The 231554-nt window shown below is 39.1% G+C and overlaps 1 protein-coding gene across 1 annotated transcript; it reads right to left on the bottom strand.

The window, feature by feature from the left end:
• Positions 1 to 75063: 75063 nt before the first annotated feature.
• On the bottom strand, positions 75064 to 207796 carry ATP2B1 (ATPase plasma membrane Ca2+ transporting 1). The gene is made up of 21 exons (XM_081250063.1): positions 207549 to 207796; positions 150227 to 150652; positions 138046 to 138243; positions 123360 to 123614; positions 123146 to 123271; positions 119231 to 119371; positions 116722 to 116760; positions 115811 to 115972; positions 114086 to 114300; positions 111442 to 111684; positions 109793 to 110034; positions 106984 to 107221; positions 101694 to 101873; positions 100968 to 101055; positions 100268 to 100374; positions 92839 to 93030; positions 92395 to 92608; positions 91718 to 91929; positions 90235 to 90342; positions 88231 to 88413; positions 75064 to 78335 (listed from the first exon to the last, which is right to left on the bottom strand). The coding sequence occupies exons 2-21, from the start codon at positions 150432 to 150434 to the stop codon at positions 78024 to 78026; spliced, it is 3663 nt and encodes a 1220-aa protein (XP_081106189.1). The 5' UTR covers positions 150435 to 150652; positions 207549 to 207796; the 3' UTR covers positions 75064 to 78023.
• Between the last annotated feature and the right edge of the window lie 23758 nt (positions 207797 to 231554).

Raw genomic sequence — 231554 nt, 5'->3', positions numbered from 1 at the left:
AGCTGTGTACATTGAGAAACATTGCTCTAGTTTAGGAGGTGATGTGTCCAGATTGTTGATACCAGCAACTTATCAGCAAACTGTGGCAGGACTCTAAGCTTTGCTACGTATTCCCAGTCTAGGTTTGACTTTTTTTTAAAAAAAAAGAGGAATATATTTAAAAATAATGCTGGATGCTGGTGGGAATGTAAAAGGATATAGCACTGTGGAAACAGTTTGGCAGTTCCTCAAAAAGTTAACTCCTAGGTATATACCCAAATGTATTAAAAACAGGGACTGGAACAGATACTTGTACACCAATATTCGTAGCAGCATTACTCAAAATAACCAATAAGTGGAAACAATTCATGTATCCAACACGTGAATCAATAAAATGTGATACCTACATAAAATGGACTGTTATTCAGTCATAAAAAGAAATTTTGATACATGTTATAACATGGGTGAACCTTAAAACGTTAAGCTAAGTGAATAAGCCAGACATAGAGGAACATATATTGTATGATTCCACCTATATGAGGTACCTCAAATACATGGATTCATAGAGAGAGACAGTGGAATGGAGGTTACCAGGGGATGGGGATAAGGAAGAATGGAGAGTTATTGTTTAACGGGTGTGGAGTTTCTGTTTGAGATGATGTTCTTCCAGTTTTGTTGAGATATAACTGAATTATAGCACTGTATAAGTTTAAGGTATACAACATAACGAGTTGACTTTCATACATCATGAAATGATTATCACAGTAGGTTTAGTGAACATGCATCATCTCATATAGATACAAAATAAAAGGGTACGCAGCTAGGAAGTGGCAGAGCTTTAGATTTTAGTGGGCACTTCCAGACTCCACCTCTTAATCACTAAGTCATGATGCCTTTTTTGTGGTTGCAAGGGTATGATAAATGTAAAATTCTGTATCCTACCTAATGCTTTACCAGTTTACAAGTTATACAAAAGAAAAAAATGTAACACCTCCTTTATTTCCATTCTACTGTCCTCATTTATTACTCCCCAATGCCCCTCCCATGATTCTCTTCCATATCTGATTTTATTTCTTTTTGCTCTTCCTAACCTTTGCAAACAGCAAAAGCTCAGAGGTGGATATTTGGAAATGTGGCCCAAGTTGGGGATTTCATTTCTAACCCTAAGCCTGCTTCAGTTCATGTAATTCTACTTGCTACAGTAATTATTTGGGACCACCTCAAACTGCAAATTTATTCATCTGGATGGGAGTCACAATATTTAAAAATCTAAGGTATCACTGGAGGCCAGGTACAAAGGTCGGGTAAAACTGACTCTTTAATTAGCCCTCCTTTTCCAGATCCCCTTCAAACCAGAAATTGAATTTATCCACTTGCACGCGACAAAGGGTTGTTTCTGGTTTAGCACGAGTCATTCCGAGGTTACTTCCCTTCCAAGTGGAGAATTCAGGCATAGCACAAAAGCGCCATCTACTGTTCATTTCCCTATGTGGCACTTGGACTGAAAATACAGTTGACCCTTGAACAACATGGGTTTGAACTGCGCAAGTCCACTTATACGTGGATTTTTTTTTAATAAAGATATTGGAAAAAATTTTTTTTGAAATTTGCAAAAAACTTTCTAGGCTACTTTTGTGTAGCCTAGAAATCTCAAAAAATTAAGAGAAATGTAAGTATGTCATAAAGGCATAAAACTACGTAGATTAGTCCATCCTTCATAGGCATAAGGTGAGTGATATTGAATACTAAATTAATCATGTATTAGTCTTCTTACTGTTTTACAACTTTGCTTTCAAAGAATTACATTACCATATGGTATGCCTCTCTCTCTCTTGTAATTAGAGAAACTGCATATCATCCTATCATCACAGGTGTTTTTTAAAATGTAACAATGTTTCCAATACTGTACTCTGAATATGACTGCAATACTGTATGTATGCCATAAAATTTTTATATTGATTCATTCTTTAGTGTATAGGCTAGGCTACCATGAAGCATTTGCATTGATTGCACTAGACTACACAATAAAGCAATGATATTGCTGCTGCTTCATTATCAATGCATGAATCGTTATACCTGTAAATAAACATGGATTTCCTTTTCACATTATCTTTTCATTTTTGATGTCTAGTGTTAGTAATATGTATAAGATATACAATGGTTTGTATTATATAAGATAATATTGATGTAGGTACAGGCAGACGATTCATCTTGTAAACAGACCACCTAAACTTATGGTATTGATAAATATAGTACAGTACTGTAAATGTATTTTCTCTCCCTTATTATTTTCTTAATAACATTTTCTTTTCTCTAGTTTACTTTATTGTAAGAATTTAGCATATAACACATATAACATACAAAATAGGTGTTCACCAACTGTGTATGTTATCAATAAGGCTTCCAATCAACGGTAGGCTATTAGTAAAATGTTTTGAGGAGTCAAAAGCTATACATGGGTTTTCAACTGCCCCTGGGGGGTCAGCACTGTTCAAGGGTCAATTATTTTGTAGCCTGTTGCCTGGCAGTGTAACTCTCTTCTGGATACAGTTACTTCAAAGTATAGGAGAATACATAGAAAGGAAAGTACCAGATCCTTCTGAATCATTAAAGCATTAAGCTTTAAAAAAAAAAAAGACTGTGAATGATTTGTCAATCAACATTAAGTCGCCAAATCCTATCCACTATATCCTCACGACAGATTTTATCTTTCTATCCTTCTGTTCTTTGGCTCCAGCCCCTCTGCTTCTGCCTTCTGGAGTATTTCCATAATCCCTAAATTACTTTCTGACTTCAAGACTTACCTGTGTCTGTCTATCCTGCATGTTGCCAACAAACACATAAGAATCACCTGGGTAGGGCTTCCCTGGTGGCGCAGTGGCTGAGAGTCCCCCGCCGATGCAGGGGACGCGGGTTCATGCCCCGGTCTGGGAAGATCCCACATGCCGCGGTGCGGCTGGGCCCGTGAGCCATGGCCGCCGAGCCTGAGCATCCGGAGCCTGTGCTCCTCAATGGGAGAGGCCACAACAGCGAGAGGCCCGCGTACCGCAAAAAAAAAAAAAAAAGAATCACCTGGGTAGCTTAAGTACCAATTCTTGGGCCCCACCCCAGATATTTTGATTTAGAAAAGCTGATGTGAATGCAAGAAATCTATATGTTCTTAAACAAGCTTTCCAGGTGATTATAATGTACATCAATATTTGGGAGCCATGGGGCAAATCATGCCACGGGACTTCTTTAAAATGCATTTTGTGGTTGCATGGTCTGAACCTCAAACCAACTCTTATTTTATATCCAACAGTCCAGCTTCCCTAGGCCAATAGTTAAGCCATTGCAGAAAACTCCTGCAGGAAATGGGCATTAGGATCACCTGAAGGACTTGTTAAAATGCAAATAGCTGGGTCCCACTTGAGAGTTTCTGGTTCAGTAGGTCAGGGGTCTAAGAATTTGCATTTATATTTCCTAGATGTGACGCTTATGCTATCAATGAACCATTCTGTGGCAATCAGCAGACTAAATAAAAAGTGGTGATGGGGACTTCCCTGGTGGTGCAGTGGTTAAGAATCCGCCTGCCAATGCAGGGGACACGGGTTTGATCCCTGGTCCAAGAAGATCCCACATGCCACAGAGCAGCTAAGCCCGTGCACCACAACTACTGAGCCTGTGCTCTAGAGCCCATAACCCACAACTACTGAGCCCACGTGCCACAACTGCTGAAGCCCGCGCACCTAGAGCCCATGCTCTGCAACAAGGGAAGCCACCGCAATGAGAAGCCCACGCACCGCAACAGAGTAGCCTCCACTCGCTGCAACTAGAGAAAGCTCATGGGCAGCAACAAAGACCCAACGGAGCCAACAATAAATAAATAAATTTATTTTTTTTTAAAGTGGTGGTGGTGGTGGTGGTGGTGGGACGCAGGGAGGAGACAGGAAGTAGAATGGTGGTTGCCAGGGGCGGAGGGGAGGAGGAGATGGGGAGTTACTATTTAGTGGGTACAGAGTTTCAGTTTGAGGAGATAATGAAGTTCTAGATGGATGACGGTAAGAGTTGCACAACAATGCGAATGTATTTAATGTCACTGAGCTATATACTTACAAACGGCTAAATAGTAAATTTATGTTGTGTATATTTTACCACAATTGAAAAAAAAAGTAAGAGACGTATTAAAGGGGAAGAAAGTACATAAATAAAGGCATCCCTTTCATGGGATGAACTTCAGTAGAATGGAGAGCACTATAGGAATGGGGAATTCTGGCATTGTTGGAGTACGGGCAGTAGGGATGTAAAGAAATTGATAGATGTGTGCAAGTGTGACATATATAAAATGAAGCGGGGGGGGGCAGAAAAACTGTGAATGCTGTCCTTGGTCCTGAACCAATAGTGCCTGTTGGCAAATGGTTATCTGACCTACTCTGAGGCACTGGTAACTCCTCTTTTCGGGCTTACAGTTCAATATTTAATTTTTTATAGAAGAACGAAGATTTTACTGTCTCAGAACAAATAAAATCCCGAATTATTATCATTTTACCTAGCTTATTCCTTGTATTTTGACCGTCGTATCAGGTTACCACTTGTAAGAATTTTCTCCTTTTTCCCATTAGAAAGAAAAAGCAGTACATGCCCCCTTTCCCTCTCCATCCTAATCATAAGCTTATGCATTGGAAGGTCAGTTGAGGTGAAGTATCACTAGGACTTGTCAAGTGACTGTGTAAGAGGGCTGAAGGGAAAGATGGAATTGAAGATGGCTGGCAGGTTTTTGCTCAAACGACACCCCTCAAAGGGGCTTCAGAGACTGCCCTATTTAGTGTGGCTCCTCTTTCCAGTCATTACCTATCCAATTACCATGTTGTATTTTCTCCATAGCCCTTGCTGATCCCTCTGCCTTTGCTTCTCTAAAATCTTTGCATGACCCCCTTCTTCTACTTCACTTAGGTCTCACAAGCTTTTTAAAAATTCATGCCCCCCTCATTCCTTATCACATTTAACTTTTATTTTTCTTCAAACATGTATGCCTCACAACTAAAAAATAGGCAAATGATTTGAAAAGACATTTCAATGGGCAGAAAGCGCATTAAAAGATTCCCAACATCATTAGTTATTAGAGAAATGCAAATCAAAACCACAATGAGATACTACTTCACAGCCACTAGGATAGCTATAATCAAAAAGATGAATAATCCTAGGTTGCAAGGATGTTTCAACATATGCAAATCAATAAATATAATACACTACATTAAAAGAATGAAAGATAAAAATCATATGATCATCTTAATAGATACAGAAAAAGTACTTGACAAAATTCTACATAATTTTATGATAAATACTCTTAATAAATTGAGTATAGAAGAAATAGGGCCTCCCTGGTGGCGCAGTGGTTGAGAGTCCGCCTGCCGATGCAGGGGATACGGGTTCGTGCCCCGGTCTGGGAGGATCCCATGTGCCGCGGAGCGGCTGGGCCCGTGAGCCATGGCCGCTGGGCCTGCGCGTCCGGAGCCTGTGCTCCGCAACGGGAGAGGCCACAACAGTGAGAGGCCCGCATATCGCAAAAAAAAAAAAAAAAAAAAAAAAAAAAATAGAAGAAATATACTTCAACATTATAAAGGCCACATATGACAAATTCACAGGTATTCATACTCAGTGGTGAAAAGTTGAAAGCTTTTTCTCCAAGATCAAGAACAAGACAAAGGTGCCCACTCTCACCACTCCAATTCAACATAGTACTGGAAATCCTAGACAGAGCAGTTAGGCAAGAAAAAGAAACAAAAGGCGTCCAAGTTGGAAAGGAAGAAGTTAAATTGTGTGTTTGATGATGACATAATCTTGTATATAGAACATCCTAAAGACTCTACCAAAAACACTGTTAGACCTAATAAACAAATTCAGTAAAGTTACAGGATATAAAACCAACACACAAAAATCAGCTGCATTTCTACACACTAACAATGAACTATCTGAAAAATAAAGAGAACATCCTGTTTACTATAGCATCGAAAACAAAATACTTAGGAATAAATTTCACCAAGGAAGTTGATGAGCTATACATGAAACACTATAAGACATTGATGAAAGAAATTGAAGAAAAATAAGTGGAAAAATGTCCTGTGTTCATTAATCAGAAGAATATTATTAATATTAATTTGTCCATACTACCCAAAGCCATTTATAGATTCAATGCAATGCAATTCAATGCAATGGCATTTTTCACAGAAATAGAAAAAACAATACCAAAATTTGCATGGAACCACAAAAGACCTCAACTAGTCAAAGCAATCCTGAGAAGAACAAAGCTTGAGGCATAACCATTCTTTATTTCACACTATAATAAAAAGTTATAGTAATAAAAACAGTGTGGTAGTGGTATAAAAACAGACACACAGTCCAAGGAAACAGAATCGAAAGCCCATAAAAACTCTCACATATACGGTCGACTAGTATTTGACAAGGGAGCCCAAGAATACTCAGTGGGAAAAGGTCCCTTCAATAAACTGTTTTGAGAAAACTAGATAACCACATGCAGAAGGATAAAACTGGACCCTTATCTTACACCACTCACAAGAATTAGCTTGAAATGGATTAAAGACCTAAACATAAGACCTGAAGCCATACAACTGCTAGAAGAAAACATAAGAGGAGAGCTCCTAGACACTGGTTGTAGCAATGATTTTTTGGTATGACATCAAAAGCATAAGCAATAAACACAAAAATTAATAAGTGAGACTACATCAAACTAAAAGCCTTCTGCACAGCAAAAGAAACAATCAACAAACTAAAAAGGCAACCTATGGAATGGGAGAAAATATTTGCAAATCATATCTTTGATAAGGCGTTAATACCCAAAGTATATAAAGAACTCATACAACTCAATAGCAAAAACCAATCTGAATAAAAAATAGAGGAACTAATATATATTTTTCCAAAAAAGACACATAAATGGCCAATAGGTACATGAAAAAGTGCTCAGAATCACTAATCATCAGGGAAATGCAAATCAAAACCATAATGAGAGAATCACCTGTTAGAATGGCTATCATCAAGAGAATGGGAGATACCAAGTGTTGGTAAGGATATAGAGAAAAGGGAACCTTTGTGCACTGTTGGTGGGAATGTAAATTGGTGCAACCACTATGAAAACAGTATGGAAGTCCCTCAAAAAATTAAAAATAGAACTACCATTTGATCCAGCAATCCCACTTCTGGGTATATATCCAAAGGAAATGAAAACAGGATCTCAAAGAGAAATTTGCATTCATATTTATTGCAGCATTATTCACAATAGCCAAGAAATGGGGGAAAAATATATATATATATGCCATTAAAAAACAGAAGGGGGGCTTCCCTGGTGGCACAGTGGTTGAGAGTCTGCCTGCTGATGCAGGGGACATGGGTTCGTGCCCTGGTCCGGGAAGATCCCACATGCCGCGGAGTGGCTGGGCCCGTAAGCCATGGCCGCTGAGCCTGCACGTCCGGAGCCTGTGCTCCGCAACGGGAGAGGCCACAACAGTGAGAGGCCCACATACCGCAAAAAAAAACACAAAAAAAAACAAAAAAAGAAAACCCAGAAGGGAATCCTGCCATTTGTGACAGCATGGATGGACTTTGAGGGCATTATGCTAAGTAAAATAATTCACACAAAGACAAATACAGTATGATCTCATATGTGGAATCTAAAAACATCAAACTCATAGAAATAAAGTAGAATGGTGGCTGCCGGGGCTGAGGAGTAGGGTAAAAAGGGAGATGTTGGTCAAAGGGTACAAACTTTCAATTATAAGATGAATAAGTTTTGGGGATCAAATGTACAGCATGGTGACTATAGTTAACAACACTGTATTGTAAATTTAAAAGTTGATACGAGAGTAAAGCTTTGATGTTCTCACCCTAACAACAACAGCAACAACAAAATGGTAATTATTTGAGGTAAAGTATGTATGAACTAACCTTATCATGGTAAACATTTTGCAATATAGCTGTTTATCAAATCATCACATTGTACATCTTAAACTTACACAAAGTTATATGTCAATTATATCTCAATAAAGCAGGGGAGAAAAATGGAAAATAACAAGTGTTGGTGAGGATGTGGAGAAATTGAAACACTCCTAAGTGAGTGGTGGCAATGTAAAATGATGTGGCCACTTTATACCTAGGAGTAGAATTGTTGGGTGATATGGTAACTTGATGTTTAACTTTGTGAAGAATTTCCAAACTGTTCCTCAAAAAAGTTAAACATAGAGTTACCATATCACCAACCAATTCCACTCCTAGGTATGTACCAATGATAAGTGAACATATATATCCACACAAAAACTTGGACACAAATGTTCATAGCACTATTACTCATAATAGCCAAAGGAAGAAACAACCTAAATGTCCATCAACTGATTAGTGGGCAAACAAAATGTGGTACATCCATACCATGGAATATTATCCAGCAATAAAAAGGAATGATTTATGCTACAACATGGATGAAACATGAAAACATTACGCGAAGTGAAAGAAGTCAGTAAACAATATTTGATCCTGTTCACAAGACATGCTCAGAACAGACAAATCCATAGAGACAGAAAGTGGATTCATGGTTGCCAGGGACTGCAGGGAGGAAAGAATGAGGAGTGACTACTAATGAGAAAGGGGCTCCTTTTTTGGGGAGATGAAACTATTCTGGAATTAGATAATGGTGACAGTTTCACAACTTAAGTATAAAAACCTTGCTCTTTATACTTAAAAATATTAAATAAAAATTTTTCTTTAAATGAATAAACACAGGTAACCACTTATCTTTTTTTAAAAAAATCTTTATTGGAGTATAATTGCTTAACATTGTTGTGTTAGTTGTTGCTGTATAACAAAGTGAATCAGTTATATGTATACATATATCCCCATATCCCCTCCCTCTTGTGTCTCCCTCCCACCCTCCCTATCCCACCCCTCTAGGTGGACAAAGAGCATGAGCTGATCTCCCTGTGCTATGTGGCTGCTTCCCACTAGCTATCTATTTTACATTTGGTAGTGTATATACGTCCATGCCACTCTCTCACTTCATCTCAGCTTACACTTCCCCCTCCCCATGTCCTCAAGTCCATTCTCTATGGCTGCATCTTTATTCCAGTCCTGCCCCTAGGTTCTTCAGAACCTTTTTTTTTTTTTTTTAGATTCCATATATATGTGTTAGCATACGGTTTTTGTTTTTCTCTCTTTTTTCTTTTTTTAACATCTTATTGGGGTATAATTGCTTTACACTGGTGTGTTAGTTTCCGCTTTATGACAAAGTGAATCAGCTATACATATATCCACCCCTCTAGGTGGTCACAAAGCACCGAGCTGATCTCCCAGTGCAGTGTGGTTACTTCCCACTAGCGATCTGTTTTACATTTGGTAGTATATATATGTCCATGCCACTCTCTCACTTTGTCCCATCTTACCCTTCCCCCTCCCCGTGTCCTCAAGTCCATTCTCTTCGTCTGTGTCTTTATTCCTGTCCTGCCCCTAGGTTCATCAGAACCATTTTTTCCCCATATATATGTGTTAGCATACGGAATTTGTTTTTCTCTTTCTGGCATACTTCACTCTGTATGACAGACTCTAGGTCCATCCACCTCACTACAAATAACTCAATTTTGTTTCTTTCTATGGCTGGGGAATATTCCATTGTATATATGTGCCACATCTTCATTATCCATTCATCTGTTGATGGACACTTAGGTTGCTTCCATTTCCTGGCTATTGTAAATAGAGCTGCACTGACCATTGTGGTACATGACTCTTTTTGAATTATGGTTTTCCCAGGGTATATGCCCAGTAGTGGGATTGCTGGGTCGTATGGTAGTTCTATTTTTAGCTTTTTAAGGAACCTCCATACTGTTCTCCATAGTGGCTGTATCAATTTACATTCCCACCAACAGTGCAAGAGAGTTCCCTTTTCTCCACACCCTCTCCAGCATTTATTGTTTGTAGATTTCTTGTTGATGGCCATTCTGACTGGTGTGAGGTGATACCTCATTATAGTTTTGATTTGCATTTCTCTCATGTGTTTTCTGGCGATCTGTGTATCTTCTTTGGAGAAATGTCTACTTAGGTCTTCTGCCCATTTTTGAATTGGGTTGTTTGTTTTATTGATATTGAGCTGCATGAGCTGCTTGTAAATTTTGGAGATTAATCCTTTGTCAGTTGCTTTATTTGCAAATATTTTCTCCCATTCTGAGGGTTCTCTTTTTGTCTTGTTTATGGTTTCCTTTGCTGTGCAAGAGCTTTTAAGTTTCATTCGGTCCCATTTGTTTATTTTTGTTTTTATTTCCATTTCTCTAGGAGGTGGGTCAAAAAGGATCTTGCTGTGATTTATGTCATAGAGTGTTATGCCTATGTTTTCCTCTAAGAGTTTTATAGTGTCTGGCCTTATGTTTAGGTCTTTAATCCATTTTGAGTTTATCTTTGTGTATGGTGTTAGGGAGTGTTCTAATTTCATTCTTTTACATGTAGCTGTCCAGTTTTCCCAGCACCACTTATTGAAGAGGCTGTCTTTTCTCCATTGTATATTCTTGCCTCCTTTATCAAAAATAAGGTGACCATATGTGCGTGGGTTTATCTCTGGACTTTCTATCCTGTTCCATTGATCTATATTTCTGTTTTTGTGCCAGTACAATACTGTCTTGATTACCATAGCTTTGTAGTATAGTCTGAAGTCAGGGAGCCTGATTTCTCCAGCTCTGTTTTTCTTTCTTAAGATTGCTTTGGCTATTTGGGGTCTTTTGTGTTTCCATACAAATTGTGAAATTTTTTGTTCTAGTTCTGTGAAAAATGCCACTGGTAGTTTGATAGGGATTGCATTGAATCTGTAGATTGCTTTGGGTAGTAGAGTCATTTTCACAATGTTGATTCTTCCAATCCAAGAACATGGTATATCACTCCATCTGTTTGTATCATCTTTAATTTCTTTCATCAGTGTCTTATAGTTTTCTGCATACAGGTCTTTTATCTCCTTAGGTAGGTTTATTCCTAGGTATTTTATTCTTTTTGTCCCAATGGGAAATGGGAGTGTTCCTCAATTTCTCTTTCAGATTTTTATCATTAATGTATAGTTATGCAAGAGATTTCTGTGCATTAATTTTGTATCCTGCTGCTTTACCAAATTCGTTGAGAACTGCTGTCAGCTTTCTGCTTCAGCACTAGCCTTTGTCCCCGTGGTTTCAGCTGCTTGCCTTGCAAGTGACCCAGTTAACCCAGCTAGCTCGTATGGGATAACCACTTACCTTTTACCAGAATGTAAACTTTATATCAGTCATCCTCACAGAACAGAATGAAAACATTACAAACAAGATAAAATTTATTAGTAAAGGACTCAACTATGTTTACGCTAGTGAAAAGTTAAATACCAGTGTGTTTTCAAGTCAAATGAGTAAGTAATTGGGAGGAAAAAAGCTCAGAGAGTAGCCTGGAAATTTCCATTTATTTCCATAAGATAAATGAGAGTCATCCATTTTAGAATTTAACACCACAGAGGTAATATGTGTATTACTACCGCCAGCTGCGTGGCAGATAGTAAGTGTTTAATAGCCGTTGGAGACTTATCCTTCTGTTTTCTGACCTCCCTTCTTTTATCACAGAAGGGAGATGGGAGGCAGGTCGGAGGAGAGCATTGTCGTGTCTTAACTTCCCCAGGCCCAGGGACTCAGTCTGAGTCTCATGGAGAGAAAGGGCAGAGGGAGAAGCAGGAGGAGCTGCTTTGTGGCTGAGTCCTGGTGAGACACTTAACACAGGCTGCACTGCTTGGGCACCCTGGAGGCTACGTGGAAAATGAGGCACCAGAAGAGAAGGCTCCCTCCCAGGTCTGCATGGACCACAGCATGGCCTCAGCACCATGAAGACTGCAGGGACCTTACCCTGATGCATTTCTGTGAAGTATTCAATTCAACTGGATCATTTAAATCAGTGGTTCGTAACTAGGGACAATCTCTCCCCCACCTTCCTTGGGGGGACATTTGGCAATGTCTAGAGAGAGACGTTTATGGTTGTCACAACTGGGGGTGTGGGTGCTACTGGCATCTGCTGGGTAGACAGCAAGGATGTTGCTAAACATCCTGCAATGCATAGGACAGCCCCTTGCAATAACTATCCAGTCCCAAATGTCAATAGTGCCAAAGTTGAGAACTCTTGGTTTAAATGAAAGCCCTTAGCACAGTGCCTGGCACTTGTTAAAAGCTCAATAAATGTTGATTCACTGTTATGGGCTGGTCTTCTCCTGGTGTTCAGAATGTTTCAAATAATTGGCAATTCCCTAAACTCACCATGTATATACTACAGTTTCTTCACTGTAAGACACACTTTTAAAAAAAATCACTGTTTTAGTTTTTTGACTTGGCATGAGATGTGATCATTTATATATTTTCTCCCTAAGTAGCTGTTATCAAATCTTGGTGGATGTCAGTTAATTGCCTCTTGAACTTCTGAAAAAGCAGTCTACTGTGTACTCTTCTAGGTTTCTATTTCCTGTGTTAGATCAGGAGTTCCAGAAATAGTGCCTGGAGACATGAAAAAGTAACCTATTCATATGTGAGCTGATTTATTATCACCAAGACAGAGTCACTAATTGACTTTTCTCCTACTGCTGCTGACAAATACTGCTGTCAAATTCTGCACATGCTAATCTTTTTCTGATGAATACTCAGAACAACAAAAAGCTGCAAAACATTAGCTTTGGTAGGGGCCCTGGGAAGTCTTTCGATTCCTTTCTATTAGAGATGAGAAACTAGAGATCTCTGAAGGCTCATTGACTTTCCCATCTCCATTCAGCTAGACCGTCACGGAGCCAACCCTACAAGTCAGTGCTCCAGAATTCCAGTTCAGGGCTAGCCCTTGAACACAAATACATCTTCTTTATTCAAGATGAGCTCAGCAAGAGGTTACGACTTTTTATCCATCTTGTGAGACTTAGTGACCTTCTCTATGGAATATAATTTTTTTCCTCAGACGATATTGCTATATTCATGTTATAAACATTATTAAGCACACAGTACTATGAACCATGTAATATTTTAGATAAAAATATAAATATAAGTAAAAACGAGTACAAGGGTAGAAAACTCACCTACCTTCTAGGCCCAAGCAGATAACAAAAATTAGTGAAACAGGTTAGACTGTAGGGTTACCAGATACAATACAGGATACCCTAACTGAATTGCACGAATTACATGGGACATACACTGAAAACAATAAAATATAATAAAATCATTGTTTATCTGAACTGTAAGTGGGACATCGTACATTTTTATTTTCTAGCCCAACAGGAATTGCAGAGAACTGGAAAGTGCCTGCCCCCCTCACCTAAAGGGGACAGCTGCCACTCAGTCTCAAATTGTTGCCGTGAGGAAGGCAGCCCTGGTTTCACCGAATCATAGAAATTATCATGATAAGCTGGAAATCCAGACGTTTAGTTAAACTCTTCCACATTTTAAAAGTTGTAAACTGATTTGGAAATATTCACAGACTATTTGGAAAATAAAATCATGTGTATGGATTGTGATGGTGTTTAAGGGAGCCCCCAAATAAGATCTCTCTTTCTCACCCAAATGGAGAAGCAGTTGAGCTCTACAGGTTTCAGACAGATGGAGGTCGAAATGCCAGCCTTGATTCCACTGATGCTGTAACAATAAAGGATTTGGCTTAAGTACTATAAGTATATAACCAAACAGGCTTGCTAGCAGGCTTCTAAATTGAACTAACCCTGTTCTCACCTAATCCAGCCTTTCACTCCAGCAAAGCAGAGTTTACCCTACAACTAAGAGAGCAAACTAGAATACTCCCTCTTTGCAGATGGACAGATTTGAAGAGAGAGGAGCCGGAGCAGAGGTGGACATGAGTGTGCCCTGCCTTTCTTCCCGACTCTCCTACAACTCTGTGATACCCCCGCCTCCACCCCGCGACAAGGAAAGTAAAAGGGGAGAGAAGAGGGATGTTTTAATTACTAAAAAAACGCTATTTTGAATTAGAGGTGACTGGGAGACATTTTATTGTCATTGAAAGAACAGATAAGGCATGGGGCTTCCCACTCCTCCTTGCATCCCACCCAGATTTCATACAGAGACAGAGGAAGAAGTAGTCCTCTGGGTGAGTTTGAATGGGCATGAGAAGAAAAGAATTAAGTTGTCTTCTAATTGCACCCTATGAATCTTGCTTTTTTGTTAACATAAATGCTGCCGATATTTGTATAACTGAAAACACATCTCAAACTGGCTTGTATAACAGATGTGGGCACCACGTGATCAAGGCCACAGCTCTGTTTCCCAGGGGCTCTCTCGGCTGTGCCTTCCTTCATGCTATAGCTTCTCCCTCTGACTGGCACCCTTCTTGGTTACAAGATGGCAGCCGGCAGTAGATATAACTCCATGTGCCTTGTTCACTTCTGAAGGTGAGAGCATCACTTCCTGCAACCAAGGATCAAAGATCCTCAGTATCCTGCTGAGTAGAACACCTGTGAAGAAATCCCTATGACCAGGGAAATGTCATGTTCTGGCAGGATTAGGCTTGTATTAACTAATCCAGTCAATGGAACATAATTAAACTACCCAGGATCCTCCACAGACACTAGAGAAAAGGTAACCAAAATGCCCAGTAAGATGGAAATGGCATGGATGCCGGTGAGGTGGGGGAAAAAAATGTACACCCAGGAGATCAGGAAGGACTGAAGAGAAGACATGGCTGTTGAGCCATCACCTCTAAACAGGAAAGGGGATTGGGACTGGGTAAAGGCCAGGGAGGAGAGTGGGTTGTAAAGAGTTTGGACGTGGAGTGTGTAAGGGCACTGCAGACGGATGAAGTCATCTGACAATCCTGGAGCGCTAAGCAGCATATTATGTAGCATGGAAACTGTAAGTAGCTGGTTTGTTGGAGCGCAGGGTACCTGGGAGGTGAGGGAGGGATGAGAGTTTCAACCTGAGGAATTTGGACATAGTATGAGTAGAATCTGTCAGGAGCCAGATGCCACTCTCAGGGGAATTGAGGAGAGCTTAATAAAGGGACTGTTTACAATGTGGCAGGATTAGGGGAAACAACTGAGATATGCTGTGCTATGGGGGTAATAACAGCACAAAGCCATTTCCATCCCTAGGTCTGAAGCGGGAACATGGAGAGCCAACACCAAGGGACCAGATATCTCAGAGTCTGCATGACAGGAGCTGTGGGCTTCGCTATAAGGGTACTGTCTTCTCTTAGCAACCTGGCTGGGAGGGGCCAGGGGAAATAATACCCCAGACCTCAATGCTGGTGACTTCCATTGGTTAAAATAAACTGGAAGTTAGTGGGCAAGGGAAGCAATGGAGGCAGTCTTTACAGGTCAGCCTCCAGGGGCCCAGAGCAGAGCGGAAAGTGGTGGAGAGTAGACCCAAAGGGACAAACAGAAAACATTCAGCACAGAAGAAGTGACAAACAGCTGGAGGAATCAACAAAATCTCAGAAAGCATCCCGTTGGTCTCAGGACATCACTGAAGATTTCAAAGTTGGAGCAACACTGGCCTCTAGAGGGCGCTCAAGGATTTCTCTCCTTAACACTCAATCGCGCCAGAGAAGAAACATCAATAGAGGCTAAGGACAAAAAAAGATTCCACAAAATGAGCCCTTCGCTAGGGGATGGAACTCAGAAGTGGAAAGGGATTGTTCCCAGAAATGGAAATTTCCCCTCTGCACTTAGATTTTCTACATTTGGATTGATTTGTAATAATACCAATTAAATAAATCAAAGCTAACACTAAGTATTCTTCACTGTGTGCCAAGTTTTAGCACAACATTTAGTACAACTCTTCGAGGTAAACACCATTTAAAATTCCATTTTACAGATTAGGAGGCTGAGAGCACCCGGATTTAGACCCACATTATACTGGATTATTCTGCTCTTTTTTTCTCCCGGGTTGCTGGTTTAGTCCACTAGGTCAAAGCTTGCCCTTCCTTAGAAGCTTAATAAAACCAGGGTAGGGTCCAGTGAAAAGGAGGCTTGAAAAGAGAGGAAACTTTCTATGTTAGGATTTATTTTCATTTAACAATTTTAAGCACATATTTAATGATTGAACACTGACTACCTGCCAGGTTTTGGGCGGGGTGCCAGGGATACCCAGGTGAACAAGGTGAGAGCCACCACAGTGTAACACCTAAGAGATTTCAGAGCCTGATGAACAGATGTGAATCCTGAGTCTACCACATGCTACCCACGTGACCAGGGTCAGTCACGTAAATCACTTAACACTCTGTTTCCTCACTCTCTAAAATAGATAAATACACTTAGAACAACGCCAGGCATGTTGTTAATACTACAAAGGTATGAACTGCTATCCTTACAACATACTGTCAGGCTCTGAAGCTTTTTCAATAGATGGAGAGACACAGAGAGAGACAAGGTCAGGTTCTGGGCCGGGTGCAAAAGAGCCATAAAGGCCATGTCATCTGCCACTTTGTCAGGACTGGGGTTATAAGGGCAAAAGGGGTTCTGAAGGCTCTACTTGGTCCAGTTCAGCTATTGGGTTTGGGGTCAAAGCTCTAGTTCCGACGTGGCAGACAAGTTCCTGTCTGACATTCCGAATCTGACCAGTTGATATTGGCTGCCTGGACCACTAGGAAGAGGGATTCTCAGACTGCATGTAGAATTAATGAGAAAGAATGCCATGAGCTGTAAAGGCTTTCTGCCATTGACAGAGTATTGCGAGGAGATGGCTCTTGGTTCTAGAATAGCTCTTTGCCTGGAATGTCCCTTTAGCAGGGAGATCTGGGGAGGCCTCAGAGGTCCTGACTAAAGTCACAGATGAAGGTAACCAGTCACCCCAGTTTGTCTAGGACTGTCCCAGTTTCAGTTCTGAAGGAATCATCCTGCATCTGAGGAAGCCCCTCGATCTTAGACACAACCCAATTAACGTCACAGGCTTTTTCTACCTGACAACATTTAAAAAAACAACAACTATAAACTCTGACCAGTAGGGATTTCTGTTTTTCAGCCTGTGAAAAGGCATGTCTCCTGGCCTGCTGTAATGTGCTGGCCTGTATATCCCTAAATTTCCCTTCACCTCACAACAGCCAACGGTATAGCTCTCTCATTTCTCGGCTATTTTCCCTGCTCTATCCATTGAAGTCTTAGCAGGAAACAGATGGCACCCTCAAAGGGGTTTAACTGAAAAGCATTTCACGCAGGGATTATTTACAGAGGCGTGGGCAGGGTTCACGGAACCAGCAAGATCTGGGGAGACAGCCAGGGATTAGCCCTCAGCCCCAGAGAGGGGTGCTGCTCCTGGCCTGCGGAGAGCTGAGCTGTGCAGAGAGGCCCCGGAGCCTCAGCCGGGAGGAGCGGGCGGGCAGGAGGAGGAACCCCCGACCTGGCCCCCCGCCTGCCCTCCAGCCTCTTGCCGGCGCCTCCTGATCAGAGGGCAAGGGAAGCACAGCAGGAGGCAGCAGGTGTGGTGGAGCCTCCCAAGCCCCAGCGTCTGGCCAGAAAAGAGCTAAGAATAACCGGGCCAGGCCATCCTGTTGTCACTCAGCTTCCGTTCTAGTCCTTTCCTCGGCTGAAGAAACTCAGGCCCCAACGACGAGGACACTCAACATCTCATCGCCGAGGGGTGACAGAGCTCAGTCCTGCTCCTTCCTGGAAACTAAAGGCAGCAGGGTGCAAGGCAACCAGGAAAGCGAGACAAAGAAACAATGACCGCAACATGGAGTGGCTCCAGCCCTGCGTCTGAGTGGAGCTAATGTGACAATCCTGACTTCCTTCTTCCACCGTTCAGTCCATGACGCCCTTACTCTCGACAGCACCTTGGCAGTGAAGGTGTTCTCGCCTGAAGGGATGAACCAAACCTTCAGCCTCACAGGACCCAGGTGCTTAATGGCTCAGTCTTTATCGAGTTGCTGTGGTCTCCCACTGACCATGACTATTGAACAGGGAGTGCAATACATCCCATGGGCTCCAGACATAGCGTTGTCCCCATTTTGTAGCAACAATCCAATTTCTCCCTGAGAAGCAGAATCAATCACACTGGCCCATTACAGGCACCCAATTCTCTGCCCTTAATTAGTGGCAGGCACAGCCTGAGATGGCCAGGGGGCAGTTTCAGTGTTGTCCAGTGGAAATATTCCTCCCTGTTTGGCACAAGGACCTCAAACTCACTAGATACAATGTTTCAGGGACAGGAAGATAATCTTCTTGAAGTGGGTTATTAAGGGTAACATTGAGAGAAGCCACTGCCACCTCCACCCCTGGGTTCTCAGGGCCATATACTCAATACCTTGTACTGACTACTGACCTGGCCACTCGACAAACAACACCCCAGCCTCACAAGATGTTGTCTCCCCCGGCTCCATGAACTGAGCCTTCAATAAGTCAGACAAAGACAAATATCATATGACATCACTTATACGGGGAATCTAAAAAACTGATACAAATGAATCTAAAAAAATGATACAAATGAACTTATTTACAAAATAGAAACAGACTCACAGACTTAGAAAACAAACTTTATGGCTACCAAAAGGGAAAGGTAGGGGGAGGGATAAATCAGAAGTTTGGGATTAACATACACACACTACTATACGTAAAATAGATAATCAACAAGGACCTACTGTATAGCACAGGGAACTCTACTTAGTATTCTTTAATAACCTATGTGGGAAAAGAATCTGAAAATGAATGGATATATGTATGTGGATAACTGAACTGTACACCTGAAACTAACACAACACTGTAAATCCACTATATTCTAATATAAAATAAAAACTGAATTGAAAAAAACCCTGAGCCTTCAACATGACATTCCATCAAGCCAGGTGCTTCTAGGTGATGTAAGATCAATGGTTTCTTTTTTTTTTTTTTTTTTTTGCGGTATGCGAGCCTCTCACTGTTGTGGCCTCTCCCGTTGTGGAGCACAGGCTCCGGATGCGCAGGCTCAGAGGCCATGGATCACGGACCCAGCCGCTCCGCGGCATGTGGGATCTTCCCGGACCGGGGCACGAACCTGTGTCCCCTGCATCGGCAGGCGGACTCTCAACCACTGCGCCACCGGGGAAGCCCCAATGGTTTCTTGATGTCAGCTCTCAATACCACAGTTATTTCACTGTAAATGAGTTCCGCGGTCAGAGGCAATGATGTGTGTGATACCATGGGGGTGAATAGGCAGCCTATCAACCACATACGGTGGTGCTGGCAGAGGCATCACTGGTAGGAAAGGGGAGTCACTCTCCAGAATGTGCAATTACTTCCATACAGTCACATCACTGCCCCTTCCAAGATGGGGTGGTCCAAAGTAATTGACCTGAGTGGCAGGTGCTCCCAGGAAATGATGCCAAGTAAGGGCTCAGTATTAGATGCCGGTTTAGAAAGTTGGACACTCAGCAGCGGCAGAGGCCAGCTCAGCTGTGGTGAGAGGACGTGCCTGTCTTCATTCCCATACATCGTGTCTATTTCTTCCCACAACCACTTGGTACTTGGGCCATTTAGGCAAGCACAGAGATGGCTGGGGAAGGGGCTCACTGACAAACAAGGCATAGGTCGTCTTGACCTCCTCCTTACTTAGCCTTCCATGAAATGGATGTCCTCTGGGGGGCATTTACATGGGGCTCAAATGGCTTTGAACACTGTAGCCATTCTTAGGGATCCATGACGTAATTTCGCTACAGATGATCTTGGCCCCAGTCTTCCAATATGTTTAAAAATTGCTAAGTCCCTGATAAGTTGACCAACATGGTTGGTCATTGCCCATGAATCAGTGTACTTCAGGAAAACTCAGGTTATCTCTTTTTTCATGTCAAGTGACCAACTAGATGTAGTGCCCAAAGTTCTATCTACTGGGAGATTTCCCTCTGACTTGCAGAGCCACCCTAGACAGATACCTCCTTGAATCAGGCCAGCATCCCCTTGTCTTCTGATTGTTTGGTCAGAGGGAATTCCCTGGGGCCAGAGGTAGGGTTTGAGAGAGAGGCAGGAAACAGTAGGAAGTCTGAGTCGTCTGGTTCTGCAGGGAAGAGAAGGGCTGAGAATAGAATTGGGGATGTGAAGGGATACAGGATAACAGCTCACCCACATATGTGCAAGTTCTTTACCCTTAAATTTAAATGGAGCTTCAGTAAGTTTCTTCTTACTTTATATGAGAAAATTCTTACAGACGAAACAGCATCAACATTCAAGCCAAGAAGGCAATAAAGGAATAATAACTTAGCACTTGACATATATTTCTGACAAATAATGTATTTCATGGTCCATCCTAAATGTACCTGAGGTAAAAGGAGATGCACCCAACATCTAAGCTTAACTGATTTTTGCCAGAAAGTCTATTTTGAAATGTGAGCTTCTGATACATTCCTTATATTTGTGCTTTTTAAAACAAGTTTCATTTTTATATTTTCTTTGTCAGCAGGGGAAAAATCAGATCAATACAAGCATTATTGAAACTGTTGGAGTCCCAAGATGGAGTCTTTAAAATAAATGTGCTTAAACTAACCTATGATGTCAGAAGTCAGGAAAGGTAACACAAGGGGGCATCTAGCGGCTGATAATGTTGTGTTTCCTCCTCGGGGCACTGGTCACATGGGAAACTTCATTTCGTGAAATTACGACAAGCAGTGCACTTATGATAGATGTACTATTGTATATGTCTATTACACTTCAATATGAAGGGAAAAATGGAATGTGTTTTATATAATCATGACACTCTTGCAAACGTTTTCATGAACTAGAAACTAGATTAGACAATTTCACAAAATGCTGCACAATTCGTGCATTCTTCCAGCTAACCAGCCCATCAAAATCATTTATTGAAGGTGTAGCATGCAGGGCATTGCATTAAATATTGTCTGTACACTTGCGGGGAAGGCAACATATCTACATTAAAGACAATTAATCACAAGACAAATATTTATTGAGTACCTGCTAAGTAGCGGGCACTAGTCTAGACCCCTGAGCTTACATGAGTGAGCAAAACAGGCAGAATTCTTATCCTTGTGGAACTGATGCCTAGTGAGAGAAGACAGCCAATGAACAACAAACAATAAGTAAATTGCATGATCTGTCAGATGGTGATAAGGGATGTTCAAGAAAATTGAGCAGGGTAAGAGAGATGGGGAGTGTTGTAGGGGAAGTTTGCAATTTTAAATAAGATGTTCAGGTGGGCATCACTAAGGAGGTGATACTTAAGCAAAGATGTAAAAAAGATGTTACCCATGTGTAGAGCTGGAGAAAGAGAATCCAGGCAGAGGACACAATGAGTCAGAAAAGGACGTGATGAGTTCAAGCCAAAGAAACCAGTGTGATTAGGATAAGATGAGCTAAGGGGAAAGGAGTAGGTGTGAGGTCAGGGAATTAATGAGAGGAAAGATAATTGTAAACTGTTGTATGATTCTGGTTTTTACTTTCAATGAAATGGGACACCATTGCAAGAACTTGAGTTAAGGGAGTGGCATGAGCTGACTTACATTTTGAAAGTATCTAGTTGCTATTTTGTGAATAGACTACAAAGGAGGAAGAGTAGTAGAAAGAGGAAACCTCCTACACTGTTGGTGGGAATGTAAATTGGTGCAGCCGCTATGGAGAACAGTATGGAGGTTCCTTTAAAAACCAAAAATAGAGCTACCATATGATCCAGAAATCCAACTCCTGGGCATATATCCAGAAAAGACAAAAACTCTAATTCAAAAAGATGCATGCACCCCAATGTTCATAGCAGCACTATTTACAATAGCCAAGACATGGAAGCAATGTAAATGTCCATCAACAGATAAACAGATAAAGAAGGTGTGATAGATACACACACACACACACACACACCACACACACACAATGGAATATTACTCAGCCATAAAAAGAATGAAATAATGCCATTTGCAACATCAATGGACCTAGAGATTGTCATACTAAGTGGAGTAAGTCAGATAGAGAAAGACAAATAACATACGATATCACTTATATGTAGAATCTAAAAAAAATGATACAGATGAACTCATTTACAAAACAGAAATCGACTCACAGACATAGAAAACAAACTTATGGCTACCAAAGGGGAAAAGGGTGGGGGGATAAATTAGGAATTTGGGATTAACAGGTACACAATACTAATATAAAATAGATAAACAACAAGGACCTACGGTACAGCACAGGGAACTATATTCAATATCTTTTAATAACCTAATGGAAAAGAATCTGAAAAAGATTTTATGTATGATATCTTAAAATATATATTACATATAACTAAATCACTTTGCTGTACACCTGAAACATTGTAAATCAACTATACTTCAATTTTAAAATATTGACAAAAAAGAAAAGACTAGTAACAGGGAGACCAGTCAGGAGGCTGTTGCAATAATCCAGGTGAAAAAGGATGGTGACCTGGACCAGGCTGGTAGCAGCAGACACATAAATAATTGTCAGAGTTTGGATATATTTTGAAGATTGAACCAACAGGATTTGTTGAAGGATTGGATATGAGATTTGAGAAAAGAGAGGAGTCAAGCGTGGTTTTGAGATTTCAGGGCTGAACAAAGGTGAAGTTGTCATCAACTCAGATGAGGAAGACAGTGGGTAGAGCGGGGCTGAGGAGGAACATGGCAAGTTCCGCGGTGGGCACAGTAAGTTGGGGATGTCTCTCAGACATCCTAACAGAAAAGTCAAGTAGGTAGTAAAGTATGTATGAGTTTAGGGTCCAAAATAAATGTGTGAATGTGAATGTAAATTTCAGGTTAATAGGCATAGAGATTATATTCATAAGATTAGATGAGATAACCAGGAAGAGAACATAAAATAGAGGAGAGAACCAAAGACTAAGCCCTGGAGCAGTCCGAGAGAAGCACCCAGCAATAGAGAAAGAACAGCCAGTTCTGTCCTAGGGTATTCCAAGCCTGTGACAGGACTGGTTGACTTACCACTTACCACTGTAATAATTACCTCCCAGGAAAAGAAGTCCAAGGACATTTTACCAGTTTCTATGCCAAGCTATGATCATGAGTAATCACACAGTACCTGGCATATAGTAGCAAGAGCTTCCGAATTATTGCAAATTGTTGAATGAATTATTTCAAGACTCTGCAGACAGGCCAAAATCTCTTGAGGCTTTAGCTCTTGTTATTAGAGAGACCTGGTATTCTAAATACATTTAGACTCCCTCCCCTTCGTACCCTCTGGGCACACTGGGGACCAGATGGGTCAATGTGGTTCCTACTTGGGACTGAGCTGAAAGCCTATAGCCTGCTTCACTCAAAACCTCTGTTCTGGGGCTTCCCTGGTGGCGCAGTTGTTGAGAATCTGCCTGCTCATGCAGGGGACATGGGTTCAAGCCCTGGTCTGGGAGGATCCCACATGCCGCGGAGCAACTAGGCCCGTGAGCCACAACTACTGAGCCTCCGCAACAAAAGAGGCCACTATAGTGAGAGGCCCGTGCACCGCGATGAAGAGTGGCCCCTGCTTGCCACAACTAGAGAAAGCCCTCGCACAGAAACGAAGACACAACACGGCAAAAATAAATTAATTAATGAATAAACTCCTACCCCCAACATCTTAAAAGAACAAAAGAACCACATCTGTTCTTTCCCCTGATCAACACTATCTGATCAATTCTTTTTGGTCCTGAAATATCCACCTGCTGTAACCAAGCATTCTTCTACCCCAGAGCCTCTGTCTCGCTCGTCCCTCAGTCTGGCCCATCTCCCCTTTGAACAGCTTACTGCCTCTCTTCACTGAAGCCTCTGCTTAATGTCATCTCTTCAGAGAAGCCTATTAGCATCATTTGATCTCAAACTGCGCTAGTCTTTTCCACTTTCTTTTTATACCACTTACTACTACCTGCCATTACATTTATTTGTTTGGTGATTGGTGATGTGGTCTGAGTTGTATCCTCTGAAAATCTGTATGCTGAAGCCCTTCCCTTCGGCATGCTAAATGTAGATTGAGAAGTAATTGAGTTTAAATGAGGTCTTAAGAGTGGAGCCCTGATCCAATAGGATTAGTGTCCTTATAAGAAGGGACACCAGAGATTCAGCTCTCTCTGCCGTGTAAGGACACAGTGAGAAAGTGGCCGTGTGCAAGCCAGAAAGTGCCCTCACTAGGAACCGAATTAGCCAGCTCTGTGGTCTTGGACTTCTAGCCTCCAGAACCACGAGAAATAAATTTCCGTTGTTTAAGCCACCCAATCTATGGTATTTTGTTATGGCAGCCCGAGCTGACTGAGACCATTGGTTACCTTCTTTCTGCCTCCTCCACTAAGAGTCTCTTTAAAGCAGGATTTATTGGGGTTTTTTCCTATTCCAGTGTATGGAACTAGAACAAAGTTTCACCCACAGCAAGCTACTCATTAAATGTTGATGAATGAATCAATTCTCAGATCTGGTCAAGATGTCACTTAGTTAAATAGTTTCATGGATGACCCCCATGTGGAAGGTTCTGGCTGAGCAAGAGAAAAAGTAAAGAACACGTGGTCCCTGGCCCACGAAAAGCCTGAAATCTGGTCGTTCTGGGTTAGGTTGCTCTGTTAGGCTGATAGCAATTCAATTCCCCAAACTCCAAATTCTGTTTCCTGCCAGGCTCCAGAGAGGAGGGACAGTGCTTTGGGTAATAACAACCCTCATTTTAGCAGAGGCTCCAGGGTGTTTTCCACGAGAGTCATCTCGGGCAAACAGAGCAGGTTTTCAAAGTAAATTTAGCGTCTCATTTGGGATGAATAGTCTGTGTTTTTGTCTTATAAATCATACCCAGCAATCCTTTTCTCAACCTTGGCCCTTGAAGAGTAGAGGATATGGCATTTCTGACCAAACCAGTTACAGGACGGGAGTACATTATAGAGATACTTGTAGGAAAGGGTTTGGAGAAAACCCATGTGTCTCTTGTCAGGAGACCCCCAATTCAGGATCTTATATCCTGGACTGAACTCTGACTTTGAAAATTTCCCAAAGTATATACACACGCGCACGCATGCGCGCACACACACCCCCCATAATTAATATATTCAGGCTGAAACCAGCTAACACAGTGGTGCATTGTGTAGAGGCTGATATTTATAGTGACCTGACTACATGGACTATGTGGACATGAGAGCCAAAACTAGCTAATTGTGTGGGAAAAAGTAATACTATTATGGATCCACAAGGCTGTGAAAGATAAAAAAGAAGATAAGCAATAAGAAAAGCTTTCAGAGTCTCACAGCTCAGTCCTCTATTTGGAGGTAGAAGGGTTTTATTTCTGTCTCAAGCGTAGGCTTAGGCAAACCCAAGCCTTGCTCTTTGTGGTGGGCTTATAAGCAGGGTAAATGGAAAAAGGGAAATTCCTGGCAAGCCCTGGCTTGGAGATGGTACAAAAAATCCTCAGTAAGTATAGTGTATTTCCTTCTTTTCTGAATCCATACTAACTTGCCCAGTAAAACTTTCTTTAGTCCTTTACTGATTCCAAAACTTATTTTAATTCTTGCCTTTCGCTTCTTATTTCCTTTCCCACAGATGGTGGGTAAAATATAAGCCTGTAAAAGTAAAGCTTAAAAGACTTACGTTTCTTTTTTTGGCTTTCAAGTGTTTCACACGACTACGTGATAGTCCCACCTCATCCACCCACACTTACATTTTTCCTCTTCCTAGCATTAAGAGGCTTAAATGTTTGGTTAGGCAGGAAATTTAGAATAGGGAACTTCATCCACCATTCTCTTGCCTCTTGAAGGAGTTTTTAAAAATACTGAAGAGATTCGATTCTAGGTACAATAGAGTGAGCACATTCATTCATTCCACCCTGTTCCTCCTATGAAACCTGCACACAACACATGGAGCATCTGAGGGTCCTGAAGGTAAATAGTAGCAGGCAGATTGGAGAAGATGACCAAAATGGTGATTTTATCACTTTTTCCCCCCGGTATCTCTTGAAATTCAAGTCTGTCCAACAATATGTAAAAACAATAATATACAATGCCAAGTGGAATTTACCCTACAAATGCAAGACTGGTTCCACATTGAATATCAGTCAATGCAATTCACCATATCAACAGTCTAAAGAGTAAAAAACAAAAACAAACAAAAAACAAAACAAACAAACAAACAAAAACACCAAAAGCATGAAACATAAAAGAAGAAATTGATAAATTGACTTCATCAAATTTTTGCTCTACAGAAGACATTAAGAGCATGAAAAGACAAGCTACAAACTGGGAGAAAATATTTGCATATAATATTTCTAAAAAAGAACTTTAATCCAGAATACGTAAAGAACCCTCTAATATCAACAATAAGAAAAAAATTCAACTCTGACATAAATCGTATCAATGTTTACTTAGGTCAGTCTCCCAAGGCAATAGAAAGAAAAGCAAAAGTAAACAAATGAGTCTTAAGCAAACTTACAAGCTTTTGTACAGCAAAGGAAACCATAAATGAAATGAAAAGACAACCTATGTATTAGGAGAAAATATTTGCAAACAATGTGACTGACAAGGGCTTAATTTCCAAAACATACAAACAGCACTATTTACAATAGTCAAGACATGGAAGCAACCTAAATGTCCGTTGACAGATGAATGGATAAAGAAGATGTAGTACACATATACAATGGAACACTACTCAGCCATAAAATGAATGAAATAATGCCATTTCCAGCAACATGGATGGACCTAGAGATGATCATACTAAGTGAAGTAAGTCAGAAAGAGAAAGACAAATACCGTATGATATCACCTATATGTGAAATCTAAAATATGACACAAATGAACTTATTTATGAAACAGAAAGAGACTCACAGATGTAGAAAACAAACTGGTTGTTACCAAAGGGGAAAGGGGGTGGGGGAGGGATAAATTAGGAGTTCGGGATTAGCAAATACAAACTACTATATATAAAATAGATAAACAACAAGGTCCTACTGTATAGCACAGGGAACTGTGTTCAATATCCTGTAATAAACCATAATGCAGAAGAATATGAAAAAGAATATACATACATGTGTATAACTGAATCACTTTGCTGTATACCAGAAACTAACACAAGGTTGTAAATCAACTATACTTCAATAAAAAAAAATTAAAAAAAAACCCCAATATTAAAATGGACAAAAGACCTGAATAGATACTTTACCAAGGAGAATGTAAAGATGGCAAATAAGCCCATGAAAAGATGTTCGATATCATTAGCCGTTAAGGAAATACAAATTATAGCTACAATGACACATCTATTACCATGGCTAAAATAAAAATTACCAACATACCAAGTGGTAGCAAGGATGCAGAGCAACTATAATTCTCATACTTTGTTGGTGGGGATATAAAAGGGTACAAGCCCTCTGGAAAAAGTTTGGAAGTTTGTTTGTTTAAATTTTTATTAGCATATAGTTGATTTACAATGTTGTGTCAGTTTCTGCTGTACAGCAAAGTGTATAAGATATACATATACATATATCCACTCTTTTTTTTTTTTGCGGTACACGGGCCTCTCACTGTTGTGGCCTCTCCCGTTGCAGAGCACAGGCTCCGGACACTCAGGCTCAGCGACCATGGCTCACGGGCCCAGCCGCTCCACGGCATGTGGGATCTTCCCGGACCAGGGCATAAACCCGTGTCTCCTGCATCGGCAGGCGGACTCTCAACCACTGCGCCACCAGGGAAGCCCTATATCCACTCTTTTTTAGATTATTTTCCCATATAAGTCATTACAGAGTCTAGAGAAGAGTTTCCTGTGCTATACAGTAGGTCCTTATTACTTATCTATTTTATATACAGAAGTGTGAACTTGTCAATCCCAGTCTCCAAATTTATCCCCCTCACCTTTTCCTCCTGGTAACCATAAGTTTGTTTTCTACATCTGTGACTGTATTTCTGTTTTGTAAATAAGTTCATTTGTACAATTTTTTTAGATTCCACATATAAGCGATTATCATATGATATTTGTCTTTCTCTGTCTGACTTATTTCATTCACACTCACCATATCCAGCAATCCTACTCCTGGTTATTTATCATAGAGAAATAAATACATTTACAAAAACAAACAAACAAGCTTTGTACATAATTGTTTACATAGTGGCTCTAGTCATAATCACCAAAAATTGGAAACAACCCAAATGTCCTTCAATTAGTGCATAGATAAACAAACAGTGGTAAATCTGAATAATGGAATACTACTCAGCAATATAATGAAACCAACTTCGAATCATTCTACAACTTGGATGAATCTCAAAGGCATTAAGCTGAGTGAAAGTAACCAGTCTCAGAAGGTTACCTACTCAATGATTCCATTTATATGAAAGTCTTTAAAGGACAAAGTCATAGTGATGGAGAACAGATTAGGGGCTGGGGAGAGAGTATGATGGCAAAGGGATAACATGAGGGCATTTCAGGCAGAGTAGAACTGTTCTGTATCTTGATCCTGGTGATGGTTACATGAGTTTATATACTTGTTAAAATTTATAGGACAGTACATACAAAAAGGTCAATTTTACTGTATGTTAATTTAAAAAATGAGACTGGAAAAAACACAGAAGATTGCACAGATATATAAAACAGGTGGAAAATCGTCATTTTTCTCAGTTTTCCTTTTCCATTTATCTAGGATAGAAAACTATTTAGGCAAAGTACTTTCAGATTTAATATTCTACATGTGTGTTCATTCCCAATTTCCATCAAAGCATCCATGCAACTTGAGTCACCGAGTGCAGATCTGGAACAGATAGCTGGGGGGAAAGGACAGGCTATCAGAAAGTTAATGACTTGGCCTGATGCCATGTTTAAAGGAACAAGGAGGACATTCAAACCTTAATGGAAGTATTCAGTCCATGAGACAAGGAGACAAGCTTTAGCTTTAATCAGCTTTTCCTGCAATATGTTCCATGAGTTTGCTGGGTCACCAAATGACCAGCTTCAAGTTCTTAAGCTCACAAGAAGGCGAAACAATTGCTTTTCTATGATCCTCAAAACAAAGCTCTATACACAACAGAACTGTGCCACCAGGCCCAAAATAAGACTAAAAATTTGTTGATTTTTTTTTTTTTTTTAGACTGAAGCTCCCTGAGAACTTACCTGCCTTATGCACAGTTGCTCCCAATACCCAGCATGTAACAGGTATTCACTTAGTGTTTACTGGATTGTGCTGAATATTAGAAAGTGGCTTTAACTTACTAGGATTATTTTAGGATCTCTAGTTTGGACTAGGTTAGCACTCGTAGTAAAAATAAGAGGAAAGTGCCTGATAGAAAGGAGGGTGAAATATTTTTCATGGTTTGAACATCAATCAGAACAGGGAGGCATCATCTAGAACCCCACTGATGGAAGTCAGGAGATGTGACCTTGACTCCAGGCTGGGTTCTCTCTCTCTGGCACTCACAGAGCAGACAGCCACAAGGATAGCATAGCCAGGGGAGGTGGTGACCTCCCTGTGCCATGTGGAGTAGAAGGCAGTATCTTTTGAAAATATCAAGAGCGACCTGGACTTCTCTGGTGGTGCAGTGGTTACGAATCTGCCTGCCAATGCAGGGGACACAGGTTCGATCCCTGGTCCGGGAAGATCCCACATGCCTGCCGCAGAGCAACGAAGCCCGTGCGCCACAACTACTGAGCCTGTGCTCTAGAGCCCCCAAGCCACAACTACTGAGCCTGCTTACTTCAACTATTGAAGCCTGTGCACCTTGAGCTCATGCTCTGCAACAGGAGAAGCCACCGCAATGAGAAGCCCGCGCACTGCAACGAAGAGTAGCCTCCGCTCGTCGCAACTAGAGAAAGCCCGTGCACAGCAATGTAGACCCAACGCAGCCAGAAAAAAAAGAGTGAACTTGCTTCAACTTGGCTTGGTTAGTTTTCAGGTTACCTCAGGAAAAGTGAGGGCTGCTTGCAGGAATCCACATGCATTACTTCTGTAAACAGCTCAGGAACTCAGGCAGCATCAGCCTGGACCAGCACTGTCTCAGCCTATCTGCTACGTTCAGCTGTTTGCTCCATTTTCCTCTCTCTACCTACTGAGTCCTCTGCTTATGCATTGACTCCTGTTCCCACTACTAACAGGGAGATCTCTTAGAATTTTCTAGTTCTAATGGGTTACAGAATTTTACTGGGCCACAGTAATGTCACAGCCTAGCCAATGGATGGGCTGCCCTTGGGTCATAAATGCCTATATAAATGAGGCCACAGAAAGTTGGGGTCAGGGCTGGAGCAGTTCCCTTCACAAGGGTTGTGAAAGGACAGAAGCTGAAATTCAAGGACAGAGCTTCCTCTGGAGTTGGGGGCTGAGGTTGATGGCATTTGGCTGACACTCTTCTGACTCACTGATATTACACAACAGGTGGAGGGGTGAGTGAAGGTGGAGGCTCTTTGTAGGCTGGAAGGACAAACTCACAAAGACAGACTGTGGCACACAGCTCCTGTTGCTGGCGGGCCACTCTCAGGTCCCACACAGAGCTGGAACGCTGCTCTCGGGGCACTGGAGGTGGCCTGTGCTGCATGTGTCTTTTGGGGAGACTGTGTGTGTGTTGCCTAAGAACATGAGTGTAGAGTGTCTTGGGTTCCAATCCCAGCATGGTCACTTGCTTTGTGATTTTGAATAAATAACCTTGCCCTCTGAACTTCAGTTTTCTTCGTTATAAAGTGGGGCTAATTCCCCCTTAAATTGTTTAAAACAAAATCCAGATCAGGTTATTCTACTACCTAAAATCCTACATGACTCCCCCTTGCTCAGTATCACATCCCAAATCCTTACAATGGCTGACGATGCCCAGATCATCTGTATCCTCCTCATTCCCAGGCCTTCTCCCCTGTCTTACTCTGCTGCAGGCACACCAGCCTCCTGGCTATTCCTTGTACGCTCCAGACCTGTTCCTACCTTAGGCCCCTTGCACTAGCTGTACCTTCTGCCTAGAAAAATCTTCACCCAGGCGGCTTCAAGAGTCTCCGTGATCAACTTCCAGTCTGTCCCACCCTCTGGCCTGTATTCTAAATTCCCCTTGTCCTGCTCTACTTTTGCATAGTACAGATCCCTTTCTAACACAGTACATAATTAATTATTGATCATGCTTATTTTGACTCTCCCACAGTAGAACATAAACCCCAGAGGACGGGAACTTTGTCTGTTTTCCTCACTAATCGGTCTTCAGCACCAAGAACAGAGTAGGCACAGAACAGGCACAAGAAATAGCTTTGAGTGAATGAGCAAGTGGGTATCAGTTGCCTTCTAGCTTCATTTCCTTCCATTGCAACCTCAGCTCCTGATGATTACCTGAGTCACCCCCTCACCCTCCATTCATTCATTTATTCATTTGTTTGCTCAACAATTATTTATGTGTCTGTTCTGTACCAGACATTGGAGATAGAGCAGTGAACAAAACCAAGTCACTGCCTCCTTACTTGCCAGGAAGACAGGCAATAAATACATAAACAAATTAAAATGTACTCTAATGTTAGGTGCTGTAGGATACCAGAATATGTCACCCCAAAATATGCCTCTTTTGCATAAGGATTATTTTAAGCTGATTATTTTGAAAAATAGCAGACACAGGTGAAGCTCTGAAATCAGAGTAGAAGTTACTCTTTTGTAAGGAAAATTCGCATTTATAAAAGAAATCTCCATTTGTAAGGATGTCTCCCACTCTGTAACAGGGAGAAGACAACTCTAAATCACAGAAAACTCTTAGCCATAGAGAAGGCACAGACCTAACTCTGCATAACAAAACTTACTCTTGTTTTCCTGGTCACTTTCCCAGAACTTGCCTGCCCACACCTTTCTTCTTTTGTTGTAGCTGAAGATAGTGTTTACGCCCAAATTCTAAGTCACCTCTGAGTTACTGTTCCCCGAGTCTATCCCATGTATATGAGATATACCTGTTAATAAACTTCCGTTTGCTCTTTTCTTTTTAATCTGTCTTGTGTCACAGGGGCCCCAGCTGAGAACCTTGAAGGGTAGAGGTAGGATTTTTTCTCCCCTACAGTGCCGCTGCGAGCTAATGAAGAGATCAAGCAGGGCGAGGTAGAGTGTTACTGTCAGGAGGGTGGCCAGGGAGGCATCCCAGTAGAAGTGACACTGGAGGAAAAGTCGGAGTGAAGTGAGGGCAGGAGCCACGTGGCCACGGGCAAAAGGTGTAGCCGGCAAGAGAACAGTAAAAGCAAAGGCCCAGCAGCAGTGGCTACAGGGTTGGCGTGTTGATGCCCTCACCCAGCCATCACCACCCTATACGTGATCAGTTGGACGTACTCACGGCACTGAGCAGACAGTGGCGCTGTAGATTTATTGCTTCAACTCTCAGATGGGTTCTCAGCACTGCTCCTCTTGTTCTTAGTTCTCTCTCCTGAGACAGGAGGGAAGTGGGCAGGGGACAACCATTAAAAGAATGACATAGCCGTTGAGGATACGGCATAAACTGGTTAGAACCCACTAGGTCCAAGATGGCGGAAGATTCGACTTCCAGTGGACCTTGAGCCTCATTATAGGCTCATTGTAATATATTAGCATATGCTAAATGACACACCCACAGGCGCCATGGCAGTTCAAAGGCTGACCATAAAAGGCCAAAAAGTGGGCGGTGGCCCAATTTCTGGAAATCCCTGCCCCTTCCCCAAAATAGTTGGAATACTCCCACTCACTAGCCTATGAAATTACCCAGACCCGAAAAACTAACCATCCCCACCCCTGAGGGCTGCTCTCAGAGCCTTTTGAGATGGACCTGCATTCTGCCTATGGAGTGTGTATCTCTGCTTTCACCTTACTCCGGCTCACTCTTGAATTCTTTCCTGCGCGAAGCCGAGGACCCTCACTTGGCGGCCTGTCCCAGGAACTCCCCCGAGACCTGGGACGTGACCATCTTCTTGAGCCCCATGCTCCTGCAACCTCTTTACAAAGGGTATTAATAAATCTACTTCTTACCTATCACTTTGCCTCTCGCTGAATTCCTTCTGGGCCGAGACATAAAGAACCTGAGCTTCATTAAGTCCGAGACGAGTTGTTTGGTTTCAGTTGTAAGACTGTGGAATCGCGTTCCATCTGAGAAGTGTGGTTTCATGCCCGCTCGCCATGGCAGCTCTTCCAAACATGCACACTTCCCTGAACCAAAAATAAAGTTAAGAACAACAGCAACTAACCTTTCCTCACAGTTTCTATGGCTCAGGCAACATGTTAGGTTTTTTTTCTCATAAATTTATCTCATTTAGTCTTCAGACATATAGGTTAGGTACTGTTATTTTATAGATGAGAAAACGGAAGCTTAGGGATGTTAAACTTGACCAAGGACTTCACTAGTAACTGGTGCAACTAAGAGTAAATTCAGAGCCGGGGCTGGACTGACCTCATCCAAATTCCAACCCCATCCCTATTGGCAAATGACCTCACCTCATCTCTTACTTCACCTGCTCAGAAAATGAAGAGCATGGAGGTGGTCAAACAACTACTGATACAATTAGCTGCCAAATTTCATCAAATCTAAGAGACGATTGATTATGAGAAGCACCATTATGTCATATAACACTAAATACTGCTGCAGTAAATTATGAAACAATGTTAAGACAATTCCTATACAAGCGATGTTTTAAGAAAAAAAATTTGTCTTTAAAAAATGGATGATTTTTAAGTATGGTACATCCACACCCATCAAAACCTCTTTCTTTCCTGTGTTGAAAGATGAGACATCCCTCCTCAAAACTAAAACCCTCTTCCTATGTGCTTTACTCTTTCTCCTCCTTGACCCTTTTCCACTGATTTTTTTTTTCTTCCTTTCTCTCCAGTGTTTTCAACTTCACCTTCCTCAGACTAAAAACATCTTCAGGTTTCTTTCATGCTGAAAGTCATCAGCTTGATACACACAGTGACATCCTCTAGTTATTACTATTCCATATTTCTCTTTTCCTTCTTATTTCTTCTTCCTTCCTCTCTTCTATTTATGTTGAGACTCACAAAGACTATCTCAGAGACATCAGATATTTGGGTCCTAATTATAAAGCCTAATATTTGTTTGCAGCATCTTCATTTTGGGCATGTTATTGCGGTTGTTCTTTCCCCAGAAAACCTTCCATTGGGGAACCAATCTTCCCTCACACCGACCCTTAGAAACATTGTTCAGGAGAACTGACTCCCCCAGTTCCTTCCTCCAGGAATGCTCACAGGATCTAGGCCCAGACAGAATACTACATCCAGGTGGGCACCGGCCTTAGGTTAAAACAAGGATGGGTACAATCATCTAAGCCAGGCCAATCAGAATTCTGCATTGAAATTTTCTCTTGGAGCGTTCCTGAAAGATGTACTCTTTCTGTCAAGATTCTTCTTACGCTGCTGGTGGCCGTTTGGTCCATGATGTGGAAATAGCCTGTCTAAGAGGTGCAGAAAGATATGGATCCCTTATGTCATTCCTTGATTTCATAGATACAAAGATGCCTAACACCAGGATATTCCTAGACTTTTCAGGTACATGAGTTAATAAATTTCCTTTTTGTTCATGATGTGTGATTTGTGTTTTTGTTACTTACAATCAAAAGTGTTCTTCTGTGTTCTTTTATGCGATGGTCAGTCAAGTGCAGCCACAAGAAGAGATGCAGGAGAGGCACAAGAAAACCAATTTTATTATAGTCACAGGTCTAGAGAGGGGAGTGACAGCTTGCCATACAGGGTTACAGGGAAAGCACCAGAATTTGGGTTTTATCTTCAAGCAGAAAACAAGAAAAAGGGGAAAGCTGAAGCTAGAACCTTTTTGCAGTTTCTGTGGGAAAGACAAGGCAGCTCAGGGTAAACAGTCTAGGATTGGCTGGTTTGAATAATTTCCATGGGCTCTAAACTAGAAGGGTGTCTCTAGTCACCTGACACCTGGCCTAGGATGATTAAGGCAGAGGGATATTGTCTGCTGGGGTGTAGGGCCTGATAGAGGAGCTATAGCTTTGGATTTGTTAGTTTGTATATCAAAGCCATGCTCCCAGATGAGTCCTTGGCTATCTCTTAAGTTTGCTAGTCTCAGGAACTATCTTTCTCCAGCCAGCAAGGCTTTTTTTTAAAAAGGTGTCAAACATCAAATAAACAGAAAATAAAAATATATACAATACCTAAAGTTATACAGTTTTCAAAGAGCTTTGACATACATTGTTTTACTTGATCCTATGGTTTTTGGGGGGCAGGATATGTTTGTCCTGCTCATGAGTAAATTTCTGGGACTCAGCGCATGCCAGGCATATAACAGGTGCTCCAAAGTATTTGCTGAATTAAGTGAGAAGTATATGTGTTATTACTTACCCCATTTTATAAAACGGGGTACTGAGATCAGAGAGTTAGTTAGGTCCTAGAGTTGGGTTAGAATGGTCTTGGTTAGACTAAGGTAGGAGGCTATGGTGAAAACCCAAACTGGGAGTGGGTAGTGTAGGATGGACTTGGATTACAATACAGGTGACAGATCAATCTTAGTCTTTTTTTCTGGAGTTCTACAGCAGCTCTTCACCACCTCCCATCAATTTTTGCTCATCTACAGTCACTACGTCCACTCAACAGCCAGAGTGATCTCGTTAAGGTATCAGATCAGATCCTACTACTCTTCTGCTTTAAGCCCTTCAATAGTTTACCTTTACTTGCAGGGATAAGAGCTCCAATCTCCAACAAATCATACAAGGTCCTTAGGATCTTGCTGGCCCTGCCCATCCCTTAGCTTCATTTCCTCCTATCTTTGTCTGTATTCTTGCTGCTCCAAACAGAACAACCTTTTTTCCATTCTAGAAAAATACAGCTCTCTCCCAACTCAAGGCCTTTGCCCAGAACACTCTCTCTCCTTCACTCTTTATCTAGTTAATTCCTCCTCGACGTTAAGGTTTCAGTTCTAACATCATTTCCTCCAGAGCCTTCCGAGCTCTCCTTCTCCACTCTCATTCCAGATCGCATCTTTTGCTATCCATTCTTGTTCCTGGGTTTTGATTTCATAGCCCCTATCAGTTTAATGATTATTGAGTATAGACTCCCCAAAAGACCACCGGCATAACCTGTCAATCAACTAAAACTTAAAAATGTCTCAGAGGGGGAAGTCAGGAGCTGATATTTATAGGTTTTTGAGGTCTAGACTCAAGTGGTTTTAAGGGGATCCGGCTGAGATCAGGCAAAGTTCTTTACTGAATCATTTCAGATTGGTAAATTTAGGGTGAGCTGGGGGTCTTGCAGCAAATCTTGATAAGTAAACAGTTGTTGGTTGAGCAAGGAGTTTGCCAGTTAAGTGTTCTGTTATCCTGAGAAACTGACTGTTTGAGCAGCTAAAGTTCAGATAAATTGATTTTTAGAAAGTCCTTATAGCAAACGATAAAGATATTTACTGGGATATAGCCTCAGCTCCCTGGGCAAGAATTACTGGAACAAATCAAGCAGTCATGTTGGTGTAGGTGACCTTAGTTCTGAGGCCCCAGTTACAGTATATATGGAGGCAAGCAGTCTCAGTTATCATGACATGCCTGTGTTTATGTCACCCCTTCCCAATAGCACTCGTGGCAATTGTAACTTTACATCTAACATCCATCTCTACCATAGACTGTATGCTCGGTGAGGGGAGGTTCCATATCTGTTTTGCTCACGATTTTATTCCCCGTACTGGTCATAGCACCTGGAACATAAAAGGGGTTCACCTAATATTTGCTGAATGACTGAGACCTTTGACAAGAGCCCGCATGGGAGGATGGGGTAAGAAATCAGAGCTCACTTTGTCTTCAGTCCTGGGTTTGAGTGGTTCTAGAAGCGCCAAGATGGGTGCTGGGAGAACACATTAGAAGGGAAAGATGAGAGTTCCACTTTGGGAAACTGCGTTTCATTTCTGACAGGAAATACACATCTCAAATTCAGGAAAGATAAAAGCCAGGACAATATATGCAAATTTTATTTATTCAGAATGTCTGAAAAACAAAGTAATGTGAAGCTGTCAGATGACTATCGTTGCTATAAATCTGACTTTATCAGAAAAACCCCTCCTTAAAAGTCCATTTAGATTGAAAGTCCTCCTCAGTCTGGCAAGGGCAAGACTAATTAAAATGTACTAGCTTGTAATACATACATAGCACCTTCTGTGTGCCCTTTCTAAGTGCTTAACCTCCATTAACTCATTAAACCCCATAATAACTCTATGAGGTAAGTGCTAGAATCATCTCCATTTACAGATAAGAGACATAAAGAACTGAGAAAAACTGCAACTGTATGAAATAGGACTGGCTACATGAACTTAACTTTCTATTCTGGGAAGTTCTTGCCCAAGAAGATAAAGCTTGCAAAATATTTGTCTCAAGGACATCCTGAAAATTCACTTATCTGGAGACTAGACAGCTCACCTGGGAAAACCAGACTGATTATCAAAGGGTTACTCACTCATCAAGAGTCACTTCAAAACCTACACCTTGCTGAGTTCACGGATCTTAAACCACTGTGTCACACACTTGGCCTAGCCACAAGCATGTCCCCACGCTGAAAATCTCACCTAAACCTAATAAATACCCATCCTTGTTGTCTCCCTCTGAGACACACTAAGACGATGTCAAGGCAGTGCTGTCCTTCCTTGCAATAAGCTATAAACTTGGATTTGCTTGACCAATAGGTTAATTTGGTGGTCTCTTCAGGAAGTCAGCAGTTAATAGAACAACAAGATTAATGCCTTGTGCCCAGTGCTTTGCTAACGTGTTCACTAATTTTGTGTGGAGAAGGAAGTAAGGCCAGAATTTATTATCCAAATGGATGTCCACCTCACTTGGGTAAAGAAAGTTAAGTTTTGAGAAAATTAAGGGCAAAATTCTTTGTATCTGTTATAGAGCTCAGCATAGCTTTAAACTGAATTAAATATAATCATAGACTAACAGACAGAAGCAAGATACTTAAATGAATATAGCCGAAAACATCATCAAAAGCAGAGAAGGACCGTTAGAATGGGGAAGGTCCCAGGTACAGTCGGGCACAGAGATTAAAAGCACCGACTTTGGATTCGGAAATGAGTTTAAGTTCTGGCTTCACCATTTACCAGCAATTTGACTTTGGGCAATTAACTTCCCTGAAACCTCAGTAGCTCGCCTGTAAATTAGAAACAATGTTCGTACCTGCATCATAGAGTTAATATGAGAACTGAATGGACAGCGTATGCCAAGAGTTGGCCACGGTATAATTGGTGGTATTTATTGTTATTATTACAATTCACTGCAGGATTTTAGGGCTTGGGAAAGAGGAAAGATAAAATCAGTGTCATACTTGAAGGAAACTGGAGGATTCAAAGAGAAGAAACAAACAAACTGCCTTACAAGTTTGGGAATTCAGGATTGGATTTTTCTGCAGTAGTCTGGTATTTTCCCAGGAAGACTGGTTACCAAGGCCAGAGGGGTAGTTCCCCAGCTGAACCTTCTCTCCATTTGACAGAAAAGCACTGTTTACCTCCCAAAAGGCAAAGTTTAGGACGGTAGCAGAAGCTTGATCTTAAACGTTTAAGAACTTAGAACCCTGAGAGAGTGATGAAATCTGTCAAAGAAAAATACCTGAGCACTTCTGTGGGGCTATGCAGGAGGTGAGCACTGGTGTTTTCTAGATGTTACCACTGCTAATGCAAAGGAACAGGAGCTCACTGAGCCCAAACTTGCTCTTTTCCAAACTGGCTTATTTACCAACCAAGCAAGTCTTGCCCAGAAGTACAGATAGGAGGTGCTGGGTGGCCCCAGTGCTTATTGCATCCACACCAGCTTTTTGTCTGGCCTCCAAAGATGAATAATCTTCGAAAGGGAAGCCATTTTCTCATTATTTGGAGAACTGTAGAGCCAATGTTTATTTTGTATTTATCATGAGCCTCTAGGGGCTGCTGTTTTGCATGCATTACTTTATTTAATCTTTCTCACAAATCTTTCTAGGTATTATCACCAGCATCATTGAACTCCTACTTGATTTACTTGTGTTTTCTTATTCAGTACTCATGGCTTTGTGAAAGAGCCCCTGGGCTCAGGAAAATTCAATGGTCTGTAAGCAGACAGGAGAGATGTGGTGTGGTGTTCCACTGAATGTGGGAACAGAAAAGAGCCTAGAGGATCAACAATAACGAGTTCAAAGTAGAAGTAACAGGATGGAAAGACGGCAGGTTGAAAAAGAAGATAGGCTGATGACCCCTATTTTAACAGCATGGCCTTGAATAGTAACTATACATGCTGGGAAGTGTCTCTAAATATAAAGACAGAAGTTTTGAGGGTGATCTTAAGATTATCAGACTGGAAAGGGTGAACTACTTTCTGATTCTAATGTCCCACTTGGAAAATTGGGTGGTTTTCCAGATGCCAAATGAATTCTTGGAATAAGGTTAAAAGGTGTGAAACAGAATATTGTATGTAATTTTTGGACTCACCTTCAATTTTATCCTGTATGAATTGATTTTAAGTTAATACCATGTCAAGATATAGTCCACATGGGTTTTAATAATTTTAACTCCATCTCTTATTGCTTTATAAGAGATAGGAGAGTGATTCACCCCTGTGTGAGTTAATACCAACCCTTTCTCAGAAACAGTCAAAACAAATCAAAGTTCTTCAAAAGTAACCCAAGGGCCATGGAGCCGTGCCAGTGCTGTGAGGTAGACATAAGTCCTTTCGCAAATGTTCTACCTTGTTGAACTGTGTATTTCCAAATTTCAAGCTTCAAGAATCCATTAAGCAAGCTTAAAAGAAGAAATGCCGTCCCAGAAAAAAATGAGATTTGCCAAACTCTTCAAAGCTCCTTCGATAACAACTTAGCGAACATTCCTGAGCATCTTCTGTGGGCGATGGTCTGTGCACGTTTCTATAGGGATGCAGAGATGAGTGAGCATGAAGCTGGACAAAAGCTACAGCACAGAGTAGGAAATGGGACAGCACCAAGTCTCACAGAGTTTAAAGAAATCGGGGACGGGGGAGATTGTTCAATGGAAGACCTTAGGAAGTAGGTGGGGTTTGAATTTTTTCTTGGGTGGGTAAGTGGGGTGAGGTGGGGTGGCAAGGAATGGGAGTTTGGAGTAAGTAGAATGGTTAATAGCCTATTTTGATTGCAGTGGGAATTATGGAAATTAGGGTCCGGATGATAGGTCTGATGCGATAAACTTGCTGGTTTGTTTTTAAAGAGAGCTATTAAATACTAGGTAGAAGAGTGATTTCCTTAAGTAGTGTGAAAAGTATCAGTGCCAGATATATCCCTCTGCCCCCGAGACACACGCTCTACCTTTCTCCTTCCATTCTCTTCCCCGGCAGGCAGGCCTATAGAGGCTATAGCACAAGGGTCTCCCTTACGTCCTGGTTCAGCCACGGAGTGACTTGCAAGTGATCCAAGGGAAGGAAGGAAGTGATGCGAGGGAATCTATTTTCCAGACTCCCTCCTTTCAGGGTCATCTTGGGCTGCTGCAGCCCACAGAGGAATTGCACAGTTCTTCTGGGCCCTGGGGTTCTGATAACCGCTCTTTATCCTTCTCTGGGTGGGTCCAGGGGTGGGAACAGCCCGGCTTGAGTAGTACCTTCTTCCTGTTCCCTACATCCTACTGACCTTTGTAAGTAGTCCTTTTCTTACAATTTCCTCAAGTTATCCTAAGATGAGTATACTCTCTTTTCCCCACTGAGACCTCCATCAGACCTGAGGTGGAGATGCACAGAGCATCTGCTCACCCTGATCCCAGGAGGGCCACCAAGGGTCTGTGTTCCCGCTACGGGGTCCCCCACTCCAGGCCAAAGTTTATTCGAAAAATGTTTGGACACATCACCCAAATTAGGCCAATCAGATATCCTTCCGGGGAGTCTGCATTAAGGAATTCTCCATATGGGCTGAAGAGGAGAACTCAGGGGTTGTGCTGTTACATTTTCACCCACCGAGTGGACTGGCAAGTAAAGGAAGTTGGTCCGTAGAGAAACTCACTCACTGAAGTTGCCTGAGTTCTGACCGGTTTTGCAGTTCCAGGTTCCAGTCCCTCCTGAGGATCAGGTAGATTCTAGTTCTCAGGTCCCATGAGATAACTCTATTTTCTTATAATAAACATCACACTCACCACCCAGACACAGACACACACACACAAGCACACAATTCTTTGTCGGTTTAAGTATATTGGAGTTACTTTCTGTTACCTGCAGACAGAGACTTAATAGAAGACCCAATACATGCAACCCATTTACCACTTATGGAGCACTTAGTGTGTGCCAGACTTTACATGACTTAGCTTGTTTAATCCTCTCAACTCCCTGAGAAGTAGTTTTCTTGTGACTCAGCTCTTTCTTGGGTTAAAAGTTTCCTCCAATATTCCACAATTTTTTTCTGGGTGTCCCTCAAAGGGTGCCTCATTAAAGGGGCTCTGGTCACCAGTTTCCAATGGGGGAGGGGCTTCCTCCTACCACCAACAAGCAGTTCTTGAACAGCCGCTGGATGTCCTGCCATTCAGCTCAATTTGGACACTATCCACCCTGAGACGGCATCAGATTCCACAGGTAAAGGGCTCAGTCCCACAAGACCACCCTCCACTTCAGATGTCAATCTCAAACCCAGGTTACCTGTTACCTGTACTTCTGACTGCCTGGGTATAAATCAGAGGTTCCCAGGATTCCCTCCCTCAGTTTGACTAATTTGGTAGAGTGGCTCACAGAACTCAGAAAACCCATTTACTCACCAGATAACCAATTTATTACAAAGGATACAACTCAGGAACAGCCAGATGGAAGAGATGGCTAAAGGCAAGGCACGAGAAAAGTGCACCAAGCTTCTGTGCCCTCTGCAAGGGCACTACTCTGCCCACATCTGCACGTGTTCACCAACGCAGACGCTCTCTGAACCCCATCATTTTGGGTGTTATGGAGGCTTCGCTACATAGGCATGATTGACTACATCATTAGCTGTTGGTGACTGAATGCAATCAGCAGCCCCCGCGCTCCCTGGAGGCTGGACGGTAGAACTGAAAGTTCCAATGCCCTAATCACGCTCGGTTCCCTTGGCAGCCAGCCTCCATGCTCGGTGCTTACCAAAGTCACACATTAACATAAACTCAGCTGTAGTGGAAGGGGTCTTGTTATGAATGAATAAAAAGGCATCCATTTCACCTTTACGATTCTGAAGTGATTTCAGGGACTGAGGACAAAGATCAGATATTAAGACAAGAGATGCTCCCATTGCTTATTGCCCAGGAAGTCCCAAGGGTTGTGAAAGCCGTGAGCCAGGAACCTGGGACAAAGACCAAATATATATGAAAACTGTATTTTAGTCATCTGAATGACCAAATATGTATTTCTTATAAATCACAATATCTCCCTTATGGTTTCTTATAAACCAGTCTGTCAGCCTCAAGTCGCCACACAGTCTGTCCTGTTCTTTTTCTTCACGCACAGATGTCCCTGTGAAATGACAGTATCTGCATCCAAGATCTCAGCTGCAGATGCTACCGAATGTTCTGGTACTTGGGGTGCTCAAACATCTCTGAGTTGAATGAAGAGATAGGGAGAATGTCTCATCTCCCTCTGTGTCACCTCATGCCTTTAGCAGCTTTTCACATGGCCAGAAGCTCGTCGAATCTCCTGATGAGATCTATGAGCTAATGGCAGAGCTTCCCAACAGTACACTGGCGCAGCAGTGAACCACAGAGGTTACAGGGGACACTGGGCCCCTTGGCCCCTGGGGCAGCCTGGTGGGGACTGAGTGACCAGAGCCCTAACACACTCATCTAACCTTGAGCAGTCTCTTTCACCAACCCCAGTGTGGCCTACACATACTGTCATTTCTGTAAATATTAATACTATGACATGAACCTAGCCATCCACATAAACCCGACCACACAAACCTGTGCCAACCACAAAAGGGGTACGAATCCGGTCTGGACTAGCTCAACAACAGACACTGTGCCATTGCTGGCCTGCTTGCCTTTCCTGTTTGCTAGTTTCTCTTCTTTATCAGGAAACAAAACTTGCATGCAAAGGAAGAGGCAGATTGTGGTGTATGTATGAGTGTGTGGGTGTGTGTATATACGTATTATTAGATATAATATTGTCCATACAGATCTTTCTCGACTTACGTTGGGTTATATCCCAATAAACCCATCGCAAGTTCAAAATACCGTAAGCAAAAACGTGTTTATAATACACCTAACATACCAAACATCAGAGTTTAGCCTAACCTACCTTAAAAGTTCTCAGAGCACTTACATCAGACGACAGTTGGGCAAAATCATCTAACACAAAGCCTAATTTATAATAAAGTGTTGCATATCTCCTGTAATTTATTGAATACTGTACTGGAAAGAAAAGAATAGTTGCGAGTGTATTGATCACTTCCACTTGTGATCTTGGGGCTGACTGGGAGCTGAGCTCACAGGCTCTGCCCTGCATCACGAGACCGTATCGTACCACATGTGGACAGCCCGGGGAAAGATCAAAATTCAAAATTCGAAGTACAGTTTCTACAGGATGTGTATCACTTGCATACCATCATAAAAGTTGAAAAATCATGAGTCAAACCGTGATCAGTCAGGGATCGTGTGAGCTCTCATTAGCCAGCCCCAAATGTCCTTTTAAAACCATCCCGCTCTGACCACTGAGGAGAGTCTTGGAGAGTCAGGCCACCTACCTGAGGTCACACACTAAGTGACAGCTGAGATTCTAATCCAGGTCTGTCTGGCTCCAGGGACATGTGCCTGATTCCTCACGAGTGCCGCGCCCCATCTTCCTGATGTTCCACCGATACGGATGAGACCTTTAAATCTCCATTTAGAGCCGAAGCTCGGGGGCAGCCATGGAGGCACACCTCTCAGAACTCTCCTCAAGAGGGAACTTCAGGGCTTCCCTGGTGGCGCAGTGGTTGAGAGTCTGCCTGCCGATGCAGGGGACGCGGGTTCGTGCCCCGTTCCAGGAAGATCCCACGTGCCGCGGAGCGGCTGGACCCATGAGCCATGGCCGCTGAGCCTGCGCGTCCGGAGCCTGTGCTCCGCAACGGGAGAGGCCACAACGGTGAGAGGCCCGCGTACCGCAAAAAAAAAAAAAAAAAAAAAAGAGAGAGAGAACTTCATAAGGAGCTGAGTCAGGCAACAGCTTCTAGCGGCAACAACTTTGGGGTCTCACCTTGTTGCGTCCTGCTCCCTCATCCCTTTACTTTCCATAGGCATCACCCCCAGTAGATCTCCTGCCCTCCTAACTCTGTCTTGGTGTTTGTTCCTTGACACAAGCTCCTGGAGAGACGGGCCCTCCCACATAATTCTATCTATCCTCCACCAGCACTTAGTACAATTCTTTGCACATTGTCCCTAGTACTTCTTTTCATGAAATACGTTATATTTAAGTTGCTTACTTTATGTATCCTTTTCACTCACTCACCTGAACATGCTTTGGGAGTGAAGTCCATTTCTTTTTATCTCCTCATTCCAATGCCTACTCCAGGATAGAATATGGTAGGAGATCAATTAATGGGATGGATGGAAAGAAGGAAGGATCGGAGGATGGTAGCAGGGGTGAACTCAAGGTGACCAGACACCACCTTGGGACAGCTTCATTTCACTTTACTTCCCACATTCATATCCAATACCACATTAGCTTTTTTTTTTTTTTTTTATAGTTTTAATTTGAATTTATTATATTATGGTATACTGCAATTTTTTTCAGTTTATCGATATTTGATATTTTATATTGACTTCTTTACGTCTTAGATGAGGATTTAGCTCTTTACATTATTTCTCCCAACATGCCCATTTTTCCAAGAATTTGTCAGTCGCATCAGTGATTAATGCTTAGTTGCTTTGACTTCATAATTCTTGTTCCTGCAGAGTCAAATAGTATACTATGATTACAGTTCCTTTTTTTGTTTGTTTTTTCCCTTTCCTAAAACTACCACATTAGCTTAAAAATAAATGGTTATGTCAGAGAAATATATATGTATATATTTATCTTCTTTGTGCTTTCAATGTATTTAAATCTACTTTAAATGAATTAAAATATTTATAAGAACATTTTAAAATGTAAAATAAAAGAAATTTTTCTAATCAAGATGAAAATTTATATTATAGGAGGCAGTGTGATATAGCAGGCTTTGGAATCAATTACTCTGAGGTTAAATCCCACTTTGTGACTTACTGGTTATGTAGCTTCAGTATCATCATATGTAAAATGGGATCCATAATATTTATGTCATAACAGTTATATAAACCCAAGCCAAGTCCCTGACACATAGTAAGGACTCAACAAACAGTAATTACCTTCTTCCTCTTTGGCCAAAACTTAATAGAATCCTTGTACTTGGAGATCAGACCCATGCTGTCACTTTTTAAAAATTGCTAAATGCATTTACGTAGATTAGATGTTCAGTAAGTACATGTTAGATGGATGAGAAAATTGTTTCATTGCTCCTAGCTTATTCCAAATTCAATTTTAGTTCACTTCAGTGTTAAGAAATGAATTTAAAAACATATTGACATGGCTCAAAAGATTAAGATTTTCTCTCCAGAAATCTAGATTTAAATCTTCAGCAGTTGACTTCTGAGCAGAGTGCAAATGTTGGTATTATCTTCTTTATTAGCAATTTGTAAAGAGCTGAGATCTCACACAGCTGTGTGCAGCTCAAAGATGTACAAAGCAAAGAATAAATTTCCTGCCCACGCAAACTCAAGGCAAAAAACCACAAGCTGTCTTATATTATTCTGACAGCCCCCGCAAGGTTTCTTCTTTTTCTCATAAAGAAACTTGACACAATTACAAGAATCTTCCACTATGTAGATTTTTTACCTTATGGGATTGTTAAAGCTGATGATATATTTGTTTTAGCAGAGACCAAAGACTCAGAGTTACAGAAATTTATAGATCCACTCTAGCAATTCAGTGAACAAAAATTCCTCTTTGAAGCCTCAAAGTGACTAGTGCTATGATCTGAACTGGGTCCACTCACACTCCTTGCCAAGTCACATTCCAAAAGGTACTAGTACTTTGTCTTCACTGTAGTAGTGTACCCAAACTTATAGCCCAGGTCAAAGTGGGTCAGGCCTCCTTGAAACTGCTGGAGCCCAATTCTTATTTAAAATGGACAGCAAAGGGAAAAGGGGACTCAACAGAGGTTCTGCTCACAGGTCCATTTATTGGACTCCATCAGTAGAAAGCACCGACAGGGCTGTAGACATCTAATAGTCTCAGTAAAGCTCAGGACTAGGCAAAGACCAAGGAAACTCATCTACTGGGCATTCATTCTGTAAGAGGCACTTAACATTATTAAGTATTTGTATATTTATTTTACTTATACCCTCTTTCCAGAAGGAAAATAAAGCTGCATGTAAGACAACACATAGGATGAGTGGAACACTATACAATAGGAAATGAAGATGAAGCCAGAAGCCAGGGGTATATATTGTGCACTAGTCCTAGTCCACCTGCCAGCAGTGGCCTGCTAACTCACCTTGTAAATTCCTACCAGCCAATGAGAGATCACTCTATGTGGTTTCAGTGACCAAAAGGCAGAAGCAAAAGATCTGTTGCTCTGAAACACAGAACAATTCTTAGTACTAAGACTCCAGGGAGGGCAGGGGAGGGGGGCTTCAAGATGGCAGAGGAGTAAGACGTGCAGATCACCTTCATCCACACAAATACGTCAAAAATGCAGCTACATGTGGAACAACCCCTACAGAACACCTCCTGAACGCTGGCAGAAGACCTCAGACTTCCCAAAAGGCAAGAAAATGCCCCACATACCAGGGTTGGGCAAAAGAAAAAAGAAAAAACAGAGACAAAAGAACAGGGACGGGACCTGCACATCTGGGAGGGAGCCGTGAAGGAGGAAAGGTTTCCACACACTAGGAAGCCCCTTCAAGGGCAGAAACAGGGGATGGATGGTGGGGAAGCTTCGGAGCCATGGAGGAGACCACAGCAACAGGGGTGCAGAGGGCAAAGCGGAGAGATACCTGCACAGAGGATCGGTGCCGACCAGCACTCACCAGCCCGAGAGGCTTGTCTGCTCACCTGCCGGGATGCGTTGGGGCTGGGAGCTGAGGCTCCAGCTTCAGGTCGGATCCCAGGGAGAGGACTGGGGTTGGCTGTGTGAACACAGCGTGAAGGGGCTAGTGCGCCATGGCTAGCCGGGAGGGAGTCCGGGAAAAAGTCTGGACCTGCCTAAGAGGCAAGAGACCATTGTTTCTGGGTGTGCGAGGAGAGAGGATTCCTTAGGCAGAGCACCTGCCTAAGCGAGCTCCAGAGACGGGCGCGAGCTGCGGCTAACAGCTCGGACCCCAGAGACGAGCATGAAACACTAAGGCTGCTGCCGCTGCCACCAAGAATCCTGTGTGCGAGCACAGGTCACTGTCCACACCTCCCCTCCCGGGAGGCTGTGCAGCCCGCCACTGCCAGGGTCCCGTGATCCAGGGACAACTTCCCTGGGAGAACTCATGGCGTGCTTCAGGCTGTTCCGGCCTCTGCCACCACAGGCTCGCCCCGCATTCCAATTATGACTACATTACCCTCCCTCTCCCTGGCCTGAGAGAGCAAGAGAGCCCTAATCAGCTGCTGCTTTAACCTGTCTGGGTGGGGAACAGACACCTGAGGGCAACCTACATGCAGAGGTGGGGCCAAAACCAAAGCTGAACGCCAGAAGCTGTGCGAACAAAGAAGAGAAAGGGAAATTTCTGAGTGTAGCCTCAGGAGCAGGGGATTAAATCCCTGCAGTCAACTTGATGAACTCTGCATCTGTGGAATATCTGAATAGACAACAAATGTTCCCAAAATTGAGGTAGTGGATTTGGGGAGTAAATGTAGACTTGGGGTTTGGTGTCTGTGACTGATTTTATGTTTATCTTAGTCTAGTTTTTAGTGCTTGTTATCACTGGTGGATTTGTTTATTGGTTTGGTTGCTCTCTTCTTTTTTTTTTTTTTTAATTTAATTTTATTATTATTTTATTTTATTTTTTCTTCCTTTTTTCCCTCCCTTTTCTTCTGAGCCATGTAGCTGACAGGGTCTTGGTGCTCTGATGAGGTGTCAGGCCTGAGCCTCCAAGACGGGAGAGTCAAGTCCAGGATACTGAACCACCAGAACCCTCCCAACCTCATGTAATATCAATTGGCGAGAGCTCTCCCAGAGATCTCCGTCTTAACTCTAAGACCCAGCTCCACCAAATGGCCAGCAAGCTCCAGTGCTGGATGCCCCATGATAAAAAAATTGTAAGACAGGAACACAACCTCACCCATTAGCAGAGAGGATGCCTAAAATCATAATAAGTTCACAGACACCCCAAAACACACCACTGGATGTGGCCCTGCCCACCAGAAAGACAAGATCCAGTCGCACCCATCAGAACATAGGCACCAATAGCCTCCACCAGGAAGCCTGCACAAGACAGTGAACCAACCTCACTGACTGGGGGCAGTCACCAAAAACAATGGGAACTACGTACCTGCAGCCTGCAAAAATGAGACCCCAAAAACAGTGAGTTAAGCAAAATGAGAAGACACAGAAATATGCAGCAGATGAAGGAGCAAGGTAAAAACCCACCAGACCAAAAAAATTAAGAGGAAATAGGCAGTCTACCTGAAAAATAATTCAGAATAATGACAGTAAAGATGATCCAAAATCTTGGAAATAAATACAGAAAATACAAGAAACATTTAACAAGTACCTAGAAGAACTAAAGAGCAAACAAACAATGATGAACAACACAATAAATGAAATTAAAAATTCTCTAGAAGGAAGCAATAGCAGAATAACTGAGGCAGAAGAACAGATAAGTGATCTGGAAGGTAAAATAGTGGAAATAACTACTGCAGAGCAGAATAAAGAAAAAAGAATGAAAAGAACTGAGGACAGTCTCAGAGACCTCTGGGACAACATTAAACACACCAACATTCAAATTATAGGGGTCCCAGAAGAAGAAGAGAAAAAGAAAGGGAATGAGAAAATATTTGGAGAGATTACAGTTGAAAACTTCCCTAATATGGTAAAGGAAATAGTCAACCAAGTCCAGGAAGTGCAGAGAGTCCCATACAGGATAAATCCAAGGAGAAGCATGCCAAGACATATATTAATCAAACTATCAAAAATTAAATACAAAGAAAAAATATTAAAAGCAGCAAGGGGAAAACAAAAAATAACATACAAGGGAATCCCCATAAGGTTAACAGCTGATCTTTCAGCAGAAACTCTGCAAGCCAGAAGGGAGTGGCAGGACATATTTAAAGGGATGAATGGGAAAAACCTACAACCAAGATTACTTTACCCAGCAAGGATCTCATTCACATTCGATGAAGAAATTAAAACCTTTACAGACAAGCAAAAGCTAAGAGAATTCAGCACCACTAAAGCAGCTTTACAACAAATGCTAAAGGAAAGGAACTTCTTTAGGCAGGAAGCACAAGAGAAGGAAAAGACCTACAAAAAGAAACCCAAAACAATTAAGAAAATGGTAGTAGGAACATACATATCGATAACTACCTTAAATGTAAATGGATTAAATGCTCCTACCAAAAGACATAGACTGGCTGAATGGACACAAAAACAAGACCCATCTATATGCTGTCTACAAGAGACACACTTCAGACGTAGGGACACATATAGACTGAAAGTGAGGGAATGGAAAAAGGTATTCCATGCAAATGGAAATCAAAAGAAAGCTGGAGTAGCAATTCTCATATCAGACAAAATAGACTTTAAAATAAGGACTATTACAAGAGACAAAGAAGGACACTACATAATGATCAAGGGATCAATCCAAGAGAAAGATATAACAATTGTATCTATTTATGCACCCAACATAGGAGCAGCTCAATACATAAGGCAAATGCTAACACCCATAAAACGGGAAATTGACAATAACACAATAGTAGTAGGGGACTTTAACACCCCACTTTCACCAATGGATAGATCATCCAAAATGAAAATAAAGAAAGAAACACAAGCTTTAAATGATACATTACACAAGATGGACTTAATTGATATTTATAGGACAGTCCAACCAAAAACAAGAGAATACACTTTCTTCTCCAGTGTTCATGGAACATTCTCCAGGATAGATCATATATATCTTGGGTCACAAATCAAGCCTTGGTAAATTTAAGAAAATTGAAATTTTATCAAGCATCTTTTCTGACCACAGTACTATGAGACTAGATATCAATTACAGGAAAAAATCTGTAAAAAATACAAACACATGGAGGCTAAACAATACACTGCTAAATAACCAAGAGATCACAGAAGAAATAAAAGAGGAAATCAAAAAATAGCTTGAGGGCTTCCCTGGTGGTGCAGTGGTTGAGAGTCCGCCTGCCGATGCAGGGGACACGGGTTCGTGCCCCAGTCCGGGAGGATCCCACATGCCGCGGAGCGGCTGGGCCCGTGGGCCATGGCCGCTGGGCCTGCGCGTCTGGAGCCTGTGCTCCACGGCGGGAGAGGCCACAGCGGTGAGAGGCCTGCGTACCGCAAAAAAAAAAAAGCTTGAAACAGCTGACAATGAAAACACGACGAGCAAAAACCTATGGGATGCAGCAAAAGCAGTTCAAAGAGGGAAGTTTATAGCAATACAATCCTACCTTAAGAAACAAGAAACATCTCAAATAAACAACCTAACCTTACACCTAAAGCAATTAGAGAAAGAAGAACAAAAAACCCCCAAAGTTAGCAGAAGGAAAGAAATCATAAAGAGCAGATCAGAAATAAATGAAAAAGAAATAAAGGAAACAATAGCAAAGATCAATAAAACTAAAGCCTGGTTCTTTGACAAGATAAACTAAATTGATAAACCATTAGCCAGACTCATGAAGAAAAAAAGGGAGAAGTCTCAACTCAATAGCATTAGAACTGAAAAAGGAGAAGTAACAACTGACACTGCAGAAATACAAAGGATCATGGGAGATTACTACAGCAACTATATGCCAATAAAATGGACAACCTGGAAGAAATGGACAAATTCTTAGAAAAGTACAACCTTTCGAGACTGAACCAGGAAGAAATAGAAAATATAAACAGACCAATCACAAGCACTGAAATTGAAACTATGATTAAAAATCTTCCAACAAACAAAAGCCCAGGACCGGATGGCTTCACAGGCGAATTCTTTCAAACATTTAGAGAAGAGCTAACAGCAATCCATTTCAAACTCTTCCAAAATACAGCAGAGGGAGGAACACTCCCAAACTCATTCTACGAGGCCACCATCACTCTGATACCAAAACCAGACAAAGATGTCACAAAGAAAGAAAACTACAGGCCAATATCACTGATGAACATAGATACAAAAATCCTCAACGAAATACTAGCAAACAGAATCCAACAGCACATTAAAAGAATCATACATCATGATTAAGTGGCGTTTATCCTATGAATGCAAGGATTCTTCAGTATATGCGAATCAGTCAATGTGATACACCATATTAATAAACTGAAGGATAACAACCATATGATCATCTCAATAGATGCAGAAAAAACTTTTGACAAAATTCAACACCCATTTATGATAAAAACCCCTCCAGAAAGTGGGCATAGAGGGAACCTACCTCAACATAATAAAGACCATATATGACAAACCCACAGCCAACATCATTCTCAATAGTGAAAAACTGAAACCATTGGGCTTCCCTGGTGGTGCAGTGGTTGAGAGTGCACCTGCCGATGCAGGGGACACGGGTTCGTGCCCCGGTCCGGGAAGGTCCCACATGCCGTGGAGTGGCTGGGCCCATGAGCCATGGACGCTGAGTCTGTGCGTCCGGAGCCTGTGCTCTGCAACGGGAGAGGCCACAACAGTGAGAAGCCCACATACCACAAAACAAACAAACAAACAAACAAAAACCCTGAAACCATTTCCTCTAAGATCAGGAACAAAACAAGGTTGCCCACTCTCACCACTATTTTTCAACATAGTTTTGGAAGTTTTAGCCACGGCTATCAGAGAAGAAAAAGAAATAAAAGGAATCCAAATCAGAAAAGAAGAAGTAAAACTGTCACTATTTGCAGATGACATGACACTGTACATAGAGAATCCTAAAGATGTTACCAGAAAACTACTAGAGCTAATCAATGAATTTGGTAAAGTAGCAGGACACAAAATTAATGCACAGAAATCCCTTGCATTCCTATACACTAACAACAAAAGATCAGAAAGAGAAGTTAAGGAAACAATCCCATTCACTATTGCAACAAAAAGAATAAAATACCTAGGAATAAACCTACCTAAGGAGACAAAAGACCTGTATGCAGAAAACCACAAGACACTCAGGAAAGAAATTAAAAACGATACAAACAGATGGAGAGATACACCATGTTCTTGGATTGGAAGAATCAACATTGTGAAAATGACTATACTACCCAAAGCAATCTACAGATTCAGTGCAATCACTATCAAACTACCAATGGCATTTTTCACAGAACTAGAAGAAAAAATTTCACAATTTGTATGGAAACACAAAAGACCCCGAATAGCCACAGCAATCTTGAGAAAGAAAAATGGAGCTGGAAGAATCAGGCTCCCTGACTTCAGACTATACTACAAAGCTACAGTAATCAAGACAGTATGGTACTGGCACAAAAACAGAAATATAGATCAATGGAACAGGGTAGAAAGCCCAGAGATAAACCCACACACATATTTCACCTTATGTTAGATAATGGAGGCAAGAATATACAATGGAGAAAAGACAGCTTCTTCAATAAGTGGTGCTGGGAAAACTGGACAGCTACTTGTAAAAGAATGAAATGTTCTTATTTCATTCTTTTACTCCCTAATTCCATACACAAAAATAAGCTCAAAATTGATTAAAGACCTAAATGTAAGGCCAGACACTATAAGACTCTTAGAGGAAAACATAGGCAGAATACTCTATGACATAAATCACTGCAAGATCCTTTTTGACCCACCTGCTAGAGAAATGGAAATAAAAACAAAAATAAACAAATGGGACCTAATGAAACTTAAAAACTTTTGCACAGCAAAGGAAACCATAAATAAGATGAAAAGACAACCCTCAGAAAGGGAGAAAATATTTTCAAACAAAGGAACTGACAAGGATTAATCTCAAAAATTGACATGTAGCTCATGCAGTTCAATATCAAAAAAAAACAGCCCAATCCAAAAATGGGCAGAAGATGTAAATAGACATTTCTCCAAAGAAGATATACAGATTGCCAACAAACACATGAAAGGATGCTCAACATCCCTAATCATTAGAGAAGTGCAAATCAAAACCACAATGAGGTATCATCTCACACAGGTCAAAATGGCCATCATCAAAAAATCTACAAACAGTAAATGCTGGAGAGTGTGTGGAGAAAAGGGAACCCTCTTGCACTGTTGGTGGGAATGTAAATTGATACAGCCACTATGTAGAACAGTATGGAGGTTCCTTAAAAACCTAAAAATAGAACTACCATATGACCCAGCAATCCCACTACTGGGCATATACCCTGAGAAAACCATAATTCAAAAAGAGTCATGTACCACAATGTTCATTGCAGCACTATTTACAATAGCTAGGACATGGAAGCAACCTAAGTGTTCATCAATAGATGAATGGATAAAGAAGATGTGGCACATATATACAATGGAATGTTCCCCAGCCATAGAAAGAAACAAAATTGAGTTATTTGTAGTGAGGTGGATGGACCTAGAGTCTGTCATACAGAGTGAAGTAAGCCAGAAAGAGACAAACAAATTCCGTATGCTAACACATATATATGGAATCTAAAAAACATGGTTCTGAAGAATCTAGGGGCCAGACAGGAATAAAGACACAGATGAAGAGAATGGACTTGAGGACACGGGGAGGGGGAAGGGGAAGCTGGGATGAAGTGAGAGTGGCATGGACATATATACACTACCAAACGTAGAATAGAGAGCTAGTGGGAAGCAGCCGCATAGCACAGGGAGATCAGCTCGGTGCTTTGTGACCACCTAGAGGGGTGGGATAGGGAGGGTGGGAGGGAGATGTAAGAGGGAGGGGATATGGGGATATGTATACATATAGCTGATTCACTTTGTTATACAGCAGAAACTAGCACAACATTGTAAAGCAATTATACTCCAATAAAGATGTTAAGAAAAAAAAAAAGACACCAGGGAGATATATTCCGCTACATTGTAAAGGGTGAGGATTTTTCATTTTTTATACAACCACTCAGATATGCTGGGATCCTACCTTCTCAATACGTACTGTCTTGGAGCTCATTATTCAGGACCCTGTATACACAGAGAATAATAGCAGAATGGGAATCATATTTCTGCTTGATTAATAGATGCTCAACCACTCACTATTTTCCCAAGCCAAGGTTGCCTGGTAATAATCACCTTTGGCATGAGGTTAAGGCTTGAAGCAGAAGTCAGATCTCCTGTCTCCTTCTGGAAATGCACATGTAGGTGTGCCTGTAAAGGGGGATCGGGTCCCTCCCCAATTTTCTGAGTCTGCTTGCCTCTTCTGCTACATGGAGAAGGAGAAAGAACAGGGCATAACTAACCCAGGAAGGAGGATGATGTCATCTGTGTAACAAAGCACCCCAACCTTAGTGGCATAAACAGTCACAGTCTCTTATGACCATTGTCTCCCATGGTTCTGAGGGAGACGCAGCTCACCTAGGCATTCTCATTCACAGCATCTCACACAGGTGCAGTCAGGTGGTGGCTGGCGCTGAGATCCTGTCAGAGGCGTCCTCACACTTCTGTCTGGTGCTCAATGTTGGCCAGCATTTGAAACTGTCCCTAGGACTGTCGGCTGGAACGTCCGCACCAGGTGCTTCCATGTACACTAGATGTTCTCAAGGCTTGACACCTGGAATGAAGAGCAAGGGGGGGTGAGGGTAGGGAGACAGAGAGAGAGAAAAGGAAAAAGAGGCCTAGATGAGGCTATATTGCCTCTTTACTTTTATTTTTTAAATATTTATTTATTTATTTATTTATTGCCTGTGTTGGGTCTTCGTTGCTGCACGTGGTCTTTCTCTAGGTGCGGTGAGCGGGGGCTACTCTTCAATGCAGTGCATGGGCTTCTCACTGCGGTGGCTTCCCTTGTTGTGGAGCACGGGCTCCAGGTGGGCGGGCTTCAGTAGTTGCAGCACATGGCTTCAGTAGTTGCGGCACGCAGGCTCCAGAGTGCAGGGTCAGTAGTTGTGGTGCACAGGCTTAGTTGCTCCGAGCATGTGGGATCTTCCAGGAGTGGGGATCAAACCCTTGTCCCCTGCATTGGCAGGCGGATTCTTAACCACTGCACCACCAGGGAAGTCCTGCCTCTTTATTTTTAAATAAAATTTATTTCAGAATAATTTAAGACTTACACAAAAGTTGCACACAGAGTACAGAGTTTCTGTACATCCCTAACCCAGGTTCAGTTTCCGCTGTTAACCATCTTCCCTCATGGTACATTTGTCAAAATTAAGAAATTAACATTCACTCACAACTATTCATTAAACTCTCTTTATTAGGATTTCATTAGTTTTTTCATTAATGTCCTCTTGGTTTTCTGTTCCAGGATCTAATCCATGATCCCACTTTGCATTTATTTTCATGTCTCCTTAGTTTACTCGGGTCTATGACAGTTTTGAGGGGTACTAGTCAGTTACTTTGTAGAATGCCCCTCAAGTTGGATTCATCTGATGTTTTTCTCATAACTAGACTGAGGGGATGCATTTTTGGAAAGAATACCACAAAGGGAAGTGCCTTTCCCACGTGGAGGTACAAGATATCCATGTGATATCACTAGTGATATTAATTTTGATCACCTGGTTAAGGTCATTTTTGCCATGTTTTTCCACAGTAAAGTTGCTATTTTTCCCCCATATTCGATTCTTAGGAAGCAAGTCACTAAGTCTAACCCACACTCAAAAGGGAGAGTGAGGCTAAACTCCATCTCCTGGAGGATAGTATCTACATGGATCATTTGGAATTTTTCTGTTTGGAATGTCTGTCTCTCTTCCCTCACTTATTTATTTATAACAGTGTGAATTCACATATATTTATTTTATACTTTGGGTTATAACACTACAATACTACGTTATTTTATTGCCCAAATTGTTCCAGCTTTGGGCCTTGGGGGGTCCTTTAGTTTGGCTCTTGTGTCCCTTTGACATGCTCCCATTCTTTAATTTTTTTTTAGCACTTCTTTACCATTCTAGTGCTATAAGATGTTTCCAGGGTCACTTGTATTTTCCCTACCATATACTCTAATTTCTATAAGAAACCTTGGTCCTTTCACTGGGGAATGGTATTGCATTGCCTTTTATGACTGAGCCTCAAGTCACATAAAATCTCTCTGCTGGCTGAGAGAGTCACAAAGTTTCATCCAGGTTCAAAGGGGAAGGAACATAGACGTCATATCTTGGGAGAGTGGAAAGGTGACATTGTAAAAAGAGTCTCAGCATGAGATATTGTTATGGCCGTATTTGGAAAATTCAAGCTGTTGCAGGTGGTCAGGGTATCACAGACTCAGAGGAGGTGAGGAAGTCAGCCCTGTGGCTATCTGTGGGAGGAGTGTTCCAGACAGAGGCAACAATTAATGCAAAGGCTTACAATGAGACCACACCCGGTATTTTGAAGGAACAGCAAAGGCCCATGGTAGCTTATGGAGGAGGGGTGATGAGGAGAGTCAGAGAGGATGAGGCTGGAGAGGTAAAGGGAGGATGGAGAGGACAGATTATACAGGGCCTGGAGGATATTGTGGGGATGTGAGTAAGCAGCCATTGCAGGGTTCAGAGTGACAACATCATGTGACTCATATTTCAAACACTCACGATGGTTACTCCATCAAGAATTGACTTCAGGGGAAAAGGGCAGAGCAGTCAGGATGCTACTGCAGTGATCTATACAGAGGTGATGGTGTCAGACTAGGGCAATAGCAGTGGAGGTGGTGTAAGGGCTTGGATTCTGAACATCTTTCCAAGGTAAAGCTAACAGAACTTCCTGCTGGATTGGAGATGGGGCATAAGAGAAAGAGGAAAATCAAAAATGATTTCAAAGTTTGGCCTGAGAAACTGTAAAGATGAAGCTGCCATCAGTTGAGATGACTATGGATGGGGGACAGGTCAGGAGCTTTTTTGGGGAAATGTTGATTTCCGGATGTCTATTAGACATCCAAGTAGAGATGTCAAGTAAGCCTTGGGTACACAAACCTGGAGTTCAGGAAAGGAGTCTGGGCTGGAAATACACATTTGGATATGACTGCATATAGATTTGTATTTCAGGTCATAATGAGATCACCAAGGAAGTGAGTAAAGGTAGAGAATCAAGGACCGATCCCTGGGGCGGTCCAGCATTAAGATGAAGAAACCATTAAAAGAGACCGAGAGGGAGTAACCAGTAAAATACAATCAAAACCAAGAGTGTGTGGTGTCTGGGAAGCAAGTGAAGAAAGTGTGTCATGGAGGAAAGAGTCATCAACTGTCAAATGATGTCACTTGGTTTAGTAAGATGAGGATCCAGGATCTGAACATGGGATTAAACAACATGGAGGACATTGAATTTTCACGGCAAGAGCAGCATGGACTCACGGGGCTGAAAGGCTGATACCTCTTGGAGAAATTTTGCTGTAAAAAGGAGTAAAAGAATAGTGTGGTGACTAGTATGGGGAAATGAGTTCAGGAGTCAGCTTACATGCCTGGGAATAGGCAGCAAAAAGTAAAAGGCTGATGAGACATGGCAAATTGCTGAGGCCATGTCCTTGCGCAGGTGAGGGATCTGGGGCCCATGGGGCTTAGGAGCACATAGAATTCCTCTGATGCCAGGCAGAGGGTCGGAGTGTGTGGGTGCAGCATTTGGTAAGTCCATGTGGTATTGGGGCTCAATGGGATTCTCTTCTGGTTGGTTCAGTTTCCCAGTGAAGCGGGATGCAAGGTCATCAGCTGAGAGTGAGAATGTGGGAGGGTGAGTTAGAGGTTTAGGGAAAGAGGAAGCAGTGGAGAAGGGCCGAGGGCATGCAGCATGGATTCCTGGCAGCATTACGGGGCCACCTGAGGGCTGCTGTCTTAAATTCGCAGTGAGGTCCGTCACCATGGCTCTGTTTTCTCTAACCACCTTCAAGGGCAGGTGCTGAGTAGGCAGAGAAGTGGATTTAACCAGGTTATGATGAAAGGAGAGATGGTGCTGGAGATAGGGGTGTAGGCAAGGAGTGAGGACAGTGACTGACTATGGAATTTAAGCTGAGGAGGGAGGATAGTGAGGACACGTCCAGGGGATGGAAGACAATGTAAATTGTAGGGTCTTCAGTCACCGAATTGAATGTTTTAGTGGCAACAAACAGAAGAGGGTCAGATCTGAGTGCTAATTTTTACACTGAGTTATCCTGGCCACTAATAAAATTCAGTTTTATGAATATACCAGTCACATAATCAATTCTTACTTCCCTGAGCTGGAAAATTTCCTAGGGGAAAATGGACAAGTTTGGAGTGGGGAAGAAGGAAGGAACGTCCCTCCTTGTCAATAGTATTCACAAAAATTAGATGAGATAATAAATGTTCTTGGCGCAGCCAATGCAGTAATGAGTTTCATAGCATCTTTTTTCTTATAGCAGTCTTCACTGAAGGCTTCTATCTTCATATGCCACAATGCTGACATGGAATACTATCCCGAGGTTGTCTCACGGAGGGTGGGATCAGCACCCCCTGCCTCCAAATTTGTTTGGATGTTAAGATGGATGATGCCACATGAACACCAAGAAACTATGAGGAGGTTTATTACTCATACACTGAGGCTTTCTGGGGAGAACAGGGAAGTCACCCAAGGTGGGCTCAAAATGACTGGAGAGAAGGAAGGGGTGAGTGGCTTTTGCGTGTGTGATTAGTAGCTAGGGTTGGAGTGAAGTGAACTTCCTCGCTGGCACAAAGAGAGGGAAGGTACCAGCTTCCATATAGGCTTGCCCAGATGTGGAGCACAAAAAAGAAGGGGGACCTAAAAGCTGCCAGCTGTCAAGCATTAACAGTGGAGTCAAGGGTCTTTATTACAAATACATGCCACAAATCTCTTAGGCGGCAAGTATAGCATGGTGCTTAAAATCTTAAGCTTTGGAGTCAGGCTGGAGTTTAAATCCTAACTCCCTAGCTGTGCGGGTATCATTAGCTCCTTGGCCTTAGGCAAATTAGTTTCTCTGCTGCGTCTCAGTTTCCTCATCTGGAAAAGGGCCCCCAAAGTAGGTAACTCCTTGGTTGTTGTGAAGCTTAATAATGTTGGTAAACTGCTTTTGGCACAGCTTTGCAATTTAGCGTGTCACATACTCATTTCTGAAAATTCTGTGATTGATGTTTCTAGTTCAGACACGTGTGATCTTCACGGTTGAGCCATGTCAGGTTGCCAATGGTTCCGAATATGTCATTTTTCAAATACTTTATTTCCTTTCATTTTGAAAGCGTTGTATATTCACTGCACAAAAATTAACTTTTACCTTTATGCTCTAAGCTCCCCTAAGAGTTTATAGTTACAAAACAAAACTCAACACTGGAAAAATCATAGAAGGAATCTTGGGTGTGTCCGTTTGGAAATAAAAGAGTTCTTTCCATTTAGATGTTATTACTAATTTATCTTTGAAGTTTAATTTTCATAGATTCTCTTAAATCACAGAATACATTTATTGCGTTTTGAGAAAGTAAAAGCATGACTTTTCAACATTGGTTACTGGTATCTCCTCTATGCTTAACACGCATTCATTCATTCATCAAATAACTATTAAGCACCAACTTTGTTTGAAACCGGGACAGGCCCCGGGACATTATGCCGTGTGAACAAGCAGTTACAGACTCCACTCTCCTGGGAACTAGTAATCTAGTGGGTTTGACAGACAATCAAATAATCCCATTCTAACAGTCAGGGTTTTTATTTGCAAAAGACAGAAACCAACTGTGGTTACCATAAAGGGAAGAGGCAGTTTTGGAATGACGCTGCCGAAGCCACAGATACCGTAGGAAACCTGGAGAGCAATCCACATAGAAAATGGAACGTTGCTAAGGGAGGCTGGGCCCCTGAATCAGGTCAGAGCCTGGTCTGGCATCCCTGCTGCCCCTGATGGATGCTGCCGTGGAAATCACTGCCACCACGACCATTAGTGTAGCCACTGCCCTTGATTCTCCACAGCACATGCTTTATCTAAATCTAGGAACAGAAGCATCCAATTGGAGGCGCCACAGCTTTGCTGTCGGATTGAGGAGGTCAAAAGGAGGACCTTTTGTTTTCTGTGCCAGGAGGTAGGAAATGCTGGGCAACCAACCAACCAACCAACCAAATACAATTACATCCATCACAGGCGCAAAGAATCTACAACAATTGTTAAGTGCTTTGATGGGGCACCTGCAGCAAAAACACACAATATTTTTGTGCTTCCCAGTCTTCTCTAAGGTTTGAACTGCTGCTGGCACTGAGTGTTTCCCACACCTTGTCACTCCCATGCCTCCTTCCCCATGTGGCCATAGCTGTGCCCTGTCTACACTCACATTTATAACTATTCTCTTACTTAAATACATCTATTCTATATATCACTGCTGTAAATGGAGAGTCAGCATCATTTGTCATAAATAGACGGTAAAAGTCAGCATAAATACAATGAAAGGAGACAAAGCTACGAAGATCTAGCTACATACTTTACTGAAAGTTCTGAGGCTATGGCCCACGTACAGCAAACGTTAGGTACTGAAAACATAATGGCACCAATCAGAGACTGTATCTTTGACCTTATTAAAAAACTTAAAAGAGGACAGGAAAGGGTCAAATCTTCAAACTTTATATTTAGTGCTTTTTAAAGTGCTCTCTGGGTACCATTTAAAATTAACTTTCATATCATTAGTTAAATGTTCCATGCTTTGAGTGATAAATATTATAAAGAGTGTGGGCTTAGGGCTTCCCTGGTGGCGCAGTGGTTGAGAGTCCGCCTGCCGATGCTAGGGGACATGGGTTCGTGCCCCAGTCCGGGAAGATCCCACATGCCGCGGAGCGGCTAGGCTCGTGAGCCATGGCCGCTGAGCCTGCGCTCCGCAATGGGAGAGGCCACAACAGTAAGAGGCCCGCGTACCGCAAAAAAAAAAAAAAAAAAAAAAGAGTGTGGGCTTAAAAATGGGCAAGATTTGAGTTGTTTGAATTTTAGCTCCTACACTTATTAGCTCTGTGATCTCAGACACATTATTCAACCTCCCTGAGCCTCAGTATATTCATCTATAAAATAGATGCAATAATACCAGTTTTCCTGGTGTCTTAAATAGATCAGTGCTTCCCGAACTATACTGTACATATGAATCACCAGGAAGTCTTGTTAACTGTAGATTCTGATTCAGTAGGTCAGGGGTGAGGTCCGAGATTCCAATAAAATCCCATTCCCAATCCCAGGTAATGCTGGTGTGTGGACCACACTTTCAGTAGCAAGGTTTTAATTCTGTGCTGTCAGTGTGGAAGTCACCAGCCACATGTGGCTATCGAGCCCTTGAAATGTGGGCTAGTGCACCTGAGAAATGGAATACTTTAATTTCAATTAATTTTTAAAAACTGACACTTGGTTCAGTTATCGGAAAACAATTTTTAGTATGCTCGGAACAACTTGTGAATCTGTCATTTCAGCTGTTAATTTTATGAAATCGAAAATAACCAAACATCTTTTCCCAAGGGAAAGTGAATATCTGAATTGAGCTATGCTCTGAGTGTAAAATAAGCAACAGAAGACTCAGTTTGAAAAAGTAAAATATCTTGTTAATCAAGTTTCTAGTGATTGCATGTTGAAATGATAATATTTTAGATGTGTTGGGTTAAAATATACTATTAAAATTCACTTCATCTGCTTCTTTTTACTTTTTTTTAACGTGGCTACTAGAAAATTTAAAATCACCCTTGTGGCTCACGTTGTACTCCCAGTGAAGAGTGCAGGCAAAGGCAGTGAGCACGGGGGCTGGTTCCGTCAGCTCCCTTCGTCCTGTCTGAATCGGGTGGGTGACCTCTGGCTGGAAAAAGGAAGTGAAGCGCTGCAAACAGACAAGGTTTCTTCCTTCCCGTCAGGAGGCTGTGGCAGAAAGCCAACGTTAGCGGCAAGTTCTTCGGCTCACAGACGATTTCTTCTGTGGTTATTTCCACCACATTCCAAAGCAGGGTCTGCTTTCTGGAGAGGTAAAACAGAAACATGTCAGCATTCCAAAGTAAGTTGCTTTAAGCTGGCTCTCCTAAGAAGATGCTCACTTTTCAAGAGCTAAGGGTCATGGCAAAGGGCCTACTCGACCCAGCCTCCTCTGTGACATTAAAGGGGAGTTAATTAAAACAGCCTGGGCTCCTGTAAATGTGCTGTATTATCTCCCGGTGGGCTCAGCCGTTCCAAAGGAGACTAAAAGTTTAATGAAGAGCAGTAATGAAGACATCTGCAAATTTGACAACAACCAAGAATTTAGCCAAAAGAAGTATGCAGAAAGGAAAGTTAGTTTTCTCATAGGTTTTATTATGGTAACCTCACTTCCCCCACTCTTGTGGAAAAAGAGAATTTAACCCACTCAGGCAAATATTTACATGTAGAATCAGACCTGGCAGCAAATTCAAAGGCCAGCAAGAGCTGCTTCTGTATCAGAGGCTTGGAGACTCCAGATCTCCATTAACCTTTCTCAATCGGAACTGACAGCCTTGGATGGAAAATGTGGGGGGAGATGAAAATGTTTCTGAAGAATGTTTGACTACAAAGTAAACAACCCAAATAGAAAATATTAAATCAGATGCTGCCTCCACATTCCAAAAAACTGAGTACACAGTAACATGTACTGTATACTTAAAAGGCTTGGATAAAAGAAATCATGAAACAATTTTAGCTTTGAGATGATTCACATGTCATGGAATTAATTATGTTGGCATAACACAGAGAATGTATTTTTTCTAATTATGTTAGATCTTGACATGAAGTTATACAATTGGCAGTGAAGGTATGACTTTAAAGATATTTATCTTTAAGCCTTCTTGTCCTTTCTGTCACCAAATCCAACCATGAGAAAATATTTAGTAGGTAAACTGTTCATTAAAGGGTAGACTGTCCTTCTGGTAACCCCAAAAAAAAAGCTTCTTCTTTTTTTTTTTAAACACAAAATAGTACAGTAAATATTTATTATTCAGATTCAGGATTTATTTTGCTTTGGATGGAAGCAAAAAGAAGGTGAGTTTAGCAAATTCATAGCATAATCAAGATTGTAAGGGGAAAGGTTTAAATGCTGGGACAGAACACGTTAGAAGCACACATTTATAAGCTATTCATTGTTAGTTTCCAAAATTCTTATTATCCAACGGTTATTGTCATCTGAATGCCTTTATGTATTTAAAAGCAATACAATCCCACATCTTCAAGAATCTAGTTAATCAAGATAAGCCTTTCCCATTAGCCTGTTCTAGAGAGATTTGTACTATATTATAAACATGTGTCATTCAATTAATCTTAAAGGGTAGTGGATTCAGAGCTACTGCTTACCTGATAAGCTCGTAGATCATGACGAAAACATCTCTGTCTCCCTGCTGCTCTGCATCAGCTGTTTTCTCTGTCTAGCCTGTCTCCATCTGTCTCCCTGGGCTGGCAGAGCCCCATCCATCTCTCAATTTCTTGCCCTGGGGATTTCTCTGATAAGCATTCTTTAACCCTGGATTCCATCCTTGTTGGAGCTAATCCTCCAACATGCCCTGTTTAGCATCGTTATTGCACTTATCACTTTATCATAATTGTTCCTCTATCAGTCTCAGATACTGGGGATTGTGTCTTTTTCGTTTTGGTATTCCTTCTGCCAAGGACAGTCCCTGCATAAGATAGACACCCAGTGTGGTTTCTGGACCAGAATTTAAAGCATCACATCGAGTGATGAGCATAACAAGACGGCTTATTTCTGTAAAGGCTCTCGTGCTCTGGTCTGCTCACCCATTGTCTTTTGCTTGGGTCTTCCTCACTTGGTCCTTGGGACTATGGCCATTTGAACCTCTTCTTAGAAGCCTACCTTAATCTCCCTCTCTGACTGATGGAGAAATGGCTTCTCTGTGTACGTCCTCGCCTCCATTTATGAGGGCTCTGTAGGAGAGTGACTCAGGCTACTGGTAATAATGCTGTTTCACCCTACAGTCCTCTTGGAAGGCGGTCTTGACGGCATAGTTGTCAGGGCCTCTAACCACACAGCTCACAGCTCTTCTCCCTTTCGTGTCTTTCCTTCTCAGAAGCCTCATTGTGAGCCAAGCTCCTCTGCCCTCTTCCCCTCCGCTGGCCTGGTCACTAAGATCGATAAGACCATGACTTCAACCTTCATATATGTGGTTGGTTGGTTTGTTTGTTTTAGGTGTCCTTTGTCCCTACCAACAATGAGGATTGCATTAGGCTATTCCTAAAATCCATCAAACTTTTTTTTTTTTTTTTTAAATATCCAGAACTCCCATTGTGGACAGTTCTGAAGACATGAGCTGTGGTATTAACTCACAGAACAAAAGCTTCTAAATATACACACCCATATTTTAAGTCTGTGCAATGGGGTTAAGGGTAGTTTTCCTTGTCATTAGATAACTTCCTTATTTAATAATGAGCATAGATTATTCTTATAATTAAATAATAATAATACTCTTTGAAATAAAAACCAAAGCTATTTATAATTGGGATTGTTTCATAACAAATACAATCCAAAATTTCCCATATAAAACTATCAAGTCCAATGGTAAAAGGTAATGTTCCCAAAGGGAAAGCATAAAACACTGTTTTCTTAATGGAACTACTAGCTATAATTCTTTTGTTCTATCTTCAAATTAACTCAGTTAGTCGCATTATAAATTTCAAAAGAGCTTTATATTTTTTATACATACTAATAAAGCCTCACTTATTTAGTATAGAGCCACTTGTGAATTACCCATGTCATCTGCTTTCCAACTCCTTTGGGCTGTTTCCCTTTCCAGAAACTGGAGAGGGGAAGAAAAAGAACATAAAAATAAAATGGTTTAATTCAGTTGTTTGTTATTTGTATTAAGTAATGTTTTGGAGAAACAACAAAACTACCTCCACATGCATGTTTCAAGGTTGCATGGCCTTCAAGGACAAGTTCTAACCAGGTTCCCAATTCTTGAAAAAAAGGAAAACCATTAATGCAAAATACAGTACTTTTCAAATGGTCTTTTAAAATTCGCTACAAGCATTACAACAAAACTAAAGCTTATTGAACTAAAAAGTTTCTTGACATTATAAGAAAATGCTAAAAATATGCATTTAAAAAGCTATGAATTACATATGTGTTTTGTAGAGGGAAGAGGTATTGGAGGGTTTGTATACTCTGAAGGGAATTAATTTACACTAATTTCCATTATATAAAAATTATGACAAAAATAATAACACGTTTAGAACTCTAATAAATATATAGAGAGACAACATTCTACATGTGATTCGGCCTCAAATTTGTTTCTAACTAAAACCTTGGGCATGTCACAATCTCTCACGGGTCTTAACTCACCTATAAAATGAAGAAAAGATGATTATCTGGTCCAAAGTGCTGGTGGTTTGTTATAGCTCTAGAATTTTATGAGAGGCTACAGGTTCCACACAAACACCTATGTGGTCAGGCAGGTAACATATATGAGGGAAAAAGACCAGAGTGAGAAGAATTTTTCTTGAGAGTAAACCATTATCAATCTTATATTATTCCACACTTGATAGCAATAAAAATATTCCACTTTCCTCTTAGTTTTACTCTGAGAGAAACAGTAATAAACGGTCACCAATACTGATAAATAACAGTGATGTGGAGCTATAGGGAGTGGTGGAGACTGTGGCAAACCAGAGAGGGTAAAGTACCAAGCTATTGTTACCATATGGGAATCAGGGTCTAATGTTGCTAGATGCCAACAGTTTGTATGTTTTGAGTGAAACCTAATTGTTAATGCAGGCAATCAATTAAGAACATTAAAAAAACAAAAACCACCCTTTTGGACCATTACCATTCTGGACAAATGAAACACACCGATGGATCAAATACAGCTCACAGGCTACCAGTTTACACTATTGGATCTAATTTGCCTCCCTCATGGTACTGGAATCAGCACTTATTAAATAACTTGCTACTAATGCCCCTTTAATGAAAGCTCTTACTATCATAACCCACAGAGTATTTACTGAGATTGTTTTTTGAGCACAGGCTGTGCTCTGTGCTAGGACTTTCTGACATTTCATCTCCTTTGATCATCACAATAACCCTGAGAGATGTGTAGATATACTGTTACCCCAATTTTACAGGATGAAGTAAGTCTCACAGAGACTAAATAACATGTCCTAAGTCACACAACTCATTTTTTTTTAAGGAACTGAGTCTAAAGTATTGACACGTAATTATTTACAATATAATACAGAATGAAAAAAGCCAGCTATAAAAAGTATATGATTTTTTAAATTTCTTTTTTACATTTTTAATGATTGCTTATGATTCTGTTATGAAGATGTGGTATAATATACATGAACAAGCCTTTGTTATTAAACACTTGAATTTCATGCAGGGAAGTATTTTTTCAAAACCCTGACCTGACTTCATTCATTTGAAATTATTGATTGAGGGCCTATACATAAGTCACTTTATTATATGCTATCCTCAAAGAAATGTCTGATTTGTAATTGTATCTTTGGTAAGTATATATATATATATATATATATATATATATATATACATACATACAATTTTTAAGATATTTAAGCATTTGCCTCTGAAACACAGATCAGGCCAAATTATATCCTTGGTCTCTTGGGTGGAAGAAAGGTAGGTTTCACTCAGACAGCTCAGTGTAGAGAATTGCACAATGGATTACAGTGGTCTTCTCAGCTAGAAACTTTAGGAGATATATTGAGCCTTACCTACTGAACTTTGAGAGCTACCCCTACCAGCAGGATGTACTTGGGAGTTTCTTTGTCATCTATATAGATGACATAAAGTGGTTCTACATCTTTTCTCAATTTTCCACTTGTCAAAGCAGCAGAACCCCAAACTCCACAATCTCAAAATAATAGCTGCCAAACTGCAGACACAGAAGGATATAACCACATTGGAGGAAAGGGACCAAGATGATGAGGCAACTTGAAAACATATAATTTTGATCATTCAGTCTAGAACACTTGAGAGTAAAAGACAGGAGTTGTTCATAATCACATTGGGATGGTAGATTTGTACACAAAGACTATCTCTGGTAACCTGGGACATACAGTCACCCTACTATGAAGAACAGTTGTAGAAACTGGAGATGTTGAGCATGGAAAAAAGAAGATGGGGATGGAGTTTGGGGGGACATGCAAGCTGCCTTAGGTATCTGAAAACTCCATGAAGAACTGGTTTGATATGATCCTGATTCTAGCCCTTGGAGTGACTAGACTGAGCTGAAGAGGCTTTACCATCTGATGTAATGGTCATGAGTTTGGTTGTTGAACAGCTCTGGATTCAATTCCACATGATGTTGACTAGGTGTGTGGCCATAAGCAAGTCTTAAATTATTATAAAAGGGGAATAGAGTTGTAATGACATACTGAGGTAAAACAGAAAAGCAAGTCACCCAGAGTAGGGGCTCAATAAATGTTAAGTGTGTGCACTGTAACTGTTGCTGAAAATAGTCAAGCATAGGACAGACCACCAGTCGGGCAATGTTTTGGGGTCTTTTAGGGATTAACTAAATGGATGGTTGGAGCCAAACTTTTTTTGACTAATTTAATTTTTATTCTTAGAAATAGAAAAAAATCAATTAGTAATATTTTCCAGGTATAAGATAAAGTTGTTTTATTTAAAATCTTATTTTAAAGATGTATACTTTTAAATAATGTATTATAAATATTTATATATTTAACATTCATCATAAAATTACATTTGCTTGTCAAGCTGTACATGTTGCTTATTTTTAAGTATGCAAAAAAGTGTTAATATGCTAGAAAAAATTCTAAAATGGCATATTGCTTGATTTTGAGATTGCATCTGTAAATATAGACTAGAATTTAAAAAACAAGTAAAATTTCATGACCTGATATTTGAAATCCTTTCATTAAAACCAATTAGTTTATTTTAAAATTGGTCATAATTTGCTTTTCAAATAAGATAAAGAGGTTTTAACTTCTTACTAAAATATATTTTAGGTTACTTTTTAATCACAGTAAATTTTAAAAAAACCTAAATATAATCCTCTGTACAGTATATTTTCTCTTACTAACATTGATTTTTAAAGTACTAGAGAACCTGATGTTTTAAAAGCATTTTGTCCAAGGAAACAGGACTTCTGCTACTGAACATCTTGAAGGGCAAATTTACAAAATTATTACTTTTTATGCTCTTCATTGTATCTTCTTGCGTTTCAGCACTGTAGTTTTCAATGCTTCCCTCTGTTTAACCCAGTAGTTCCCAAACTGGCTGCATAACAGAATCACCTGGGAAGTTTTTAAAAATCCTGAAGCCCAGGCCACAATGCCTGGGGGTGGGAGCCTGGGGCCAGTATGTTTTAAAGTTCCCTGGGTAACTCCAATGTGCAGCAAAGTTTGGGAAATATGGACTTAACCCATGGTCCATTATGGAAATAGTCATGACTAGGAACAAAAAAGCCATTAAAACGAGGTAACAGTCCCAAACCATCAGTGGTGTTCAGCTAAATAATAACATAGTAAAAAAAAAAAGAAATTGAGTGGGTTACTAGCACAGCCATCTGATCCTCCAGATGTGCAAGAGGCAAGCAAGCTGCTTCTTTTTAAAAGGGAAAATGTTTCTGTGACTAAAAGCACAGAAAAAAGGAAATGGAAGCAAACACTATTATTTCTAGTGAGATGAATCTCCAGGGTACTCTTCACAAAGCCTTGGGTGTTTATAAACCAGTTGGGATTTAAGGGCACTTTTCAACTCTGAAAATTTCGATTTAAACCAAATTTATAGGGAGAGGCAGGAATAGCTCTTCACAGAATTGTTTCTGTTGCTACTGAGTCAATAGTACCATCTTGCATTGCTCTTTATAATTGTTAAAGTGCTTTCATGTTTCCAAGTTCATCTGAACATCCAAAACTGGTGAAGAATCTTAATAGTCACAATTCTGTTGAGGAAAATGAAGGCTCAAGGTATTAAAAGCTGGCACAAGGCAGAACTGGGACCAAACCCCAGGTCTGACTTCTAGGCAAATCCTCTTCTGACATCACATCACCTTTCCCTAAACCTCAAGAGATCTTTAAGCCTCAGCACCCTCTTCTGCAGAGGTGATTTCCCCCTAAAAAAGCACTCTTCACTATTTCTCCCTTATATATCTGAGGTGTTGAGGGTGGAGGGAGGTCGGGCAGTACATGCACCATGAAAGGGTATACGGTAAAAACGGGGCCAAGAACGTGGAGCTTCAAGGAGGAATCCCCAGGGAAGGGAAGAGAACACGAACAGAAAATGTGGTCAGAGCAGTGGAAAGAGGGCAGGTGACATCCATGTGAGGCCAGAGTTGTTAGGATCAAATAAAGAGCCATCTAACAAGTGTTCTTTTTTAAACTCCGGTATTTACCTATTTTTTGAGGAGAGGAGGGATGATGTGGGCAAAGTGGTGATTTAGGAAGATTTTGGGTTATGTGTCGGATTGATGATGGGAAAGAAAAGAGGACAGGGATGTGGACAACACAGTTAAGAAACCTAAGTGTGTGGGCTTAAGGCAAAGAGGGAATAGACAAGGGTAATAACAGTGAAAATCAAGAAACTGACAAAAGTACTTGAAACCAAGGAAGAAGTATTTGTAGCAAAACAGGAAATGTAGTTGACAGTAATGTCAACAAGACATCTACTTTTGGATCTGATGGCTATTTTTGTGTAGGATGACAGAACATTTAATTAAGCGATCCCTAATTGGTCGAGTAACTGGATTAAAAGGGCATTAATATCAACCTGGTAGTGGTTTTGAAAAGTAAGGCAAAGGGTTATTGGCAGATCCGTCTTATGTCTTTCAGTTTTGTTGTGAAACAGTGGTTTCCATAAAGGAGTAGAAGGAAAGCTAATCACTTGTCTTGGGCAGCATTAAGCTGAGAAGGGTTAAGAATAAACTAGATGATAAAATTAGGAGTCAAAGTGGTCTGAATGGACTAAAGCAACATAAAATCATGTTCTTTGGACCAAAAACCAGTAATAGAAGTATAAGGTGAGGCAGATGTCTGATAAAATGTGTGAAAAAAATATACATTTAGTTGACAGTGAGAGGTAGAATAGGAAAGGTACGTTCTAGTCAGACAAACCACATCTTGAATCCTTGTCTTGAGAAAAATGTAAAAGGTTTGGAATGAATACAATGAGGAATGACCCTTAAAAGAATAAGGGACAAATTAAAGGTTGGTTTGAGCATCAGTGAGGAAAACCAGGAAATGAGTGTGAACTGTGGTCACCAGCAAGACTGTGAGTATACTCTGAAGCTGAGGACAGGAAGGAAGTAGAGGTGGCTCAGGATTAGGAACCAAGCTGTGAAATGTCAAGGAGGTAAAGCCATCTTAGTCAATGACAGAGCAGGAGTGAGGCAGCCAACTGGAGTACCTTCATTAGGATGGAGCCAGGAAAATTAGTAGCTAAAAAAGACCGGGAGATGATCAAAGAATCAACAGACCAACAGCCAGACTTGGTATAAAAAATAAAATTAGCAGGTGCAAAGAGCTTTTACAAAAAAAAAAAAAAAAAAGGATATTTTGCAGAAGGTGCACTTACAGTCTTAGAGACTGAACAGCTGAAAAATTACCATCTTCTATTTGGGACCATGTTGCTGAATGACACCGAGTAAAAACGTAGTACTGTGATTCATTTGGGAAACTGCATATAGGCTAAAGCAAATGAGGAAAGTTCTGCGAGTTGACTGTAAAAATGACGCCAGCCTTATGTCATCTGGATCGAGCATAAAGGTAAAACATATAAAGAAATAAGGGGTCCACAAGACTCTTTAGTAGCTTGAAGCTTCTAGAAGAAAGCTTTGGGGCTACAAAAGCAGCAGAAAAAGCTAAGCTGGAATGGAATGTATCTGAAAAAGGCAAAAGCTTCCTGTTTTTCTAACTTCCAACTTCTCGCTCTGTGTTAACAGCCAACAATCCTTTCAAAGGTCAGACTCATTGCCGCTCTGCTCAAAAACCTCCACTGGCTTCCCGTCTCAGTCAGCCTAAGAGCCAAAGTTCTTGCCAAGGCTTATAGGGTTGGGCAAAGCCCTCCATTGCATCTCTCAGCCTATATCCTACCACTCTCCCACTGGTTCACTCCACTCCAGCTACACTTGCTGTTCCTCAAAGTTGCCAAGCACCAGCTACTGGAACCTCTCGCTGGAAGGCTCTTCCAGACAACCAAGAAGTTGGCTCTTTCACTTCCTTCAGGTCTCTGCTCAAATGTCACCTCATTTGAGAGGGTTCCCTGACCACATTATGTATAACATAGCATCATCCCTTACCACCTCATATAGGTCTGTCTCTCCCACCCACTACAACTTAAACTCCCGCACAGGAAGGACCTTGCTTGGTTTTCCCAAGTCTAGAACCGTATGAATTTCCCATGACAGGTACCAAATATCTGTAGAGTGAATGAAGAAATGGTAAGCAGGAGATGTAGATAAAGGGCAGGAAAGCAGTTATCAGTCAGACATTTTGGGGACCAGGAAAGGGGAGACAGACACTAGCGTAGTGCTCTTAAGCAGTTGAGTCCTGGACTCAGGAAATGTGGTGTGGCTTCACTGTCACAATTCACTCTCTCCACCACCACACTTCAGTCGTTGAGACCTACTTCTCACCCCAAGTCTGTAACAGTGAGAAAGTGAAAGATTTCAGTACTACAGACTACCCTTCTTGGAGGATTTGAAGCCAACTGAAAGAGCAGGCTTATGGTTAAAAGATTTAGAATCCTAGATAAATCAAAAACAGCCTAAATTTAAATTTCTAACTTTGGATAACACAGGTGTCCCTGAGTTCATGTTTTAAATATTTTTGCATTTGTCTCAAGCTACTCACTAAGGTATGCCTCAGACTAAATACTTATGATTTCGAAAGCTGCCTTACAAGAAAGAGTCTAAAAATATTTATCTTAAAGATTATAAAAATATCAATATTATAAATAATAAATATTTATTAATATCATTAATTAATTATAATAAAATATATAATATTAAAGATTATAAAAATCAGCAAGGATCTTATTTTTACAGACGGGGAGGCTGGCTATTCACAAACCATAAACATTAATGTAAAATGGTATTAAAACAGTAGTGAAATAATGGCTGTAATTTTATTTTAAAAATTATTAAAGTCTAATGTGCAACAGGGTTACTCCCTTAGGCTAAATATTAAAACATTAAGAATTTTCACCAGGGGAAATACAGCTGGAGGACCAAATAATTCTTCAAGAAATATAAAACACCCTATTCTTTAGTTTCACAAATTTCAAGAAAAATGCTGTTATCTCTTTAGTGTGATAAATTTTCATTACAAATTATTTAAGAAATAAAGTGATGACTTTTTAGATTAATACTATGAAACTTTTTCCTGCTCATTTGGTATCTTCTGAACCTGACAGGTTTGTCAAATGAATGAATAACTCTGGCTATTAGCATTAATACATACCCGTTCAAAATGCATCAACCTTATAAAAATTCCTTCTTTTTTGTAAAGAGCACTCCATGCATATACATATAACTCCTTTCATATACAAAGTCTAACTATGTGTCTAACAAGAAATTGTAACAGTAGGTTTTCAGATAGCCTAACTTTACAATTATGAATATTAGAAAAGAGCTATTGCCATTTGAATTTTTAAGAAATGTTTGGAAAAAATTTAAGCAACGTTGTTTTCTGTTCAAAATTCAAAATCAGTTTTGTTATATCCACTTACAGTTTTTGAGTTATGCAATTTTCGGATATTATAAATATAGATCTAGCACAAGAAAAAAGAAAAATAGGAAAATATTTACTTTTTAAAGTACAGTGACTTAATTTAATGTATAAAGCCAACAGAATAATTGTTACTTCTGCCAGATGGTATTTTACATTTTGATAAAAAGATATATTCTTAATCATATGTGTCAAGAAAAAGGGACCATAAGTTGTTAAACACTTACAATTTGTCATTTAACTTAAAAGGCACTACTGATATTGCCATAAATTTTTTTTGGTGATGTGGCCTAAGTATCCTTGGCGTCAATAAAATTTAATTTTCTCAAGTAAAAAAAAACACTATGAAACTTTGAATAAACATACCTATCTTAAAAGTATTGAATAACGAAAACTTCTAACCAAAATGTGCTATTAAAAACACCGTTCTGGGATTTCCCTGGAGGTCCAGTGGTTAAGACTCTGCACATCCACCGCAGGGGACGCGGGTTCGATCCCTGGTCAGGGAACTAAGATCTCACATGCTGCAGGGCAAAAAAAAAATAAAAAACCTACTTAGTTTATCTTTCACTCTTCAGCTAGAGGAGGTCTGATTATAAGGAAAGCATGGATTATACATCTTAATCGGTGATTCTTTGCCTCAGTCTCTTCATAACCCAGGAAGGTTATGAAGAATCTAAGATCATCTCTGATACATTTGATGTCAGAAAAGAACAACAACAAAGGAACACTTAAAATTTAAGCTTTTTAGACACTGGGCCCTGACTCAGGTTAACAAGATGCTAGTACTGCAGTAAAAACCAATAGCTACCAGCTTGGGGTTCTTGAGAAAGTCAGCCTTGGTGTAAATTCCAGCTCACCATGTGACCAAGAGCAAGTTACTTAAACTCTCTAAGCTTCAGTCTCTCCCTATGTAAAACGGCAGGAGCAGTACAGAGGGTTGTTAGCAATATTTACATAATCCACATAAAGTGCTCGGCATATATCAGGTGCTCCATAGATATTAACTTACGATATGACAAGATTCCTTTTAATAGGTAAGGAGAGAGTGTCTGTATTTAATTATCTAAAAAAAGTAATTCGGAAGTTATGTGGTCCTTGTAACTTTGATTTAATTAAGAGAATTCTTAGGGAACTTACCGCATTGAACACCCCACCCAGATTTGGGTGGTACTGATTTGGAAACTAGTTTTCCTAGGACACAGTGCTGGTTAAGAAAGTTGTGCAAAGACTGATACCGTATAAACACATATTCATATTTCTTCCTTTAATTTCCTACTTTGGAACCATTAATATTATCGTGTTGAATAATGACACTGAATTCAGAGAATAGAGATTAAACATGCCTACATTTAGTATATTTATCTGCAAGCTGAAGTATTTTTCTAACAAATAGGGAAAATGTTAAAGAAGTAGTTAAGACAGGAAGTACAAAAATAAGCTATTGAGAGTTTAAGAGACAAAATCATCTATCTATTGAAAGGAAGTTACATTATAAGGATAAAGATCATTTCCTTTTTGACATGTACTGATAAGAGAAGTACAGGAATACAACCATGACTCCCATTACAGCATGAAACATTCTTTATGGTATTTTTATAATGCTTATTCTAAAATAAAGACAATTTTTCAAGGATCTTTCAAAGACTGTTTTTAGTTCGGTGGTATAATTATGCTATTAAAAGTTTTTTTTGGTCTACAAATGAGTGCAACACTAATTTTAAAAGATACAGGTTGATATGGGGTTTGGACGTCAGAGTCTTAAGAGTGGAGTATGTTAAAAGAACAAAGGCAGCTGTAACATGACAGGAGCTCTCTAAAGACACAGGGAAGAAAAAATGTCAATAAGCAGAAACTTAGAGAAACTTCCCTTTCTTATTCAATTAATTTTACAAAGGGACTTAATTCAAAATTCAATCCTAATACATAATACATATATACAATCGAACTTGACAAAGTAGAAAACATCTCTCATGTCATAAATATGGTACTTGTATATACTCATTAACTGAATAATTTTTACTGGTGGAAAAATATGGTATTAATAATCATTTAAAGTTTTCTCAGTATTTCAACAGTTGCTAACTTATGTTAATAATTTATTATAAAAACCAGCTGAGGGCAATTTGATTAATTTTGTTACCATAACATTCAGGTAATTGCTATTGACAACTTTGCATTAGTTAATGAAAAAATAAGGTCTTACATTTAATGTGAAAAACTAATCTTTTTTAAAATCCAAACATTACTCTCCCCTGGACTGCAAAAATTATCTCTTGTGCTACAAAGATTGAAGACAGTGGGTAGGCGAGTAGGGACAATATACCCACTTTCACTCTAGGGGCAAGATCATGCATATTAGAACACAGCCATAGCATTTCAAGTACATTACAGAATTTTCATCAATTAGGTTTTTAAAATTTCAAGTAGAAAAAAATAATTCCCAAATATGATGTTCAAATCAATTTAAATATTCAAAAAGTTCAGTCCCCATTCAGAAACAGATAAACAGTATATTTATTAAATGAGTTAAGACAAATAAACTTTACAAATAGACAAATAATAAAAGGCTCAGTGGCTAAAATAGATGGTAAGCATCATTGAAAGAAATCAACACCATCACGGTATCTCAGTTGGCTTACACGTGTAAAAAGAAATTTTCAAAGAGCAATTTCACAGAAATGAAGCCAGTTTTTTTTTTTTTTTTTGCTTATAAACAAATCACCATTTCTTGGTTCAAAACTGACATCTGTTATGAAAATTACCATATCACATATTTATAAGATGACAAGGAGTAACTCATCTTCAAAGTGCAAGTAAGTCTATTTACAACCACAAAAAAGGCAATGATGAGGAGAAAAAGATTTTTAAAAAATATACAAAGATTAAAAACATTTGGGATGCAAAATTAAACAATTTTTTGGTTAGAGGATAAAAGAGAAAACGTGATTGAATTACAGATGCTGATTTCAGCTATACATACTATATAATGGGATTCAAGATCTTTAACAGCTTGTTTGCATTTTTTTCCACTTACATAATGCTCTGGAAATTTCTGGTAGAAATTACAGTGTCTCAAAGAGAGAAATACACACTAAGCATGTCTTGCTACTACTTCATGGATGTCATAAGACCCGTTTATGGATTAGAGTTGGTGTAAAAAGCCATTGCCTTGAGTTGAAAAATGAATACTGTAAAAGCTCAATACAAATCCTCCAAAGCACATGCATTTCTAAATCTTTTGGTAATTACATTCATATTTAAGCATAACCAAAATAAAAAAGAAAACTGAAAACATTTCCCTTTTCTCTATTCCCTATGCCTTGTAGGCTTCTCCAGTTGATAGGGTAAATTTTTAGAGCTGAAAGCGTTCTTCAAGATAGTCTAGTCCACCACCCTCATTTAGGGTAAATGATTTCCCCAAGGTCATGCAGCACGTTAATGGCAAAATCAAGACTAGAAACCAGGTCCTGACTCCTAGCCTCGTATGCTTTCCAGCATATCATGCTACCTCTTTTTACAGTATGATTTGCTATAAATACCTGATGAATAATGTACAGTTAAAAATGCTGACAGAGCCAATGTTTTTCTAAGTCTTGCAGAGGCTAACTGCAAAGGACTGATGGAGAGAAAAAGATTCTCCCCCATCCACCAAAAGTATCAAGCACCATCAACTAAATGTTTCTTTGCTGGGTCAGCACTCTCAGATGTTGTAGTAGTCCTCGTAAACTTTATGTCAGCCTGAGGATTGTACATCTGATGCAATCTGGGCCCTAACACAATGCCAGTTCCTAAAAGGTAAAGACAGAGGCAAAAAGGGGGAGAAGGTAGACAAAAGAAAAAAAGACTTAAAGACTCCAGCTGGCTTAGAGATGGGCATTCCAGCATATGGTTAATTATTACATCTAAATATGTATATTTTTAGGATCTTTCCCACCTTTTCACATAATCTCATTTTACCTAATTTGTTATTTGGCCACTTAAGAATGAAAACAAATGTATCAAAGACAATGGTGGTCATTATTTTTTTTAAACTGTGAGACTATTTTAGGCAAACTAAACTCTATGAAGAACATGTCAAACTGCAATGATTTCCTTAATTTGGTTCTGTTAGACTGCCACCAAGGAATTAAAGGGGGTACTTCATGGGGCTGTTACCATCTTGAAATTTATTCCAATTGTGGTTAAAGAGAACAGACCGATGCACCATATATGTAGAATTGAGTAAAGAAGCTGAAATTTCTTTTTAAAAAAACATCGCTGTGTATTTATTTAATAAAAGGGCATATTTATTTATGTTTACAAACAAGTTTCAAAAACAAAAGGAAAACATGTATGCTTCTACTTATTAACCTTTTTCAAAATGCCAACAGCCCTCATGCTGTATGAAGGTTTCTAAGGATTTATTAGAAAAATCAATACAGTTCACTCACAGTTCACCAAGACATCACTGAACTAACATGTTTAGACAAAAACAAAAAGGACTAAAGTTCTCTTGTAGTTTGATAGTTTGATTTAATTTGATTTGCCTGAAATAACAAAAGCATTTCAAGCATCTTTCATTATGTAGTTGATGTCCTGCATTAAACAATCTACTAAATTCTGAACAAAGGTTATTAGCAAGTTTCCAAAAATTTTAAAAATTAAACAGTTGTTTCAAAACCATTAAGTAGTAAATGTATTTAAGAAACTAATTAGGACAGATGCCATAACTTCATTAGAACACCACTGCTCATGTTTTTTTGTTTTGTTTTGTTTGTTTTTTGTTGTTTTTTTAAACAAAGCATTAGTGTTATCTATTTGGCTATTAGTATTAGCAATTTATCTACAATATTTAACAAGGTAAATTGTAGGCAAAAATTTAGTACAGTTTCAATAGAAACACCCCCCCCCCCTTTTTTTTTCCTGAAAATACAGCAGTATTTGAAGGACTAATTTTTCTCTGCATCAGTTTTAAGGAAGCTTCCCATCTATGAACAGGAACAAAAAAAGTATCTACAAACCTTGTAAACAGATCTGTATCATTTATAAACATAAATAATCCAAATTATTAACAGCCAACAGCAGAAATTAAAGCATCAATTCAATGATCCAGGGCTCTTTGCTTGCTTGCCCAGCTTTACTCCTCCCTCTCTCCCATCAAGGATTGAGATAAACTAAAGCTTTGCTAATACACTGTTCAGGACCATTCTTAGGTTCTACTGATGATCCACAGGTCAACTTAAGCTGAGTTACCGTTTCTGTCAGTTCATTTCTCCCACCCCCCAAAAAGCACCCTCAGTCTGGCAGAAAGCTTTGCTTTTTTTTTTTTTAAAAAAATAAATCTACATTCGTACAAGTGTGTCTTCTGTTGAAGTCCAAAGACAAGAATACTATCTTGTCCGTCACAATATGTGAAAAGACCCAGTTTCAATTTGTTTCTTTACAATGCAGCTAGTGTGTTAACATTCAGCTTACAATCAGAGTGATGTTTCCAAACTATGTAGTGGGCTTCCTGGGGATGAAGAGGTAGCAGACTTGTTCATTTCTATTGTAAGGTAAATCCCGCTGTCAACAGCATTGTTATTTTTGTTGGGAGAGGGTGGAGGACTGGAGTTACGTTTTGTAGGAGCATCATCTTCAGCATCAGTGTCATCAATAAGGGGGATATGAGGCTCTGAATCTTCTATCCTAAACTCAGGATGTGTCATAAAGTTGTGAATTGAACTTCTTGATTCCGGTTTTTCTAACCCTTCATATAAAGAACTACGAAATGCATTCACCACTCGAATCTGTAAACATCAGAAAACACAGAAAGATATCAGTACGCCATTAGCTTAATTTAAAAATGGTTCATTTATGAGTTTGAATCCACAAACAGCTAGGTATGAGTGAATCATATTTGCATGTAATGCAGTGGAACTTGCAATACACTGTAAAAAAAAATGAATATTTTAGTAGGACACTACAGACCAACAAAACCACATACTCTTAAGAATTAAGAGGTGTAGAATTCAAAGTAATACTAAGAAAATCTCATTGTCACTGGCTAAGAATTTAATAGCCATTTTATAGGATTTTTTCCCTAAAAAAAACAAAATCAAACAGAAAACAAACATAAAATTAACCATACACAGCTTTAGCTAATTTTTTTAAATGAAAAAAATTATCTTTTGAAAACAAAATAAGTTAAACAAAGTCAAGCACAGAGGGTTACTATTAATCATGCTAGGAATTAGGGTGTCACCGACTATGAAAAAGCCAAGCAAATATAAGCTGAATGTCACAATGAACTCACATCTACCCCACTACGCCCTTAATTAAAAAATAAAAAGACAAAACCCAAATAAATATCTATAAAATGCCATTAAACAGCTATAAATATTTGAGTATATGCCATTTGTCAGTCAAGTGTTAGTGTTTTTCTCTATAATAATAAAACAAATAAATTTACATACTAAACTTCATTGGAAAGAACAGATTTAAAACAAAACAAAAAGCCCTCTGGGATCCTTCTGTGAAAAATTTCCCCAGGAGAAGACACAAAGTCTTCTAGCATTTTCACCCTTAAACATATAGCTCAACAATTCACCTTCCTTCTCAGAAGTCTGCTGTATGGATGAAGACAGGTTAATGAATAATTGACTCAAATACATTCCTGCACATACTGACATTAGGTCTCATTAACCCAGTGTCATAAAGAGTTAAAAAAAAAAAAAGACAAAATCCAAATAGTTGAGCATCTAGTATACATCAATTCAAATAATGTTTGCCTTTGCTTTCTAATGAATCCTGTTTAGCAATGAAGACATCATTTACTCATAGTTAACAGAAGTAACTGATACTGATATTCCAAAAAAAAGATCACTAAAGTCATCTCATAAGTCACTAAATTCACCTCATAAGACAATGGCATTGAAAAAATTAATTTCTTCACAGGGATATTTGAATTTATTTTTTTGAAAATGTAGCAGTTTATGCCCACTTTTTACTGTATATATTTAAGGTATACAAGAGTATTTGATATACATCTACACTATGAAATAATCATTACAATCAAGTTAATTAACATATCCACTACCTCACACAGTTATCATTTGTGTGTGTCGAGAACACTTGGGATTGTACCCTCCTAGCAAATTTCAAGTATACAATACAGTATAGTATTGTTACCTGTAGCCACCATGCTATACGTTAGATCTCCAGACTTATTCATCTTGTATAACTGAAACGTTGTACCCTTTGACCAACATCTCCCAATTCCCCCTCCCTCTAGGCCCTGGTATCCATCATTCTACTCTGCTTGTATGAGTCTGACTATTCCAGATCCCCACTTCTAAGAATTTATCCAAAGGAACTGAAATCAAGATCTTGGAGCGATTCCTGCACTCCTATGTTCACTGCTGTCAGTGGCCAGTAGGCATAGAGAATACAAACTGGAGGACCAGCCAGCAAGTCTGGTGAGTGATGAGAGCTGCTCAAGATGACTCTAAAGTTGTCGCTTATTTGACTTGGTTGCTGGTATTGCTAATGGAGCTAGAGAAGCAGTTGAGATGTTTTATTTTGACCAGTCTGGGTAGAGGGGAGTAATGAAGAATCAAGGGGAAAATAAAAATCAATTTTTGAAACATGTTAAATTTGGGGAGCTGCAGAACATCCAAGTGAAAATATCCAGAGCTCAGAAGAAAGGTATGGGTTTAAGTTAGAGATATGGGAGTCGGCAAGGCTCTAGGAGGGGCAGCATAAAGAGTTAAAAGCAGGTGAGTGCAGTTAGTATATTTGTATAAACGATTACACTCACACCTGTGGCAAGTGAAATTAGGTTCCTTTTTACGGAAGCTTTCCAATTTTGCTAAGATTTTTTTTCCTATCTGACAAAATGTATTAAGTTATCCTAGAACATCGAAGCTTGAAAGGATATTCGAGATAGTTTATTTCAACCACTTTACAAATAATGAAACTGAGCAACTGAGGACAGGTGGCTGCCTTGCTGGGTCACTACAAATTAGTGCCAGAATGTCTTAGAACCAAGCTTTCTGTACTGCCAACTCCAGGTTCTTTCAAGTCAATAAAAGAAGAGAACATATGGACATCAGCTTTATAACTAACTTCAATAGATTAAGATACTTCCTAAGATTTAGGTCAGCACATTACAAGGACAGCTTAGAAATGCTGCAAAGCAATACAATTTTCAATAAACAGTTCTCACATTAGGCACACACAATAACATCTAGATTAACTAGGGGCCACTGAGCCAGATTTGTTTTACTTTCTACTCATAAATAAGAAAGCACTCTCGATCTAAGGCGTGACACTGACCTAGTTTATATTTGCCCTCATCTCTGTTACCTTCTATAGGTAAAATTCTCACAGTACTGTAGTAATTCTGAGTAATTAAAAAGTGCCAACTGTGTGCATTATACTGTAGGTAGACAGAAAACTATTTTAATACCACTAAGAAATCAGTTTAAGCAGAAAATGATTACCCATCTTTGACAATTCAACCCTAACTGTTTATCTAGTCTTTTAACTCAATTCTTTTAATAGCTATTAAGACCTACTATGCACAAAACTATAGCTCCTAAAATTATTAGAATTAAGAAAAATTCAACAATCCCTATGTCAAGAATTTTCTAAACAGTAAATTATTGAGGAAAAAAATCAGAGGCATGATGAGGCACATACGGCAAACAAAAAATTGAAATGATTATTATGATCAATAAAGTAATTTTAGGAAACTGAATATGTAAGCATTACATTAAACTTTAAGTAACAAATCAAGTTAAGATCATGTACCCTGCTAAACCACCCATTTTCTTAAATATAATCCTAACTTTTGATAGTAGAAAATATCACTGCCCAAAACACTGTATGTAAGGAGACGGCTCTAAACTATGAGGCTACTTAATCAGTAGCTGATATATCTTACCTTCTACAACAGACTGCCCATTTCTGAAATTTGTATTTATCATTACCTTTATTATGTGCACCATAAAGAATCTCAATGGTAAAGTAAAAGATACTGTGCAACAGGGAATAAAATTCGAGGTTGCTTTTCAAAGCTGTGTACTTGCATATCAAATTTTCTCAAAGTGAGACTCACCTGTGTAATATGTAATGTTTTAATTACCTGGAATAGGGGTTGGAAAACATTTTCTGTAAAGGGCCAGGCAGCAAATATTTTAGGTTTAGTGAGCCATACGGTCCCTGATGCAGCTACTCAACTCTGCCTTTGTAGTGTAAAACTACCAGACAGTAATTAAATGAATGAGCATGGCTATGTTCCAATTAAAAACAGGCAACAGGCCAGATATGGCCCATAGGCTATGGTTTGCCAATCATTTATCTGGAAGTCCAAATTTTCTCTCAATTTCTCCTTTCCAGGAAGGCGTAACTATTGATTTAGCAAAAGAATTTACTAACCGTGAAGACTGATATTAGAAGGATACACTTTATAAAGAAAAACTATAGAAAGTTTCCTCTTCAGATTTTTAGAAGATCTGACTAATAAGTGAGGAAAAAAAGATGCCCTCTCCAGAGATGTTACAAGCCTAGTATATGACAAAGTTGAAATGGATTATAATTTCTTCATTTAGCACAGCGAAGACTCTAGATGAGTCTTTGAGGATAGTGGGGGAGGGGGGAGGGACAAATTAGGAGTTTGGGATTAACATACACACAGCTACATATAAAATAGAAAACCATGAGGACCTACTGTATAGCACAGGGAACTCTATTCAATATGTTACACTAACCTATAATGGAAAAGAATCTGAAAAAGAATACATATATGCATAACTGAATCACTTTGCTGTACACTTGAAGTTAACACAACATTGTAAATTAACTATACTTCACTAAAAAAAAAGAAGGTTAAAAAAAAAGTCAAAGAAGTTTGACAAACACAGAAATTTCTAAAATTATTCTATATTAGGGCAGGAAACCAGTGAGGAATTTACACCTTTCATTAAATGTATTAACACCATTACCCTCAATACATGTGCCCAGCAACTCACAGGTTTCATATATAGTTGTGCATCAGAAAAGAGCACAGAGCACATCACCTGAACCAGGTGTGGGTGGCTATGTCTTCAAACAGAGTTTGTGCTTGATTTGATATTTAATATAAAGCCTGGAATACAATTATACAGAGAAATACAATAAATATGATACACCTAAGGTCATGTGATACCACTCCAAGTGAAAGAAGTCAATTACTTAAAATTTTCTGAAGTAAAAATAAATGGAATATATACCACCTAGGAGATAAACTTGTCAAAAAATGTTTAACAAAGCTAATCAAGAGGAAACAACCAAATCCAGAATGCAGGACACTTTATAAGACAATTTGCCTAGATTTTTTTAAAAAGTCAATGTTACGAAACTTAAAGGTAGAGAAAATGGATCCAGGTTAAAGGAGACTGAAGAGTCATAACACACATTATTGAATGTCTTTCCTTCGATCCTGGATCAAAAAAGCTATAAAGGACATTTTGGGGGCAACTGGAGAAATCTGAATATGGACTGTATATTAGATAAAATGGTATCAAAGATAGATTTCTTGGATATGATTATATAGTATGATTATATAGGAGAGCACATAGTGAAGTATTTAGAGATGGCATTTACGGTATCTGCTACTTACTTTCAAATGGCTCAAAAAAAGCATATATTAATACTATATAGATAAAGCAGACATCATAAAATATTAGGAAGTGGTAAATCCAGGTGAAGATTATTCATGTATTAATCTTTCAACTTGTCTGTCAGTTTGAAATTTTTCAAATTTAAAGTTTTGAGGGGAGGGATTAAGTCTCAGTTTGGCTCCTTCTTGTGGGATATAAACAGATGCTTACTTTCCATTCTAGCCTCATCAACTCCTTACATTCCATCACTCTTTTAGTATCAAACTATGTCAGTTGAGGTCTGCTTTCCTCAACCGACAAATTCTGTCAGGTCAGCTCAGGAATCATTTCCTTTTGGTAATTTTTCCTGACTTCTCAGGGTGGGTTAAGGACCCTGTTATAACATTCTCTGTTTCATCACCATGTAGAAATCCCCAACTCCTTGTTTGCTTCCCTTACTAGATGACAAGATCTGGAGGTTCTAGCAGCCTTGGCATATAGTAGGCCTTCCACTGTTTATGAAATACAACTAAATGAACACTAATAGTAGGAGATGAAGGGATGAGTGGTAATATGTCCTCGAAAGCCAGGAATAACGTGAAATCCATAGGAGGGAGGCATGCAACTGACATCAGCCATCCCAGGAGTAAGGCCAGGCAATTTGCATACACCATTTCATTCAGGTAGGTAGTACCACAGTAATTTCTAAAAGGAAGATTCCGATCTGTCCACGTATGTAAATTTAACATCCTGTCTAAATGTTACAGGGTCAGTTTGTCTTTACAGCACTTGTCTGCTCTTTGCTCTACATCATGTTGCCTCTGCTTATTAGCCATGGACAAGTCATTTAAACTCCAAGTCAGTTTTCACACCTATAAAATGGGCATAGTTCCTGTTCTGCCTGTTTTACAACACTGTCAAAAATAACAAATGAAAATTACTTAAGAGTGAACAGATAGGCTCTGCGTAAACAGCATTGTTTTCTCCCCTCAATTCATCCCCTCCCCAGCTTCCCAAGGTTCCTCTAGTCCTTAATTGGCTAAAGACCAAATGGAAAAGATAGGTTTCTGGCCAAATCAGGTATCTTAGCTGACTTCAAGGGTAGGCATGAGGAATGGGGGGGGTTTGTATCTTTTTTTTTTTTTTTTTGCGGTATGTGGGCCTCTCACTGTTGTGGCCTCTCCCGTTGCGGAGCACAGGCTCCGGACGCGCAGGCTCAGCGGCCATGGCTCACGGGCCCAGCCACTCCGCGGCATGTGGGATCTTCCCAGACCAGGGCACGAACCCGTGTCTCCTGCATCAGCAGGCAGACTCTCAACCACTGCGCCACCAGGGAAGCCCGGGGGTTTGTATCTTTAATGCCTCTAATATACTAAGAATCTACCATGGACTCAAGACACTAATTCAGAGTAAGAACGATATAGGTTATAAGACTTCTGGAGAGTTTACTAAAAACCTTTTACTAAAAGTCATTTACTAAAAACCTGAAAGAAAATCTGTCATTCTAGTCAATTAATGAAAATTATGACCTGTGATAATTAATCAGTATAAATCACATGATCATCTTTCAACAGATGCAGAAAAGCACTTGACAAAATTCAACATCCATTTATGATAAAAGCTCTTAACAAAACAGGTATAGAGGGAACATACCTCAACATAATGAAGGGACACACCCAGAGCTCACATCACACTTAACAGCGAAAACATGAAAGCTTTTCCTCTAAGGTCAGGAACAAGACAAGGATGTTCACTCTTGTCACCTTTATTCAACATAGTACTGGAAGTCTTAACTAGAGCAATCAGGCAAGAAAAAGAAACAAAAGGCATCCAAATTGGAAAGGAAGACATAAACCTGTCACTGTCTGCAGATGATACTATATATAGAAAACCCTAAACACTCCATCAAAAAACTGTCAGAACTAATAAACGAATTCAGTAAAGTTGCAAGATACAAAATCAATATGCAAAAATCTGTTCTATTTCTTTACACTAATAGCCTATTTGACAGGGAAATTAAGAAAACGATCCCGGACTTCCCTGGTGGCACAGTGGTTAAGAACCCACCTGCCAGTGCAGGGGACACAGGCTCAAGCCCTGGGCTGGGAAGATCCCACATGCTGTGGAACAACTAAGCCCGTGTGCCACAACTACCGAACCTGCGCTCTAGAGCCTGCGAGCCACAACTACTGAGCCCACGTGCCACAACAACTGAAGCCTGCACGCCTAGAGGTCAAGCTCCGCAACAAGAAGCCCGTGCACCGCAAGGAAGAGTAGCCCCCGCTCACTGCAACTAGAGAAAAGCCCGTGCGCAGCAACGAAGACCCAATGCAGCCAAAAATAAATAAATTTAAAAAAGAGAAAACAATCTCATTTACAACTGTATCAAAAAAATAATAAAATATCTAAGAATAAATTTAACCAAGGAGGTGAAAGACCTGTATATTGAAAACTACAAGACATTAATGAAAGAAACTAAAGATGACACAAATAAATGAAAAGATACTCCATGTTCACAGCCTGGAAGAATTCATATTGTTAAAATGCCCATATTACCCAAAGCAATACAGATTCAATGAAATCCCTATCAAAATTCCAGTGGCATTTTTCACAGAAATAGAACAAACAATCCTAAAATTTGTGTGGAACCACAAAAGACCCCAAATAGTCAAGGCAATCTTGAGAAATAAGAACAAAGCTGGAGGCTCCCTGATTTCAACTATATTACAAAGATATAGTAATTAAAACTGTATGGTACTGGTATGAGTTTACATAAAAATGGACATATAGATCAATGGAACAGAACAGAGACCCTAGAAATAAACCCATACATATATGGTCAATTAATTGACAATAAAGGAGTCAAGAATATACAATGGGGAAAGACAGTCTCTTCAATAGATGGTGTTAGGAAAATTGGATAGCCACATGCAAAAGAATGAAACTGTACCACTATTATCTCACACCACACAAAAATGAACTCAGAATTGATTATAAAGACTTTAACATTAGACCTGAAACCATAAAACTCCTAGAAAAAAACACAGATGGTAAGTAAGCTCCTTGACATAGGGTGATGAATGATTTTTTGAATCTGACACCAAAAGCAAGAAAAGCAAAATTAAACAAGTGGGATTACATCAAACTAAAAAGCTTCTACACATTAGAGAAAACTATGAACAAAATGAAAAGGCAACCTACAGAATGGGAGAAAATATTAGCAAATCATATATCTGATATAGGGCCAATATCCAAAATATACAAAAAACCTGTACAACTTGATAGCAAGAAAACCAAACAATCCAATTAAAATATGGTCAAAAGATCCAAACAGACATTTTTCCAAAAACTATCTACAAATGGCCAATAGGTACATGAAAAGATGCTCAATATCACTAATCATCAGGGAAATGCAAATCAAAACCCACAATGAGATATTACCTCACATCTGATAGAATGAAACAGAAACAACCTAAGTGTCCACTGATGAATGGATACATATGGTGTACACACACACACACACACACACACACACACACACACAGGAACATTATTTAACCATAAAAAAGGAAATCTTGATATTTGTGAAAACACAGATGAACCCTGTAGGCATTATCCTGAGTGAAATAAGTCAGACAGAGAAAGACAAATACCGTATGATCTCTCTTATATGTGGAATCTAAAAAAAAATGAAACCCAAACCAAGCTCATAGATACAAAAAACAAATTGGTTGCTGTAAGAGGTGGGAGGTGGGCAGTGGTGTGAGAAATGAATAAACTTAAAAAAAAAACTGAAAAAATATTAAAAGAAACGCACTTTCCCTACTTCTTTGGAAAACTTAATAGAACATTTTCTTATCTAGGAAGCAATTCTAAATTAAATTGATTATATAAATGAAAAAAACCCACATAAATACCAAAGAACTTTGAAGCTTATACAGGGATGCACTCTCAAAACAAAACAAAATAAATTAAAAATTCACAGCAAGGCCACAAAGTCCAAGCTAAGAAGGCAAACACCTGGCTATATGCTCAGAACTTTTCCTCAGGGTACTAACTTACTTTACAAACTGAACAAGATACAAGTCAGAATGCTTAAGTTCATCTTTAGCTTTAAAAATGCAATTTCTTGGTTCTGTTAGATCAGTTTCAAATCACATGCTTTTGGGAATCATGCATTATGGAACATGTTTAAAGGCATATACTCAAAAATTTATAGTCGTTTCACAAATTCTAAGCTACAATTTTATTCCCCATATTAACTATCAGAGTTAGCATAGAGACAAGCTCACAGATTTCATGTCTGATCTTTGGTTGCAATTGTTCCACCTGTTATCTAACCCTCTAAGAAATAAAACAACCACAACGACAACACTTTGAGGTCTCAATCCACTTTACGAAAAGAAAGCTTTATGAAAAGCCTGAACAATGAATTTAAACATTAAGGAGAAAATGAGAAACGTTAGGTGTGTGAAGTAGGAAATGTTAATTTCATGCACTTAGGAACACACACTCACACCCCACAGTAGTAGAAGCAGTAGAAGAGGAAAACACTACATGTGTAGGGGTAGAAATATTTGTTACATCATGATGCTGGCTGGCGATGGAGGGTTGCCGCCTTAGAGCCCCCTGAATGGAACTTCCACTCTGGAAAGCATTCACTACATCCATCTGCAAGGAATCAGAGATTGTGACAGCTTGCTCAGCAAGAGAGAGAGAGAACAAGAGAAAGGACCATTCCATCTATCAACATATAAAAAGTAAAGAAAAAGGCACTTTTTACAGAGCAGATAAATAGGCAAGAGTAGCATTTGGAGATGAAGGGGGGGAAAAAAGCTAGGAAAAAAGGAGCTTGGGGGCATATAGACACATTCTTTCATGGTCAGTTAAAACTTTCACCCATTCCATTCCAGGCACCAGTACTATTTTTCAAAAGAATAAGTTTTGTGGGTTGGGGAGGCTGGAAAGGAAGCAAAGGAGCACATTCAAACCTCCTCCCCAGGCCCGAAAGCCCTCGGCTCCCGCTCCCATCGTCTCTCCTACCTCTCCACCAGACCCATACCTGCGTTTGGATTCTGTTCAGACCTCTAAACCACAAGATCTGGCCACGCCGTAACTCCCGCTCAGCGTGATCAATCTCTTCCACATCCTCTGCTAACTCCTCCTCAGGTATTTCTTCCTTTTGTGTTCCATGACCAGCTTCTTTTAGGAATTTTAAACGGCTAGTTGGAATTGTTGAAATAAGCTACAACACAGGGGAAAGAACTCAGAAACAAATCATATCAAACTACAATTAAACCGATCAACTTTAATACAAAAAAGGTATGGAAAGTTGCAAGGATAGCCAACTATCTTTACCAATGAAGCAATGAGATCCTGTCCATCAGAGGCTTTCTTTCTCAGAACAAAAAATATCCTTCTCTTAGCTACACAAAAGATTTAAGTTTGAAGGCTAAAAGGTTTTCCTGAATGGAAATAACCTGATTACATTTTCATATTTTATTTAGGACATTCAAGACAGTAAATTATACAACCATGCTTTGATATATACATATTTCCTTAAACTCATATTAATGATATTTATTTCAAATAAAATGAAAATAGGTGATCTTATATGATGCAAAAGAAGTTTACATTTCATTAGTGCTTTAAGAATTCAATGAGAAAAAACATACCAAAATTCAGAAAATCTTCAAGGCTGAGCTGAAAATAGCTTTTGTTTATTGAATGTATTTATTTTTATAAAGTACAACTATTTAAAATTGGATTAATACTGATTGAGAATGACCCCAAACAAGAACAGATGCCCGAGAAGACAATAAAAAATACCAAAATACCAATATGTATTAACTTATAGGTGTTCACAGCCATTCCTTAAAGAAGCTGGGAGAAACAGGCATGCAGTCAGAATCACAACTGCTCAGAGAACTTCTAGTCCAACCACCTCATGTTAGAGATGAAACAGGTTCAGAAGACACTGGAAGTGACTTGTTCATGGAGTGACTAAGACCCTAGGTTTCCTGACCAACAAAATCAGTGCTTTCTACCATCACACACTTAAAATCAACAGACGACGTCAACCAAGGACAGTAATTGATGCCTGTTAGGCGTGTACACTGTACTGAATTTCCTCTTCCTGAAATTAGCCAGATTTTGGGGGAGGCTGTAGGGTTCGGTTTTGCCTGCGAGGGAACATTATAAAGTAACTAGAACGGTAATTAAAAAAAAAAACTGTGGGACCAGTATGGATCCTGCTTAAAAGAAGATCTCAATGAAAGAGGTCTTTATAATGAGTAAGAAGAGAAACCTCAGAACCTAGAAACACAATTAAGAAAAAGGTGAGATAAAAGGCGCATAAAGACTGAGTTAAGGTTAAGTACAATCTGAATATTCAGTCTGACTGACTTGCAAAATGACAGTAAATTAGCTCACACCAGCTACACACCATAACATAGGCTAGTTTTCATTTATGAAAATGTTGGTACAAATTCTCTATCAGTTTTATAGTGATGGTAATGGATTTAAAATGACACAACAGCACACACACCATTACCACTTATCTTTTAAAAAATAATGACATATCTGCAAGTCAGCTATCCATAGTGAAGATTAAGGATATCTAATTTTTCAGGCATTGTATTTTATACATACACCGTTGAAGCCATTTGATCCAAATAATCTAAAATGTCATTTTGTGGCCTATTTTTCCAGATACCAGTATTTTTATAGAAACATTCTTCACATCAACTGAAACTCAAGATTTTTCCAATGCTACATTTTTATTAAATTACCTAACAAAATGATAAAAAGTCTAAAGTATATAATATTTTTATTAAAATATTATATCTGAAAATGCAAAAGTAGGTCATAGAGCTAAAGATACAGATATTAGCATTTTAACCAGTTATAAATGCATCAGCTTAATAACAGTTGTAAAACTTGTTCTAAAAAACAGAATGAAAACTACTTAGAATCAAGTTATAGAACTGATTAAAGAATATACACACTAGAAATTTTTTTTAAAAATCACTGTAGTTTTGAACAAAAAATGATGAGATTTTTTTACCTGGCCCCAGAGTAACGTTCCCATTCCTAGGAATATTGACCATAGCCACTGTTCTATTGAAAGTTCTGAACAACTGAAAGGTTTTCCACCAAACTGCACAATTATTATCTAGAGGAATAATCAAGAATAAATTTATTTAGTGAAGTTGTTGACTTATACTCTGGCCCATGCTCCTTAACTCATTGTGGACTTGTAATGAACAGACCAGTAGCTGGTCCACAGACCACACTTAGAGTAGCGTGAAGGCACTGAAGAATGACACCCTACATCAACTGTTTTGGGTATATCAACCTAATCGAGGAACTAAGTTTTATCAGACTTGCTTGATAGAGAGATAGGCAGTTACATTTTTGCAATCCCCATATATTAAAAACAGATAAAATAAACCTAACTTTAATAGTAAGTAAAAACTAAAATTTTAGCGTGTCATGAACAATGATTTTTTAATAAAATACTTCCAGAAACTACACAACAAGTAAGTAACACTTCCCCTAAAGTTTATAGAAGTTGAAAGCTAAAACAGAAACAGTCTGCACAGAAATAATTAAGTCTAGGGTTTTGGTTTTGGTATCCACAGTACACAAGGTATAGACTGAATAAACTTCAAAATTCTTAGATCTTCATTTTGAAACTAGCATCATCCTGTTTGATTCTATTGTTGCAAAGCTCACCTTTTAAGTTTAAATCTTACTGTGTTTACTGACTTCCTGGTGCGATCATGCACCATTCACTTACCTGCTTTGATTCCAGATTCTGCTATTAACAACCATTTACACAGAGGAGTACCATAGAATCCAAGATGATATAAAAACATAGGTATAGTAATATAATTATATAAAATTTACCATATGTAAAGTGATGCTTAGTTTTGTCCTTAGAATGACCTTTATAAAAATGGGAAAATTCGGTCCTTTCTATTTCATCTCGACCCCACTTCTCACACCCATTCTCTCACTCCTCTTCTACCTTGTTTTGACAATATTACAAAATGGAAAACTGGCACATACCAAGTCTGGATGAGGCCATTCAGAATCACATGGATTTTAAAATATTCATCTCAAAACCTTTTATTTTTTAATAATGAACTCAACTGTACAAATACAACTACTATTAATTGCTAGAAGCAATTAAGAGATCACTCTAGCTGGACTAAAAAGTGGTTGACTATAAGACTGGCCTTAAATAATATAAAAATTACAACAGTTTTCATAATAACAATGTAGAATAATCAGAATCACAGTGAGTGTGAAGTATCACAGCCACAGAACCAGTAGTGCAATTAAAGTAGTATTAGTTTAATGTACTCATTCACATGTAGAATTTCAGGATGGGGCAAATTTTCACTCGAGTTCTTTTGATGTCCTCAAGGCAATACACAGAAGGCCCACACATTGCAGTCAAGTAATTTCTGGAACAAGCCACCTGTTCACCTAAGATCTCCACAGAATAATCATATTTGAAACTATCTTTTACAATTACCCACCTGTACCACAAATGTGCCTAAAACAATTGTGCAGAAGATGGCATTATTAAAGATTCCTTCAAACACATTTCTTTCACCATGAATTTTCCGAGCATTTATTTCGTTGAAAAGTTGCATCAGTACAAAGGTATTAAAAACAATAGTATAATGTTCCGATGGAGGAGCATGCAAAGGAGCATTTCTTCCACTATCAATATCAAAAAACTTTTCTCCTGAAAGAATGAAAAATTACCATTTTGTAATTATCATACAAAATAATTTAACATTTCAAGGAAGTATGCAATAAAACCTAGTCAGACCTTTCTTGGCTCTCAAACGGCAGCACAGAAAGAGCTGGAAGGGACCTGGGATTCTCTAGTACAACCCTCTTTTATTTTATACAGGAGGAAACGGAAGCCCCCAAAACTATGGTGACATGTTCAGGATCACATATTTAAGTTAGTGGTAAAGCCAAGGACAAGAAATTAGGACTCTTTTTACTCCCCCTACTGCCCCAATCTATCACACTGCCTCTCAAAATGTACTAAGGATCCACCGATAAACAGAAGAAATTAAAGATAAATGGGGAGTCAGAAAGAAAATAACTTATGTTCTTGAAAAATCTGTAGCATTAAAACCATCTGGGATATTAGCTTGGAACAAAACAAATGAAACTTTATCAGGCATTAAATTCTTACCAGCAAACAAGAGTGTAAAGACTACTACAAGCTGATAGAATGCATGACCCAAAATATTCTTCATCATTGTGCGTGAGATGAGAGGCTTATTTCTACCATAAGGTTTCCGAAGCAGGAGAGACTCAGTGGGGGGTTCAGTTGCCAGAGCCAGGGAAGCGAGCGTATCCATTATGAGATTTACCCACAGCATCTGCACAGCCTTAAGCGGTGAATCCTAGAAAAGACAGGTTTCTTAATAGACATTTACAGCTATTCAGGGGCTCCGCAATTCTCAGGAAGCCGTTTCTATTTAAAAACTTAACAGAACAGGATTACATTTTTATATTAATTAACATAAAGTACTAAGCTTCAACTTATTTAAATATTTAAGTACTTTAAAAAGGCAGGTTATACACATCTTTGCTCTAAAATAAACAAGTTTTAATGAATAAATTGTCAACCTACTTGAGTAATACAGGCGCCCGTGAAAGCAACAATCACTGCTACTACATTAACAGTAAGCTGGAACTGAAGGAATTTTGAGATGCTATCATAGACATTTCGTCCCCACATAACTGCTTTAACAATGCTTGTAAAGTTGTCGTCTGTGAGAATAATATCAGATGCTTCTTTAGCTACGTCAGTTCCAGCGATACCCTATTAAAGAAAATTTCTGTGAATTAGACTGAATGTTTAAAATATAACCTTTAAATATTTGAAAGGATAATATATATTTTATAAACAAAAATTTACCATTATACTTAATAATTATTGACTTAAATTTACCGTAAAAGGGGGTAATATAGTTAGTCTAAGATATTGTACTATCTCTCAGAAAGACATTCTATCTCAGCAGAAATCAAACATAATGAACGAGGCATTGACAATAATGTTCAAATTGAGTTGAAAAAAACAAAAAGAGGAATGGACACAGGCACTACCCAAGTTCCTTGCAAAAGTCACACTAAAAGATTTTTTTTTAATTAAAAAATAAGAACTCACGAAGTCAAAAAGTGGGAAAAGAGACACTGCAAAAACATCTTAAGAGGCTGGAAAGCAGATAACCAAGTAGGAAGAAACTCAGCAGACCCCAGAAAGCTGAATCCTACATCAACAGTAGGAGAGCAGAATAGCAGCCGTTCTGCACTACAGGACTCTCCTATGTAAGGCTCAAGACTCGGCAGCACCAGGCAGCAATGGAGGTAGGGGTGAAGGCGCGAATAAGAACAGGAGGATTCTTAAAAGTCTACCGAAGACACTGAAGCAGTACTTAGAGGGCCCGAACTAAGAATAACAATGTCCCTCAACAGTGGAATGGGATGGATTAATAAGTTGTGGATTGATAAAAATGAGTGAACTACAGCTATGTACAATAACACAGATGAATCTCACATGAAAAATGATGAATAAAGGAAGATGGACTCAGAATAATACATGATATATGATTCTTATGTACGAAGTTCAAAAACAGACAAAAGGAATCTTCAGAATACTGGTTATCTCTGCAGAGAGAGATGGCAGTAATTAGAAGGGACTGTGGTTGAGGCATCTGGGGGCATAGGTCATATTCTATTTCTTGCCTTGCATAGAACAGGTCTGTCTACTTGTGATAATCTATTCAGTGTTTACTTATGACATAGACACTTTTCTCTATGTGTGTAGTATTTTAATAACAAAATTAAAAGAAAAGGCAGCTAGAGCCTCAGAGTCCCTTCCCACATCCATACAACCAGGAAGTTTGCCACTCCCTCTAACCTGGCAGAAGACTGCCTGCTAATTAACTAGAGAGGGTATAACAGAGAACGTTTAGACTGAATGATACCAAGTGCTGCTGAGTATAGGAGGTGCTATATTGAAAAAAAGGGGTTAAGAGTAACTCTGTTTAATGAATGTAGAGACCACTACCCTTCTTTTTTCTACTTGATTCCCAGAATACCAGTATTCAGGATTGCCCTCTAGGCAGCACATCGGAAAATTCTTTCCTGAAAATCTGACCATCATAGGAGAAGAGACCTAAAAATACTGAAAATTCAAGGTACCCTAAGGAAGTGAAATGGCCAAGCCAGATCACTTTACTGGGAAGCTTCTGGTCGATAAATCCCACTTAGAGGCCTAAGGCTTTCCAGCTTTTCAGCTTTCTACTGGTAAAATATGCAGAGACAACCAAGCATCACTTTGACCTCTGAAGAAAGCACTAACCTGAAAGACAGAGACTAAACCAAAAGGCATATGGAGACACAAACACTACACAGAGATAAAAGCTGATTTTTATTAAAAAAATCGAATCCTTAGAAAGGCAAAAGGTCAGCAATGAAACAAGAACAAGAACTCAGAGATCCAAAAACAACCCTAGGAAATTAAATATATGATCACAGAAATGAAAAAACAACAGAAGTTGAGGAAATATTCCTGCAAGATGACAAAGGTATGGTAGACAGGAAAAAAGAGACAAGATAATAAGGTAAGTCCAAGAGGTTCAAAAATCAGAGGGGACTATTCCACAAAGAAGAGACACTGGAGAAGACATAAGACGAGTATAAGAACATTTCACAAAATTGAAGAAAATCAGTTTTCATAGTAAAAAGTTGCCCTAAGACAAACCATCACGACATTTCAGAGGACTGAGAACAAAGGAAAGACATATTCCTCCCAGAAGTGTGTGTGGTGGGGGTGGGGGAGAAGGAGGTTCAAAGTTCAACATGGTATGTAGTAACGATGGAGGTACAAATTCAAAATTCTGAGTGAAAATCATTGTCCACCTAGAGTTTTATACCAAGTCCGACTAAGTATCAAGGAGGATTCTTTGAGGAGAGAATAGAGATTTCAGTCATAAAAGTTATGAAAAAGTTTAACTCTCATGAACCCTTTTTCTCAGGGATCTATTGGGGGAGATGGCTTTACTACATGAGAGCGTAAACCACAAAAGACATTGGCATCAAATTCAGGAAATTCAAAATCCAACATAAGAGAGAGGAAAAGGAAATTCTTAGGTATGGAGAAAGAAGAGACAGCTGTGTAGCAGGCTTAGCAAACAGTCCAGATTGAAGCACATCAGAAGATCTGGGAGAGGTAGCTCTAAGAAGGCAAAACTGGTAAAAGTGCCTGATGTCTCTGATGTAATGAAAGGAGAATTTGGCGATGAATTAGTATTAAGTACATAAAAAACTAAGACAATAAATAGATAGATAAATAATTTATAAAGATTAAAAAGTGAATTGAAAAAAATGTATAGGGAATACAAAAAGTTGTGCAAGGAAGTAAAAGTAATTTTAACAGACCACATGGCTCAGCTTGGAACAGCATTTCTAATCACAATAAGGACGGTATATTGACTGATCTCTAACTCTGATGGAAGAATAACAGGATAGGAAGTGTGCGTGAATGCATACAGGTGTCTGTGTGTGTGTGCCTGTGAAAGTGCTAAATCCTTATCTTCCTTAATGGTCATTAACAAAGGCTTTATATTAAAAAAATTTAAAAAACTATGAATTGGGAGATTGGGATTGACATATATACACTATTGATACTATGTATAAAATAGATAACTAGTGAGAACCTACTGTATAGCATAGGGAACTCTACTCAGTGCTCTGTGGTGACCTAAATGGGAAGGAAATCCAAAAAAGAGTGGATATATGTATACATATAGCTGATTCACTTTGCTGTACAGTAGAAACTAACACAACATTGTAAAGCAACTATACTCCAATAAAGATTAATTAAAAAATACAAAAAAAAATTAAAACCCTTGTAATCATGCCATTTAGATACATGGAGGCAAACAACTAAGGAAAACAAACAGGGAAAATAACTGGTTTCCTTTAGTCAAAAATTAGCTGGAAGAAATGATATGTGGTAGGGGACACAGTTATTAAGTCTTATAGAACTGTTTGACTTATTAAATGCTATGCAATATTGTTTTGATAAACACAAAGTCCAAACCAAGCTTTTCTCAAAATACTCCATGAAGGAGCAATCTTAATTTAAAATTTTAGTCTCTAACTCCTAATCTGTATACTTTACTTTTTTTTTTTTTTCCTTTTTCCGGCTGCACTGCGCTGCCGCTTGTGGCATCTTAGTTCCCTGACCAGGGACTGAACCCGAGCCCTCGGCAGTGAAAGCGCGGAGTCCTAACCACTGGACCGCCAGGGAATACCAGGGAATTCCCTGTATATTTTTTTAATGTGCAACATATTTAACACATCTAAACCCAACAGGTTTCCTTGCCTCTAATCATCCTCCATCTTTTGCAAATGCAAATCTCACACTCCCTTGTTCAAAATCTTTCAAAATTTAAAAAGCTACTTTAAGATGTTAATTGTGTCCAAATAAAAACTAGTTTCACAGTGAAACAAGTTTGGGAAACTCGCCATCAAAAAACGTTAAAACAGCTTTTTATAAGCTTCTTAGAGCTGTATGCTAGCATGCATTGTGCGTCTCCAAATTTGTTTTACTGCATCAGAAGTCTGCTTGGGAAGTGCTGATCTACAGGATACAAGAACCAATTCCTCATCTTCATATTCAAGGCCCTTCGGATCGTCACATTCCAGTACCCACCAACACCACACCCTCTTCTAGTGAAGTTAAACTACTTGTAATTCTCGGAGGGTCTCTTAGCAGTAGTTTTCTCCCTCTCTCCATTCAAATGGCAACTCTTTCAGAAAACTTTCCCCAGTCTCTACAGGCAGGGTCAAGGACTTCTTCCTTGAGGCACTCCCTGTGCAGTGTTTAGTTCTTCACTGGCTGCCACCGTGCTTCAGTGATTTACTTCCTTCTGTGCTGAACCTTTAGGAGGCAGCAACTACTCACCTGTAATGTTTCTGGACCAGAATATTGAAAACAGCTTCTTAATGTTTGGAGGAGAAACAAATTATTATTAACCCAAAGTCTAAAAAACACTTTAAATTAAATGAAGATATTTTAATTACCTTAGCGAAGATTTTACTACCACAGATGCATATTTGGTTTCAGAAATACATCATGGCATTCAGTCTATGATGACAGAAATATCTGTACATGTGTGGTTAACTGAATTTTGGTAAGAATAATGCAATATAATTTTAAAAATAATGTAATCATATTTTAAACACAGCATGGAAGCTTGCTATCTAAAGGAATTCTGAAAGGAGTGGCTAAACAGGGGAAAATGCCAGGCCTCTTTGCAATGTACTCACATTAGAGTCCTTTTAATTTATTGTTGTAAATTTTATCTTAATGTTGAATTTACTAAATGTAAGTGTATATGTGTGTATACATACATACACACACCTATATATATAAAGAGAGAGACAGAGAATACAGTGTTTTAAAATGCTATTTCTGCCTGAAAAATAAGAGACAGGTTTAAAAAGAACTAATCAATAGCAATTTTTTGGGCTTCCCTAGTGGCGCAGTGGTTAAGAATCTGCCTGCCAATGCAGGGGACACGGGTTCGAGCCCTGGTCCGGGAAGATCCCACATGCTGCGGAGCAACTAAGCCTGTGCGCCACAACTACTGAGCCTATGCTCTAGAGCCCACGAGCCTCAACTACTGAGCTCGTGAGCCACAACTACTGAAGCCCACGGGCCTAGAGGCTGTGCTCCACAACAAGAGAATCCACCGCAGTGAGAAGCACGCACACCACATCAAAGAGTAACCCCCCACTTGCTGCAACTAGAGAAAGCCCGCGGACAGCAATGAAGACCCAACACAGACAAAAATAAATAAAATAAAATAAATAATAAATTAAAAAAAAGAGACACTTCATCTCTCTCTCTCACACACACACACACACACACACACACACAAGCAATTTCTTGTGGGTATCTAATAAAAGTCCAAGACACATAATTTCGTCTTTCAGTTTTAAAATATGAAATTGAAGAACTGAACAAATATACAAAGTAAATTCAAGCTTGAGCAAGAGTGCTTTCAAGTCCAAGCCACTATGCACTTATTTTTTCTCTGTGCATTTAAAATAAATTTAGATTTTTTTTTTTGACGTTACCTTTAAAAAAAAAAAAAGTGGTAAAATGTACCTAAAACTTTCAAGGCTTAAAAATCAAACAGAGGGCCTCCCTGGTGGCGCAGTGGTTGAGAGTCCGCCTGCCGATGCAGGGGATACGGGTTCGTGCCCCGGTCTGGGAGGATCCCATATGCCACGGAGCGGCTGGGCCCGTGAGCCATGGCCGCTGGGCCTGCGCGTCCAGAGCCTGTGCTCTGCAACAGGAGAGGCCACAGCAGTGAGAGGCCCGCGTACCGCAAAAAAAAAAAAAAAAAAAAAAAAATCAAACAGAGCAGCTGCTGTACTGTGTTTTTGTTTGAATTACTATATTTACCTGCATTTATTTAAAGCCCTTAGTATCTGCCTTAAACACCTAAGTTTTAGGAAGTAAGTTTTTGTTTTTGTTTTTTAAATATTAAAATGCATTGTATATAAATACCTTCCTGGTCAGCTGTCCAGATGAAAGCAGAAGTAAGAATCCTGCCAAATGCTCAAGAGCAGCAATGAGTGATCCCATGTTTCTAAAATGAATGATCCTGTTTTGCTTACAGCCAAAGGAAAAGCCCTTAAATATTCCTTATCCCTTCAGCTTCTTCTCCCAGCTCTTCAGAAGTTCACACCAATGCACTGCTTACCATAATAAGTTTGGGATAGGGCAGAGTGGAAATCTTTGGGTTCACAGCTATTGGTTGAGAGTACTTTACCCATATCATTTCCTTCTTCCATCTCCCTCACTCCTGTTAAAAGGCAGCTACCATGGTGGTGGTTCTGCTAAACCCCTATTTTAGCAGCAAAATACCAGGGGGACAAATTATGCAAATAAACATTGGTACACATAAATATTCTCCTTTCTGAAACACTTGGGGGCACACTGTGTTTCAGAATTCAAAGTCTCTCATGCTTTAGAAAGATAATGAGGCACATACCTTCTATCACAAATTCTCCCAGATAGGGTTAGCATCCCATAAAAACACATTAATATCTCTACAATGACTATGAATGTTCATATTAAGTGGGACAAATAACATCCTCATATCATTCAGAATATTTTTTGCAATCAAATGATTCTGCTGCAAATTTAGGAAAAAAAATTTCAGTTTCCAGATTTTTGGATTTGAGAATTGTGATTATGAACCTGTATTTTCCAAAAATGAAATAAATCAAATTAAAATTAAATAAAATACTTAAATTTTCTATGGCACTGAAAGTACAAAGATTCATTCCAACACTGAAAAATTAGAAGGACTGGATTCAAAGATATAACAATCTAATTTCAATCATTAAACATTTATGTAGCATATGTATTTTATGATACCTATTTTATAGTAAACACTTCATCAGTATTATGGCTACAGTATAAAGAAAATAATAATGAAATGCTAAAATTTCCTAGCACTTTTAATAATCAAATATAAATTGAGAACTTGGGTGGGGTACAGTAGATCTTTTTTTCAGTCAAAAAAGATTACAAAAAAAAAGATTACATCTATTATACATGAAATGATTACTAAAAAGTTACTCTTAAGACATTTTCAGTTGAGTGGAAGATTCTTAATCATATTCTTAATTTAAATACATATAACTGTTCTAAGCCTGTCTCCTATTTAAGAGGACTGCTGTAAGGTTTAGATGAGATGACAGACATTTATATATTTTACAGAGTACAAGGTAAATGTATGATATTATAACTGTTCAAAAGAAGTCACGTCATCTTCCAGCATCAAATAAAGGTATTATATAAACTAATTAGACCTATAAACCAATATAGGCTTACATATTATCCCTCAAGCTACTCTTGAGGGACAGTGTTTAAAATCAACAGTAACTTAGTAACAAACAAACAAACCAAACAAACAGAAAACCCAACCAGTAAATTACACCTGAATATTTGAATTATGTTAAGTTCCTACCATTGCAAATCCAACATCAGCTTTCTTTAACGCTGGGCCATCATTTGTACCATCACCAGTTACAGCTACAACCTGGCGTTGTTCTGAGACAGTGCTGTCAATTATACCTGAAATAAAAGTAAGTATTTATGCTGTAAAAACAACCTGTTTAATTAATAAAGTGATTCTGCAGAATATGCTAGCCAGCCAGTTTTACAGACTCAAAGTTAAAAATAGGGGCTTCCCTGGTGGCGCAGTGGTTGAGAGTCCACCTGCCGATGCAGGGGACATGGGTTTGTGCCCCGGTCCGGGAAGATCCCACATGCCGCGGAGCGGCTAGGCCGTGAGCCATGGCCGCTGAGCCTGTGCATCTGGAGCCTGTGCTCCGCAACGGGAGAGGCCACAACAGTGAGAGGCCCGCGTACCGCAAAAAAAAAAAAAGAAAAAGTTAAAAATAAATAATTAAACACAGAGAAATGGAAACTGCTGAGATGTTGAGCAAGGAACAACTACAGAAATCGTTGTATTAGGAATTATATCCTGTTTTAATCACTGAAGATAAACACAATTCACCTAAGGTATCAAAAGGAAATGTATTTAGATTTTATTGGAGAAGATGATATCCACGATTCAATCTAATATTCAGTATCTATTACTATTTTAGGAAGCAGAACGCATTTCTCTATTAAGAAATTGCGGAGTAACTGTAAAATCTACTCACCTTTAACCAGTGTATGTTTGTCAGTAGGAGATGACCTTGCAAGCACTCGAAGCTTTGGCCAAATCTTGTCTATCCGCTCTTGCTCAATCTATAAATTTTTGTCAAAGTTAAAACGTGCCCAAGCCTAGTTTTCTAATTCCAAGTTAGCGACCTAGCATTTGTATCAGTGGTTCTCAAAGTGTGGTGGACAGACCAGTGGCATCAGCAACTCCTGAGAGCTTGTTAGAAACAGAAATTGCTGAGCGAGACCCAAGGCCTATCTTATAAGACACTCTGAGGTGGGGCCTAGTAATCAGCATTTTTAAAAGCTCTCTAGTCACTCTAATGCAGAACCGCTGTTATATATATCATTACAAGACCAAATTCTAACCACCTCCCCACTGCCTATGAAAATGGAAACTCCTCAGCGTAAGTAGTGCAGGGTTTGGGGTCCCCTAAAATATGTTCCATGGCAAGCTTTCCAAACTCATCTCCCATTACTCGCTTACACATATTGTACTTCTTGGGCCCAGACTGAAAAAATGAAGCGCTCACTCCCTTTAGGGCAAATTTCTTTATCACTTGTCCCCTTTATTTCCTAAAGTGCTACTGTTTTGCTTCTTGGGGTGAGGGCTGCACTGATCCAGGAGCGATGCCTAACACGTAGTGCATATTCAAGATGTATCTGTCCAGTGAAATTCCTAATACTCTAAAAATATATCAACTTAAAAAATAAAAAACGCTTACCTCTCCTTTTTCATTTCGTATTCTTCTGTTGAAATCTTTACCTTCTAGGCATAGGAAATCTTCCCCAGGATGTAAAATACCACATTTGGTAGCAATAGCCCGAGCAGTATTAATATTATCACCAGTGACCATCCTCACAGTAATTCCAGCCCTCTGACATTTCTTTATTGCATCTGGCACCTGGTTAATGTGGAAAAAAATTCACATGATGAAAGAAAATTAGTATTTCCAGGGTGGGGAAAGATCCCACCGAACAAATACACATTGCCTCACAGTCCCACAAATGACAACTTTAATTACATCTCAAGATATTATTTCTTGAAGTAGTCCCAATAATCTCTTCTTTCCCCTTCCACTGCCACAGTCCTAGTTCAGGCTTCACTTTCAGTTATCATCTGACTTAATTTGCTTATGTTATTTATTTGCCAAAGGCTTTTTAAAGTGCCTTTTCCCCCTAGCAACCATTAGGCAATTCTTTCCTGGTTGGCTTTCCACCGCTCTGGTTTTACTGCCCAGACCACACCAGAGTAAAATGTTGGTGTTCCTTGGGGTTAAGGGAGGTTCACTTGTTTTTCCCCATTCTTGAGCTTTTAAGGGTTATCTTACCTATTCTGGAACCTCCAACTACTAGGTACATGCTAATAACTTTCAGACCTACATATTTTTCCCAGCTCATTGTGAGAGCTGGATTCCTAGTTCCATCAGAAAAGTAGACATCAGAATTTGGGTGTCTAAAAGGGAAACCATGTTTTCTATCTAAGAGAAACCTAAAGATTATCTGATACCTTCAATCTCCTTACCCTATACATTCTTAAGGGCCAGTGAGTCCTGCGATTCTACCTCAAACCTTCCCTGTACCTTGTCTCCAATGTTTGTTGCCTGAGCTACTGCAATAGCTTTTTAAAATTGGCATCCCTGTGTTTATGTTCGTTTCCCCTTTAAAACATCTGATATACCCGAAAATACAGTTCTTTTTTTAATACACTTTCTCAAAAATATGATCCCTCAACTGTTATACTATAAACCACAAAGTTCTCAGTATAACAGAGTATCACACTTGAGCTTCAGAATAGTTCCCTAGTAGATAAAAAACAAGGATTTACTATATAGCACAGGGAACTATATTCAATATCTTGTAATAACCTATAATGGAAAATAATAAAAAAGAAAAATATATGTATAACCAAATCACTTTGTTGTACACCTGAAACTAACACAATATTGTAAATTGACTATACTTCAATTTAAAAAATACAAGATGACCAAATATTGCACTATTGAGCACCCTTACACTAAAAAAAAAAATTCATTGTTTAGGTGAAATGCAAATTTAATTGGGTGTCCTGTATTTTATCTGGAAACCCTACTCTAGATCTAACTACCAGTTCACAGGAAATAGAAGGAATGCAATTGGCAAAATCTATTATAGAATGTAGAATACTCTCCAGGACACATGTCCTTCTACAAATAATTTCCAAAGAAACAATAGTTTACTTGCTAATTGAAAGAAAAAAACAATTTGTTCGTTGACAGAGAAATTGCAAGAATGGAAAAGGGAGGAAACCTATAGATCCTTTAGATTAAAAGAGACTTGAGAGTCATGGCAATAAATTTAATGTGTGGATTTTGGATCCCGATTTGAATAAACATTTGTGACACAATTTAAGAAATTTTAAAAATAGTGAATATTTAGGAATTATTGTTAAAAGTTTTAAGTATCATGGTTGTGTTTCACAGAAGAATTAAAAAAAAAGAGCAGTTTCCTAGATTTATCTAAATTTTTTTCTACTATACACAGCTTGATAGACGAATAATCAATGTATTATTTTTGTGCCTCTGCTTCTGTAATTCTCTTTGCCTAGAAAATCCTTTCCTGCGCTTCTCTAACCAGAAAATCCATGTCGATCCTCCTAGAACAGAGGTCGCAAATGCAAATACCCACAGGGCCATGCAGGTAACAGAAATGAGGAAACAACACTGCAAGTGACAAATCCAAGACAATCCTAATAGAAAGGCACTCAGCTCTAGTCTTTTTTTTTAATCACAGTGGAAATGTTGACAGAATCTATAATTTCAAGAGAAAGCAGAAACCCAGATTTGTGTGTACTCTCTCAAACCTGATGTTTTAAACACACACACACACACACACACACAGATCACTTGATTGAAGGCTAACTTTGGCCTATACGCTGTTTGTGACTTCTATTGTAAACAGTGTAAATGTAACATCTCTGGGAGCTTTCATGGCCTACCTAGACAGAACTGTGCTTTCATATTATACATCCCTCTATTGTTTAAAAAAGTCAATATTTGATTTTGAAAACACTGGTCTGCTGTATAAATGTATTTCTCACTTCTCATTTGAGATAGAAAGTAACCCAGATTTGTCCATCTTAGCACTCACTGGGTGGTACCCTGAGATCATTTGGAATAGGAAACAATGAATAAGAGGCAGAAACTGGTCTTGGTTAAAGCTATGTGGCAAATAATATTTAAGAAAGTAAAATAAATTTATTAATAGTCCACTAACCACCAAATACTTCCACTTAAAACTTAAAAACTACCTCCACTTTTACAGATAAACTGAAGAGAAGCCAAGCATCTTGTTTAAGTATCTATGCATATGCAATAAAGCTGGATTTATTCTAGATATCTAATTAATCAAGATTCTCTACATCAGAACTGTACAATCCAGAAGATCCACTTGGGAAAGCTACGTCCTATTAGATTGTCTCATTTTAGTATGAAAGCACTCATTTTGTGATACTGAAGAAATTAACTGCCACTTACACGTTTAAAAAAAGATAAAACTGTCCATCAACCTCAGTGCTAAGAACACAAAATGAGCAATACATTTTCCAAAGGACAAAAGTTGAAAACATCCTGATTTCAATATATTTAGATAAGATTTAAGCCATAAATCAATGTATAAAAGTTCAAATGGTTTTCCTTTGACCAAAGGTTGGCAAACATGATCCACCTGGATGTTTCACAAGCATTTAAAACTCCAGAACCCCAAACTTGATCTCGAAATAGGCAGCTTCGTCTGACTCTCTTATTACACATTGGTAATACCGTCTACCAGCCACTCAGTTATGCAAGTTGGAGACTGATCCCCCACTCCTCCAGAAGAGATCTAATTGTAGAGGTATCTCAGTCCTAAGCTTACTGTTCTAGCTACACACTTCCCTCAAGAGATCTCCTTTAGCCTCATATGTGAATTCTCCAGCCTACTTCACTTTCAGGCTTCTAGGTTCAAGTGCCTGCTTGACATATAATTGGATGTTTCAGAGATCTCAACAATGTCAAAAAGAGTATATCCAAACCCAACATATTCATTCCTATTGGTTCTACCTCTATGTACTTTAAAATCGTACCTTTCTTTCCATCTTCCCTGTCACAACTGTAGTTCTAAGCCATGGTCATCTCTTGTCTGGGATCACTGCAATAATCTCATTGGGTTCCCTGCTTCTACTCCTCTCTTTAATTCATTTTTTACATAGTACCCCAAATACTATTTTAACAACATGAATCATGTCACTTCCCAGGCTGAATTTCTTCAATGACTTCCCACTGAATTTCAGAATAAAATTCAGAGCCCTGACTGCCTAGTAAGGCCAAAGATAACCTCGTCTGCCCTTTCTTGTTCAAACTTACAGCCTCGCTGGCCTCCCTTCCACCTCTGAAAATCTAAATACTTTCTCGCCTCAAGGGTCCTGTATTTTTTGTGCCATTTTTCTGGAATACTGTTCTTGCGGCTATTTACATGGCTGGCTCACTTTTAGCCATCAGACCTCAACTCAAATGTTACATCTTCAGAGATCCTTAATGTGGTCTCTGTTATCTTTATTTTATCACCCTGTGCATATCCTTTATAGCCCTTATCACACTTGTAATAGTCATATCTGATGCTCCCCTGCTACCCCACGTCAATTAGAATATAAGGCTTATGAGGGCAGGGACCAAGTCTTATTCCTCACAGGATGTGTCTTCACTTGGCATACTGTCTATGTACCTATCACTTTATAGGTTTATCTGTTGCGTTACCTCTCTAGAGTGTAAGTTTCATAATTATTTTGTTTAGTGCAGTATTTCCAGTTCCTAGAAGAGTGCCTGGCACTACACACTGGATGCTGAATCAATTAGTTGATGACAGCCACTGAACAAAAGCTGGTTTTGCCTTTGTGCTTTTATTCATGTTGCTTCTTTGCTCACAATGTGCTTACCGCTCACTCTCTTGGTCTAGCCAATACCTCCTTCATCCTTTGAGACTCAAAACAGGTACTTAACCTCTAGGAAGTCTTACTTGACCCCTCTCATGGTTAACATAACACAGTGGGGTCTTTTAAGCACATGTATTTTATATAGAGCTGGGTTTGAACACACTAGCTCTAATGTCTAGAGCTAACCTCTATACATCTCATTTTTTTTTCATCTTTCAAATAAGTAATAAGACTTATAACTCAGAGGTGACTATTAAATGAAATAATACATGTAAAGCACTTGGCATATGTGGCACACAGTAAGAATGCAATAAAAAGATATAATTACTTTAGAAGGTTGGGGGCTCATGTTCTGTGCTCATATAACATGTTTTGCATATGTATCTAACTATGTACTAATATCCTGGTTATAATTATGTGTTTGTCCATCCCTGCCCAGGACAGTGACTTCTTTGAGGCCAGGAACCAGATCTCAAAAATCTTTATGTCTCCAGTATCTTAGCATAGTTGCTGGCACACAGCAGTTGCTCAATAAACTTAAGAAAAAAAAAAAGATTTAAAGAAGAAAAGTAAAGTCTAGAGCTGCAGACTGTCCAGTATGGTAGCAAGATGTTTAAATATAAATTGAAAATAATTTTTTTTAATTCAGTTTTTCAGTTGCACTAGCTACACCTCAAAATCTCAGTAGTCACATGTGGCTAGTAGCTATGATATGGAACAACACAGAACAATTCTATGGTTGCAGAAAGTCCTACTGGACAGTGCTGGACTACAGACCATGAAAACAAATAACTTAATGGCATTCACTATGTAATTTAATATAAATATCAATTGAAAAAACCTACCCAGTTCAAGGCACTGGTTATGCTATAAACATACAGGATCCCAAAGAGAAGTTATCTAATTAAAAACCATAAACAGGTAGCACATGCATCACAAGCACTATTATTTCACTTATCTTGGATTCACACAGGAGAGAAATAAAATCACAAACACTAAGAAGTTTACTAGAAAACTGGTTACAGTTAGTGCCTTCTGCACATGCAGAACACAGAATGTTTCACCACCTCAGGTCTCACAGGATCTTCAATCCCCACAACAGCAATGCATGTAAGGCCGGTGACAATATCATTTTCATTATCCCATTCTGGTTCTGGTTCTCCTGCTGGGAAATCTCTGAATGCAAGACATATGGTTCTCAAGCCTTCTGATGCCATCGGTTCAATCACAGTTTTTACAATATCATCACGGTCCCTTGGTCTGAATACTTTTGCCTCACCATTAGCACTCAAGATTTTGAAACACCTATAAGGAAACGTTGAATCCAAACATCAATAATTAACAAAAATAATGGTTAATGCCATTTAAGTGAACTGGAAGGGCTAGAATCATGGAATCTGATTATCTGGAATTCAGAGAATTACATATGTTGTGTTTTTACAGACTTAAATCATATTCACTTTTCACCCTCCCCTTTACAAAATACAGTTCTCTTTTCATGGTTCTCACTTGACCATTCTCCATTCAAGTTACTTTAGACACTTCTCTTTTGGAAATGCAGGGCTTCTAAATTTTCACAAAACACCCTAGTGGCAGAGAAGAATAAACTCTATGCCTGTCCATTTTGGTACAGAATTAGACATTAACTTTAATTAACACAAAATTTCCAGATATTTCCTTCTGTTAAAGTAAAAAGCCATGTTCAATCAACCCTTACCTGAGATGCTGTTTCATCACCTATATTGTTTTAACCATGAAAGAAAAAAAAAACTTACTGTTAAAATAAGCACTCTATTAGAATGAGAGAGAGAATGCCAAAATAGTTTTAGTTTCAGTGAAACTAACTACAACTCTTTAACTGTGTAGTAAATAAAAGTTACACTGTATACTTCCCTATTTAAAGTTTATTTCTTCACATTGTCTCTTTATGTTCCTCTCCCTCTCCTCCTGCTTCTAGGCAGGTGATTCCCGAATCCCCATCTTCTGTTTTGATCGTTTTCCAAAGCTTTCCACTCTGACAGTCTACTCAGATGTCGTACCGTACCTTAAATTTACTGCATGCAAGACTAAAGGCTGTCTCCTCACTGCCCATTGAACAGACATCAACATTACTCCCAATAATTTCACTGTTAAGTCTAAACTGTCACCTGAATACTTCCTTTCTCCTCCTCATCTATATAGTATTAGCTCCTAAGTCCTATGTATCTGTCCTCTGAACAGTCTTCCAAATGTTTCCTCTCCTTTCCATTCCCCCTGCTACTCTACTGCCTTCTTCTGGCTCTTACTTCAAGCCAGAGCTACTGTAATAGGCTTTTAAATGATATCGGTCTCCAGTCCATCCTTCCCCGCCACCAACCCACCTTATTCCCTGATGCAAGAATTATCCTCAGTCTCACAGCTATGCTCATTCTGCTACCTGATGAAAAGAATTCTTCAGCTGCATTATCTGGCCTACTTAACTGTTTTAACTGCTCAGGCTAACATTTAAGAGACTCCACAACAAAAGTAAATCTCACTGTGGAAAGAGTTATTGTATACTTAATATACTCCATGCTGGATGTTTTACATGCATTATTTTATCTCAGTGTCTTAGAATTGGTGGTCATCATCCTCTTTTTCAGTGAAGGAAAATGGAAGCCAAAGGAAGAATCTTCCCAGCATCCCAAAACTACTTAGTTGCAGAAGAGCCAAAGCCTGATTTGGTTTTGATTGAAAAATCTCCCCCATACCATCTACCTGCTTCCCAGCAAGCCACGGATGTAAGATGTCTAACATTTCACAGAAATCAGATAACCAAGTACATGTAAAGGGAAGAAAGATGTCCTGTGTGCCACAAAAGCCCATCACCACTCAGCTGAACTGTATGACTATTAGCTATTCCCCCAACATGGTCTGCATATTCCTTCCTTCCCTCCAGTGTGGCTTCCTTCAACTTGATCTTACTTCATACCGAAACCTATCTTAAATGCTACACCCTTCATTGTATGACCTCTCATCTGAAAACTTTGTGTATATCTGTCATATTCTGCATTTTCATTTATATGTATTTTCTCTTAAACCTGTTAGATTATAATCTGACAAGTGTTCATTAAGATAACACTGGATTATAATCCACATATAAGCTAATTAAAATTTGAAATATTTTAAATATTACAATTTCAAGTGAGTTCTAATTTTCCAAAAATGCTCTTAATTAAAAAAAAAGTTTTCTACTTCTCTACTGGAATTTTAAAAAAATCAAAATAATTTCAACACCTGTAATAAAAAATAAGCATTAGGGAAATTATACATAAACATGTGATGTCAAAATTGAGGCAACTGGTGTGTATAAGGACAGTACGAAAGAAAAGATTACCATTCAAAATGACAGCAGATATTTAAATACGACGCTGCAGCAGCATAAATATGATAAAACCTCACTCTGATATAAAAGGATTCTCAAGATCTAGTTTTAATGCTTTGCTGTTCTAAAAACTAATATATAATTCATTCATCACTATCTACAATGCAGTGTTGAAGACATAAACGGCAGTTTTTCTTCCCAGAAGGCTTTTATTTTTCACGATCCTACATAACAATGGAGTCAACATGTTTCAGAACAAATATCAATGTTCACTTCATTAAACCTACCAGATTGAATGTAATGGGCTTATTTTCCCTGTAGCAAAATACTAAGAAATAAAAGAAGCTGGAGTATGAAAATGACAGAATACCCTGGGCCAAAGAGCGATACCATTAAAATATACTAAAAAAACACCAACGTCCTAGCAAATGCCTGATATTCACAAAAAGAAAATAGCAACCATATTAACATAGCAGATATTCCATAAAGCAACTATAGTTAGCACATTATTCATCTCAGCATTTTGCTCTTACTTTTTCAGAATTATCTCCGATGCACCCTTGCTGAATATTCGGTAACTTCCATCTGGATTTTTCAGGACAGTACTCATGGACTTTCTAACAGAGTTGAAGGTGTAGACCTTGTACAGTGCTTCTTCTGGTATTTCATTTCTAACATCCTGATAATCCCGTTTCAAATCCAAAAGAAGTCCCAACAAGGCACATTCAGTTTTATTACCAACATGACGCGGTAATCCACCCTCTTTCTCTGGTGGCTATAAGAAGAAAAGGTTTAGAAGCTAGTATCATCTTGTTTCTCTACGACAGTTTAATTTATAATGTAAAACAGAACGAGACATTCTAAAACAAAATTATACAGAAATTATACAGAAAACTTCTATTAGTTTTAGCATTTCAAAGAGGGACATAGAAAAAGTAAGGTAGAAAGAAGCTCTGGAGCAAAGATGACATGGATTCCAATCTCAGCCCTGCCAGTTACTAGCTATGTGAACTTTTGGCAAATTACCCAACTGCTGTGGTCCTTGCCTTCAGCATCTGGAAAATAGGAGCTCTTATGACCCAAGCATTAAATAAGAAATGTAACTTTTAAAGTTGGTTCCTGACACATATGGGACTTAAGAAATTTTAATTCCTTTCCTTTTCTCTTGTTTTCACTGAACGTTTACATTAAATAATTCAAAATTAAATCTACTTCACCAAAGTTTATAGCTTAAAATAAAAGTATAAGCATTAAAATGAAGCACTGTTGACTTAAATATATACAAAAACTTTATTTCCTTCATAGTATCTTCACAAATACCTTCTTATGTAATAATCATCACAACAGTATTAAGGGCAGATGTAACCATCTTTACTTAACAATTGAAGAAAGCAGAAACTAACACACCACTGTAAAGCAATTATACTCCAATTAAGATGTTAAAAAAAAAACAATTGAAGAAAGTAAAGCTCAGACTTTCAGCTAAGGCAAAGCTAGACCTAGAATCAAGATCTCATAACTTTCCAGTCCAATAATCCAATTCATGAAATACTAATTTTGTTTATGGTCTTCACCCACAAATCACTAGAACACGTATCAGCCAAACAATTTCATGCTTTATGTTACAAATAAGACTTTTAAAACTTGCAAAGTTAAAAATATTTTATTCTAAGGTAGTACAAGTCTAGAATTACTTTATTCCGTTAGTCCCAAAAGGTTTAAGGATCACCTTATAGGTAGGATCTACTGAGAAACCAAACAGAGCATATAGCAAGCATATATAAAACGTATTATTTTAAGTTGAAATCTAGTTTCAAAATCTTCTCTAGTAAATTGAGTTAACTTTCTATAGTAAGATAGACTAGTCTTTCACAAAATGAGCAAAGTAAAAATTTAAAATTAAGGACTTATTCTGGTTGTTAGGCTCAAGAGTTTCTAAACACAGGAAATTCAAAATACAAATAAACAGAATGTATATGTTGATCAACAGACCTTACTAGTAACACAAATTGTATCAAAAGAAAATTAAATACAGTATATGGATATATGCCTTTAAAAAACTTAACACAATTCATTTCTTCAATTTATAAATAGTAATGATAGAGCTTAAAAGCTACATACAGTCAAATCATCACAAATTGAAAAATTAATTTTCATATATAAATTATTAAAGAAAGCTTACCAATATTTTTGATGTATAAGCACAATTCACAGAAATTCCTGTTACAAGGTAGGACAAAATATTTGGGGGGATAGCTTCTGGTTCAGGAATCTTTTTATAATGTTTTTCATTTATGTAAGCTTGAACAACTGTCATTCTGTTCATTGTCAATGTTCCTGTTTTATCTGAACAAATAGCTGTAGCATTTCCCATGGTTTCACAAGCATCCAGATGCCTCACTAAATTATTATCTTTCATCATTTTCTACAGTGACCAAAAAAAAGTAGTTAAGCTACATATAAAACCAATGACCTCATTATATTAAAATGATTATAAACTGCTTTAAAATCAGAACTAAAACTCCCAACTTTACATGGATACATAGTATAAAGCACCGATTTAATACTGGAAGAATTTAGTATATTTGACCTATTCAAATAAGCTAAATAGAGTACTAGCTTTCAGTGGTTTCAATCATTTCCCCACTACGTAACATAATCTAGTAAATGAATACAGATACCTGCACCCATATGCAAATCATGTTGACTATATGCCTCCAACACTTCTGTGAAGTGTCCTCAAATTACAAGAGCTATAATAATTTGTACTCTAAGTACAGAGGTACTTACAGCCATCTAAGAGTATATAACATGTAAGGATTAAGTCTCCTTATTAAGTGGAAAACAAAAGATTCTAGTATCAGTCACCAAGGAAAAAGTAGCTTATCAGTTAAATATAGAGTTTGTGGGCATGTAGCTGCCTGATTTTTTTTTTTTTCTTTTGACTCTGATAGATGGAGGTAACATAACAAAACCAGAAAGGATCATTTTTATCTTTTCCATATGTTGGTACACTTGGTCTTCTCATCCTCAGGATCATCCCTTCCTCTTATTTACAAGAAAAAGATAGTTTCTAAAAAAAACAAAGAGTTTCACTGTAGCTCCAAAAAGCATTTAGGTTAAAATGCTTGATAATTGATACTTAAAACATACCTGGAATGGGTTAAAACCTGTAAACAGTTATTTTACAAAGTATGTTCTGTGACTACTAATATGCAAGATACTGCAAGAAACTGATTCCTTGAAGAAATAAATATGGGGAAGGAAGATTACTGTGATTTACATTAATACTGAACGTTAAAAGAAGGAAGTTCTGCAGTAAAGAAAATGTGTTCAGTTTTGCCAAACACTAACAGAGGAGCCATAAGGACCACACCTCAATGAAAAGAAAAGTGACTGGTAACATTTGGGCTAAAATAAACATTTAATAAAAACTTACAGAGAAGTGCTCTTATTTATTTTCTATGAAAGGACTTCAAATCAATCCTGCCTATACCTTTTTGATCAATTGAAAAATTAATATCATAATGACTATTCAAAGTGAACTAACGACAGTATTGATAAAATGACTGATTTTACCCATGTGTCTAAAACTTATATTTACCCCAATTATTTCTAATTATTTTAAAACATCAAATAGATGATTACACTGTATTTTATTATTACTTTGACACATTTACCATTTTACTTTTGAAACAAAAGATGTGAAATGCCTGAAAATAAAGTCAAACAGTAAGCAAAAAATATTCTTATCATGACACATCTGTTGAAAATTCTTGGGAACACTTAAGATAAGAGTGCTGGAGCAGAAACTATGACCAATTACTTTGTATTGCTCTCTGTCAGCAATATTACTTAAGAAGAAATATTAATTAATATTAGAAAATTGATAAGAGCAGCATTCTTTCATCAGGTATAATTTTACATGTGAAGCCACCTTTTCCATATAAGATATAAAATTGATTAAAAAGTAGATTAATAATCTTCAAACAGAATATTCCTTTAGGTAACCAGCAGCTAGCAAAGCCACTGAAGCTCATTTTTTCTGACATTCTACTAAGAGAACAAGGAGTAGTTAGCTACTGTAAATGGAGTGGTCAGAGAAGGTGATATGTGAAGACACCTGAGTAAAGTTAGAGAGCTGATGATTCAAAGGAAGGAACACAAGGGTCCTGAAGTGAGAACAGGGTTGGGGTATTTGAGAAACAGCAGGAAGGCTGGTGAGGCTGGACCAGAGGGGGAGAGAGAGGTGGGAGATGAACACTAGAGGAAAGCAAAGGCCAGATGGGGCAGGGCCCTGCAGGCCATACCAAGGAGCCTTGGATTTCATTCTGACACGAAGCCACTGGAGGGTTTTATAAAAGGAAACAAGATGATCTGAATTGTTTTTTAGAAACATGAGTCTACCATGTGAAGGCAGGACCGTGGGGTCATGAGGGTCCAAGTGTGGAAACAAGGAGGCCTTAGACGGTTGGATTCAAGTAAACCTCTCTGCTCTTGTACCACAGGCAAATGACAAACATGCTTACTTCAATGTTACAGATTGGAAACAGGAGGGGACAGGACAACATAACTATCATATGAGGAAAATTAAGCTAGAACCTTCCCCAGCAGAGTTATGCTTAGCTTTGTGTCAAGTCTGCAATCCCAGGAATGTATAGGTCTCGATGCAGAGATCTTCAACTGGGCGGGGAGGAGAAGGGAATCAATGACAGCGCTAAAGAAAACAGTGTAAATTTATGGAAATCCCCTAGTTCCAGAGCCCAAGAGAAAAGAGCAACCAGCTGTACATTTTCTACACCAGCTGAGACTTTCTTTTCACTTACCTTGACTGAATAAGCCAGTGAGATAGTGACTGCGAGCGGAAGGCCTTCTGGCACTGCCACCACTAAAACCGTAACTCCAATAATGAAGAACTTCACAAAATACTGTATGTAAATCGGTGTGCACTCTGCAAGCCACGGTCTCTTCTGAACCCAGAATGTATCAATTACAAAATATAATACGAGAATGATAACTGTGATGGCAGACATCAACAAACCTACATAAAAAGAAGGAAAATGTAATTACTAAATATTCTAGACACGATTCATTGTCAGTTACATATTAGCTACTGGAAGAATTATAACTACTTTGGTGATATTTATTTTAATTTCGCTGAGAAACCGTTACATCCTTTTTTGTGCTTAACTCATCGCTTGACATTAACAGATTTAATTTCTGCTTCCAAGTATAGTCCCGAAACCCAGGAGAAGTGGGAAAAAAGTGTTTATGATTCTTTTCTAGACTTAATTGTATCTTCAGTCTTCTACTAAAGCCGAGACAAAATAATAAGCAATGACGGGGAAATACCAAAAGCTTAGTATAAGCTGGTGCCCTACACGTTGGCAAGCTGCTTTCATGACAAAAGAGAAGTTGATAAGAACCTGATCAATGGGGAGGCCTGGAATTAAATACCGAACCCCATGTTTTTTATGAAAAAAAAAACACAAATTACCAAAACTACTTAATTTTTTCATCTATCCTTACTGCTTTATTAACTTAGCAAACCAACAGTTAATCACAGATTACAAATCACTTACACCTTTCTGTTTTGTGGGATATTTAGCCCCTTATAAATGAGTATTACAAAATAAGGCATGTCCACCTATCTGGGTCTAATAATCCAATTCAGTGTCTACTAAAATACCATCACCATCTTAAAGCCACCCTTTTCCCCAACACTGTATGAGTCAGTATTACCATTTGGCTACATAATATCAAAAGCAAATATTTGCTATTAGATAATAAGCTTTTTGAGGACAGAAGCAAAAATTAACTTTTTCCAACATAGTCCTAGGAAGTAACAGAATGATGCAATGTAAGTGACTTTAATAGTGTAGTCTGATTTAGCCCACACGTGTTCTTTCATAAAGATGATACTGTTGAAGGGCATGCTATGTTTTTAGCTAAAGCTCTGTTTTATTTCCTCTGAAGAGGAGTTCTGTTAACAGGTGTTTTCTAGTGATGGTTGTAATTTATAACTTCAGCCTCACCAGGATGATCCATTCTAACTCTAACTAATCCATTCAATTTAAGTTAACTATAACTTTCAGAAAAACACACACCTAATTTTTTTTCATAGTCAGAAAAAAGATAAGAAAATGTGTGGTGAAATTTCTTTTTATTAAAATATAGCTGGGTAATCTTTACGGAGTAACCTCACTGCTAAGCCCTCTCTCTATTGCTCCCAGAAATTGAGAGAGGAGCGTGGGGGCTTGTGAGTTGGGCAGCCTTAGGTGCTAATCCTAACCTGACCACTTATTTATTAGCTAGTTGACAGAGGACACTCCCTCTGCATAAAATGAGGATAACAGTTCCCAAGATGCAAAATATTATGGGGATCCACAGTCAAAGGCCTGGTACATTGTAGATAAAACTGAAAATATTTTTAACTCCTCTTCCACTCACAAAGCAATGATTTCCAGTCTTAAGTGTGTCAAAGATGATTTTTAAATAGAAAGGCAGCATATTTTAAAACAAAACATCTTATTTTCTTGTATATATCATACCTGCTTTGCCAATCTGAACAGCCAGCTTTGTTAGTTTCCCTTGTAAAACAGATTTTTCCTTTTTTGGCAAATTCGCTTTCTTTTTGTCTTTTTCATCACCATCTCCACCTTCTTCACTCTTCAAAGGCTGCATTTCCATGGCTGCACCATCCTGGGCTTTTGCTACATTGAAGAGCAAATATAACTTCACGACATTTTAAAGGCACATGTAACTGTTAACATTTTCAAGCAATTTTTGGGAAAAAAATCAATTTCTTATAGAAACACAAAAATTTAAACATTTAGCTTCCTGTTCTGTGCCTACCCAGAGAAAATAAGACAATTAGTGACACTAGGTTTTGAAACTCTGTACCAGATTTGAGAATGTTGAGCTAGGAAATAAGGATGAGGCACAAGAAGAAATACAGGGTCCTGAAAGAGCTAAATACCAAGTCATTTTTCTTCCTGTGTGTTGTGTTAGATAATGAGACTCATTCCAAACACCATAAGTCCCTCCCATATACGTTATGACCATAATGTAGAACATTATGTAGGACCACACATATAGAGAAATGCACATATGCTTACAGACTATTAAATAGCTGCAAAAAAATTTACATTTTATATTTTGTTTCTTATGCATTTTTGCTAGCAATCATATTGTAACCAATGATAAAATACTGAAATGCTTAAGTTTAAAGTTACCTACATCTGGACCTTTCTAAGCTTACTACCACAGGTCATAATTAAAGTCTCATTAACATTGTAAAGGCAGCATGAGTCAGGCACTGACAAAAGAGACATTCACCCAAGTAATAAAGATTGTTAATTTTCCATATATATCCTACTTTTGGATGAATACAGCACACAAGAGATATATTTGGGGATATAATGAGAACAAGCTAAGTGTACTTTTATCCTCCTGAATTTACCTTTGTTGCGATTCTCAATAGCTCCGTCTTGTTTCTTATCTGTAGGAACAAAATGGGAATTAAAGCTTTCCAAAAGAAATGAATACAGCCATGTTAAATTATGCAAAGGTAGCTCACATTTCTATAACAGAACTGTTACACAATGGGGTGTGTGTGTGTGTGCGCGTCTGTATACAGATTAGAAAGCATTTGGCCCATCGTGACCTTCTGGCTCAATCACTCCCTAGGTCTTAACCATGGGGGGGACACTCCAAAATAATTTGGGGCATCTGTACTTGGTTGATTTCTCCGTAAGACTTTACTCTTTTTTATGCTGCAATACTCCCAAATATGGTACGAGAGGTTTTCAAACTAAATACAGATAGAAGCCTAAGAATGTGGAAACGGGGAGGGGTAGCGGGAGGAAGGGCTGTCATAGGCAGACAGTAGGCACACAGGGGAACTCCGACGGGGGTGAGAACCAGCCTGGTACGTATAGAAGATGGGGAGGCAAGCAAGCACGACTAGAATATGAAGGTACAACGTAAGACGGTAAAACCACTAGTGAAGGGCATCCCCCAATTCACTTAGATCTGGAGGAAACAAAGATGAGAATGTCTAACGTAAAAGGTAATCAAGGAGGGAATGGGTCTATTGTTTGGAGTAGGGAGTATAATATTAAAAATGACGAAGAGAACCACTCAGCCTATTCTTTCAACTTCTCTATCAAGGAGACCTACCTTCAAACTGGAAAACGTGGAACAAATATGGTCAAAGAGGAACAGATGCTCAAGACAGGTGAGGAGACAGAATACCTAGGTTCTTTGAATGAGCCCAACTTTGGAAAGAGACCAAAAATTCACGTTCCAGATTATGAAGGCAACTGAGACAGATTACCCTGGATTTATTAATACATAATATCAATTTATTCAAGGGAATGGTAAAAGAGATGGAAGTCCACAGATGGAAAAATGGTGTCTCCCATTACACACACACACACACTCACTCTCTCTTTCTCTCTCTCACACACACCAAGAATCAAAAACAGCAGTCAGTTAGATGTTAATTCCTGGGAATACTCTTGACTGGATTAATAAAAATAGGTATATAAGATCTTAGAAAAAAAAGGTGCTTGTTGGAAAAGAAACTGTAGGGTCAACAGGAACAAGGTCATGATGTGAACTTCCCTTTCTTTTTTTAATAGGGTCTGTTGACTTCAGTCTCCTGTAAATTAGGATGCAACACAATATATGGTGAAGAGCACACACTTTTGAGTCAGACAAGTGGGTCTGATCTGCCACTAATTAGATCTTTGACTTGGAGCAAGTTATGCAACCTCCATAAGCCTCAGTTTACTTGTCAGCAAAAAGATAAATAGCCTTTTCTGTATGGCTGTAAGGATTATTGAGATACCGCACATAAAGCGGTCCAGAAATGGTATCAGCACTACGCACTGGCCCCTTAGGGCGGCACGTGGAGGGCTGCCGTGAGGAGTGGGACAGGAAAAACCTACAGCGTGGGGCCTGCCTCCCTTGCCGGCCGCCAGAACTCTTCAAACATAGTTCTCTTTGAAATCAAGATTTCACAGCTCAAGACAAAACCCAAAAACCGATCCAAAACACCTAAATATTAAAAACACTGCTGTAGATATAGCAAGCCAAGACTTTTAGTAAGGCATTTATTTTATAAGATCTCAAAATACTTATGTGTGTGAGAGAAATATGGGCTTACTAGCCCAAGTAAAATTAAATAAATCTAAGCGGTTAAACCACAGTAAAGTGCTATTGCCCTAAAGGGAAAAACTCTGGAGTAAAGGGTGAGGCGGGCCTTTTTAAAAAGGGGACATACTCCCCAGCTAAGTGATCCTGAGCTATTTCCCTATGTATAACAGCTTCTTATAAGATCCTTGTGGATAAACTATGGTTATCAAGTTTGCTGATAATAGATCCCCTTGGAGGGACAGCAGATACAATGGATCAAGATTAAAATTTTAAAACCTTGATATCTAATGATGGGCTGAATATAACAAGGCAAACACATGAGGTGTCAAGGTGAAGTCTTGATCTTATGTCTAAAAACCAAGTACATAAGTACAGACTGGGAAATGTGAGTAGTAGAAAATTTGAAAAAGATGAAAAGCTCAATGAGGCCAAAAAGTGATATGGTTGACAAGGAAAGCTACTACTGAAGTAGCAAAAAAATAAGCAAAGGAAGTGGGAGTTTAATTCATTTTGCTGATCAAATGACAGGGAGATTTTAAAGTATTCAAGGAGATGCTGAATACATCTGGCTATGGTAAAGCAGGACTGATATCTTCCTTCATAAAGCCCTCCTTGGACTACTAAGTCTTAAAAAAAAAATTCCCCCTCCATCAATTCTACCACTTGAAAGTACTATGTTGGGTAACTAATTTTTTTGTAGAACTCTTCATTTCAAAATCTGATGAAACAGTGTATTTTCTGGATGAGTTCTTACAATCTAGCTGCCGTATTTCCAAATACCAATTCTTATAGCATATAGCTATCCTTACTTTTCTTTTCCTTTTTCTTCTCATCTTTCTTCTCTTCCTCTTCACCTCCAGCTCCAAGTAAGGTAAAGATAATTCCAGTTTGAGAATTTATACCCACAGCAGTAACTACCATTCTTCCAGAGCCTTCCATTACATGAGTACCTACAACAACAGAAAATGTGTTTTTAAAATTCAACAACACATTAAATAAAACCAAAATTCTTGTGCTCGGGCTTCCCTGGTGGCGCAGTGGTTGAGAGTCCGCCTGCCGATGCAGGGGACGCGGGTTCGTGCCCTGGTCCGGGAGAATCCCACATGCCGCGGAGTGGCTGGGCCTGTGAGCCATGGCCGCTGAGCCTGCGCGTCCGGAGCCTGTGCTCCACAGCGGGAGAGGCCACACCGGTGGAGGCCCGCGTACCGCAAAAAAAAAAAAAAAAAAAAAAAATTCTTGTGCTTAAGGTTTTATGTCTGTAATAAGTCATCTGAGTTCAAAGCTCACTCTACTACTCATTTATCATGTGATACTGGGCAAATTGTAACATCTCAATTACTAGTCCATAAACATGGATAACAGTACCTACACTTTTTAAAAATGAGACGCCAATTAAGTCTGTAAGTGTAAAGTGTTTGGCACATTGCTTGGAACTTTAGGGGTTCAACGAATGTTCAATATTTAAATTATAACTATTATTATTATTAGGGGCACTTCACTTATAAAGAAATGTGCTTACAACAAAAAGGATCACACAGCAACAACTGACATATTCCCAAGCCAACCCTACCACCTTTCCCTAACCCAGGCTTTCATGCCAGCCCACCTAGATCACTACAACAGCAAGCAGCCTAGCTAGTTTCTGTTTTTCCAGTTCATCCTGAAATAAGTTTACCCTTCCTAAGATGTGATTTTATCGTAAGCCTCTCATGGCTCCAAAACTTCTGACCCTCCCTGACTACTGAATAAAGTTCAAAGTCTTCACATGGAGACCAAACAACACTCCAAACTTTTTCATCCATTAGCCTAACATAAAACTCCATTAGAAAAAGCTGGGGAGCAGAGATGGAAACACTGACCGAATTCTGACTCTGTCCCTCACAACAGTCTTGCAAGCAGCAGGCGTTAGTGTTCTTACTTCCTCGAAACTTGCCCAAGGTTCCCCAACTATTCAGTGACAAGGCAGATCCAATCCCGCTCTGTCAGACCACAGAGGGTATATTCTTCTGACGATATAATGTCACTAAGGTTGCTCACAACTCTCCAACCTGTACGCCCACACCTCTGCATCTTTCCCTCACTCATTAAAAGGCTTCCCACCTCTCCAATATTTTTGTGAATTTTAAGTAGCTTTCAAAACTTAACTCTTTTTAATATACTCAATAAAGTCTTTATAGTTATCACTTATTTATTTGATCTCCTAGTTTACTACCACCCGGAGGGCAGGGTCTGTAGCACATACTATACAATCCTGTGTACCAAAACAACGTTCAATGGTTATTTGCAAAGTAAGATCGTAAAGTATACGTACTTACTCCAGTACTTAAACATTTATATTTGGCTATTAATTACTAAGTAATTTATCCAATACGAATTTTTAGGCCTTTGATTTTCTTGCTTTAAAAAATCTATATTCTGACTATTTCACTAATTATTAGCTTCTTTGCCAGTAAAAATGCAAGGGAAACAAGAAATTAAGGACAGTGAAACAGTATTTATTGAGCAAGGACTAAATGTAAAAGACAGTTTATTTCTTTTAACAATTCTAGCTTTCAGCAAATTTCAGTTTTTTATGTTCTGTTCTTCTTGACCACAGGTAATCAAATGTTGGCAGCTAATATGCTCAGGCAAAGTAAACAGCTTTTGTTCTGGTCATATCCCTACCGCTAACTGAATAACTGCTTTTAAACATCTAAATTTAAAAAGCCAAGAACAGCAGTGAGAGATGGCATCATGAGAATAAATTTAAAAATAAATGCATTTCATGTTTTCAGTACATTTTTGGAAGAGGGAAATAAATGCAGAAAAACTTTCCCACCCGTACTGTGATAAGGGACTCCAGAAAGTTATTTCAGTCTTTTCTTAAACATGGAAAATTTATAGAGTCCTCTTGGTATACGTGGTGTGTCGGGAACCTGAGTCTACAAAAACTTACCAGCCATGTCTGTTAAAACAGAAAAGGACCAAGATTCCATTAAAGGATGTCACTCTGAAGAGCTAAGCACTGTGTGAATAAGCTAGATGTACATCAAAGCCCATGAAGTATACATGGCAAAAAGGCAAGAGGAGACTACCTCAGTTCACCAAATACTGTGGCCTGGTCAGTCTGTGGCAGTTAGGTATGACCAGCTAGCTTCCCTCTCCTTTGGAAAAATCATAGATTTTACTTGGCTAACATTAACCAACAGTTTCTTAGAAGTATGGCAAGGAATAAGTAAAATAAGTATACATTAAACTTAAATACATTATATATCCAAGATATTTCTATTTGGAATGAATTTCAAGCAGAGCAATAAAAAGAAAAATTCAAATCGAGTAGGAGTGTTCTTAGTAGTGCAGGATATTGAAGGTATACAAATCCCAAGATTTTTTCAAAGAAACAAAACTCTATATTAAAACGAAACTTTCCCCCTATTTATAATGCTGTTTATAAACGTATATACATGAAATTACTCTGATTTTTAGTGGTGGGACGTTTTACAATAAGCCTTTTGGCACATATTTACAAATCTTAAAAAGGTAATAGCTAAACTTAGGTATGTGCCCCGAAGTTGTGATTCTAATTTAACTGACCCTTGTCACACGTTTGACTTTGGTTTCAGTAAAACCATGCCCAACCAATTAGAATATTAAGTTCACAGAGAAGAAGTGAAAAGTATAGCTGCCAAGTTATTAAATATTTAAATAAGCAGAATCTCCTTACAATGTAGGAAATGTTAGCATTCCATTAACATCTGAAAATAATAATTAAAGACAAATAGGCAACATTTTTCTTACTCCAAATGCTAGTACAACTCAATCTAAAAATATATTTAAACCAAATGTCTTAAAAGCAATTTTGTAAATTCTATAAAGAACACGAGAAAATTAAGAGTAGGAAACTGAAAATAAAAAGCTAAGGAACTGGTATAATTTTGGAGACAAGTTGTGGTACTCTGGTTTCCTTTCATGTAGCATCTTAGAAGGCAGCTTGTAATTTTTTTCATCATCCCTTCCATTTCATTTCCAGTTAACCTTAGGTCTAGCTATCAACAGTTAAGCCGTTGTAAAAACCTCCTAAGTAGACACGTACCTCCCCTTTTCAGACAGCACCCTCACCTACACAAAGCCTTAGATTTTCAGAACATGTCTTAACCGTGTGCAAATTCAGTTCTGCCTAGTAGATGTGGTACTACTCCTGGACCTATTTATTATTAATCATATTACCTTAGATAAATAATTGATGTCTCAGACTCACTCCTCAGTAGTTAAATGAGGGAGCGACATTAGGTTAACTTTAAGGATTTTATGAGTTGTTTTTTTTTTTAATCCTGTCCTTTGTAGACCAACATAGAAAATTCACTAATTTGCTTTAAACACACAATCATTCTTTAATTTTATATTACAATAGCCCTTAAGAATAAATGTAAAACAGCTCCATTTAACAGAGATCATTAGGCTTATACTTTAGTTTTATCATTATACTAACATTAACTAACACCGACTCTCAAATCTCTTCATTTTTTTGGACTCCGGTTCCTCATTTGTAAAAATACAGTTCTGGATTTAAAGATCTCTAATGTCTCTGCTGACTTACAAAAGAAAGTCTCTAAAGTTTATAAGGGTAGAAGCTAACATAAAATACAGAATCCTCTTCACATTACTGGCTCTTCGGGGAACTGTTTGCTGACAGTGGTATATAGTTGCGGAGGAGGAAAAAGTTCAGTTATAAAAGAAATTCATACCTGATAAAAGTAAGGGATCCTTATCTAAAGATTTCTTAACATGATCAGATTCACCAGTCAATGAGCTTTCATCAATTTTAAGATCATTGCCTTGAATAAGTATGCCATCAGCGGGAAGAAGATCACCTAAAACAAAATAAAGGTATGCTAAACTGTGAACAAGATTACAATAACATCACATCATGTGTAAGATGCACTGCCCTTTTTTACTTACCATATTTCACTTGAGCAATATCTCCAACTGTAATGTCAGCTACAGGTATCTGAATGACCTGACCACCCCTGATGACTGTGAACTTCTGTTCTTGTTCAATTCGACTCTGCAAACCTCTGAACTGTTTTTCCTTACTCCAGTCATTGAAAGCTGTTACTAATACTACACACACTACTGACAAGAGGATCGCAGCTCCTTCAATCCAACCAGTTTCACCTTCACCTTCTTCCTCTCCAACAGAAACGTCTCCACAAACTATTTGGAAAGAAAGAAAATGCTTATCAAAAAAGATTCTGAATTTTTTTTTTTTTTTTTTTTTTTTTTGCATTACGTGGGCCTCTCACTTTTGTGGCCTCTCCCGTTGCGGAGCACAGGCTCCGGACGCGCCGGCTCAGCGGCCATGGCTCACGGGCCCAGCCGCTCCGCGGCATGTGGGATCTTCCCAGACCGGGGCACGAACCCGTGTCCCCTGCATCGGCAGGCGGACTCCCAACCACTGCGCCACCAGGGAAGCCCAAAGATTCTGAATTGATGGCAACAGATATGTAATTATAATGTTTATATGCCCCGTTAACTCTGCTTACAGCTCTAAACACTTTATTGACTCCAAGCATTCCATAATGATGATGATTAATTTCAAGTTAATTTCAAGTTCCCTGCCTCTGGGGATTCTCATCTTTAGGGTAGGGAGGCAGTCTAGGGTACCTGTGAAGAGTGAGGACACTGGGGAAGATTAAATCTCGACCTTAAGGCAAGTTACTTATTTTTGAGACTCAGTTTCTTCATCTGTCAAATTAGGAGACCACCACTTACTGCAGAGTTGCTGAGAGAATTAAATGCGAAGACACTGGTAAAGAAGGTAGAGCAATGGCTGAGACATCCTTCACACTCAACCAATAGTTAATGCTATTACTACATATAGTAGGCAAGTCATACATGGAAAGTTAAGTATTATGTGTTTACCCATGAACCATGCTTATTTACCATATCAGTTTCACGGGAGTATGATAAAAGCTTGACTTTCATAACATAAAAATTTAAGCCAAGTGCTACTCATTCATTCAACTGTTTGAGCACCTACTTTAGGTGCCAACACTGTTTTCAAAGCTAAGGATGTAATAGCGAATAAGACACATAACCTCCTTCTCCTCAGGGAACCTATACTCAGACTGCTAGGTGTGAATGGGATAAGAAAAAATCAGATAATAAAACACAAATAATTAATTTCAGGTATCGTAAGTGCCATGAAGAAAGTAAACTATGGTGATGTGCTATAGCAAATGGAACAAGAGGGCCAACTGTGGCTGGGCGGACAGAGAAGGCCCCTCTGAGGTGTCCATGACACTTGAGCTAGGAGCCAAATGATATGAGGGAACTAGCCATGCAGATTTAAGGGAAGAGGATTCCAGAGAGAGATCGAAGTCAGCACAGAGGCTCTATGGCAGAAGAGACTTTAGAAAAAGACAGAGGCGGGCACAAAGGAAACCTCAAAACTGTAGGGCCAGTAATGGTGAAGAAAGAACAAGGACGGTGCTTTCTGAACCTTGGGCTGTTAGCTATTTGTGAGTCTAAAATCAATTCAGACCTTCAAGATGGCAGAGGAGTAGGCCGTGGCGATCACCTTCCTCCCCACAGATACATCAGAAATACATCTACACGTGGAACAACTCCTACAGAACACCCACTGAACGCTGGCAGAAGACCTCAGACCTCCCAAAAGGCAAGAAACTCCCCACGTACCTGGGAAGGGCAAAAGAAAAAAGAATAAACAGAGACAAAAGGATAGGGACGGGACCTGCACCAGTGGGAGGGAGCCGTGAAGGAGGAAAGGTTTCCACACACTAGGAAGCCCCTTCGCGGGCGGAGACTGCGGGTGGCGGAGGGGGGAAGCTTCGGAGTAGCAGAGGAGAGCACAGCAACAGGGGTGCGGAGGGCAAATCGGAGGGATTCCCGCACAGAGGATCGGTGCCGACCAGCACTCACCAGCCCGAGAGACCTGTCTGCTCACCCGCTGGGGCGGGCGGGGCTGGGAGCTGAGGCTCGGGCTTCGGTCAGAGCGCAGGGAGAGAACTGGGGTTGGCGGCGTAAACACAGCCTGAAGGGGCTAGTGCGCCACAGCTAGCCGGGAGGGAGTCCGGGAAAAGGTCTGGACCTGCCCAAGAGGTGAGAGACCACTGTTTCTGGGTGCGTGAGGATAGGGGGATTCAGAGCACCACCTAAACGAGCTCCAGGGATGGGCGTGAGCCGCGGCTATCAGCGTGGACCCCAGATATGGGCATGAGACGCTAAGGCTGCTGTAACCACCAAGAAGCCTGTGTGCAAGCACAGGTCACTTATCTACACCTCCCCTCCCGGGAGCCTGTGCAGCCCGCCACTGCCAGGGTCCCGTGATCCAGGGACAACTTCCCCAGGAGAACACACACACACCTCAGACTGTTGCAACGTCATGCCAGCCACTGCCGCCGCAGGCTCACCCTGCATTCCACACTCTGTACCCTTCCCTCCTCACAGCCTGAGTGAGCCAGAGCCCCTTAATGAGCTGCTACTTTAAACCAGTCCCGTCTGGGTGGGGAACAGACGCCCTCGCGCAGAGGCGGGGCCAAATCCAAAGCTGAACCCCAGGAGCTGTGCGAACAAAGAGAAAGGGAAATAGCTACCAGCAGCCTCAGGAGCAGCCGATTAAATCTCCACAATCAACTTGACGTACCCTGCATCTGTGGAATACCTGAATAGACAACGAAACATCCCCAAATTGAGGAGGTGGAGTTGGTGTGATTTTGTCTGTATAGCTTTGATTTAACCATTTGTCCTAGGGTTCTGTCTGTCCGTTTTTTTTTTTTTTAGGATAGTTTTTAGCGCTTGTTATCATTGGTGGATTTGTTTTTTGGTTTGGTTGCTCTCTTCTTTCTTTCTTCCTTTTTAAAGTACTTTTTAATTCTTTTTGAACTTTAAATAATTTTTTTATTTTTTATTTTAATAACTTTATTTTATTTTTCTCTTTCTTTCTTTTTTTCTCCCTTTTCTTCTGAGCCGTGCGGTTGACAGGGTCTTGGTGCTCCAGCCGGGTGTCAGGGCTGAGCCTCTGAGGTGGGAGAGCCAAGTTCAGGACACTGGTGCACCAGAGACCTCCCCGCTCCACCTAATGTCAAACGGCAAAAGCTCTCCCAGAGATCTCGATCTCAACGATAAGACCCAGCTCCACTCAACGACCAGCAAGCTACAGTGCAGGCCACCCTACGCCAAACAACTAACAAGACAGGAACACAACCCCACCCATTAGCAGAGAGGCTGCCTAATATCACAGTAAGGTCACAGACACCCCAAAACACACCACCGGATGCAGTCCCCCCCACCAGAAAGGCAAGATCCAGCCTCATCCACCAAAACACAGGCATAAGTCCCCTCCACCAGGAAGCCTACACAACCCACTGAACCAACGTTAGCCACTGGGGGCAGACTCCAAAAACAACGGGAACTATGAACCTGCAGCCTGTGAAAAGGAGACCCCCAAACACAGTAAGTTAAGCAAATAAGAAGACACAGAAACACACAGCAGATGAGGGAGCAAGGTAAAAATCCAACACCAAACAAATGAAGAGGAAATAAGCAGTCTACCTGAAAAGGAGTTCAGAGTAATGATAGTAAAGATGATCCAAAATCTTGGAAATAGAAAGGAGAAAATAAAAGAAATGTTTAACAAGGACCTAGAAGAACGAAAGAGAAAACAAACAATGATGAACAACACAATAAATGAAATTAAAAATTCTCCAGAAGGAATCAATAGCAGAGTATCTGATACAGAAGAACGGATAAGTGACCTGGAAGATAAAATAGTGGAAATAACTACCACAGAGCAGAATAAAGAAAAAAGAATGAAAAGAATTGAGGACAGTCTCAGAGACCTCTGGGACAACATTAAATGCACCAACATTCGAATTACAGGGGTACCAGAAGAAAAAGAGAAAAAAGAAAGGGAATGAGAAAATATTTGAAGAGATTATTGCTGAAAAATTCCCTAATGTGGGAAAGGAAATAGTCAATCAAGTCCAGGAAGCACCCAGAGGCCCATACAGGATAAATCCAAGGAGAAACATGCCAAGACACATATTAATCAAACTATCAAAAATTAAATACAAAGAATATTAAAAGCAGCAAGGGAAAAACAAAAATTAACATACAAAGGAATCCCCATAAGGTTAACAGCTGATCTTTCAGCAGAAACTCTGCAAGCCAGAAAGGAGCGGCAGGACAGATTTAAAGGGATGAAAGGGAAAAACCTACAACCAGGATTACTCTACCCAGCAAGGATCACATTCAGATTGGATGGAGAAATTAAAAGCTTCACAGACAAGCAAAAGCTAAAAGAATTCAGCACCACCAAACCAGCTTTACAACAAATGCTAAAGGAACTTCTCTAGGCAGGAAACACAAGAGAAGGAGAAGACCTACAATAATAAGCCCAAAACAATTAAGAAAATGGTAATAGAAACATACATATCGATAACTACCTTAAACATAAATGGAGTAAATGCTCCCACCAAAAGACACAGATTGGCTGAATGGATACAAAACCAAGACCCATGTATATGCTGTCTACAAGAGATCCACTTCAGACCTAGGGACACATACAGACCGAAAGTGAGGGGATGGAAAACGATATTCCATGCAAATGGAAATTAAAGGAAGCTGGAGTAGCAATTCTCATATCAAACAAAATAGACTTTAAAATAGACTATTACAAGAGACAAAGAAGGACACTACATAATGATCAAAGGATCAATCCAAGAGAATGATATAACAATTGTACATATTTATGCACCAAACATAGGAGCAGCTCAGTACATAAGGCAAATGCTAACACCCATAAAAGGGGAAATTGACAGTAACACAATCCTAGTAGAGGACTTCAACACCCCACTTTCACCAATGGACAGATCATCCAAAATGAACTAAAAAAGGAAACACAAGCTTTAAATGATACATTAAAGAAGATGGACTTAATTGATATATAGAGGACATTCCATTCAAAAAGAACAGAATACACTTTCTTCTCAAGTGCTCATGGAACATTCTCCAGGATACATCATTATCTTGGGTCACAAATCAAGCCTTGGTAAATTTAAGAAAATAGAAATCGTATCAAGTATCTTTTCCAACCACAACGCTATGAGACTAGATATCAATTACAGGAAAAAAATCTGTAAAACATACAAACACATGGAGGCTAAACAATACACTACTAAATAACCAAGAGATCACTGAAGAAATCAAAGAGGAAATCAAAAAATACCTAGAAACAAATGACAATGAAAACACGACGACCCAAAACCTATGGGATGAAGCAAAAGCAGTTCAAAGAGGGAAGTTTATAGCAACAGAATCCTACCTCAAGAAACATGAAACATCTCAAATAAACAACCTAACCTTACACCTAAAGCAATTACAGAAAGAAGAACAAAAACCCCCCAAAGTTAGCAGAATGAAAGAAATCATAAAGATCAGATCAGAAATAAATGAAAAAGAAATGAAGGAAACAATAGCAAAGATCAGTAAAACTAACAGCTGGTTCTTTGACAAGATAAACATAATTGATAAACCATTAGCCAGACTCATCAAGAAAAAAAGGGAGAAGACTCAAATCAATAGAATTAGAAATGAAAAAAGAGAACAACTGACACTGCAGAAATACAAAGGATCATGAGAGATTATTACAAGCAACTATATGCCAATAAAATGGACAAGCTGGAAGAAATGGAAAAATTCTTAGAAAAGCACAACCTTCCGAGACAAACAGGAAGAAATAGAAAATATAAACAGACCAATCCCAAGCAATGAAATTGACACTGTGATTAAAAATCTTCCAACAAACAAAAGCCCAGGACCAGATGGCTTCACAGGCAAATTCTATCAACCATTTAGAGAAGAGCTAACACCTATCCTTCTCAAACTCTTCCAAAATACAGCAGAGAGAGGAACACCTCCAAACTCATTCTACAAGGCCACCATCACCCTGATACCCAAACCAAAGATGTCACAAAGAAAGAAAAGTACAAGCCAATATCACTGATGAACATAGATGCAAAAATCCTCAAAAAAATACTAGCAAACAGAATCCAACAGCATATCAAAAGGATCATACACCACGATCAAGTGGGATTTATCCCAGGAATGCAAGGATTCTTCAATATAAGCAAATCAATCAATGTGATAAGCCATATTAACAGATTGAAGGGGAAAAACAATATGATCATCTCAACAGATGCAGAAAAAGCTTTTGACAAAACTCAACACCCATTTATGATAAAAACCCTGCAGAAAGTAGGCATAGAGGGAAGTTTCCTCAACATAATAAAGGCCATATATGACAAACCCACAGCCAACATCGTCCTCAGTGGTGAAAAACTGAAAACATTTCCACTAAGATCAGGAACAAGACAAGGTTGCCCACTCTCACCACTCTTTTTTTTTTTTTTTGTGGTACGCGGGCCTCTCACTGTTGTGGCCTCTCCCGTTGTGGAGCACAGGCTCCAGACGTGCAGGCTCAACGGCCATGGCCCACGGGCCCAGCCGCTCTGCGGCATGTGGGATCCTCCCAGACTGGGGCACGAACCCGCGTCCCCTGCATCGGCAGGCGGACTCTCAACCACTGCACCACCAGGGAAGCCCTCACCACTCTTATTCAACATAGTTTTGGAAGTTTTAGCCCTAGCAATCAGAAAAGGAAAGGAAATAAAAGGAATCCAAATCGGAAAAGAAGAAGTAAAGCTGTCACTGTTTGCAGATGACATCATACTATACATAGAGAATCCTAAAGATGCTACCAGAAAACTACTAGAGCTTATCAATGAATTTGGTAAAGTAGCAGGATACAAAATTAATGCACAGAAATCTCTGGCATTCCTATACACTAATGATGAAAAATCTGAAAGTGAAATCAAAAAAACACTCCCATTTACCAATGCAACAAAAAGAATAAAATATCGGGGGCTTCCCTGGTGGCGCAGTGGTTGGGAATCCGCCTGCCGATGTGGGGGGCACGGGTTCGTGCCCCGGTCTGGGAGGATCCCGCGTGCCGCGGAGCTGCTGGGCCCGTGGGCCGTGGCCACTGGGCCTGCGCGTCCAGAGCCTGTGCTCCGCAATGGGAGAGGCCACGGCAGTGAGAGGCCCGCGTACAGAGAAAAAAAAAAAAAAAAAGAATAAAATATCTAGGAATAAACCTACCTAAGGAGACAAAAGACCTGTATGCAGAAAATTTTAAGACACTGATGCAAGAAATTAAAGATGATACAAATAGATAGAGAGATATACCATGTTCTTGGATTGGAAGAATCAACATTGTGAAAATGACTCTACTACCCAAAGCAATCTACAGATTCAATGCCATCCCTATCAAACTACCACTGGCATTTTTCACAGAACTAGAAGAAAAAATTTCACAATTTGTATGGAAACACAAAAGACCCCGAATAGCCAAAGCAATCTTGAGAACAAAAAACGGAGCTGGAGGAATCAGGCTCCCTGACTTCAGACTATACTACAGAGCTACAGTAATCAAGACAGTATGGTACTGGCACAAAAACAGAAAGATAGATCAATGGAACAGGATAGAAAGCCCAGAGATAAACCCATGCACATATGGTCACCTTATCTTTGATAAAGGAGGCAGGAATGTACAGTGGAGAAAGGACAGCCTCTTCAATACGTGGTGCTGGGAAAACTGGACAGGGACATGTAAAAGTATGAGATTAGATCACTCCCTAACACCATATACAAAAATAAGCTCAAAATGGATTAAAGACCTAAATGTAAGACCAGAAACTATCAAACTCTTAGAGGAAAACATAGGCAGAACACTCTATGTCATAAATCACAGCAAGATCTTTTTTGACCCACCTCCTAGAAAAATGGAAATAAAACCAAAAATAAACAAATGGGACCTAATGAAACTTCAAAGCTTTTGCACAGCAAAGGAAACCATAAACAAGACCAAAAGACAACCCTCAGAGTGGGAGAAAATATTTGCAAATGAAGCAACTGACAAAGGATTAATCTCCAAAATTTATAAGCAGCTCATGCAGCTCAATAACAAAAAAACAAACAACCCAATCCAAAAATGGGCAGAAGACCTAAATAGGCATTTCTTCAAAGAAGATATACAGATTGCCAACAAACATATGAAAGAATGCTCAACATCATTAATCATTAGAGAAATGCAAATCAAAACTACAAAGAGATATCATCTCACACCAGTCAGAATGGCCATCAGCAAAAAATCTAGAAACAATAAATGTTGGAGAGGGTGTGGAGAAAAGGGAACACTCTTGCACTGCTGGTGGGAATGTGAATTGGTACAGCCACTATGGAGAACAGTATGGAGGTTCCTTAAAAAACTACAAATAGAACTACCATAGGACCCAGCAATCCCACTACTGGGCATATACCCTGAGAAAACCATAATTCAAAAAGAGTCATGTACCAAAATGTTCATTGCAGCTCTATTTACAATAGACTGGAGATGGAAACAACCTAAGTTTCCATCATCAGATGAAGGGATAAAGATGTGGCACATATATACAATGGAATATTATTCAGCTATAAAAAGATACGAAATTGAGCTATTTGTAATGAGATGGATAGACCTACTAGAGTCTGTCATACAGAGTGATGTAAGTCAGAGAGAGAAAGACAAATACCGTATGCTAACACATATATATGGAATCTAAAAAAATGGTTCTGAATGACCTAGGGGCAGGACAGGAATAAAGACGCAGATGTAGAGAATGGACTTGAGGATATGGGGAGGGGAAGGGTAAACTGTGACAAAGCAAGAGAGAGGCATGGACATATATACACTACCAAACGTAAAGCTAGTGGGAAGCAGCAGCATAGCACAGGGAGATCAGCTCGGTGCTTTGTGACCGCCTGGAGGGGTGGGATAGGGAGGGTGGGAGGGAGGTGCAAGAGGGAGGAGATATGGGGATATATGTATATGTACAGCTGATTCACTTCGTTATAAAGCAGAAACTAACACACCACTGTAAAGCAATTATACTCCCATAATTTTTTTTTTTTTTGCGGTACGCAGGCCTCTCACTGTTGTGGCCTCACCCGTTGCGGAGCACAGGCTCCGGACGCGCACGCCCAGCGGCCATGGCTCACGGGCCCAGCCGCTCCGCGGCATGTGGGATCTTCCCGGACCGGGGCACGAACCCGTGTCCCCTGCATCGGCAGGCGGACTCTCAACCACTGCGCCACCAGGGAAGCCTCTCCCATCATGTTTTTAAAATAAAAAAATAAATATAAAATAAAATCAATTCAGTGGCTCATGACCAGGATTTTGAAAAATGAAAGAGAACAAAATAGAAAAGGATATACATGTAGTAAAGGTGAACTGTTTTTTGAAAGCTTACTTTGGTTATTTTTAAATTCACATGAAGGAGTATGTTCTTCTTTGTTCCTACGTAAAGTTCTTTCTTACTGAGCATTGAGCTAAAATCTCTGAAAGTCAATGGTTCTCTTAGGAAATGCAGAACAGGATATGGATTATTCACAAGAAACTAATGAGTAAACCAATGATACTAGAAATGATTAAAGTATATTCCAGAATAGTGAGCATGAACTGAAGAGAGGACTTGAGGTGCAAGGGTGCTGCATAAAGATGAATCAGGGAGAGGTATGAGGGACAGATAAAGGGAGAGAAGACAGAAGCTGGAGAAAAATCAATTTGCGTGAGATGGAACAATCACCATCCCCATCAAATGGGCATGATGTGAACAATCACAAAAAATATCCCTGTGAAGATCAGCAGGATTCAGCCACCAATGGGTATAAAGCATGTTCTCCAAAGGAGCTGGCTAGATGATCTACTGAGAGTGCTGGCCCTGCCATCCAAATACTAAAACTTCTATTTTATTTGTTCTCAAGCTGAAGAAATAACTATGTATCATTGCATACAATAACCAGTTAAGTGAATCTGTGGTTTACATTATTTTAAATAGTAGAAGCTGTAAAGACAGCTTCCCCTTACCTTTCCCCCTGCCCAGAATATCAGAGATTTGCTCTCTGAATTACATAAAGCAAGTCTGACCTCAAGAACTCAAGATGAAGGTTGAAATACTATACTGACCACTTTCACCAACCTTGAGGCAGTGCTAAAATATTATCTTCCAAATAAAGCTCTACAGTGGTCTTACTGGTTAAAAATATAAAAATGCAATACTTGGGACTTCCCTGGTGGTTCAGTGGTTAAGACTCTGCACTTTCACTGCAGGGGGTGTGGGTTTGATCCCTGGTCAGGGAACTAAGATCCCGCATGCTTGCACCGTATGGCCAAAAAATAAAATAAAATACAATTAAAAATATATTAAATTAAATTAAAATCAAGTGATGGCAGGGGATTCCCTTGCTGCAGATTGAAAAAAAAAAGCAATACTTTTTAACAGTGTGTAAGAATGACAGACTCATATCAGAAGATGAAATTTAGTCGTATTTCAAGAAAAACTTTTACGTAACTGGTGGGTGGAAGTGAAAATAAGTATCATGATTTAGTGAGTACACTAAAATCTTCCACTTGGATTTACCTAATGTTGAGTTTTTTCCAGCTATGAGAGATATTAAAACCAAGTTCTGAAAGAAAATAGACTTAGACCCAAATCAGGCTAAATCAAAATTATAAAATATAATAATGTATATTCAATCATGCTATTAATAATGATGTTTTTATTTTATTTTATTTTATTTATTTATTTTTGGCTGTGTTGGGTCTTCGTTTCTGTGCAAGGGCTTTCTCTAGTTGCAGCAAGCGGGGGCCACTCTTCATCGCGGTGCTCGGGCCTTTCACTGCCGCAGCCTCTCTTGTTGCAGGGCACAGGCTCCAGACGTGCAGGCTCAGTAGTCGTGGCTCATGGGCCTAGTTCTCCGCAGCATGTGGGATCTTCCCAGACCAGGGCTCGAACCCGTGTCCCCTGCCTGCATTGGCAGGCAGATTCTCAACCACTGCGCCACCAGGGAAGCCCAATAATGATGTTTTAAGGCTACTAAAAATCAAAAATTTAAACGTTCACCTTTTTAATCTTTAATTTCTATTTGTGTATATGTTTTAAAATGCTCACAGTATCAATAACTTTAAATATATATAATTCATAAATGCATAAATGCATCATTTGGAGACATGTGCTCATATCTTTTCTTTATAGGGTAAATAACCAAAAAAGTTTAAAGACAATGCAACGGAGGTTAAGGGAAAGGAACTGTGAGATGATTATTGAATTTTCAGCTTTAAATCTCATATGCATATGTATTTATAACTAAACTATTGAATATTTCAAAGGAGAGTGTGAAACAAGTTAGTGACATATTTCATTTCATATGTAGTTCTACTTTATATTACACAGATGAAGTTAGAATGATCTTGAAATAGACAGTACTAAAGTATTTCTAGAAACTGAATCTTTTTCCTACTGATGACCATTACAAATTTTTAAGGGAGCTGCAGGGAAAAAAGAAAGTAATATCAAAATCAAACTTAGGAAAGGACTGTAGTTTACCAGTTACACATAGGAAAAAAAAAGTATTTTAATAATGTTTTCAGTAAAGTCCAAGTGCAAATACAATAATAAAAATCGATTTTTACTAAAGGTGCTCCCTTGTAAACATATTCACCTGAGAGGTACACACCATCTAAATTCAGCCTATGCTCTCTACCACAGGGCAAATATGCCATTCTAAAATCCCCTACGTGATTCTTGGGTGGTATATCAAGTGTATATATTAATAGCATAAAAAAGCGGTTCTCAAAGTGTTGTTTAGGAACTCCAGGGGGATCCTCGAGGCCAAAACTATTTTTAGAACAACACTAAGATGCTACTTTGCCTCATATTTCATGAATGTATAGTGAAACTTTCCAAAGACTACATTACATGTGCTAAATACAACAAAATGAATGCAGAAGCAGATGAGAATCCAGTTATCTTCAATTAAGCCAGACCTCAATGAGATACAATGACGTTACAAACACCACTACTCTTCATTATTTCATTTCAAACTTCATTAATAATTATAGTAATTATAATTATATATTATAATATTTATTATTTTTAAATGCACTGATGAATATTTTTAAATTTCTCAGTTTTAATTTAGAATACAGTAAATACCTACAGATATAACTCACATAATCAAAACCTCTTTTGAGTTCTCAGTACTTAGAGAGTGTAAAAGGGTTCTGAGACCAAAGAGTTTGAGAACCACTAGTTGCATACAGTGACTACAGATTTATGTGGGTTATAGTGCTTCTTTTCACACTAAACAGTACTAGTAAGAAATTTTGATAATTTGGATTTCTATGACTATAGATTTACAATTAATGGATTTCCTTTTAAGCAAGTATCCACTTCTTAGTGTTAAACATAACATGATGAAAAGATACATGAAATATACTAAAAAGTGTTTTTTAAAAAAGTGCAAACACTAAACTTTTACCATGGAGCAAAAATACCTTTATATGGTTTATTAACACCTTCTGGTAGATTTTGAGTCTCTTTAAAGGGCCTTAAGACACCAACAACTCTAGTTATCTTCTCAGTTGGATCTAATACCAGTTATCTCCTTAAGCAAATATGAAAAAGGGCCTGTCACTATACCCTACAAATGAAGCAGTCTAAATTCCAAGATTTGCCCAGATCCCGTTAGTAAAAAAAACCTACTCCCACTGAAAATATTTTTCTTCAGTTTTCTTATAGTCTTGGGAAAAAATGTTAAAAGTAAAAAGTTTTTAATCATCTGCTAACGCACTCAAGTCTAGAACACCAATTCCCAGTATTCTATAATGACAGTTGGATAAACCAAGCAGTAAAGAATTTAACTGCATGTTGCTAAACATGATATCACTTCCCTTTCCAGATGAAAAGACACACACACTTAACACTTACACATCCTCACACCTAACCCACTTGTGCACACATACATATACATGAGCACCACAGACACATACACAAAAACATTTTTAAAATCTGAGGATATATATCAAAATGATAATCTCTAAAAAGTGGGATTTTCAGTAAATATGATTTCCTTTGAATTGTCATTTTCCCCCTTAATTTTTCAACAGCAAAACATGTACCGTTTATTTAATAAATAAAAGTTTAAAAAATAATTTGGCTCAATACTGATAAGAATATTGCCTAAATCCTTTCTTATCTACATCAGTGATCCTCAACTGCAGGCAATTTTGCCCCCCCCCCAATAGGATACCTGGCTACCACTGGAGATACTCTTGGTTGCCAAGGTGACAATGAATGTTCCGGTGAAAAATGTCAACAGTGCCCCTCTGAGAAATCCTGATCTCCACAGACTTCAGCCTCAGATCCACTCGCTTATGCTGTGACCCACTACCTCCTCCCGCCTGCCCCCACCAAAAGTTCTCTCTCACATGAGTTCTAGGCATACTTTTGAAAGAATTACTTTAAATGATTACCTAAGCCAACTTTTAGAGTTAGCAAGTATTTATTAAACTCTTAATAACTTGAAAGGCAGAAGAATGAAGCTTTCACAAACAAAAATATTTTGGTGAATCACTCTTCTGATATATAAAATACTAATGGTTCCCTCTATAGCTATTTAAATATAGTGACCAAAACCCAAGCTTGATCTCCAGGCAGTTATAGAATGTAATGTTGGAAATAACCATTTTAAATAATTTGTTTTAAGGGAAAAGAAGAAGAAATTTAAAAGAGAAATGAAGGAGTACTTCCCTGGTGGCACAGTGGTTAAGAATCCGCCTGCCAATGCAGGGGACATGAGTTCAATCCCTGGTCCAGGAAGATCCCACATACCCCGGAGCAACTAGGCCGGTGCGCCACAACTACTGAGCCTGCGCTCTAGAGCCCGCGTGCCACAACTACTGAAGTCCGCGCACCCGAGAGCCCATGCTCCGCAACAAGAGAAGCCACCACAATGAGAAGCCTGCGCACCACAACAAAGAGCAGCCCCTGCTTGATGCAACTAGAGAAAGCCCGCACGCAGCACGAAGACCCAATGCAGCAAAAGAAAAAAAAAAAAAGAGAGAAATGAAGGACATAGAAAGATGAGAGAAAAACAAAATCATGTGCAGTTACAGGTTAAAGCAGAGTTACCATTCTATATTCTTCCATTGGTCAGAATACTCTGCAGCATAAACATTTCTAAGATGGCAAGGAAATTATCCAAATCATGTATATAACAAAAATATATATAACATTTTAAGAACTTCAAAAGTAATGGATTAGGGAAAAGAATAAATTTTTGCTTTCATAATGATTTTCCAAAAGATTAAAAAAAAACCCAAATTAAAAACTAATTACTTCACAATAGTGTTCTAAAGAACTTAAAAATCATGGTGACACATAACACATCATATATATGGCTTAGTGCTTTGCCAGAAACAGCAATATGCATACTTGGGTAGGTTACTTAACCTCTGTGTCTCACTTGTAAAATGGAGGTGACACTGTCTATCTTATAGGGTTACTGGGAAAATTACCTGAGGTAATATATTTAAAGAACTATTAAAAGCACTATTAGAATGATATCCAGTACAAAGCAGTTAATAAAAGGTGGCCTGCTATTGGTATTATGTATTAAGCAAGCAAATGCACTGAACTTAGCATCACACATAAGAGTCTTCCCTCCCCCCGCCCAATTTACTTACGTGCATTATCCCCTTCTGGAGGTTGATAAAAAGAAAGGCCCAATGATACTATGGCTGCAATTTCTAATATAATTAAAGTGACATCTTGTAATGCTTCCCATACTAATTGAAGAAAGGTTTTTGGCTTTTTAGGAGGTATAAAATTCTTTCCAAATACAGCTTCTCTTCTCTCTATATCTGCAGGGTTTCCACTTAAACCTAATAAAAAGAAATAAATTTAAGTGAACAGTTTTACTACTTACAAATGAAAATATTTTATTCAAAACACATACATTCTCTACACTTTAGATTAGTTACATTTAGACACAATTCATAAGACCCTATCAAAATGGTTTATTCTCATGAGTTAGACTAAGTGTACATAATTTAAATCACCAAAAAACATGTGCAATGCTTTAAGAGAACATTTTAAGTAGATGACGTAAGGTTGAACTAAGAATTTCCACTTTTCCAAACTGCTGGTTTTTGATCATACTGTCTTACACCATCTTATAGACTGCTAGAGACCAGAAATGATATATGAGTTTGATGGTTTTATATTGGAATTAAACATTTCCCTGACCTTTACTTATGATATTTTTCTTCCAAAAGCGGGGAAGTATATAAAGATATTTATTTGATTTACTTATTGCATCTTGGTTAACTTAATAAGTGAAAGTCTTTTATTTTCATTCTTATTTGCTGAAGAACAATGAAAAGTTCATCCACTATAAGCTCTAAAACTTCTATTATAAAAGGTCTGTTATAGGGAATTCCCTGGCGGTCCAGTGGTTAGGACTTTCACTGCCAGGGCTCAGGTTCAATCTCTGGTTGGGGAACTAAGATCCTGTAAGGCGTGGCATGGTCCAAAAAACAAAAACAAACAAACAAAAAAACAGGTCTATTATACTTCAATTGATAAAAGATTTGCAAGTCACAAAACAACAGGAGACGTAGGATGACCTTTCCTTCAAGTTTACTTTTTAGGATTTATTTCCAGTTAAAGAAACAGGTAGTGCTAATGACTGACCGTCACTGTAAAGGAAAAGGTACCTTGTAGGACATATTATTTATTGCCTGGAGCATGGAATTAGACAGCCGTGAAGCAAAAGGTTAAGAGAGAGCTGGATGATCAAATTTGCCTTTCCTTCACCCTACCAAGCAAGTCCTTCTCTAATTTAATCCTGCTGATCCTGTCGAGCCTAGATATATCCCAACTAGCTAATGCAAAGTATGTACATATTTACATTATTGTGGGAGTATGAAAACACAGGCAGCAGTGACAAATGACATTTTCCCTTAGTTTAAGAACACTGAAGAGACTTCCCTGGTGGCGCGGTGGTTAAGAATCTGCCTGCCAATGCAGGGGACACAGGTTCGAGCCGTGGTCCGGGAAGATCCCACATGCCACGAAGCAGCTAAGCCTGTGCACCACAACTACTGAGCCTGCACTCTAGAGCCCACGTGCCACAACTACTGAAGCCTGTGTGCCTAGAGCCCGTGCCCTGCAACAGGAGAAGCCACCGCAGTGAGAAGCCCGCGCACCACAACAAAGAGCAGTCCCCACACGCCACAACTAGAGAAAAGCCCGCGTGGAGCAGCAAAGACCCAAGGCAGCCAAAAATAAATAAATAAATATTTTTTAAAACGGAAAAGAACACTGAAGAAGAGGACAGAGATACCAGGATGACATGACTTTTAATTTATCATTATAAATTTAAATTTATAATCAATTTAACCTCAACTCTATTTTTTGGCAAGAATTCATTCTAAGGAAAAAGACAGGAAAACAGCAGATCACTGTAAGGCTCTCGGCTTTAAGTGTTTTAGCTATTACTCTAGATGCAGAGGTGGGCAAAGAGTAGAAGAGAGAAAACAAAGGAAGTTTATTAGAACAAACAATGAGAGATGAATATACAGATCTTAAAGTAATTATTTACTTTGGTTTTTTATTTATTAATTACTTATTTACTTGTTAAAGACACCAAAAAGCTTCCAGGGAATGTTTTCACAATCAACTGTAGCACAGTCGGGTCCACACTAGGCAGTTCAAAAAGCATCTTAGATTTCTGATGACAAAAGTCATCAACTGAAAGCTTCCACAGAGCTCTAGGCTTTGAGTCAGAGTCAATGGATAGAAAGGCAGTGAAGGACTGCACTGACTGCGACTAGTGGGAAAGACAGTATGAGAGAGGAAACTTGCAAATTATAACTTAGAATCCACACACTGTTTCTTCAGGCAAGAGCAGTGCCCCTCATCAATCCTGGCTGCAAACAGTTAACAACAGTCTGTGGTTTAATCGGGGGATAAGGGAATCGATGTAGTGACGTTTTCCACAAAACAGAATGTATTTGTTTTAAAGAACTATAATTTAAGATGTTCTGAAATTATGTGCTTACTGCTTTTCAAATAAAACACCCTTTCTTTTATGAAAGGATGATATTAGACAGTGGGTAGGTTTGTTCTGTCTTATATTTTAATGCCCTTACAGCAAAAATAAAAGATTGCTATCCCTCCCTGCGTCAGTCTCCAATTCTTTCTAAGAAATATGTTTGAAGATACTGGTTCTATCAGTTTAACTCGCCCTTAATAGAGTCCACCATTAACTACATATAACACCTCAGTTTTAAACATCACCACTGCAACTATAAAAATAGTTGATTAAATCTTAACTTATACTGGTTATAACAGGGGCCAATATTTTGTTAATGCTGAAAAGAACAGCCATAAAGCTAAAGATCGCTTAAAAATGTATCTTGGAGGGAATAAGGAAAAAAGCAGCCGATCCAAAGGTTATCGTAATTCTTCCTATGCTCCCACCACATATACAAGCACACACCTAGGTCACTGCACCACTGAAGCTGTCTGGTTTAGGAATTAGAAAACCTAGGCTCCAATTCACCTACTGAAATCTTGTGCAAGTCACTTAACCCCTTTGGGGTTGGGGGGGCATTAATATTTATTGGTATAACTCAGATAGTTGGGAAGGACCAAAGGAGAAGGTACAAAGTTTATAAACCATAAACTACAGGGCAACAGTTAGTTAAGGTAAGTAAGGAGAAAGACAAGTTACAAACTAAACACTATAGGTTTTAACTCCATTTTGGGGACAGCTGATTTCTACTCATGTAAAATAATAAACTCACATAATCTAAATATAATGAAGTTCAGAGTTCTGCAGCAGTCTGTCCCCCCTCCCCCGACTCCTGATACTTACTGAATATCTGCTACTTCCAGGTACTGTTCTACTTGCTAAAAAGCCAGTGTGAACAAAACAAGTCTTACATTCAGCAAGCTTATATTATACTGGAGGAAGACAAATAAAGAGACAATTAAAATAGTATGAAGAGAGGACTGGCATTCATTCTAAGTGCAATGGAAACCACTAGAAGGCTTTATAGCAGGGTAGTGATAACTAATTTCATTTAAATTGTCTGAAGGAGAAACTGAAGAGTTGGAGAGTGGAGGAAAAGACCAGCTGGGAGGCCGCTGCAGTACAAAGTAAGAGATGGTGGTAGCTTGCATCTGGGTTCAGAAATGGAGGCAGAGGACTTCCCTGGTGGCGCAGTGGTTAAGAATCCGCCTGCCAATGCAGGGGACATGGGTTCGAGCCCTGGCCCGGGAAGATCCCAACGTGCCACAGAGCAACTAAGCCCGTGCGCCCCAGCTGCTGAGCCTGCGCTCTAGAGCCCGCATGCCACAACTACTGAAGCCCATGCGCCTAGAGCCCGTGCTCCACAAGAGAAGCCACTGCAATGAGAAGCTCACGCACCGCAACGAAGAGTAGCCCGCGCGCAGCAATAAAGACCCAAAGCAGCCAAATAAATAAATTAATTAATTAAAAAAAAGAAAGAAAGAAAGAAAGAAATGGAGGCAGAGTCACTGAATATGCCAGGTATCTTGTAAGGAGATCAGACAGAACTTGCTGAAGGACTGGATGTGGATGAAAGAAGAAAAGGATAAAGAATGATACCTAGATTCTTTTTTGTCCATGCACTCAAGTGGATGGATGATAGAGACATTTACCAAGATAGGGCAGGCTTTGGGAACCGTAGACTTGGGAGGAAAAAGGGAGGCAGGAGTTAATGGTCCTGCTTTATCGAGTTAAACATGAGATGCCCATTAAAAAGCGGGAATGTCTAGTAGACAGCCGGTTAGCCATATTCAGAACTCACAGAGAGATCTGAGCCAGAGAGTCCTCAATCTACAGATGATTCTGGAGCCATGGGCCTAATGAGAGCTTCTAGAAAGCTGAAGTAAGTTGACAAGAAGCAAGCAGGGCTGAGGCGAGAGCCTTGGAGCACTCCAACATTTGATTTGAAGATGAGCTAGGGTTCTTAAAACACCAAAGGAAACTGAGAAGAAAAGGGGATACACATACACATGGACGTACAAATAGATTCATGCTGTACTACAGAAAGGGAGTTTTAAAAAAGATGATGTGGCTGATTATATCAAATGGTGTTACAAAAGTGGAGTAAAATGAAGACAGAGAATGGATAACTGGCTTTCACTAGATGGAGGCCGATGGCCTTGATAAGGAATCTTCCAGTGGAGGTATGGAAAAAGTCTGATTATAAAGAATTAGACAGATAATGGGAATTAGTTAAGTGGAAACAACGAGTACAGAAACTTCTTCTAGGAGTGTGATGCAATGGAGAGAAACAAAGCAGTAAAAGTAAAATAAAGCAGTAAAGGTGAATTAAAATGGGTAAATAAAACCCGTTTTGCTTTTTAAGGATGAGTGACAGATATTAGGGCAAGTTATTTAGCAATGGAAATGACCAACTAGAGAAGACCACACTGGTGATACAGGAGAGACAGGCTAGTTAATCTAGAGCAAAGCCTTTGAAGAAGCCAGAGTAAATGGAATCCAGGGCGTGGGTGTTAGTCTATTATAGGTGTAGGAAGAGGCTCCACTGTGAGGGGGGAGAAAGCAAAGTTTGTGGGGAAGAGAAAGGTAAGCAGTTGGAACTGGTAATGAGGCTACATGGTCCTAGTTTTAAAAGGAGAGGAGATATGATATCAAATCATTTAGAATAACTTATGAATAAATATACTGAGAATCTTCTGCCTAGTCCTGTTGGCTCCACTGATTGTAGTGTAGCAGCAACAAGGCCAAGGGCATTGATCTCATTACGGCCCAGTCAGCCTGACAAAGAGAAGAAACAAAACCAGCCCAGAATATATGCTTTTGGGGTCTGGATCTACCATTCTATGAATAGATAATGGCTCAAGAATACTGTCTTTATATGTGAAAGGGATAGATAATGGAATAAAATGCAAATTCTATCAACAGCTTGATGTTTTACCAAAAGAAAAAACAATGTAGCATTTCAACTGCTGGGGCTAATAAAAACATGTCTCAATTTTAGAAAATGAAGAGGGGAGAGTAATGGAATATAGAAAGCAGGTGGATTTAACTGAAAATCATGGCTACTACATAGCACACCCTAATCTTATCAAATTCTGCGCTTGACATTATGTCAGTATTTGTGTGTGTGTGTGTGAGTGTGAGTGTGTGTGTGTAGTAGTGATAGTGGTGGCAGCAGCCAGCCCGCATTCTTTAAGTGAGCGCCACAGGAAAACACACAGATCAAGAAAGTACGTGAAAATTTGTGTTTGTGTTCAGTCTTCTTGAGAAACAGACTAATACCCTCATCATATTTTCACTTTCAACAGAAAAGGAGACTGCCCTCAAATTTAAGTGAATCACTGTCTAAATTCAAGCTTAGGCTTAGTTCCTGAATGCCAACCATGGGCCAGATACTGTGATGGGCACAAACATACAAAGGGAAATGAGTCAGACAGGATGCCTTTCTCTGGCACTTGCCTTCAAGGAACTCACAGTTTGGTGGGGCAGACCTGACAAGTAATCAGTTAATCACAAGCCAGTGTGTTACATATTATGGCGGTGGTGAGGCTGTTAATGGAAGCCAGCAAAGGGAACTAGAATCCAAATTTATGGGGTTGGGGTGGACAAGGGAGTTCTAAGATACCGAACTTGAGATCCCAGGAACGATTAAGAGAGACAGTCACAGGAAGGGTGAGGTAGAGTGTTTTAGGTGAAAAGATCAGCATGTAACAGGACCAGAAACAAGAGTGAGCTTGTCACAACAGTATTTAAGAAAACTGAAAATTTTGCTATGCCTCAAATACTGAGGAGGAGAGTTGGAAAAAAGAGATGAGATGAGATGAGGTGAGGTAAACAGGAGCCAGACCCCAAAGAAATTTGTTAACCTAAGTGAGAAGTCTGAACTTCCTTCTAAGGGCAGTGCAAAACCACTGCCAGCTTTCAGCAGGAAAGTTGACGGGCAGCGTGAAGGGAGACAGGAAAAGACACCAGTTAGTATGTTGTTACCTGAATTATGCAAGAGAAAGACAGTAGCCTCAAGCAGGGTGGTGGGGAGGTAGAGAAGCAGACACCCTTGAGTTAAGAGACAGGAGTTAGAATTTCCACGTCTTGTCGACCCAGTGAGTGAGAACAAGTGAAAGACTCCTATCAAAGTCAAGTCTATCTAGCAAGGTGGATGACAGTTTCACTGCAAAGGGGGAAAGAGGAAATATGCTTTCAGAAGGGAAAGTTTGGAGAGGCTGAGAAAATGAAGATGTCTAAAAGCAACTGAGCTTTCAAAAGGCCCAAAGCCTGGGAGAAAAGCCTGGACTGGAGCCACAGATGTCAGAGTCAGACGTGAAGTCTTAGAAGTGGAGAGCATCACCCAGGGAGAATGCAGAGTGCACCGTGAACAGAAACACAAGGCCTGCCAACACTGAAAGGAAAGCACAGGAGGCGGATGAAACGGGCCAGAAAGGAAGAAAGCAAACCTTGAGAGTATAGTGTTATGAAAGCAGAAGAGAATGCTTTGGGAAGGAAATATGTCTATTGTACTCAGAAAACTGAACTTGAAAAAACTAACAAAGCGGTGTTACTTCAGGTTCTATCAAGTATAACTTTAAAAAATAATATATATGCTACAAGGTTTGAGAAGTAGTCAGTGTTACAATTATCTTCAAAAAATTCATAAGCAATGAAAACTGGTAACCTGAGCAGGATTTAAATTAAATGTCTAATTCTCTATTTCTAAAAAAATTTTATTGGGGTATATAATTCTCTATTATAGCAGGAATAAATTTCTAGGACAAGGTCACACAGGATCATCAATAGAAAACCCTCACTGATAACTGTATACAAGTATTAAAACATACGTGGCTGGCACACCATGGCCATGCAAATCCTTGTCGAATGCCTAAAACCAACCTGTATGACCAAACACATACATCAGGGAATCACAGTGTTCTTGTAGTAGCCTGTAAGTCAGTAATGATTTATCCTGGGCAAAGGGCTGATTTCTTTCGAGAGTTAAAATATATTTCCATGTGTGAATGTCAATTTTATTGTATTACATCATGAAGACATGGTCAAAGGACACCATTACCAACAACCTTACTACTAGTAAGTGCAAATATAAACTGCCATCTGAAACATTATGGAAACATTAGTCAGCCAGGGACAATTGCTGTTGACTCTACCCTGCTTCCTACCACACACTACTTTTGCTTCTCTCTACCACTGTTTCCTTATTTCCTTTGTTTTTTTGTTCTCGTCTACCTAATTTTAGCAACTACCACTTAAAAAGCTTGGTGTCTCATTTGCTTTCCTGCCCTTTACAAATCCATAAAGTCATGCCTCTTACAGAGTACCATTCAGTACCTATCTTTAATTTTTATGAATTCATTTTTATCCTTTGCTTGATACAGTACTATGAATAATAAATGATACCAAGGGCTGAGATTTGCATTCTGTAAATCTTATTAGAGAGTCTATTCTACTATCCAATATAAAATATAATATAGATAACATAGGAACACATTAAAATGGGAAAGATACCAAAAGCTAGGGTAACAATAAAAAGATCAAGAAATATGGTTTAGAGCAGGAGTAAGCAGGTTAATGTAGGGAAACAATGATACAGAAGAACAAAACTGTAATGGCAGTTTTATACAGTTAGGATATTAGAAGATTATTCTGCCATGAAAGTACATTCTTGGATTCTGAGGACTATAAGATAGGTGCTTGCTAACACATAAAACCAAAAATATGAAGCAATAAATCTCATTCCAGTTAACCTTGAAATTTACAGTTCTAGTTCTTTTAAGAGTAAAAATAATTAATCAGAACCACTAGGAAGTTTTTAATATGAAAATTACATGTGGCTCAAAACACTTCCTATTGATCAGTACACGTACAGTATGCTTAACATCAAGTTAAAGCACTGCTCCGCTAGAAAACAAGCAATAAATTAGCAGGCCAAATGAGGAAGCACACAAGTACAACTTCCTGAGGAGGGCATATTTTAAAGACCAACTAATAAACAGAATCTTAAATCCCCATTTTTTTTTCATCATGTAATTCCTGCCATCAAAAAAATACTATTGTGGGCTTCCCTGGTGGTGCAGTGTTTGAGAGTCTGCCTGCCGATGCAGGGGACACGTGTTCGTGCTCTGGTCCGGGAAGATCCCACATGCCGCGGAGCGGCTAGGCCCGTGAGCCATGGCTGCTGAGCCTGCGCATCCGGAGCCTGTGCTCCGCAACGGGAGAGGCCACAATAGTGAGAGGCCCGCGTGACGAGAGAATACAGGTGCTTCTTTCTCAGTCTCTCAACTCTTTTGCAAGCTGAATGAGATGAACTTTTATAACATGAAGTACACTACAGTAGTTAAAAGCATATCCTCTGTCTAGGTTTGAATCCCTTCTCTGGACTTATGAGCTGTGAGACTTCAGCTAAGTTGCTTAACCTTTTTGTGCTGTGGGTTCTTTGGCTGTAAAACAGGATAAGGTTGTTGTGAGGATAAAGTAAGTTGATATAAATTTATAAGTACTAACTACCAATTTGGCACGAAAAGCATTATCTAAGCTTTACTTATTATTGTTGTTGTTGTTAAGAAACATCTTTAATTGTTCATCCAGACTTTAGAGCAATCTAATATCTACATCCCAAATATTTCTGATTTCCCTTCTCCACTCATTTTTCTCTTAGGCATATATCACTAACACACTACACATCTCATTTGTCTTGTGAACTTGTCTTCCCCATGTAAAAATAAGGAAGGCAGTTTTGTTTTATTCATGGATGTATGCCCAGAGCCTAGGTAAGTGCCAACAAGATAGGAGATACCCAATAAACACAATATCTCAGCAATTCTAAAACACACACATTCTTACATTTTATTAACATCTCTGAAATTGGGTTGTAATTTAATTATACACTTACGATTATCTTACAGTTAAAACTGCTAACACATTCTTTTTTTTAGGGGGTATATAAAACATATGACTATCATTAACCTAGATCTGACGAAAGACTGTGTGTCAATGAATGAATGAATGAATGAAAGAACTAAAGTGACAGATAAACTTCAGTTTTACCTAACCAAAATTCCTGTACTTTAAAGAATCATTGTTGTCTCACTCTCCCTGACTATAAGCAGATTATACTTAAAAAAAGGCTACTTATTGTCTAGATCATTTTACTTGGGCATAAAAACTCCTAGCTGATTATTCCCAGGGATGAGTCATTTGTTACCATTTGCCTAGTTAATCAGTGACAAAATATTCATTAGCTTCTGAGTGAATTATTTCTAAATTAAACTAGAACTATTCCTTTGGAAATAACATTTTTGTGAAAGCTGCTATTATTTATTCTTATGACGACTGTAAACACAAATATAATGCTTACAATGGCTTTTTCACATTCTTTAAAAGAATATTTCAAAATGACAAACTATATATATATAAAGTGAGACAAAAGTTTGTACAAATTTTGACAAAAATTAAATTCACAATACTAGGAAGAAGATGAGCAAGAACTTTCTAAGAATAAAAGACGGGGAAAATGGCATACACTTGTTTAATAGCACAAAGCAGCAACAATACACACAAAATTTTGAGTGTTGAGTGAATATTTCTAGAGATTGTCCACAACTTCCACCATGTCGTAAAAGAGGTACATAACCATCCCCTGCCTGAATCTTAAAAACTACTGTACTAGGTACAAAGTTTCCGTAATTTAATAAACTTCATTAATTAAACCAAAATCAATATAAGGAGAACTGCCCAAAATAACAACACAAAAGAAACTGCAGTGCAAACTAAAGAGAAATAATGTCCATTAAAAATGAACAAATAATGTCCATTAAAAATGAAATGGAAGGGTTTTTAGTTAATCAGAAGTTTTGTCTTCTCATAACTAACAGCAGGGAAACACAAAGACATGGTTGAGGGAAGCGCGAATATGTGCAGATTTCAAAGTGAAGTTCAATATCGGGTTTTTTAAAATTAATTAATTAATTATTTATTTTTGCTGCGTTGGGTCTTTGTTGCTGCGCGCGGGCTTTCTATAGTTGTGGTGAGCGGGGGCTCTTCTTTGTTGCGGCATGCGGGCTTTTCATTGCGGTGGCTTCTCTTGTTGCGGAGCACGGGCTCTAGGCACGTGGGCTTCAGTAGTTGCAGCATGAGGGCTCAGTAGTTGTGGCGCACGGGCTTAGTTGCTCCCTGGCATGTGGGATCTTCCCGGACCAGGGCTCAAACCCGTGTCCCCTGCATGGGCAGGCGGGTTCTTAACCACTGCACCGCCAGGGAAGCCCCAATATCGATTTTATGAACAAACGATGTTGTTATAAATATTAAGGGTTTTTAATGTTAACATATCCTATCAATTTGGTGATCATGAAACATCCAAAATTAGGTTTTAGATTAAATGTAGTATGTACATATGGTTGAATTAATGAATCTACCAATTGAGAATAGCAACTTAATGTACAAATCTCTAAAGTTATATGAAGTTAGCTAACATTTTGAAGTAGATTTGCATACTGAACAAACTCCAAAGTTTGTCAAATTACATCTATTAAAAGCTCCATGGGTCTGTTCCTGATTCACTCAATTTAAGCAGCAGGGGTCCAGCTCTTAAAATGGTGCAGCATATTTAATGTATAACTGAGAAGTCCATGTTTCTACTGGTTCTGACTTGAGGAAAAGATCCAGACAATCTGGAAGACTTTACAGAAAAAAGAATATACTCCAACTGATCTGAGGAAGCCCTTTTAGGATATATGTGAATACTGACATCAGCTTCCTCAAGACCATGCTACCTCAGAAAAATTAAAGTAACTACCTACCATTAAAACAATGAGCAATTCACATAGAATTACATAAAGGTTTTAAAGAATCTTTTAGTGTGATTTAAAATTCTTTAACAACTTTGGAAATAACTTTTTGTTATTACTTTAAAATTTATCACAAGTAGTGGCATGGCATAAGATGTTTCAGGAAAAATGTTAAGAAAAACACTGAAGCACAATTTTTCTAGAATTGGCTTTGGAATATATACTAGTATCTTTTAAAATTTAGCAGTAATAATTTCCCTTCCTTACTAAAATAAATTGTAATCACCAAACATTCATCCTCATGTATCCTTCCCCCCTCCTTTGCAATTAGAAATCCCTTTTGGAAACTTCCTAACCTTACTTTTATATTCAACATGATCAATGTATAAAATAAAAGATTATCCCTTCAAACTATTTCAAAGACCATAACGCAATGAAGTTATAATGAACGTTTCTGTTTTTCACAAAGAAATTTACTACAGATCAAGAATTATGAAACCAAAGATTTCTTTGAACACAGGGAAACTGAATATAATTCGAAGATTGAAAACTATTTTTAATCAAAGGAAATGTCCACTAAATTAAAAATTGCCATCTAATCTACTCCATTTGCTCTGGTACCTTCTGAACTAATTGTTAAAGTTTAGGTTAAGAAAAAAAAACAAACTTGGTCAGCTACTGGCAGTGAAAGCTATTTTAAGCCGCCTGGCAAAATGAAGGATAGTGAGCAGGGTTTAGTTCCACTGAATCCCCTGGGAACTACCAAGCCTGATTCCAGCTCAAGTGGAAAGACAATCATGCTATCGTAAACAAGCAGCAATATGTGCGACAGTACAAAATACTTCCTCCCACCAACTTAAAATATGTAAATTAATTTGCAACACTTTTTTTGATCTAAAGTTACTTTATACCAATCTTTAATGCCACGAAAAATATGGCATAATCAAACAACAGCCAAGACAATCTAAGCATGCTTATTTATGAGCCAATTACAGAACTCGCCAAAGTACTAAAAATGAATGTAATGAAACTCACCTTCATTGGGAGATGTTTTTAACCTGGCGCAAATTCCATAGACATCTCCGTAGCTTTCCTGTATTTTTCGTAATGCATCTGTAGACCTGAGCTCCATGAGAGCCCGCAGCTCTGCGAGTGTAATTCCAAAGTCTCCATCATGATTAGCTTCCTTCAAAGAGTTTTTTACGCCACCATATGCAACCGAGTTGTTTGCCATGTCGCCCATTACAAGTATAATTTAACAGGAGGAAAATGTTTCCCAAAAGACTCTAATTTTCACTTGATATATATCCAAGATGAAAATCTTTTAAATATGAAAATCTTTCTTAAAACAAACACTCATTGTATGACTTTGTAAAGGAGCATCAGCAGCATTTCCCAGAGAAGTATCTTGACCTTTGGCCCATGACTAGTTTCTTCCTATCAGTCATGAGACGTACACATCTGTAAGAAGAAAATATTTAAAATTAGTAAAATCCATGAGAGTATTATGCATATAAGCATACTTTCTAAGTGTCAACAGGTAGCTAATCAAAGTATATCATTTAATTGCAAAAATATTTTTTACTGTAGTTTCATGCCCTTAAAATATTTCGTATGATAAAAAGTGAAAGTATAACTTCTAAATAAACTTGTATATCAAGAGACATTAACTTTCACCATTATTAAATGAAACTGTATTTCACATAACTGTTAGGGATTATTAATAGTTATCATTAAGCACTACGTTAAGCACTACGTTAGTTGCTTTAAACTCATTCTCTCATTTAATCATCACAATTTAATCCCATGAGGTGTTATTGCTCCTTACTCTATGGCGAATAAGCCTCAGAGAAATTGAGGGGTTTCTACACAGCTCACAGATGCCTGATATGAATGAGCTGGGATGCCTCTAAGCCCATGTTCCTTCAAATACACTACCCTGTCTCTCCAAACCTTTCATATGGGAGAGTCCCCAAAAGGGCAAAAAGCACAATGAACTTCTCATATGTTCTCCTGCAACTCTCCTTGGCCACTCTGTGATGCCAGCAACTTTTGGCTTCCTGAAACTATCTTTCACATGTTTCACATTTTTCAACTGATTTCTGTCACATGTCACCGTCTCAGGTCTTCGTTGACTCTCCATCTAAAGAAATTCTCTACCCCTTAGTCACTCTTTACTGTTACTCTATTTTATTTTCTTTGCTGGCCCTCAGTATTATCTGAAATTATCTTGTTCATTTATTTACTTATTTGTTGTCTCCCTCCACCTACAATACTAGTTCTGCATATAGGGCATGGGTTGGTCCATTTCTATATCCTGAGAACCCAGAACTGTGCCAGACCCATGGTAGACATTCAATAAGCATTTCAAGAATGAACGAATGCATTATTGTAATTTTCTTCACAATTCTTGGTTGAATCTGCAAACGTGGAACCCACAGATAGAGGGCCGACAGTAAGGGACGTGAGCATCCGCAGATTTTGGTATCCTGTAGGGGCTTGGGTGGGGGGGTGGTTTGTCCTAGAACCAATCTCCTGTCAATACCAAGGGACAAATGTACTTTCAAGTTCTCCTCTTACTCTAAACCACCTAAAAATGAGCTCTCAACTCTTCCTTCTCAATATATGTCCTTTAAAGTATGACCTCAAAGTTAACATGCCCAACAATGGATTCATCTTATTCCCTAATTAGAAAGTTCCCTTCCCAACTACCATTATCTTAATCATCTGGGCTTGAGATCTTAGAAAATCTTTGATTCTGTCCACCCCAGCTTTCAGTGAACTGAGTTCAATTAACTCTTCCTTTGAAAAGCCTCTTCTACAGATCCCCTTTTCTTCCTGATCTTCGAGTCTCCCTACACAAATTATAATCACTACCCCCTAGAGTTTCTCTCTCATTCTATTATCTCCTACAACAAATCCCTTCTACATTTTGCTGCTACAGTTAGTCTTTTAAACAGTTATCATGCCCCTATATCTAAACCTATAGGATGAAAACACAGTTTTATTGTTCATATCTGTTTGGCATTCAAGCCTAAGCTCTATTTTACCTATTCAACCTCTCTCACTCCCCAAAATATCCCATAGTTAATAAATGCTTAATGATGAGGAACTAGAAAAGATTACTTGCAAGTACAATTAATATCCAGCTATGAAACTGTTAAGGGGGTGTTTGCAAATCATGGTATGTGGTTAAATGTCCATCAAAATTGCCTAGAGGACTTGTTAAAATACAGATTGCTGGGCCCCACTTCCAGGGTTTCAGTAGGATAAGGGTGGGCTCCAGATTTTGCTTTCCTCACAAATTCTCAGGTGATACTGATGTTATTAGTTCAGAGAGTACAATGTGAGAACCACTGGACAGGAGAACAGGCTAAAACCTGGATTTATACCAGCTGGCTGAGGGTGGCTAGGGAGGGAAAGTTTGCCTGCCTTGGCTTAAATTTACGAGGGTGTGATAGTGATGAACTCTGTAGGACATTTTCTTTCATTGCCTGCTTCCTCCGCTTCACCAATCCTTCTGCTTGCCCAGTGATTACTAAGTTTACTCATCTCCTAGGCAAAGTGGGTTCCTACGCACACATCAATTCTTATAATAACCCCACTTCAAAGACTGAAGAGGGTGGTTATTTGATACTCTGAGTTTTCATACCCCAAATTTCTTGGTATCTGTACATCACACCAACACTAAAATAAATTATTATTATTTACTGAAGAGATAAAATAATTAAGATTCATTAGTCTATGTGTTGGAGGCATGTATGTCATCATTCCTCTGGTTTCCACAAAGAGGAATTTTCCTCAACAATTTCTGACCTCCTACCCCACCCATTACCACTGAAGTGAAATGAGCTGCTTGACAGATTTTCGGAGAACAACTACACATACATAGCTTCCTCACCTCCCTGTGTCCTTTGTGAGCCCGATGTCTGCAGAACTCATCCGTTCTGGTCTGAGTTATTAGGGGCAGACCCCCAGGTAAAAAAGCCTATTGTTCAAAGTGCCGGGGGGTGGGGCACGGATAAATAACTGTTTAGTTCTGGATTCAATATTAGAACTTCACTGTTGTCACACAAAAACTTTCATTTCAGCTGTTGTCAGTAATAAAACTAATGTTTTTATTCCTATGTGCCAATATTTGTCTTTTCTCTTCACAGAATTCAAGCAGGAGAGAAGCGTGTTATTTATCGGGTGCCCTTACATTTCTCAACAATAAGGATACATAACAGAGCTAGGACCTGAAATCTCTGTTTGCAACTCAAAAGCCACGCTTCTTCTACTATAGTGTCTCTACTTTAAGTCTTCATGTTTATTAGGTTGAAATGGAAATTTTTGTAGGTTAAAAAAGAAACACCACCAAATGTACCAACTTATATAATAAAAACAGAATTCAATAGACATTATAGTGGATATTTGTTATCTGCCACATCAGCTCGTCCTTCTCCCCCATTTCTCAGCAATGGCCTCACTTTTTGTTTGGGGATCTGCCCTTCCCCAACTCTCAATGTGGTCCATCCCCATATCCAGACATTCCCCCGACCATAAGGATGATGGGTTCAGTAATGTGCATGTGACTCAACAAAGACCAATACATAGGTGACAACAAGGCATCTGCTGTGACTCTGGAACAGAGACGTGTTTCTTGTTACTGAACTTAAATCTGAGATGTGGAAAGCCTCTGAGAAAGGATCTAAAAGGGAGGGAGGGAGGGCATATGTCTGTCAGTGCTAGATCATTTGAGCCCCTTGGTCGATCAATGCCTGAAGTCTGTCCTATCCATGATCTTTTCATTAATTTTTCAATAAATTCCTTTTGGGGATTTTCTATGACTTTGCAACCCATAAGGCTTTGATAAGTACATGATTACCAACCATGTTCAGTCCCCCCACTGTTTAAAGAAAGAGAGGTCCAGGGAAAACCACCAAATGCAAACGAGCCGCTTTCCAAAAGTGGACTACTTGAATTACTGATTACCTACAAATGATAAATTGGGCTGTTGTCTCTTTCTAGATCATCTATAGCCTCTCCCCCTATTTTGCTCTCTGCCAACTCTTCACTCTTTTACCCACCTAACTAGTGAACTGACAAAAATGCCAAAGACAACAAACAAAAAAGTTTTGCTTTTCGTTTGTTAGCTACAACATGACAATCAAGAGACATGCTGTTTGGGATTGAGGGACAACACAGTAGAACACCTACTTTGCTTCTCATCATTCACTAAAAGATTGTGACCTTCCATTTGAAAAGTTAAAGAAGAAATGTTAAGTGGAAGCTCAGGCTCCACAAGAGGGAGATTTTAAGGAAAACACATACCTAATCTACATAGGCCTACATAATTTATCCCAGAATCCCGAGATGACGCCTCTGACCCAACCACTATTGATAATCTTTGAGGGAATACATAAAAAGACAGAGGTGGTCTAAGACTAGAGTGGGCCTAGGGGTAAGACAGGAATAAAGACACAGACCTACTAGAGAATAGACTTGAGGATATGGGGAGGGGGAAGGGTAAGCTGTGACAAAGCAAGAGAGAGGCATGGACATATATATACTACCAAACATAAGGTAGATAGCTAGTGGGAAACAGCCGCATAACACAGGGAGATCAGCTCGGTGCTTTGTGACCGCCTGAAGGGGTGGGATAGGGAGGGTGGGAGGGAGGGAGACGCAAGAAGGAAGAGATATGGGAACATATGTATATGTATAACTGATTCACTTTGTTATAAAGCAGAAACCAACACACCATTGTAAAGCAATTATACTCCAATAAAGATGTAAAAAAAAGACTAGAGTGGGGCAAAAATAGTTACAGTCTTCAAAAAGAAGAATAAGATGGATTCCAACCGACACATAAGCTTTACTGTGAATGGGCAGGTCCCCAAAAGAAAACAAAAGGATGACTATGGGGTCTTAGTACTGAGTGAAGCTCATGAAGAGACAGTTTTGTTAATATTACAATTCAATCCCTTCTTTCACAAGGTCACTTGACTTACAGATTGTGGAATGGTTGTATAGATATTATTTAGACTCAACAATGATAACAAAAATATCACACATTAGGAAAACTACAAGAAATATAGTAGAAGAGTTAAGTAAATTTGGGGATGAAATATGGAGTTGGATGAAATATGGAGCTCTAAAAATGATTATTAGGGACTTCCCTGGTGGCACGTAGTTAAGAATCCACCTACCAATGCAGGGGACACGGGTTCAAGCCTTGGTCCAGGAAGATCTCACAGGCCACGGAGCAACTAAGCCCGTGCTCCACAACTACTGAGCCTGCGCTCTACAGCCCACAAGCCACAACTACTGAGCCCGCGTGCCTCAACTACTGAAGCCTGTGCACCTAGAGTCCGTGCTCTGCAACAAGAGAAGCCACCACAATAAGAAGCCCGCGCACCGCAATGAAGACTCAACGCAGCCAAAAATAAATAAATAAATAAATAAATTTTAAAAATACAAATAAAAATGATTATTAATATTATATAGTAACACAAGATTCCTGCAGGCAAGAAAATATATGCTACTATAACTAAGTGTATTAGAATAAGAGGAACAACCTGAAAGATGTTTTTAAATGCATTACTGGGTTCCTAATTCCTGACTGTTCTTAACTTTTTAGTGATGTGAAAATATAGAAGTTATGTTTCTCCAATCTGTAGATGACTTGAAGCTAGGTAAGTCAGCAAGTATGTTAGATGACAGAATCGGAATCGGAGACAGGTGGGAATGGGAAGCTAACTTTAATTGGTATAAAAGTATAGTCTCCTACATTTAATTCCCAAAACATAACTGTACAAACACGACATACAAGAAATACAACAGTATATATTCAAAGACAAAGGTTCAGTTTACTCAAAGCTCTGAATGCCTCAGCTTGATGTTAATTAATGTAAGTGCCTTCCCCTCCCAAGCTGTCTTAGGCAGCAATGACAGAGGTGTAACAACTAACAAAGGGAGTTTAATAGACCGATTCTACTTTGCCTTGGACAAACACATCTAAATGTTACAGGATAATCTGTAAAACACAGACATAATAACAAATAACACACCTCCCTAAATGTTTGAATATATGTAAAACAGTGTGAAATTAGCCTGACACACAGTAAATCGTAAATACATGTTAGCTATTTTTACTATATTTCTAAACCTAGAGGAAAAGAGAATCCTGGTAACAGTCTAATATAAGTGAAGCTCTGCTATACAGATAAAGCACTGATGACTGAATACATCAAAAAGACTGGTGAACAAAAGAGAGGCACCAACTTTTATTTGTATTATAGACAACAGGCCTACCAGATTTCACATTCCTCAGGTCTAAATTACCATGAGAAACATAGTGTAAAAAATAATAAAGAGGGCTTCCCTGGTGGTGCAGTGGTTGAGAGTCCGCCTGCCGATGCAGGGGATACGGGTTCATGCCCCGGTCCGGGAAGATCCCACATGCTGCGGAGCAGCTGGGCCCATGAGACATGGCCACTGAGCCTGCGAGCCATGGCCGCTGAGCCTGCGCGTCCGGAGCCTGTGCTCCGCAACGGGAGAGGCCACAACAGTGACAGGCCCGCGTACCGCAAAATAAATAAATAAATAAATAAATAAATAAATAAAAATAATAATAAAGAGAATGTTGAAGATGTCAGAAAATCAGTCAACTGAAGTAGTGGAAGAAATTCAGTCTAGGGGATGAATATTCCATGATAGCTATTTTCAAACATTTGAAATTTAAAAAAAATTTCATTGAAGTATTGTTGATTTATAGTGTTGTGTTAATTTCTGCTGTATAGCAAAATGATTCAGTTATACATATATTCTTTTTCATATTCGTTTCCATTATGGTTTATCACAGGATACTGAATATAGTTCCCTGTCCTATACAGTAGGACCTTATTGTTTACCCATACTATATATAATAGTTTGCATCTGCTAATCCCAAACTTCCCATCCTTCCCTCCCCCACCCCCCTCCCCCTTGGCAACCACAAGCCTGTTCGCTATGTCTGTGAATCTGTCTGCTTCATAGATAAGTTCATTTGTGTTGTATTTTAATTCCACATATAAGTGATAGCATAAAACATTTGAAATTTTAGTGTAGAATAGTGACTAGATATATTCTGTTGGAGTAGTGGAGGGCACAACTAGAATGAAATGAAAGAAAGTTACAGAGAGGCAGATTTTTGGCTGAGGCAGAACTCAGTAACAAGTTATCCCAAACTCGAATGGATCTATAACAGTTAATTTTATGTCCACGTGACTAGATCACAAGATGCTCAGACGTTTGGCTGAACATTATTTCTGGGTGTGCTTACAGGGGTGTTTCTGGATGACATTAGCATCTGAATGAGTAGACTAAGTCAAGCAGATTGCCCTTCACAATGTGGGTGGGCATCATCGAATCCACTGAGGGTCCAAACAAAACAAAGAGAAGAAATGGTAAGTCGTACCCACCCCTCCCTGCCTAACTGTCCAGTCTTCCTCTGCCCTCAGACTGGGAATTACCCACTGACTTCCCTGGTTCTCAGGACTTCAGACTGATCTAAAACACCAGCTTTCCTGGGTCTTTAGGTTGTAGATGGCAGACAGTGGGACTTCTCAGTCTCTGTAATTGCCTGAGCAAATTCCTCACAATAAATCACTATATGGATAGATTTCTTATTGGTTCTTTTTCTCTGGAGAACCCTGACCAATAAAGGGTCCCTCGGTCAGTTAGACTCCCTACGCTTGGAGTTGATAGAGCTATACTAAAAGAATGTATGGAAGAGAGTTCAATACTTGAAGACAGCCCATGCCCTTTTGGTGATGACTCTAGTCTTTAAAAATCCATTCCTGATTCAAAAGGTAACACCATAAGTCCTGATGCAATAAGCATGCTTTATACATGTACACAACTTCCTGTCCAGCACTCCATTCCCCATTGATCTTAAACTGTTCAGCTTTTAAAAATCAAGATTCCTTTTAGGCAAGATTACTTCAAAGAGAATATACCCCAGACAAGAAAACTTATCCTTTTTTTTTTTTTTAATATAGTGTATGAAACATACCATCTAATTTGAAGATCTGCTAATTGTGTGCATAAGCTTAGGAAAGACATTTGATTAATTTCAACCCTGAATTTACACAAACTGGTTATAAATAAAAAGTAATTTACGTGTTAGAAACCAATCCTTTCATTTAAACTTTAATTAATCTCTTAAAGTGTCCTTTGAGTCAACTAAAGATTCCTAAGTAATCTTGACTTTTTTCAAATCACTCCCAATTTGGGATGAAATTTCAAAACTAGCAGAAAAAGTTATAGTCCTAAACCTTACTCTTTAATTTTCTAATGTTTATAGATTCGGTAACTACTTCAGTACATTAAGTTACTTCTGATTTCATACATTCTTTCCCAAGAAAATTCAAACAGTTCTCTTAAGGTAAAATAAAATATCTTCAAATTTTCATTCATATATTGAAATAATTTAAGTGTTAAGTCAAATTTCTATTTACTAGGCCTATTACGTGTCTCAGTAAATGTTTAAAAATAAAAAAATAGTATTTACAAAGGTTCTTAGTCCATGACTGGTTCTATGGGAACACAAATTATGGATCTGGGGTTTGGGGGGGAATCCTCTGAAGATAAAGGCAGCTTATTTTCATTCACTTAGAAAAATTGTAAACGTTTCTAAATCAAAGTAAAATACCAACAATATACAAATTTTAAAAAGCCAGCATTCTGCTAAAAAATGATTACAAAGGAAAAAATCATAGACTTTGACAGCTAAAAGGGATACTGAAGATCAAATCCAATTGTTCATTTTACACCAGTTGAAACCAAACACTCATCATCATCTACTTCTGAAAAGAATAAAAGAAAGCAAGCATTAAATGCTCACAATAATCATTAAAAAGAAGAGTAAAAGATCAAAATTTAAATCATGGGATAAATCGTAACAACATACAGGTTTTAAGGAGGCTACTATGGGGAAATAACTAGCATTGTACTTCAAAATGGGTACTGACACCCTAGCTATTAGACACACCATTCGATTGACAAAAGGGTAAACGTTTTTGACTGCAGCCTTTCAAAAAAGAACACTCACAAAATCTCCACTTAGCTTTTTTTTAAACATAAAAGTTAATTCAAATTCCTCTGTAGACAAGTAGCTGTGAGAAGAGGGATAACATCTTTATAGCTGTTTCTCACTGTAGCTGCTATTGGCATGTTATTGACAGTGAGCACTAGCTCATACATTAAGAAATCCAGCCTCACCCAGCCCCACCAGATACTAGCAGTAACTCTCAGTCAGTGAAAAACCTGAAACTTGCCACCTTAAATGTTCCCTGAGGGAGTCTGGACTGTATAACTATGCCTAAATTTAGGCCTGTTATACTGAACATTTATTTAAAGACAAAAACCATGCCTTATTTATCTCTGATCTTCATATCTTAAGCAAGAGGTACTATGCTCTTTCAAACTTCCTTACAGTCACCTTCTGCAGGAAAAAAAAATCTTATACCTAACTCATACCCTAAAATTTAGTCTTTAAAAACTTAAAGCAATTTTAATAAGCAATGACAAAAATGTACTGTAAATTACTGAATATATAAGTACTAGCATGTAATATCTGACTGTAATGGAGGAAAGAGCAGATGGTCTAATATCACACATAGCAAAGAGTAGACACCTCAAGATTGTGAGTGGTGGGAAGTTTCTTTTACCAAATTTTGTTATATTCAAATTATTCCATTAAAACACTCTGAAGAACCAAGGGATTACTTAATTTTAATGTTACTCTGAACTCGCATTAATCAAGTTTTAAGGGGTTTAAAGAAAACATACACGCTTGGCTTGCATAAAAGAGAGTAAAAAGCTTGTTTAGAAAAGTAATTTACATCAGGTGAGTAAAGAATGATACATTTACATAAGATTAAATTCACCAAACAGGATTTGTTTTCAAAGAACGGATAAGCAGGAAAATAAGCACAGACTACAACACCTGATTTATTAGTCTCAAAAAAATTCACGAATACCATGGCTGTGTCTGTGTTGACAAAAATTAGTCCCACTCCCCTCAGTAAGTTACTTATCCACTAGATTCTTTCAGAGACAGAGACTAAGTACAATACTTTCAAGGGCAAGTTACAGATGCTGCCAGTGATAAATTCAGAATGACCACTTTAGCAAATCTCTCAGGGTGGGAAGCAAGTAGATTAGAATAATGGAGGAACTAACTTGTTCTTCTATTACAGCTTTTTGGTTTTTTAACATCTTTATTGGAGTATAATTGCTTTACAGTGTTGTTAGTTGCTGCTGTACAACAAAGTGAATCAGCTATATGTATACATATATCCCCATATCTCCTCCCTCTTGCTTCTCCCTCCCACCCTCCCTATCCCACCCCTCTAGGCGGTTGCAAAGCACCGAGCTGATTTCCCTGCGCTATGCGGCTGCTTCCCACTAGTTATTTTACATTTGGTAGTACTTATAAGTCCATGCCACACTCTCACTTCATCCCAGCTTACCCTTCCCTCTCCCCGTGTCCTCAAGTCCATTCTATACGTCTGTGTCTTTATTCCTGTCCTGCCCCTAGGCTCATCAGAACTATTTTTTTTAGATTCCATATATATGTGTTAGCATACGGTATTTGTTTTTCTCTTTCTGACTTACTTCACTCTGCATGAGACCCTAGGTCCATCCACCTCACTACAAATAACTCAATTTCGTTAACACACAGCTGCAATGATCTGTTTACCTCTCTGTCTTCCCCAATGAACTGTGAACTCAAGGCAGGATTTGTGCCATTTATTTTTAACCCCAGCACTGTCAGGAATATAGTAGGTGCTCAATGTTTATTGAATGGAAACATTCCTGTTTGAACCTTAGCTAAAAATCAATTTGAAAAACAGGTTTTACATTAGTAATCAATGACAATTCAAACAGCAGAGCAAAACATAACTCCTAATGCTATGTTTAAAATAATATGCTAGGTGTTTAGTTTGTTAAGAGAAAGTCATAGCCTTCAAGGAGTTTCCAAACCACGTTGGTATGCAAATATACAAACTTTCCTTTAAATTCTTTCAGACAATGTAAGTTAAAGGTAATTCAGATTTCCAAATAAATTATATGATGACTGCAACATGGCAGTGGTTCTTAACTGGGTCCTAGACTCTCAAGACTATGCAAAGTAACAATGCTGAGTTTCAATACTTCATAAAGCCTAGAAGAAATGATATATTTATTTGAGAAATAATTTGTTAGGATTGCTCATGTTAAATTAAAATTATGCCAAATCAATATGGTAATAAAGTTAGCAATTAGATCTAAAGAATTAAGAGATAAAAATCTTACCTGTAAAGGCAGATTGATAAGAAAATCCTCCATCCCACATCTAGCTATCACCCTCTCTTAAATTTGCCATTTCTATTTTATCTCCTACTCACAGATCACTCCATTTCAAACCAGCGGCTTCTGTGCTGCACCAAAACTACTCTTCAAGGTGACCACTGACCTCTTTTGTTCCTAAATCTAATAGACACATTTAGTCCCTCTTACCTGACCTACTGGCAACCTTTGTTACTGTTAATCACTACCTCACTCTTGAAATGTACTGTTGCCTTAATTTCTCTGATGTTGACTCTTGTTCCCACCACAGTGCCACCTCTGGTTGCTTGTTCTCCTTTTTCACTGCTTCTTCTTCATCTTGAAATTGTCAAGGGAGTCAGTGGAGAGGGACTGGGTGGCACTGTAATCCTGACCATAACTCTTTCCATCTGTTTTTAGTTAGTGAGCATGATATCAGTTTATTTGCATGTGCATTTACAAGGTTCATTTTTTTTGTTTGTTTCTCTCCTATCTCATAATTTCACTATTCAATTAAAATGATGAAACCACATGATAGCAGTCTGGCTTAGTAAAAGTGTGAAAAAAACACCCAGTTTCCTTATCCTAGCCCCCAGTGCAGCTCCTTTTCCCCCACAGTCTTTAGTTTATAAAGAAATATGTCAGCCCAAAGCAGAACAGTTTCTGTAAACTGGTGATCCATCCCGCTCCCTGGGGCTGTAAGACAATTACTCTTTTGGTAACTGTCATTTCCAGCACAGATTATTTGTTTATGCCAGAGTACTTAATTAAGCATAAGATATGACAAAATTTTAATGTGAATGATCTCAAACACAGATTATTTGAAGTTCACTATAGACATTTTTGCTTTATGGTCAAATCAGTTGGACTCATCTTGTTCCCAACATTGATGATGCCCGTGTCTCTGGAAAGGTTGTCCTAACTAGGAATGAGTGGTTCTCAAACCTTAGCCTGCATGAGAATCACCTGAAGGGCTCTTTAATACACAGACTGCTGGTGATCTCTGATCCCCAGCAATTCAGTGGATGCAGGGCAGAACGCAAGAATTTACATTTCGAAAAACTTCTCAGGCGATGGTGATACTGATGTTTCTGGAGAACCACTATTACAGATAATAAGTATGCCCTGAAATCTGACTAAGGGACAAACTGTTGGATTATCACCTTAATCCAAAATTTCCCAACAATAATATAAGCAAATTACTCATGGTTCTTTGTTATGCTATTCTTAATTTGCATGAATAACTGAAAGCACACCATATTCTAAAAATATGCTGTTACTTTGTTTTTCTTTTTAATACCAAGTATATGGATGTATTATACAAATACTGCAAATAATTTCCTTCATCCAAAGAAACGTGAAGACACATTGCTTTATTTTGAACATATGCAGAATGATTTTAAACACCTAAAAATCTTAAATTTTAACAAATTTAACAGAGAACTAACAATTCAGATATCTACCTTTCTCCTGCTCTCTCCCAGAAATAAACTGTCCTTTGTTTTCTCCTATCCTATTGTTCTACGTAGGCGTTTCAAGAACTTTCATCCTAACAATAATCATTTCCACGCGAAGGAAAGGCCTTTGAAAAGCTCAGAAGTAATTTTATATAATCCAGTGCCGCTTACCAACAAATATAAGAACATATTCTATCTACAGTTAAATATGAGAACGAAATGTTCTCTCATTTTCTAGTCTCAGTGGTTCTGAGAATTTCAGCTATAGTCAAGAAAAACAGTGTTTTTTTCCTTCTGTTCAGGAGCTAGGAGGCAATATGAACACTTGAATGTCACACCAGCTGCTCTATCAGCCTACTCAATTCTTAAGAGCCTCTATCCTGTCAGTTCACGAGAACCTACACTTAAACGCTTAAGGAAACAGGATGCTCATTATGTCACTGAACAAGCTCACAAAAATAAAGTTGGCAATATTTAGAGAAGCATAACTCTTATCTATAAATTTAACATGAGCTTTCTGTCTTCTTAGTTAAAAACTCTAGATTTCAAGGACTATTTATTCCAATATTTAAACCGAACGAACACAGAACTAAGGGCAGAAGACCCTTTTCCATTCCTTTATCTCCTTTTTCTTTATACCGTTTGATTAGTTGATGGTCTTTTGCAATTTCCAGCCGTGGTTACTAAAGAACAGCCCAGTAAATCAATACTCACTTTTGCAACACATTCAAAAAATCTGGTTGAAAAACAAGGTAAGCTATATTTTAAGAGGATGTTAGGCAAGAACCTGATTTACAGTTAACTCACCAAAGGGCAAAGAATATGGACATGAGGGGATGGGTTGAGCCGTAACCACTCCATCACATCATGTTGATGATCCTTCGAACTCTCTGGTTTCACACAGTTCCTGACCTTCATTCCAAGACTTTGATTTGTACTCTGTGACTGCTATTCAAGGGAAGAGCTATACATTAACGGTCATCATCACTTGGAATTGTTCTGTTTTCAAGACTTCCTCTCTGGCACAACTTCTATTTCTCTTCACCTATAAAGAATCTTGTATATATATCCTGACCTCCTGGCTCAAAGGCAGTCAAGACCCTTTCTGATCACACTTGCCTCCCTAAGAAAGCTAACTTCCCAATGGTCAGAGGCTCCAGTTTTGCTCTTCTGCCTTCCCTTGCTCTTTTATTCTCATACTACACTCATCTGGTTAATTAGCTACCCCTGAAGAGACATACCATCTGGCTGAGCGATGCGCCGGTTAAAATGTTAAATTCCATTAGAAACTTGTTTTTCTCAGTAACATACGATCCACTGACACATCTCTAACTTCCTAGCATGTCCCTTTTTCTATTTGGAGTCTCCTAAATTACTCCAACTCTTGCCTCTCCAGGCTACTCAAGTCTACTGCAAGACCATACTTCCTTATTTCCTTGACAGCCACTGCAAGCCATGGCAACTACTTTGTACTGGTTCCTTCATCTTCAATATTCAGATACATTCGACCCCATAAAAGACCATTCTCTCCTCCTCCCACCCGAAATAGTCATCTCCTGGATTTTGTTAGGCAAACAACATTTCCTTTTTTCCCTTCCTTTTACCACCTCTTATAAGGTCTATCCGCAATGCTTCTTCCTGATCACCTGCTCTCACCTTGATCCATCCTCCCACTCCCGGGTTGGCTGCTTGTGGTGATGAATAATCTCAGGCTTCTTCTCAGTCCTCAGCCTCCTATATATTTTGTGTCATTTGACAGTACTCTTCCCTCCTATCCATTATATTTCTTACTTAGTTCTCCCAGGTCTCGCGCAATACTCCTCAGCCCACATATTTCCTGGCTTTTTAAATCTTTACCATACCCTAAATGAGGTTATCACCCAGGGATCATCTATCCACAGGCCTCTCAGAGCAGCTGATATCACATAATGACCTATATCTAAGGACTTGATCAAGCTCCAGGCCAATGTTTTCGACTGTTCACAGACATGGACATTTGAGTATCTTGCAGCAAATCTAACTCAATCACGAATAGTATTACACTTATCTCCCCCTATCTGCTGTTTTCTCTGAAGTTCCTATCAGTTCCAAACATATCTGAGTAAGCCCTACATCCAAGTCTCTTTCTTCAAGGAGTCTGCGGCCTAAATGAGGAAGACAGACAAGTATACACGCAAACACAATTAAGTGTTGTAGAGAGCATCAGGAAAGGCTGGGTGAGCACACAAAGCGACGAGTGTTAATGGGGATATGGCTTTGAGAAAGGCTTCACTGTCTGGGACATACCTGGATTGAGGCAGGGTTGGGGAGAGGTGACGCAAGGGCTGAAAACAGACGTGTGAGTGATAGTTTGACATACGTGAACACAGGAGAATAAGGAGGCAGCACAGGAAAGAGATGACACCACGATACAAACACTCTGTCTACTTATACCCGTGGAAGGTTTCTGAAAAGTTTATCTTCTCTTCTTAGATACAACTGAAGCTTTCCGAGGGAGTAGCAACTTGTGTTCCTTTCATAGCTCTTACAGAGGCTAATAAATGGTTTAACTGTTCACTAGAATAAAAATGGATGAGTCCATCTAAATTGTGGAAGATCAATGCAATTAGAATCCTCAAGCTCCCCTCACAGAATATTTTAAAAATCAGGCACACACATTAAAAACAAACAAACAACCCCCCCAAAAAACTTCAGGTTAATATTAATATAGCACTTGGGAGAAAACAGGCAGATTTCAAAAGCTCCTGACTTCCCATTTCTTTATGGTAATTTCTTAATACAAATGATTTATAAATCATCTTATAAAACTCTTATAAATCATCTTCTAAAACTAATGAGAGACTTGCATCAGCCTTTGAAAAGGTCAGAACACTTTCACAGCACTTGCAAAAAGTAAAATGAAGGAACCAGGAAGGAGATCAAAAGGAAGGAGTACTTTTAAGACGGTGATAAGACACTGGGCAGCATCTAGCCTGTAAACATCTCCGCTCTGTAGAGGTCTTCAGTAGAAGAAAGGTGGATACTGATGGCTTCAGCACAGTGTCATGTACCAAATCAGCACCACTCCTCTCATCCATTTGTTTCAGTATCACTCTCAGGTTCCCCACCTCTTTTTCTTTGGACAAGTTTCAAATCATCTCTTAGCGTCATTTTTCCTAATGAAAGCTGGCCTATTCCCTTTGCCTTTCTACTAACTTCTCCTTCAAGGAACAGTTAACATGCCCTCCCTTCTTCGACACCATGACACGGAATTACTAGTCTACTTCTCTCTGCTTCTGTAGTTTTTGAGCCACTGTAACATTCAATATGTACTACAATTACTTCTGTACATGACTTTCTTCCTGATTAATAGGTAAGCTCTGAGGGCAGGTTGGTCTTGCTCATTTCTGAATCTCCTAGTGACCACCTACAGCTACAACACCTTCCCACAGAAATGGCTCAATACAGGGTAACTGAACGGAACTGGAAAACATGTGGCAATGCATTGAAGATGCTGGTCCTTTAAGTAAGGCCTGTCTCAGGTGCTGGCAAATGAAACTGTCAGTTCCAGAGAAGCAGAGATTATTTCAGCACTCAAGAGGATGCCTGGCCCACCAGGGAATCATGACTACGGTGATGGTAGGTCCCCAACTTCTTAGATTTCATTTCAGCACTTTTCTGTACTTGCGGGGTGACCTTCAGCAATTTACCTGGTGGTTTAGCTTCCTCATTTGTGAAGTGGGGATAACACCATTTACTTCATAATTTTGAAGAGGTTTTAATGAATTAATACATGAAATATCTTAGAAATCATCCCAGTGTCTTAGAGCCTGGCACTTAATAGTAAGTACTTAATAAACCATAGCTATTTAATTGTTCTAATTAGCAGTAACACATTTTTAGTTTCCAATAAACTGTCATGTGCAGTAAACACTGTATAATACTTAAGTCAGTCCACCGATATAGAAGGCACATAATACATACTTGTTAAGTAAGTGAAGACATTAAATTCAATATTTGAATGTGATGTCCTTATACATAATGACACCTAACAGCATTTAAGAATTAAAAAGCAAGAGGCCTGGATCACATCCAGAATTTTCTAACAGTTGATCTACAAACTAGATTGATCTACTTTAGAAAAGAACAGTAGAGTGACACCCCAGAGAGGCAGAAAAAAGGTTTTCTTCCCACAATTAAAATTAGATGATTAACTGTTGAAGGTTCTTCAAAACTTAAAAATAATGATTAAGAAAACTAAACACCAACCTGGAAAACTCTTTGTGGTACAATATTCAGGGCGGAAATACAGAGCTATATCTATCCAACGATTATAACCATTTAGAATTCACATATTGTAAATGGACAAGAACCAGAAAACCCTAGGGGGAATTAGCTAATTTGTCAGGGTAGCCTACAGATTATTTTCTTTCCTAAATCCTGTGGATGTTAGTTGAGCATTATAAAAGTGACGTATTTGCCTTCAATTATCAGACATTCTGACTTTGATCTATCAGCATTACATTGAAATTCTAGTGCAATGGAAGAATTTGCCAACTTTGGTACTGACTCACAGTATCCTTACCAAAACTGAACTTTTTTTTTTTTTTTGGCGGTACGCGGGCCTCTCACTGTTGTGGCCTCTCCTGTTGCGGAGCACAGGCTCCAGACGCGCAGGCTCAGCGGCCATGGCTCACGGGCCCAGCCGCTCCGCGGCATGTGGGATCCTCCCGGACCCGGGCACGAACCCGTGTCCCCTGCATCGGCAGGCAGACTCTCAACCACTGCGCCACCAGGGAAACCCCAAAACTGTGAACATTTTAAAGTTAATGGCCATGATCTAGGATATCATACACAGAATGTACAATGAGCAGCAAACACTGATTTAATAACTTAAATAGAAAATGCACCATGTAAACTACCAGTCAAGGAATTACGAATAATCCTTCATATGTTCAATGCTGGCCTGAGCAAGTAAGAGAGTAAATGTAAAGAGAAGAGGAAAAATAGTATCCAAGGGCTTCCCTGCTGGCGCAGCAGTTAAGAATCCGCCTGCCAATGCAGGGACATGGGTTCGAGCCCTGGTCTGGGAAGATCCCACATGCCGCGGGGCAACTAAGCACGTGCGCCACAACTACTGAGCCTGCGCTCTAGAGCCCACAAGCCACAACTACTGAAGCCCAAGCGCCTAGAACCCATGTTCCACAACAAAGAGAAGCCACCGCAATGAGAAGCCCAGGCACCACAAAGAAGAGCAGACCCTGCTCAACGCAACCAGAGAAAGCCCGCGCACAGCAACGAAGACCCAACGCAGCCAAAAATAATTAATTTTTTTTAAAAAAAAGGAAAAAGAAAAATATTATACTACACAAAGGACACAAGCAGACATACAACAGAAGAGCCTTCTCAGAACCTGATCACAGGAAGAGAAGTATAAGGGTACAGCTCTTTGCATTTAAAGGAAAGTCTTCTGAACTCATCAACAGACTTAGCTTCTCTGGGACCACCTGGAAGGAAATAAATTTTAAAATCAGTATATTAGATTAAGCCATATGACACTGCCATTTTTCTATGCGAAAACCAGTAGAATATCAGCAATTTCATATGGTTCAACCTAATATAATTGATTGAGCAGAGTATCCACATCAAGCATACTAAAAAGATTAAAATGGATTCCAGTTCTCAAAATCAGACATTAGCTAGACTGAATGAGTTAATTTAAATTAACTGGGGGGGGGGCATTTAACAATCAGAAATGGCTGGCCAACCATGAAAGAATAGGCAGAAGACAGCTGTTAGAACAGCAAAAGAAAACCTGGCCTTTCTCATTCAAGCAGTGTTTAGCGGAGTATTCTAAGCCACGATGAGGTTCCAGTAGTATTTGTATCCTAACTGGGAAGAACTATAACACTGATGGGATACCTGTTCCAGGTACTGTGCTAAACAATACACAGTATACTATACCTAATCCTTCCAACACCCTGTGAACAAGGTATTGTACTATTATTACCCCAACTGCCAGATGAGGTAACTGGTCTTTGAGAGGGTAAGAAAAGCCTGACTCCATTACACATTCCAAACCTTATACCACTGGTTCTGCTGACATACTAAGCAACCTTCTAATTATAATATGGCGTCTCATGTGGCAAAATCTATGGGGAAGAGAATGTGTCAGCCAGGACTTGAGAATCTGTTTCCCAAGGCAGTTACTTTTTTTTTCCACTGTAAATTAATAAACTGACATTCTGATTTTTATATCAATCTCATGAGGCTTTGATAATTAATAGTCTGATCCAAAAAATCGATTATTAGAGTGTAGATGAACTGAGTTTCAGAGCCTGCAAGTCTCAGAATCTTTATCATGGTAAACCTACTAAGGGCTGTAATCCCTATCCTGTGAGGGCCCTTTGGGGGACAGCCAATCCTCATCCTCCCAAGAGAGGAGATAACCTCAACATTATCATTAGCAGTCTCTTCCTTTTGACATCTCTAGAGTACAAAGAGGTAACAGAAGCGACCAGATTCTAATCCTGACTCTGCTGTGCTAACATTTAATCCTGAGCAAATCACTCTCCTTCCCTGCTCTCAGTTTTTCACGGGTAAAATGGAGGAGTTGGGCCCAAGGACCTGAGACCCCTTTCTTATCTACACCAATGGCTGCCTATCCGGTGAAACACTCCTCCCTCGCGTTCCACGTGCACCTTCTAGTTTTATATCTCTCTTTCTTGGCATCCCTTCCTGTTTCTCTGACTGGCTCCCCTAACCACCTTCTGCCTCCACACCCACCCCAGTAAAGTCTGGGGTCCTCCACTCTTAGCTCACCAGCACGCAACAGTTCTAACTCTAGACTTGTACTTAACAAACACTATCTGTACTCCCCGTTATCTGCCTCCTGTGGATTCTACAGAGTCAGCATGATCTCTGCATATATGTGAGGTATTGAAAAGCTGTGCCTTTATCTGAAGGACCCAGGTGCACTTCAATAGTCTTGGGTTCAGGATTTCAACTGGTTATTAGTATTTTCTTTTCCAGTTTTGTCTCTTGCTTCCATGTAATTTACCTACAAAACTATACTTTCAGACCTCATTTCACACTCACCTCAAAAATCCTGATGGTCATTTAATTTTTAGTTTTAACCTCAAGCTAAAACCTCAAAATCCATTCCTATTACCAATCCCCAAATTCCTCTAGACCACAGTTTTCCAAACTGGTGTCCTAGAGAAGGCTAATTCACAATATGTTAACAGCTATGACGTGAAAAGGTCAGCATAGCAAATAGGTTTCTTTAGTCAGACTTTGCACAGCCATGCAATTTTGTGAATCTACAAGAGGGAGATATTATATGTAGCATTTCCTGAACTTATTTTTAACTACTGTTTCTCCCCCACCACCCCCGCCAATGGAGCACCTATTAATATCTCTAGGAACCAGTGTTTCACAGAATATTTTAGGAAACACGGTTCTATCCTTGCCTATTTCAGTCAAAGTATCGACCACTTAAGCTCAAAAGCGCCTCTGATGTCTCACTCTCTCCCCAATAGCCAATCAGTAGCTAAATTCCTTTTCCTTCTCAATCTAGTCATTTCCATCCTTTCTATTCCCTCCGAAACACTGAATTTCAGACCCTGTCATACGATAGATCATGTCTACAAAACAAATATTAGATATGTTGCTATCAACCCCTCAAGGCTGTCATGAGGATTAAAAGAGAATGAATATGACATCTTGTATAATGTGTCTTTCCAAAGCATCCAACATTTCTCCCTGAGGATTAGATGGAATTTGTTCTTTATTATGGCAAATTTTAACTTGAAGCTTAAGGATATCCATCTTCTTAATAAGGGCAGTACTGGCCTTATACATATCAGCCATTATTGGAGACTTTTAAATGAAGCAAATGAGAAATGTGGATAACATGAATATGGCATGAGTAACAACAGTGGCAGAGTGAATGTCATACCCAGCACTGACTGGGTCGCCATCCCCTTCAAAATATTTACAATCAGGAGGTATAGAATAGGTAACAGCATACAGCTAGTTTTCTCATTGATTCAAGCGTTGAAAGTTGGGTTTTTCTAACTCTGTAAACTGTGTACCTCCTCAACTAGCCTACCATGTTTCAGAAGAGGTGAAGATCTTCATTCATGTACACTTACTTGTAATCTCTTACTGACATTAGCATGAAAAGAACAAGCATGCAAACATTTTCCTCATTCAAGGTGCATTTGAGTGCTAGGTATTGGGGACATGGAGGGAAACAAAACAGAATCATCTCTGTCTCCACAGAGCTTATATTCTTCTGGAGAAGATATTTATATGTATGTGTGTGTGTGTGTGTGTGTGTGTGTGTGTGTGTATATATATATATGAAACTACTAATTATACAATTATTTAACTACAACTGTAGTAAGTATACACTGGTTGATTCTTTTTTAAACCTTTAGTTATTCACAGATCTGGAAGAAGGAAAAAAGTGGGCATTAAGCTCATACAGGGTTTAAATCAGTATGTCTCATTAGAGCCTTTCCGAATTAGCCAGAAAATACAAAATGCACATGGGATATTCGGGGGAACACAGGGATGGGTAAGTGGGGAAAGCTTTGGCCACAAGGTAGCATTAAAAGCAGATTCTTTGAAATTGTGCCCATGACGGCGAAAACACCTCTGAGACCTCTGAGTACTACCTCTTTGGCTTGTTGCCAAATGTATAGGGAAAACCAACCAATTTTAAGTGTTTACTATATAGAGAGCATTGTGCTATGAGTTTTACACGAAGTTGAATGATTATGATGATGATGCTAGCAATAATAACTAACTTTTCCATAGTGTTTTATGGAACACGATGGCCCAGTGAGATTGGTACTATTACTTTCCTCTCCCTCTGAGGAAACTGAAGTGAAGCAGGTTAAGTAATCTGTCCAAGGTCACAAAGCTGTTAAGGACAGAGCTAGGATTCACACCAGAGCAGTGTGGTTTGCTCCTCCCCGCTCTGCTCTGCCTTTGCATATATGCTCACATATATATTGAAGCATGATATTAGACCCCTCTGAGATGTTCATCTATTTGGAAATTTGGCATGTCACTAAAATTCTATGGGAACTTTAATTCTGAATGATCATATGTTGAAGAGATCAGGAATTTTCATTACCATCAATATTTACTGAAGCTCATTATGTGAAAAGCGTCACACTACATATGAAAATACAGGGATTTCCCTGGCGGTCCAGTGGCTGAGACTCCACGCGTCCAATGCAGGAGGCGCACGTTCCATCCCTGGCCAGGGAACTAAGGTCCCGCATGCCCTGCAGCGCAGCCAAAAAATACAAAAAGGCTAAAAAAAAGGAAAAGGTTTATAGACCAAGAAGAGAATTCTTCATTAAAAACAGACAAGAAAACCTCAATTTGTGCTACCAATTAAGCTTATGTTCACGATTTTCACAATTAAGACATACATGTAACAGTACATAGGGAATCGTATTATATAAACGTCAACATATCTCTTTCAGAGCCAAAATACTCGTCTGTTATGAAGGATGACATACTTGTACCTGAAAGCAGCATTACTATTCATTCTTTTAAAGATATTATGCTGAACTTTGAGAATATCTGTGTTCTTCCTTTATTAACAATAAGACGAAGGAGCACATCTTTTACCCATAGAGTGGAGTATGTGGTCTGGCACAAGGTAGGCACTTGAACGTTTGCTAAATGAACAAATGGTACTATTTAACTATAATGCTAGAAAAACCATGCAAATATAAAATTTGTACCCTCCCCAATATTGCTGTTATGTAACTTAAAACTGAAGCAATGAAGTTTTTACTACATGCTAGAAAAGTGGCCCTCACAACTCAAGATCATCATCATGAAAATATTTCACATGATTCCACCATTAGTTACCACTATAATAAAACAGGTAAGAAAAAGGGTCCTCTCCAGGTTGCCCCAGAATCCATTTCTTCTAGTGGTAGATGTGCTGCTGTTTTTTTTTTTTTTTTTGGCGGTACACGGGCCTCTCACTGTTGTGGCCCCTCCCGTTGCGGAGCACAGGCTCCGGACGCGCAGGCCCAGCGGCCATGGCTCACACGGCCCAGCCGCTCCGCGGCATGTGGGATCCTCCTGGACCGGGACACGAACCCGTGTCCCCTGCATCGGCAGGTGGACTCTCAACCACTGCACCACCAGGGAAGCCCCGCTGCTGCTTTTTTAACTTAAAGCCCTAAGTAACCAGAACTTATTTTTAGGTATAATTATTTCAGAAAAAAAAATGATAAAAGGTCTTGGAAAACACTGCTACTTAGAGAATACTTAAATCTATTTAGGCCAGAAAATTGTTTTTACAACCTCAGAGACCTATTGTCATCAAAACATTTCCTCCATGGAGGGAGAGGGTAATTAGTAGAGAGGTGTTAGCTTTGAAGGCAGCTGAACCTGTCGTCTGCAGGTGACCAGTATGTGAAACACAAACTGGAAGCTGGGGGTGGGCATTGTGATAGGGAAAGAAGTCCATGTAGGGAGAACCTTCCAATTTCCTCTTCCACTGCAGGTTCTGCAAAGACAAATTAAAGGGCTAAAACCCAAGGTTTTCGATTTACTCTCAACAATAAATATTTCCTGATTTCACCTTGGATGTACAGAACCATATAAGGCACTGCAAAAGAATTACAGACACGGTTTATACAGCTGATGGTTGGCAGAATTACTGACGATAGATCTTGTAAGACCTTGTGCGGCAGCAGCAGATTTAAGTGCAGTTAAAAATTACAATGTTCTCCTTGAACAAACGTATGGACACCAAGGGGGGAGAGTGGCAGGGGGTGGTGGTGGGGTGGGGGGTGAATTGGGAGATTGGGATTGACATGTGTAACTGATGTGTATAAAATAGATAACTAATAAGAATCTGCTGTATAAAAAAATAAATAAAATAAAATTCAAAAAAACATAAAATAAAAATTATAATGTTCTCCTAGAAAAGATCTGAAAAATAATAAGCATTTACTATATTTCAATTTTTAAATGAGAAGAGTGTTTCTACTATTGCTGTTTTTGTAGATATTATTTACATTAAAAGGATAACAAAGTGGTATGCAAAGTCTGGGGAATACTAAGTCTCCACTAGTGAAGACACCACTTTTACTTATCTGAGGGTACACAAACTGCAAGTAGATGCAGCTTATTCATTTGATAGCTGTTGCCACCTCACAAAAAACAAAATTTTCCAGCTCCCACAGTTTTACAAGATAATTACCCTTCTAAATACACATTTTTAAAACAATTACAATTCCCAGATTTACAAAGCAGCCATTAATTATTATTACTATTGATATTACTACAGAACACAAACAAAAGAAAAAGTATCCTTTTTTTTTTTTTTTTTTTTTTTTTTGCGATACGCGGGCCTCTCACTGTTGTGGCCTCTCCCGTTGCGGAGCATAGGCTCCGGATGCGCAGGCTCAGCAGCCATGGCTCACGGGCCCAGCCGCCCCGTGGCATGTGGGATCTTCCCACACCGGGGCACAAACCCGTGTCCCCTGCATCGGCAGGCGGACTCTCAACCACTGCGCCACCAGGGAAGCCCCTATCCTTTTTTACAGTTTCAAATCACTGTTCTCTCCTTAGAAGAAAAAGTCTGTAGGAAACAGTAGCCACTATGGATCAAAAAAATTTTAAGTCTTTCTCAAAAACAAAACACAACAACCACCCCTCCAAAAAACCAATCACAGTGCTAGTCTGTAAAGTACTTCACAATTTTGACTATTAACAATACCTCTTATAACCAACAGTGCCAGGAAAGCAACACAAGGAACAGCAGACGCTTTCTTTATCACTGCCAAATGATACTGAATACAGACCCTGCAGGATATTAAACACCTTGTATTTTTCATGCATCCAGGGTCCATCTTTTGAGGTACTCCTATGCAAAGCCCAGCTGTTTTGAGTGATTTATCCACAGGAGTTTAATTTCAATTGTGCGCTGGTAAGTGGGAGACAGTGATTATACCCTCCCCAAACCTTTCTAGTACACTAATGAACATTTTAAGAAATAGTTTCCGACGGAGATTAATTTGTCCTTCAAATATTCTCCTCCTAACTCACTAATGGCAATATCTGATTCACCACCTTTTAAATGCAAGAACACAGGACCCAGCTTATAATGATGCTTGTGCTTTATTCATTTGAAGACCGAAAATGACACAGAGCAAGTGTGCTCTCTTGTGTGTCCTCCCCTACCATCTTCAAAGGAAAACTGTACTGGAAGTAAAACCAGTTACACTTCCTTGAAAACACATCGCCAGGTTCCTTCACCTCTTTTTGCTTTTGCTTATTTCTCCTGGTACTAAACCGCACCAGTGTTCATTCCTTCTCCTCTCTAGTACCAGAAAATCAGGTGTGGCTATTCCTAAACTCACCAGTAGTAGCCTATCAATTAAATTGTAGGTTCATCCTGTCCAATGTTTTTCATCAAAAACCTAAAGGTAGACATAAAAGACATACAATTTTCAAATGCCACAACTAGAGGAGATCTCCTATAGCAGATGGCAGGCTACATGTTTAATAAGTGGGACAAAAAAGGAATAAGATGAAATATTATCAATACTAACCCCTGCATTGAGATTTTCTAATGGGGGCGGGGGAAGCCATAAGTACAGAATGAAGAAGTCTTCAAAAAAATTAGTAGGAGTTTTAGTTTGCTACAACCAAAGCCTGCCTGCATTAACATTATACTAAATCAGAAGGGAAGGCACCAGTGATCTTCAAAGTCTTCTGAAAATTTCCCTGAATAGGTCTTCGATACTGCGGAAACTTGGCCAGTTAGTTTTAAAAGCACTTGATTATATATTCATGGGGTTTGGGGTGGGGGGGTGAGTGTAAGACTTGAAAGCACAAAGAGAATCTGAGCTCCCTTTCTGTGTGGGTCAACAGTTAAGGCAACTCCAGGGTGAAGTCACTTCCACAGAAATCTAAATTCAGTTGCCTTTATGGGAAAGCACAAAAATCACCCTCTTATTTAAAAAAAAAAAGATGAAACCATCCTCCTGGTGTTCTGGTAATCAAATAAAAGTGCAAGTAGTGCAACTCTTCATTACCTAATTCATGGAACTGAACAGTGAAAATTTATTTTAAAGAGGTAACTGATTATAGACAGCTTTCCAAGACACACTATTATGTGCTTATCCTTGATGCTGAAATGTTTATCCTTTAAAAAAACTTTACTCTTAAAAGCCATGGATCAAATAGTCGGAGCAGGTAAGAGGCAACCCCTGTATTTCCAAGCTCAGCTGAATCAGTCCTTAACTTCCACCAAGAGGAGTGGAGTTGGGTGGGGGAATTACAACATTGTTCATATTTTATCAACAATGAAAGAGAATAATAATTGAAATAAAAACCATACACACTGGCAAAAACTTCCACTGATTCCTCAAAATATGTCTATTGTGTGCTAGGCAATACTTCAGGGACCCAGGACTCAGTGGTGAATATGACCATGTTCCTGCCCTAATGAACCTTGAATTCTACTAATTATGTGTCTCCTCCAACTATTTTCTAAGAATGATAAATACATGAAAGAAGGACAGCATGCAAGGAAGGGGCACTACTTCAGAGAGGATGAAGAGGAGTATTTGACAGTGTCCTCAACAATGACAAGGAAGCAGCCTCAAGGAGATGTGAAGGAAGCAGCATTCCTGGTGGAGAAAACAGGAAGGGCCTAAAGTAGAAACAAGGTTGAAAGGTTCTATCCAAAGGGATAGAAAGAAGGCCATGTAGCTACTGCACAGTGCATGATGAGGCGGGGTGATGAGCTGGGAGAAGCCAGATATCGAGGGACTTTAGGCCATGGCAAGGAGTCTGAACATTGATTACAAGGTGATATGGTCTGATTTGTACTTTAAGATTATTCTGGCTTCTATGAAAAATGGACCATGGCGCCAGGAAAGGGTATGGAACTGTAACTCCATTTGTCTATTTTTCTTATGAGGCAAGGAAATGAAAATCATACCATCTCCAAAAGCGTGGAGGAGTCAAGGACACTGCATCAAGCAAAATCACTAACCTACTAACTGCCCCTCCCCCTCCCGAAGAGTCTGTATGAAAGACTTCTAAACACTGACTGCAGCAGTGAATAATGAAGATAAACAGGAGGACTTGTCACCAAAAAATAAAGGTGACTAACAAAGTGCCTTTTTTTTTTTTTTAAACCCCATGCCTTCAAACCATAGTGATTCCATAACAGAAATCAATCTCTTCATGGACTACAGAAGATGCAACTATGTGACTCTCAAAGTTTAAAAGGACTTTTTTGGGGTTTTTTTTAAGTGGCCATTTGACCTCCATTTCATGTTTTCTTATAGTAAGTGGAGAGAGAAGAACCTGTCAGCAGATGGCATTCAGAGACGGCTAAAGATTAATAACCACGAGCCTGCTTAAATTATAAGCTTTACTCCTTCTCACCTCTATAGTACTGTTATTCATGTTACTTCACCTTCCAAAATGGTCTCTGCTCCTCACATGAGACTTATGTTGTAAAGCCTGTTTAAAACTACTGCTGGGGAATCAGAAGTGGCAAGGATGGTGATCTACACAGGAAGATTTCATGCACCTTCTCCAATACATTTAAACAACAGAATAACAGCTTTAAGAACATGCCCTGTGGCCATGGGAAATAGGAAGCTATTTCACATCTGTCTTACTAACACAAATCAAGAGTTGCCTTAAGAAGGAATTGAACCTGTTTACGGTGAGAGCTCAGTATCAGCTGTGCAAAAAGTCAAAATAGGGGCTTCCCTGGTGGCGCAGTGGTTGAGAGTCCGCCTGCCAATGCAGGGGAAACGGGTTCGTGCCCTGGTTTGGGAGGATCCCACATGCGGCGGAGCGGCTGGGCCCGTGAGCCATGGCCGCTGAGCCTGCGCGTCCGGAGCCTGCGCGTCCGGAGCCTGTGCTCCGCAATGGGAGAGGCCACAACAGTGAGAGGCCCACGTACCGCAAGAAAAAAAAAAAAAAAAAAGTCAAAATAAATTTGGTATAAGTTCTTAAAATTTAAACAACTCTAGAGGGATATTTGCAACCCCAAGGGCTCCTCATTTGCATATCTTTACACACTGTGCTGGCCAATATGCTAGGCATCCATCAAAGTGCAATATTTTGTGAAATCAGGTAGTTTACAAGGAATCATATAAAGTACTTTTGTTCTTGAAGCAGCTAACCAGTAACACCTACATTTCCATTTTCCATTTCATACTGTTACTTCCATGCTTTCTGGCTTATACCTCAACCCATCTCTTGGTTTATACAACTGAGAAGATCCAAAGCTGCTTAAGGCACTGAAAACATTCCTTGTTCCAGGCTCTCAGAAAAAAGTAAACATTAGTAAACACTAGTTAGTAAACACTAACTTTCAAGCCGAGTTCAGAAAAAGGCATTTGAATGTCAGGCATTAGCCAAAATTGCCTATACCCTGTTTTTGCAAGGCCTAAAGCTAAGAATAATTTTTAAAATAGTTTTACAGGGTTAAAAAAAAAAAAAAAGAAAAAGAATATGCTGCAAAGACTGTACGGGTTCTTGAAAGCCTAAAATAATTATTAATATCTGGCCCTTTTCAGAAAAAGTTTGCTAGTCCCTGGTCTAAGGCAAGCAGTTCCCCAACTAGCTCTGTATCCAAACAATCTACAGAGCTTTAAAAAAACATATGAAGTCCTAGGCTTCACTCCACACCAACAGAATCAGAGTCTCCAGGGCTAGCATTTAAGAATCTTAATTTTAAAAAGCTCCTCTGGAACTTCTGAGTCAGGAGTATAATGGTAACAGCCTGAATCCCAATCTCTCTCTCCTCAAAATACATAAAATCACAGAAAGTGCAAATAAAACCACACATGACCTCCAATATTACATGACCTCCAATATTACCACAAATTTTGAAGTACCTGCAAGTGGAGAAATCAACACCAAAATCCAAGAGAGCTCCCACTGCCTTTGCAAACCTATGGTAGCCTGACACAGGAGAAGGGACACTTAAAGAGAAGGGACCAGAGAACACAGATGAAGCACAGACAAAATCACCCACAGAAGAGGGAAGTCCAACATCAAATGTCAAAATACTCAACACTGGAATTTGGTAGTTGACATCATCAGTGACACAGAAAGAGACTGAAAGACAAGAGCAACAAAAACGCAACCTCAAACAAGCAGCACTTCTGGGGAAGAAGCAGATTAACAGAAAAGAGAGGTGTCCCTTAGAGGGACAGAAGTGAAGAAAGAAAATATAAGGATCCTGAAGAAACCAAAGAGAAAAAGACAAATTCCTGCCCAATTCCCTTCACTACTGCCATCATTCATTAAAAAAATGTCCTTTGCTATTTTGATGGAAGGCATTTATGAACTAAGAACCTTGTCCACAAAATGCCTAGGAATAGGTGGGAAAAACCAAACTAATTCCATAAAGAGCTATTGGAGGAAGAAAACAGAAAATGTAAATCACATTCCAGCTAATGAACAATCTCCCCATAAAACACCACCACACACCAAAAACCATGAAACATGAGAAAACTGTGAAGCAATATTTCAAATTGAATTAAATACCCTCAAGCCAAGTATCTGAAGACATTAAAAACAAAACCAAAAATCACCTAGAACAAAACATTCAAAAGCTAAAAGCAGAAATGAACAAAATTCTAGGAAGAAATGCAACAGGAATTGATCAATCTCAAAGAAGAAATCAAAGAGAAAAGGATAAAACCATTTCTGAAATTAAGAATAAATTACAAAATGCTCAGGAGCGATTGGATTTGAGTGAAAATCTAGTAAGAGACATTGAAGGCAGGGAAATAAGAGAATGAAAATAAGAAAGGAGTAAAAAGAGACAGAAGAGAGTGTATGAAATATAAGACATGCAAGAGATCCAACACTGTATAATTAGAGGCCTTTAAGAAAAGAAAAATGGAACAGAATATTTAAAACTACTGTTCAAGAAAGTTTTCCAGAAATAAGAGAAAATCTAAACCAGCACCTTGAAAGGGTCCACAGTATACCTGGGAAAGCCGACCTGGAACAATCTACTTCAAGACACATCTTAGTAGAAACACCAAAACAAACAAACAAAACCCATGAAAGACAATAGTGGAGCAGGGCAGCATTTTCAAGAAATTTAAGAATGTGGGAGCCAAGCTTTCCTTCAAATATTAAGTCTACCAAAGAAAACAGTTGTGAAGACACAAAAACCCAGAAATACAATGTGCACATGCCCTTCCTGAAAAATTTACTGAAGATGAACTTCATTCAACTAAGGGATCCTTGGGGAATCTTCAGCAAAAAGTTTAAGGGTGAGCATTTCATACATGTAACTACAGAACTAAGACAAAGGTGGGGACATGGTTAAAAGAACAGAATGTACATGTTATACATGCTGACAAAGTAGACAGAATGCACAAATACACTAAAATAAAATTACAGAAGAAGAAATAACTATGCAGAGGAAACTTCAAAAAATAGATTGAAGACCTCTAGGTAAATAGATCTTAAAACCAAATGAATGGATAATTTCTTAAGAAAATACGGCTTACCAAAACTGACCACAGCAAAGATAAACAGAAAACATTACCAAAGAAAAACCTCCACAAAAGAGCACCAGGTTCAGAGGGTTTCACAGAGCAATTCTACCAAAAGTTTGAAGACCAGAGTCCCAATGCTACATAAATTGCTTCAGGGAATAGTAAATAAAAGAAAACTTTCAAGTTCCTTATGAAGCAAATATAACATTGATATCTAAACCTAATATAGAATAAAACTGTAGACTAGTATCACTTATGAAAATCGATGCTAATATTTTATTTAGGATTTCTGCAGACTCCAACACCACATTAAGGAAAAAATACACCACAATAAAGTGATATTTATACCAGGAATGCAATACTCCAGTATTAGAAAATCTATTAGTTAGCAGGAATAAACAAACACTTAATAAATTTTGTCTGTCTCTATCTCAATCTTAAAGTCAGTCAATGAATGGGGAAATACTAGAGGCATTTCAGTATCAGGTCAAAAACAAGGAAAAATGCTGTCCTGTCCACTACTATTTAACATCATTCGGAAAGTATCAGCCAATGGAGTAGAAAAAAGAAAACAACTGGAGCTATAAGAATCGGAAAAGAAAAAGCATCTCTTTAGATGCCATGATAATATACCTGGAAGATCCTAAACTTCAGAACTAAGAGAATCAATGAAAACTAACTCAATAATAAAACAACTGAGTAAGGCACAAGGGTTAAAATTAACATGCTAAAATCAATGGCCTTTTCATATACAGCTAATAACCAATTAGAAGATTTAATGGAAAACTTCATTACAATAGCAACCAACAAGATTAAAAATAACTTAGGAATAAACTTAACAAATGCTCAAAATCTATATTAAAAAAAACCCTGACACTCCTGAAAGACACAAATGCAGACTTGACCAAATGCAGACATTCTTTCTTCACGATTAGGACATCTCAACATCATCAAGATGTCCATTTTCCCTAAGTCAATTTGTAAATGTAATGCAATCCAAATAAAAACAATGAGCTTTTTTCTGGAACTAGACAAGTTGAATGTTAAGGTTTATATGGAAAAATAAACACACAAGAATAGCCAGGAAGCCACAGCAAAGGAAGAGCTATGATGGGGAGATTAGCCTTACCAGATATTAAAATGTACTGGAAAGTCCCTATGAATAAAAGAGTGTGGTACTGGTACATAAATAGGCCAATGGACTAGAATACAAAGTTCAGAAATAGACCCAAATATATATTAAAAGTAGCATGTGATTATGGTGGTAATTCAACTTACTTGAGAGTAATGAGAAGCAAAGATGGGCTTTTTCATGAATTGTATTGGGACAACTGACTATTTAGACATAGATAAAATCATATCTAAGCATTCCTTACACCACATAAGAATAAATTCACTAAAATATAAAAATAGTCCTTAAAAACAGGGAAAGATGTTCAATGTCACTTATAAGAAAAATGCAAATTAAATCTATGGTGAAATACCACCTCTCACCATACACAGTAACAAAAATTCAAAAGCTGGAATATGTACTGTTTAGTGAGGCTTTGAGGAAACCATCAATGCACCAGCAATGTATGCAAAATGTCAAGCAGCAGTTGTAACACATAGTTGTAAATTTTTTGACATTACTCCCATGAAGAGGTGAAGTTCATGCCCCTACCCTTGAATCTGGACAGACTTGTGACTACCTCCCCCAACAGAGTACCACAGAAGCAATACTATGGGACTGGAAGCTAGGTCATGTAGCTTCTGTCTGTTTGTCTTGGAATGCTCACTCTCCTGATACGTATGCCTTCTCAGAACCCAGGCTGCCAATTCTGTCAAGAAGCCCAAGCTCACTGAGAGACCATGTGTACATATTCTGGTTGACAGTCTGAACTCAGCCCAATTTCAGCATCTCAGTCCAGGCACCAGATATAAGTAAAGAAGCTGCCATGGAATTCTAGTCCCCTAACTTTTCTAGTCACCTCCCAGCTATCTGAGACTTCAAGCTCGAGACAAGCCACTCTCATGTCCCCTACCTGTATTTCTGACCTAGAATCTAGAAGCATGATAAAAGAATTGTTACACGATTAAGCAGCAACAGATAACCAGAGCATGGCATATCCCTAACCTGACAATAGCTAATAAAACTACTATTAATTGACCCTTCCCATCAGCAATCTCACAGGAATTTACTTTGCAGATATATCTTAACAATATGAAAATACACATGCACATTTGTTGCAGCATTATTTATAACTTCGAAATGCTGAAAACTACCTAAAATGTCCAAACATAGGAGAGTGGTTGCAGAGCACATACAGCAGAAAACCACAAAGCTATGAAAACAAAACAAAACAAAAAAAAAAAGAAAAAAGAGGAAGCCATGTATAAGCCAATATGGAGAGATGTGCAGGGTATACGGAATAGGGGAAAAAGCAGAGTGCATACACCCCATTTTGTGTAAGAAAAGAGAAATAAGAAATGATACACAAGTCTGTTTATTTTTGAGAAAAGAAACAGAAAGAATAAACCAGAAAACAAAACAATTAGCTACTTGCAAAAAGAACAGGGATGAGAGGGTACAAGGGAAAAGGAAAAGGACCAAGGATTTTGATTATACAAGTTTTATGTGTAGTTTTGACTTTTGGAAGCACATTAGTGTGCTACATATTCGCATATAAAATTGAAACAAAACGGGTCGGGGCGAGAAGTTAACAGAGAATACAACGTAAGTAAATGAACCCAACTGTATTTCAAATGCGTAAAAGGACAACTCTGAAAGTGAATGGGGTGGGGGGGGCGGGCAATGCAAGTTAACTTTCAGACACGGTATTATTTTTACTACATTGCCTTCACCTAGAGGAAAAGGGACTGTAAACAAGTCTTAAATTTCTCTTAGTACCTCTGTCTGTCAGCGTGGCATGGATGTAGACGTTCTCAAAGAAAGTGTTAATGTGGGGAGCTACAGTTTTCACGGCGGAAGTAGAGAGAGACCAAAAAAATGGAATGGGGGACAAAGAAGAGCCCTGTGGGCTGGACGAGCATGGGAGCTATCAGTATGAATTCACAATTTCATATATTTTTTATGTATATGAAACATATATACACACATATACATGTCTATACACATCTTAAAATACAAGAATTTCTAAGGATGAGGGGAAAAAGTGACTTAGGGCTATTTCAATACCCAGCTAAAATCAGCTACACCACGAGCAGTGTTTTATAAGAAAAATTGGGTTATTTTGGAGCATTTAACACAGAGCTTTATGTTCACACTGTAAAATTTAATCTTCTCTCTTGGTCCATCTGAGACTGGGTGAGGAAAGGGAATTTGGCCTCTCTCCCTCTTGCCTGCTACTCCATATTAAGTGGGGACTCCCAGGTCTCAGGCTAGTAGAGTACTAGTGATTTCACTTCATTTTTGGATTTTGTTGACCAACTGTTTATAGTTCTATTTCTATGAGAAAATTTGTTTCAAGTTCTAAATCAACAAAAATGAACTTCTGAAGTACAACCCAATTTTATTCACTGCCTACACTTCAACCCAAAAGTCTGTTTAAACTAAATAAACATTAAATTCTAACCATCAGGCACCACTCTACCTAATTTGTATTTTTCACTATAGCACCTGCTTTTGCCCTCTTTTCTTGGGATAGTCTTTAAATTCACAGATGCAATTTAATAGGATGATCAGGGAATGCCTCACCAAGAGGGGGACATTTCAGCAAAGATTTGAAGGATGTGATAAATATTCTGGGAATTAAATTCCTTAATAACCAAGTCTAGAGTCAATTTTCCTCCCATAACAGACAACAGAAGTGCTTGCTTTCAACATCCAATCAAATGTCTCTTGAACTTACTGAGAACAAACATGATAGCCAGTGAGCAGACCAATATTTCCTCGACATTCCCAGTACATCTTCTATTTCCCACTGCAGTCCATCTCATCACTCCCTTCCCCAAGGAGAGAGTTCCTTGGGGGACTCTCAGGGGCATTCTTCAGCAACTTCTCTCAACTCAAATGGGAAATACAACATCAGTGATTCTCAAAGCATGGTCTGCAGACCAGCAGCTTCAGCATACCTTGGAGCTTGTTGGAAATGCAAATTCTCAGACCCACTCCAGACCTATTAAATCAGAAACTCTGTGGGTGGGACCCAGCAATGTGTTTTTAACAAGGCTCCAGGTGATTCTGATGCATGCTAAAATTTGAGAACCATGTTCTAGTTGACTAAAATTACACTTTAGAGAGTGAATTTCTTTGCTTTCCCTATTATGGACTGAACTGTATCTCCTCAGAATTCTTATGTGGAAGCCCTAACCCAAAAGGTGACTGCCTTTGGAGACAGGGCTTTTTAAAGAGGTAATTAGGGTTAAATGAGATCATAAAGATGGGACCCAATCCAATAGGATTGGTGTCCTTATAAGAGGAAGAGAAGCCAAAGGTGCACAAAAGAGAAAAAGCCAGATAAGGACACAGCAAGGCAGCCATCTACAAGCCTAGAAAAGAGGCCTCAGGAGAAAACTAAACTTGCCAACACCTCGATCTGTGAGCCCTCCAGCATGCAGAACTGTGAGAAAAATTAACTTCTGCTGTTTAAGCCAAGCAGCCTGTGGTTATTTTGTTACGGTGGTCCTAGAAGACTAATACATTCCCTTTTACCTCAAGCAATATGTAATTTTGATATTTTTCTTTAGATATCAATGAAAATACTGGCCACTGTTAAAAGAAAACTGTCTGAAGTTCCCTTAGGCAACTGTAAAACTCGTTCTTCGAGTCAATATTTCACGCTTTTTAGATGATAAAAGAAGGGTTATCTTATACCCCACTTCCCTGGGAAGATAAACCAGAAGCATATGCAGCTTAACCTGTTAGAAGTCTATTTCCAAGTACAAAATGGTGCTGCTTCCAATATCTACAATCTATCCTAATTTGACTTTGGTCTACTCTTGTCTAAGCAAAGACTAGATACCTTTCTCAAATTCTTGTCCCCTATTTTCCCCTACTACAAGAAAGCCAGATAACTAATATGCTTTTTTTTTTTTTTTTTTTTTTTGCGGTACGCGGGCCTCTCACTGTTGTGGCCTCTCCCATTGCGGAGCACAGGCTCCGGACGCGCAGGCTCAGCGGCCATGGCTCACGGGCCCAGACGCTCCGCAGCATGTGGGATCTTCCCAGACCGGGGCACGAACCCGTGTCCCCTGCATCGGGGGACCACTGCGCCACCAGGGAAGCCCCTAATATGCTTTTGAGCACACTCATTTTCAGTTCAGTTCGTAGTTAAGGATTTTAAAATCGCAACTGTATTTCCCCCTTTATCCAGTCTACACTGAATAAAATGTGATAATGCAGCACACCACTAAACCTTCCAAAAAACCGAAAAGGAAATTTTAGCAAAAATAGTGCTACATTGAGTACACTCTTCATTAAGAAATACTAACATGTAATAAATATTAGCCAACCAATCATATTCATCAACAGCCTAACCAGCCTGAGAGCATCCTCTAGACACAGGTTATTTCCACATGCTTCACTATGCCTACATCAGTGCACAGCATATTTATGTTCAATCTCAACACAAAACTACATGATTGGGAAGAGTGTCATATTTCAAGTGGTGTGTGTGTGCATGCACAGACACACACAGCAAATATGCTTAGCTAAACTGACAGTTAAGTGGCCACATACACACTAAGAGAAAACAACTGGGTATTAATCCAAATAAATATAGGACCCTGTCTCTACCATATATCCACCCTTATGGAGTTACTTATGTTTTCTAAAAATACAAATGATTAGCCTCTCCCAACTTCTTAGGCAGTAAGGTCAAGAAAGTGGCCAATCTAACCACCTAGTCCCTTCCCCATTTAAATAACAATGACAGTATCATTCTCCCATGAAGACGCTACCACACAAAATACCTTTAAAAAATGTAACTAATTAGAATTTACCCTGAATAGTTATTGATTAGAAAAACTTTGTTCCAATTTAAAGAGTCAGTCAAGTTTATAAGTGAGAGCCATCTTTAAAACATTCTAAAAATATCCTTGGGAAAGTATAAATTTGGATCATTCTTCCTCTTACTGTACATCATCTGATGAAGAACTGATGGTAAAAATTATAAAACTGGGGCATCTGAATAAAAGAAACATTAAGTTTTAACCATATTTGCTGAGAAAGAAAAACACTAATTTGGGGGGATAAGTTCAACAAGGGATTCAAATAAAAGTTACTCAGCGGTGATTTTAGTTGCTAGATTTTAAAAGTTAGAATAACATCTGCATTTTCAATGTTTAAATCAAACCAAATATGCTTCACATATCTAAAAACCAGTGAAAGATGTCAAAACAAGAAGGCAAACTCATACAGTACATGCAAGATCATCTTTTCCATCAATTCAGTCATATGCAGAATACTAACTCAGATGTTTAAAAAAAGAAAAAAGCCCAAGAACATACAAGAACACCCTCCACCAAGTGAGAAGAGGAAAACCAGGACCATAGTGCTGACCAACTGAGAACTCCTTATAAGCACCCAAAGGCATCTATCTCACAAATGAGACATCCTTCCAGAATAAGGTCGTTGGTAGGCATCTAACCCAAGATCATGTTGGGGCCTTCAGCCAAGATTTTTGTCTGTTCAGTCTACCAGGGGATGAATTTATAACACTTCCTTTCATACAAACACTGAGGTCTCATCGGTATTACTCTTCATTATTGAGGGTAACTGAGTGAACTATAAAGGAACAGTTAACACTTATCAGTTGCATAGATGCTTTGGTTATAAAATATCTGGACACACTAGTTTTTGCACAACTATTACAAACTGCAGAACAGGGGAGTAAACTTCAGGGATCAGGCATCAGAGTTCTAGCTCTAGATTACACATTAATGAAGCCATTTTATCCTAAACCTTGCTCACTGAGCACCCACTGCTTGCAATAAATAAATGGAAATACAATAAATTTCCATTTATACAGGACAGAGACTACCTGCTTTAACCAAAATTATCTGGCACCTAGAATAGTACCTGAAGCTATACCAGAGACAACATAAAGCTGGCACTCAAATATTTCGCTGAAGGGATATTATGTCTGTCAAAGTTCAAGAGAGCTAAACACCTAACAGTGGAATGGACACTAATATGGGATTCTGATCTGGTTTTTCATCCTCCCTGTGCAATCTTGGGCACGTTGTGGGGTCCCCAGATCTCAGTTTTCTCATCTAAAAAAGAGAGGGTTGGACCAAGTTCTCTAAGATCTTTTCTAGCTCTTAAATTCTTTGCCCTCAAAATGCTGGCCCTCATTACCTCTCCCAGTCCAAGTGCAAAAACATCAGTGGTTCCCTTCCATGGATTTAAGACTCCTCATATCTTTTGCTTGTAGTCTCTTCTACCAGAAAAAACATGAGAAGCCTGAAGGTGAGCCACAATGTAGAGTCAGTTTTAAGTTCACTTTAATGGTTCAGAACTTGGTTCACTATATTGACTTCAGTTGTTTCCATCCAGGATCTAAAAACCTCCTCTATTGTGATTGGCAATGAACAGATGCTCTTCAAACTTTTTCAATATTGGCATCCTTTTAAAAACCTATGTATGATCTATATTTCAACTTCCTGTTTTCCAACTTAGAGAAAAGATTCACATTCTGTTACTGCCTGTCTTGTCAGGTTCTAACAGGGCTGCTGAGTAAAATATAGAACACCCACTTAAATCTAAATTTCAGACAACCAATAAATAATTTTTAGTATAAGTACCTCCCATCCATTACTTGGAATACACTTATACTAAAGAATTATTCAACTGAAATTAAATTTAACTGAGTGCCCTGTATTTCTACTTGCAAAAACTCTAGTACTGATTTAATATTACCAGTTTACAAACAAATGTTTAAAAGTAGTCTAAACACTGAATATACTTAATTTTTCTGACTCAGAAGGAAGTTGGGTCTTCCAATAGCTAAGCTTCACCTCACTCTGGTCTCCCAACTTACAACACTTACAAAACACTGGAAATGAACTGTAAAATAGCCTCTACCATATGACCTGCCTTCCTGGCCCCAGACTAATAATAGAACTAATAATCTTCATGCTTCTAAGATGAAACTTAAGAACACAAAATTCGTATCTGCAGCTCAGAGGCTGCCTTATTCCAAATGGCCTATACTCAGTATTTTTTAAATTGAGATATAATTGACAGGTAACATTATATTAGTTTCAGGTGTAAACATGATTCAATACTTGTATATATTGCACAATGACCACCATGATGAGCCTAGTTAATATCCATCACCACACACAGTTACAACCTTTTTTCCTGTGATGAGAACTTTTAAAAATCTACTCTTAGCAACTTTCAACTATACAATACAGTATGATTAACTACAGTCCCCAGGCTATATATACTACATCCCCAGGGTGTGTACCTTTTGACCACCTTCACCCATTTGCCTCCCGCCAAAACCCCTGCAAATCACCAATCTGTTTGTGCTGGTTTGTTTCTTAGATTCCACATATAAGTGAAATCATACAGTATTTGTCTTCCTCTGTCTGACTTATTTAGCATAATGCCCTCAAAGTTCATCCATGCTGTCATAAATAGCAAGATGTCTTTCTTTTTTTATGGTTGAATAATATTCCATTGCGTATACATACACACGTTTTATATAAACCATCAATATGGCTTCTTAATCCTCGTCTATTCTTTAATTTGCTATATAAATACATATATTCATCTATCGTACCCAATATATCATAAACCAATTAGGGAGATACTTCTTTTGTATCCTCACCTTCATCTCCTATCCTACACCATACACATGGTACACACTCTGTTATGTATACAGAAGTTTAGCAAGTGTTTTCTAAATATTAAATGTCATTGTAGAAGAGTACAAATACAGAAGTTGTAATGGTCTGCACTGAATTCATACTGATCCCATGACAAACCTGGAACTCACTTTTTGAATTAAATTCATATTGACTGCTTAACTCACTTTTTGAATTAAATTCATATTGACATATTGACTCTTAAAATATAGAAATGCCAGTTGTGAACTTTCTGGATAGTTGGATTCTTTCCAGTAAGCATTTACTAAGCATCTAGTAAATCTAGACTCTATCCTAGATGCTTACTATGACTATGTAGTGTGACTATAAAGAAATAATTGAGGTATCAAAATATATAACCTAACAATATCTATTTTTACACTAAGAATTAATTATGTTAGCTCATCCTAGTAAGGCTGTCATTGCTAAAAACATTTCAAGCACTCCTATTTTGAAATTTCCTTTAGAGTCTGGGGCACTTTTAAAAGGAAATATCCTCAATGATAGCAAATCTTCATTTTCTAGAAGATACATCAACAAGAGTAATTTTGAAGAGATATGGGGATATATGTATATGTATAACTGATTCACTTTGTTATAAAGCAGAAAATAACACACCATTGTAAAGCAATTTTATTCTAATAAAGATGTTAAAAAAAACGAGTAATTTTGTAGATAAGTTTCATTAACAAGTGAATGGTTCACATACTATATGTTATAGGGACACTGGTTTAAAACATAATTATAACACAGAACCTGTTGTTTATCAGAGGCAAGTGTCTATAAAAGGCAGTATTTCATAACACAGAATCTCAATCAATTCAGAATCTCAACATCCTAAACCCAAATGAATTGTTCAGTCTTGTGGAATGAATTCAACAGAATGATGCTTTTTAAAAATTAATAAACATGTGTTTTGCCAATTATTATTTATCACTTATTAATTTTGACATGAACGCTTCCTTGAATCTCCAATGTTATGTTTTTCTATTACAGACCTCAACTTTTTCCCCAGATATCATCAGACATACCGCACTTCATTAACAATTACTATTTCCTAATATCTTTGCTAACATAAATTCTCCTTTTAAGATTAAGATAATATCAAGTCTTCATTGTCACTTTAAATGTGTGGCACAAACTTCCTACAACCTAAGCAGAACTAGATTTAAATTTGGCTCTTTGTAGTCAATATATAGTCAATCAGAATAAGCCAAATCTCTAGCCTCCTGTACATTTTTCATCAAGCCTTAGGTAAACAAGTAAGCATGTCAAAAATCATCCAAGAACACTTTAATTCCAAGAAAGAAAAAGAAAAAAAAATCTAGCCCTTGACATTACTTTCAAACTTCTGGTAACATGTGAGAGGCTCAACAGTATATAGCAGAAAGAGCAGCAGAGTGGGGAGTTAGAGAACTGGGGCCACAGGCCTTCTCTGCCACTGAGCATCTGGGCAGGTGAACTGACTCATTTCTCTATCTCCAGAGAAAGAAGCCATCATCTTACCTGGAGGGCTGCTATGCAGAATAAATATGATAGTAACTGTTACATGCAACATGTTTCTGACACAATCAACCTTCTTCTAACTATCGAAGAAAATCAGATTCTTTATCCTCATGACCTCAAATATTATAGCCAGTATGCCAAATCTATTTTCTTTAACTAAAGCAGTGGTCTGAAGTCTGTGACTGTTACCAGTATAACACTCAAACTCTTCATGTCAAAAGCACTTATTTATGAAGCAAAATCGGGTTGTGAAATATTTGCCGTAAGCTGAAGTTTATCCTTATAAAGAAAGAAAGTTTAATATTTTTACACAAACATCTTTCAACAACATACCACAAAACTTTCTTGGACAATTTGAAAAAGTCAAACATGATTAAACCAGCAAGTAACGACTGAAGATTACTGCTCTTTTTTTTTTTTTTTTTTTTTTAAAGACCTACAATGTGCCAGGTGTTATGCTAGGTCCCGGGGATAGAGACAAGCACCAACTTAGACCTCACCCTTGAAGAACTCTGTTTATCTAGGAGTGAGAACGTGACAGATAAATATAAGATAATAAAAGATATTTTAGAGATACTGTATTTCTCTGGCTTAAATATATTTCAGAAATCATTCTTTCCACTTCCCAGCATTTTTAACCCATAAAATAGGAAATTCCACACTTGTTGAGTTGATGGGAATTTGAATCCCCAATTTTTGCTTAAAATATCTTTAGAAATTTATAATTAAGAAGTAACACTGAAACCAAAAGCTAGTTTATACAGAGATTGTTTGTCACATGCCAGGCAAAACAATTAAAGGGAACAGAATTTGCCACCTCTCAGAAAAAACACAGAATTATCAAACTAAGAAAGGGCAGTGTTTCCTTTTTATGCATTAGCACTCAGTTACTATTAAAGACAAAAAAATTAAAACACACAAAGACAATTAAAAATAAAACCACCTTGGGGCTTCCCTGGTGGCGCAGTGGTTGAGAGTCCGCCTGCAGATGCAGGGGACACGGGTTCGTGCCCCAGTCCGGGAGGATCCCACATGCCACGGAACGGCTGGGCCCGTGAGCCATGGCCGCTGAGCCTGCGCATCCGGAGCCTGTGCTCCGCAATGGGAGAGGCCACAACAGTGAGAGGCCCACGTACCGCAAAAAAAAAAAAAAAAAAAAAAAAAAAAACCCTTGAGTTTAAACCAATAAGAAATGCAGACAAAACCTATATATAAGTTTCAAAGTTACAGGTCAATTGTAAAGTTGTTAAGATAGTTAAGATCACAGAACATAGGTTATAAAAAGCAACGTGTTACCATGCTGTGATTCTTAATCAAATGGCTAAAATGATTTAGATGACTTAAAGCTCAGGAAAGGCTTGGACTCAGATTTTCCTATACTGGAGAAAGTGGAATATGCCTGTAACATGCCTCTGCCAGTTAGCTGAAGTATTTCTGTATGTATATTTAATTTCTACTTTTACCTCCCACAACTATTATTAAATCAGTAATTTATTTGCTAATGAATGTTTCAGAACCAAGGAAACACTGACAATACAAAGCAATGGCGACACAGACATGGAAATGACTCTGCCTAGGGAAGGTGGGGGAACGTCTCATCAAAGAACTGGCTGTTAAAGCGTGTCCTGAAGAGAGAGCAGTATTTTGTAATACGAGGAACTGAGACAAAGTATGATGTACAACGTATTGCTATGTCAGAGAATAAAGAGCAGGCTGGGCATGTCTGTACCACAGTTAAGAACTCGTGGTATGACTTGAGGTGATCACTGTGACGGCAGAGATGGGGTCCTACGGGGGGCTCAGAGTCTAACTGGACAACCTGAGAATTCAGTAAGTGCCAAGAGAGAGCATCCAATTTTCTGGAGAGGCTGGGAGGGCTTCACGAAGCAGTTTCATGATGAGTCCTACAAGATGACTAGTCCAGATGAAGAGAGCAGCACAGAGCTACTGTTTTTGAACCAAATTTTCCATGGCTATTAAGTTTTGTGAATTCCAATTTTTAATTTTAAAAACCTTTTTCACGACGTCAATTTTTTTTTTTTGTAATACTTGTGCCTGCTTCTGAACAACATTTCCAGTTCCTCCAAATCTGCTCTCATCTGCAGTGTGCTGCTGCAAAACCAGTTATCAAGATGCTATAGAAATTTATTTAAAATACTAGTAAACAAACTAAATACCTAAAGTGGAGCGAGGCACTGAGAGATCTGATGCATGGACTCCTGGCTTCTAAGAGAGCCTGTCTGCCAATTTCCTGGTTTTCTACATGTTTTATATGGTTCAGGAAACTAGATAAATAATAGCCTTCAGGCTAGGAGAGAAACTATCCCACATCTCTCCCCATTCTTCTGGTCTCCTTCCTCTTTCATTCCTTTCCCTTTCAGAGGCATCTCGGATGGCAATTAATCCACTAAATTGCATTCCACGACAAGACCACCATTATTCACTGACTTCAACATTAGAGGAATGTCATGATAATTTTATCCTTTTACACCTTTAACTTTTCTAAGTAATTAAGAGGCAGTACTTAAGAGAAAAAAACCTGCTTTGAATATTCAAACATATACGTTGATGTCTAACTACTAACTAAATGTAAAAAGTTACATTCAACCAACTACATAATCTGTCCTATTCTCCCTCCTCTTGTCACATCCCACTTCTGCAGCTGTCATCTTTAAAGTCCTCAACACTGCTATAATTTAGTGACTTTTGATGACGCTCATCTCTTAGCATACGTTTGCAGCTTTAAGTTAAACTATAATCTCTCTAGATCCCACAGACCACTCAAAAATTCTTCCTTTCAACTCCTTGCAGCACCTGCCTTATGGGGCTACCTAGTATTGAATATATTGGAGGGGCACAGCCAAAGAAACCCCTCAAAGGAGGAGTTTTCCTTCCTTTCAGCACAAAGACCTTCAGCAATGCAGCCTCAGCTCGGGGAAACATTCAACTTGAATCTACAAGAAAGGAGACAGGGGACTTCCCTGGTGGCTCAGTGGTTAGCAATCCACCTGCCAATGCAGGGGACACGGGTTCAAGCCTTGGTCCGGGAAGATCCCACATGCCACGGAGTACCTAAGCCCATGCGCCACAACTACTGAGTGACCCAACGCAGCCAAAAATAAATAAATAAATTTATTTAAAAAAAAAAAAAGAAGAAAGGAGACGGTAGGGGCAAGTCCAAGATTACGAGGCAACTCAGACCTCACAGTCTGGCTCTCCACCTTGGTTGTATGTGGAATGTAAGCAGAGCTCAGTGCAACTTAAAGAAACAAACAAAAACCCCCACAAAACAAACAAACAAAAAAACTTCAAAAGTAATAGTGACAGAAGGAGAGAGATCACCACCGAGAGTCCTAAGAATAGGAAACGATGGTAGCAAAACTACTACCACATGAAGGTTTGACAGCTGACTCCAAAATGTCTCTTCTTCTTTGTGTAAGAATAGCTGGAGGAACTTCCCTGGTGGCGCAGTGGTTAAGAATCCGCCTGCCAATGCCGGGGACACGGGTTCGGTCCCTGGTCTGGGAAGACCCCACATGCCGCGGAGCACCTAAGCCCATACGCCACAACTACTGAGCCTGCGCTCTAGAGTCCGCGAGCCACAACTACTGAAGCCCATGTGCCTAGAGCCGGTGCTCCTCAACGAGAGAAGCCACCGCAATGAGAAGCTCACGCACCGCAACGAAGACCCAATGCAGCCAAAAATACGTAATTAAAAATAAATAAAAAAATTAAAAAAAGAATATGTCATTCTCTTTAAAAATAAAAAAAGAATAGCTGGAAACAATATATCCCTATTCATTATAGGAAGAGATCAAAGACTAGGAAGGAGACATGTGCATACACTTAACACTGGTTCCTTGGAAGCATACAGCACCTGATGAATCACCGCACAAAAAAGGAAACCAAGAAGGAACGCTGGACATACCAAGTGAGGCAGACTGCAAGCTCTGCATAACAGACTCTCTTTCTTGGCAGGTCACAGTTATTACTCTCTAGCACAGTGATCACATAACTATTTTTTGAAGGAATTTATTTATCCAAAATCTTAAGTTTTCCACTCAAAGTTTGAGCACTAAGAAAAAGTCAGATACAATGTCATAGGAAGAGCCTGCTAGGACACCTTCCTAAACCTAAAGTTTTATTCCATATACAAATACAGAACCTCCACTTTTTTGGATTAATTCAACATACACTTGCACTTAAAAGCTTAATGTCAAACTTCTGTAGAATTTTCTCCTCTGTTAAAAAAAAAAGATGTATTAATCTGTAAGAAGCATTTTAGAAAACTTTATCAGCAGTTTGAAATAACGAATAATAAAAGTAACATCCATTTCTAAGGGCTTCTTCTTAGTATTCTATTTCACTTAGTAAAGTTTATCTTACCCTTTAAAAGCAGGGATGGTGGAACTGTTTCAGAAAGAATTAAACTTATATAACACAGTTATAACAAAATATTTCTCATCTTCAACAGTATGATTCAGCTGACATATTTTCAGTTTAAGTTAAAAGAAAAGGTGCCTTGTGATAAAGTCTCACCACAAGCATATTACAGTTTCTAAAGAGAGACAGGGACTTTCCTGGCGATCCAGTGGTTGGGACTTCGCCTTCCAATGCGGGGGGTGTGGGTTCAGTCCCTGGTCAGAGAGCTAGGATCCCACATGCCTTGGGGCCAAGAAACCAAAACATAAAGCAGAAGCAATATTGTAACAAATTCCATAAAGACTTAAAAAAATAAAATAAAGAGAGACAAAACAAGCATTTTACTGGAGTCTGAAGTCAGTGGACTCAAGCTCAAGACCAGACACAAGAGGCTCATTCAAGAGTCATTAAGAACATCACAGGTAAAAGTCACGCGCCAGAGGCTAGGAACAGAAAGATAAACAGTCCCTGCTCTCAAACTGAACGTCTCGTGGAGGTGTCAAACATGTAAACAAAAACAAATTATGAATTTTTAAGAGGGCCATGAGAATTTGAGAAAGTAAAGCGAAGACCTAGAAGTTGAGTGGCACCAACTGTACACATAGCAGGAAAAGACAAAGAATCCTAAATACTTAACTAGCCTCTCAGCAACGAGGCTGGCAAAAAATGTTAATCAAAAGATAACAAACTACCGAAATCCTTTAAACCCAGAAATTACAAAGGAAACAATCATAAATGAAGATAAAATCTACGAAAAAAAGATGTTCACTAGAGGATTATTTAACATTAAGAGAAAAACTTAAAACCCAAACATCCACTAACAAGGGACTAGCCATGGGATGGAATATCACACTTATTAAAATGATGTTGATGAAAAAAATCTGATGACAGGAGAAAAATAATACAAAGGTTTTTAAAATCACACAATTATACCTACATTATCTCAAGCACGTTAATAGATGTACAAATTTTTTTAAAGTTCAAAAATAAATCAAAATGTTAAAGCTGGCTATTTCGCAGAGATAGTGATTTTGTTTCATTTTTACATTGTTCTATATTTTCCAAAAATTATACAATCAGTATTGTTACATTTTAAATTGGTAGAAAAGTTATGTAAGTCACTGTATTCCAGGATTCCCTTTTAAAACCATTAAGAACCCCTTTCATCTTTTTCGGTAGAGAATCTCTCTCCCCCAAAATTCCACAGAACCCACTCATTTAAACAGGTTAATATCTGTAAATTCCTTGAAACAGTATCTGGCAGGTAGAAAGCAGCTACACCAGTGTTCATTGTATTAAATATTTTAAAATTCCTTTTATCTAGTCAAAGTAATTAGTGTGTTTTATAGCTGGTCTATTTTTCATGCCAGTTTGACAAAAAAAAAAACCATGGGTTTTTGTTTTTCTTTTCTGAATTCCAGCATCTCTTAAGGGATGACTACTATCTCCCTCTGAGATTCTTCCTTCAAAGAAAGAGCAGGAGGAAGAAATTCTGTCAAATATCAAATTCTTCAAAGGGAAGACAGGAAATTAGTGAAGGGGGTGGAATTTTAAAATACGGTTAATTGTTAAGACGCACCTACAGAAGGGTACTCCTTAACATATTAAAGAGTCTCTCACAAATCAACATTTCATGGGATTAAATGCTATACTTACCCAGATGAAGAAATAAAGAAATCATATACCAAACTCTTAGCTACGGACAGGACTATATATAACTATTTAGAAAAAAATGTCTTCATGTTTTTATGAGCTGCTTGGAGTGCGTGTGGAGTAGTGGTGATGGTGAGGGACAATCCAAGGGAAACTAAGAAATCAAAGAAGGCAAGCAACTGTTCTACATAATAAAGGAGGGAGAAATTTGAACTTGCAAAGTGGAGGAAGACTTGAGGGAGAGATCAAGGAACTTAAGTGGACTGCCTCCCCTAAGTAAGTTTTCAGTCAAGTCCACATTGCTCACTTATGCTTTAGTAAAAATGGATTCTTTTATTCAAAGTAATACTGAATTCTGCATCTCAGTTGCACAAGACTGCACGCAGACACAAGAACGGAACAGGGGACATATCTGGCTTATCCACAGATATAAACTTATTCCACTCATGTATTCATTTTTCATTTTGACAAACTTATACATGCATGAAGTTTGTTTACAGAAACAGGTCTATAAGACTTTTTAAAAATATCAGCAGTTTTTTTAGTCCCCTTATCCCAGTTTCCATTCACAGGCAACAAGGAACAGGTACCTTTCATTTTAGTACCTAACTCCATTTCTACAAATAATACTTGCGGTGCTCCTGCTTGCTTTTTCACTTTTAGGTGTTAGATACATAAATCTCTTTAAACACCATTCCTCCTCCCACCCCCAGCACAAGCACAAATGCTTCCCAAAGTACTTTTATTTAGAGAATATAAAGAAACGACAACTCAATAATAAGACAAACAACCTAATGAAAAAGTGGACAAAAGATCTGAACAGACACCATAAGTTACTGGAACCCAAAAGGCTATCATCAATGGGTAAATGGATAAACAAACTGTGGTATATCCATGCAATGAAATGTTTACGAGCAATAATAAGAACTGAACTATTAATATATGCAGCATGGATGAATTTAAAATAATTATGCTGAATGAAAGCCAGACCAAAAAAGAACACATACCTTATGACTCCATGTATATAGACTTTAGAAAGTTCAAATTAATCTATAATGACAGAAAGCAGATTAGTGGTTCCTTTCCCTTGAGCTAGTCAGAGTTCTCAGAGAAGACACTTCAACTCTGGCCAGCATCCTGAAAGCAAAGTGAGGGAAGGTGACTGCGGATCTTAACAAATACGGTAAACTCACACTCACTCTCATTTTAGCAAACTTTGACAGGGAGTAGGTGTCAAATGCCACTGATATACCACTTCTTTAATGGAAGTCTTAGATAAATAGATTTATTGAAAAGCTAAACTGTCTTCATGAATGAAACAGCATATCATCGATGAAACACCAAATGATAAATTAAAGGCAAAATTAGATAGTAAACCTAAAAAATAAATTCAACAGTTGAAAATTTGGGACAAGGTGGAGGGAGAAGAAGACCTACTGTGGACGTATTGTTTTAAAAGTCAAAACTTCCAAGAAAGACAATAAAATTCTCTGATTTTATATTTTGTACTTTTGTGGGAGGTAACAAAGAAACCAAGTGATTTACCCATGGTCACTTGGCTTTTTAGTGGCAACAATAAAACTCAAATTTAAATCTGGAGAGATCTTAAGACAGCATCACAGAGTTAAAAACCCAAATCAGAAGTTTTAGGTCTAGTCACACATAGGAATACCATGCAGATACACAGACTCAAGGACCTACTTGTACAGCACAGGGAACTATACTCAATATTTTGTAATAACCTATAAGGGAAAAGAATCTGAAATCCAATCATATATACACCTGAATCACTGAGCTTTACACCTGAAACTAACATGACATTGTAAATCAACTATACTTCAATAAAATACAGATATACAGTCTCTGAGAAAAGTGGGCATTGCTGGCAAAAGGAACGATGTAGCAAGAGCATCCAGAGGCAAAAGAGAATCAGGTAAGTTCCAGTGTTCAATATATATATTAAAAAAGTGGAGTTTAAGCTTAAAGGCAGGTGAATTTAAATTTTATCCTAAATCCACTCTTCATGCAAAAAAGGGCTGATTGGTGTTTGTTTTTCTGATACCTGACATTCAGAGGGTCTGATGCTGGAGGATATCCTTTTCCTGGACTTTGCCATCCTCTCTTTCCCATTTCACTGACTGACCTTCCTTGTTTTCAGCTCCCTATATTTGCCCTTTAACTCAATAGTTCTCCACCATAGTACTAGTTGTCAGGAGTGTGCAAAGTAAAGTACCTGAAGTTTGTGATTCACTTTTTAAACAAACAAAAAAGGGTAGTTAAAGCATCACTCACTTGATTTGGGGCATAAGTAGAGAAAAAAAGGACAGAATTATAGCAAAGGAACTGAAAATTTCGCGTAACTCTAAGTATAAGCAAGGCAGCGTGGAGTATATGCCAATGCCATCCACGTCTATCCCAAGAGGAAAGATCAAAATCCAGTAGGAAAAGATCATACTCTAACCCATTTCACTTTTGCTGATTCCACTGATGTCTGCCTTCACAGCTTTCTTTTTATTTTTTTCACTACTAAAACCATTCTACACTCTTTTGATCAACGATTAATTCCTTCCATAATATCTTACCAAGAGTTAGGTCTATAAAATGTAAAAGGGATGGGAGAACACTCAAGATCAGTACACCTGTACAGTTTCAGCGGTGCTAAACACTGGAAAGTGAATAACCTATGGAGAGCAACTTTTTTCAAGCATTTAAAACTACAACAGCTTACGCGCCAAATCTATATAAATCATTAATTGCTTAAATGTTTGAAATTATGACTCCACGTACTACATGAGCATGCAACAGAAATGATGAAGTCAGGTACAGGCTTTCCTGACGTAAGGAAGGCAGAAGAATAACCACGTTGCTATGCTTTAAACTTTAACTGAGACCAGATATCTACACATCTTCCTGATGCCTGCAGTGATCATGCACCAAGTCACAGGCCAACAGTTCACTCTCAATGCATGAAGAAGAACTCTCTCAGAAAATCAGAACCTGCAGCAAACAGACATTTAAAAACCTGGCTCCAAGAGTACTCCTATCGATAAACAGTAACTACAAGGGTATCATACTGTAAATTTTAGACCATAATATATGCTTCAAATTACGGCATTTTACATCATGCAATATGCTAATGGATTACAGATACAACAAGCACATCTTAAGAACATCAATGCTGATGAAAGGAAAAGATGTCATGAGCTAAAAGAAAAGTGAAACTGGTCATTTTAAGACATAAATTTTAGCTACTGTAATTTGTCTAAAATGGACAAATTACTACGCTGCAGTTAAGAAATGGAAATGACTCTCTATGGAGAAGCTAAATTCTATTGTCCTAGCAACAGTCTATGAAATGCGGCTGCCCTCCAGAAGTAAGACAGGTTGTCCTATGAATCCATCTGAGCAAAGCTAAAATTTCAAAGGTAAAAAAGTCTTTAGAAATTCTCCAAGAAAAATTCCTCCACTTTATCCACTTTACCTTCACGCAAGCTACACAATGTCTAAGTCCTAAATCAATCTGCCAGAGAAATACTGATTGAATGTTTATGGGATAAAACTCTATATATCCTCAAGAACTCATGCTCTTATCTGAATGAAATTACTAAGACAAAAAGGATATATAACAGATGGGAACTGTATGACCCTGACTACAAATGTACAGCAATTCAGACAAGAAAGTTAATGAGTGATGACTGCAAAAGGTAGATGAATGCTGAGTTTTGAAGAATGGGAACATTTAGACAGACAAGATCAAGGGTCCCATCAAGTGAGAGGAAAATCATAATGATGTCACAGCAAAAGGAATGAGAGGGTGCACGCAGGAGACTGCCTGACTTGACTGTCCCGCAGTGGGGAGTCAGCAGTATAGTACTGCAGCTCTGCTCTCAACTCCAGAAACGTGATTCACGTTGCGAACAGCACCCCCCGGAGGTGTGCAAAGTGGTGATCCTGGTTAAGTAATACAGAAGAGCAACAAGTGGGTGCTCCACTAAAAGGGATTCTGTGAAACAAGGGAGTTTTTAAAACACTAAACACATTTAGATAGATTCAGTCCATATTACCACAGCAAAATATGGGAGAAGTCCCAAATGGGAAACTGCATAAACCAGCCTATCTCGGATTTGGGTTTTGCCCCTCTCCCTCCATAAAACCCCTATTAATATTTCTTAGAATCGGTGTTCTAAAATGCGCTTTAGAATACTGAGCTATTTTATAAAAGGTCTTCAGAGTCAAGCTGCATCTTGATAAAGAGAAAAATGAGGAACCACTGAGCGTTTCAGTCAAGGAACGACAGCAGCAAAACTACTTAAAAACAAGAAAATTCTGGCACAAATATCAAAGGTAGATTAGAACAGCAGATCTGAGAATTTTGAGAGTAAAAGATTGCTTAGAATCCTTCTGGGAGCAAACCAACTCACTGAGTTAATACAATGAACAATAAATCCACATTGTTAATAATCAAGTTATTTAAAAAGCATCTTTTAAACAGACAAATCCTTTTTTATGATCTACTGTTCAGAACACACAACTTTGAGTCCTAAATTTGTCAAGTCTTTATAATAGTCATACTAGTTTACAGTTAGGGAGTATCATCTCAGATTTCACAATGTAAGCAAGCACTGGTCCATTCAAAACTATCCTTGTTTTTTCCTCCAGAGGCCGAAGTGACAAAAATATTAATACAAATCCAGGTATTCTGGGTTTTGAGACACCACATTGTTGGAAGTTATTGTACTTAGAAATACCAAATAATATTCCTACCAAAGAGGTAACTAAAAACACTGCATACTGTTTAGAATAATTAACAAAGTTATTTAGGAAAATTTTAATGAAAAATAGCTTTAAAAAATATGGTGAAAGGTTTACCCACAGTTTATCTGGATCTCTCTGCCAGAAATCTTTATGAGCTTAGATTTCCACAACCATTAGTAAATTATAACCCATGATTCCTAAATATATTCTAAAGTGCAGCGAACAAGCCTATGGTTTTGTAACAAATGATCAAAAATTGTTCAGCACAGTCTTGAGACGGACCTGCTTTGAAATTAATTTCATTATAAAACGTATTTTAAAAACAGATGCGGGCTACTTATTATAGTGTCATAAATGAAGCAAAAACAATTACATTTTAAATCTGGTCTTAAACAGAAAGTAATCCATATAGGGTAGATAAAATGGCTAAAGTCAGATCAGTTTACATCAAATGGCTCTTACAGTAGACTGCTGAACTATATAATCTGTTCTTTAACATTAAGTAAAACAGCAGTAACTTTTCGTGCACAGAATGGTAAATTATCAATTAGTCTTATTACTATTCTTGAAAGATCATTAAGGACTAACGTGCTATTTCGGACGGAACAGCTACTTGTTAACTGAAATTAATAAGGACCACTACTTATCCACCAATTTATGTCCTTTTAGTTTGAAAGAACATCCGAAGTCTTTCCTTCTAACATAAAATAAGAGCTAGACTAAAGCATATCATATGTATATAAATATACAGTACTGTACTGACACAGCATGCATTATTTTTACATAAGCCCCCATGTTCAAGGCATTTGGAAATGGCAGACACTGGGGCATGAAAACAAACAGAAAAGAACATTTTTCATCTAGGACTTTCACAGTGCTTAATAAGTAACTCAATAACCGTAGATGGATCTTCTGAAAGAAGACAGTGCACACAGATAAAAAAATATTTTCAATTTACCAGTCTTACAGTTGTCACAAAAACCACCAAGTCCACAAATCAAACCTGGCTACAATAGTCAAAACTACTTGAAAGCACTATGCTCATAGTCAAATAAATCAATGATGTCTTTCTAATTTATAAAGGCATCTCAACTACGTAATATAATTTTAAGCGAAATGCAAACTCAATGTGAGTGTTTCTCAAAATGCTGACTACTGGGCCCCACTCACATCTGCTGAATGAATCAGATTTGCAGGGGCAATGCCAGGGAGTCTGCACTTTCAGTAACTCCGCCAGGTGACCCTCCTGCACACTTTCTGCAGAACCACCACCTTCCCTGTGAGCTTTATAGCAAGGTTTTGGATATGGAGAACTAAAATCTCATTTGGGACCTTTTAAAACTAAATTTCATTACATACCGAATTAATATTTCAAAAAGACTTAAGTAACAAGCTGTGGCAGAAAAAAACCAAGTACATGAAAAAATGACAGCAGAAATTAAAAAAAGAAACTTTTAGTACAGGCCATTTTATTTTTAACTCAAGATTTAAGACACCCCTAATCATTTCAAGGACTAACCAGTCTTTGTAAACATAATTCCTAACTTAAAAATAATCCTGTCCACAATATTAAAAATATAGTATTTCAAGTATGTTCAAATTCATTTACTCAGCTGTTAAGCAAATCAGGGTATGAACTGCTTATATTATACCAAATACAAGCAACGATTAAATTTATAAGTTAAACCGAAACAAATCTGTTTATATTCCACTATTAAATTTACTGTGGTCAGAACCTGATTTTCATAAACTTATATAACTTTCACAAACTTACGGAGACATGTATAATGGAAAGAGCAATGAAGCAAAAACTAGAAGGCATCTAGAGTCCAGTTCTGGCTAATCTAGCTGCTGGCTATATTATATGACCTTAGGGCCTAGAGAAATCATTTTACCTACCTAAAAAACAAGGAAGGTGCAGCTATCTACTAATTTCACAGATTTATTGTGAGAATCAAAAGGGATACTATGTAATACACTCTGAAATACTGTAAAGCATTTTATAAATCAAAGGCATTATCATTAAGAGTAAAATTTGAAAGACACTATCTTTAGGTGCCTGCTGTAAAACAGACTATTACAGAAACAAACATAAAAATTGACCTTTCAGATTCAACTAGATGTTGTACATTATTGTATACATCCTATAAATTATAAATATAAAACATAAGAATTTAATACAGTCATCTGTCTTATGCCCCTATTTATAATAGATCTATTTCTTGTGTAAAAACAGAAATGAAATTAGATGCACCATGAATTGATAACTGTCAAAACTGGTCACTAAGTATAATATTCTACTTTCACATGCTGGACAATTTTCATAATAAAAAATTTTAACAAGACCACAATGTATATGTGTGTGCGTATAAAATATCTGTAAAAGCTAAAAACCAAATCTTTTAGTTTTTTTTTTGAAAATTATCCCCATACCTATTGTATCATTGTCCTTCAATGTTACCTCAGATTCTATACATTCCAAAAGAAGCTGCTCTCACGTACCCTTCTATATATATCATGACACCTATTAGAAAATAACTATTCCTCTCCAACGCAGTGAGTAAATACTCTTACCCAAGCTGCAAAAACTTAATTTTCTGCTCCCTGATCCTTACTCCTTTAATTTTCTCATTCATTACAAAATTCCAGACGTAAAAAGTGAAATGACCAGTTTCAACTGCATGTATGTGTAAAAACATAAGGAAAAAAAAAGGGGGGCAAATACACTTTTTTGTTAGTATTGCAAAAGACCAATAGTTTTAATTGGCCATTCCTCTTAAAACCTGTTGACCCATACAACTCAATTCACATGGTAAGAGAATGCTGCACCCAAAATGAAGTTAACATATCTGTCAGACAAAGGAAATTGGTAAATTTAACCCCCAAATCAAGGATTTTATCAAGATATGCATAACAATGTATAATTACTCTGCATACATCAACCTAATTGCTCAAATGATGCCCTTTAACCTGGGCACATATTCCAGACTGAAAAGCGTAAACTACCTTTCATCACAAGCAGATTTTTTAACTTAATAAAACTATTTGTAGCTCAATAGCTTATGCTTTACAGTAGTCTATGAAGAAACTACAAGTGGTGAATTAAAAATTAAATGCAGATAGAAATGGTAACGATCCTGTGGTTTGCAATTAAAACTATATTTAGTAATATCCACACATTTACTTATTCATTACTTGAAAGCTGAATCTTTTTTTATATTACATCTGCAGTCACAATCATCAGAAAATATCCTGTGTCTAAAGAGATAGTGTACCTCAAGTTTTTGATTTGTGAGGGAGGGGGACAAGAGGGACCAAGTGGTCAGGGAAGGAAATCTCACCCATTTAGCTGTCACTACAGCACTTGTTTTCTAAGCATTAAAAACTCCATTCGTTTTTATATAAGATATTGATACATTTGACAAGAGCCATGCACAGAAACCACTTTTTCCAATATGGTCTTCAATAACTTTGAGGGTAAGTACTCCTGCTGGAAGTCCTCATTTGTATTATTTTAAAACAATTAATTGTAAAATCTGCAGTCAAACCATAAAAGGCAAGCTGTTGGAAGATGAAAATCAAAAAAAAATTACTATACCTTATTCAAACAAGGTTAATAATTTTGCATGTTTACTTTAGAATCTCTTTATAGCACAGAAGCTAAAAAAATTTATAAAACCACGATCATGCTGGTGGGTACCCTTATTTGGTGGCAACCGCTAGTTTTAAATATCTATTTACGATGAAGCTATTACTTTCCTTATTTCTTTTCCTAAGTAGATCCAGACTTTTATTGCCCCTATTATTTTATCATAAGCACAAATCAAATCTAGTTTCTCACTTCATCTCAGAGTTCTACACTAAATCCCAAGCTTCAATTAAAAAACCATGATTTCCCATACAATTGCAGAAACACCCCTAAAAGAGTGAGGAATTGCAGAATACGGGAAAATGAAGACAATTTCACCTTACACATCTAAATGGGGATGCCAGTAATGACAACTGTAACAAAAATCAAGAGGGTGTTCCCTGAATTTTCACCATTTTAATAAAAGAAAATGCTGAAATTTTAAATTAAAGGTGGCGCTCTGTCCTCAACTCACCCGACTGTGACTCACTTTTGCAGACTATATGGTAGGAAATAACTTACTTTTCAAAGATCTTTGCAGTTAGTTACACCCAAGCCAAAATCAGGACAGAGATCCACCCTTAATTACAGCAATTCATGCAAAGCACAGAAACTAAAACGGCCCCCTGAAATCATGGCTAAAGAAGCCCATTTCATATACTAGTTCTCAAAGTCTCCCTTTAAGGAATATGTTCCTATTTACTTCAAATTTGAACTCACCAGGACAAAAAAGAAAAAAAGAGGGGGAGGGGGACCCAGATGAAACGCTCAAGTACAAAAAGCAGATTCTCCTCCAATCCCTCTAATTCCCCCAAGCCGCCTCTGCCACACACAAGGACAGGGAGTCTGGGGAAGGCTGGCGGCAGGACAAGCGGTGAAGGCCCTTCATTCACTCACGTGGGCCACTATCCAAAGGGTTACACACCCTCTGCCCGAGGAGAGCCTCATACAAAGCAGATCCTTACAAGTACTTTTATTACAAAATACACCCACACTGAACAAGAGCTTTATTTTAAAATAAGACTGTCCTCAGGTGGGGGGAGGTGAAACACAACAAAGGCTTCCATGTTGAAAGGCAGACAGTCCAGATATAAGCATATACCTACAAGCGTATGAAAAAAAATCTACATAACTAATTTATCATGAACAGCAATCGATACCAACAGGAGCCATTAGATTATTAATAAACCCAGAAAAGTGGCATGCATAGCGGCCAAAGGTGGCTGCCTGCTGCGCTCTAACCCCAGGAAAGGCAAAATTCCGCGTGCAGAGGAGGGTCGAGCCCTCCGCAGGTTTAAAGACCCCCTGAGCACCTCTTGCCCTCCCCTCCGCGCCAAGCACCACTGCACTGCACAGGATTCGAGCACTCCCAGCGCTGCGAGTCCGGCAGAAAACTGGTGAATAAAATGCGCACAGACACCAACCTGGCCAGTGACCGCGGCGCAGAACCAGGGGTCGCTAAGTAGCTAAGCCACAGGATTCTCCAGCAGGATGGAATAAAGGGAGCACACCCCCCCATCTCCGCAACTGGAATGCGGCTCTTACTGACCCTTCCAAAAAGGGGGTGGAGGACGCAGGATTTTTTCTTTCTTTCTTTTAAACTAAGTCTAAGAACGCGAATCGGAAGCAACCGAGAACATCCTGGGGGGCCAGACGACAGACGCCGGGATAAAGACGAGACTGTTCTCCAACTCCCGGGGAATCGCCGTCCGGTGTGACACGCATCAATCAACTAGCCCCAGCCGGGGGCCGACCCTGGCCCCGCTCTCCGCCCGCGGAGCGCCAGTGGGGCTGAAGCCGGGGATTAGAGGGGTGACCCTCCCGGGGCGCCGGGAAAGAGTGCCGGGCACCGTTGCCCTCAAGGTCACCAGGCGCTGAGGCGGGGGCGGCCGGCCGCAGGATGGGCTATGGCGTGGCGGAGGCGGCTCGGAGAACTGAAGAGCTGAGGGGTTAGACGCCAAGTCCCACCGAGCCCCGTCCCTGGAGCCCTGGGCGGGGACTCCCGGCCGGACCCGGCGCTGAGGCGCACACCGAGGAAGCCGCTCACCTTTACGATCTGCCGGGGCGGGCGCGGCGGGAGACAACCTGCGAGGGGGCGCCGGAACGCCCCCGCCAACTTCTCCTGAATCCGCGCAGTCCACGGAGCACCCAGCTGTCAGGAGCCCCGCCGCGACGCCCCCACCTCCGTGTTCCGCCCGACCTCCCCCGCAGGTGACCTGTCCCGCCGCCCCCGCCGCGGACGGGCGGCGGCCGCCACTCACCTCGCCCAGCAGCAGGAACCATTTTCCGAAGGGGAAAGGAAGGGGAGGCTGCAGGAGGGTCGGGGGAGGGGGCGGTGAGGACAGCGGGAAACGCAGAGAACGGGGGCTCGGTCCTCAGCCCGTCCGCAGGCGGCTCGCAAGACTCGGAGCGCCACGCGGAGGTTCGGCTGCACCTCGAGGATGAGGTGGCCACGGAGCCGAGAGGTTCGGCGTCCACCAGCCGGGGCTCCCTACTCACGCTGCACTGCGAGGAGGCGGCGGCGGCGGAGGAGGAGGAGGCGGCGCCCGGCCGGCCCCCGCCCAGAGCCCGGCAGCCGCCGAGTGGCCGCCCGCGTCCCCGCAGGACCCGCCTCCTGAGCTCCGCAGAGCCGCACTCAGGGCGCGCCGCGCTCAGCACGGGCAGCTCTGCCGGCCTCACGCCGCCGTCCGCAAAGGCAGCGGCGGGCGGGGTGCAGCCCCCTCCTTGAGCACCGCAGCCCGACCCGCTCGGGGCGGGGCCCGCGGCCCCCTGAGAGCGGACAGCGGAGCACGAGGGGGCTGCGCGAAGCTTCGGGCAGGGGCGCCGCTTGCACCGGGTGGCCCGCAAGATTGCAGGGGGAGGCAAGGGGAGGTGAACACTCACCCGTTCCGGTCTGGCGCTCCCTTCTCTCCACACCTTCTCGCCTCCCGCTCCACGCTGGCGGCGCAGCTGCTGCCACTGCCGCCGCCGCCGCCGCCGAAGCTCGCGTTGCCGCCGCTGCCGCCTTGGCTAGGCGCGGTCACGTGACGCGGCCCGCGGGGAGCCTGGGGGCGGGCAGGCGCGCGCGCGGGAGGAAGCGCGACTCGGACGGAGACTGGGAGCTGAGAGGAGCGGAGAGGGCGTTTAAGGGGAGGACCCGGAGAGCGCGCCCCCGGGCGGCGAGCGCGCGCCCGGTGATTAGCACTTGCCGCGCGGTGGGGAAAGGGTGGCCGGAATGAGGGGCGGGGGACTGGAGCCTCCACGCGCCCCTCCTTCTCTTCCTCCGCTGAGCGCCTCGGCCGGCCGCTGCCCCCGCCCCCTCCCGTTCGCCCCTTTCCTCCTGTCGCTGCCAGCGATTGGCTGAAAGGTTCTGACGTCCTTGTTTCCATGACGTATCGGGGCGGGGGGCGGAGGGGGAGGAGGGGGTGGGTCGGGCAACCGGGGCGGTGACGCCGTCAGTCACAGCTGCTGTTTCGGAGCGGGTCCGGGTGGCTCCGGCAACTGTGGAGGCAGGAGAGCGATGTCTGCCGCAGGCTGACTTGGGCGCCCTTTACTTGAGGTCCCGCCCGAGGCAACCCCGGGTCTGCGCTCCTCCGAGCCCGGGAGCCGGGCTGGCGGGCGGGCTAGGGCGAGCCCTCCAGGCGAGGACAGGTTAACGCAGACCCCCGCGTCCGCGGACATTTGAGCGGCTCCTCGCCACGTCTCTGCTCCACTCCGTACCGGACTCGGTTCCTGTCCCGGGCCGTGACGCACGCGCCGGACGACAAAAGTGCCGCCTAGCTCGCTCCCTCCTTGGGGAAGGACAGCCCACACCCCCCACGGGCGAGGGGCGCCCCATCTCTGTTTCTGCCGGTCGGGCCCGTAGACTCCGGGGATACCCGCTGCAGCGCTCAAAGAGTTAACGCAGGCGTTCGGCCGGTGCGAACAGGCCCATCAGGATCTGCGCTCAGAATCCCCGTGTCTTCCTTTGGGGCTTGCTTTTACTACCTATGCCAAGCCTTTGGCTCTTCAGCTCACTTGTAGCATCTCGGGGTGGGGGAGGGATTGAGATGCTGAAAGGTAACATGCTTTGCCACAACCTTCAAGAGATTTTGCATGTTAATAAAAAAGAAACCACCGTAGTGACATTTTCAGATATAAAACGGGTTTTCTTTCCTACACACACATACACACGTGTTCAAAGATTTGTGTCTTACCTAAGCCATCGTGCTCCATCTTCGTCTAATCGCCTCTGTTTGAACTGTCGCCACTGCTTTAGAGACCTTATCCGTGTTATTTTCAATACCACTTAATCAGAACAAAAAGATAAATTCTGCAGAGGCTCCTCCTTTCTCTTAACTCCAGGACTGGAAAAATTAACGTCTGTAACGTCTTCCTAAAAGCAAACAGTCGATGCGAAGGACTTTATTATGTATGTTCACTCTGGTAGTGTTTACATTAAAATAGTTTTGAAGGATTTAAAAACTAAATATGTGAAAAGTTTAAAAAGCAAAAAAAACCCCAGTTAATCCTGTTGAAAAATTTTTTTATCAATTTACATATCTTACCAGGTCAAACAGTACCAACCTTTTGAGCTGTGCCCTTGACATGCAAAACAAGCACTGGGCAGGATGACCCCGTTTTTTCCTCTCTTTAATCACTGTTAAGAAATTGGTTGGTGGGTACAACAGCCCTTCCTGACACTATTTCAAAACTTCTTAACAGAAGAACAGATTAACTTTTCAAAACGGCTTAGAGACATTTAAGACTCATTGGCCTTTGTCCAACTTTTCCTCCAAGGAAGTCGCAATAGAAAATTGAATTATGTATTCTACTTTAATCAAGAATTTGACATTAAAGTAATATATGATTCATTGCTATAGTGCACTAGCAAAATGGATAATAGATTAAACTAGAATCTGTTCACTTTGTGGGTTTGTTGCAGTTCCAAATAACAAACGGTATGCTCGTACAGTGTTGTGGTCATGAAAAATTACTCAGCATCTTCATTTTAGAACATGATTTCAATAGAGTTTTCATTTATGGAGATTATATACATATATATCCCAGAACATATTTATGTGCATTTTAATGAAATGTGAGTCACATACAATAGTATATTTTTACTGTCATAGTCAAGATGATTGCACTGTGTAGTTTGGTTTTTATATTTTCATTCTTCAAATAGAAAGCAATATATAACTGTACACATTATATATAGAAAATTCATCTTTTTCCCAAAGGTTTAGCACTGAAACCTTCTTAATGGCATATTTTTCATTGTAAAAATCAAGAAAATATTTGATTACTTAATTAGCATTTCCTTAAAAAATGGAACTACTTAAATTCAAGAATGCCACTGTATATGATATAACCATATTCTTTTAATCTTAGACCTCACTTATTCTATAGATTCAATTGATCCATAGATATATTGGTGCATAATAAGAGCAATATAATGCAATTTATTGTTGAAATACTTAATCTTCTAAACCACTTTTAATATGCTTTAAATATTTTTTTTAGTTACAATGAAAATTTTATAAAGGTATTTAAATCTTATGGCAAGTTACTATTTGGGATGTTAACATTGCTTGAAGACAGGCTGTGTATTCAAAATAATGTATTTTGCAAACTGTTAAAGTATGTTTCATTTAGTGGCATAAATCTCAACTATTGACATCTTTTCTAATAAGTTGATCAATTCAATATGAACTAATCTTGTATAACTTATAGAGACAGTTTTCTAAAATCCTCAGTGTAATTAAGTGTAAAGGGAAACATTAGGATCTTTATTCCCTCAAGAATTCTGTCACATTCATCTATCGAGGGAACAAAATAAAGGCATACCAACAGCAGCATATTTTTAAAACCATATCATTTCCCAATGTACACTTTTATACGTATGTGAATGTGTCAGTGCTAATCATTGCAGAATACTAAAGAGAACTGACAAGTGTAGGGAGGCAAAAGAGGAAAAATATTCAACGCTTCATAAAAAGTAGTTGTGTATGTTCTCAAATTTCCATTAACCTGGATCATCAGAGAGAGATATGAAGTGAAACATTACTTAGCTGAAAGCCGCAGAGAACTGTTATCTATTAGTAACAAACTAATTACATTTGCTGAATTAAATGAAGTATGATTATAGGTAAGCCTAGAATAAGAATTTTCAAGTCACATAATGGAAAATTTTTATAGGTGAAAAATGTGGAATGATTAGATGTCATAATTTGATGGGAATTATTTAACATCCTGCACCCTTCGGTATAAGGCATTTTTTTTCTACCCCATATGTAGTATCTAGGTCATAGGGTGTGGCCCTAAATCTAAATTCCAGAGACTCAGAAAAAATGGAAAGCTCTTACTTAAATGTTGTTGAGGAAGATTTCCTGAATGAGGATTTGGACTTGACTGGTGCCACGAAATATATAGGAGATTTAAATTAATGCAAAAGAAGATGGGCAATAGAAATGCCAGGAAATGTACCTGAGAATTAGCAAGTTTACCACATCCATTTTCCTATCTTTTCTTTATCTATGAAACATAGATTTACTACCTTTGTTATCTTTCACCTGCATACATAACTCATTTATTTTCCCATTAATAATGGTGAGTTATGGTGTATCACAGGGTTGTTGTGAAGTTTTGGTGAAATGTTTACATTAAGCTCTTAACAGAAAAATTGGCGTATACTAAATGCTTGGGAGCTGTTGTCATTATTTTTCATAAGCATGCATTCTTTATCCCTTATTACAAAGTAAATGTGCTGCAAACAAGAATATACATTTTTACTTGACTTACTTTAATGAATAGGGGCTTATTCTCACATTAGAAGTTCAGAGGTAGGTGATAGTATGATTGATTCAGTTGCTGAACACAGAATCAAGGATCCAGGCTAACAGCTTTCTGCTCCACCCACCCTGGTGTGTGCTTCAGTATTTTTTATGCCCCAAACAGGAAAATCAGAAGGATTTTTCTCACATTTGTGGTGCATCTTACGTTTTTCCGATTATTTAGTGCTTATAGTTTTACATAATTTTTCGTTATCGCCCTCCTTTCCTTTGAAACCCCTCCTTTGTTCTCAAGATATTAGAATGTGCGGAAGAATCACCTGTGTGAGCTTAGCGAGGCAGATTCTTGGGGCCATAGTGGCAGAGCTTCTGACCCCGACTGTTTGGAGTGGAGCCAGAGGATAGACATTTTTGATGGTTCCTTTAGGTGACTTTGATGCACTCCACAGTCTCTGTTTCCCTCCTTTGTCCTGACATTCTCTTGTTGTGTTCTTCATTAGTTCTTCATTCTCTTTCCCTGGCTATTTCTGATATTAAGTGCTTATACTTGAGCATTTCCTTCTATCCTAACTTTCATAAAGTTCACCCATTTTCAAGACTTCAGCCCATTGAGGATAAGGATAATGTTACTCGTTAATTTATTCATTAATCATTTGTTGATCTTGACAATTATCCTCTCAGTTTACTAAGGAAGGAAAACATGGAAGATGCCTAATATTTAGGAGGCATTAGCATCAAGGTAGTAATTCATCTATTCTTTTATACAAAGAAAGTTCCATTAAACATTTATTACATGCCAGACCTAATAAGATCTGGCACATAATAGGTGATTAAAATAAAATTAGTTTGAAATGAATAAACAAATGAACTATCACCACTCCAATGGTAAATTCTAAATTTTTATCCACTGCCTTGTTCTTTTATTCTGGTGACCCGAGGGAACACCTTCAGGGTCATTTTTTTTCTTCCAGGTAGAAATAAAGTTGAGCCTTGAACGACACAGGGGTTGGGGCACCCACCTCCCAGCAGCTGAAAATCTGCCTATAACTTTACAGTCAGAACCCTCAGAATGGGACAAAATATTTGCAAATGAAGCAACTGACAAAGGATTCATCTCCAAAATATACAAGCAGCTCATGCAGCTCAATATCGAAAAACAAACAGCCCAATCCAAAAATGGGCAGAAGACCTAAATAGACATTTCTCTAAAGAAGATATACAGATGGCCAACAAACACATGAAAGGATGCTCAACATCACTAATCATTAGAGAAATGCAAATCAAAACTACAATGAGGTATCACCTCACACCGGTCAGAATAGACATCATCAAAAAATCTACAAACAGCAAATGCTGGAGAGGGTGTGCCGAAAAGGGAACCCTCTTGCACTATCAATGTAAATTGATACAGCCACTATGGAGAACAGTATGGAGGTTCCTTAAAAAACTAAAAATAGAACTACCATATGACCCAGCAATCCCACTACTGGGCATATACCCTAAGAAAACCATAATTCAAAGAGTCATGTACCAAAATGTTCATTGCAGCTCTATTTACAATTGCCAGGACATGGAAGCAACCTAAGTGTCCATCGACAGATGAATGGATAAAGAAGATGTGGCACATATATATAATGGAATATTACTCAGCCATAAAAAGAAACGAAATTGAGTTATTTGCAGTGAAGTGGATAGACCTAGAGACTGTCATACAGAGTGAAGTAAGTCAGAAAGAGAAAAACAAATACTGTATGCTAACACATATATATGGAATCCAAAAAAAAAAAAAGGTTCTGAAGAACCTAGGGGCAAGACAGGAATAAAAACACAGATGTAGAGAATGGACTTGAGGACACGGGGAGGGGGGAAGGGTAAGCTGGCACAAAGTGAGAGAGTGGCATGGACATATATACACTACCAAATGTAAAACAGATAGCTAGTGGGAAGTAGCCGCATGGCACAGGGAGATCAGCTCGGTGCTTTGTGACCACCTAGAGGGGTGGGATAGGGAGGGTGGGAGGGAGGGAGACACAAGAGGGAAGAGATATGGGAACATATGTATACGTATAACTGACTCACTTTGTTATGAAGCACAAACTAACACACCATTGTAAGGCAATTATACTCCAATAAAGATGTTAAAAAAAAAAAGAAAAAAAAACTTTACAGTCAGCCCTCCCTCTGCACCAGAGGTTCTGAATCCTCGGATTCAACCAACTGTGAATGGTATAGTACCATAGTTTGTATTTACTGAAAAAAATCCACATGTAAGTGGACCCAAACCTGTGTTTTTCAAGGGTCAGCTGTGCTGGAAGAAAAAAGCCAATTTACCAGTCATCAAAAGCCAGGTCACTGAAAGTCAATTTTTTGACTTATATGTTTTTGATGGCAGAGAAAGGGGTCAAGGGAGGAAAGCTGAAAATGCTGGGGAGTGTGCAGCTCAGAATAAGGTAGGATCTAAAACAGAGGGGATTCACCTTGGAAAGAAAAAGGAACATCTCTTTCTCTGATGCAGAAGAAAAAGGCAAAAAAAAAAAAGTGTCAAAAAAGTAAAAATTGAAGTTTAGAGGAAAGATGACATAGGCACACAAATGTCATCTTAATATTCCTTATATAATAATAGGTGCTTTTGGTCATCAGCCAGAATTGAGTAAGGCTAAGTAAGGAGTGGATTGGGCTGATTAAAGAAACTAAAGGATGAGCAAAGGATAAAATGTTATCCAAGGCCCAGGCACATTTAGAGTACAATTTTATAGCAATATAGGCTTGCACAATATCCTCTGGTGCCTCTGAGTTGGGGTTTCTCATTGTGGTTACAGTTGTTAAGAGTTCAAGAGAGCCTGGTGCAGTTCTTCTCAGTGGGGTTTGTCATGGACACTGATAATTGGACTGTATTAGTCTGCTAGGGCTGCCATAATCACACACCACAGGCTGGGTGGCTTAAGGAACTGAAGTTTATTTTCTTACAATTCCACAGGCTAGAAGTCCAAGATCTGACTATTTGCTTTGCCTTTCTCTTTTGGAATCTATGGCCTCCAGGTTCTCAGTCTTTGCCGGTAACTGTGCTACCAGTAACTAACTACTCTTTTCAGTAGCTCTTTGAACTCCAGTAACCATGTCCTCATGATCTTCTGCTTGCCTCCCCTGTTTCTGACCCAATGATTAGACTTACTTCTCACATCTATTTATACTCACTTCTGCTTACTTGTTGCTTAGTTTCTGACCTCACTGGTTCATCTTGAACTTTAATTATGCCTGTTTCTTAGAACAATGTCCTGATGGCGGATTCCCTTGCCTTGTCAAGATTCTCGCCTCCTCTGCATTTCTGGTTTTCCCCGTTCCACATTCTAGCCGCGTTTTAATGCTCTGCTACAGTCACACACAATCCCCGCATTGAGTTAAGTGTGTCTGGCCACTGTCATTTCATTTCTTATTATAGTCACCGGAATGTTTAATTTTAAGTTTTAAAATATTTCTTAAATTCCTTCAATACTGTAAGCTACTGAAGCCACTTCACCACTGAACAAAGAGTATATCACAGCAAAATTACTTTTCCAAGTAATAGTGCCTTGTTTATAGGACGACAAGAACACTTCTACACTAAACAATCTACCAAAAAGGATGAAAATTTTATCGTTTTGGTTTGGTTGTGTTAAATTCTCTTTGAGCTATCATTATTCTACTGATATCATAGCATCATATATGGTCTTCTCTAGTCCTGGGGACGATTTCTGAGGTAGTCCTATTCTAACTAAAGATCTCTTTAATCATACCCTGACATAACCAGTGTAAAAGGTTGTATAATTTGTCCAAAGTAGTTCTTGCTGTGGGGCATAAAAGGAAGTAAAGCATACAGTGTCTGGACCTAGGGAATATATACATCTCGTAGCCTCGACAAGTCATGAAATATCAAGAAAAATAATTCCAAAGAAATACATAAATATGTGACAGTATAGTACACATTGCATAAATTCGTGCCAAGAGAACGAAGAGTCATTGGAAAGATTATTATGCGAAAGATGAATCTTAAACTTGGCTTAGAGGGGGAGGCAATATGACATTTAGAAAGAGCCTTAGCTTTGATGGAAGGCAGGCCTGGATTTGAATCCCAGTTTTGAAGTTTGCTAGCTGTGTGACTTTGAACAAGTGCCTTAACTGCTCTGATTCTTTAGTTCTCCCCTATGTAAATGGAGACAGTCTTCTAGTATGGCTATGAGGATAAAATTAGATCATGTAGTTCTTCCTAGTAGACACTAGATGAATAGGTATTTATATTCTTCTTTTAAGAATATTTATTTATTTATTTAGGCCATGCCGGGTCTTAGTTGCAGCACGCGGGACCTTCATTGAGGCATGCTGACTCTTAGCTGCAGCATGCACGCGGGATCTAGCTCCCTGACTAAGGATGGAACCCAGGTCCCCTGTACTGGGAGCGCAGAGTCTTACCCACTGGACCACCAGGGAAGTCCCGGTATTTATATTCTTCAACTCCCGCTTAAGCTGCCACATTTTATATTGTCTTCACATTTTCTACTGTATATGAAAATAATACAATTTACTGGAAAATGTAGAAAATATAGTTAAACTGTATACAGCTTCAAAAGGATTTTTTAAATTTTATGATCTATATTCATCATTAAAAAGGAGATTTTAAAAGTTTAATGAAGGCTTCCCTGGTGGCGCAGTGGTTGAGAGTCTGCCTGCCAACGCAGGGGACACGGGTTTGTGCCCCGGTCCGGGAAGATCCCACATGCCAAGATCCCACATGCCAAGATCCCACATGCCGCAGAGCGGCTGGGCCCGTGAGCCATGGCCGCTGAGCCTGCGCATCCGGAGCCTGTGCTTTGCAACGGGCGAGGCCACAACAGTGAGAGGCCCGCGTACCGCAAAAAAAAAAAAAAAAGTTTAATGAATTTTGAAATAGTAAAGTACTTGAGATTTAGGTTCTGTGTGACTTATATACTAGTTAAACTAGTAACTCAGATAATTTTTTGATCCCACAGGCTTCCTCTGTCTAGAAGATTGCCAGCACTTGTTATGTATGTCTAGAAGATTGCCAGCATTTGTTATGTTAAGGTCAAATCAATGGCTACACAGTCAGGACAAGATTACTAGTGTTTCTGAGTAACGATTAAGCAGGAGAGTGTATGGTCTTCCCTGAAAACAAAGACAAGCAATTCTTTAAGAAAGCTTGAAATGACCACTGAACTATGAACCAGAGCCCAAATAATGAAAACCAAGCTACCTCCTCAACATGAAATGTTATCCCAGCAGTGCAGCTGTGAGCTAATTAAACAGCCTAGATGGCTGTGCTGAACTTTAGTACTGCGTTTACAGAATTAATTCAGAGGACATGTTATTAAAGTCTTGGGTTTATCAGAAGAAGGCAGCCTCTTTTTTTGAGCAGCATTTAAAAAATTAACATACTGGATAAGCAGCTTATTGTAGATGGAGCCTATGAGATCCTCCATATAGATGCAAAAACCAAGCAATGAATTTCTAACCAAAATAATGAGGCTCTTGCACTCTGACAGTAAAATCCAAAAATAGTGCTTTAGATACCCAGAGAGCATGTTCAAAAATAAATTTTTATTTTATTATTATTTATTTATTATTATTTATTCTATTATTATTTTTAAGATTCTAAAAGACATATTGATGACCACTAATACATTAGAATCTAACAACTAGATATATATCCAAAATATGTAGCAATTCTCAACTTAGCATAAATCAGTAATAATTGGAATGTGTAAGGCAAGTTTAATTTAAATTAATGTGTAGTATAATACTTTCCCTCTTAATTAATCTTAATAACTAGTAATAAGATTACTAGTAAGTGTTTTAAAATTTAAAGGCTTTAAAATTTATATCTAGAAATATAAATAATAAATAAAATTTATACTTTATCAGTAAATTCTGAAAACTGTCCTTATTTAAGTTATTATACATGGGCAGTAAGGGTAGAAGGAAGACACCGAGATAGTTAATGATGAAACTTTTTGGAGGCCATAAAGTGTTACCATTTCAGGCACCTTGATGTAGTGACCCAGAAAGGCACAGAGCAAGGGAGTGAACCCTTTACAACCCTATCCACCCATCTTCTAAAATGGAGAGAGCAGCACTTATCCTACATTTCTTCCAGTGCTGTACAAAAATAAAACAATAGCTTTTGAAGAGTTGAGTAGTTTTGGTACTTACGTTGTAACAGGTAAAAATCATTCTGAAAAGAACAACACGAGCCTACGTAGAGACTTCATACTGACAAACAGATAAACCTCACATACAGTATATACTCCTATTTATAACTTTAATAGATGTGTAAAGATTTAAGTAAAGCAATGCGGCAATGCGAGGGAAATTTTCTACATAGCTTTTAAAAGTTATTTTTAGTTTTCATTTTGAAAATTTTAAACATATTGTTAAGTATAGAAAATAATATCATAGATATCTATGTGCCATACCTACTTTCAAACTGGGAAGGCACAGAAAATCTGATGGTAATTTTGTTAACAGGGTTGACTTTTTTTAAAGGCAGGTACACATATCTGTTCTTATTGTTCCATACGGACTTACTCCTCCATCTAGAAAATCCTAGGAGTGCCATATTTTGGTTAAGTAGTTGATTTCCTCTCTAAATCCTCCAAACACCTTCCTAAATAATTCTAAGTAGGAATGAAATACTTTTGCAAGGACTAGTCTTTCAAAGCTAATTAAACAACAACAAAAAGAAAGTTTATTAGCTTGGTAGATTTCCCAGCAGTCTTAACTTTTTTGACCTAATACACAGAATTTTACAAATATCCTCTCTAGCCCATCAAAGTCAGACACTCCCTGGATAAGACCATGGTAAGCTGCTGCCCAACCATTACTGGAACTGTTTGACTTAAATATCTTGTCACATTTAGGGTGTAGCTTGAAAAAAGGCTCTGAGGCAAAGATTAGACGACTTGATAAAATGAGATATTAGCAATTTTTTTCTTGGAGGGGATAGCTTTAGGAATAAGAGATTACAGAGGAAGTGAATTATTCAGAAGGTATCTAGTTTTACTCTTAGGAAATGACTTGGATAGATTTTAGATGGTATGTTAAGAATTTTTGGAAGGAGAGGTTCAGAAAGCAAGATGAGGTTACATAGGAAATCTGTTCAAAAAGAGTTTGTGGTCACCAAGGCAAAGATGATCAGGCTGTGGATTAAAGGAGATGTTGAGAATAAGAAGATAAATTTAGACAAAATATTAGGGCTATTATCTGGAAAAGGGAATAGACCTATGCAGAGGTAATTTTTTGTTTAACAGAAACAATCTCTCATGCTCATTCAAAACTTAGTACCTAGCTATATTTCAGGTCCTGTAATAGTACTATATTTACTGGAGATACAAGACTCACAATCTAATGGGAAAAACAAAGAAAAAAACAATTCTAATTCAGTGTGATAAGTGCCAGGTATGCATGTGTGTTATGGGAGCTTCACAGGGAGAAACAATACCTAAAGTGAATTTTGAAAAATTAGCTTGGCCATAAGATGGTAGAGGAGGAGATTTTTCAGGTAGAAGGAACCACACATACAAAGACAGGGAGGTGTGCGGAAATGCTAGTTCTTTACAAATTATAGGTAATTCACAATGCCTGGAGTATAGGATGTAACTGAGGTTAGATATAGGAATGAGGCTGGAGAGAAAGAATGAGGTTGGCTGGGACCAAAGTCTTTAATAGGATGTCAAGAAGTCTGGTTTTAAGCAGCAGGTGACAGGATCAGATGTGTGTTTTAAAAAGTTACTCTGATAGTATCATGAATTAATGGTTGCAAGGGGTGTGGACAACTCTTTGGGAAGGCTGGGCTATTTTAGTAATGCAATTGGAAGTGATGAAGATGTAAAATGGGCAAGTGGTGATGTGGATAGAGATGAGGGAAAATATTAAGGAGTTGGACTCTATAGGACTCTGAGATCAATTGAATGGGACGGGTAGAAGGATAATAGAGAGGAAGGATTCAAACTCATCCGGAGTTAGGCTTGGAATGTTATGCTCACAAAGAAGCCTTCCAGCAAAATCTGCATTTTTAACTGTCAGACACTTTTGCATTGAATACAGGCTTGGAATCCTGTGATCTCTAACCTTTATAACTCTAAGAAAAGTCCTATTTACATTCGTATTACTAGAAAGATAAACTATCAGAGAATCATGTTAAATGAACAACTTCTCTAGAGTTGAAATCTATAGGTTTTCCTGTATTTCTTCAGTAACGTACACAGGTCTATAGTGATTTCCCAGCAATCATGTAGATAATTCCTCATCTAGACCAGAGTAATCATCTAGACAGGGTGTCTTAAGATATTAAGTTAAAGCTCAAAATGTGCATATACATGTCTTTGTCTCTTCCTGTCTCTGTATATCTAACATATCTCTAGGTAGATAGGTAGATGATAGATAGATAGATAGACAGTGATACCATATATTTTTGAAAGTTCTGTATATACAGAAGTTTCTATGGCACATACATGTGGTTCCTATAATCATTCTATCTGAACCAAACTCCAAAGATTTAGGTAAAAATATATTTTGGATTTGATACAAATCTCTCCATATTAAGTCACTTATTCCATCTGAAGCTGCAAGTTGTCACAATCAATAGTCATTAATGGTGATTAGAAAGGAACTGATCAGGAAAGGAGTCAAATGGCAAAATTACTTTCCAAAAAGAAACAAAGCCTTCATAATAAATACAAAAAACACAACTCAGTAGGTGGCAAAAATAATTGAGGCCAAAATGGCCAATTCAGTGAGTAGGATAAAAGGATAGAAAATATCACTCTTTTTCCCTTTGACCCAAATTCTTGGACAATAGTAGGAAGAGCTGTTAGAGCTGCCTTTCCATTCCCCTGTGCTGCCCTCTCTGTGTCTTCTTTTGAACACAAAGCATTTCCCTGCTGCGTAGACTCCTTCCTGGTGCTCCACCCTGGTCTCATACCAACAGACCTAGGGTCTTCCTTTCCATCTATAAACCTAAAGTGATAAAGGATGGTGTGAGTTTGAGACATCTCAATAAACGGGACACATATTTTTGGTTAGAAAATAGTTATCCCTTTGGGTCAGTCTCAAATCGAAGAATACCCAAGGAGCTGTCCACTTTTATATGTGTAATACTTTCTTTCTAAAGAAAGAAAAAATAAAAAAATAAAAATATTTTTATTTTTTATGGTTCGTATTCTTTTTTTTTTTTTTTTTGCGGTACGCGGGCCTCTCACTGTTGTGGCCTCTCCCATTGCGGAGCACAGGCTCCGGACACGCAGGCTCAGCGGCCATGGCTCAAGGGCCCAGCTGCTCCGCGGCATGTGGGATCTTCCCAGACCGGGGCACGAACCTGTGTGCCCTGCATCGGCAGGCGGACTCTCAACCACTGCGCCACCAGGGAAGCCCTATGGTTCGTATTCTTGCCACAAGGATGACTCAAGACATTGATAAGCATGTGTCTTTCATAATTTCCCCCCGTCACTTTTCCACTGTATCTCGTTTTACGTGTGTGCTAATCACAAAAATCCTAAGTGCAATAATTCGTAAAATTTGCCATGACTATAAAGAAACATAGAGTTTTATAGAGTTTGAATACCATCCATGATAAAATGTCCACTTCCTTTTGATTTTTATTTTGTTTGGCTTCCAAACTTGGTGATAGTAACTTAATAGGCAAAGAGTAGACCATTATCCCTTTAGTTGATCTCCACTGGTTAATTCATAGGAGGCTTTTAGAATACACTTATTACACAATTGACAGAGATTTGTGCCTCCTTTAAGTTGTTGGTCATAAAAGGCTTTGTTTAATAATTGTCCATCACTTATTCGATTGCTGTGTCAATAGCCCAGCCTCCTGCTCAGAGACTGCTTTCTCAAAGTCTAGGCAGTCTCCTTGATCTTCCATATTTCTCTTCAGGTTCTCTCTGACATCTGTTCTCTTCCAAATCCCAGTGCTTCTGCTGGTCTCCTCATTTGTAAAAAAAAAAGCTTCGTAATTTTCACGAAGATTGGAATAATCAGACTTTGTTTCCCTGCCCGTTTCTCTTCTGTAATTAACATATCCTATTGCTTTAGAGTAATCCTCCTACTCTAAGATTCATACTCTGATTTGATAACTTAGGTCATTATAAAATATATCCCAGGGAACAATTCTGGTCTTCAAGTGAGGTGCTTGTAAATATAGCATTATTAGAACTCAAGAGTGTTTCCATCTTTTGTATTTGTCATGTATTTGTATACGCCTCAAAGCTGAAATATTCTGCACTTGACTTGCAGCTACTTTCTCCTCCTCCCTCTTCTAATAGTTAGTTACAAGCTTTTTCCTTAGGTCATCGCAAACTGTCCTGTTTCCTCCCTAATCTAATGGTGCGCTTATGTTCAGTATACTTGGGCTGCCTGTTTGCTCTTGAGTTTATTTCTCTTTTTCAGAGAGTACAGAATTTGAGCATGGTGAATACAATTGATATTCTCCGTTATTTGTCAGGCAAGTAGCTAATTTAAGACCTAAAATAGTAGTGTACATTATTATAAATAACAATTATAAGTGACCAAGTACCAATCTTGTGCTTTCAGCTGTAGACAAGGAAATTTTCTTACAAAACCATGACTAAATACTATCGGTAATAAAATGTTCGTGCTAATCATAGTGGTAAGATTTTGAAAGTTAGAAATGCTGATATTCTAATATCACCATTTCTCCCCGTGATACTTAGTAGAACGTGGAACTAGATACTAAATCTAGAGCATTTTTCTTTACAATATTATTTTACAGCTCATTCTAATTCTAACTAAAAAGAAAGTCTTTTCTAACACTACTTCTATTACCAATGAAAAATTGTGTTGACAGCCCCCTACTACTTTGTCAGTGGTAACCTTGCTTTTGCTAGAACTGATTCTATTGTCCATACTAGATAGGGCAGAAACTGAACTGGTGAAGGGAGATAGATAAATCTAAATTTCTGGGATCTTCCCTGGTGGTCCAGTGGTAAAGAATCCACTTTACAATGCAGGGGACACGGATTCGATCCCTAGCCAGGGAACTAAGATCCCACGTGCCGTGGAGCAACTAAGCCCGTGCAGCACAACTACTAAGCTCATGCGCCTCAACTAGAGCCCACGTGCTGCAAACTACAGAGCCCATGTGCCCTGGAGCCTGCCCACCACAACTAGAGAAGAGAAAACTCGCACACCACAATTAAAGAGGAGTCTGCGCAACGAAGAGCCCGTGCTCCACAACGGAAGATCCCTCTTGCCACAACTAAGACCCGATGCAGCCAAAAATAAATAAATAAATAAATAAATAAATAAATAAATAAATAAATAAATAATCTTTTAAAAGAATTTCTGGAGCATCTTTTTTTTTCCTTTCAGTATAAATATTTAATCATGCCAGGAGAAATTCTGAAAAAATTGTGACACAGTGGGATTGATTTTCCCTATTAGTAGGGCAACTCATTGTGTAACTGAGAAAGGAACTAACACTTTTTAAGTCTTTCTAAGTGATGGCTCTATTCTAGGCACCTTAAAATATTCACTTTCATCTTTGCTGTATCCTGCAAACCAGGTACTATCATCCCTATTTTACAGATGAGTAATTAAGACATAACTTGCCCACAGTTGTACAGTTACTACTAGGAAGAGCCAGGTTTATGACAAAAAGCTGATTCTAAAGCTCACGTTCTTTTCACTTTCTTTAAATAGGCCCTTCCTGCTCATTCTTAAGAGGAAATATCAGCCTTGCAATGTATTATGATGCCTACCTTGAGAGCCCTATAGTGTTTGATGGATAAGAATGTGGTCTCTGGAGTTGAACTAGTTGGGTTCCTACCACTCACTATATTTTGTAATCTTAAGCAATTACTTGATGTCTCTTTGCCTCAGTTTCTTCATCTGTAAAAAGGGAGCGATTACAATAATATCCACTCAAATGAGAGAACACATATAAAGTACTCACTAGAGTGGCCGACACACAGAGAGTGTTTAATAGATCTTATTTTCTAGGAGGTTTGTTTCTTTATAAAAATTTGTCTTTCTGTGGGTAGAGAAAAGAAATATGGGTTGTAATTAATTTTTTCTTGGCTTCTTATGTCTGGCTCTAGCAATCAGTGTTTTGTTTTTGATCCCTACCCAATTTTGCATATTCATTGTTTTTCCTTCATGCAATATGGAAGATGAAAACATGACCATCAGTTTAATTCTTTGCTAATCCTCCCTTTGAGAGATGGAGTCTCATTCTCCTTCTGTTGAATACAGGCTAGACTTAGTGACCTGCTTGATGAATAGAATATGATAGAGTGGGACTTGTGAAGCTAATTAATAGGAAGTATTGAATCTTCTGCCTACACCTTTTGAATGCTCACTTTGGGAGGTCTCAACCACCAAGGAAGAAACCTGATTGCCTTGAGAACTCCATCTTGGACAGTCATGTGTAGGCCCTCTCATCATCAGGCCCAGCTAAGCCCAGCCTTCTAGTTATCCCTGACAAGGAATCAGAAATGTGAGTAAAGCTGTCTTGGATCCTCCAGACTGGCCCATCCACCAGATGAATATCACTGAAGGTCCTCAGTTGCCAGAAGACTCTCTCAGCTGACACTTGCCCTAATTCCTGACCCACAAAAGTATGAGATATAATAAAATGGTGGTTGTTTTAAGCCACTACATTTTGGGATAATTTATTACATAGCAAGATATAACTGAAACATGCATTTATTTATTTAAAAAGAAAATATTCTGCTAGCAGCTGTTGTAGACACTGGGGGATGCATCTGTGAATAACCCAGGCAAGGCCACTGTTCTCATGAAGGCTACACTCCACTGAAGGAGACAGACAATAAAAAAATAGACAGTATTTAGTACATTCATAATTTTGGATATACATAAATATTGTAGAGAAAAAAATAAAGCAAATAAAAACACAGAGACTGACAGGGGTAGGTGAGTGGACATTTAGGTCAGCTGATGGGGAAAGACTTCTTTGAGGCATTTGAGCAGAAATTCAATTACACATTCACTTACTCACTCACTCATTAATCCACCTACCTATTCAATGAACAAGCAATTATTAACCACTGCTCTGTGTCAGGCACTGTGCTAAGTGCAGAATAAGATAATGATAATGTCTTGTGAGATAAACAGACATGTAGAGATAATAACAACATTATATAAATATGCTATCAAAGAGACATGCATGTAGAGCTTTGGAAGCACAATAAAGAGGCATTAGGCCCAACCATGAGGAAGTTAGGAAGATATAATACTTCTTTAAGTAATATGCCTTTCAAAGGAGTCAACTGGGGGAACTGAATATTTATTCAAATGATGCTTATTCAAATGCTATGGCTCAAAACACATCAGCAGCTTCCTTTTTGCTACTGTGCACATAGAGCACAGTGCCTAGCCCATACACACTGCAGAAATATTAATTGACTTAAAATTGCTTTAATATTCAGTTATAAGTCATCTAAGAAAATTTCTTGCTATTGCTATTCCTCTTTTTTGGACCAAAATGATCTTATATAATATAATCATTCATTCCTCTTATTCAGCAGACTTAGCCCTGAAGTTTTTTTCCTCCCCCCACCAAATTTATCCTAAACAATGAAGATTTGCCATCACTGAGGATATTCAAAAGAATACCCTTTTCACTTTTTAAAGGATGGCTCCAAAAAAAAGTGTTGAAAGTATTTTTAGTAGTAGTAGCAGCAGAGACAGCATGAATGCAGGGCCTCCTGCAGTGACTCGGTTGAAAGAAGCATCATTCTTTGGGATGTTTAAGTGATGCTGGATTTGCTTTGAAGAAGCAGTTGTTACTTTATAATCATGCCATGTTTTTGCAGATGAGCTTAGCTTATTCTCATTTAGACTCCTGTTTTCAACTATCTTCTATGCTCCATGGATTCCCTCAAATGTCTTCCACTTCAAACTTCTGATTTCTTATCACCTATACCCAAAAGTTTCCCCAAACCCTAAAATTCTGTTTCTCCTAACTTTCTTGGCTGCCCAAACATTTACTTCTCTTTTAATCCCTTCTTTTTTTTTTGTTTTTCGGTACGCGGGCCTCTCATTGTTGTGGCCTCTCCCGTTGCGGAGCACAGGCTCCGGACACGCAGGCCCAGCGGCCATGTTTCATGGGCCCAGCCGCTCCATGGCATGTGGGATCTTCCCGGACCGGGTCACGAACCCATGTCCCCTGCATCGGCAGGCGGACTCCCAACCACCGCGCCACCAGGGAAGCCCTAATCCCTTCTTAATAAATGATGTTATCACCACCGTAGTTGCCTCAGGTAAAAATGTGGAAGTCGTTTTGGACACCTGCTTCCGCAACATTCACAACCAATCTCAACACATCTTGCTGATTCTACTTTCAAAATATATCTGAGTTTCCAATCACCCTCTCCCACTACAATTACCTTGATACAGGATTTTATTAGTCTTTTGCTACTATTGTCTCCTTTGCATGAAATGCTCTTACCCATCTTCACTACCTGGTGAACACATTTTTCAAGACATGGGTTAAACTCACCTGTTCTATATCCTGTAGCATCCTTGTAGCCTTAGCCACCTTATAGTGTTAATCATTTATGTTAGGTCTGTCTTCAATTTTCTTTTTTCACAGCTTACATGACATTCCACTAATTCATTTAGTCAACAAGTATATATTAAACATGCGGCAGGCAGTCTGCTAGATGCTGTTGTACAAAACAGACATTATCTTAGACCTTGTGGAGCATATAATATAGTGAGGAAGATGGAAAATAAAAGAAATAATTACAGTAGAGAACAATGAACATAATGATAGGTGGATGAGAGCCATGAAAAAATATAATGTAATTATATGGGGTTAGAAAAAGGTTTTTCCTGAGGCAATGACATTTAATCTGAGACCTGAAAGATGAGTTAGGGTCAGCCAGATTGAGAAATGGGAAGGTGGGACAAGGAAGGAGAGTATTTCATTCAGAGGAAATAGCATATGGAAACACTCAGAGGTCACAAAGAGAGGGAAAGGGTGGAATAAAATACTATAAGCCTTTCAGTAAACATCTATTGAATGAATATAAGGTCTGGGGACATGGGTCCATTTATGCTGAGCTTTCTGAAGAACCTAAAACTCTTTTTGGTTTAATTACACAACAAACTTTAACAATAGTTTGTTGACTTCCCTGCATTCTTAAACAGAAACCATGTAATTTCAGTTTTATTTGATAATTCAAGATGGTCAATAACAATTTCAGTAATTGTATTGATATGACTGTCATTGTTAGCTGCCTTCATTCATATCCACTCCAACCTCTCTTTTCCCTTGTTAAGAAAACCTGACCTAAAATGACTTCATATGTAAAAATAACCTCTTTTATAGGCACAGTGGCTCCTCCATAGCAGTATTGGGTAGCACTGGTGTAAACTCCACACCTCCTACAGTGGCAATCTTGTACTTTTTTTGGTAATATCAATACTTATTTTCATTTTATATGAGCCCATGCTCCAATGTTATGGCAGAAAAGATCCCAAGATATTCAGAAGAATTTAAAGGTACCATTAAAACTATTTCATTCATGGGGCTTCCCTGGTGGTGCAGTGGTTGAAAGTCTGCCTGCCGATGCAGGGGACAGGGGTTCGAGCCCTGGTCTGGGAGGATCCCACATGCCGCGGAGCAACTGGGCCCGTGAGCCACAATTACTGAGCCTGCGCATCTGGAGCCTGTGCTCCGCAACAAGAGAGGCCGCGATAGTGAGAGGCCCGCGCACCGCGATGAAGAGTGGCCCCCGCTTGCCACAACTAGAGAAAGCTCTCGCACAGAAATGAAGACCCAACACAGCAAAAAGAAATTAATTAATTAATAAACTAAAAAAAAAAATTTACAAAAACTATTTCATTCACATTTTGAGCTTCTGTGTATATATGAATTCAGAAGGCTTTCAGCTGCAAGTAACAGAAAAATACAGTGACTTAATCATCAGGATATTTATTGTTTTCCTAACAAAAAATCTGGAGAAAAATGGCAGTGCAGTGATTCAGTGAGGATCCTAGCTCTTTCCATCCTGCCATTCCGCCACCCTCAGCTGTTGGCTTTTGTTTTCCAACTTAGAGCCTCATGAGGACAAGATGGCTGCCACAGCTTCAAGCATCATGTCCTCAAAACAAGTGTTCAAAGGAAAAAGAGAGGGAAGGGTTCAAAAGACTTTCTTCTTATACCCCCTCTCTTTTATCATGAAAGAAATTCTTTATCAGAAACCTCTTAACTGACTTCCTCTTACTTCATACTCAGCAGAAGTAGGTGACCTACCTATGACTAGATCAATAACTGGCAAAAAGGATTGGAGTTGCTATGATTGCCTTAGACCAGGGGTTGATAAAGTATGGTCCTGGGTCAAACCCAGCCCGATGCTTGTTTTTGTGAATAAAGTTTTATTGGAACACAGCCACACCCATTCATACACATATTGTCTATGCTGGTTTTGTGCTATAATGGTAAAGCTGATGGGTTGTGACATAGATCATATGATCTGAAAAGCCTAATATATTTATTACCTGGCTTTTTATGAAAAAAGTTTGACTTCCTCTGGTGTAGACTATGATTAATTCCCTAAAGCTGGCCATAAAACCAGGATTCTTTAAACAAAAAGAAGAAAGAATGGCTCTTGGAAAGGCAACTAATCGTGACTGTCCCCCACCATCATTCATAACATCATTTACATGGTAAGTAATGCAGATTTCAACAAATGGCTAAGCAGATACACTTCTTGAAAACATTTTTACCAAATTGTTGGTTTGGACCCTTTACCTTTTGTTCTTTTGCCATCCCACCCAATTCTTAATAACATCCCTAATCTCTAATCTCCTCTTTCAAAACTCTTTCAGTCTTTAGAAATTAAGACAAATTCTTCAGCATCAAAGGCCCTGGAGGGAGTGTGATGTGGAATTCAATTACTGAGTAAAACCAAATTTCAATTTTTTTTCATCCTGCAGCACATGATAAGGTACCTCTCTGCTTCATGTTACTCTGGTATCTGATTTCCTTCCCTGGAAGGACACCGTGGGCCTAGTTCGTGTTTCCCCCCAAGTGTAAGCTGCTCTTCTCAGAACTAAGGGAGAAACACTAGAAAAAAGTGTCTTAGAGATATTGGTAAGCAATTAGAAGATGCACCACCAAATGCTAAGTAAGAAGATGTGTCAATCTTTAAGTTTGAAGTAGATGAAAGAAAGAGACACTAGATGAATTTTCTGATGTGTGTTTTCATGGTGTGCAGGTTCCAAGTCTTCGTGTGCTGCTTGTGAGCTTGGGCTGAGGCTAATTGAAGGAGATTATGAGAGTCAATACATTTTTCTATCACCACATAGTCTCCTACTCTTTTACCCCCCAAATCCTACAGCTTTTCATCTAGGAGTCACAAAGAAGCTTTTAAAAATAGAGGCACTGGATGAGGAACAAGGGTCTGGGACATGAAGGAGACCATATCACTTTGTTCAACAGCCATCAGAAGTCAGTTTCAACTTTTTAGCTCTAATCGTATGGAGAGGTTTAACCCACAGTTTGATGAAAAAAATCAACCAGTATGAAATTTCAGAATACAGAATATCTATAAGTTAGGATGCACAGACCTTCTATGACCCATTTTATGGCTGAAACTTCAATTCAAAGAAGAGACAATTCAATTGAGTTGATCTACTTGTGCTTCCGCTTTCCTTGGAACAACAGCCCTGTAGGGCAGGAGGGATAAAAAAAGGGCTTCCAGGGTTCCACCTATTTAAGCCGCTGGACCTCTCAGCCTCTCCACATCTCCTTGTTCAGGCCCTCTCCACAGTGGCCATTAAGAATTCGATCCTGTTGCCAACTCTCATTCTCCACCTGCTACTGGCTCTGGTCCATCCACCTGTCTGCTCACTACAGCTGTCACCCCTTCCTTTCTCTCAGAGGTGTGTAGCGGATCCCTCCTCACCACTGCTCTGCTCACAGTTCTGTTCTATGATCCCAGTGTTAGCCTGACTGTTATTTACAGGCACTTCTGCCAAAGAATCTGGAGCATTTCCTAGGGCCTGGGAGGGAGTAAATTTGAGTGATGTAATCTTTTTTCTTTTTCTTTTTTTTTTTTTTTTGCGGTACACGGGCGTCTCACTGCTGCGGCCTCTCCCATCGTGGAGCACAGGCTCCGGACGTGCAGGCTCAGTGGCCATGACTCACGGGCCCAGCCGCTCCGCGGCATGTGGGATCTTCCCAGACCGGGGCACGAACCCGCGTCCCCTGCATCGGCAGGCTTATTTATTTTATACATAGTGGTTTGTACCTCTTAATCCCCTACTTCTACCTTGTCCCTCCCCCCTTTGCTTTCCCCACTGGTAACCTCTAGTTTGTTCTCTATGTCCGTGAGTCTGTTTCTTTTTTGTTATATGCACTACTTTGTTTTATTTTTTAGGTTCCCCATATAAGTGATACCATACAGTATTTGTCTTTCTCTGTCTCACTTAATTCACTTAGCATAATACCCTTCAAGTCCATCCATGTTGCTGCAAATGACAAAATTTCATTTTTATTGGCTGAGTAATATTCCATTGCATATATACACCACATCTTCTTTATCCGTTCATCTGTTGATGGACACTTAGGTTGCTTCCATATCTTGGCAATTATAAATAATGCTGTTATGAACACTGGGGTGCATGTACCTTTTTGAATTAGTGTTTGTGTTTTTTTCAGATATATACCCAGGAGTGGAATTTCTGGGTCATATGGTAGTTCTATTTTCAGTTTTTTGAGGAACCTCCATTCTGTTTTCCACAGTGGCTGCACTAATTTACGTTCTCACCAACCGTGTACGAAGTTTCCCTTTTCTTTTTTTTTTTAATTAAAAAAAAAATATTTTTTTTTGTAATTTATTTTTGGGTGTGTTGGGTCTTCGTTTCTGTGCAAGGGCTTTCTCTAGTTGCGGTGAGTGGGGGCCACTCCTCATTGCGGTGCGCGGGCCTCTCACTGTCACGGCCTCTCTTGTTGCGGAGCACAGGCTCCAGACGTGCAGGCTCAGTAGTTGTGGCTCACGGGCCCAGTTGCTCTGTGGCATGTGGGATCTTCCCAGACCAGGGCTCGAACCCGTGTCCCCTGCACTGGCAGGCAGATTCTCAACCACTGCGCTACCAGGGAAGCCCTTTTTTTAATTTTTAAAAATATTTATTTATTTTATTTATTTATTTTTGGCTGCGTTGGGTCTTCATTGCTGCGCACAGGCTTTCTCTAGTTGTGGCGAGCAGGGGCTACTCTTCGTTGTGGCGCACGGGCTTCTCATTGTGGTGTCTCCTCTTGCTGCAGAGCACAGGCTATAGGCACGCACACTTCAGTAGCTGTGGCACGTGGGCTCAGTAGTTGTGGCATGCGGGCTTAGTTGCTCCGTGGCATGTGGGATCTTCCTGGACCAGGGATCGAACCCGTGTCCCCTGCATTGGCAGGTGGATTCTTAACCACTGCACCCCCAGGGAAGCCCCAACTTTCCCTTTCCTCCACATCCCCACCAA

This window comes from Mesoplodon bidens (assembly GCF_964165515.1).
Source record: "Mesoplodon bidens genome assembly, chromosome: 11".
Lineage (NCBI taxonomy): Eukaryota > Metazoa > Chordata > Mammalia > Artiodactyla > Ziphiidae > Mesoplodon > Mesoplodon bidens.
Note: the sequence above shows the minus strand (reverse complement) of the source record. Positions and strands in the feature narration are given on the sequence as shown.

Excerpts from the sequence above, each read along its gene's own strand:
- ATP2B1 (XM_081250063.1), bottom strand. The coding sequence starts at position 150,434 with ATGGGCGACATGGCAAACAACTCGGTTGCATATGGTGGCGTAAAAAAC. Across the intron at positions 110,035-111,441 it reads CTTATACATCAAAAATATTG|CCACCAGAGAAAGAGGGTGG; the intron begins GTAAGCTTTCTT and ends TTCTTCTTATAG. Across the intron at positions 91,930-92,394 it reads CTTTACACTCTTGTTTGCTG|GAGAAAAGTTTTTTGATATT; the intron begins GTAAGAATTTAA and ends TCATTCTTTCAG.